This window comes from Tachypleus tridentatus, chromosome 6 (genome assembly GCF_004210375.1).
Source record: "Tachypleus tridentatus isolate NWPU-2018 chromosome 6, ASM421037v1, whole genome shotgun sequence".
Lineage (NCBI taxonomy): Eukaryota > Metazoa > Arthropoda > Merostomata > Xiphosura > Limulidae > Tachypleus > Tachypleus tridentatus.
This window is the reverse complement of record NC_134830.1, coordinates 92,509,473-92,781,044: the sequence shown is the minus strand read 5'-3', so window position 1 is coordinate 92,781,044 and position 271,572 is coordinate 92,509,473. Positions and strand designations below refer to the sequence as shown.

At 33.5% G+C, this 271,572-nt stretch overlaps 2 protein-coding genes across 14 annotated transcripts; one reads left to right on the top strand and one right to left on the bottom strand.

The window, feature by feature from the left end:
- The first annotated feature begins 137,227 nt into the window (after positions 1-137,227).
- Positions 137,228-199,941, top strand: LOC143253050 (uncharacterized). Of its 12 annotated transcripts, none has more exons than XM_076506182.1 (9): positions 137,228-137,252; positions 150,377-150,620; positions 156,177-156,266; positions 157,964-158,088; positions 181,571-182,040; positions 188,660-188,935; positions 189,655-189,804; positions 195,592-195,695; positions 199,591-199,941. In XM_076506182.1, exons 2-9 carry the CDS (start codon positions 150,405-150,407, stop codon positions 199,666-199,668), a joined length of 1,509 nt encoding a protein of 502 aa, XP_076362297.1. In that variant the 5' UTR covers positions 137,228-137,252; positions 150,377-150,404; the 3' UTR covers positions 199,669-199,941. The 12 variants fall into 12 exon arrangements, with proteins under 12 accessions (XP_076362297.1, XP_076362295.1, XP_076362300.1 ...); XM_076506180.1 differs by lacking the exon at positions 137,228-137,252 and adding an exon at positions 137,492-137,579; XM_076506185.1 differs by lacking the exon at positions 137,228-137,252 and adding an exon at positions 137,518-137,579 and having other exon boundaries at positions 150,430-150,620.
- Positions 199,942-237,905: 37,964 nt separating this feature from the next.
- On the bottom strand, positions 237,906-265,055 carry LOC143253049 (dipeptidyl peptidase 1-like). Of its 2 annotated transcripts, none has more exons than XM_076506173.1 (7): positions 264,434-265,055; positions 261,282-261,573; positions 260,303-260,458; positions 259,360-259,478; positions 258,908-259,039; positions 250,795-250,963; positions 237,906-240,348 (listed from the first exon to the last, which is right to left on the bottom strand). In XM_076506173.1, exons 1-7 carry the CDS (start codon positions 264,615-264,617, stop codon positions 240,030-240,032), a joined length of 1,371 nt encoding a protein of 456 aa, XP_076362288.1. In that variant the 5' UTR covers positions 264,618-265,055; the 3' UTR covers positions 237,906-240,029. The 2 variants fall into 2 exon arrangements, with proteins under 2 accessions (XP_076362288.1, XP_076362289.1); XM_076506174.1 differs by lacking the exon at positions 264,434-265,055 and adding an exon at positions 264,304-264,428.
- Between the last annotated feature and the right edge of the window lie 6,517 nt (positions 265,056-271,572).

The window sequence follows — 271,572 nt, the reverse complement described above, 5'->3', positions numbered from 1 at the left end:
AAGTAGTTAAAACTTTCAAAAAACATAAAAGCATATTTTAAGTCTTTAAAGCAGTTAAATAGTTCACTGTGAGGTAAAGGTTTTCACTCATTATCAAAATGAATTGCACTTACTTCAGAATACCAGTAGGAGACTTTAAAAAAACACAGTTTTTCCTTGCAGAAACATGATGAACCTCAGGACATTTACATGTTTTTTCATCCAAATATTTTCTGCCTTTATGAAAAGATGCTTGTTTTGTAATTACACTTTTCTGTCTAACTCTTCTTTTTCCTTCTTGGAGTCAAGTAAAATAAAAAGATAAACTTAAGTAAGGCTCTAGATATTTTAAAATATGTATTCATAAATTTTAGTTAAATAACAAGAGAATTGAAACGTTATAGCATTGAATGCTAAAAGATACAAACCATTGACAAAAATATATTTAATATATGTAATAAATTTATGCAAGTGTTTTTTTCATGATCCTCTTAAGTTTTTCACTAACAATTTCAAATTAGATATGCATAAAGATGGTAGTGTATATGGCAATGTAATAGACAAAGGATCATTACTTAGTTGTTAAGAAAAGTGTTTTTAGCATTTGAAAGAGCAGTTAACCTTTTAAGTTCAGTAGGTAGAGCATTTGTCTAATGTGTGAGAGATCTTGAGCTTAACCCTAGTCAAAGGAGATAAAATTAGTACACTATTTCAAGGAAAATTAGGCTTTATATATATATACACCTTCATTCATAATATCACTTAAAATAACACAATAAGGGAACTGTTTACAAAAAAAACTTTAACATTTTAATTGTTCAAAATGTAAGCTTTTAAACTTTAACCCAAGCTACAGTTTGCAGATGTTAAGAATTGTTTCATAAAACAAATTCAGTATTTCACAGTTTGCTTTATGATTTTATGATGTTCTTTGATATAGGATAAATAATATAATTCAAGGACAAAAAGGATATGTTGGTCTATCTCGACTGTCTCTTCCATTAAACAAGACTTTGAAAATAAAAATTTAATAAAACTCAAAACCAGTCCTTATCATTAAAATATTTATCAAAACTTCCCTTAAACTCCCTTAATTAACTGCATGCACCATATCTGAAGGCAATCCATTTCAAAGATGACCATCCTGTTAGAAATATTAGTCTCTCTTAACTTAAGATGAATCCCTGCTAAAATTTGTTTGTGTCCCTAATATTATCATTATTGTCTGTCTCATCCATTAAACAAGACTTTGAAAATAAAAATTTAATAAAACTCAAAACCAGTCCTTATCATTAAAATATTTATCGAAACTTCCCTTAAACTCTCTTAATTAACTGCATGCACCATATCTGAAGGCAATCCATTTCAAAGATGACCATCCTGTTAGAAATATTAGTCTCTCTTAGCTTAAGATGAATCCCTGCTAAAATTTGTTTGTGTCCCTAATATTATCATTATTGTCTGTCTCATCCATTAAACAAGACTTTGAAAATAAAAATTTAATAAAACTCAAAACCAGTCCTTATCATTAAAATATTTATCGAAACTTCCCTTAAACTCCCTTAATTAACTGCATGCACCATATCTGAAGGCAATCCATTTCAAAGATGACCATCCTGTTAGAAATATTAGTCTCTCTTAGCTTAAGATGAATCCCTGCTAAAATTTGTTTGTGTCCCTAATATTATCATTATCACCATTAAGTATGAAAAATTATGATGCATTAAAATTATAAATTTCCTTAACAATCTTAAATACTTCAATCAGTTCATCTTTAACTATTCTTTTTCAAGAGAAAAAAATTCATAGATCCTAACCTGTCCTGGTATAACAACCTTTATGTCCCATCTACCATCCTAGTAGCACTTTTCTAATCCATTTTCAACTATTTGATGCCATTCCTATGGTAAAGCCCTAAAGACTAAACATATAACTCCTAATGACCTATACAAATGCAACCTCCTTTGGAATTATATTTAATACTTGTGTAAATACAACCTAAAAGATTATTTGCTTTACCACACTAGCAAAAGCACATTGCATGGATAGCTTAAGAGACTGGTCAAGAAAAACACCAAGAACCCTTTCTTCCATGACACTTTTAAAGTTATTGTCAGTGTTTTATGTATTATGTGACTAAGGATTATTCTACATTAAGTGTCTGTGACTTGCTGGCAATAAATGCAACAATAAACAGACGACACACCCTATACTTGTTTTAAAATAATACATTAAAAACAAGTCAGACCATGTACAAAATGTATTTACACTATGAATATCACAGTTGTATCTCAAACTCAAAATAATTATCTTTTCTTGTCAAAAGTCCACATAAACTGATTCAGTTACTTTAGGATTCAACTGACAAAATGAGTAAGTTTTCTCTACTCACAATAGTAACAATGAATAATTCACTTATGCTACATTATGGGCTACCATAATTGTATTCTGAGCTTCAAATAATTGTCTCCTTTCAATCTAAGTCCACATAGACAGGTTCAATTACATTAGAACACCTTCTGACAAGCCAAAACATTCTTATTATTTCTATTACATTGTGAATCTTGTTTTTAAAATTTTGCCCGTTGGAGCTAATTACTCACATATAAGCTAGCTTCATGTATTCTTCCACTAACTAATTTTCTTACTGAACTAAACTTTTATTTCTAGACATATGTTGTTCACTGAGGCCTGGAATTTTTGACAAACTACATGATCAGTGCTATAATGAAGCAATTTTCAGTTAAGGTAATGAGAAAAATATCAAAGATTTACGTAACATGATGCCAGCAATGTTAGTAACTCATAGTAGTTGTAAATACAATGTATGACTCGTACAGAGTTATGTAGAAATATTGGTCACAACTAACACTTTTAAAACAATTTATCTTCAACACTTCTTAATATTTAATAATTGTTTAATTTTTAAGTCACAATATAAACTAAACAATAAAACTTGCACTAAAGTCTTGTATACACAATGCTTTTTACATTGAAATTATGCACATAATTCAATTTATGATATCCCACATCCATTTATGAGCATAAACCATCTGCTATTTATTCATCCAACTCAGCAAATAATCCAAATACTTTCATAAAGCAGCATGAGCTTCCTTACAGCAAGTACACCCAAAACATAGTCCATCAGCAAATTTAAATAATTTATTGATCATTTCTTTATCTAAGTTATTGATGTAAATCAAATACAATAAAGGGAACACCCTGCTTATGACATTATCTAGTTTAAATGAATTCCATTTTATCCAGTTGATAATATGATGTAAAGAATTGAAGATGAATGTGTAAGGGTTGGTCCACATGCCTGATCATAGGATTTCCTCCAAAAGCTGATAAAGACAAGAAGTGAAGGAAAAGGTGAGATGTCGGAAATGATGGGAAGTAACATAAAACAAAGTATGGTGTGAATGGGACAAAGAGGAATAAACCAATCGTGACCAAATTTATCTATTGCCAAAGGAGAAGGATGAAGTATTGGGGGCCAAAACATCAGCAGCTGAGGGTTTCAATGAGTGACAAATGCAATCACAGAAATCCCAAACAGATAGCAAATCCACTGGAAAAACCTTGTACTGGACCATCCATTCAGTGGAAAGAATATAGGTGGGCTGAGACAGGTGATCTACTATTAAATTCATCACCCCAGGAACATGGAAAGCCAAGAAGCTGATATAATGGGAATGAGCACAGTAGAGAATATCCAAAGTTTGAAAACAAATCTTCCAAGAACATGTGTCCCCTAAGATCATTATCTGTGCCACCAATTTGTATTCAAATGGTATATTTTGCAATTGAAAAATGTGTTAATATTTAACACAAGTATTTTTAATGAAAATCAGACTCAAAATTGTACATTTCTCCAGTGTTTTCATACATAAAAAGATTAACTTGTACAAGCTAATTATAATATTGACTCTGAACTTGAATTATCTTTCTGGCAAAGGGCATGAACTGTATGCAAACAATTAGCACATATTATGTGTTAACTGAAGAAACATTTAATCAGGACACAGAACTTTGTGGTGTAGTGAATATGAACTGCCATTGCATACCAGCAGCTTTGAAACCTGCTGTTTTACCTCTCAGACAAGGTGGCATTCCTGTGTTTATTAGGATAGAAAAACTGTATGTAATTGTTTTATTATTTCATTACCTGTATTTACAAACCTCCAAACAAACTGCCCTAAAGGTAACATAATTTGTCTGATGTGGCTTTGCAATAAGAAAACACAAACACACACTCATAATAATAAATAAACGATAACAAAAGGTAAAAAAAGAACTTATGACTGTTTTTTATGAAATTAGGTGAGTTATTTGTCAAACAAAAAGAAAAAATACAAAGTTCTCACATATGGTGAATATACTAAAAGTGTGATATCGTCAAATATACAAATTAAGTCAATTATTTGCATAATTTCAATTTTCAGGTTGTACTGAACAATTGTTTCCAAATATGTCTTGGAATATGTCATATGGGTTAAGAGGTATATGATCTAAATAGAGATCAATATAAACCTGAATATACTAATAAAAACATGCACCTAAGGGGTTAACCATATAGATAGCACATGTGAATACACTACAATATATAACATAATAATTAATTAAATGTAACTTTTTGCAATTAACATTGTTAATGATATTGCTATAACATTTAAAGATTTTTGAACTGTACTAAAACAGAATTTCTCTGTGAAATCCTAATTAATACATATAATAACTTATGTTCAGAAGACTACCTTTAACAGAACATTTTCTTTCCTCTGTTCTGCTAATTTTATCAAGAGGTTCTCCTTCTCCGATTTTTTATTTCCTTAGGTATTTTTCTCTGTTTCTCTTGAGTTTTGTTTACTTGCTTTTCACCTATGGTAGCTGTTAGACCTTTCTGCATTCCAACATGAAAGAAAATTAAGTATCCATTAAAAATAATGATAATTACCATTAATAAACTAAATTAATTACATTTGTTGCTATTCTACTTTATTTATTATCAGATCTTTAACTTTATAAAATACTATTACTAGTAATTGCCAATTTTTAAAATTAATTAATGTGCATATATTTTATTAACATATTTGTAAATATTCACTGTATCAATATAATAGAAATGCAATTATACTGTAATTACAAGGGCTCAATAAAGCTGAAACTCTTCACTTCTCACTTATATCTGCCAAAGAACATGGAGGAACAATGAATACAGAATAAAAACTACATATCCTATACAAAAAATAACATATATATATATATATATATATGCTCTTCATTTATCTTAGCTAGAGGCTTTGGAAAAGCTCTTAATCCAGCACTATTAATATATATTAGTAATTATCTGTTCATCTGTATCATTATTCTTCATTAAAACAACAATGTTTAGGGACAACAAGGGTCCTTCTTATTGGTCCATCTCATCTCTCTCCTCCTCTAAACTAAACTATAAACTAAGACTATCAAATAAATAAAATGATCTTAAAGCCAGACCTAATGATTCATATAGTTACCAAGCTTTCTATTAAACTCATTTAAATTTAGTGCTTCCAAACATCATGTAAGAAAAACAGGTGATCCACTTTATTAAATTTACCAATAACAAGAAAAACACTAAGTAAAAATAAAAGAAAATAAGTAAGTAAAACATAATGGAGGAAATGAACTGAGAAGTTATTCTTAATTGGGGGATGATAGAGTAAACTGTGTGATTCCCCTAATATCAATAAATTTGACTCAGGCAAAACACAAGTACCCACACCTTGCACTTCAAAATCAAATCAAATTCATCTTTAGACATCCTGATATATCTACATAATAGACACACATATTGTCTGAAACTATAGCAATTAATTCAAACTACATGGGATCATCTTAAATTTTCTACAATTTGTTCCTAATTTTTCATAATATCAAGCTTCATACTACTATGAATGAAGGGTGAATGACAGCATCCTAATCACAAATACATAATGAATTTTGAGAAAATTACAATAAACTGTGGAAACAAAGCATAAAATGACTGAACATTATTCAGCTTGTCAATGTTATTCATCATCCTAACAGTGATATAATAAAGAAAATAATTACCAACTGATATAAAGCTATTAACAGCCATAATATAACACAAGCTGATCGTGTGTATTAAATCATCTGGCAAACCAATTTACAAGCAAAATGAAAAAATTTAATTCAATCTACATCTTAAACCTATTATTAAACCTACTATTCACAATATTTAAATTAGTATTTTTAATCTTACCATTTCATTAATCAGTCAACCCATAAGTGTCTGTTTAAATACCTAACAATTTTAAACACCTGAATCCAGCACCTTCTTCACTTCAATGAAAGAAAGACCCATAACTCTAAGAGTTATTTTATCTCTGCCTATCTTAAAAAATAACTACAGAAGCTATAACTTTGCTTTGACATATATATTATATTATTTACATTTTAAAGGAAAATATTATTCATGCAGCCTAAAATATTATAAGGAAGAATATGCTACAGAAACTGAGGGGCAATCAGTACCATGTACTTGTGGTGACTACTATCGAAATTTTAATATCATTGTCGTGGTTAACAGACTATCACAGAGTCATGAGACTCTAGTTGTAGGGATGGCCAAGGTGCACAACAGATATAATACAAATATGTACATTAAGAAATCAACAGTGACAGAGAGTTTTATTTAAAAGATGGTTGCCACTCATTTTCATTTGTTTCTTTACCCAACAAGGCCAAGCACAAGGAAAGAAACCATTGCTAAAATACCAAACCATAAAGTGACCAATCCATCAAACTGTTTAAATTATCTTTCTTCTTTTTTCACCTCCCAGTGACACAGCAGTATGTCTATGGACTTATACTGCAAGAAACCTGATTTCAGCACCCATGGTGGGCAGAGCACAGATAGTTCTTTGTGTAACTTTATGCTTAATAACAATCAACAATTTTTTGCAACTATGCAATGACATTGTACACTGCCAAGAAACACATTAATGGATGTAGGTTTAAACTGACATTAGTTGTAAAGTAGTAGTAATTTAAAAACAAAAAAGAAATCATAATGCTAGTGTAAATTATGTTATCATTACCTCTTGAAGTTAGGTTTCTTACAAAATTTTGGTGTTCACTTAAAAAAAAGGGTAAAACAGGAATTACCAACCAATAATATATGAACATTATACAACTGTAAAATGTAGAATACTCAGTGTTTTGTACACTATACAATCAGTGTATTTAGGGAGCCAAACAAAGTGAAGGATTAAAACAAAATCAATACACATAATATTAACTTTTTTGTCACACACATTCATAAAATACACTAAATTTCAGTCAATGGATCAAAAGTCTCAAAACAAGTAAGTTTATAAAAAAACATTTTGTAAGTGCAAAATTATGTAGAAATGGCAGTGCCAAAAAATGCAGACAAGAATATAGGGATGGTACTGCTATACATGGATCATCCCTAAAAGACTTTCAATATTAAAATTTAGTTACACTGTAAAATGCATACTTGATTTAAATATTAATACATTTGGAAGTTATATTTTCCTAATTGTTGGTTCAAAGTTTGTTTATCATAATACTTATCTCCTGAGGTTGACATTATAGACCCCACTATAGTAGTAAAGCCCTAATGTAAGTGAATTAGTAACACAGTTGCTAATTTATACTAGTATGGAGTAATTAAAGCACAAGCAAGTCTTTAACTTTATACTAGTATAATTTTCAACTGTACAACTAATTAAGTTAAATTAGTGCTTTACTACTATAGTGAGAGCTGAAATGCCAATCTCAAAGTGTAACTTTATTTTACTTACCTCCAAGTGGTAATTTGTTATTTTATTTTTCACTTTGGAGAGTAGTTACCTTCCAAAAACTGTCTACAGGCAATGAATGGTGACATAAATGTTGGACATTATGGGCTCAAGCACCTGCATCTTGCTCTCTTAACTTGTATTTCTTGTGAAATTGGCAAACAGAAATTAAAACTGATAGATGGCATCCCAATGTGAGCCCTATTTCTGCAGTCACCTCCAAAACCAAGAACACAGTTTATATCCCACATTATAGCCTGTACCTTGGGGTTATTTTTTAAATTATGCAGCATCTTTAATTTTGTTATTTTTTGTTTAGGCTTATTTTGTTCTTTTATATATATATATATATATATATATATAGAGAGAGCGTATTAATACTAAAGAGTTAAGTAAAATGTATATTACACACATATACACGTGTATTGTTGATGTTCATGATGGGGTCGTAAATGAAGATGTTTGAGGCATTGTGATGTACTCTGATAAATACTCACTTTGAAACTGATAAATTGACTCTCGCTACTTCTAAACAAGTGTGGGAATATTATGTAATAGTTCAAGACATTCATCAGTCTAACAATTAGGCTGATTGCCAATTACTGTTTGCCTTCAAAAATGCAACAAGAAACAGAATATAAATGGATAAGCTACTTGGCAATCAATTAAAGTCATATTTCTTTTGGCTGCACTTGAAAGTTCACTCATAACATGCTAATCAGTTCCATTTCACTTTCTAACTGATAGTTGTGTGAAGAGGTCTCTACACAGATAGGAGACCATATAACATCCATGACTAAGCTATTATTTACATGGGCCAAACCAATTTATAATGTATTCAACACAAGAGTACTTAATTCTGAGAAAATAAAAGTGAAAGTAAAGAAGAATGTATAATAATATGTCAACAAAACTACATCTGCCACATTCAGTGTTAATATGACCTTTTACCCGATACCAGGGCTAGTCAGGCCAGCTAGGATACAACATTGGTTGAGATGCTATATGTATTATTAAACTGCATGAGCAACAACTATCATAAACTAAATGTAATTTTTTATCAACTTTATGAGAGTCACAAATCATAATTAGGACAAGAATTAATGTTACAGTATTAATTTATTTATTGAAGCACCACTTATTATTATTTATTATTTTTATTTGAATTAAATTTACTTATCATTCAGAAAAAGTGGGTCAGGCAACCACATGATCCCCAGGAAAAGACTACATTAGGTATCCTAAAGACTTAAGACATAAATGTGTTTGAAATCAGCAATAAAGTTTGTGAGAGCATTAGATCTTAAATCAGAAAATTAATTAATGTTTTTATTTTGTCAAGCATATGAACAAAAAATGTCTCCAATCAGTGATGCTGAGGAAACCCACTTGTAGAGAAAAATATATATGTAAAAACAGCTCGTTTGGGTCAGTTTTTTTGTGTGTGTGAACCTAACGATGACTGAAGAAAGTGAAAACGTTTTCTCAACCCAAACGAGACGTTTTTACATATATAAAAAATGTCTCTATGCAGTGAACCTACATGATGCAATATTTGTCAAAAGTATTAAAAACCAAGTCTGTATATGATAGGAATTATCACTTATAAGTAATCTACAACTAAGGTATATACCACACTATTAACTAGGACTTTATAAAGACTAAGTCCCTTTGTCCTTCATCAAGACAATTCTTCTATCTCTTGTCTGGTTATGACATATTCCTTTTATCCTTTGTGAAGTGCAAAAGTGTGATTCTTCTAACTGCTATATCAGCTGGATAGTTATGATGCTAGAAATCTAGATTTAATCTGGGGAGAGTACAGTGCAGACAGTTCACTTTGTAGTTATGGGCTTAACACAAAACAAACAAACATAGCTTAGCAACAAGAAATTGACAAGAGAGGTATGAGTTTCAATACATATACTATATACAATACAAAGTTTATATTGTACAAATACTCTAGTCTTTCATTCATTTTTCTCAAAGATATTGGTTTTGCAGAATGTAATATATAACCATTGTCAGCAGTTTTTCCTTGGAATATCAAAGCTAATTCCTATTACGTTTTTGTTTTTTTTATTTCTATTAACATTTAGTTTTACCCAACTTGCCATTGCTTACTGCCCTGAAGAGATCCCTGAAAAAGATTGAATGTAGTTGCACAGTGCAAACTTGATGCTATGTCTTCTCGTTTGAGGTTTGGGTGTGCTTTTTACTTGTACAGAATATTAATTTTGTAGAAAGTGAATCAATTAACTGCTAGGATGTTTTCCAAAGGAATTATCCAGGATAGGCTAGTTTTAAAGTTCATTTGGCTTAAATGCATTATTAGTTAGATGGATGTAGAAGGATTTCTTTAGCTTTCATATATGGTTCATATTCTGATATTTCAATGTCATACTACTTTATTATGTATTTTTCTCTGAATTGATAGACAACTGTTATAGATAAGTATTACAGAGTTTAGTTCATCTACTGTGGCCCAGTGTCACATGAGATGTGTTATGCTCTTCCATTGTTTGGTGTGTACTGTGTTGCAACTTCAAAAAACACAATTCGTTATAATGTTTTTTCTTAAATACATTTGACATAGATAATGTTGTTCTATATCTGTAATTACTTTCTGCTTATTTGTGGCATTCTTCCTTTTATTATTTTCTTCTTGCAGAAGCATTATTTCATTGGTACAATGCATGTACCCAATTGTAATAAAACAAAACCTATTAAACACTTGCCACAATATCCATATACTTTAACATTTCTGTTGATGATGCTATACTTTTATTCCTACAGTTGTCGGATTAATAGTTTGGTACCCTTGTACACTCCTGCTCATGCACTCTTTCAATGTTAGAAGGAAACATAACGTTTTAGAGTGAGCCTAGTAATCATAACTCTTTCAACAATTTCATGCTTAATGAATATACATTTATTTAACCAAGAAGATATACATTGCCAAATACCTTATACAAATAACACTGCATACATGGTAACTTGTGTACTTTGTTTGACTATAAATCATTGCTTATAATTGTGATAAAATTTCACAGTAGATTTATATTTATGAATTTAATAAAGGTAAATGAATTGCCAAACATGTTAAATTTAATACACTCTGTTTTCCTCTATGAATCATGAAACTGTTCTCATTACTTTGTCAACCAACTGTATAGCTAAAACCACACATACGTAATTATCACTACATTCAAATTGTCACAACATTACAATTCAATTAATTTTTTATAAAATAATGAAATACTTCCCTTCCACATATATTTTGACCAAGATGTGCATTCTTCTCTTTACAAGGCTAAAATTAAATAATTATAAATATTATCACTGACAATAATGTCAACTTGAAGCAACAGTTATGTCTCAATAACATATGCAAAACGACTAGTTCATAAGTGCAATAAAACTGAACAGTAACTCCACTGTAAAATATTTGTGTTACTTCCTTCCAAAGTACTAAATCTATAAATTATCAGAATAACTAACTACTTTAGCAAAGAATGAAAGAAGAAACCTTTACTACTTGATTTTTCTTCTCAATCCTTAATGAGGTTCTTCGTGGTGCCATTTCCATCAGATGGTTTCCACAAGATTTTTCCTAATAAAAGATAAAATAAAATAAAATAAAAGCCAAGTACATGTGTGTTTATAAATCTTTTATTACACATGCTAAAACAAAGTTATTATGCAATATTCACTAATGTCTTGTAAGCAAACTTAACTTTACAGTGTATCCAAACAAATAGAATTTATTAACTAAGTTTATCAAACTGTAACTTCCAAACACATGGTCATGTGAGGAAGGAAAAAAATTTAAGGAGTCATGTAAAATTGTTTAAGATGTTTCCTTGAAGTTCATAGGGTTTTTTTGAAGTCACTGACATTATGTTTAAAATGTTAAGTACTGGTAAATTTTAGGTCCTAATTTTTGAAAATAAATATTCAGGCCATGATACAATTTTTCATCAGTAAATTAGGATAGGAAGTTAAAATATAATGCAAAACAAATTTGGGAAATTAAAAAGATAAACTCCTTGTAAATAGAAGTAAACATGTATTTGAAAGGAGGAAAACATTAATAGAGAAGATCAAACCTAAATTGCAAACTAAAGGTATAAAGAAGAAAATTGGAATAAACTGTAAGTTCAAGAAGCTTAAATTAATAGATATGATAGAAGATTTAAAGAATCATCAAGTAGGGTTTTGTTGAGCCATGTTTTGCACCTTTTTGAAATTTCGTAAAAAAAACCAAAGGGTAGAAACAAGGGTTATAAAACATTATTGGGGATACATCTTGACCCTAATATGTCATGACATACACTACATAGCCAAAAGTATGTGGGCACCCGACCATCACACCCATATGTGATTGTTGAACATCTAGTTAAAAAATTATGGGCATTAATATGGAGTTGCTCCCCCTTTTGCTGTTATAACAGCCTCCACTCTTCTGGGAAGACTTTTCACTAGATTTTGGAACATGGTTGCAGGGATTCACTTCTATTCAGCCACAAGAGCATTAGTGAGGTCAGGCACTGATGTCAGCATTCCAATTCATCCCAAAGGTGTTCAATGGGGTTGAGGTCAGGGATCTGTGCAGTCCAGTCAAGTTCTTCCACATTAACCTCGACAAATCATGTATTTCTGGACATCGCTTTGTACATGGGGGCATTTTCATGCTGAAACAAAAAAGGACCTTCCCCCAAACTGTTGCCACAAAGTTGGAAGCATACAGTTCTCTAGAATGACTTTGTATGCTGTAGCATTAAGATTTCCCTTATTCCTCCTCCACAATATTTTACTGTTGGCACTATGCATTCAGGCAGGTAGCATCCTCCTGGCATCTGCCAAACCCCTATTTGTCTGTCAGACTGCCAGATAGTGAAGCACTCCAGGGAATGCATTTCCACTGCTCCAAAATCCAATGATTGTGTGCTTTACACCACTCCAGCCGATGCTTGGCATTGCACATGGTGATCTTAGGCTTGTGTGCAGCTGCTCGGTAATGGAAATCCATTTCATGAAGCTCCCAATGAACAGTTATTGTACTGATGTTGCTTCAAGAGGCAGTTTGGAACTCAGTAGTTAGTGTTGCAACTGTGGACAGACGATTTTTACATGCTACAAACTTCAGCACTTAGCAGTCCCATTCTGTGAGTTTGTGTGGCCTACTGCTTTGTGGTTGAGCTGTTGTTGCTCCTAGACTTTTCTACTTTACAATAACAGCACTTACAGTTGACCAGGACAGCTCTAGCAGGGCTGAAATTTGACAAACTAAATTGTTAAAAAAGTGGCATACTATAACAGTGCCACGTTGGAAGTCATTGAGCTCTTCAGTACAATCCATTCTACTGCTAATGTTTGTCTATTGAGATTGCATGGCTGTATGTTTGATTGTATGCACCTATTAGCAATGGGTGTGGTTGAAATAGCTAAATCTACTAATTAGGAGGGGTGTCCACATACTTTTAGCTATATAATGTATTTTGGTAATGATAATAAAACTGATGTAATTTTTTTTTATTTCCACTGCATTCAAAGGATCCCATTGACACAGTTGTATTAAACAGCTGCTGTTCACTGATGAATCAATATATGAATTACATCAAAATTGAACATTAAATATATTTAAAAGTAAAAAGTCAAATGTTTGAATAATGAACATTTTACAAGACAATCTCTTCTTTAAATTTGTCAAACATTATAAAATTACAGCTTAATATGAGTTATGAATACAAAAGTCATTTTTCTTAAATCTAATAGAAGCCATTCAGATATGAAATATATGAACTTGAAAAATCAGTTCTGTTACAACAAATTTACTGCAGTCTTCAAATATTGATTGTTGCAGCTCAATCTCAAGGAATAAAAGTCCTTCTCTTCTGTCTTTTTGTGGAGTCTTAAGTAATATTTTTTATCTAATCTTTTTTATCATATCCTCTGTCAGGTATATCAGGCCACATGAATTTGAATGGAACTTTCTTGGACAGCTGCATAAAAATAATTTCATAATATTCTGAATCCTGTTGGTCATTGACTCAGATGAGAATTTTGACTACTTGGATTTAAATTTTACAAAGCAGAATTTAGTATTCTTTTGAATGTCACCATTTGAATTATCATTTTCTTTCTCGTGTTCATTGTTGATGTCATCATCAGTATTTATGATATTTTCAGTATTTTGAACTAATTTCATAGTTACCTCAATTTTAACAATAAATAATAGAAAAATGATTAATGTCTGTAGTCACAAATGTTGAAGGGTGGTTGAAATTAAGCAAATAACAAATTGAGCTGATATACACTCTGTACTTTCATGGTGTTTTGATTCCTGTGAGAGCTCCACTTACCTCTGTGAAAATCAAAAGTTTGCCTGTTGTTTTTTTCGGCATGTGGTATCTGCCATGCAGATATTTTCTGCAGGGCTAGTATAATTTGTCTTTTTTTTATGAAAATTATAGTCCCTTATATGAAACCTACATAAAAATAAATATTTAAATTGCAACTTCATGTTTTGAGTCCTATGAAAATTGTGCTTACCACTGTGGAAATGAAAGTTTTCCTGTTGTTTTTTCAGCATATTTGTCAGTTGGACTAATATAATTTATTCATTTTTTATGAATATTATTGTACCTTATATGAAACTTGCATCTGATCTCAATTTGCCACTGTTCGTTCTTAGAATGAAAGTAAATTTAAATTTAATTGAAATAGAGTTTGATGGGTCTCCTAGAGCTTGTGGGCCTTTGAGCACCACACAGCCTGCACACCCTATATGGTTACTATTGATCATCAGAAAAGTTAAGCAGTTCATTCATTAATCCATATTATTGGTATAAATCCAAAATAGTAAAGGTCTTAAGTAAGTTGCAAAATTTACAAACCAAAAAACTGGAATAGCCCAGCCTTTGCCTGTAATTTTCAAATGGTTATTATGAATTTGAAATGATTTAACTTTTAGTTAATTCAAATTTATTGAACTCTTTCACAATATTTCCAAGTATATTAACATTTCGATTGTTTTAGAAATAATTTTAACTATTTTTATTTGTGATAGGTGCAAAACAAGTTATCAAAAATAGTCAAACTAGACAACCAAGAAATCTTTGATATTCAGTTTATCTTAAAACATGTTACTTGGTGTTATTTAAGAATTCATAACATTTTCAGATATGCTACTTTTAGGTATTAGGACTTAACTTTTTATACATATAGTGAAAACTGAATGGAACATATATATTCTGGGTTTTTCATTAAATATTTATAAAATTTAGTTCATGACTGTACAAAGTTTATTTTGATAATGAGTACTGCCTTAATTGTTTCCACATTCAAACCTGGTTTTCTCACCATGCACAGATAGTACGTTCAAGACATTTTAGGGGCAGAGAGGTACATGTTAGAAGAATGACCAAGTAAAACTGTGAATTTATGTGATTGATAATTTGATGGCTTTATCATAAAACTGGGATGATCTGTCTAATCCCAGAATTTTTCTTGAGAAATTTGGACAAACTACCAAGAAATGAGATTTTCCTGATAAAAAAATCCAGGATGGATGGTCACTCTAGTCCTACCAGTTAAAATGAGCCATGAGATTCTAAACTTGTGATGTTAATACAGTTTGATTGAACTCCATTTATAATAACCCTCAGATTTCTTCCATTCAGCCATTTTTCTATCCAGTAAACCAACATTTTCCCTCATAAATTATTTTGTAATAAGCTGTTGACTTAACCAACAAACCTTTAAATGACTTTACAAAACATCTTTTTTCAGACTCAAAAACTTTTCCCACCACTGATGTAAGACTAATAGGGCTATAATTAATGAGAATTTTTATCTCCTCTTTCAAAAAGTAGAGTAACATTACCCAAATTCCAGTCTTTTAGCAACTAATCACTAATCAAGGACTTGTAGAAAATATTAACAAGTGACTCACATATCCATTCCACAACTTTCTTCAAAACACCTAGTAAATGTTATGTGGTTCAGAAGACTTGTCATTTTTTTAAACTTCTCAGTTGTCTCTTAACAAGCTGAAAATTAACATGATCATTTTTGATAGATCTTATTTCCATGTAGTAACTGTTCAGAATGAGGAATACTGTTTAAATATTTATTAAAATATTCAAAAATTCTTTTAAACATCCAAAAATGGGTAGGTTTCCTTTATCATCCCTCAGAGGCCCTACTCCCATTTTAACATTATGCTTCCCCTCAGTATATTTTTGTTTTATATCCTAACTGTTAATTTTTACATTTTTTCAGAAAACCATTTTTTTGTGCCATATTGTTCAACCAAACTATCAGATTTAGAATGGAATGATGAAGCACACATTTTCACTTTTCTCAATACCTGACATAACTCTGTAAAAACTGATAATTGAAATTGGTTCCTTCATTCATGTGGTTCTCTCAAGACTTCTGAATTGTGTTATAAATTGCTTATCTAATGCATTAGGCAGTGAAGAGGTTCTGTCCCACATTCTGAAGTAATCACTAGTGATCAGCACAAATCAGTTACTTTTAAAAGTTTTGGGTAAAGACTTGCTATATTCAGAAAAATTCTCTTTGTAGGGGATAACATACAACCCTCTTCTCAGAAGTTTCTATAAAAGTTGCTGGATTTTGTTGTGAGAAGTGCATATAGCAATGTATACACAATACCTGTCAACATCATTACAGGAATAAGGCAAGAAATTCTGATTCTATTCATTCTAATGTCCTACAGTTGTGAAATGGAAAGTACAAAGTTTTTGCTCTTTTAGAGCAGCTGTAGGGACTACTAGCTGCACCATAGATTAGCTAGGACATTTCAGGGATTCATATAAGCAGTACAAAACCTAATCTTGCACTTTTAACTGAGTAGAAAAGTGTCATATGTTATGAACATCAGTACAACATATGCCAACTTGTATGAGTTGTACTTCACCTAACTATATGGCAAGTGGCATCCAAGCTATGTTTAGGTTTGTCAGTTGTTCTTTCCTATAATCGCAATTTATCATTTGTGATGTACAATCATCAGCAAATTATTACTGCTGATATTTTCACTGTCATTCCTCCTGCAATAGTTTTATTTGGTGCATGATGTTCATGACCTTGACAAACAAACAGGTTTGTTCACACTGGCAGGTAAATGTCTGAACCAGTTTCATTTGATGAATAAATGTTGTTGTATGATGAAGATGTACTGTTTTAATATAATTAACTAAGTCATACCTTGTGATTTTTCTAGGTTTTCTATCCATTTCAGTGATGCACACTGCAGTTGAATAATGAACTCCTTGTCATACAAATAGTGACTGTAATGTTTGACATATACTGCATTTACAAGAATTCTTCTCAGGAGCCATTTGCATACAATGTGCCAACATGACTTTATATTCCATACTATCCTATATCTGAGATAAAACTGTTCTAATTCAAGTATCATTAGCATGCATCAATATTCAGGATAAACTGGCAATTGTAATGAAGATAAGCCACTAGCATTATCCTTGGTTCCCCAATACTGTTGTTTGGCACTCATTTTATTGGTTGTGCCTCACCTGTAATTATGTGTCAATGAGTGATTGTTGCCAACACACTACCCATTTGGGCCTACAAATATCAGCATACTTTATATGCAAGCCACCAAGTTAATTTAGGTTTCTGTATGATGTGCACTTATCATTTAGAGACCATAGTACATAATGGAATAGCATTTGCATGTTATATACATCCAAGCAGCAAACTGGTCTCAAACTCAATTTGGTCAGTTTTAGATGTTTTGGTTGTACAAGTAAACTGGCTGAAAATGTTTACAATAATCCTATCCCTAATATACCAAAGCATATAAAAGAAATAAGCTATCTGCCTCAGGACAGTAACATAGCAAGACAAAGTCAAGAACATACCTCTCTGCTCTTGTCTGTCTACTTCGACAACACTTCTAGAACAAACTTTACACTAAATGATTGAAACAGTGGTGGATTCACTTGAAGTGCCTAATACCTGAAAAAGTCACAAAGATTCTGGCTTCTTCAACATCCATTAGAAACACACCTTAACATCCATGTATACCTACAGGTACATGACATTAAATTCATGACTAAATAATCCACCATTGGATGCAAGTTGATTGCTGAGATGAAATGTTAGAGAAAGTTATATGACATCACAGATTTGTTCAAAAGTCCTCTCAATAAATATAGCTTTGAATATCTTACTAAAATCCCTAGGAGACAAATTACTCCTCATGTAAACCTTTAGATCATCCATGTAACACTCCAAGTTCTTATGGCATTCTTGCCTTTAAACCATAAATCTTGCCATATGGACCATATGGTTCTCAACAGCATAATTAAATGAGAACAGAGTCATAGTCATCGAGCTGTTCTTCATTCAAATATTATAGGGCATCAATCACTGGAATATTTAAACTTAGAATCAAATATGGCATGTTTGATGCCAAGTCCATTCATTCCATGACACAGTCTACCTGAAATATTTCTAGAAACAGCTCAGCACCTCCTTTGCTATCTCTTTAACCTTTCTGAATCTGATGGATGTTATAGATATCCCTTAATGTTTTCATTTGTTTTTTTTCACAGTGGAAATACACAACCAATTACATAAAAAATTTGCACAAACTTATTAAATATTATCTAGTTTTGGCTACAATAAATTTCTACTATTTGATTTAGTTTTTCTAGAATTTTTTAGGTCATGAAATTTCCAAAATTTCGTTGTGAGATACCGTTTTCAGAAAAAACAAATTCTTTTGATCCAAAAATCTCAATATTTTGTTGTTACAAATCAAAGTCATTTTCAACTTGTTTGATACTCATAAATATATTTATTTTAATACTATATTTTGCCATTTGCCTTTGTCACCAGTTCCATGAAGAAAATTTCAAACACTTGCCACAAACTCACAAAGAGTTACTGGTGACCTAGGACCTGACATTCCAAAATGGCATTGTCTTTGGTAACCATATTTTTGTCAACAACATTTTCTGTCAAGATCAATATATACCATGTATATATATATTTAAATTAATAATAAGTTATGTCTTTTGTATGCCTTGTCACATGCACATTTTCTCTAGTGCTTTCTGACTTGATAAGTCAAACTAAGCTTACCTGATACTTTGTCACAAAAAGAATTTCCATAGCTTTCAAAAAGCTATAATGTAACAAATATTTACAAATATACAAATAAATAAAAATAAACAAATATAAAACAAGTGAATTATGTGTTGTCCATTTATTGTCAGATTTCTCACTAACAAGTCACAGACATGTGTTATAAAGAATGCGGCCCTGACATGCATAGAAACCTAACATACCTATGTCCCTTTGTTAAAAAGTCAAACTACAACTGCAAAATTATACAGAAATGAAAACATGTTTAAATTTTTCTTTTCAAATTGCACTGAATAAATGTTACAAAATAACAAAATGTCAACTTTTAAATATTGTTTGTTAAACATTGAAATTTAATAATAGTTATAATATATAGTTAAATTTAATATGCAAGTGTGCATTTGATCTATAAAAATGCTCTCTGATAGAGTAAACATCAGTGGGTTGTACTGCTTAAGCCACAAATCATTGTAAGACAGAGATGCAATGACTTAGAGAAGCCCTCATCCTCCTCCAAAAGTCAAGAGACACACAAACTCATATGAATACAATGTCCATATACAAATTAAGCAGCAGATTACCAAAGCATATAACAATGCATCTTTATTATGTTTTGCAACAACTTTAGCTGTCGAACAATGATTCAACTGTACTAAGTATATGCTTACATGCAAGTTAAGTTAGGGCTTAATGCTTCTATAGTAAACTTTCATAATTTATGAATTTTAATTAAAAGTCTAACTACAAACATGTCCATTCCTCCTTTAGCTAAACTCATTTCTGAAGATAAAATAGTGAGTATATCTTCTTAAATCCATTTCCCTTAAATATATTAGGATGACTTATGAAAAATTATTCAGGTTTACAACTTACTTTTCCAGTTCCAAGATTCTCTAAGAAAGGAAGAAAGTCTAAGGTAATTTTGGTATACAAATGTTCTTCATCTTTTGATTTGCTCTTGTTAAACTTGTCTGCCAGAGCTTGCCATTCTTCTTGAGTTGAACAAACCAAAGACCATGATGCTGAATTTGTATTATTGGATAAACTGAAATATTTAAAATCATAATTCATGCAATATATAATGAATGACTACACATCATAACTTGACAATAGTCTGAAAAACTAGACAAAAAAATGAAACAATGAACAAATTTTAAATATATTTAAGTGAAATGAATACCACTGGGAGAATCAGAAATTATTCTTAAATTTATGTCAACTTCTTCATAGGTCAGCAATACTATTACAAGAGCATTTCAAGAAAAACAGTTTTGATTTGTGAATGATTAAATCATTTGGCATTGTTTGTGTTGTATTATCACATTTTATTTCTCATGTGAGAATGAAAGAGGTTAAAATTTGAAAACAAGGTAAAATTAGAGTGATTTAAGTTTTGCTTTATTGAATTTTGTACAAAGTGACTCAATGGTTACCTACACTAGCCACCCCTAATTTAAAGTAATAAGACTAAATGGAAAATAGTTTGCCAATACCACCCACTGTAAATTCTTGGACTACTCTTTACCATCAAAAAGCAAAAAGTGGAATTGACCATCATATTACAACACTTCTTATGTTTAGTGATGGAATTTCAGCCCACAGGAACCCATAGATTGCACATCAGAGATTAAAATAAAAAATATTTCTACTTTGTAGATACAAGTAATCAATACTTAGCTCCTTCATAATAAAATCCTAATGTACCTAAATATTTAATATTCTCACCTTTCTGATTCAAATCCATTCTGGTTTACTTCAGATCCATCTCTTGCACTTTTTCTTTGTTTAGAAAATTGTAAGATATGTATATCTTAAGTTTTCTAAACAAGGAAAGAGTGCAAAAGATATATAGAATTTTTTTTTTAAGTAACCAAATTTGTATCTGTCTTTGTTATACGTTCCCATTCCATTAAAACATTACAGCAGTATATTTACAGACTTGTAATGCTAAGATTTGGGGTTTAATTCTCTGCAGTGTACACAGCAAACAGTCTAATGTGGCTTTTCTCAAAAGTAAACCACTGCAATGACATAAATATTTGAAAAAAATACAATGTGTTTCACTAATATAGTTGACAGATAAACTGAACAAATAGTACAAATGATATGTCTGGAGAGAAGGCATTTAGTCAACACCCTTTTTACTAACAAAAGGTGGGACTGAGCATCACATTATAACACCCCTCATGAAAGGGAGAGCATATCTGGTGATAGGATTTGAGCCCACAATCCATATATTGCAAGTCAAGGATTCTAACCATCAGGCTAGAGATCAGAATATTTCTGCTATCAGTACATATGAAAAGAAAGTTATTTATTTTGATATATAATTCAACAGCACCCACTGACAACTCTTGGGCTGCTCTAATGAATTAATAGGATTTCAACATCATTCTTATAATGCACTCATAACTCCAAAGTGTGGAGTGCAACTTTCTAATAAATATGCAAGCCATGCGCTCTTGTGTTCACAGTCTGGCATGCTACTCACTTTAAATTGATGTATTTAACACTTACATATCTAAAAATAACATACCTGTACCAGGATGTATTCCAGTCAGTTTATTTTTTTCAATTTCTGTTTAAGTGTTCTGCACGTAGTTATTGATATCCTGATAATTTAGAAATGGAAAGGTCACAAACTTGTGCTGACTTTACAGCTTGTATAAAAGTTACAGACTAGAGGGAAATCAGCAAGTCAGAGATCTGTAAATGTTTTGTTTACAATGTAAACAACTCACCATAGTAGCATCATGATGTTTCTGTATCTTGTTCTCTTTGTATGAAAACACACTGATTTCAAGAGGTACTACAAAGAATGTACAGGTTAGAATGAGTTTGAGTTTATCTCCTTTGAATATATAAGAATGATCATTAACACTGGTAATCTATAGGTTATAAGATAGCTAAACAAAGACTTTGATCTTACTTAATAGTGAGGTATCATTACCATTTTGATTTGTGGTTTTTGTCCTTTTGAGATATTAGAAATCTTATATATGTGTTTTAGTAGTCATAAGAATATAAAAGTTGAGTATATTACACAAAAACGATTTTGGAGTCTCACCACATCTTTACAGTCCATGTTACTGTGATTATCATGTACTGTCTTGTAATTACACATCTTAACAATGATTATGCAGGGAAGTTGATATTGCATAAATCTGCCATGCCAAAGCACACCAATCTTCCCAGCAGGCTTTCCATAATTTATCAGGTGTGTGAGGGCAACAGAAACTCATAGTCACCATGTTTGGCAACTTTACCAGTATATTTTTGTGCTGAAAACATTAATACCCATTTCATTCTCCAGCTGTTTAAGAAGTTTAATATCTGAGAAGATGTTATCATATACGCAAATTTTGTATGCATGACTGTGTTGTTTGTCCAGAAAAAGATCATTCTTCAATTTTTGCCACTGACCTTTATGCTTGTAAATTTTCATGTGTTAGAAGACACCACACATTTCTTGCCACAGCTAAGACTTGTTGCAGGTCTCTTTCTGAGTGTTTATGGTACACCACAATTTGATCCATATCCTTCTGACTTCTAATGCCATTTAAGTACAGGATATACCATCTTGGAAAATCTAAATCCTCAATCCACACACATCTTTAGGATATGAGTTTATGCAAATTCTGAATGGGGAAGGGCTGTTCAATATCTTTCCCCAAAACAATACATTTACAATGAACTATTTTGTCCACAATGTGAAGCACTTATTCCAAAACAATGTAAAAATGTAGTTGTGATAGCTGCTAATATGTGTTAGACATACAAAACTGTTTAGTGTTTGTGTTTTTATTTAGTTTGTGACAATATTCAATGATTGTTTAGCTTTTAAGACAGGAATGTTGAATATGTATTATTCTAAAAGTATTAGTTGTTAAATATTCCATGACATAACTTTGTATGAATCATATGTTGTGTTTGCAATTACATTGTTGTCAAGGCTTAATTAATATTGTTGATGTCATGGTACACAAACCTTCGGTATTTTTCCCATTACCTTAACTGAATATTTTTGCATTATATCATTACTTGAGTAGTTTATATAAAAATTTCAAGGCCTCAGTGAAAAAGGTATATATATATAGGTGACTAGCAAGTAAAAGTTAAGTGAAGTACAAGTAAAGTTTAGTCAGAAAAAAAAGTCATAAAATGTGAAGTTAGCTGATGTGTGAGAGATAAGTCACAACAGGTGATATTTTAAAGTGTGTTTCACAGTTTAACAAAGATAATGAGAATAATTTGTCTGGTGAAAGGGTGTTTTAAAGTAATTGAAACCATCTGTATGGACTCTGACATGAAGGAGACAATTATTTAAAGTTCAGGATACAACTGCAGTAGCTCAGACGATAGTGTAAGTTAATTATTCAGTGATACTATTATTATAGGAGTAAAGAAAAATAATTAGTTTTGTCAAAGGGTTTCCAAAGTAATTGAATCATCCTATGTTAACTTTTCACAAGAAAAGAGAAGTATTTAGAATTATAAACAAAACTGAGACATCCTATAGAATAAAGAACTTTAACAAATACATTTGACTTGTTTTGAATGTATATATGTATTATTTTAAAATAACAGGATTGTGTGCTGTCTGTTTATTGTTGACATTTATAGCCAACAACTCACAGACACCTGCTAAAGAAGATATTTGCTTATTTAATACTATACTAAACCTTTGTAAATTAAAGTTTGCAATTTGAAATTCAAAATAAAATAAAAATGGTTTAAAATGGCAATCAATGTAGAACCATTTCATATTCATCCCTCCCCCCCATCTTATGTGAAATAGCAGTAAATTTATAGACTTACAAAACTAAACTCTGGGATTTGATTCCCATTGTAGCTTTGATGAAAAAGAAACCAGAAAACAAACAGTCATTGCCTCCAAGTGGCACAGCAGTAAGTAAAAACTGGGTATCTTTACTGCTGGTGGTCATGATACAGGTAGCGAGTTGTATAATTTTCTGTTTAACTACAACTGACTAAAACAAATTTTCTATTAATTGTTGTATAAAACTACAAAATAAGATTATTACATACGTTTTTAATAATTATATTAATGAACATAATACTCAGAGCAAAAAATAAATGCTGTTTGCAAAAACGTTAAAAAAATTAAAATAGCTTGTTATCATTTAGAATCTAATTAATTTCTCATTAAAAACATAAAATACACTAATTTGTGGCTATTCTGAATAAAGAATTCAATTCAATTCAATATATTTAAATTTAAGAAAAGAATTAAACATATATTTAAACACAGTGAATCTACACTAAATAAATGTTTTTTTTTATTTATCTATTTATCCAAATGAAGCCATGCAAGTGTCATGAAACATACAGGAATTTCCCATTTACTCTACTTGATGCCTTGTGTTAGAATAATAAGACCATGTTGACCTAAATAAACTTGATTATTTTACAGTGTTAATGAAAAAGTATACATCATGCCATACATTTACAAAATTTTACAACACACCTGTTTGGGAACTACTGGTTTAGATGGACTGGATATTGAATTATTTTGACACATAGTTTAAAAGAATCATCTAAGAAATTGTTGGTTGGTTGTTTGGCATTTATTGGCATAAAGCAACTGGGCTATATGAACCAAACAACCAGTAACAAAATGTGAAAGTATAATCATTGAAAAAATGTAAAAAAATATTTAAGGTAAAACTAAAGAAACTTCAAAAAGCAAGTAAAAACGTAAATAGAATTAAAAAGGCCCTTAAAAATTTATAAAAGTAAAGTGGACAGTGTCACAATTGCCAATGACACTGTCTAGCATCAGAGATAAACCTGTGGAAAAAACGTGTCTAAAATGGTGCTGCCAGAGATTTGTAACAGTGAAACATAGGCTATTACTAACTAAATGTCACACAAAATAAAACACATTGGTGTATCAGTCAGTCCCAGATAAAAGAAAATGATGGGTTACAAACTGTGACCAATGTGTGGCGTTGCAAAGACAATTTCCTCCTTGTGATCCGTATGGAAACAAGATGGCCAAAGAGCAACAAAAGGTTTGCTTTTAAAAAGCTTGTTATTATGTTTTTCGCTCAAAGTCGACTGCCAACTGGTGTGGAGCCAAGCCTTGAATAAAGGACCATAGTCTATGTAGGGGACAGACACAGAAGTGTACATCAGAGCAGACAGACTTAGGTGCAGTATCAGGAAGCTTTTTCCCACAAATACCAACATGGCCTGGTATCCAGAAAAACTAGAAATAAAAAGAAGATAAATAAAGCTGGGCAAGTTGATTTTGAATATCGATGAGAACTGGGTGAGAATGAAGGGGAAGTGATTCCAGTGTCAGTAGAGAGCTACGAGAGTCAGTACAAATAGTACAGCTGATGTACTACATAGATTCTGTGCAATCCACGGCAAGAGAAATAGCATACAACTCAACAATGTAAGACAATGTCCACAACAACTGTTGAGAACATCCAACGATGCTACTCAATTGATCCTAGCCCAACAGGACAAGGTGACTGATCCTGGGGGACCATCCCAGGCTCACCTATCTACAGAAATGTAAGGCCAAAGTGACACATTGGGATTGGGCCCCTCAATTAGCCTAAATACTAGCTGGTCAAAAGTTTTAAGACCATACCAAAAAGGATTCCTAAACAAGGTAGGAAATGCCCAACAAGAGGTCTCAGTAGTGAGTTGCATGGCCATCATTGCGATTAATTTCATAGTATTCACATTTTCCCTGTTAAATGCTAAAAAAAGTTTTTTATTTTTATTTTCCCTTTTCTTATTTTCATCTTTCAAAGCTCTACTCAAATAAGTGGTTGAGTCTAACAATGTAAAATGCATATTTTTTCTTTATGTTCATTGGCCTTAAGATTTTGGACAGCAGTGTATATAATACACTGTAAATTACAAACGTTTCTTACACGCTAAGTAAAATTTCATTCTAAATTTGAAAAAAAAAAAATCATGTACAATAAATCTTGAATGTTCATTCTTTGTTAATATGTCACTTGGGCAAGCCTTAGAGGTGAAACTAAATAGCTGGAAAGAATTCATCATGTATATTGGTGTGGACTTCATGGTCTAAAACGAGTAAAAAATATAGACAATACAAGCATCAAAGGGCTAGCTAACATCTTATTTATTTAACTCTGTCTGTGAAAAAATTATGGGTATTGATATACAAAATATAATATAAAATATCCATACCCAGAGAAATAGATAATGACTATTATCACTTCATGGAATAGTTAGTGCTTGTTTTAAATACTTGAAATGAAGCCTGAAATTAGTGAACAGTGAGGAAAGCTATCTACACTGTACTGTTCATATTTTCCTGACATTGTACAGGGTGTTCCTCAGTGGGTCAGCAACAATTACAGCGGACAGTCCACTGTGTAGGTTTGCATGAAAAAAAAAATCTTTGTACTGAGAATGTCTGTGGTGATAAATGTAAGTGACTGAAACACTATAACAATTTTCTAGCAACTCCTAATCCCTTAAATCTGTAAGGTTATGAAGGATTACTCATATATTTTGGAAATAATTTTATGCCTAAGCACTGTAAGGCATATTTTGAATATGCTGTTAGCATATCATTATTTTTAGGTCATTTATATGATAATTACAACAAACACTCTTCCATTGTCAAAAATAATCAAGCTAAAGCTGATGACACAAAAATTACTTAGAAGTGGCACTGTGTATGAAAAAACTTCATACTTAAAATGTACTTCACTGTTTTTGAAGTCAGTTTTAATAATTTCTTTGAATATACTGTTTGTATATTTTAGTAGGATTTCTGAACTCACTTGAGGTTAATGGTTTTGAGGGCTTAATTTCAAATTCAGTTCAGATTTTTTTACTACATGCTTACCATTACTTTTCAAGCTTTCATAAAATTTATTAACATAAGTTTTTTACTTGTCCTTAGCTACATTCCAGTGTAACTACTTTAAATGCTTAAAATTATATTATTTAGTATGCTTGACTTATTTCTTCACCAGGATAACTGCACTTTACGCACATAGTGGAGCAACTAAAAACAAATTTGGTTAAAAAATAGCTGTCCCAAGCTCTGAACTGAGAACTAGAAGGAAGGATGCAAACTGGGCAGCATATATATATACTGTCAAACCTGACATGCTCAGACTCAATTCTGATATATGAACTATAGAGCTACACTCAGTCCTAAGTAATATCCTAGTCATGCAGAACTCCTCAGTGCTATTATATCAAAAGCAAATTATTTCCTAACTGTGATAGATGTAAATTGTATATATTTTATCTTTACAAAAGTATTAAATTTTATCTTCACAACCCCTTCTCTTTATAATGAGGCTATGGGTTGCCTAGTAGTTTTTGTGTTTAGACTGTAAATTTTAGGGTTCAAGGGTTGTTTCCCTATGGAACACAATCACTCTCCACATATTGAAGCCATAGGTGCTCTGTAACAGTGACTGTCAAATCCATCTATTCAATCATGTACAGAGTTAACAGCAGATGATAATGACTAATTTTTTTTCCATCTAGTCTGTCAATTCAAAATTAGGGGCAACTACTTGTACACTGACTTTTGTGCTGCTCTTGTGAAAGTCCTAAAACAAGCAAACAAACTACTGTCCTCTACTGCTAGTGTATCATCATAAATTCAACCAAGTGAAACCAAAAATAAACAATTACTTGTGCTCTCAAAATTTGAAGAACAAAAATAAATCATTTGTTGCAGTTTACAGATATACTACAAAAATTTGAAACAACAGTAAAATTTGCTTTGAAAATGATTTGTGTAATTCAAAATACAATTTTTAACACAAAAGTCTAAAATTGTTTTTCTCTATAACTGATTCATCAGGCTTTATGTTTGTTTTTGTTTCTATCAAATAGATTATGTATGTCAGTTTTATTGTAAACTAGGTAATTAAGAACAATTTATTAGCACAACTTTTTGTTCAATGATTAAAAGTTTGTGATTCATATCTGCATGCATACATTTTTTTCATGCAAAAATGCCATTGATACTCTTACAATTTATATTTACTTACTGTGTCTTCTTTACAAGTGATTTTGATTGTTTGTATAGTCTTGTGCCATAGAAATACCAGTAAATACTGCCTTCATCATCTTGACCCAAACATTGAACCTGCAGGTTATCAGTTTCTAGTCCCTGAAAAAAAAAAAATCACAATTTCTATTTACCTTCCTAGCTAATTTATTATTAGGATATTTATTATCATATTACTGTCAAATATATTTCTCTTACCTTCAGTCAGAAAATTACATTATTAAAACACAATTCAGTATCATTTTCATGTCAATAAATTATTCATAGGACCATATATACTTGTCCAACAATTTTGGTGTAAGGTATTTTCTGGTGAAACTAATTTCCTCAAAGAGAATTAGGTAGTTCCACTATATAAGGGGAAGATTTGCAAAATATATTTTCAAGTGATACTAAGTTTAGCAATAAAAACAATCTATACTAAACAAAAATTGCAAAACACAGTGTGTGTTTATGTGTGTGCTTATGGATGCTGGATGGTGATCTTTTACTGAGTTTTAAAGTTGATTAAACTGGTATACCCTCAAAATAAATGAAAAATTCCACATTAAAATAAAATAAAAGGAAAAGAATAAATGAAAAATTGTACACTAAAATGTGCAGGTAGAAAACAGATGTATGCTCCTTCATACCACATCCCCTTCCAGATATATTCCAGACATGTCTTTCTCTTAGTTATAGAGAGCTGAAAAATGGCCTACACAGAACATATCTGTTTGCAGTACCACTTGAAGACATGTATCTGGTATAATATTAGATAGTTCATAATTACTGTTGGTGGATTTCTCATTGTGTTCTACCCTCATTAATTCCTGGACATGTTTATGGGGGTCATTTGGAAAATGGTATCTCAACAGTTGCTGATGCACAACTTTTTATCATGTACCTCTGGATGGTGGTTTGTTTAGTTTCTGAGGTAGATGTCCTTGCATTAATGAATGGAAGAGACAGTACACAAGCCACCTGATGCATTTGCTTTGGCATCAAACCTGATGAGTGGAACTTCAATGGCAACAAGCACCACTGAAGGCTCATTTGCTCCAACCATTCCAGAGCATAGTCAGTCCTTGACAGGCTCTAGACACCATCTTACATCTCCAAACCTTCATGTGTTAATAAAATAAAAAAGTGTAAATGCAAGTAACCATGATAACATATCTACTGCTATCTACTACTGTAGATGATCAAACACTCTACAAAGATTATAAGATTTAATCTTTCAACATTTACTGTATCTTAGCACTGGCTCCATCTTAAGTTCTCCAGGGAAGTTGATATGGTGGTTGCTTGATTAGGCATGCATTACCTATATATACCTGTTGTGATGAGTCATTGGTATTCATCCCAATTTTCCATCTAGTCTCTCATACACATACACAGATTAATTAAAAATTCACTACCCTTAACAGTCTTTGAACTTGTTCATGGAACAACTTGATAGGTGGTGTCTTGACAGTCACTGTGGTAAAGCTCGTTATCTTGTCTCTCTGGTTGTTTTGGCTGTATAGATCTTTGTGGATGGTGGTAAACAAGACAGTACACAAGCCATCTGACACATCTGCATTTTGACCATACATTATTCATCAAGTTCTTTCAGATTCTGAATCTCACTGGTATTATTTTAGGAATGACATCGTTAAATTACTCTTATAAGAGCATTTTTAAAGAAAAATTAATCTTCATGTTGATTGGAAAATTTTTGAGAATTCTAACTACAAAACTATCTGATATACTTAACAGTACAGTAAAAATATTAGTTTCCCAACTTGGGAATGGTGTAACTATTTGTAGCATGAAACAGCAATACCTGTAAATAGCTAGCCATCTTCTGTTCTTTCAGTGTGTTGAATCACTTTGTGTACTAACCTGGGTCAGCTCCACATTTTCATCCTCTTTCTAAAATGAGTACTTTTTTCTTTCTGCAGGAAGGGTTGATAGTGACAAAATTCTTACCTGACAGCACATGAAGTCAGCCTAAATGTTTGTCACCAATATACTTTAGTAAAAGAAAATCCCCATGGGAAACTTTAGGAATGATAAATGAACCAAAATAAATTTAATTAGAGTTCCTAGCCAACAGATTACTTTTGGTAGTGATGGCACATTTGACTGTGATGATAATAAAACATAATTTCGAGGCAACTTTAGCTAAATGAAGCAGAAAACTGCTGCAGCAGATGGAGAATCAAGAAATATATCCCTAAAGCACAAATCATATTATTCACAAAATCAAGAAAGAGGAGCAAACAGCCTTCAAAATTATATCTCTATAGAACTCTCCTAGATTGGCCAGATTCTTGAGTCTAACCTACAATTTTAAACTAAACTGAACTGAGCATATAAATGAAATCAGAAACAAAATCTGGCAAAAAGTGAAATATGTACAATGCCTGACTGACAACAACAGAGGTGCTACAGCCGAAAACCTACTTAAAATCTATAAAACTTACATACATCTATTGTTGAGAGAATACCCTCTAGCATGGTTAAATATAACCAAATTACACATACAAAAGTTACAGACAATACAACATTCAGTAATCACTAAAACATACAGTTACTAAATGCACAAATACAACCTCTTTACATAATTATGCAAACATCCTCTTGTAATCAGATTTCAAGGCCTGGCATAGCCAGGTAGTTAGGGCACTCCACTCATAATCTGAGGGTCGTAGGTTTAAATCCCCGTTATACCAGACATTCTCATCCTTTCAGCCGTGAGAAGGTTATAATGATATGGTTATTATATTCAATGTTAAAAGAGTGGCCCAAGAGTAGACGGTAGGTGGTGATAACAACTGCCTTCCCTCTAGTCATACGCTGCTAAATTAGGAATGGCTAGTGCAGATAGCTCTTGTGTAGCTTTGCACAAAATTCAAACACAAACAAACAAATCAGATCTCAAAAATTGATCATTAGATTACTTCTGCACAAATGTTGAAAAACTTTATCACACATAATGAAAACATACCTAAGCAACTCTTCCCCTAAATCTACACAACTCCTTATGTAATCTATGGTCATTTACTAGTGGGTAAATGACCATAGACCGGTAGCTAGATATGGTAATAATTTTATTTTAAAAAGGGGTGATGTATATGTAAAAATAAGATTAGTGCTACATGTTTTACATTGATATGTATAGAACTATTTGTGAAAACAAAACTTTATCTTGAAAACGAAATAAAAAGGGAAATATATACAAGAAAAATCTATATAGTACATTCCTGGACATAACCTAAAAAAGGCCCACGCATGTGTGAATGAACTAATATTACATGAATGCAGCAGCAGCATGATTAAATAATAGATTTTCCTAGCTACTGGGCCAAATTCAACAGAAGAAATAATGTAAGGCTTCATCCACAACACTCACAACTCAAATGACTATCCTAAGAAATTAATGGTCCAGGGTGTATCTCAGCCTCATAGGTAACTTGACCAAACAATGATTAATGAAACAGATAAGTTCAACTAACTGAAACCACAGCAGACAGCTGCACTAACAAGAATGAATGTACTGTCATCTGCTTACTTTATATTGAGAAATCTTTTTACACTGCATGCTCTACATTTCGAAATGCCTGCGATGGCACTAACCCACGAAACAATTTGCTGTTTATAATACCTGTTGGGGAACAAAAATGTATGAATACATGTTGAGAGCACCTACTCTTACTATTGTACTTCAGAGCAGATCTAGATAAAAGCTAAGGTCTGGTAAACACTCAACTATGTCAAGAGTTTGATTGAAAAAAGTGAGGCACACATGCAGAAAATATATTTAAAATATACAAACCTACACACGATTGGTGACATCTACAAATCATTCAAAACTCAGTATTAATACAGCTTTTCAAGTTCCAACAACAAAAAACTTCTTACACAAATACACAAACACATCAACTTTATCAGAGGATTCAGGAAAATGTTTCAAAACAAATTTGCACAAAAAATGAGTTATCTATCTCTCTTGTTAGATATATTAGCAAAAACACTGCCCTGCAGTATAGTAATATAATTCTTTTAGTAAAGGGCCTTTCATAACATATTATTTTATGTTTATCGAGGTCATTTCATTTGTTCTGAAGTATCGTGCAACGTGGTACAATTGTATAGGTTATCAACTCCTCAGGGTATGAGACTTCCTTTTGATGGATTAAATATGGCTAGATATAGAGATTATAAATTGTGATAACATATTTTATATTTTAGGAGAAATAATTTATAGACTTGTAATAGTGAAGACTGCCTTGTGTAGCATTTAATATATTTTCAGATGTCTCTGAATCCATGCTGTCTAGTCAATTTTACGTCTCATGTTCAGTTTAATGATTACACCGTTATTTCAATTTTCAGTTCAGTTCATTTTACTGTCACACCAAACATTCTCGCTCTCTCAACTGTTGGGCATTATAAATGACACTCAATCCTACTATTTGTTGCTGCACATAAAGGCTCATTTAAAGCATGATAGTCACAGTAGACTTAATAAATGGGTAGTGGTTAGGAGCTATACTAGTTTGTTTAGATAACTGGATGGGATGCTTCATACCAGTATACTTCATCTTCTGTGCTGTCAATTAGTGCCTTTCTACCATACTGGGGGCTGGAATGCTAACTTCAAAATGTAAGTTTTCAACTTACTTGTCCCCAAATGGTAGAACCTTATTTTATTATTCTTATTTCAATTAATTTTTCTTCTTTACTTCAGGCAGTGAAGGGTGATATAGATGTGAGATGTTGTGGACTTGAGCACCCACATCTCACTCTCCTAATATCTATTTCTATATCTATTGCTACTCATTTATTTCTTATGTAAGATTGGCGATTGGAGGTTAAGATTGATAGACGGGTCTTTCCCCACCGCAATGCAGGTCCTTCTTCTGCAGTCACCTCCAAAACCAAGGGTACTTTTTATAATCCCACATTATAGTTTGTACCCTGGGATATTTTCAGTTAGTGCAACAATTGTGTTCAATATAAATTTGTTTCTGCTTGTTTTTTAAGTTATAACAAACTAATATAATTAGTCAGAGGTTTGAATTTGCTGTTTTTAACCTACTTGTGATTTTGTTTACTTTATCAAAATATATTAATTTTCACTAAAATATATATACTGTAGAAAGCAATTAAAAGATAAGAGGAATTTATCATATTTAGCTGAAACAAGTTAAAACCACTACTTTAAGTAAGGTAGCTAATGCTTCTCAGTTTCTTTGTTATACAAATCTGGAAACAATTATCTCAACCTCTATTAGTACATACATACTACATGGTACAACAGCAGATAAAATAAATATCATTAAATATTCATTTTGTAAAATGAAATATTACTCATAAATGGTTAGTTGTAAAACATTGTTACTGAAAATTATTTAATAAGTTCAAATTACTATATTAAATAGTAATAATACCTACAAACTCAAAATGTAGCATTGAAACATATGTGTGAGGTTTTTACATGGGCTGCAAATTCTTTACAGTAGATATCTGGGCCTTGTTGGTAATAAATTTTAACTATAAAATGACACCACACAACTGACTTGTTTTAAAATAATATATATTGAAACGTGAATTGTGTGTACAGTAGGTAATTACACAATTGGTTACCACAGTTGAATCTAGAGCTTTAAATAATTCTCTTTATCTCTCTCTCTCTCTCTTTTTTTTTTTGTCAAACTCCACACAGACTAGTTCAGTTACTTTGGAACTAATTAATAAGATGAATAATTGTTTCTCTCCTCTGTGTTAAATTCACTTACGTTACCACATGGGTTACCATAGTTGTATTCAGAATTATTGTTTATATCAAAAGTCCACATATATGCTGGTTCAATTACTTTATAATCCAATGAAGAAGACAAATTCTTCTTCTCTGTCTCTGTTGTCACAATACAAGCTGTGAAACTCACTTAAAAATCACCACTATAACTATTGGTTACCACAGTTGTATCCAGAGCTTTAAGTAATTGTATCTTTTTCGTCAAAGTCCACACAGATGTGTTTATTTACTTTATAATACACCTTGTCACACAAATTATTCTTCTTTATCTCTGTTGTTACAATAAAAACTGTGAAAATTACTTCAGAAATTGCCTGTCATGGCTAAACTGACAATCATGCAGTCACACTTTGCTTTTAGTTTCACTAACATAACTTTTTCTTTGTATCTGCACGTATTTATAACACACGACAAAACATGTCTAGAAATATCTAGCCATCTAGCAGCAACAATATTAACCATAACGAGGAAACTTAGAAGCTTTAAGTAAGATGACTTCACCAATATTACAAAATCCTACTATAACAATTAAAGTGCACACAGAACTTAAGAATTTCTGGTGATATATCAATGGATAGTAATTATTCAAATAACTGTAAGGAAAGAAATTCAAGGATGTGTCATTTTTTGTTAAAATGCATTATGTAAAATACATGAGATATACCTTCAAAGCATCTGTCACATCTTCTACATCTAAACGATAATCACAAAGGGCATGAAGGTTTTCTACTTCAGTTCTAAGAGATGGTGAAGCAACGGATGTTTCAGGAGGTAATGGACGAGTTCTTTTTTTTACTATCTTACTTCCACAAAAAAGGTCTTTCAACTCCTGTTCCCATTCTTTTGAGCTAAAATCAATACACAAAACAAATAATGTACATGTCTGTATGGCTTTGTAAAAATTTACCAAAAAACGAAATAATGTACACAACATGAAAATTAGTGTAGCCTGATAAAATAAATGCAAAATAATAAATAATGTGCACAAAATGAAAATTGGTATGGTCCATTAAAATGACAATAAAAATGAATACTCTACACAACCTAAAAGTCAATATAACCTGCTAAAGTCATTATATAAAACAATGTGGGCAACATAAACACAGGTATTGTGTGGTAGTTAGCAAAGATTGCTCTGAGACATTTTTATATGTACAACTCATAAAGAAAGTAAAAACATAATAAGCACTTCATCCCTTAACATGATGACTATCAAGACCCTTAAAAACAAATACTGGGAACAGTTGATTAAGAAGTTAAACACCAAAAACAAGTAGGAAGAAAATTACATATAGAGGATATTCAAACAATATAAAGCCAGGACAGTAGACAGTATTCAAAAGTCATACAGAACACAATATGATTGTAGTAAATACTCAACAAACCATCTAAATATCCAATAGTAAAAAAAAACATTTACAACATGCTAGTGAATACAGATTCAAATACTGTGTAAAAAAAAAAAGAATAACACATGTTAAAATTCAGAAGAAGAGCAAATTACAATACTTCTTAATACTGATTTATCTACAAAATGCCATCAAGCTTTAGCAGAAAACCATACAATAAATGGAATAATATTAAATTGTTGTACTGAGTACTGTATGACAATTCCTATGGTTGAGCTCACAGGTGCTGATCTTTCTTTTGAAAGTCAAGAGCCTTGCAAAAGGTAGAATAGAGTTAATTCACTGATGTACTGATGTTATTCTGACTGTATACTGTCTTATTATTCCCCGTCTTTGATTCTCCTAGTTACACCATACAGAACTTTATTATCCACCAGTCTCATTCGATCTGAATGTTGGTAAAGACCTTCCATAGTTGCCGTTCTAGTCTTACCAGTGCAGAGAAGATCAAGATCGTGACAGTAGAAGTGTTCCTGCTTATATAGAGTTTTTATCCTACTAGCTTTTCAACTTCTTCATTTAGCTTTGCTCCTACATGGTCTGGTACATACATCCTGTTGCTTTGCTTTCTGTCATCCTTTCAAGTGAAACCACCCTGAAGTTTATGCAGCAAAGCCTGCAAGTCTTTTGAAAATATTATATTTGTGCTAGTGACTAGTTACATTTTATCACTTTCAGCAATCCAAAGAAAATAAATTTTTATTAGATTCTAGCTAGTTCCTCGTGCTGCTTGTAGGAAGCTAGCAGATTCCATCAGCCTTATGCAGAATATTGTTGCTGCTCCTCGAGATAATGAGCAACCAGCTCACTAAATATCTGTGGTGTAAAAATAATTTGTGTTTATCATGACAGGTGACTATCTACCACGGTTATCAAGTAAATTCTGGCAGATTTCTTCTGTTTCAACCTCTGCCCAATACCAATATTTTCTGTCCTGGTTAATTAACACAGATTCTGGTGACACCAAATATTTATTACATATGTGGGGAGCACTGAAATATAGTAATGGCCATTATCTCAAGTTGTAGTATAGCATCTGTCCATCTACCGACTTCTCCTGAGGTACCTATTAAGTCTGTTTAGTTGGTCTCTACAGGCTCATTGCATTACTGTAATGCCCCAATTAAAAAGAAACGTGGTGCAACAATGAGAGACAGAATATATGGTTTTTAGACTTTGAAGCCCTAGAGAATAATTTTGCTTGAAAATGCTATTGGTACTTTGTGGTGTTGTTGAAGCTTCTAAAGTGTAATAGAGCCTTGACAGAGATAGTTGAAGTGTCATATTAATACAAAAGCTGAGGAAGCTGCAGCACTAGGGATCAAAGGCTTTAGAGTTCTTATTGAGCTTGAAAATGTTTGAAAAATATGTACCTGCTAAGAGATGGTTATTTTTAGATCAGCTTTTCTAGAACTACTCTTGTACACAAGAATGCCAACAGCAAAAGTTTGCACATGTTATATGTTCAGACTGTCAATGTTGTAAAGGTTGATGAGCACCAGCAAAAGTATGATTTTTGAAGGCAAACCATCACTGATGGTGATCTAATTTGATTTCCAGCTTCAATGCTTCATGATTTATCTACTAATAGTTAGTACAGCTATGATCCATATTACACTGATGTTTATGCAACAATGGGCATTTGGATTCTTCTGTTCACATCTTCCAGATCTAAACCTCCCACCAAGATGTTTAAGCAGGTTAAAAGTTTTCTTACATATCAATTTTGAATTCAACAGTATTAGTCCAAGTTTCTCTTCTACTGTAATAACCATTTAATTCAGCTAGATTGTTAGTTTGAATGTTTGATTTATTGCAAAACCACATTGAGCTATATACATTGTCCATGGCAAAGAATCGAACTTCAGATTTCAGGGTTGTAAGTTCCAGTTAATTAATTAGAGTGGTGACAGTGATTTAATCTAATAGGGAAGTCTTATAAAGTATCTTGCCAATAATGTTTTGCTTTTTGGAAGATGATGGAAGGTTTGATGGCCCATAAGACAAAAGTAAAGATCTGATATATCAAAGATTATACCGTTTGCCCAGTTGATATTCTGAAACTAACTTCAATACATTGGTTTTGTACATGTGACAATTCAAAATTTTTATGTCATTAGCACCTGGAACTTTAGATATATAATGCTAAAATAATTGGATGTTCATACATCTATATTTATTTAACTGTTAACATACTAATGACTTAGTACAGAAGTAAACAAAGTCTATATACCCATCTTGAAAATATTTAGTCAGTTCATCCAAATGCTACTAAATAAGACCATAGTGAGTGAATAACCCAATGAATTAGCTGTCTAAAGGGCCCAGAATTGAATCACAATAATATCAACACAGAAATCATCATTTCTAGGACTTTAGTAAAGACAGCAACATGCTAGCATCCAAAAAATAAAATTAATTGGCATCTAGTTCTACAAGACAGTTATTAATTAAACTTATGTGATCATGATAAACTACCAATCATATCTCATACTGTAGCTTTACACAAACACACACACACATTCATTTAACAGCATAATAACTAGCAGAATAGACACATTCGTTATAAATCTTTCAGTGGGTTTAGTTTAGAACTATTCTGTTAGATGGTTCTTAAAGGCAACTAGACTATTCTATACTTATTCTTTGTACAATGGTATTAAGAATGTCATTTTAATTGTGTTTAATCACTGCAAAATAGTAAAATATGAGAAATATATATAAATATAATAGTACTGTCTGTTATCTTTTGTATCTTTATGTACCTATTCCGGAAAGTGTATATGGATCTTCACCAAAATTGGTATGGAGGTTCGTTAGGTCCATGCAAGGTATATGAAAATTTTCAGTTTTACAATTTTTATGAGCAATTTTGGTGTTTCACCACTACTTCACCCCCTGTAGATGGATCTTCACCACATTTGGTATGGGCTTCATTGATTCCATGAGAAGATACATACAATTTTTCAGTTTTGTGTTTTTTCTGTTTTTACATTTTTAATACAACTTCGTCCCCTATCAATAGGTCTTCTCCAAATGCACATGAAGTTTTTTTTGGGTCCATGCATAGGTATACACAAATTTTTGGTGTCAAATTTAGTGACTTGCAGTTTTGTGAGCACCTTTTACAATTACATATAAGAAAACAGCATTTCATATCCTAAGATAACCTTTCATTAATCACGAATTTAAATAACTTCCTTTCAGGAATCAACGGGATGGGTGCTTCATCTAGTATACAATATTTTAACTGAGAAAATAGGTAAAGAAACGAGAAGCAAATGATACGTGCAAAGAAATGAACTGGTAAATTGGTAGGATTAATTTATGATATAACAAAATATTAAAGGACAAGAAAGGGCCTTTTTATTCATCTAAGCTGTCCTATTCACTAAATTAAACTAAACCTTTAAATAACATCTCAAAACATCTATAACATTCACGTATTTATCAAAATTTCTCTCCAATTCTCTTCAGTTAACTTCATCCACCATATCTGAAGGTAACATGTTTCAGGGGCCAATCTCCCTGTTAGAAAAACAAAACAAAAAAGTTTTTCAGCTGAAAATTTATATTTGGGTCACAGAATTCTTCCCATTAAATATGAAGAAATCAACTGTCAATATGATACATTTCCTTAACAATCTTAAACATTTCAGTTAAATCCCCTTTAGTTCTTCCTTTTTTAAGAGAAAACACGTTCAAAGATTTTAACCTGTCATCATACAATAGCCTTTTTGTTCTTGGTATCATTCTAGTAATATTTCTCTGAACCTTTCCACCAATTCAGTGTCATTCTGAAATAGGAGCGCAAGACTGACTGGAGTATCTAAAATGTGACCTAATCATTAATCTATACAATAACATTATAAAGTTATATATAGTATAATTTACAGTATCACAATTCAGAAAGACACATGAAAATAACACCAGCACTTCAGTTTTACAAACTTGTTTATTAATCATATTTTTATGCACTTTTTGGTACAATGCACAGTCTGAGATTACATAATACAATAATACCTCGGTTCTCGAAGTTAATCCATTCCAGAAGGCTGTTCGAAAACTGAATCAATTTTTCCCATGAGAAATACTGGAAATTAAATTAATCCGTTACAGACTTCCAAAAATTACGCATTATGAAGCATTTTAAGTAAAAATATTGCTTTTTTATACCTGTATAATAACACTTACATTCATAAAGTCAACCACAAAAACTATAAACACAATAAAAAAAACATAAGTGAACATTTAACTGCACTTTACCTGTGCTGAGGAGAGCTGATGGTGTAAGTGAAAGGTGGTGAGGAACGTGGAGAGTAGGAGGATTATTATTGTTTGGAAAAGGAGTCACCTTCCATAAAGACGTCAGGTAACTCTCCTTCTGGGGTTCTTTCTCTTTTCTGTCTCTTTGCACTGCTACAACCTGCTTGAGACTCACTGGACCTATCTCTCATTAAAAACTTGTCTAATGAGGCACATTTCTGCCTGCATTTTAAAATGTTTCTGAAGTAAGACATGGCATTGTCATTGAAAAGGTTTATGTTGTGGTTTGCTACAGCTTTGTCAGGGTGAAATTTTTCCACAAAACTTTGTAACTCTCCCCATTTTCCACACATTTCCTTGATTAGTGAACAAGGAACATCCTCCCTTCCCTCCTCCTCATCTGAAGCCACTTTCTCAGTTGCTGCTCTTTCTGAAGGTCTTGGAGTTCTTCTGTGGTAAGCTCAGTGTTGTGGTCTACCACCAACTCTTCCACATCATCACCATTCATATTCAAGCCCATACACTTGCCTAGTGAGACAATATCCTCGACAATAGGCTCAGCCTCAAAGCCTTCAAATTCTCTATCTGCTACTGAGTTTGGCCACAATTTCTTTCAGGCTGAGTTCATGATCCTCAAAGACACTTCCTTCCAAGCTTTGTCTATGATACTCAAGCAATGGAGGATATTAAAGTGACTTTTTCAGAACTCTCTGAGGGTTAACTCTGTGTCAGAAGTTACTTCAAAGCACCTTTGAAACAGTGCTTTGGTGTACAGTTTCTTAAAGTTTGATATGACCTGCTGGTCCACGGGCTGAATGAGAGGAGTCGTGTTAGGGGGCAAGAACTTCACCGTAATGAAACTGTACTCCTCCACCAACCCATCCTTCAAGCCTGGTGGGTGAGCAGGTGCATTGTCCATCACAGTTGAACACTTGTTGGGGAATAAAACCCTCAGCTTCTACATAGTAATTAAATTCCCTAACAATTTGTCAGCAGCGTCTTTGTTAGAACTGCCACCCTCCCCATGTCTCACCACACTATGTATGCCACTTCTCTTCCTAAATTTTTCAAATCACCCCCTACTAGCCTTAAAGGCATCACTTGTATCAGCACTCGTTCCTGGGGTGTTTTTCAGAAGGTCAGCATGCAACTGCTTTGCTTTCTCACAAATGATGGTCTCAGAAATGCTATCACCAGCTAACTGTTTTTTGTTTACCCAAATCAACAACAGTTTTTCTACCTCTTCCATTATTTGTGATCTTTGTTTCGTAAGCACTCTCACTCCTTTTGACACATCGGCTCCTTTGATGACCTCTTTATTTTTCAGCATGATGCAGACTGTATATTTCGCCATACCAAACTGTGTAGCAAGGTCAGACACCCGAATACCACTCTCATACTTTGCTATGAGATCTTTTTCACCTCTATTTGGCTCTAACAACTTTTCTTTTTGGTTTGTTGCTTTCATTATCCATCTTTGACCCCATGGTGGCTTATTTAATCAGAATATTTAGAAAAACAACAAAAACAAACAAAAAGGAAAAACGAGAACGTTCACAGAAGATTTTAGCGGGTGTGTGCACTGAGCGACAGGTGCGGGTAAAATGTTTTGGGCAAGATTGGCGTGGGCCGAAAATGGTCGAAGGGTCATTCGGGTTATTTCGGGGTTTCGGGCCACGACAGCTTGGTTCGGGAACCGAGTTTAAGTTTGACAACAGAGACATTTTTTTTTCTCAAACAATATGTACGAAAACCGAATTGTTCGAGAAGGGAGTCGTTCGAGAACTGAGGTACTACTATATTTATCATATTGTTAGCATTTCAGTGGCTAATCAGCGTTACCTATTTTAATTTATCCGGGAGGAATCTCCAATTTTTTATGTTATGTACGTTGTGTTACTACCTCAAATAACGGAAAATTTGAATTTGAGCTTAGCAGTTAATTAAATGTCAATATGTATTAGATTTGTGTTATTTTCCAACAAGACTGAGAAACACAGTTTCCTTTTTTAACACAAATATATTTTAATATACAAACATAAAACCAGCAAAATTTAAAATAACGGTTATTATCAAAAGCTGTTACAAATAATGATTTATATACAACAGTTTTACCATCTTACAGACAACACAGTCTTGCAGTTGGTCTAGAACTAAATATTTTATTGACGATCCAAGTCTAGGCTGAGAAAATTAATTTTGAGTTGATATTGTTACACCTTGCTTAACCTAGCTAGCTGTTGTTTCTTCGTTGGCCTCATACCCTGTACAAGCTGAATCCTTCCAACCAAGAAATTCTAACGTCAGAATCAATTCACTGAAATTTACGGTTTGTAACGTTCGAAATATGTAAGGTTCCTGGGCTAGTTCTATAATTATCCGATCAATAGACGTTAATCACAATTATAGTTTCCTAGGTCTATAGCGTACTATATTAATAGACGTTAATCACAATTATAGTTTCCTAGGTCTATAGCGTACTATATTTTCCTTCACTATCTCTCGGCTGGCTTGTTTTTATACAAATTGCATGAGACTCTTAGAATCTTCACCAAAGTTCGCGACAATACTGCCAGTCACTATTATTATACACTGCTAGCCAAAATCTTAAGGCTAAAGAAAATAAAGAAAAAATATGTTTATTTGTAATTCTGAATTTTGCGCAAATCTACTCGAGGGCTGTCTGCGCTATCCGTCCCTAACTTAGCAGTGTAAGACTAGAGGGAAGGCAGCTAGTCATCACCACCCACCGCCGACTCTTGGGATTGACCTACCATTATAACACCCCCACGGCTGAAAAGGCGAACATGTTTGGTGCGACAAGGATGCGAACCCGCGACCCTCAAATTACGAGTCGAACGCCTTAACTCACCTGGCCATTCTAGCCCAATTGCAGTGCGAGAATTAATTAGAGACGATAAGATCAGACGCTTGTTGTGGGCCTGTCCCGGTAGCAAACGACACCACCCAGAAAGATGTGATCATCGTTTATTTAAGAAAAAATATAAATTACAAAGTTGACAAAAACATCAGACAAGAAAATACAACGTATAAAAAATCGAACAATCTAACTAACATTTCACGCAGTTACAATGTGAACAACAGTGATAAACAAAAAAAGAAACAATGTATAAGAATGGAATAATTATTTGCTTTTTAGAGTAGTATAAAACCTAAACACAGATGAAATAACTGTTTGTTTTGAATTTCGCGCAAAGCTACACGAGGGCTATCTGCGCTAACCGTCCCTAATTTAGCAGTGTAAGACTAGAGAGAAGGCAGTTAACCCTTACCAGCCACCGCCGACTCTTGGGCTACTCTTTTACTAATGAATAATGGGATTTATCGTAACGTTATAACGCCCCCATGCCGGGCCCTGAAATAACTGATAAGTGAAGATACCAGCTAGGGCCTGGCATGGCCTAGCGCGTTAAGGCATGCGCTTCGTAATCTGAGGGTCGCGGGTTCGCGCCCGAGTCGCGCCAAACATGCTCGCCCTCCTAGCCGTGGGGGTGTATAATGTGACGGTCAATCCCACTATTCGTTGGTAAAAGAGTAGCCCAAGAGTTGGCGGTGGGTGGTGATGACTAGCTGCCTTCCCTCTAGTCTTACACTGCTAAATTAGGGACGGCTAGCACAGATAGCCCTCGAGTAGCTTTGTGCGAAATTCCAAACAACAAGATACCAGCTCTGACTACCGAACGAGTAAGACGTAGAATTGCTTGCTCTCCAAACGGTTAAAACATCGATCGTAAATCTGTTAAGGCCTACAAAGAAAACGTACACATGTTCTTTGGTTGCTTATACCTAAGTACGAAGAATTGTGATACATAGTCAACGCGCTTAAAGTAGGCTAAAACACCCCATCCTACGTTGTTTTTTGTTTTTTTCATTCTCTTCATCAGCGGAAAACTTTAGTATCTTGAAAAGACAAAATTCTACTGAAACTACACATCAATAAATAGCGTGGTCAGCGTTTTCTGTGTGCGACAAACTACGCTTTTAAGTTCAGAGATGAAAACGTATATTTATTAGAAAAACGACTCTTTAGCTCAATACTTTTACATTCAAGTCTATTCTGAAGTCCAGTATACGTGACACTAGAGTAATGAAAATTATAAATTAAACTTAAGCCCTATATTAGATAACTTAATACTTATTTAGAACTAAAAACTATAAATTAAAGAAAATAGAAAACGAAATCAAATGAAAGCCATAGTTCTCCTGAAGTAAACGACAGTGATAATGACACAGAAATATGATAGGACACTTGTAAATAACAAGAAAATAAGTAATACCACCCTGAAGAACATACACAAACACCAAAATGAAAAAGAAAATTATGGTTTAAATTAGTGGCTTCCAAGGGACAACGTAAACCATCAAACACTAGCAAAAGCAATAACACACAAAGTAAAAAAAAAAAACACCTATTAAGTTTTCTATAATCAGGCTGGTATAAAGAGCCGCAATTTGCTGTTCAGGTGAGAAGATGAAAGCCTAACACCAAAATCGTAAACATGAAACACTTAGTTAATGATGGAGTTTTGATTTCACACGAGCTGAAATGTATTACTTAAACAGCATGTTGGAAGAATATAGAGTAAAACCTATCTAAGCCGGAAACTGCATAGGGTGGAAGCCTGTACAAGCCGAAAATATCAAAATTTTGCAGCATTATCTTAATGTTCATGTTATAAAAGGCCCTTTATATGGCGGAACCTGTGTAACGCGGACGGAAAGCTATCTTTCACTTATTTCATCTATCAACAAGTAATATTATAACTTGTGTAAAGCGGAAGAAATGTTTTTTGATTAAATATTAATTTCACTTAATTAATAATTTATTTAAATATTAATAAAATGTTGTTTAATTAATAATTTGTTTAAATATTAATAACTTCTCGGACATTTTGTTACAGTAAGTATTGGCTATTCTTTTTTCTGCCGTTATTATTTTTACAGTTAAATTAGATTCATGAGTTGTACAAATATATTTCTCTTTTAAATGCAAATTTTACTCTTTAAACAATTCTCACGAAAAAATAAATTTCTATCTTCCCTAATTTTAAAATTTAGGAAAAATTTACCATGGATAATAGGTAAAAGTGAAAATCTGTAGTGTTTCAAAAATTTAAGGAAGAATCAACTTCCTGTAGAATGGAAAGCGAATAATAAAACGTGTATAAACTAGTACTATATTCGAGGAATTTTTGAACAAATTAAACAAAAGAATGGATCAAGAAAATATGAATTTTCTACTTTTCCTAGATAATGCAACTTGGTACCCAAAAGTTCAAGTGTCAGATGTTTGTTTAGTCTTTCTACCTCCATGTACATCAGTTCTACAGCCACTAGATAATGGAATTATACAGTGTATAAAATTGAAATACACAAAATTGATGCTTCAGCATATTATTGCAAACATGGACGATTGTAAGAGAGCATCTAAAATGATCATGAAAATTGACGTGTTAAATGCAATTGGATTTTTAAGTCATTCAATCAAATGCATAAAAGATGAATACGTAATAAAGTGCTTTCGAAACTGTGGATTTATTATTCATAATGGCGGAGATTGTGGAGAAGTTGTTTTTTATGACGATTCTAGTGAAATCCAAACGGATTGAGAAGATTGATGCAGATAATTCTGTGAACGCAGAAAGTTTTGTGAATGTTGACAAGAATGTTTTAACAGAAACTATTGAAATTGATTTAAAATCTATAATAGAATCGCAAGATGGTAAGTGTGAGAGATTCAAATGACGAACAAAATGGAAAAAATAGCGAGGAAATAGAAATTCCTACTTCATCGCAAGTGTTAAGTTATATTAATGCTATCAAATTATATGCAAAAGTGAAGCAAGCGTAGGTATTAAAATAAACGTATAACGGTAAATCCATTAAATACTACACAGAAAAAAGTACTCAATTTTTTATGCTTGGAGAAGACCTTTGCCCGTTTATACGAAACTGTTGAAGTAGAAATATACTTGCATATGAAAGGTTAATTGCACGCTGAAAGATAACATGAAAGAAAGTGAAATGCTCATAGTTTGGGTTGTGTAGCCTCTTTTTCTGTTTACTTTTCACCGAGGAATTAACTTCTGCTCATTCTTTTTTACTTTAGCCTACTGTACAAAACTGTACGTACCATTTTCTCACGTTAATTTTTGTTTTTGCTACATTAATTATTAATAATACATGTAAAGTAATTATTAGAATTGCTTTATCTTTAAACTAGTGCTTTTAGGTATTTGTATGTTCCTATACTCATATTTTCGTACTCTTTACCGATCTCCACTCTCCTTTGGGGGTGCGTCTTACCGTTTGAGTATCTATGAAATGGCAGAGCATGATCAAACGTGGTGGCATGGACTATAATGACGTGAAGTACCTAAATCGTGTTCTGATATAATGTATCTAGCTTTGTAACATAACGCAACGTATGCAGTCTTACATTTCATATTTCCAGTTCAATGTAGGAGAGCGGCAGTGCTGAGCTATCTTACCGTACAAATTTGGTTCGATTTGTGTTTCTCGCAAAGTTTTGCGGTAGCTGTCCCTAATTGAGCAGTGAAACATTAAGGGGAAGACAGCTAGGCATTATCACTCACCATCAATTCTTGAGCTACTCTTTTACCAATGAATAATGTGATTGCTGTACATTATAACGTCCCCACGACTGAAAGGGCGATTTTGTTCAGTGGGACGGAGATTCGAACCCGCAACCTTGAGATTGCGAATCAGACGCCCTAACTAACTAGTTATGCTCTTACGGTACAAAGAGGGAAGCCGAAAGAAACGCAGGAACACTGAAAAAATATGATTAATCAATATTAATTCAAACAAACACGATGTTCAATTCCTCGGAGATATTTTTATTATGTTGTAAATTTAGCAACATAATAATTAACCGATTTTAGGACACCAAATTATTATTATTATAAAAAGACTCGCAATATCGCAGGTTTCTCTGCTTATAACCTATATACCCGTGTATAAACCGAAAATCTAATATAAGTAGGAAATAGAGGTATCCACAAATATCCTACTATAAGACGAGTGAAGTGTTTAAGGATAAAAAAATGTTTTTGTTTATTTCTTATTTTAATTTTAGATAAATTATTCCCCGAAAAGTCGTGGTTTCTTCTACATGCTTTAGTTGAAGCTCAAGTCTGTCCTAATTGTTTATCTTGAGAAGATATAAAAGACTCCGAAATTCTCCTCTGCTATATTTAGAAAAAAAAGGGAACAAATTAAACTGTGGATATTGGACTTTTAATAAGATTATTCTTCGGATCACTAAAAGAAATATTCGTGGTTCGGGTTATGGCACACAAACAATTATTTATGGCCAACCTCAGGACACCTCAATTTGGTATAAAATGAAAGAAAACGTTTATAAAAAATGTTATAGATTTTGCATCCAGTGTATAATTCGAGGGTAAGACTTATTGAACAAGAATCATGGTGTAAACTTTCGATTTATACATGGAATGTAAGTTGACAAACTCCCTTTCGCTTCCTTATCGTTTAAGATCTATTTATTCGAAAGAGCAAGATGAGTTGCTTTTACCTATATACTAATTTCCTCGGTAATATTCAAAATGTTTTATTAATTAACAAGTTCTACGACAAACAAGTGTACATATTGATCGTGTTATTCTTGTTTCAGAAACGAAGTAAGCTATAACTGTTAACAAAATATTAATGCCAAAATCAATATTTTGCATTTTATATCCACTCACTCCCCCTTCCCCAACTGTGCTGGATCTGATTACTTCGTTTCCTTGTATTGTCTAACATATTCATAATAAATAAACCCTAGTAAGGCTTTACGATCATTTTCGTTTTATAGCATTTATTCCGATCTTTTAGTGAATCAATATTATTTGGGTAAATGGAAACTATTTATAAAGAATATTTTAATACTTGATAATATTAACTAATGTTTTCAATGTTCCTCGGTCTTATTATTTTAAATATCAAACAAAACGATTGTATACTAATTTAGAGAGATACTTGAAAAATAGGATTCCCACATCAGCAGAGATATGCTGATTTAACACATCCATCAGCGTTGAATATAAAAAGAAACACGAAGAACTTATAAGTTAATAATATATTCGTTATCAGAAAGAGAGAGATGTGTATATTACTGCATCATTGGAACTTTGACTGTAAACTGACTTTTTAATAATTTTATTTAATATCCTAAACAATGTAGGCTTCATTGTGTTGTTCCTATAGGTATGTCACTATTATGAATGTTGTTCCTATAAGTATGTCACTATTATGAAGGCTGAATTGCCAACTACAGATTTAAATATCACCTCCCTAATAGTGATTGTAGATGGTCATTTGTTGAAGTGAAAATTGTAGGCATGAGTACCTAATTTTTAAGTTCTAGTTTTATTTCATATGTTAGGCGTTAAAATAGGGATTAAACACAATAACCGGCGTATCCCCAACCACTGGGTGAGAACTATTTTCATTGGTACCTTTCTCGCTGTGGCACACTACACCGTTCGCATTGTGGTTACTAGCTTAGTTTCATTTGTTTATTGTGCGTGTAAGTGTGTGCTTGTATATTTCTTTATATTTCTATTGTTGTTTTGTGGGAGAATACTATTTCGTTAACAGATGTTTAGAAACCATATTTATATATGTATATATATAATATATATATATAAAACACTAAGCTTTCTCTTGTTCATCTTACATCATGTCAATAACAAGAGATTCGAAATTACTGCCCAGACAATAAAATATCTCCACAATCAAGAAATTGTAAAATCATACTACATTCCATTCTGTACGTATCACTTATCTTTATGACAGTGTCTACGTTAGGACAAAGGAATCATAAGAGTCATGCTGAACTTTCAGATGTATAGAATAAAGAATGGAAACTAGATACATGACTTTTACTATGAAAACATTTTTAATAATTTCATTAATCTAATATTAAGCATGTTTTTGTTTTACACTTCCAGTGCAAGGAAAAGTAACTCACGCCAAGGCATTACACAAATCTGTGATATTTTCAATTACAGTAATTCCTGTACGTTGAATCCGAAAATGATACCCATTTTTCTCTGTCACGTACAAATCTTGACACATGTATTTCTAAATAAGTTAATTTTCATTGAAATGAGGTCACACATTGTTATGCTTAAAATGTTGACAAACACTAAGTATTGCTTCCTCTAGACCAATTGCGACGTGAGAGTATTATTCATCGTTCTAGAACCCAAATATAACAATAAAAAATGTTCAGTTGTTGTAAAACGAAATAATAATTTCATCTAAGTAGTTTTTCTTCCCAATTTTTGTAAACAAATCATTACGTAATAATTTTTTCTGTAGTTTTTAAATAATATTTTCGAAATTTGTATAGCTGAATTATAGCAGATTATTGATTAAAACCAAAACAACTTTTATGAAGTTTAAATTCGTATGCCTGTATTATTGGTCTGGACCAAATATTATAAAATCATTAAACTTCTTTTCAGAATTAATTAAAAAGTATGGGTATTTAGCAGCCAATCACACCAGCTTGATCTTATATAAGTGTAATCAAGCTAGTTAAATCTGTTTTTCTCTGTATAAAGGAAATGTTATTTGTAAATTATACAGTCTAGCATATTTTCTGGGAAATTTTGTACTTTTAACCACTTTATGAATAACTATAGTCGATATGTTTGACAAGATGTTCTTGCACAAATGAAAAATAATAGTTTGACATACTGATTTTCCAATTTTCATGATAACTATTTTTCATAGCAATATATGCAACAAATTTAAAGCAGCTAAAATTTTAACTATATTTTATACACATATTACACAAATAGATAACATTTCTGTTTACCTTTTTAGTTGGTGCTTCGTAACTTTCATCCTCTCGTCATGAGGCCAAACAAAAATCTAGATTGTGACACGCACTTTCAGTTTTTGAATGAAGTTTAACCTTTTATCACGTTAAAGATTTGGACCTCACTTCTCCGTGGCCTACCTTTTTACATAATGGTGGTAACTACCCTTTCTAACTCATATAAGTAGTACATATAGGTAATCTACAAGTTCTAGTTTTCATCCAATGAAACGACTGCTTGAATGTCATACAAATGCCCATTTAGCAACCCTTGGAAGAAAGATATTAGTACGTTTTTTGCTCAGCAAGGAACCATCCTGTGCTACCTCTGATAACTATCGTCTTTTCAGGGCAGTAGATAAAGACTTCCTTCCAGCTTCACCTCACAACCAATAATAATACATTAGAAAGTAACTGACGCCATAAACAGGGTGAACAGCGGTGTATCTGACACACATATCTCGTTTAAGTGTAGTAAAATCCCTATTTTTTTTTCCTAAAGCTGTAAATTCAAATACGTTTTTACAGCCTACCGCTGGTCACTCCAAAGTAATTACTCGGAAGAGAAATAGGACTAATAAAACGATTACCTTATACATTGTGGAAAGCGTTTGATTGTTATTATTTTCTGGTTATGAAACCAGTTTTAGCACAGTTTAACATCGACAACACTTGTGCCGTCTCTTCTTTCAAATCAAGTGTGGTCCGTATTGCAATGTGTTCAATTTCATTTGAAATAGATATTGGAATATTTCATCCCAGTATTACCTTTTTTTCTGTTTTCATTTTTATACTCCGCATTTCAAGTTAAAGAAAAAAAAATTAACATACCTGAAGAAATTACGTACACAGTAATTTATTATCATGAATAACGCGTATTCGAAAACAAACATTTATGAGGTTAATTTTTTAATCTACTTTATAAATTGCCTACAATATTTTTACCTAAAGACAATTTAAAAAAAACTGACAGACACAGCAGTAAGTCTGGTAACATTTTGATTTGGTTTAGGCAAGATAATCAACTTTAGGGCGATTGGATGCGCTTCTAACATTAATTCTTTATCTTCAGTATCAACACTGTAATTTATTTCATAAACATTACAAATAATCTATAATCAAATGTAACTTCAAATCAATCTCATACTATTTGGGTTTCAAAGGCTATCTATAAATCTGTAACATGTGGTGAGCTTCCGGTCAGTTACTTCTTTCTTTCTTTGTGAACCTGACGATGACCGAAGAAGGTCGAAACGTTGTTCGCTCCTCTACGTAAAATATTTTCTCAACCCAAACGAGCCGTTTTTACATATATATTTCTCTACAAGTGGGTTTTCTCGACGTCACTTACGAATCTCACTCTTTCTCTCTCTCTGGTGTTTGGGTATATATATTTGTATACCCAGGAGGGTCAGGTACAATAGACCTCTTCCCTCTTCCATTACTTTTGAGTGGCCTTATTAATATATTTATATTCATTAGTAATATATTCAGTAAATACTGAATGGCTGGAGTAATATCATAGCTTTAGTCTGGTCCTTTTCAGGGCAATGTCCATTTATATTGTTCTTTCATATTTTTTTTTAATAAGTCTAGAACGTAGGTGGCCTGTTTTATTTTAACTCTATTTGATTATTACTATTATTATTTTAAATGATTTTATTTTAATGATGTGATGTACAAATTTAACGGGGAGAGGTGTTTAGGTCTCTCTTCATATATGCAATATCTGTCTAGTTCGCATAACAACTCATTTTTTCGCCAATTTTTATCAAAATATTTTATTGTACTATGTAGAAGTCTATCTGGTATTGTTTGTGTATTTGAGTATTTGTGCATGAACTTTGAGAAAGTGGTTTTAGGTACTCTGTATGCTGATGTAATTAGTGTATTCCGTAATGATTGGAGTTTGGTTTGTATTTGTTTTTCACTTACATTGATCCATGCAGGAGCTGCATAGTCTATTACAGATCTAATGTATGTCTTGTATATTTTAATGATGTTTTCTGGTGTTGTTCCGTAGTTTTTACCAGTTAGACTCCTAGCATTGTTTATTCTTCGCCAAATTTTTGTTTTTATGTTATTTACATGTTTTATCCACGTAAGTTTCGAATCATATGTTAACCCTAAAAATTTTGCAGATGTAGCAGTTTGGAGAAGCTTTCCGTTCATGTAGATCTGAGGTTGAACTTTTTTGATGTTTCGTTGATTTTGAAAATATTACTAATTGTGTCTTCGCTGTATTTATTTAAATTCTATATTTTTCACAATATTCACATAATCTATTTAGTTGTGGTTGTAAGTTAGTAGCTGCTATTTCTGGTGTAGGGGCACGTTTCCAAATTGCTACATCATCAGCGAACTGTGACGCGTATCCATGGTTTGGGTCTTTGAGTGGCATATTATTTACATACATGATGAAGAGAATAGGACTAACCACCCCTCCTTGAGGGACGCCAGCTTCTGGAGTGAGGAACTCCGAGAAAGTTTCCTCTACGTTTATTCTACATTTTCTATTTTCCAAAAAGTTGGATAACCAGCGAATAATTTCACGCGGTGGTCCCATTTCATACATACGGAACCGAAGACCATTGTGCCATACAGTGTCGAATGCTTTCTCAATATTAAGGAAGCAGGCACAGTGCATTCTTTTTTATTAAAGCTGTTTATTATTGTTTCAGTTAATCTAATTAAGTGATCTGTTGTTTGTCTATATTTTCTAAATCCGTTTTGCTCTTCTGGTAATTTTGAATTAATGTCCAAAAATGTGGAGAGTCTGTTGCTTATTATTCTTTCAAGAGTTTTGCTTACAGAGCTGGTCAGGCTGATCGGTCGATAACTGTTTGGTTTATTGACTGGTTTTCCGTTTTTGTGGAACATTAAAATATTAGCTTGCTTACAAAAAACTGGGATGCATCCAGAGTATAGAGATAAGTTAAATATGGTTAATAGGTGGTCAAATAATTTTGAAGTGCCTTTTTTGAGAAGAATTGTTTGTATTCCATCATTTCCTAGCGCTTTGTTTTTTGAATTTTTCATTGCTTGTTTAAGTTAGTTTGATTTTTTGGTGAGTAGTTGTGTATTGTAGTCATATGTATTATTGGTGTTACTGTTCATAATGTTGACTGAAAAGTGTGGTTTATGTAACTCTGTTATTTGTTATGTGGTTGTTTATTTTATTGTAGTAATAGTTGTTCATGTCCGTGTCATTACGTGTTTTAAATGAGTTTTGTAACAAACATATCATTCATAAGGAATTGCAAAACACCGTATGAATGGTATGTTTGGTTTGGTTTGAATTTCGCGCAAAGCTGCACGAGGGCTACCTTATGACTGAAATGAAATCATAAGGACTTTAAAAAGAGGATATGTGTACAGTTTGAACTTCAAAAAGCCAATGGTTACTGATGAGAGGTTTAATTCCCTGAAGCCAATACAACTCATTGATAAGTGGTGAATCAAATGATAGATGGGGCTTCATATTTATTTTTAACAATAAGGAGTGAAAATATAAATGTTTCAGCAAATATGAATAATTTCTCTAAATAAATGACTTTCATCTATACTAGCTAAAAAAAATTGTAGGTTATAGGTCTGTAGCTTAATTTTAAAACGAACAAATAAGCTATGTTTTAATGCATGTTATCAATCCAGGTCGTGAAATTTCAATTGTAAAGTTAATGCATTATTTAAGCAAAAAGTATTGATTCGCATTTTCATATATGTATATATTTTATAAGCATGTACATATATATATATTTATGTTACTATCACTAAGAAATTAAAAAGTATTGTACCAAACACATCTAAAATAGGTAAATGATATGCTGGTATTTTCTAACTCTGCCCAGTGGTGTAAATTGATAGAAATATATTTAGTCTATTAACATTTCTAGTACATACAGTAAGCAGAATAATCAGTGTATCATGTTGGGCTGTGGCGCGAAAAAGAAAGCACACTCTCGTATGTGAAACCTAACAACCAGTGATGATCAAAACCTATTATACAAATTTAATTTTCATAAACAACAGTTTCTTGTCTCAAAATTATTTGTTCAATAAAGAACATTCGCATTGACTATAATATGATGAACAAAACTTTCAATCTGTGACCGGACATTTTTTCATGTTATCGATCATTTAAATCATTTTGGACATTACGACTAAATTACTTTGTAGTCGTAGGTGAGTTATATGAGTAACCATTATAAATCTAAATTCGATTAGAGAAGAAAACGTTTGGTTTATTTGTTTTGAATTTCGCGCAAAGCTACACGAGGGCTATCTGTGCTAGCCGTCCCTAAGTTAGCAGTATAAGACTAGAGGGAAAGCAGTCATCACCACCCACCGCCAACTCATGGGCTACTTTACCAACGAATAGTGGGATTGACCGTCGCATTATAACGCACCCACGGCTTAAAGGGCGAGCATGTTTAGTATGACGGGGATTCGAACCCGCGATCCAGAAGAAAGAGTAAGTGAAATGTGATTTTGACTCTTTCTTGTATATCGATTTAAATTTAAAGGTGGGTAGTGCGGTAACTCTTGTATAGATTTATGCGAAATTCCAAAATAAACATAACAAATACATTTTCTTTAATTGTTTGCTTTCAGCTTATATTTCATCGAAATTATAATAAACCTAATTTTCAAAGACTGAAAAAAGTAGTAACTATACAAAACTAGCAATTTGATTAATCAACAATGTCTACAGGGACTTCACGCCACAATTATAAATTGAAAATCTCATTAAATATTTTAATTTATAAGAAACAAACGAACATATATCATTATTTCCTATTATGATATGCGTTAAGCTGGAAGTTCATCATAAAAATACTTTTCATACAATATACACGGTATATTTTGTTATTCGTATACGTTTTTCTCCATTTGCTCACAGTTAAGACATTACTTCCAGCATGAGCTAGATTTTCCAGTTCCCATCACTTACACCGTAATTATGCAGCAGCATACCCCCTCCAATCAGTAGAAAATTACTATATTCTTAACTGCAAGAAACACTGGTATCAACACGTACATTGGCAAACCAATTACTTTAAGCTACACGTGTAGTAGGGATGAATATACCATATGGGAAAACATTTCCACATAATATATTTACTGGTTTTGATTAACTTAGGATATCATTACTTATTTTTTCTGTTATGGTTCAAATACACAATGCTCAAGCGTCAAAATATTTATTATTACATTGACATTATAGTTTATACTAGCTCTAATTTATTATTTACCAAAGGACAAAGAAAGCAAACTAATGGTAGTGTAAATACGCTAATGCAAACACTTTGTCTTTCTGCACGTTGTCAGTTATGAAACCCCTCACTGTATGAAAAGTACTTTTGTTAGCTTGTAGTTAAACGCAAAGTTACACTGTGAACTTTCTGTACTGTGCTCACTACCGCTATTCAAGTCCAATGTTTAGCGTTATAAGCCTTCAAATTTACCGCTGTGCCACTTAACTTCTCATGTCTTAAATAACTTGACGGGTATACTTACCAGTAAAGTGTATCATAAACACACTTTCATTTGACTTTATTCACATTTTGAAAGTTTTAGTCCTTCAAATTAAAAACAGAAATATTGTTCAAACCCTACTTACAAAGCCTTTGAGATACCAAGATATAAAAATCCTTTTGAAGCCAAGAACATTACAATAAATGCTTAGAAGAAAACAACTTTTCTTAATCGTTCGTAAATAAAATAATCCACGTTAAGAGTGGAAAGCCAAATACTCCATTTGTTGTTGTGTTAGATGTTTCAAAGAAAGCTTTTACCAGAAGTATATTGGACCAACCACTCTAAAGCTAAAACGTACAGACACCAGAGATATTCTGAACTATTGTCTAAAAGAATGTTATATTGTGCCTACCTTCAGTTCACGTGGGAAATGCTATCTTAGAATATCTTGCCATTAGGCTAAAAATCAGTTCTTAACCAGAAATTGAACAATACATCTGTATTTGTGGAAATATAAAGAAGAAGACAAATGTGAAATTCGATCATTGGATACCCTTTCAATTGTTGCATATGTAAAACAGCTGGAATACGAAACGGTATTTATATAATTCCATACGAACACGAACCAATCAACTTCTCTAACGTAGCGCCTATGAATTTCTTTGCAATCGGACATGATGAAGCTCCAAAATCGTTTTCGTATGACGTACTCAGCTTTCTATAACTTTTATCAGCACATGAATATTCTAGTAGAATGTCAAAACTCTTTTAATGGTTATCTTATATGAAGAAAATGGCCCAACAGTAAGTGTGTGTGTTTACCTTATAGCAAAGCCACATCGGGCCATCTGCTGATCCCACCGAGAGGAATCGAACCCCTGATTTTAGCGTTGTAAATTCGTAGACTTACCGCTGTACTATATACTGTATTTATATACAGAATTGATGAATTTAATCAAGTACTAATGGTTTCAAGTATCAATTATGTTAATCCCTATAATTGTTCTGCTAAAATCTAGTTTTAAAAGATCTACCTAAATAATTATTCTTAACCATTACTATTGTAAAAAACAAACAAAACAACAATATATTCTTAATTTTTTGTAGATATTTTCACAAATCATTGTTTAGAGATTGTTTCTTTCTGGTTTGCAGCCTTATGCTTAATGCTGTCAAATCTACACTAAAAATAATGGCATATAGGTTTTCTTTAGTTTTCTATATGAGGATTATTAATTTTGAATGTAAATGAGAATGATCTCAAAACAGTTCAGTCCTATCGGATATTTAGCCTGACTCATAGAGACCTTTCAATAAGCTTTTTTATTTCACCCAGTGATGGCGATACTCTATTTCTCATGATATGATGGGACACATGTACACTACATATTAAACAAATGTGATTAACCATTTAATACAAGTCTCTCCAGAGATATATTAGTATCAATGTATGTAGGAAAAGTCACAAACTCTAAACAAGACTGTTGTCACATATACTGAAACATTTTTTTCACAAAACTTCAATTCTAAGTTAAGGTATCATCATGATCTTAGATTAACAATTCAGGTTTACTCTAATAATTTATAGCACACTTGCAAGATGAGTTATAAAAGAGAAAATGGAGATAGTTTTATAACTAATGGTACATATATCAATGAGGAAGAAACTGACTTTTGTAATTTTAGTTTATTTATACTTAAGAAAATACACGTATTACAGGGCAAACCTATCACATTATACACTGGTTAAAGGTATAATGATATGTTTAGGTATGTGTACATTAGGAAGTTATTTTCTGTTTTTTAACAAGACACATCACACACACTCAAACAGTTATTAACAAAACTTCAGATATCATATAACTAATATCTTACATACTAAAAGTACAAAGAGATACCACTATGGTATTTTTATAAAGGCAAATAGCTTTTACATCAGGATGTAATATGATGCTCTGCATCAGCTCCTTTTTCACCCTCATATTCTTTATGGAACAGCTGAAACAGATGATCTATTTGGTTCTCAGTAATGTGCCTTAGGAATATTCTTGTGTGGAATACACTTCCCTTAATGATAAACTTATTCATAAAAGCACAAGTCAGAAAGTATACTACAGTTCTTATTCACCTCTCCTAGTCAAGACAGGATATGTATGACCATCTTGATCGGGAACTTATAATACAAGAGTAGGAACAAACAAGACTGTAAAACAAGAGTAGATATAGACTCTCGGTTGATAAGGGCCTGCTGTACCTCCTTGTACAGCACTGAGGCCACATCCTTGTGTTCTACCTTAAAAAAAAATCTTCTAAACTCAGCCTCAACTAGGCAAATTAAATCCACCTTGGTTTTAACCAACTCTAGAATGATTATGCTGTAATTCTAATTTCAGCTACTTTTCCAACTTCATACAAAACTCCATTGCTCCACGTAGCAATCATTATAATGTGTTAGACATCAGAAAAAAGGTCAGCATTTCAGTTTTCCTTTGGCTTTCACTAAACTGCTCCATATTCCTCTGCTGTGAGAGCCTTTTTCTTCCAAGTCTTGTTGCTTTGAGTTCATTATTAATGTTTTTTTATTTCCGTAACTTACTCTGTTTTGAAACTGAGGCATTTAATCTTAGCCAAATTTCTTATCTTCAGTGATAGGTGTCCATTTTTAATCTGGCCTTTCTTTCTTTACCAGTATATTTTGGTTGACCATGCCTAGACTTTTTGCTCCCACTGGCATATCTTGCAGGATCATTAAGATATCCAAGTCATCTTACTACGACGAAGTAACGGATGTGAGGCAGACTTTATCATAATAAGCCTAATGTATTTATGCACCACATGTATTAATTTTACAAAAGTTTTATATTTCTACATGCTTAACCCCTTTTCTTTTCAGAGTTTAGACAAGATCGAGTGTTATTTATTACTTTTTGCAGTAATTCTTTGGATATTTGGGTTGCTTAAGCACTTTTAAGAACACATAAGTAAAGATCAGTGGTAAAAATATTGTCTTCAGGGACATTCTTTTTGTTTGTATCCTGAGCTAACGTATCTAACCTGATACGCCTTTTACCAAACATTAACTGTCATGCTTAATAAGTTATTTAGTGGAGGAGATGTTTCTTTGCTTCAGCGTGTTGTTAGAAAGAGAAGGAAATAGTTTTCAAAGAAATATAAATCGATGACCACAGTTTAGGACAGGACCTAATGATTGTGAGTTCTCTGACTAAGATATATCATTTTGTTTATTTAGTTGTTCTTTTCATTAATAATATTAGTATACTACTTACTATATGTAATATAATTACGTTCATTTTATTGTAATTATTAAACTTGTATTATAAAAATTGATTTATATTGTGATCTTAGAATTTATATTAAGAACTACCCTAAATGTTCTAACCTGACTGTGATTAGATACATAAGAAAAAGTATATTTAATTAGCTATACTGATGGTCAGCTTGATGTTTAGTTTCTCTCAAAGCATATAACTTATTCTGATCGAAAGTTATTTCCCCAAAAGGGAGCCAAAGTCTACCTGGAAGAATCACCTGTTTCAACCAATCGCACCACTATACAGTAATGTGTGGTCTGTCAGTCAATCAGTGGACACTAAAATAATGTCATGTAAGAGACGCTTAACGTTGCAATTTGTATTGTCTTGACATCAGTAAACCTTACGCATGCTATGAATCATGGGAAGAATTATGCATTCTTTAGGCTACAATACAACTTGACATAAGAATTTCGAAAGCAATAAGTAAAAATATTTGTTAGACTTAATTTTGGTATCATTTACTTTTGAAACAGAACACTTTCGGGAACCCTGCCTAAGTACATCTAGATATTGTTATACATTAGCTGACGCTAATCAAAACTGCTTGTCGGACAAATGCTTTAACCAACCATTTTAAGGATGGGATTTAGCAGGTTTCTGAGTTATGTCAATCAGTTTGTAAGCCTTGGAATCCGTATGCTGTTGTTTTATGATTGAAAATGTACAATTCTAATTATTCCGACTACAGAAAGTTAATATACAGCTACACATTTTAAATAAAGCGTCTTTACACCCATTTACAAATAAACTATTTATTAAACTGATGGATGAACAGCTATTCATTTGCTATCTACCAGAAATAACAAATATGAATATCTTTAACAATTCATCTTTTAGCAAAAATGAATTGCTTTATTTCTAATACATTTTTGTCTACTTTTTCTCCTTTTTGTCATTTAGAGAATTTATTGATACCTCTTTAGTAAAACAAATTTCTTTTTGCTGAAAACGTGAAAAATATTTCAAAATACTTTTAAAAATTTGTTACTACTTATAAGATTTTAAACCATGTAGGTAGTTATTTTGCAATATATTCAAAATGTAATAATCCTGTTACAGAAATTGATAATTTACTCTTGGATATCCATGATTTTTGCTATCTTAAAATGTATTGAACTTTAAATTAAGTAATATCACTTATAAAAATCTAGATAAGATGTTTGGGTCCCGAAATGGCCAGGTGGTTAAGGCACTCGACTTGTAATCTGAGGGTTGCGGGTTCGATTCCCTGTCACACCAAACATGCTTGCCCTTTCAGTAATGGGGGCATTATAATGGGACGGTCAATCCCACCATTCGTTGGTAAAAGAGTAGCCCAAGAGTTGGCGGTGAGTGGTGATGACTAGCTGCCTTCCCTCTAGTCTTACACTGCTATATTAGGGACGGGTAGCGTAGATAGCCTCCAAGTAGCTTTGTGTGAAATTTAGAACAAACCAAACCAAGCTGTTAGGGTTCAAATGTAAGTTTCACTTTTTCTTCTCAGCTGAATGTAGCCATCAGAACAATGGATAAAACAACACATTCACTAATGTTTTTATGTACGAAAGCTGTACTAAAATAGGAAACCAGACATTTAAATTTGAAGCTACTCTAAGTTTTTTAATGTACAAGAATTTTAATGTTTATATTCTTTTTCATAAAACCTTGAAAGACCTGTTACTTTTGTCAACCTTGATTAGTTGAGGCATGACAAAAATATAAAGGTAACATGGGCATTGCTTCTACAGACAGTTTTTTTTTCTTTTACCTATAAATCACATACGTGTAATTATTAATTAATAAACATTTTTATTGGTTGTGTATTTTTTAGAAACTACTTTAGCTATTTTTAGAAAATTCCTGTTTCATTTTGGTTGTGGCCAGAATTCCATTCTGTAACTTTTTAATAGAAAATTTAGTATGCTGTCTACTCATACTGTGTCTTCTCTCTTACTGAAATACTAATCAACTGATATAAATATTTAAGTTTTGCTGTCTTCTATGCTAGTTTCACTGAGTAAAGGATGTAAGATATATATAATTAAATGTAAATTATATTATACTAACGTGCAGTCTGCTAAAAACGACGAGGCAAGTACTATCATAGTATACACTAACCTCACGTATCATGGCTAAGTGAAACAAATAAATTTTGCGAAATCAAGTTTCACCAACAAAGAGGCAGAAGAGTGCAGTCGAAGCAGTGAAACTTTGGTAAATTCCTCTGTAAGATCATTCATGAAATGTTTTCATGGCGTATTTATAAAAATTGGTAAAAATCTCTTAGATTAACAACTTCTATTATATAGAAAAGATAGCGTTTTGCGAACTCTGCATTCTAACAATGTTTTCTGTCATGTTGCTTATCAATTTGACTGCTTTATTTAAAACGTTGGTGATATGATGGAAAATAGCTTAACTCAGAAATAATTTAAATGTAAAATTCCCAGTTTACTCTTGAAGAACTGCCTATCTTTCAAAAGCACTCGAATTATAGAGTTTTTTCCAACTAAAATTGACTTGATATTTATACTTGCATGATAAATTTAACGCACTTGGCTCTAGGGTAGGTGGTCCCACACTACGTCTTTACTTTGAAACTTATTATACCAACAATCATTACGCTTATAAGGTTTCGCGGCAAACACCCTCACGGGCCTCTTGAACCCCCGTTCAATAACAAATTGAGATTCTAGAAAGCTCGATTCGTATCAATTCTGGCAATAACTAGTATTTTACATACATCCTGACTTTTTATTCTTGCACTCGGGAATCTTCTACAAATTTAGAGAACAGGCAGTACTTGCGAAATACACATTCAACAATACAGGTAACACGCATTAAACTGAAACAAATGCAGATATTAAAAGTATAAAAACAAAATCCGTTACAATTATTTCGTCACATGTTTTTCTATTTCTTGTAGTTTCCTTAGTTATTTAGTCACATTGTTTTTAATTTATTGTAGCTTCCTCAGGTATTTAGTCACATTGTTTTTAATTTATTGTAGCTTCCTCAGGTATTTAGTCTCATTGTTTTTTATTTGTGGTGTAATTGTCTTCTCACATCACACTAAATTCACCATGTTTTTCACTTGCTTATATCATTAATGAGAATTGTATTTATTAGTGCTTGTAAAATTTTACTGCAGTAAAATATGAGTGTCGTTGTACTGGAACTTTTTATTTGCTCAGAGTATGCTGTGACGTCTACTGTAAATCACACCAGACAACACATTTAAGACAACAATTTATTAAAAGATATATGTACATTTTCAGTTTGTAAAAATTGCTGAACAAAACTTTAAAAACTAGCAAGATACTGATTTTTACAATAATTCAACATTTTCAGCGAGAATCACTTATTTTTATATCTGGCAGATAGGCAAACTATTTTTAAATTGAATCATACTGATAGCAACATATCTGTATCTGAAAATTTATATACATTTGGTAATACTCAAAGTTGTTTAAGGTAGAAAATGTTTACAACCCTACACACGACCTGGAATACTCAGAAACTTTTGTTTCTCTTCACCCCACTATAAATTTATATATACAAGCCTAAATAAGGATTTATATTAGTGTTTTAACACGAAATGAGTGGATAGATTGAGTGAGTTAGATAATAATGAACGAAAGTACTTAGTGCTCGGAGTGTGAGAAAGAATGATGACGTTAAACGTCAGGCGTCGATCAGAAAAGCCAGTAGATGGGAAGGTGGTGGCAGGTATAGATGTTTACATCACGTGGTTATGACATCGACAGAGGCTGTGATGAACGCTGAACGCGAGTCGGTTTTATATGTTTGGAATTAAGCCATAAAACTACAAATGGGCTATCTATTTTCTGCCCATTACGGATATCGAAACCGGATTTCTCACGGTTGGAGTTCACAGACATCCCGCTGAGACACTGTGGGGCGTGCGAGCCGTTATGGAGGGATAAGGAGAAATAGGTACACCATTGTATAAGTGAACGGATATATGTTTCTAAAATCTGAAATTAAAGAAAAGGGATGTAAATTACAGTCAAAATGATTTAAACGTTTTTGGGCTTGATAAAATTTAAATATTAAGCTTAAATCGAGTAATTAAAAGTGATGAAATTGATAAAACGGCCGATTCCAGGAGAGTGGAGACCAAAGGTCCAAGGCCTGATTAAATTTTGATATGAGGGGAAGTACCGGAATGCTCAGAGAAAACCCTCTTTCTGTGAAGCGCATTATATTCTACTTGGTCAGTGTCTGAGCTGAAATGTTGAAAATGAAATATTAATGCAATAAATCATGCAAGAAGTAAAATATTAATGGTGGAAGAATACATTATTGTTTAAGGTGCTGAGAAAGTTTATGAGTAAAGTATAGTATACTTGAGCCATGTTGGAAACGCTACAGCAAATTCAGAAAATTCCGAGGTTTGTTTGTTCCTTGTGAGTGATTTTATCATATTTAGTAGCTAACATACAGAACCTCTTTTTCAGGGTTGGTATGTCACTTAGTCTCTCTCGGTACTCATGTGGGGTCTATGTGTGTGTGTTAGTCACATAGGGCTATCTGCTGTGTCCACAGAGGGGAATCGTTTATTTAGAATTAAGCACGAAGCTACATAATGGGCTATCTGTGCTCTGCCCACCACGGGTATCGAAACCCGGTTTTTAGTGTGTAAGTCCGCAGACATACCACTGTGCCACTAGGGGGTGAGGGGAATCAAACTTTTGATTTTAACGTTGTAAATCTGTAGAGTTACTGTTTCCACAGAGGGGGGACTTCTTGTGGTGTGTTAGGTGATGAACAGAATACTGTATTGATTTTCTTGTTTTGTTGGTTCTGTAGTTTGGAAATGAACGTGTCAGACATACTGTGAGACACAGCAACTGTATTCGAATAGAGGTCTAACGTAAGCCGTATAAACTGTAAGCATTGTTTTGCTATGGTATTCTTTGTTGAAACTCTTCTTCCTATGCGGGGATAACAGGCAGGGCGTTTGCTAGCATCAGTAAGAATGTTATTAAAATAGTTTGCTATCTTGTATTTTTTGTTTAAACGATGCCTATAACGCCTAAAAATTTTGTAGTGTTCGTAAAGGCAATGGGGATATCGTAAAACTGGAGTTTAGCTAAGGGACTTTTCATGGACTATTTGCCAATGGTACAGTAAAAAGTTTATAGTAGAGCATTAGGGAATGTCAGTGTTAAGTTTAAACGGGATAAAGGTAGCTTAACGACTTTGGATATAAAAATAAAATTCAACAAGTTGTAAATGTAGATATGTTACTGGATAATAATTTGTAAATCAAAGAATTGTGCCAGACTGTATTGACTGCTTGTTTTGCGTATAACAAAAGTAACAATTGTAGTTTTTTTCTTTTTATTAAACCTCTTTAATACCGATTCGTTTAAGCGAACAAGATAATCGCTGTGTCATCTACGTTTATTACTGTTGTTTTGGGTGTTTCTGATTATAGTTTTAAATTCTTGAAAGTGGAGTAGTCTGTTACAAATGATTTTTACTATTAAATATCCAAGGATGTTGATAAGGCTAACTGGGTTACCGAAAGATGTTGTCTTTTAATTTTGGTCGGTTGCTTTTATAACATTTTTATTGTTGATTTTTTTTGTTGTTGCACAAGTTGCCTAATTGAATAAGCACCTATATGTATAAAACTGAATCTCTTTTGCAGCAATATTAGACAATTGTTAGGACTGGAAATGGTTTTGATTCTTCACTCATCCAGTTCCCAACTTTATGTTTTTAATAATCCCTCCATATCGTTTAACAGATGATGAGTTTTGTCCTTTTTGAGGCCGTTTCTGGAGAGGAATGTTTGATGATTAACCATTTCTATTTTTTCCATGGTGTATATTAGCAGTAAGCAGTTTCTTCAGGTCTGATGCACCATATCGAAAAAAGGCTATGTGCAATTATTCAACACTGTAAGTAGACAAGGGTTGAAATTTATTTTTTTCTGAAATTAAATTCAGCAGATAACTCAATTAAGCCTTAACATTACAGAAACTGACACTGACATCATTCTGAAACAAGCTGATCAATCCGCAATCTCCTTGTCCTGTTAGTGCACTGGTTCTTGGAAAACTTTCATGACTACAAAATTAACAGAACTCGTTATCATTTATGATATCACACCAAAAACGTATAAACAGTTCTGAAAACTGATCAGCCACAAAAATGGGTCCATTTCTATTGACCATTTTAGCAAGAATATTATAATTTCTATCAGTTTAAGTTACTTCAGAGTACATGCTTATATTATTTATTGCCCTAATTCACACTTAAAGGTCCAAAACTGAACTCAAACACAAGTTCTGGAAAAAAACTTGAACGGTTTTGAGAAATAAGGTAGCTATTTTGAATTTAAGGGGAACCGCAGTAAAACTCTTTTGAACTCAATGAAAATGACTGTTTGTAGAATGTAACGGACTTACCGTTATACGTTTATTTTAATACCTACGCTTGTTTCAATATTGTTTTCTTTTTTGCATGCAACGTATATTGTTGACTATGTAATGCGCAAATCCCGCCTGTTCTCGAAATGTGTAGAAGATTCTCGACAATAAAAATCAAGGATATTTGTTTTACGAAAATATTAGCATGTTCGAACTCTAGTGAACTGTTCTAGAGTCTCGCTTTATTAATATAAAAGAAACGTGCCAATAGAGAATGAGATCATTATTAGACAGGTACAATCAGTGTACTATAGGCCTACTAAGCTATAACTGTGATTAACGCTTAGTAATCTGAAAGTTGCAGAAATTGACCTGGAACGTTTATAGATTTTGAACATTACAAACCATTCAAGTTCAGTGAATTAACTTTAGACGTCAGTATTTCTACAAGGGCCTCAAATATCTTCATCGCCGGAAAATTCAACTTGTAGCTAGTACGAGGCCAACTAAGCTAGCTAGCACACGCGAGTTGTGACTATCAACTCAAAAATTGATTTACTCGTTGTGGACTTGGATTGTCGATAAAATATTCAGTTATAAGCCGGATATAAGGCACAGTATTGTCTATAATTTTGTAAAACTTATACATAAACTACCACTTATAATAACTATAAACTGTATTTTTTCGTTCGTATTAAAATATATTTGATAAAAAAGAAAATTGTATGTACCAATTTTGTTGGCAAATATCATAAAGTTGATACATATTAACATTTAATTAACTTCTCAATTTAAATTATGGTTATTTGAAATAGTGGCACGTTAACACACATGGCCAGGTGGGTTAAGGCGTTCGACTCGTAATCTGAGGGTCGCGGGTTCGCATCCCCGTCGCACCAAATATGCTCGCCCTATCAGCCGTGGGGGCGTTATAATATTACTGTCAATCCCACCATTCGTTGGTAAAAGAGTAGCCCAAGACTTGGCGGTGAGTGATGATGACTACCTGTCTTATACTGCTAAATTACGGACGGATAACACAGATAGCCTTTGCGCGATATTAAAAAAACAAAAAAAAAAAAAAAACTCGCCCATATCGGGGCCAAAGAAATTAAACAGGCGGAACAAGCCCGTATCGAAACCAAGAAAGAAACAGAAATTAGACTTACCTCGAATCGACAACTTTGAACTCAATCGATATATTAATGTACCACCATTTAATAAAAATAAAGTTGATAAATTCTTCCAACATTTTGAGAAAGTTGCCCAAACCACGGAATGGCATACGAAAAAATGGTCATTAATATTACACAGTGTTTTAGCTGGAAAGTACAAAGAAGCTTTTAGAAACCTGTGCAGATTATGATAAGGTGAGTACCGGAGGCTTATCGCCAAGTTTCGAGATTATCATTAGCAAGATAATAAAACTTATATGGAATTCTCCCACGAAAAAAAGAGGTTTATTTTGATCGATGGTGTAATTCCATCCATATTTGCAGACAGTTTCGACAAATTAAGACAATTATGTCTAATTAAGGAATTTAAATGCTATACAAGTGACGACCTCATAACTTAGTTGGATGAAAAGAAAGTTGAAACACTACAGGAAGAAGCTGCTCTTTCCGACGATTACACTTTAACACATAAAAACAAATTCCTACGGCCTCAGCAAAAACCTGTACATATTCTATCCACTAAAGTTGAAAGTTCTTTGGAAAAATCCAAATTATTTAGTTCGTAATCATATTATAGACAGGATAAAACTTTAACAAGGCCCGTTTGCCAATTTTTCTAAAAAAAAAAAACACCTGATAATGTTACGTGCGATTGTTAAAGTTTGAGAAAGATAAAAGAAAAAGAGATAACACCCACTGTGTTAGCGTCCGCTTATGAACGTTGTTTCACCAGGTCACCCGATGTTGTTGATTTGGTCACTGATAAAAATGTAGTTAGGGAGAAATATAAACCTTTTGTGTGTGTTGGTTCTCTTTCTTTAACACATTACATTGCTAACCCCATGCCCATACGGATTTTACGATATTGGGGCGTCTCATTTATTGTTGTTAAAAGGTGTATTTGCCTTTAGATTCTAGTTCTGCCACCGATTAAACTGTTACTGCTCAAAGTATTGAGAATGGCTTTGATAATGTCCCTCTTCATAAGATTTATTTAACATCAGACCAAGTTTCTTGACCAGTTGTGGTTGGAGTAAGATCCACTCTGCCAGTTACGGATGTATCATCATTGTTGGTTAAGGAGCCAATCACTGTAGGCTAATTGGATAAGAATAACTAAAAAAACTACAGCAGGTGCACCGCACTTTTCATGAGAAAGTGTAACTAAAATCATTATTTTCGAAAGCAAGCGTTAAAATTAGGAATTGAGGCATATCTGAATACATCGTATCGAGTGCGTTCTAAAAACATAATGTTACATATTTTTCCGTTATCTAATAATAAATATAACAAATTATCAACGTTTTCAAGGGGAGCACTTTTTGTTCACCCCTGTATATCTTTTAGCAATTTACATTTGTTTGTTTGTTTGAAGTTAAGTACAAACCTACACGTTGGGCTATTTGTGCGCTGCCCACCATGTTTATCGAAACCCGGTTTCTAGCGTTGTAAGTCCACAAACACATCGTTATGCCAGTAGAGGGCAGTAACTTATATATATGTATATAAACACACACACACACATACATAGATACGTACATATATATTTAAATATACAATCACATATGTGGAATTTTCACGCATCAGTGCAGTATAAAGAAATTGCAGTTGAGTAATGTTTCAGTTAACACCTACCAGAGATAGAACAGTAAGAAATGAAACATTGAAAACGTAAAACATTTTTCCAAATTAATATATCAGTACATAAAAATGTTCATAAAATCTTCAGAACGAGGCAGGATAGACACAAAACAATACGATACAAGAAAGCGCCATAGCTAGACTTTTAATTAAGAAGAGAAAGAGAAAAGATGCACAATAGATCACTAGGTTAACTCTGTATTCGTAACCTAAGATCTATTTTATACAGAAGTTTAGACTACCCTCTTTAAGTGAAACACAAAACAAGAAATTGATAACTCGAAAAAAAGGGAGGACTACCTTCCATGAGCGATCAAGTTACGAGCTTTGTGATTTTTATACTTTGCATTATTTCGTAGTGTGTATCACAAATATGTTTATTTATGTGTGGATTATAATTCCGAGTGCTCCAGATTGAAATAAAACAGGTAGAATTAGTATTTGAATGCTAGCAAGGCGAAATAAATAACTCAGACACAGAATAATTAATTTCTCCAATATTTCCATAGGAATTTGTTTTTAATTTTAAAATGTTTCCTGTCTTCAATCATTTTTACAATAAATATTAAACATTCTAAAAAGTCTGATTAATTAACAATGTATTTGATAATTTTAGATACACTTTACATTCTAATAAAGTTTCCACTTGAGACATATCAAAAGTAAGATCACTAACAAAAGAAAGACTTCTACGAAAATCTAAGTTTTATATATTGAACAAACTAAAAAATAAATAAAGTTAAATTAAAAAAGCTAAATGTTAAAGCCAATATAAATATACTGGTTAATAATCGCAGCTCAAACTATGAATCCAAACAAGTTAACAAATATTTTACAATGGATACATTGAAGTCCTTTATTCCTGCGCCACAGTTGGCAGTTTGACGCTCTCTCCTTACTTGTACGTGGTCAAGGCTAAGGTTAGGTTAACGTTCTTAGAAATACAGTAAAGGAGCGAACGGAACAAGACAAACCGCCTGGGTCGGGAATTGGGCTTAAGCTATCATCATAATTTGAATTATAACACAGCGTCCTAGACTCCTACTATACAGCACGGCAAAAATTTGTAGAAACACCGCAGCTGAAGTAAAGAATGGGGTGGGTGAGTGGGGGTAAGGTGCAATTGAACTTAACAAAGAGACGAAGATATGTGTAGAGACATTGAAAAGGGCTCATAAATGATATTAAACGCCTCGTGCATTTCAGTAACAAACTGTTGAATTCACTACTGGATTTGATATCAGAAACAACCAAATACGATATTTTTAAGTTATTGTAATTTAATGTTAAATCTTCTAAACAGGCAAATTATTCACTAGTTTAATGGTAGAATAAAAAGTACAAATACATATTTAAATATTCGATTTAAAATGTAAATCTGTACAAAAATGTAATAAAAAACGCCATACAAATTATTGGAAAGAATGTTTTTTCACTGGCTGCGACACCCTAATAAGAATATTTATAAATTATATGATACTTATGAAAAACTGGCTTTCAGGTTAATAAGTTTAACATCAGTAAAAAATATCTTTCTGTCTTAGTAAGATATATATATATATATACATACATATTATAACCATAAAATATTCAAGCCATAAACCAAAACACATTAACATGATTTTTTTAAATTTTTAAAATACGCTTCATATTTTCACACAAAAAAGGGATCCTAGGGTACAAGTTACAACGTGGGATTATAGATTGTATCCTAGGTTTATATATATACATATATAAACATGTGCAAATATTGGACAAAACAAACTGAAGCACCTACAGATAGTTCCTTCATAACCAGCGATCCCACCTTTGACCATTATAACTGTTACAATTTATTATAGTTCCTAACATGTATGCTGACATATTAATTTTCATTTATTATTTAACGCAAAGCACGACTATCTCGTCAACTTATTATGATGTTCAAAACACTTACATTTACCAACGAACTTTTAAGATAATTGTCATGCTGTAATAATTTTCAATTATTTTCCTTTTTCCAAAATTGTATGATTTAAGTCATTAATCACGCTTCCACAAACTATCCTCTTTGGTATTTAGCCGAGACATATTTCTTTCAAAAGCTATTTGCTAATAATATGGACTTGGTAGAGCTCGCACAAGCCTAATACAAATCACCTAACTGAGAGAACTTTGTGTTGATAAATTATTCAGTCAGTTGAGAATATAGACATAGTGATGGAGATATTTTTGTCCAGCTCTGTACATTTTTATGTATGTGTGCGTTACTTATAGGAAAACCAGATAGGGCTATCTGCTGTGTCTACCGAGAGGAATCGCGCCCCTGATTTTAGCGTTGTAAATCCAAAGACTTACCGCTGTCCCAGCGAGGGACACAGTTTTATGTAACTGGAATATTTCCGTTTGAGTTCTTTTCCATGATAATTGACTATTTATCAAAAATACTAATATAATATAATCAAATATGACGAGAAACAGCTGTAGTATTATTAACGAAAATTATAGAATTTAGCTAAAATGAATTTGTTTGTGCCAACAAAATGCACTTATTTCATCATTCTGGAAGTAATTCTTTAATCACCATATTTTTAGTGAAAACTACAGACAAAATGTTATGTTATCATGAACATAAGAACGAGTACACGCTGAAGAAGGCTTAAGTGGTACTCGTGAACCTTTTCACTGTATTCTATAGGTCAGGAAATAGAAAACAATGCGAACATTAGGACACAAATTTTCAACTCTATCGACTCTACAAAGGGTAAAAGATATTTGGTAGTAATAAACATACATTTTCTTTATGTTTTACGGGTGTAAGAATTCCCAAAAAGAACATTTAGTAAATACTATTTATTCACCACTTAAAACTTTTTAAATACCACACCTACATAAATGCTCTTTTTTTCCATTGTACATTTATTCATCAGTTAAACCTTTTAAAACGCCATACAACGTTAGTAATAGTAGGGCTAGTCATAGTGTAAGTTAAACATTAAGCATAATACATAAACGTAACGTAAGTCTTAGCTGAAACACTACTTCGTAAATTTTATTTTGCTATTAGCTACAATTCAGTGTCATAAAACTTCTGAATTAAAGTAGTTTTCTGTTAAATCACCGAAGTTATCATAAAATAAAGAATAAAAACAAAATTCTCTAAAATTCTCTAACAATTCAACAAAAACATTATAGTTAGCCTAAGAATAATCAGGTGACAATTTTGTTGTCAAACGATGAATTACATTGTTTGGTACTACAGGGTGTTCGGAAAGTCACTATGCACTTATATATTTATTAACAGACGAAACTGCATAGTGACTTTTCGGAAAGTCACTATGCACTTATATATTTAATAACAGACGAAACTGCATAGTGACTTTCCGAACACCTTGTACAAAAAAAAAAGTAACGTAGAAGCATTTTCGAATGAATGACAAATGGAATAAGCCTTTTATACCTAGTGATTATTATAAAACATATTTTTAATTTGTATCAGTAGCTAATTACAATGTGTTCGGAAAGTCACTGTGCAGTTTTCTAATCATATTTTATTCAGTCTATTTCAAACCAGCAACTGATAGCGGTGTTTAGAAACAAAATAAGAAGGATCCAGGCCTGTATTGATGCAAACGGGGGTCACTTTCAACATTGTTTATAATTGCCATTCATATTTACCTTCTGTCTTCTATATTGAAACATGCCAATAAATATATAAGTGCACAGTGACTTTCCGAACATCCTGTATTTATACACATACACAAGTATAATTTCCTCTTATTATGAGCAATCCAAACCTACAATCGTGTTAGACCGCTAAAAAGTAATTTTCCAGTTTAGATTTTAGGTGAGGCAACTGAATAATGTAGCTCACCATTATACTCTAAACACTTTCTAAACTGATTTTCAGTTAGGAAGTTAACAACATTGAAACTTTATCTTACAAATTAATTATCTGAATCTGTATACAAATGATTAAAACGATAGGTTGTGTATAGCCATTAAGTAAAATAAGCACGTGGTTAGGGCACCAAGAGAAGGGGAGCACTACAGAGTTTTTCCCCAAACTATCATGCCCTCAACAGCCACACTCAACTTCAGTCGATTTTTTTGTCCTTATCTGCCGTGTTCGACCTAACTCTGCATTGTTAAAAAAACGTTTACTTTGGCTCGGCGAGTGACTAAAGTTTATAGAAACCACCAAACTGTGTATCTGACATAAGAAGTCAATGATTTGCGAAAGATTACTGTACAGTACAAAATGTTGATAAAACTTCGGGTAAAAGATAATCGTATGTTATGATGTCTGACATTGAAGATGTAATATTTTTCTCAATCATTCCTTCTGTTGTGGCCATTTATAAAAAATTATAGGCAGTAGAACTGTTCTGTTTTACCTTTTACTCCTTTATTCAGCCACATCTACAGAAAAATAAACGTATGATAACGCAGCAACACAAGTCAAACGAAATGGTGACAGATGTGTACAGAAACGTGGCTAGTTTTGTTTTTTTCGGCTGCTGTTTTCGTACGTTATATTTGGGTTAATGCCTCGTTTGTTTTGGTTGTACTTGCATTAGTATTGAATTATTCATGTGTGTTTTGTAATATGTTTATAAGCGTGTTTCTCACTGAAGCTTTTCTAACCCGTAATTTTTTAAGCTTCAAACAACTTGGTGTAAAAAAAACCTCCTTTATGTGTGAGTACGTTTTGAAACTTAGCATACCAGAAAGGAATTCCACTGTAGCAATGCCACTGTTCATAGATTACATGTAACCTATAAGACTATTTTGGTATGTATGTATTCTCTTCTCATTATGTAATAATATAAACAGATATGAAGCTGAGAATAACTCAGGGGATAAGTAATAGAGTGCTCGGTCTTAAATGTGATTTAAATAGAGAACAAAATTTTGTCAAATATGCCATTTTTTGACCCAAAAATGGCTCCTTACTTCTTCCTTGATCCTATCCTGAGGTCATAATGCCCCGACCCGACCCTCTGATAATATTTGTCATAAGACGAACGAACAATCCGAGAGAGAAACACTAAGACAACGACGATAAAGTTTTAGGTGCGATTCAACTATTTTGCGACTATAAATTTAGATTAGTATGTGTTCTATTACATTTCTGAAAAGCTGGGAAAACAGTTGACTGATCGAAGCAGTCTAAAGACGATAGATAATTCGACCTTTTAGGTCAAATTGCGTAAGACTTCGACAGGTACGATACCATGATTCTCAACGTTGTTATGTATACACTATACTATTAGTAGTCGTACAGTAAAATGGCACCATGATCATACAGATATACTGTAAAAAAACTAACAAATCAACAAAATCAATTTAGGATTGTTCAAAAAAGTGCACGAATTGAACAAGTTCATGTGAGCAAGGTTGGTACTGAGTTCTAGGCTTAACATTAGTAGCCTCACTTGCAATGTATTAGCATTAAGCCTAACGTTAGTGTTGTTACCTGAGGACCGAGTGACAATGGTGTTAGGCCTAAATACTGTAACTAGTTTAGTGTGAGTACAATGGAAACGCTACTGTAGCCTGGAATAATGAAATGGACTATTCCCAATTTAAAGCCGTCGTTTTGAAAATGCCTTCTCATCCAGGCATGCAGATGAAGTTTCACACATGTGCCTATCGTGATGATGTATGGTTTGTCCACAGGTCAAAACTAAGCTCAAAGATGAGGTTACAACTCATTCTTCAGATTTTTTTATTAGGATTAAGGTACTCTAGCCTAAACCTAACCCAGTATTTAGTAGTTCAATGTACAGTACAGTTTACAATTGATTATATGTTATGTATATGTACCAGTACAGAATGATCACTATGTATATAGATTACTACAGAATGTGTTGTTGATCACAAATATTTTGTAATACCTTTTGGCTTACGATGGATTTTCATATTACTATTGACATTGCTCTTTGCATGCAGTTGCCATAGCAACAACCTTAATGAAACTTTTGCAATGATTTAAAACTAATTCTTCTAAAATGGATTGAAGCCAGTCTTGAATCAATTCAAGACTGGCCTCAAATTGTTTTCAATCAGTCAGAATGTTGTAAACCAATAGAGGTATTTATGAATTTATGTTTATGTACTGATGGACCTAGGTCCTAGGATAACTTTGTCACAATCTTTGTCTAAATGTAGACCTAGAGTTTATTGTGTTTGACTCTCTTACCAACGTTTTTTTTTATAAATTTTAATGTATTTCTAATCATTATAACTATACATGATCCATATTCTTTTGTTCATTTTTTATTTTTGTTTTTGTATTTTCAGACTGAAAGATAAAACATGTTCAATTAAGTGGTGCACAAGAGGAAACTGGCAAAAAAGAACCAACCAAAGGCTTTCGATTTAGTGGCCATGGCCAAGACTGGAAAGATGACTAATTTTTTCACTCCACTTACAAAACATAATCTTCCAAATCAAAACCCATCTCTGCCATCAGAAGTCACTTGTACTGCATCTGATTTTAACAAGATTGAAGTTGAACCAAGCTCCACACCTACAAATATCACTTTGTCCACTTTAAGGTCAGAACATCATGAAGACCTTGAGGTGTCACAGGCTGGCTCAACTGGCACAAGTCTCACAACTGATCTCACTTTGCCTGTAAATTACCCTGATATTTGTAGTATTAATGTAAGTTGCTCTACAAGACAGTCTGAAGTTGAAATAATTGCTAAAAATTAAAATCTACTGGACTACAGTAAAATGCTTCAGTCTACAAAAGATGAAGAAACTAAAGCAAAAGATTTAGAGTTGCAGCTCGATTTCTTTGCTGATGATGTAGATTATTGGATTGCTTGTGAAGCCATTGACTGTCAACACCATAATGGGCCATTAGGCAAATGTTGCCGGACTTTTAATAGTGGCAAATCAACGAGATACTGTTCGCAAAAAATTTTCTTTCAGAGTGGTCACTGTATTCATCATCAACAAGGTCAGCTTACAGCTTTGTTTGTAAACTTTTTGCCCCTAAATTTTCTTCACGTTTTGTTGAAAGTGAAGGGTTCAGTGACTGGCAAAATACTGTTGTAATTAATCGTCAAGAAAGAAGCACTAGTCACCAAGACTCTATGCTAACATACTTAATTCACAGACAAGGTTTAGGCTTGTGACAAAAGTTGGAAAAACAAATCAAAGAAGAGTGCAATTACTGGGAACATGCCTTGGAGCATGTAATGGCTGTTATTCATATGTTAGCTACATGTGGCCTAGCTTTTCAAGGAACAGTTGAAAAATTTAGTTCACTGCAGAATGGGAATTTTTTAGGGCTGCTTCAGCTCAAAAGTCAGTTTGATCCATTTTAGCAGGGCACATTTTGAAATATGGAAATTCTGGAAAAGGAAATCCTTCTTACTTGTCAAAACCACTTGTGAAGAACTCTTTGGCTTAGAAGGTCCATGCATTCATTGTTGATGAAGCAAATTCTTCTGATTATTTTAGCTTGTCAATTGACTCGACACCAAATCTAACATATATAGATCAGTTAAAGTGTTGTACTTCGATACTTAAAAGATGGGCAGCCTACTGAATGCTTTTTAACCTTTCTAGCACTGAAAAGCCATACCAGTGAGGAAGTGGCAAACCAGCTATTGCAATACTTACATGAAGTTTGCAAACTTAATTTTTCAAAATGTAGGGGTCACTCTTGGGACAATGCTGCTAACATGTCTGGGTATTATAAGGGGATGCAGCAAAAGGTTTTAGAAGAAAATAAGTTTGCCATATATGTGCCCTGTGCAGCCCATTCACTAAACCTGCTGTTGACTGCTCTACAGTGCATTTGCTCTATACATTTTTTTTAGCCTCAACCAGCTGGTGGAAATTTCTTAAAGCTTGTCTTGCAAATGAAAGTGTTAAAATCCCTCTCTGATACCAGATGGGAGGCATATGCTATGGCAACAACAGCAATTTTGAAGTCTTTCTTTAAGATTTTGGAAGCTTTAAAATGTCTAGATGAAAACTAGTTATAAAAGGGAGACACTAGAAGAGAAGCAGACAATATTGCAAATAAGATACAAGAGCTAGAATTTGTTTTTATGTTGATCATGTGGGATGAGATTTTACGAAAGTTTCATAAAGCAAGTCAAGTTCTGCAAAATGAGGATGTGAACTTAAAAACGTGCAGATCTAAGCGGGACATTAACTGACCAACTATGCACTTTAAGGGATAACTTTGAAAGATTTGAAGCAATTTCAAAGGAAATACTACCAGATGTTGATTACAATGCAGCTCAAATTCACAAACATGTCTGACAGAGATACACAAGAAGTAGATCTGAATGACAGAGGTAAATTTCATATCACCACCTTCCACACAATTGTTGACAAACTAGAAACTCAGATGAGAAGAAGAGGAGAGGTGTACAAAGAAATAGTAAACAGATTTTTTTTCTAAGTGATGTGACAAATGATGTCACTTCATCTGCTGAAACTGAAAGGTACTCTTAGTGTTCCCAAAACCTAATTGATGTTTACTCAGAAGACTTGGTCACTAATCTCTCTGCCGAGCTTTAACAGTTTCATTTATATGTGCACCATAAGTTCAGTGCAACAAAAATGTAAAAACAAGATTCAGTCATGCTGAACTGTATAAAATAATTTCAGAAAACAAAATTGAGTGTGCATTTACAAACACAGACATTGTGTATATTTTTAACATTAATGGTCACAAATTGCACAGCTGAGCATTCATTTTCTCAACTCAAGCATATTAAAAATCCCAACAGAACAACTATGTGACAGGACAGGCTGGATGCCTTGTCTCTGCTAAGTATAGAAGCAGACTTTACAATTAATAAATCTAGAAGAAAACTTTTAAAATTTAAATAAATATTAAGGTATAAATAAATAATTTGTTTATAGGGTTTTAAGTTCAAAGTGAGAAATTGTTAACATCAGAGTGAGAATTTCTTGAATAAAAGGGTTTTGAGTAAATTTTTCATTTTTGTTAATATCAAAGTGTGAATTTGTGAACATGAAAGTGAGAATTGTTAATTCAGAGTGAAAACAAATGTACAGTAAAAATAATTTTTTAATTATCATTAATCAAAGAAGTGATTTCTCTCATCATTTCTAAATAAAATGTCTCAATAATTGTTTGATTTTGATCCATGCCCAATCTGTTAAATAAATAAAATAAAGTTTTTATTTAATATAGTTGTGAGGTCTGACCTGGAAGAAAACTGAAGAAGGGTATTAAATTTTCAAACTTTTATTTCACTTTCAGCACTTATTGAGTCTTAATATCTTGTCAGTTCAGCAATGGAGGGGCTGAGGGGGGCACCATTGTTGGACTGTGCTTAGGGCACCAAGTTGTCCTTTATCCAGCCCTGCTCTGTAGGCCACCTTCTGAGTTTATTTGTTTGTTTGTTTTTTTAATTTTGTGCAAAGCTAAACAAAGGCTATCTGCACTAACCATTTCTAAGTTAGCAGTGTGAGACTAGAAGGAAGGCAGATAGTCGTCACTGCCCACCACCAACTCTTGGGCTACTCTTTCACCAGTGAGTAGTGGGATTGACCATCATGTTATAATGTTCCTATTACTGAAAGGACAAGCGTGTTTGGTGTGACAGGGATTCAAACCCATGACCCTGAAATTTCAAGTCAAGTGCCCTAAGAACCTGACCATGCCACACCTACCATGTATCAGGCTGATATCAATTGTTAGGCTGTAAAGACTGACTTTTCATACTGTAAATAAAATGCTGTGAAAAAGAAAATATTAATAACGAAACACGAGTACAACAATAAAAACCTTTTTAAAGAGAAATAAAGTGTTATAAATGTGCTAAATATAAAAGTTGAATTATTAATTACAAATAAATAATAAAAATCAGTACTATTAATGAATGTGTTTTATGACATACCAGTATAAACAGAAGAACATAAATGAATTTGTCAATATCAAATAAATTTTTCTGCTTTAAAATGTTTAAAGGGAGTAAAAATAAAACGAATCAAACAATGTTTCTCATTTTAAAAGTTGATCTATTGTAATCTGGATAATATTAGATAATTTTTAGTATTCAATGTATTCCTTTACTCATCAATAACAACCTGAAATAACTTAAATATTTCAATAGCATGGAACTATATCATCATAGTTATTGTGGTGAACTAATTTTGAAGTTCTCTCCTCCTCACTAAATCCACTAAAGTTAGATACCTAATACCATGTAGTAATGATGAGTAGTTCATTTTGTAAATATTACAAGATCTGTGAATTTAAACTTCATTAATGTTTAAATTTATTTAGGAAGCTTAAGAGTTTACACAAATGAAATTTGATGTGTTTGCAACAAAGACATTTATTTTTTGAAAAATTGTATTTAAGAATAAGTGTGCAACATCAAAAGTTAGTTTGTTTTAAAGTGAAGGTCAGTGAGACATTGTCCTAGATCCAAATGTTCTCATCCATCAAAATAAAATTGGGACCAGTGGTATTAGTGAAAGTGGTTACTGAGACCTAAGATGTACAGATATAAGGCATTACATTCAAAGTACCATTCCTAATGATATACAGATTAGAACGTCTATAGAAGATGATCATTAATGAACCCTATTTTGAACTTGTCATTATTAATGATGCATTCTAGTTAATGTAATTTTATAAATATTGATCTGGTAATGAAATATTGGTATGCAATTATACATTTAATAATAATAATCATACTTGGTGGAAAGCAATAATGATTTTCCATTGTCATTTATTCTGTATTAGGGTGATTATTTACATTATATTTCTTTCTCCAGCACTTGATTATTTTCACAGTACACAGTCTGTAAATCAGTAGATATCTCTATATAATTACAATTTAAGTTCGTGACTTCATAAAGGTTTAATATGTTCATTTGTCTTGAACACCAATAAGATGTTCTGACAAACAATTTTTACATGTTAAAATAATTTCTGTTTTTATAATGAGCACTTGTATGAATCTCGAATGATGGTTTTTACCATAACACTTCCTCCTGTCATAAATAATGCAGATAACTTAGTGTGTTACTTTGTGCTCAAACCAACAAACAAAATAAAAGAGGAAAACCCTTTTAAAGTGATATGAGCCTACCTTTTTTGGTTTAAGTTGCAGCTAGAATAGAAGCATAATATTTGGGTGAAAAAGTATTGATTTAATGTAAAGTTTCCAATAACAGAGATCAAAACTGAACTACTAAAAAACAATTATTATCGGGTTTTTGTTCTTGTAAACAGATGGCCAAATTCTTCATCTTTGCTCTTTTTCTCCAAAGACTGACCCTATCACAAAAGGATTTAATTTGCTGTAAAGCACATCCGTACTTTGCTCACCTTCATGATGGAGCTCCAAATTTTAGATCCAGTAAGATGAAATTTAAACAATGACTTTGACAACATTGTTAGTTACCAACAAATTCTACTGGAGAGAATATCTCATGTATCTCAAACTAAAGGGAGTAGGGAGCTACAAGTTACCTAAACTCCTATCAGACTTTGTGTTTATATTTGGTTCATCAATTAATACTGATTTTTAAGGAGTATACAGAACTGTACATTTCTGACAGAAAACCTTATTTTTTCTATAGATCTGTGTCATTCTGGCACTGAAATCAAACTATTCTGATTTCACCTGTTTGCCAAGTATTGTGATGTACAAAGTGAACAGATTACAATGGACCTCAATCCTTCAACATCAAATGAAGAGAGGGATCAGAGAGAGAGAGATGTCATTCAGCTAAATTTTAATTTCCTTGTAAATTGAAGGAAACTGTGAGAAACCTTACTAATGACATTAACAAGCCACCTATTGTTAAAGTGTCAAAAAGTATAGTAGAGAACGTTAGCAGCAAGAGCATCTTTATTGAACAAACAGTTAAACAGATTTTGATAATAAAAAAAACATTTAGTCTAATGCTTGGAACAATTGAATGAATGCTTTAGGATAGATGAATCTATATTAGAACCGTTTGGTTCCTACAATTGTGTATATAATCACGAAAGAGTCAATGAATAGTTCCAGAAAGAGTGTCTTATGTCAATAGTACAGGATGCAGTACACTTTATAATTGCTTGGAATTCATTATCTTTTTATACTGCAGACCATATTCCTACAATTGATAGAATCTTTGGTCATCATAGAGATCACACTGTATTAGTTCATCATGTTGTATCCTCTGGAAGTGAGTTGTTTGGGATGAACTTCAGGATAACAATGAGTCCAAAACAAACTTCCAAGAAATATGAAGTTCATTCAGCAGAGAATAAAAGCTCAGACGTTCTTTAGATCTAATGAAATAAACCTAATAGTTGCTAGGCTCCATACTTGATAGAAGTACCACCTTCACAAAATAAAGGTTTTGAAACATTTTCAGGAACAATAAAACCAAATTACATCATAGTTTGTTAAAATCTTTATACTTAGTTTATATTTTTTTATTAAAAAACTACAACAAACAAAGAAGCATTTCATGAAAGATCTCATTTGTGACTGAGTCATAAAGTAACTTACATACACTTCACTGTCTCAACTAGTTTTCTACAGTACTGTTGATCAGACTTGATTTTCCAAAATTTCTATTATTTCAGTCAGGTATGAAATGTGAGGTTAGGGTGTACTATGGAGTTGGGTGGTAATACTTGTCCTGTCATTTTTGATGGGCTATATGCCAGTGAATTTATATACAAGCATGAACATTTATCTCTCTTTGGTAATTGCACTGGTAGAAGTATTTGGTAAAATTCTAACATCAAACAACTCGATCATCTTTTGAGCCAACTAAATCTCTTACAGTCTTCTCACCAGTCCCACAAGTAATCATTGATCATCTCTCCAATGACTTTTCCCCATGGCAGATGATCACCAAGAAACTTGAAAGAATTCAATAACAAATCAATATTTATATGAATATAATTCAAACTGAGCTACAATGCCAAACAGGATATAATTATCTCCTTAGAGCATTATAGTCTATTAATTCAAGAATTAGGAATGATTATATACAAGTAGCCCTCTGGAAAGCCTTATAAGAAAGCTAAATTGCTAGGTTTACTACTACTACTACTAATAATAATAATAAATTCTTACAAATTATCCTTAATATCATTATTTGTCTCGCTACAAATCTAACAAGAGAGAGTGTAGGCTCATGAATTTGGAGTTCGACTTTAAATCCAGTTACGAATAAAAGTATTTAATTCAAGTGTGCAGTCATGAGTGAAGTACACAAGTGATAAGTTGAGGAAGTTTATAATGAGAAGAAAGAATTAGCTTTGACACTGGTATTCAAAAACACAAACAGCACTTTAATGCAATATATTAATATACTCAGGTAAAGGAAGAGCATGTACAGGATAGTTATAATCTACCAAAGTCTAAAACCTCTGATCTAATGAAAGAACATATACAGATTGGTTATAATCTATTGAAATCTAAAACCTCTTTACTAATGATAAAACATGCACAGACTAGTTATGATCTACCAAAGTCTAAACAATTAATAAGTACTGCAAGCACCAGACCAATAATATTTAAAGGAGTTACACATAAGAGTAAAAATTATGTTTCTTTGGAAATTGTTTCTCAGTGGCACGGCAGTATCTCTATGGACTTAAAACACCATAAACCATATTTCAATACCAGTGGTGGGCAGAGTACAGGCAGCTCATTGTGTAGCTTTGTGCTTAGCTGAAAACAAACAAAAAATCTTTTGGAAATTTCACCCTAAACTACATAAAATACTATCTTACATAGCTTTTACTAATTTTGAAATTATATAAAAAAGGAAAATAGTTAGTAAACAGCACTCATCAAGAACCTTTAGGCTATCCTAGTTTGAAAGAACAGTGGGATTTGACAGTGACTCTTACAACACAACCACAGCCCAAGAATGTGGAGCACATTTTTTGCAACAACATGGTCTAGCTAAGAACTAAGAAACCTAAGATTCACATTTGAGGTACAGTAACAATTAAAAAGATACATAGAGGACCAGTTAGTTCGGTTGATTTTGTTGAGCACAAGACTATAAATTGTGTGCTCTGCCTATCGTGATGATCAAATCTCAAATTGTAGTGTCAAAAATTTGTAAAATAACTGCTCAGCCACTATGGGCAAGAGTCAGTTAAACCATACATTTATATAGATTTTCAACGTTTATATATTATGTATAAACCCACACACATACAAACATATATAAATTTCCTCAAGTGTGTGTGTGTGTATAAATTGCAACGTTAGGCGCCCGTTATGTAGCATCATTTTAGTGCCCACTGACTGAATGACAGACAGATAGCACCTTTTACCAACGAATAGTGGTATTGACTATCACGTTATAACGCCCTCACAGCTGAAAGGGCGAGTATGTTTGATGCGACCCTCAGATTACGAGTTGAGCGCCTCAACCATCTGGCGGTGCCCAACCTTCCTTTTGACCTTTGGTATGGCATGATCATCAGTAAAAAATTGTTATTGTATTTTGAAATTGACCGTTATATTACAGAAACATTAGTTAGAGTAGCCCAAGAGTTGGTGATAGGCGGTGATGAATAGCTGCCTTCCCTCTAGTCTTACATTGCTAAATTAGGGACGGCTAGCGCAGATAGCCATCGTGTAGCTTTGAGCGAAATTAAAAAAAATAAATAAAAATAATAACAACGCATTGCGGCATTTTTTTTTGTCACTACCGGAACAGTCTTTAAAGGGTAGCCCAAGAACTGGTGGTGGGTTTTATTCAATAACTAACTTCCACCAAGCTATCAGTTCAAAATTTGGAACGACTATGCGCAAGTAGTATATATATTGCGTTGAGTTAAAAATATGCTAAAACATAAATTAATCAATCTGTTATGACAGTTCGATATAAATCTGTGTGTATGCGTTTAATCTTGACGAGGGACTATCTGCGCATGCCCACAATAGCTAGTGTGCAAACTTTATTTTTGAAACCATCTTTTATTTTTACCTCAAAGAGTAAAACTAACAAAGAAAAATTTATAACGTTAAGATAAAATCGTTTCAGGTACTATGCAAAAAAAAAAAAAAAAAAATCTATCTACTGTTTCAAAAGCAATTAATTATTTACGTATCTTTTAGTTCTTCCTAAAACTAAAAAATGCTGATTAATACAAGGTTAAATAGTGTCTAAACTAGTTTTGTCTTGATATCTGGTAAGGAACTTGCTGTACTGAATAATTAACATCAAAATACAAGAACGGTAGCTTTCATATTAAGAAAATTGTAATTTATAATAATTACATCCTTTCGACCCATTTGTTTTGAATTTCGCGCAAAGCTACTCAAGGGCTATCTGCGCTAGCCGTCCCTCATTTAACAGTGTAAGACTAGAGGGAAAGCAACTTGTCATCACCACCTACCACCAATTCTTTGGCTACTCTTTTACCAACGAATAGTAGTACTGACCTTCACATTATAACGCGCTCACAGCTGAAAGGGCAAGCATGTTTGGTGCGACAAGGATTCGAACCCGCGACCCTCAAATTATGAGTTGAGCGCCTTAACCACCTGGCGGTGCCGAACCTTCCTTTTGACTTTTGGTATGGCACTATCATCCATAAAAAATGTTATTGTATTTGGAAATTGACCGTTACCTTATTTTCATGGCCTGAAAAATATAAATTGCAACGTTATGCGCCCGTTATTTAGTATAATTTTAGTATCCACTGACTGAATGACAGAAAGATAGCACACTATTCTATAGTGGTGCAACAGTTATAACAGATGATTCCCCCAGGCTTAATAACATGCTATGTGAACACAGGCATTCATTTTAATTAGTGATATAGCAGTAACAGATAGATGCCCATATAACAAGTAATCAAAGTCCCTAAAATTATTGTCCTATAAATGTAGTTACGATTCGGACATCTTGTGCCTCCATCCCTGCACTTACGGAGTGTATTACACCACTGGTCATAATATCTAGTCAGCTCAAACTGTAAATAAAATAAGTCAACTGAAGCAAAACTTTGTATTTCCAATATATACTCTTCAAAACAAGAAACACAAAAGGGATATTTTTTTATTTTAAAGAGAAATATATGTAATAACGTTACAAGCTCAGAGTATGTGATGTTACACGTGTTAAGGCACTGATTTTCAGACCAAAATGACAATAGAAGTTGTGCACTTTGAAAACGGAGGAAAACATCGGATTTTTCGCCAAAACGCATGCGTGTCCAATAATTTGTTTGAGAGATCTGCATGTTCTGCAAGTGCAACATGAACAAAATCCCTATAAAAGTGACGGGTTCTCGGTTTCCATAGCTCAGTGTTAAGCCACCGACACGCAATACAGTTACGCAAAGACTGACTGAAGCACAACGCAACAACGCCATTGGTCATTTGGAAGCAGGCGAATCTCGATCAGATGTTGCCAGAGCTGTGAATGTCCACCCAAGCACCATCACAAGGCTATGGAATCGTCACCAACAACATGGATCAACTCGTGACCGTCCACGATCTGGCAGACCTCGTGTGACCACGCCCGCAAAAAATCCCTACATCCGGTTACGTCACCTTTGAGATAGGACCACCACTGCGACGTCTACTGCCTCAACCATACCTGGGCTGTGTAGGATTTCCGATCAGACCGTACTCAACCGTCTACGAGATGCAGGAATCAGACCTCGACGTCCAGTCAGAGGCGTCATCCTCACCCAGCAACATCGTCAAGCACGGCTGCAGTGTACTCGGGCACATCGGGCATGGCCTCATCGACGATGGAGGCATGTTTGGTTCAGCGATGAATCAAGTTTTAGGCTTCGTAGGCAGGATGGAAGGACCCGTGTTTACCGTCGCCGAGGTGAACGTTTTGCAGCAAACGGTGTGCAGGATGTTGACAGATATGGTGGTGGCAGCGTCATGATGTGGGCTGCCATCGTCTACAATGCCAGAACAGACCTTTGCACATTCGAGGGAATCTTATGGCTCAACGATACGTCGACGAGATTCTTAGGCCCCATGTGCAACCCATCATGGTGAACGTCAACGACGTTTTTCAACATGACAACGCTCGTCTTCACACAGCCCGACTCACCACTGTCTTCTTGAGATACCACAACATCAACGTTCTTCCCTGGTTCTCCAGATCACCAGATTTAAACCCCATTGAACATCTTTGGGACAAGTTGGACCGATGTCTGCGACGGCGACAACCTCAACCGCAGACTCTACCTCAGCTTGCAGCAGCTTTGCAGGCTGAGTGGACAGCCATTCACAGAATGTGATTCGTCATCTCATCGCTTCCATGGGCAGGAGATGCCAAGCTGTTATTGATGCTCACGGGGGGCATACTCGTTATTGACGTTGAGTGACGTTAAACTTCACCTGGTGAGCGTGGAGTTCGCCCTTGCAGACTTTGGATGTTCAGCAGTGAATGTGCAAAGTTTCACACATGTCATACAGAACTACTCGGAATAAGCTTGTTAACAATTTGTCTCATATTTTGCCTTTTGCGTTTCTTTTTTTGAAGAGTATATATATATATATCTCAACTCAAATTTTAAAATAAGGTTTTAGGATTATTTTTTGATGAATCTCGAAATCATTTTGTCATTTTCCGAATTTCCCGGATTTTTTAGATACAGAATTTTCTGAATTAGTAAATTCGTTATGGATAACATTAATCTTCTCAAAACGGTCTCGTTATTAGCATGAACAATAATGCGAATTAATTACATGTATTAACATTTGTTTGTCGTTTATGTTTCTTTAAATTAATAATCCACATGTTTTAAGATGACATTCAGCAACGGAAAATATTTTGAATTAAATAATAATTGCACACGAAACCGGATACTTATCCATACCATATCCATACACTGGTATAGAAAGATGATCCATTCTACAATCGATTTTGCTTCTAGAAAGACCATTAAAATCCATCTAAACTTCACATTTTAATCTTTTTTTAGTACTTATTTCACTTTATCATCATCAAAGTTATTATGATGAAGACGAGTTTGTCAGTACACTTCAACACCAGACGTAACCTCCCCCCAAAAAAAAAGAGTGTGTATTTCTCTGTCAAAAGGAATTTCTTCAATAAATCAATTATTAACCAATAGGAACTTATAAGTCATGTTCAGTCGGCATGTGAACCGTGCTGAATGTTAAAGTATAGCTCTCTATCTCTGTTCTCTTTCTAAAGAAAGCCAACCTATACATATATAGATTCAGGAAATTGTTGAACAAGATGGTAAAATAAAGTAGATTTGCAGCTTTGGCTGCAAATGTATTCACAGCATGCATTTTAATAATGTGATGAATGGTTGATTAGTTATCAGAAGTAATAAAGATATATAGGTAAATATCTATAAATAATTTTCAAATTGCGCATCGCTTGCTCTTCAGTGTCGTTCCATACTTGTTCCTTCACAATGATGTAAAGAGTAAATAAATAATATAATAAACTCATTTTACAACAATATATATTCACTCATTTAAATATTACGGCTCAAAAGCTCTAAATTGTCAGAGTATTGAGAAAAAGCCTAGGGTCAGTAGGCCTAAGGCTTAAGACGAAAATCACGTAAATTGCACGTTTTTTTTTTTTTTGACATTCGTCTAAATTTGTCCATTTTGGACGTTAAATCAGAGGTGTGTATAAAATAGCGTTTCATGTTTATCTTTCTTTTTCATAAATCATGGCCTGGTGATCAGATCACCAGACTCGCAATATCGAAAGGTCTTGGGTTTAAACCCTTTCATGCTCACCTTTTCAGCCGTGGAAGCGTTAAATGTCACGGTCAAACCCATTGTTCGTTGATAAAGAGTTCGCGGTGAGTCATGTTCACTAGCTGTTTTCCATTTACTCTATCACTTCAAAATTAGGGACGGCTAATTCAGATAGCCCTCCAGTAGACTTTCGCCAAATTCAAAACAAACAAAAATGAATCCATAAATCACTTCCCAGGAGGTGTCTGTCAAGTAATATTCTATAGTAAAAGAGGAGCGCAAGAGTTGGCGGTAGATAGTATAGACAAGCTGCCTTCCTAATCTATCACTGCTAAATTAGGAACCACTACAACAAATATTCTTGGAAATTTGATAACAAGCAAATAAACCACAAAAACTTTATTTTTCATTATACGGATGCATCTCTCATGCTAGAGCTGGCATGGCCAGGTGGTTAAGGCGCTCAAACCATAATCTGAGGGTCGCGGGTTCGAATCTCAGTCACACCAAACATGCTCGTCTTTTCAGTCGTGAAGTTGTTATAATGTGACGGTCAGACAAGATAGGCAGAGATTTTCAAAGCTCCTAAGAAGTGAGAACTTATAGCGGGCTCTCCTACAGTCATCCAAGACCCAGAACCAACAAGCGCCCTACGAGTAAAACAAAGTAAGACTAGTAATGTAGGTGGCCTTAAATGAAATACTGAATTAGACTTAAATAATACAAACTCTTCACCCCTAATGTTGCTTTGTAACGAAGCAAAAAAAAACAACTATCCATGGTAGATATATAAAGACAGCAACACTTGAAAAAAACGTAAAACTCGCAGAAAAATTATAAAGTTATTAAATTCTAGTGAAAATTCAGAAAATGAAGATGATTTGGAAGATACTTCTATACTGCGATACAGCAAGTATCTACCAACGAAATTAAAGTACAAACTAACACAAAAACAACCATGGATGTTGATAAAGCAACAAGTAACGAATCAGAAAGTGCTGAACAAAACACTTAGAATCACGATGGATTTCAACTGGTCACATCAAAACGCAAAAGTCAAATCTCGACACAAATAGATAAAACACAGAATAATGGAACAACTCAAAAAAACCAAACCACCTCAACACTATCATAATTGAAGGAATTCTAGGCACGTATAGCCAACCCCAACTGGCGGCAGAGATCAAGCGCTGTATACGAACGCCTGTATAACTGCCATTAAGCGACTACCTCGGGGCGGCGTCGTTGTCCGAGGACAAGAGGCTGCTGATCTCAATTAACTACTTAAGAAATGACCTGAGGATGCGTTCAAACCAGGCAAAATAACTATACACCCACCTGGAAACAAACCGTAGCCGAAATCTGTCGTTATTCGTGAGGTTCACTTCTCAATAACCATTGACGACATTAAAATTGCACTCGATGAACAGAATATTCCACACACTAACGTAGATCGAATCATCTCAAAAGTGACACAAAAACAAACAAACCTAATACGAGTCGACAAAGAATACACACACAATACATTAAATTTAATAAATAATGGAACTATACTCTGGTATCATAGGTACCAATTAGAACAAATAAAAACTCCAGCGATGGTGGTAACACAATTCCACAAATCCTTCGTTGGAGGACTTAAAGTAAATGTCTTCCAAAAGATTATTACAAAGTGATTTCGCCCATTTCGTAAAATGGCCGTATGTGTACTCTTCAATTATAGAAGAGTAGTCCAAATATTGACGGTGCGTGTTGTTGACTGCATAGTTGCTTTCTCTCTAGTTTTCCAGTTCAAAATCAATTATGGTTATGCTCAAATAGACCTTGTGCGGCTTTGAGAGAAAACTCTAACGCTACCAAAAAGTAGTACATTGCGTTGAAATTTTATCTGATGCAACGCGGAAGTATGTCATCAATATTAACTTTATAACTTTCGGTGCTTACCGAGCATGAAATAGAACTCAAAGACGCATGATTTAAGGTTACTGGGTTCATCTAAGTATACTACAGCAGAAGTTTAATAAAAAATAATAATGTGAAATAAAAATGGACTCTGACGTTCGAACTATTTATGTAACCCTGATGACGTATTTTCGTATAGCAGAGAAACCGACCCTATCTGCAAATGCATCAGTAGTTCATTTACTTTCATATACTAACATAAGTCATTTTTTTATGACAGAATTATATTATATATTATAATATATATAATATAATATATATATATTATAATAATTATGTTACATATTATAATATATAACACATCTCAGTAGATGGTATAAACGGCTCGGCATGACCAGATGGTTATGGAGGTTGTCTCGTAATCTGAGGGTCGCGGGTTTGAATACCTGTTACACCAAGCATGTTCGCCTTTTCAGCCGTGAGGGCGTTAAAATGTGATGGTCAATCCCATTACCAACCTCATCAAATAAATTTGCGTGTCACGGTGGTGGAGACTAACTGTTTTTCCTTCTCAGTCTTACACTGCTAAATTAAGGACGGTCAGCACAGATCGAGTTTATTGTGATGTAGAATTTTGCAAAGCTACACGAGCGAATTCAAAATCACAATAAACTCTGTATAATTACAATATCCATTTCTACAAAAATAATCTTGATTGCCAACAAGGATGTGCCTGAGAAGGGGCTAGCTCACATAAACAGGCTTTTCTTGTTCTCTTGAAATTTTCGCTCGTAGTTCGTGACAACGAGAGAAGATATTATATTTGATGAGGTTGGTAATGACTGATATAATTACAAACATCTTTCCATGGAAGTATGGATGTTTCCTAAAGCTCCGTCCTTTTTTTCCCCACCCGTGGGGCAGCGATAAGTCTTTAAGTTAACAGCGCTAAAATTCGGAATTCGATTATCTATGGTGGACGCAGCAGATAGAAAAGATGATTTTTCTTGTGTTTTTTTTTATAAATTAGTCCATCAAGCAAAAATTAAAAACAAAAATCACATATCTCGTTGTTTTTTTATAAATCAGCCCACTAGACGAACATTAAAAAATCACTTCTTACATTGTTTTTCTATAAATTAGTCCACCAGGCGAACATTTAAAAACTAAATTCTTTCATTGTATTTTGTAAATTAGTCGTATTATATATATTATAATATATAATATAATTCTATCATAAAAAACTGACTTATGGTAGTATATGAAAGTAAATCTATTGCAGATAAGGTTCGTTTCTCTGCTTACGAAAATACGTGTAAACGTTAGTGTCCGTATATTAGTCGTATATATGCAATCTGGCCAACTCTGCTCTTTTACTGATTTAAAATGTTATTTTGGTTTTTCCGCTATCAACCTAACAAACGTCACTCCATTCTGACATTCAAGTTGTTACCCTAACAAATTTCACTAGTTGTTAATATTGGCCATTCGTATTCAGGACAAAACTTATCAAATTTCACTTTCTGACTTCTTTTTAACACCTATCATTGGTATTTAAGTTACAAACTTACTCAACATAACTTCTTTACTTGTTCTTAACACTTATCATTGTTACTTAAATTACAAGCTTAGCCAACATAACTTTTTAATTGTTTTGAACACACGTCTTGTATAACACCAATAAGTTATTCTCATACAACACTTTATTTGCCCCAAATGAACCAGAACTTATTTGAATAGTTATAATTCCTCGAAAAAAGTGCGAACAGTTGAAATACTTTAAGTTTATTCTCATTAGCTTTTTACTTGAAGACAAATAAGATTGTACCATGCATCATTTTAGTATTGAAGCTTATCCAAAAGTTAAAATCAATTATCTTTCTTTCGTGATATTAATAAATTTGTAGGCTGAAATTTTACTTATTTTATACATTTATCAGTTTCTCAGCGAAACATGCGAATTTGTTGTTAATGCTAGAAATAAACGACCTTATAACACCAAAATGTTGACTATATTTAATTAGACACTCAACTTTTCGCTTTATAACTTCTTCAGTAGAGTTGACTAAAATATAAACTGACACTACGCACGACAGATATTGAATACAGAATTTTTATTACTTTTTCATCTGATTCTCGAAAATCAGTAAGGGACTAGATTATGGATATAGTGTTGTAAAGTATGATATGCCTACCATAATGTCTTATGACAATTATAATTAACTGCGAATGCCTTTGTTATTACTATCTGGAATAATGTTTACAAACAAAGAAAAATATTTATTACGTTTAGTTTGTCATTTTATTTTAATAACACACGAAATGTACTGAATTTATTCTTAACTCAAGTAAATTGAAACGCTAATTTCTATTGAGATGACAATTAATTAATAAAAACACATAACGATGCACGGGTATCTCTAGGTGTGATAAATAGGCAAATTTGACAGGAGAAAGATATAGAAATATATGATATGGGTAAGTTTTCATGAAATTATTAAAGGCTTAGAAGAAAGATAAAGAAACAGAGAACTGAAGAGAAAAAAACAGCCTCTGAGGAAAGCATTTCAGTTTAACAGTAATAACAACTGAAACATACAGTACTAAAGTGTGTTCCAGTAGTTACAACTGAAACATATAGGACACAGGAGTGTTCCAGTAGTTACAACTGAAACATATAGGACACAGGAGTGTTCCAGTAATAATAACTGAAACATACATGACACAGGTGTATTCCAGTAGTAACAAATGAAACATAGAGCGCTCACGTGTGTTCCAGTAGTAGCAATTGAAACACACAGTACTCAGGTGTGTTCCAGTAGTAGCAATTAAAGCATACAGTACACGCTAACCTATGTGTCACATTTTGCTCAGATTATTGATGTCATGATAAGCACCATACATCTATAAATATTTTCTTATTTATTTTTTTATGTAGGATCAAGAAGACCCTCCAAAAGTTATTTTGCGACATTGGCTGTCCAGGTCCAATATGCTGATGACCAGAACCCGAAGTTTCGACTATAAAAATACACAGTTGTATCACCGGAAAACCTTCGCAAGGTAAGTTTCTTAATTTGTTTTTGATTGTTTTGTGTGGTGATTTGAAACAAAAGCCATAGTTGAGTTTAAATAATCTGAATAAAAAACTGACGAGTAAATTATTTTCTTAAAGTAGTAGTAGAATGATGGAAATTACCACAAAAATGCATTAATATACATACATACAATATATATATATATATGTGTGTGTGTGTGTGTGTGTGTATTTAAGTCAGATAGCGCTTATATTCTTTGATCAATTTCTGTTACTTAATTTTTGTTTTAATTTTAAATAAAGGCTATGGAGGTAACAAATAAAGACTTGATATTTAATCTCCTAATAGTAATTTTCTACTGGACAAAAATTTTACCAGATTAACTCGATCAAGCCCAATAGGCCTGACATGACCAGGTTGTTAGGGCGTTCGACTCGCATTCTAAGGGTCGCTGGTTGTAATCCCCAACACACCGCTCCTAATTTAGTAATGTAAGACCAGAGGGAAGGCAGATAGTCATCACCACCCATCGCCAACTCTTGGGCTACTCTTTTACCAACGAATAGTGGGATTGACCGTCACATTATAACGCCCCCACGGCTGAAAAGGCGAGCATGTTTGGTGCGACAGGGATGCGAACCCGCGACCCTCAGATTACGAGTCGCACGCCTTAACCCACCTAGCCATGGCGGGCCAAACATTACAGAATATTAAACGTTGTGGCATAGAACGTGTATAGAACTTTATAACTTTTAACTTCTTCAATAACGGATAGTTTAATTCCTTTACAGCCTGACAGAGGGCAAAGCTGTTGTTGTGACTGCTTTTTTTATTTTTTTAGTGCTTTGACTAGTTGGTTATCTTTAAGCATAAAGCTACACAATGGGCTATCTGTACTCTGCCCACCTCGAGAATCGCAACCTGATTGTTAGTGTCATAAGTCTATTGACTTTCCGCTGAGCCATTGAGGGCGTGATGGGATGGGTGGTATAAAGATACTCAATGGGCTGTCTGCGCTCTGTCCACCGAGAGAGACGAACCCTGGATTTTATTGATGTAAGTCCATAAATTTTCCACTATTCACAGGAAGTACAGAAAACAATAAAATGTATAGTTTATTTTTCTGTTTGAAAAATCCCTGAAATACTTTAGATTATATTACAATCTCAGACACATTTAGTACGCTGACTAATTTTTGTATTAATTTATATGTGTGAGATATGTGTATTATACCGATAATTTTCTGCATTGGTTTACGCAACCTAAGAGCCCCTGGTGTCACAGCGGTATATCTTCGGAGTTACAACTCTAGAAAACGGGTTTCGATAGCCGTGACAGGTACAGCACGAATAGCCCACTGTGTAACCTAAGAGACACACTACCTCTTTTGTGTATTTGCAGATTTTATTTCCATAACCCTTGTAACTATTGGCGAATTTTATTTTTTCACTTTCTAGATACAGAATTATGGTATTCAGTGGCTTAGGCATGGAGGCACGTTCAGTAGCTCTGTAACATTTTCTAATGTAGAACGTTATTAAGTGATGTTAGACAAACAATCAAATATTGGATATATTTATATATCCCCTGACAGTGTTGCTCTTGTATTACTTAATGTATAAAATTTAGATAACGTAAAGTGGGTGTTCATCCACTTCAAATAGGTTTATTATAGATCTTATCATTTGTTTAAGTTACTTTATATGAATCACCACTATTTGTTTATACATATTTTTTTCAAGTTTTCGTACCGAAGTAAATATTGTAATATACAGAGATGAAACATTTCTTTATTTTCATCGTTTGGTATTATTTGATCTATAATATTGCTTTGTCTAGAGTGACCTAACCAATGTAAACATCACTGTTATGAACGTTAACGACAATGACCCCATCTTCACGGAGCCTAGGTACACATTTGAAGTTACGGATCCAGATATTCGTCCTGGAACCTTGATAGGAAAAGATACAAGTAAGAAACTTTCATATTACTAACGTGCTGGTCTTTAAACTTTGGCATTTTATTTATATCAGAACCTTATTGTTCTACTTTGAGGAATCAATGAACTCACGAATATTTATTATAGATTATGTAAACATTTAAAGTATTTTGCTCAGTTTGGTCACTTCATTCGAGATATATACACGTCGAATGTAGTATCCTCTATTGTGATAGAATTATATTTAAAATAACATATTACTCTGGTACAGGTGACCGATCGAGATATTGACGACGACGTGGAGTTGAGTATAAAGGACCATTTCCCAAGCAAGTTTTATTTGTTGTCATAAAAGTGGTAATTTCTGGAAAAAAAAGAAACAAACTATTAAATTTCCTATTGCTTCTCTTTTTTTTTTCTTTAGCTTTCCGGATACGTCTGTTTCTTGGTGTAGTAACCAAAGAATGGAAAGAGTGGGTCACTCAAAAACATTCCTGATCGCTCAAATATTGGAGAGAAAGGCACTTGGAAAAATTTTGATCGTTCAAAGAATGGAGAGAATGACACTCAAAATCATTCTTGGTCGCTCAAAGAATGGAGAGAATGACACTCAAAATCAGTCTTCGTGGTTGCTCAAAGAATGGAAAGAGTGACACTCAAAATCATTCATGGTCGAGAGAGTGACACCCAAAAATATTCTTGGTCGCTCAAAGAATGAAGAGAATGGCACTCAAAACATTCCTGGTCGGTTAAATAACGGAGAGAGGGGCACTTGAAAACATGGAGTTTTTAATATTTCTTTACAATAAGCTTGTTTTCTTCCTCTTCAACTAACTACAATATTCACCACTGAATCAACAAAATATGTAAATTGCTGCCATAATAATTAGATGTTAAACTGCTCTCCTTAAGCTTTGTCTCATATTTAGTCCTGGAGCAAACACAAACTACGTGACTGATTAGAGACCTTTAATAATTACATTGCACCAGAGTTGCATTAGTCTAACAATCTGTTAGTTATTGTGACATATCTCCTACTCGGTTGACAAGCAGCCTGTTTATATCGTCCAAATGGATTTCTCTTGTAATAACTAGGAGTTAAGTACAACTGGATGTTCTTGACCTCTTGTGTTCCTTCTCAGTGTTCTGATCGGCATAAGTTTCTGCTCCGGGCACACATGATCATAAGGTAACGCAGAGAAAGAATATTGTTTAAAACTGGCAAAACCTTTCTGTAACTCTTGAAATTTTCTCACTGATAGAAATCTTCCATCAAGGCTTTCCTGTAACTCTTGAGGTTTTCTCACTGATAGAAATGTTTCATCAAGGCTTTCCTGTAACTCTTGAGGTTTTCTCACTGATAGAAATGTTCCATCAAGGCTTTCCTGTAACTCTTGAGGTTTTCTCACTGATAGAAATCTTCCATCAAGGCTTTCCTGTAACTCTTGAAAATTTCTCACTGATAGAAATCTTCCATCAAGGCTTTCCTGTAACTCTTGAAAATTTCTCACTGATAGAAATGTTCCATCAAGGCTTTCCTGTAACTCTTGAGGTTTTCTCACTGATAGAAATCTTCCATCAAGGCTTTCCTGTAACTCTTGATAATTTCTCACTGATAGAAATGTTCCATCAAGGCTTTCCTGTAACTCTTGAGGTTTTCTCACTGATAGAAATGTTCCATCAAAACTTTCTTGTAATTTTTGAGGTTTCTCACTAATATGAATGCTCCATCAAGGCTTTTCTTTCACTTTTGATATTTCTCACTGATAGAAATGTTCCATCTACGAACTGTAGGTTCGTAGATATATATACATATATGACCTAAATATGCAAAACATGACTAGAATTAAAAGATATGTTTAAAATTACAAAATCAACACCAGAACTCTTTCTCAGTTTTTTTTTTCTCTCCATTAAAGGAACCATCTGGACCCATCTGAAAGTGGTCACTACGCTACATTAATTGGATGTATAGAAAAATATAGTATTAAATTAGATTTTTCTCCTCTCTAGCCTGTTCACCATGTCGAGTGGAGGAGAAATTCGGATTCTTAGCTTGGAGTATTTAAATACCAGTGTATGTCACGTGTTTGCTGTTGCTATGGATAACGGAATCCCTCAGCGTCAAACCAGTGTTCTTGTGACTGTGCAAGGGAACGTGATGGAAAGTAATGGAAAACGTAATCTTTTTGTGTTAATGGTTGTCTACAGTGTACTGTTGGCATCTCTGTTTATTGTGATTGTTAGTCTCATAATTTGTATACTAAGAAGGTGGGTGTATACAAAAATGTGTTGTTGTTTCTTTATACAATTTTATTTTCTAAGTATTCTATAAATAAGTCTGATTCACTAGTCTCCGTTATGGCCCAATCCATTATTCTAATTGGATTAAAATTCGTAAAAAGCACTGGCTTAATGAATCTATTTGTGGAATAGTAAACAAAGTAAGTTAGTAAAATGAGTGGTACCAACATACAGTACATTGAATGCGATAATTTTTTAAAGGTGTATGTGTGTCTATATATCTATGAGTGTGTGTGTTTATTTGTTTTATTTTTCCGTTAAGGTTAAAACTACGTGATGGGCTATCTGTGCTGGATATAGAACAGGTATCGAAGCCTGGATTTTAGTGTTATAATCCCATAAACTTATGGCTGAGTCACCGTTGTTCATGGTGTCACAATTTATTGAGATGACTGAACCAACTCTGAAGAACTTTGGTGAAAGAACCCTTCTGGATCTCCAAAAACCAGTTTAAGTGATGAGCAATCGGATGAAAGATTTTAGTTTTGTGAGGTATCTTCAGATTCACTTGATCCAAAAGAAAATTCATATAGATTTTCACTTTTTACGTTTCTTTGTTTTTTATTAGTACTTCGCTCTCTTTTTGTGGATCTTAACCAAATTTGGTATGAAGGCTTTTTAGGGTCCATGCGGAGATATGCGCAAATTTGTGATTTCACATTTTGTGTTTTACAGTTTTTTAATGGGCATTTTTTAAAATTACATGGAAGAAAAGCAACTTTTCACATCCTAAGATAACTTTTCATTAATCATAAATTTACATAGCTTCTATCCGGGGAACGGGAACTCCAGCTAGTAGATAATCTAACAGAAGTAAAAAATAGGTAGTGTACAATAATATGTACATACCAAGTCAAGTATAGCCTTAACCCCTTAGAAACTGTAAACTGTAACACAGTAATCTTTAAGTATATTAAAGTGGTTCATAGTATACTATTTTTTTCTGCATAAAACAGACTAAACTATGGTAATCTAAATTGTTTGTGATAGTTTATAATTTACTGATCCTGCTAAAATCAGTTTCAACTAGTATTCAGAATAATGTGTGTATATTAAAGTGATTTAAAGTTAATTTCGTTTATTTAGAGTATCTGTTTGTTTTTGAATTTCGCGCAAAGCTACACGAGGGCTATCTACGCTAGCCGTCTCTAATTTAGCGTTGGAAGATTAGAGGGAAGGCAGCTAGTCATCACTACCCACCGCCAACTCTTAGACTACTCTTTTATCAAAGAATAGTGGGATTGACCATAAATTATAACGCCCCCCACGCTTGAAAGGGCGAGCATGTTTGGTGTGACGGAAATTCGAACCCGCGACCCTCAGATTACGAGCCGAGCGCCTTAACCCACTTGATCATGCCGGGCCCCCAAGTTTAGTAAATGTCTTTTATGAGTGGGCTGTGTGAACAGTGTTTAAACAGTCCTGAAAAGGTTTTTTTTTACTCTTAGACTACAAAACCCAGTTATTTTCAAGGCACAAGGTTTGATCATTCCAATAACACTCGTAGTATTTATTAAACACAGCTGGTCGTTAATGATATAATTGGAAAAAAGAATGTAAAATCTCTTTTCGCCAGAAAATCAGTTTGGATTTTGGCCTTCTATGTAATGGTATAGTTAGATATGTATTCGCGCATTTTGAAAAATAACGAAACAATATACTGATGAATTTAATTGTACGATTAGACGTGTGCGTGTGTGGACATAGAAAAGGTATAATATATATTACTTATGAAATGATACATTGGAAAGTCTTCTCGTCTCGTGAACTAAGTGCCAATTTGATTTCATTTTCCTAACAATTCGATTCATAACTTCAGTCTATGAAAGTTCGTATTGAGTATTCGAAAACTAATTATCGCTAATAAATCGGTTAGTGTGTTTAGAAATGATTAATATGGGAATAAACGTACAACTTTTTTTACAAACTCTCGGTGTGTGTGTGTGTTTTAATGCCATTTTTGTAGTGTAAGTATTAACAAATTTATTCTTTATTCACTATTACAGTAAAAAAAAGAATACTATTTTACTAGTTAAAAAAAGCAGCTCACGGACTTTGAGTCAGATAAAAACTTGTCTTCAACGTTTCGGTATTGTACGCCTCCCAGTGGCATAATAGTATGTCTGCAGACTTGTACTGCTAGAAACTGAGTTTCGATACCAGTGGTGGTAGAGTATAGATATTCCTTTGTGTAGCCGTGTGCTTAATAACAAAACACCAAACGACTTTTTACTTTCATGAGTGCGCTGCAGTACGAATATCATTCAAAAAAGTTCGAAATTACGACAAGAATGCCCGTGTGTTGCTGCTCCTTTATAAAGACATAAATTTCGAAACACCAGAGAAAAGATTTTGCTTTATCTTAAAATGGAATTATTCTTTGGCTACTTCGTGTTTAAGGTTTAAAGTTTGTAACTACGAAACGTTTGAACGTTAAAAATGAAATATGTTAAATTAAGGAGTGTTTTTTAGGCTTAACACGTTTTGCTCTTTAAAGGTGAATTTTACAGAAAAAAGAAAACTTTGCAGTCAAAAGAACTACTCATACTGATTAATTTTGCAAATTCACATTTTTTTAAAAAATATGTGCTAATAAATGAAACATAGAACTTGGTGCAGAAAGAGCCCTTTCCGAGTGGCAATCCGAACGTTTTTACGTTTGCCGCTAGGAAAAGTACTGTGACGTAATAGTTGCCAAACAAACCGCCAACGCCAGCGCGTTGAATGTAAATAAACATGGCCAGTGCATTCGGAGAAACAGAGGCGGAGTCTGCTTTGACTTTGTGTTCTGAACAGTGTCGAGTAGCGCCATATCAATTCGAATCTACTCTGAACGAACCTAGAAGAGTTACTTTTGACACAGATTTGACAAGTTCTAGAGATGAGGACAGTTCCACGAGCCAGAGTGATACTGATAGCGCCCAGGCCGTTTGCGTGTCGATCATACCTCCAGTGGAAGAATGGTAAGCCTAAGTCATGACAACAAATATGGTCTGTATTATTTCACGTGCAATTTTAAGCAGCTCTAAACCTGTCTGGTGTTTACAAATTATTGGTATCACAGACTGGGTTTTATTTGTTTATACTTTGCCGACTATGGAAACTAATACTAGGCCCTTCCACAATCATTGTACCGAATATTTATGACACGTAACAAAATGAATTTCAATTATACGTCATAATTCTGTCTATAAATCAAACTAGATATAGCAGTCTGAATAGTTAATTTAATATTTACCATAAATGTATAATTTATATGACATATTTCATATGTTTGAGCAACGTGTAGGTGTGGTTTATGCGAGCAGATGCCAACGAGGAGAGAGTGCGTTTGTTGTCGTTTGTTCTTTTCGTGATGGCAAGGGATGGCTTCAGAGGGGTGGAACCTGTACGCTGCAGGCTGAGATCAGTCATCAGCTCTGAACGAGGGGGCAATTCTGTCTACTGCCGATGTTTTTTTCAGTCTCAGCCTACCTGGCTTGAAACCCTCGGAATCCAAAACAGTGGGATCCGACACAAAACATTAGCGTTCAAAGTGATCTTGACAAAGCTTTGCATGGTGTGAAGGAGTCCAGTTCTTCCTATTGACCATCTGCACCCACTGTCGCCACCTTGCCGCTTCCTTCTCCTTGCACGGAAACGAAAAGAAGCTTTTGTCCAATACCGAATCGTTTTTACAACCATAAGTAACGCAGTGAACCATGTTATCATAAAACGAACATAAAAGTAGCAATATTAAGACAAAAAATAGTCTCACAAAGTATGTAATCTGAAAAAGGCACCGATAGATTTACATAAAACACTAGCACTGAAAGGAACACAATGGTCGGCGCGCAACGAAGCGTGTTTGGCAACTATTACGTCATAGCTGTAAAACGACACGGAAACAGCCGAACGACAGAGAGGAACTTGAGTTCGAGGACCCGCATATTTTGTTTCATTTTTTACTCAAAAACTATAGTGCTTAAAAATATGGCAACCACACAGGAATTATACCTAACCAAATTACAGTTTCTAAGGCAATTATTAAATTTGTTGAAAATTCACCTTTAACTAAACATTCTGAAATCATTCAACGAGCCGCGTTTACGTCGTTTAAACAGAGAAGGTGCATTGTCTACCAGTATAAACATGTAAATGCTAAAAACAGTTTTTAAAAGTAATTGCTTTGCGTATATTATTGTAATTTTAAGTAATTTCAATAACTTAATGTATTAATAAAGATTTATTAATGGTTATTGCGTATAAACAGTTTTCTTTCTTTTTTTTCACAAGCAAAATCCCCCTTGTGGCACATCAGCATGTCTGCGGACTTACAACGCTAGAATTCGAATTTCGATACCTGTGGTAGGCAGAACACAGATAACCTATTGTGTTGCTTTGTTCTGAACTTTAAACAAACACAAGCACAAAATGTAAATAACAATAACAAAGAAACTGAAACAGTTTTTAAGCTAGGATTAAAATACATTTATAAAATATACTTTTCGGATGGGTTAGAGTTAAGTTACGGACCTATTACACTATAATTCGAAATTTTTTCCCTGCGGAAAGGTGGAACGAAGATAGCCCATTACATAGCTATGCAATAAATAAATCTAAAAAAGTATATGTTTTCAAAGTAACATTAAATCAAATCTAAAATATGAAACAGTTTTTACAGTAGGCTTAGAATAAACGTATAAAACACGAACCTGTTTTTAGTAAGCCGTAGGGTTAACAAATTCATGTTGCCAATCTCTATTGTTTATGGCACCATTTTAATGATTGATCTCCATTGTTTATGACACCGTTCTAATAATTGGTCCTCGTTGTTTTTGAAACCCTTCTAATAACTGGTTTCCATTGCTTATGTCACCATTTAATGGTTGGTCTTCACTATTTATGACACCGTTCTGATGATTGCTCTGATTTGATTGTATGCTTTAATTAAATGCCGTAGAGTACCTAGTACAAAATATTGTATACCAGATAAATAAAAATTAGGAATTTAAAATCCTGAAAATAGGGATCATAAAAAGTAAGAAAACAAAACTGGAGATACTGTACACATTATTTACTCAAACTACAAACCCTTATTTTGGCCCCATAGTGGAATTACATTTGGTGGAGTCAAAATAAGGATTTTTGGTTTGAGTGAACAATGTCTACAGTATTTCCATCCTTGTTTACTTATATTTTTACGACCCCTGTTTGTAGGTTTTTAAATTCACAATTTTTTATTCATCTTGTTTGCTGTTTTTTTTAGGCTCAACCATGAATCTAAGGATTACGTGATTTGGTAACTAACCTTACACGTCGCAACGATAATAAATATAGCGAGTAGGTATCTGTTACAGTGCATGATGATTTACTTAGATATTGAATACTTGACAGCATTAGTTCAAAAAGCAAAGTGTTCAGTTGCAGCTGGAGATTTGTTTGGGAATATAGCAAACATTTATAGTTTCTGTGTAACTAAATTCTCTATATACAATGTACTGCAATAGGCAAATACATGCCTAGACTAATACACAACCCACACTTAGAACGTATAACATTTTTCACACGTACTATAGGGGTTGGTTCCCTAAAAACACCGATTGTATAATGTACATTTTGTGCAATTCCTTGCGATCCCTATTATGAATCACTATCGTCGTTTTTAATATATGCTGTCTCGTAACAATATATATATATGTAATATTATAATGAACCGCTTGTTTCACTATGTTTTAGCGCAAAGTTGCATAATTAGCTTTGTGCGTTCTGTTTGCTAGCCATATATAATTTTGAAGTGATCTACTGGAGGGGGCTATTCAACACTAACCATCGTTAACTCCTGAGAAACTTAACAGGACGTAATAAGGTACCACAAGTAGAAAGGAAAATATGTTCAGTGACGAGTTACGATCCGAATATTGAGAGTATAGCACTGAAACAAAACATACTTGTCAGGCAGCTTTTATAATCGACTTACCAAAGTTATTTTGCTGCATTTTACCAAAAAACATCGCAGTAACACTGTTAAATTATTCTATTATATAAGAATGAAAACAATTCTCACTTTTATTTGGAAGAACATAACAACATTGTTGATTCTTGTCCCTCTGACAACAGAGAAACATTAATAGCGGTACTAACAGATAGGATGTTGTTCTGTTCGTTTAAAATTGTACTGGGTGTTTTTCCCCAAAAAGATATAAATTCCTTATTTAACGCATTTTATATTCAAAAGTAAATTCATTTCGAATTTCAAACACAAAAATCATCAGTATGCACAAGCATTTAATGAACCAATCATAGCTGAATATGAAATGACAATTAGACAGAGGGTACATTGAAAGAACAAATCATTGTAGTAATACTAACATGTCAACTGTATATTAATGAACTAAACAAAACTTACTGTGCTAGACTTGTTAACTAGATACATTTACTAAGCTAGGCAAACAGCGTAGTAACTTGACACTAATTAAACGAGACAACACTATCCTTGTAAAAAGAAAGGTTGGATACTTCTTGAAGAATCACTCATTATTATACCTGCCAACTGGACATTTAAAAGAATCGTAAAGTACCAGGCCTTCTAACTGTACACGTCTAGTGAACTACAATAACCGTACATTACTAGCCTTTTCAACTACATATTCAGTAGATCTATGAATGTACTTCAACTTGAAAAAAATAAAATATATGTTGGGGTAGGATGTTGCTATTATCGTTACATGTATTCGGCTCTTACAACTTTGAAGTTTGATATCCCTAATTTATCAAAGAGTATTGCATCATATTTGCCTTTCTTTCAATTATTTGCTTCCACTTATTTTTTAAAATGTATTTCAGGTGAAATATCTTTAATTCTAACATGTTTCAAGTATTCATGATAATATCACAGTAGACATTTTAAGTCAATATTAATTTCAGAAGGTGTAATGATCGTCTTTTCTAGAATAAAGTTAAGTGAATATCGATAAAAACCACTGAACGTTTTTAAAATATAGAAAATAAACTGAATACAATAATAAGATATTCTCGTCTTACTGACAAACAGAGACAATATGATTTCAAGTTGTTTAGATTCGGTCATATTAGATATAAAATTAATCACACCCATTCCCTTAAAATATGTCGACATATTCAATGCACAGGAGTCATTGTTAAAACTAAACATCTTAGTCTAGTGTACTCATCATGTAGACCAGTGAAAAAACTTTATTCGTATCACTGTTTAATATCATATACCTATTTAAAGGTGAAAAACAATCCATGACTCAAAAAGTTACTGATAGCGTACAGAAAACACCTAATGTATATATATATATATATAAATAAGACTAGAAAACTAGTTTCTACACTTTTAGATGTTTTATTTACTCCTATATATTTTTAACATAGCTAAGATAAAGATATTCTAAAGTTTTATATGTCTTGACAATTCCTCCAATCATACAATTTGTATATTTTAGTACTAATACCGAAATATGGTTGTGAACAAAACATTCCTTTGATTTTTAACTTATTTGTTTTGTTTCACCCATTTGGTGATACGTTGGTGAAAACGCTTTAATCTGCTACGAACGTTTATATATATAAGTGTAAGTTTATCATATATAACTTATTGTTTAATTATTATTTTTCTTTTTTGACAATAAGAGTTCCTTTAATCTTATTCTAGAAAATATATTCAGTACTAAGCTTTGACTTATATGATGATGGGCATAGAACTGTAGATATAGGAGGGCTATCCATAATAGTCCATAAGTTTACAGAGATACACAAAAGGTAAAATAACTAATTAACACTATCCAGTGCCATCGTTTTCATTTCTCTAACTGGATACTAAAAGTTGACCATCACTCTTAAGGTGTATCCACGAACTAGAGTTTAGTTTGTTTGGGAATTTCGCACAAAGCTACTCGAGGGCTATCTGTGCTAGCCGTCCCTAATTTAGCAGTGTAAGACTAGAGGGAAGGCAGCTAGTCATCACCACCCACCGCCAACTCTTGGGGTACTCTTTACCAACAAATAGTGGGATTGACCAGGCCGAGAGAGAGAGACGATTTACTTTCGTTTTTATTATTCTTATTTATTTATGTAAAAGGTAAATGGAAAATTTTTTTCGTATAAATATGGGTTTATATCAGTTTAAAGAGAAAACTCTTAATCAACTGGAAATACGTTTGAAATTATCATAACTTAAAATCTTTTACTGAAACACCCACCGCCAACTCTTGGCTACTCTTTTACCAACGAATAGTGGGATTAATTACCACCTTATAACGCCCTCACATCTGAAAGACGAGCATGTTTGATGTGACGGGGATTCGAACACGCGATCCTGAGTTGAGTGCCTTAACCACTTGGTCATGCCGGGCCAATTAACCTGTAGAAAAATGTAAGTTAGGGTATTATGGAAAATATCATACATCAAAAAACATTCTTCAAATATTTTTACGTCTGATTATGAAAAATACTAGAGAGTGTTTTTTTATAAGAGAGTAACAAACCTAACATGTAAACATTGGATATATATGGGCAATACATAATTCATATACAAAAACACACTTGTCATGAAACAGAATCACAACCCTTTTTAATTACATATAATAATTCCGTAAAAGATTTACTATGTGCTTTATTGCAAATTGTAACTTCGTTGCACGATTTAATTCACTTCTTTTTGTCATCATTTTGGAGTTTAAGATACAGTTAGATATGTACATTATACATTATTCCTTTCTTTAAGATCCATACCCGCCTGGCTACGTCAAAAGCGACGAACAAAAGGAATGTGTCCAGTGTCCTAAAAATCATCACAGCAACTATTTTGGATCATATAACTGTTGGTCCTGTCCAATAGGTCAACATTCAAATCCTGGAGCTTTGACACTGGATGCATGTAGACGTAAGTTTTTTCAGGCACTTATAAACACACCATGAAAGATTTTATCTGAATTATATCAACACTTTATATGAAAATAATTATTCATTAACAATAAAAGTGTTAAAAATTATATTATTGTTTTCATTTCAGCACTCGTAATAGTAATGTTATTTTCGCTTCCATTGGTATTTGTCACGGTGATATTTGTATTATATCACTTATAATACTTGTATTATAGTAAGCATAAAGTTTGTATTGGTAGAACTTCTTTGTTGTTAGATGCAAAGCCATCCAATAGAATCGAACCTCTTATTGTAATGTTATTAACCTTGAAATTTACAGTTGAACAGTCTAACAGTTTACACCTGTTAACACCTGTACAAAAACTTCAATCTATTTAATGTTTATTATCATGATTTTTGCTTGTTTTTTATAATTTCGGGCAAAGCTACACGAGGCTTATCTGCGCTAGCCGTCCCTAATTTAGTAGTGTAAGACTAGAGGGAAGGCAGCAAGTCATCACCACCCACTCCAACTCTTGGGCTACTCTTTTACCAACGAATAGTGGAATTAACTGTAACATTATAACGCCATCACGGCTGAAAGGGCGAGCATGTTTGGTGCGACGGGATTTTCGAACCCGCGACTCTCAGATTAGTAGTCGAACGCCTTAATCCACCTGGCCGTGCCGGGCTCAGAATGAGAGTGATGACAAGAAACTGTTAATCTAAACTACATGGCGTTAGTATAAAAAGAAAGCTATTAACATTGTTTTAGAGAGAATAAACTACATCCATATGTTTTAAAGAATCTGGGTGTCTTTGTAAAGTAAAGATTAGTTCTGAATAATAGATTATGATCCTGAGATTAATGTCGGTTGCTATCATGTAATCTTTTCTTATTTGGTGTGTATTAACAAAACATCATGACATCTAATGAAAAACATCTTAGCTGTGAAAAAGGTGTGGCCAAAAAAGGATTCAGCGTGTTACTTAAAGGTGTGAACTCAAAATTTGCGGCCAAGCTGGCATCTGCACTTATAGCGCACATAAGGATTTTACCGTAAACGTTCATTCATTAGGTAGTTAAATGACGTATTTTATTTTACCGATCATCATGCCCCACATTAAACAAAAATATAAAATTTGTAATGTGATTATTACTAGTAGATGTCTTAATCTATGAATTTAAATATACCCTTAGCCATTCTAGTCAGCTAAATGTTTCTCAACGAACTGTAATGGTTCATATCAAATTTTCTATAATAAAAAAGAATACTTATTAACCGATCATTTCACATTTTGCTGAAATGAATAAATAGAAGAAAATGAAAATATACTGTAATTTCCAAAATTAAGTCTAAATGTTGAATATCTATAAAGAAAAAATACCGAAATATAAATTGTTATGTTAAAAAATGAAAGGCTGTTTTTTATTTGTATGCAGTTTTCCACGAAAAGGGCAGGAAAGAGTAACAAGAAACTCAGGATGTGTGATCGTAATTTGGTGAAAATTTCAAACAAAATTACGTTTTTATATTATTATTTTTTCTTCAAAGCAAATCATAAATGGAATTGTTACTTATATGATACTGAAAAAAGCTTTTTATTATGTATTGTGTAAACCCCAACTTTGTGAAATTTTTATCCTTTGCGCATGTAGATTTGCGATAGGGGTCACGATTTTTCCGTTTTGTCTCCGTTTCCCGTCTCGGATAACTTGATTTTTTTAAATTCTCAGGGTGCAGCTATGACGTAATGAATACGTCACACATGAATCTAATGTACTGGCGCTATCTATATAAATATAATAGTGCTGTTTGTTTTATGTCTATGTAATTACTTCGTGGGGTTTGGATGGATCTTCACCAACATTAGTATGGAGGTTCATACATACAAATTTTCAGTTTTGCATTTTGCGGATTTTATGGGGAGGTTTTAAGTTTTTTTACATTTTCTTTACCTCACATTTTTACCTCACTTTCTTTAGATGAACCATCACCAAATGTGATAAGGAGATTCATTGAGTCTGTGGAGAAATGCTTAGAAGGTTTCAGCTCTGCATTTTGCGTTTTGCGGTTTTTATGGGCATTTTAAGATTTTTTACTTCTACTTCGCCCTCTCTTGATGGATCATTACCAAATTTGGCATCAAGGTTTGTTTGGTCCATGAAAAGATACATGTAAAGTTGCGGTTTCACATTTTGCAGACTGGACTTTTTATGGGTGTTTTATAAGAGAAGCAACTTTCCATATCCTAAGGTAACCTTTCATTAATCATGAATTTACATAATCTCCGTTCAGGCGACGGGTACTCTAGCCAGTTATAGTAAAGGAAACTGACACTCAAGTCCAATACTCTTCCTAGTTAGAAAACAGACAATAATCAGTCACATGTACCTAACCTTTTTAATGATCCTATAACTATTTTCTCTCAATAAGAGGAGATGGTCAATAACAAGCCGTGAATCTGAGAACGTCAAAAGAAGAATGGTTTCCCTGGTGGTAAAAATACATACAGAGGCTAAAATGTCATTCAGGGCATTGTTATTTTAGTAGTATCATCCCTTTCCTGTAGCATTTAATAGGATTTGATTCGGTTTTATAATCGTTAGATTGTTTGTATTTTCAGATGTGACAATAAATTAGATACAAAAAATGTTAGTTTTTGTATCATATCGTGTTGAGCGTAGTCCTTGTTTAACGTGCCAAACTAAGGATTTGAGAATCCGCGATTTCCACCTTATTGTTGTCAAAAGTTTAAAAGATATACAGCTCTAAACTCTAGGGCCCGGCATGGCCTAGCGTGTTAAGACCGTGCGACTCGTAATCTGAGGGTCGCGGGTTCGCATCCCCGTCGCGCCAAACATGCTCGCCCTTTCAGCCGTGGGGGCGTTATAATGTGACGGTCAATCCCACTATTCGTTGGTAAAAGAGTAGTCCAAGAGTTGGCGATGGGTGGTGATGACTAGCTGCCTTTCCTCTAATCTTACACTGCTAAATTAGGGACGGCAAGCACAGATAGCCCTCGAGTAACTTTGTGTTAATTTAAAAAAAACCAAAAAACTCTATCTCTCTAGGTGTTTGGGTATATAAATTTGTATGCCCGGGAGGGTCAGGTACACTAAACCTCTTCCTCCTTCCTTTTCGTTGTTAGAGTGGACTTATTAGTATATTTAAAGTAAATACATGAGGGTCAGAGTGATGAGCACAGCTCAGGCCTTTATCAGGGCAATGTCCACGTATATTATTCTTTCAGATTTTCTATGTCTATAACATAGGTGGCCTGTTTTATTTTAACACTAGTATATATATATATATATTATTTATTTATATTTATTTTTTATTGTTTTCTTTTAAATAATTAATTTTAACTTAATGATCTAATGTATAAGTTTATCAGGGAGAGGTGTTTAGGACTCTCTTCATCATATATTCAATACCTGTTTGGTTCGCATAACAGGTCATTTTTCTCCAGTTTTTATCGAAATATTTTATTGTACCATATAAAAGTCTACCTGGTATTGTTTGTGCATTAGAGTATTTATGCATGAACTTTGAGGATGTGGTTTTAGGTACTCTGTATACTGTTATAATTAATCTATTTTGTAATGATTGTAGTTTGATATGTAGTTGTTTATTACTTACGTTAATTTATGCAGGAGCTTTGTGCTTAATTCAAAACAACAACAACAACAAATCCTCTGGTAATTTTGAAGTAATCTCCCAAAATGTAGAGAGTCTATTACTTATTATTCGTTCAAGAATTTTGCCTACATATCTGGTCAGACTGATTGGTCAATGACTATTTGGCTTATTAGCTGGTTTTCCTTCTTTGTGGAACATTAATATATTAGCTTGCTTCCAAGAAACTGGGATGTATCCAGAGTAGAAAGATAAATAAACGAAAGTTGGACTGAAGAGGACACATAAAAGCATCTAAATATCTTTTCATACTAATACATTGTTTAATAATATATTTTCTAACTTGAATGATCTTTTTACATCTGAACTCCTATGTCAAATATTCATTTCAATCGTTACTAACTACATTTAAAAGAATTGTCTCAACAACCAAAAGTATCTAATATACAAATGTTTGTGTAGTTTCAAGACTTCCAACAAAATATCCGAGTCTTCCGATAGAGACAAAACTGCACCCAAAACAAAGACTAAGTTATTTGCATGTGTCTAACATTTCGGAATACGATTATTTCCTCATCAACAACATCTGGGAACAGCGTGTACTGACATATAGTAGAAAAAAATAAGCCTTCAGGACTTCCTTTTCCATATAAAAATGAATTACATCTCATCAAAGAAACTTTATCATCCTTCTAAAAAAAGATCATTCTCTAACCAGCAAAACGATCAACTAAATAGATTGTACAATTTTTAAAGAAATTACTTGCACAACCAAAAAACATTACTTAGTTCATACAATATAAAATGTACAATCATCAGTATGTAGGACAGTCCCAAACGACTCTTAGATAACATTTCAACAACCATAACATTTCTGTTAACAGCAACAACAACAAAACATCTCCCTGTTGCCCAACGCTTTAAATAACCCGGATGGTTTATTAGTGACGCAACTCACATCGTCATTAAAGTCTATTTCGAGACCAAAGTCCGCAGGAAGATAAGAGAAGCCTATTGGATTAAAAAAATAAATATTTTTAACCTGTTGGAATAAATCTACATTATGAAATTTTGATTTCCTATCAATTTGTTAGAGCGCTCAAATTGTAATCTGAGGGCCACGAGTCTGAATCCCCGTCACACAAAGCATGTTTATTCTTTCAGCCGTGGGGACGTTAAAACGTTTCAGTCAATCCCACTATTTATGGGTAAAATAGTAGGCCAAGAGATGGCGGTGGGTGGTGATGACTAGCTGTCTTCCCTTTAGTCTTAAACTGCTAAATTAAGGACGGCTAGGGCAGACAGCCCTTGTGTAGCCTTGCGCGAAATTAAAAAATAAACAATCAACCAAGCTTAAAAGGTAACCTACAGAGTGTAACAAAAACTGTTATTGTATTTGTAATATGAAACGTAACGAAAATACGTTCAACATAAACTACTACAAAATCAATTTAGAATACATGTATGCATGTGTGTGTTTTTCTTATAGCAAAGCCATATCGCGTTATCTGCTGAGCCCACCGAGGGGACTTAAACCTCTGATTTTAGCGTTGTAAATCCGTCGACTTACCGCTGTACTAGCTGAGGGCCAGTACAGACTGTGGTTAATGTCCATCTGTTAATGAAACAAAAACATGAGTTGGAACGGTGTTTGTCGAATATTTTTTATTTGAGTCGCTTTACGAAATTAGTACACTCTTATTGGCACATTAAATGTCTGTAGATCCAACTGTTGTGATTGTAACGTCCTTACTTAATACGTTATGGTTTACGGATTCTTCAGTTGATCGAACTGCTGAGTGTTGCTAAACACGGACGAAATCTCCGTACCCTCCTGTGGCACAATAGTATGTATGCGGACTTACAATGCTAGAAACAGAGTTTTGATACTTATGGTTGGAAGAGCACAGATAACCCATTGTGTAGCTTTGTGGCTAGCTTCAAACAAACAAAAAATCTACGACATATGTTTACATACACATAGATTAGCTTTCAAGTGGCTCTTAATTTTGTCCAAGTATTTAACCTTTCAGTCTCTCACTATACGTGTATTTCTTCATGAGCCGTAAACATATTTTATTGTATACATTTAGCAGTTTAAGACAACAGGGATGGCAACTACTCATCAACACCCACCAGCAACTCTAGGGATAGTTTTTACCAATGAATACTAGCGATGACTATCACGTTATAAGGCCCCTAGAGCTAAAAGAGCGAACATGTTTGGTTTAATGGGTAAAACCGCGACCCTTGTATTACGAGTCCTGCACCGTAACGACCTAGCCATGCCGAGCAATTTAAATTGACGATAACCCTAAATTCCCGTTAATTAAAATACTCTGTTGATGAAAATTATTTTCTAAGTTAAAGCTAAGGATTCGAATGAAATTGCAAATTCGCACTTCATATTATTTATTTTTTAAAAGATAAGTAAGGAAGATTGAACATTTTCCATTAAAAGTGGGGCTCGGCATGGCCAGATGGGTTAAGGCGTGCGACTCGTAATCTGAGGGTCGCGGGTTCGCATCCCCGTCGCGCTAAATATGCTCGCCCTTTCAGCCGTGGAGGCGTTATAATGTGACGGTCAATCCCACTATTCGTTAGTAAAAGAGTAGCCCAAGAGTTGGCGGTGGGTGGTGATGACTAGCTGCCTTCCCTCTAGTGTTACACTGCAAAATCAGGGACGGCTAGCGCAGATAGCCCTCGAGTAGCTTTGCGCGAAATTCAAACTTTCAAAGCTAGCCGTCCCTAATTTTGCAGTGTAAGGCTAGAGGGAAGTCAACTAGTCACCGCCAACTCTTGGGCTACTCGCAAACCCGCGACCCTCAGATTACGAGTCGCACGCCTTAACGTGCTTGGCCATGCCGGGCCAAAAACAAAACAAACAACCATTAAAAGATCTCCTGTATCCTTCTGTACTTTCATGTTGTTTCGTACAAATCCTATCTTGCATTTCCGGCCTGTCCAACTGAAACTAAAATTAGTAATCGAGTGGGTTTGTTTGTAGTCGGCAGGAATACAAGGCGCTACTGCACTCTCTTTTTGATGGATGTGTACAGGGTGGCCCGTAAGTCCCTATCCATCCGTATATCTTATGTATCCAGTGTATCTGTGTGCTGTCCCTCATTCTCGCGGCATAATATTATGTGACGCCATGTTCTGTGAGACATTTTCCTCAACATAGCATGGGTTATTGTTCCAAATGCCGCGGTAACAGCTGCCTTCAACTCATCATTAGAATTATTGAAATAACATATGGATAGGTAAGGACTTACGGGTCACCCTGTAGATTCACAGTTTTCACACCTTTACGAAGTGAAACTCCTTTTTCAAACACCGGACTTTGTGTTTGAGCAGCAAAAATAATTAATACAAATAAAATCCTTAAAGATACCTCAATTTTTCTACATTAATTTGCTCTGTGTAAGATGTAGTATGGTAGACTCAGTAGACTTTGTAAAATGCTTGATTAAATTTTCGAAAACTAGTTATTAAATTAAATTATCACTTGGAACTTATTGTTAAACAATGTTTAGTAGAATGCATTTGCACTGTATAAAAAGCCAGGTAACAATACTCGCAAAGTTATACTTGACCTCAGTATGAAGCTATTATAATTTCTAAATGAATTTTTGTTACACTATGCAGCAGCCCTGGATTAACCAATAAGCGAAATAAGCATGTGCTTAGGGCACCAAGGGAAGGGGCACTATAGAGTTCCACCCAGCTATCATGCCCTTACATTGTTCACTGCCACACTCAACTTTAGTCGATTTTTTTTTGTAATTGTCCTTATCTACCATGTTCGACTTCAGTTTGCATTGTTAAAAAAACGTTTTCTTTGGCTCGACAAGTGACTAAAGTTTTGAGAAACTACTGAACTATGTATCTGAAGTAAGAAGTCATTGATTTGCGAAAGACTACTACAAAGATCAGCACAAAATGCTGATAAAACTTCAGGTAAAAGATGATCGAATGTTATGATGTCTGACATTGAAGATGAAATATTTTTCTCAATCATACCTTCTGTTGTGGCTATTTATAAACAATTATAGGCAGTGGAACTGTTCTGGTTTACCTTTTACTGCTTTATTTAGTCACATCTACAGAAAAATAAGCGTATGATACCGCAGAAACACAAGTCAAACGAAATGGTGACAGATGTGTACAGAGACGTGGCTAGTTATATGTTTTTTCGGCTTCTGTTTTCGTACGTTATATTTGGGCTAATATCTTGTTTGTTTTTGTTTTAATTGCGTTAGTATTGCATTAATCATGTGTATTTTGTAATGTTTTTATAAGTGTTTCTCACTGAAGCTTTTCCGAGCCGTGAGTTGTTTGGCTTCAAACAACTTGCTTTAAAAAAAACAAAAAACAAAGAAAAACCTCCTTTGTATGTGAGTACATGTTTTGAAATTTTGAAAAATGTAGAAAGGAATTCCACTGTAACAATGCCATCGTTCATAGATCACATGTAACCTATAAGTGTATTTGGGCATATACTATTCCTTTGTGATTATGTAATAATATAAACACATCTGAAGCTGAGAGTTACTTAGGAGATAAATACAAGCATGCCCGAGCTTAAATGTGATTTAAAACCGGGCACCCTTATTTTTTCCCCATTTATAAATAGCGAACAAAATTTTGTCAAATATGCCATTTTTAGACTCCAAAATGACTCCTTACTTCTTCCTTGATTCTATTCTGACGTCACAATGCCCCGACCCGGCCCTCTGATGATAATTTTCATGAGACGAACAAACAATCCGAGAGAGAAACACAGAGACAACAACGACAAAGTTTTGTCGACCTTTTAGGTCAAATTGCGTAAGACTTCGACAGGTACGATACCATGATTCTCAACGTTGTTATGTATACACTATACTATTAGTAGTCGTACAGTAAAATGGCACCATGATCATACAGATATACTGTAAAAAACTAACAAATCAACAAAATCAATTTAGGATTGTTCGAAAAAGTGCACGAATTGAACAAGTTCATGTGAGCAAGGTTGGTACTGAGTTCTAGGCTTAACGTTAATAGCCTCACTTGCAATGTGTTAGCATTAAGCCTAACGTTAGTGTTGTTACCTGAGGACCGAGTGACAATGGTGTTAGGCCTAAATACTGTAACTAGTTTAGTGTGAGTACAATGGAAACGCTACTGTAGCCTGGAATAATGAAATGGACTATTCCCAATTTAAAGCCGTCGTTTTGAAAATGCCTTCTCATCCAGGTATGCAGATGAAGTTTCACACATGTGCCTATTGTGATGAGGTATGGTTTGTTGGCTCATCTAAAGTCCACAGGTCAAACCTGAGCTCAAAGATGAGGTTACAACTCATTCTTCAGATTTTTTTATTAGGATTAAGGTACTGTAGCCTAAGCCTAACCCAGTATTTAGTAGTTCAATGTGCAGTACAGTTTACAATTGATTATATGTTATGTATATGTACCAGTACAAAATGATCACTATGTATATAGATTACTACAGAATGTGTTGTTGATCACAAATATTTTGGAATACCTTTTGGCTTACGATGGATTTTCATATTACTATTGACATTGCTCTTTGCATGCAGCTGCCATAGCAACAACCTTAATGAAACTTTTGCAATGATTTAAAACTAATTCTTCTAAAATGGATTGAAGCCAGTCTTGAATCAATTCGAGACTGGCCTCGAATTGTTTTCAATCAGTCAGAATGTTGTAAACCAATAGAGGTATTTATGAATTTATGTTTATGTACTGATGGACCTAGGTCCTAGGATAACTTTGTCACAATCTTTGTCTAAATGTAGATCTAGAGTTTACTGTGTTTGACTCTCTTACCAACGTTTTTCTTTATAAATTTTAATGTATTTCTAATCATTATAACTATACATGATCCATATTCTTTTGTGCATTTTTTATTTTTGTTTTTGTATTTTCAGACTGAAAGATAAAACATGTTCAATTAAGTGGTGCACAAGAGGAAACTGGCAAAAAAGAACCTACCAAAGGCTTTCAATTTAGTGGCCATGGCCAAGACTGGAAAGATGACTAATTTTTTTTCACTCCACTTACAAAACATAATCTTCCAAATCAAAACCCATCTCTGCCATCAGAAGTCACTTGTACTGCATCTGATTTTAACAAGATTGAAGTTGAACCAAGCTCCACACCTACAAATATCACTTTGTCCACTTTAAGGTCAGAACATCATGATGACCTTGAGGTGTCACAGGCTGGCTCAACTGGCACAAGTCTCACAACTGATCTCACTTTGCCTGTAAATTACCCTGATATTTGTAGTATTAATGTAAGTTGCTCTACAAGACAGTCTGAAGTTGAAATAATTGCTGAAAATTAAAATCTACTGGACTACAGCAAAATGCTTCAGTCTACAAAAGATGAAGAAACTAAAGCAAAAGATTTAGAGTTGCAGCTCGATTTCTTTGCTGATGATGTAGATTATTGGATTGCTTGTGGGCCCACTGAACCATTTGGTAAATCTTGCCGGACTTTCAATAGTGGTAAACCAACGAGATACTGTTCGCAAAAACTTTTCATTGGGGTAAAAGCCAATGGTGAGCAATACAAGAGAGAGTGGTTATTGTATTCATCATCAACAGGGTCAGTTTACTGCTTTGTAAACTTTTTGCCCTTAAATTCTTCTTAAGTTTTGTTGAAAGTGAAGAGTTCAGTGACTGGTGAAATGCTATTATAATTGATAATCATTAATTAGCTCATAAGTCAGTTTGATCCATTATTAGCAGGGCACATTTCGAAGTATGGAAATTCTGGAAAAGGAAATCCTTCTTACTTGTCCAAATCCGCTTGTGAAGAACTCATTTCTCAGAAGGTCCATGCATTCATTGTTGATGAAGTAAATTCTTCTGGTTATTTTAGCTTGTCAGTTGACTCGACGCCAAATCTAACACATATAGATCAGTTAAAGTGTTGTACTTCGATACTTAAAAGATGAACAGCCTATTGAACGTCTTTTAACTTTTCTGGAGCTGAAAAGCCATACCATTAGGGGAAATGACAAACCAAGTATTGCAGTACTTACGTGAAGTTTGCAAACTTAATTTTTCAAAATGTAAGCGTCGTTCTTGCGACAATGCTGCTAACATGTCTGGGTTTTATAAGGGGATACAGCAAGAGATTTTAGAAGAAAATAAGTTTTCCATATATGTGCCCTATGCAGCCCAATCACTAAATCTGGTAGGCCGAAGTGCAATTGGCTACTGTCAAGTGACAGTTAATTTTTTCTCTACAGTGCATTTGCTCAATAATTTTTTTTAGCTTCAACCAGCCGGTGGAAAATTCTTAAATATTTTCTTGAAAATTAAAGTGTGTTGAAATCCCTCTTTGATACTAGATGGGAGGCACACGCTATGGCAACAACAGCAATTTTGAAGTCTTTTTTTAAGATTTTGGAAGCTTTAGAATGTTTAGATGAAAACTAGTCACAAAAGAGAAACACTAGAAGGGAAACAGACAATATTGCAAATAAGATGCAAGAGCAAAAATTTGTTTTTATGTTGATCATGTGGGATGACATTTTGCAAATGTTTCATAAAGCAAGTCAAGTTCTGCAAAATGAGGATGTGAAAATAAGTGCAAATCTGTACGAGTCATTAGCTGACCAACTACGCACTTTAAGGGATGAATTTGAAAGTTTTGAAGCAATTTCAAAAGAAATACTACTAGATGTTGATTACAATGCAGCAAACATGTCAGAAAGAAGGTACTCAATGACGGAGATGCATAAGAAGTAGATCTGAATGCCAGAGATACATTTCATATTACCACCTTCAACACAATTGTTGACAAACTAGAAACCCAGATGAGAAGAAGAGGAGAGGTGTACAAAGAAATAGTAAACAGATTTTCTTTTCTAAGTGATGTGACAAATGATGACACTTCATCTGCTGAAACTGAAAGGTACTCTTAGTGTTCCCAAAAGCTAATTGATGTTTACTCAGAAGACTTGGACACTAATCTCTCTGCCGAGCTTTAACAGTTTCACTCATATGTGCACCACGAGTTCAGTGCAACAAAAATGTAAAAACAAGATTCAGTCATGCTGAACTTTATAAAATAATTTCAGAAGATAAAATTGAGTGTGTTTCCAAACGTAGACATTCCATTGCGTATATTTTTAACATCAGTGGTCAAAAAATGCACAGCTGAGCGTTCATTTTTTCAACTCAAGCATATTAAAAATCCCAACAGAACAACTATGCGACAGGACAGGCTGGATGCCTTGTCTCTGCTAAGTATAGAAGCAGATTTGTTACGCCAAATTAGTTTTGAGGACCTTATCAAAGGTTTTGCAATTAAAAATGTAGAAGAAAACTTTTTAAAATTTAAATAAATATTAAGGTATAAGTAAATAATTTCCTTATAGGGTTTTAAGCTCAAAGTGAGAAATTGTTAACATCAGAGTGAAAACAAATATACAGTAAAAATACAGATTTATATGTTCAGTCTTTGGGTAAGAAAGTCATTGTGTGTTTAGACTGAGTGTAAGTATTTGTAGGTCTGTATGAGAGGGAAAACCCGATTATCTCGGTATTTTTGTGCAACTTAGACTGAGACATAGTAGTTGTCATCAAACACTTAGTGCCTAACATTTGTTTGCGCTGACAGAAATAACGTTGTAGTGACTATATCTATGAGTAAACCATTTTACCACCAAAAGACATCAATGATCACAAAACTAGTCCAAGGGTTTCTCCCTTTTCTACTAGTCATCTATTATTCTTCAATTGTTTGTTTATTTGTTTTGGAATTTCGCGCAAAGCTATATAAGGGCTCTCTGCGCTAGTTGTCCCTAATTTAATAGTGTAAGACTAAAAGGAAGGCAGCTAGTCATCACCACCAACCGGCAACTCTTGGGCTACTCTCTTATCAACGAAAAGTGGGATTGACCGTAACATTATAAAGTTCCCACGGCTGAAAGGGCGAGCATGTTTGATGCGGCCGGAATTCGAACCCGCGACCCTCAAATTAAAAGTCGAGCGCCTTAATCACCGGACTATACAAGGCTGTTCTTCAATATAGAAACTTTGATAATTGTAACTTGAAGTGAACTGTGTGATAATGTGACATGACTTATTTCTGTTACTAAACTTAACTTTACTAAATTATTTTAAAGCTTATAATAACAGAATTATAATAAGAATTATACACTGACTTGTTTGAATGCTGTTTATTTACAGACATGTTTTATATGAGCCATTGTGTCATGGAAACTTGTAGAACGTTATAACTGTCTGGTATCAAACTATAATTTCAAACTCTATGACATCACTGTCGTCTGTCATGATGCCCTAGCAACATATCCCTAACAACTTACCCTCTGGTGGAAATGTTTGAAACTGTGACATAATTGACTGTTCCCCACCCCTCCCATGAGGCATCATTCTCTGGATGCAGGAGTGGGGGATAATTACATCTCTGTTACTGAAGCATACATTATTATTCTTTCTTTATATTATATTCAGTCACTTCCGATACAATGTCAAATGGTCGACACTCACTTTAGAAGGTAATGTTATGTTTCCTTCATCCAGAAGAACCAAATAAAACATTGTGAAAACTTTTGATAGAAATTTCACTAAATAAGCTAGTATCTTGTTTTGACCAAAGTATGCTGCTGGATCCACTGCCCAGGAGTGATCTTGATGTATTTATACTTCTTTGGTTCTTCTGGGTAGAGGTCTTAACGTACACTGAAAGCGTTGTATAGTTTGATTAAGGGGAATAAAAGTTATTATATCATATTTTTAAATTTTTGTAATGTAACAGTTTTGTAGTGAATAAAATGGCAATGCGGCTGAATCAATGAAAAAGTCTTGTACGTTAGAGACTGTTTTCATTGGTGAATTTAGGGACTGTGATTATTTTTTGTTAAATGCTGTTGTGAAGTGCACTAAGATAATCCCCATAGTAACTTCTAATGCTATGGCATCTTTATGCATTCTTTAATTATAATCTGAGAACCTGTTGTGACTTACTTTTCTGAACAGATTAACCAGAAGAGACCAGAGCATAAAGTTATTTCTAGATGCATTTTAGAAAATAAATGGGACATAAGGAATAATCAGCGACATCAAACATTGTCTAAACTATGGTTAAATAAAAAAAATGTTTATTTCCCTTCAACAGTTATTCAGTTTGTGATATAAAAGAGGAGGGAACTCAATCATTCTATTTTCCAATTTAATTTTAGTGTCTGATGAAAAGTTGTGTTTTTAGTTTAGTTACAGTTATCGTTTTAGTTTCTATTGTGGACTCTTTTAACTATATTTAGATGTTAGTTAGAAAGAGTATGTAGAATATTTCGCCATTAATCTCTTTAATATGTTAACTCACTTCATTCGACAGCTTATTTGTAGAATACGCAGATTTAGACTTTGTAAGTAATGAATTATTAGAATACTTACCATTGAATTATTGTAATTGAATCTGTATCGATTAAGTTTATAAACAGAAGACATATATACATTCACTTTATTAATGGAAATATTTACAGCAACAATCTCAATCCAGTATTATATGTCACACTTTTCCCGACCATCTACAGCAATGTTTCTCACGACTGTTCTGTTACAAACTGTCTGTTCTTTGCATTTTATGCGAAAACAAACAAAAACCGGCCAGAATATTCATATATAAATCGTAATGCTTTTTTCATTGTATTTGCATTTTTGTGATCTACGACAGTTTAGAGAAGCAGCGAGTCAGTCCCTGGTGTCGTAAAGGTTGAGAAACAGTGATCTACAATATGTTCCTTGGTGGTTTAATGGAAAATCTTTGGGTTTATAATGTTAAAAATCTGGTTTCAATACAAACAGTAGACAGAACACAGATATCCCATTTTAAAAGCAACAATTGTTAACGTAGACGAAACCAAAGTATAAGAAATAATAAGATATCTTAGAACTGTTTCTTAGTTCCGTATTTTCTCAAGTGGATTTACATCTGCTTATAAGGCTTCCCCCCAAAATATTAACTGAGTTATAGTGGAAAAACTAAAAGAAGTCATTTAATTTCGTCTTTGTGAATAGGTTTGATGGTCATGAGTTCTAATGATGGCTAGAACAATGCAATAAAAGACTATTATATATATACACATGTGGTATTCAGAAAGTCAATATAATCACCTATCTACATGCGAGATCTCTTTGCCAAACAATTTCTTGCTTTATGAAGTAAACGTAAGATGGTTAATCATACTTTAAAATATGTAATGTTCAAGACACAGTATAACCTACAAATATCTAACAATAATATATTTTGTGGGGGTCAAGTTGCCACGCTTCTGGTTACAAGATGTGTTGATAACGGTGCATTTAATGGATATTTGAATACAAATTAGCATCAAAATCAGGTTGTAAAGACCAAGAGGAATCTGTTTTCCATCCATGTTGACCTCCACGAAGTTACGAAACATTGTTGATTGAAACACGAAAACAGTTTCGAGATAAAGTAACTAATATCACTGATGAATACTAAGGAAGAAATACACTCTTTGCCTTCGATCTGACACATGATCTGTCCACAAGAGCTTCACACTTTAATCCGTGAGGCAAAAAAAATTACGAATTGAAACACGTTTCAATAAGGTGTTAACCAACAGAAATTGACCAGCCCAGAAATACCTTAACCGATCCCGAAACAAAAACTATGAAAACTAAAGCAATTCACTTGATACTTATTTTGGTCAAGATGAAAGAGTAAAATATTTTGATTTATATGGACTAACTTCCCGTAGCTTCAGCGTAATTGTTTGATCGAAATTAAGCACGAAGCTACACAATGGGCTATATGCACTCTGCCCACTACGGGTATTGAAACCAGGTTTCTAGCGGTGTGAGTCTACAGACATGTCGTTGTGCCTAGGAGGAACCTCAATATAACAAAATTCCTCATGAAGAACGTGAATGTAAAATAGAAAATGACCTTATTCGCCCTTGTGTGGATAGTATTTTGTTTATTATGGGTATTAGTATTGCCAACATGAGTTTAAACGAAAAGTGTTAACTGAGTTTAAATACAATAAAGATAGTAATTACATGCTTCTTCATAATTTTGTTTCAAATTGCTTTCATGTGGAATCATCTTTAATAGTTATGTCATTTCTTTTAGATCAAATGGCCAAAGTTTTATTGCAAAATGACAATAAAACAACCAAAATGGAAATAATTTGTCAAATCCTTTTTATTGATAATAATATCTATTTACTGGATTTTGTATAGTTCTAAAACCTCCAAATGTAGGACATTTAAACACTTCATTTGACTAATCTTTGATAAAATCGTCTTTCTGTGTAATATATTAGAAAGTGTCCTTGATAGATCCTGATACATTTAACTGTATTACTCTTTGATTAAACACAGACTGAACAATAGTTTTACACGCTTGTACCACTACAGATCTCAAATATAACCAAACACATTAATAATGGTCTAATACAACACATATATTATAAGCCTGACTAGAATGGTAGATTTCATATGCTTAACGCTGTTTTCTCTTCAGTACTTGTAAAATATGATAGATATATGTCTGATCACCATACATGTTAATAAGAAGTGATTTAAGCTGATCATCCATGTTATTGTCAATGGACTTCAACAATTATATTAAATAAATGTCCATGTGACAAATATTAGTACGTGGCCAGTATCAATCTAATTTTAATAAAACAATGAAAAGACTACTCACTGCCATAACAATTTTATGACAACGAAAACTATGTAAGCAATAAAGTAGAAATATTATTAATGACTCACCATGGCCAGATAGTTAGGTCGTTCAACTCATGATATAAAGGTCGCAGGTTTGAATCCCCGTCACACCCAACATGCTTGCCCTTTATAATGTAGGTCAGTTCTACTATTTGTTGGTAAAAAGGGTTACTCAATAGTTGATGGTGGGCGGTGATGACTAGCTACCTTCCCTCTAGTCTTACACTGCTAAATAGGGACGGCTAGCCCAAACAGCCCTCACGTAGTTTTGAAATAGAACATAAAAAAACAACAACAAACAAACGGCCCTCTATCCTTAATCATCCAATAGACAGGGTAGACCTATTTCCTTGTAGCTTTGCAAGGAATTCAAAACAAATCAACTTTGTTGAACAACAAATAGAAAAGAATGAAGACTGAAGGTAAATATGAGCATGTGCAACTTGACAGAACTGGATTAAGAAGTTTGGTTTTATTTTGAAACTGTGGTATGTTCTCGGGGTTAAAATTTTAATTATCAATTGTATGGTGCTACTATCTTCAAGTACAGGCAGTTAGTCTGAATTCAAGGACTATAGCACAATAAAAATAATGTATTTTAAAATTCAAAACAAATACACAAACAAAATATTATTAAAAAACACAACACAATTTCACCTGTCTATGTACTATACATTTGAATTAACCTTTGGGGTCCATTGTTCGCGTTTGTCTTGTTAGTTGAAGAAGAGGTGGTAGGTGATATCCTTCTTGAGTGGAAATAATCTTATTATTTACAGCTTTAAAACTTTGAACTGATGAATATGAATAGTATCATTTGTCAAGTAGTAACGTGTAAGCGAAATTGAGGGATGTACAAATAGAAGTTGAAATCATATACAGTGTTTAGATTTTAACATAAGTAAAATTTAGGTGCATTGTAACAGTTTTGCTATACGTATATATACACAGTTAATCGGAAAATACCACCAGTCTTCTCCATTACATCTTTTACTGTCCAAGGTTTGAACCAACAAGTTGACAAGTTCTGATTCTGCCTTTCATTTTCTCAATCAGGCGTTCACATGCATCCCTTTTAACCCTAGCTTAATGGATTTTAACTCGCATATCTATATATAATATATAGAGAGCATCTGGATTTCTATGGCTTCTTACTGTTTTTTAACGTACTGTAAAATTAAATTCCTATAGCAACAGATTTCTTTGCAGCAGTTTTTTGTGTTCATTATCCATTTTGTGAAGCAGATTAAATCTTCATTTCCTCTAGAAAAGAGAAAATCTTACTTTATCAAGACGTAACGATTACCAAACACTGTTTTTCAATGGTGACTAAAGTCTTTTCCCATGCTAGTAATTTTCAACTTAATTACATCATTGGATGTTCCATGCCATCCTCATCTTAACTCAGAAATACCCCTATTGGTATATCTTATGTATAAGTTTGCTTAATGGTAGCTAATGCCTCTTTGAAGCTACAGAAAATTGTTATTTTACACAATGTCTCTTTCAATTTATCTAAAGTCATCTCATTCGCCTGTAATGGATTTAATATTATATATTTATTTTAATATGTATGTTTCTTTCAGTTTAATATATATTTACAAATACATGTAACTTACATTTTTAAGTGTTTGTTGTGAAAGTCCCGCCTGTTCACAAAAATTTAGAAGATTCTCGAGCGTAAGAATCAATACATATATATGTTTTACATTGTTGCCAACTGAAATTTCGAGAACCTCGTCCATAGTTTCTAAATCGACACGTCAAGAGACAGTTTTCAGAATATTGCTAGTTTGCTACAGTTAGTATACTATATACCTTGTAAGTAATAACTGTTATAAACGCTTATTAACAGGAAGACTACAGATATTTAACCAGGAACATTTATAGATTTCAAACATTACAAACCATTCAACTTCTGAGAATTAACTTCGGAGGTTATGTATTTCATCAGTTAAAAGTCAGCTTGTACCGATTTCAACTTAATAGAAAACTCAGTATTGTTTGTAAGTTTGTAAAGCTTTTGTACATAAATTATTATTTGTAATAATGTAATAACCGTTATTATAAATTGATTGTTTATTAAAATGTATTTGTATCAAGAAAGAAAAGTGTGTATATCGATACTATTGGCAAGTATTATAAATTTAATATATATCGACATTTAAGTGACTTTTAAATCCAAATTACAATTTAACTCGATTTCAGGTTAGTTGAAATTATAATACGTAACATAATAAATCGAAGACTCGTTCGAGATAAATTATAATATGTAACGCGTTATCCCACAACATATTTTGGTCTTGATTGTGGCTATTATTTGTAACAATCTTGGAATAACCTTCTTACAATACTCTTTCATCCTAATAAATGATATAAATTCTTTCTTTGTCGTACACTTCTCACAATTTCTAATAGTTTTTACCCTTACAGGGGCAAATTTCGCACAAAGCCACTCGAGGGCTATCTGTGCTAGCCGTCCCTAATTTAGCAGTGTAAGACTAGAGGGAAGGCAGCTCGTTATCACCACTCACCGCCAACTCTTGGGCTACTCTTTTACCAACGAATAATGGGATTGACCGTACCATTATAACGCCCTCACGGCTGAAAGGGCGAGCATGTTTGGCGCGACGGGGATGCGAACCCGCGACCCTCAGATTACCAGTCGCACGGTCTTAACACGCTTGGCAATGCCAGGCTTAACAATATATTGAAGTTATCTTGAAACAAAAAATAAAATTGGAAATTTAGAGAAAATTCCTTTAAGAACGTTTATGAAACGTGTTTTATTAGTATTTCAATTGTAAAGACAAAAACATTGCTTCCAAGTATTAACTTATATTGTTTTGAGTAATTTCATCCTGATATTGACACACGTTATGTTGAAACCTGTAAATAATATCAAAGTTTTCAATATTTACTTTTTGTAGTGCGTATCTAACCTACATAAAAGTCAATGTATGTCACTTCACACTTTACTTCTCGAAACAGGAAAAGTCAAGAAAACCAAAATGCGTTTATGCAGGGAGTAAATATATTTTCCTGTCCTTAAGTGTATGTTTATTCCGTTTCTGCCATATACGAGTGATGGCATGTGTTACACGTAAGTTGATAAACAATACTGGAAAAAAAGAGAGCCATCTTGAGGCTGCAAACATGTTTTTATCTATTACATTTATCACACTGTAGGGTAGTATTCTCAGATTTTGTAAGTTGGCTTTTCAGGGTTGACCCTACTGATATGTAATTATAATAGGTAGCTCTGATTGCTGGATTATAGTTATTATTTTATTGGATATGGTTTTACAATTAAAGGTTCTATAAAAGTATTTTGTGCGTTATTCTTGGAAAATTATCTTTTTTCATTTCTGTTTATTTGTTTTGCTTTTTCTTTTTGAAATGTGGCGCTAATTTTTATGCGTTGTAGTCCTTGAAAATTTGTTTGATGTAAGAAAGGTAAATATTCGTTTCTCAAAAGGAGTGATTTTAGATCAGATCATGCAATTTTTGTGTGTTTTCTTACTGCAGTTACAGTCGATTCTTTTTTGTGCCTGGCATGGTTAGGGTACTCCACTCGCAATCAGCGGTTCCAATCCCCTTCCCCACAAACATGTTCGCACTTTCAGCAGTGAGGGTGTTATATGTGACGATCAGTTCCACTATTCGTTGGTGAAACAAGTAGCCTAATAATTGACGGTGGGTGGTAATGACTGTTTGCCTTTATTATAGTTTTTCACTGCTAAATTAGAGGCAGCTAATGCAAAAAGTCCTTGTGTAATTTTGAGCGAAAGTCAAAACAAATTCACACCCGATTTTTAAAACTTTTCAATTATTGCACCTTTCTTAGAAGCTTTTATACAATGTTAGTTGAAGCTAGAAAATAAAGTTTTCCTATTGGCTTGTGAAATAAAGTAGCTTGTATATTATTCTTATTGTCAATCATTAAGGTAACGTCAAGAAGATCTATAATACTTTTATCATTTGAATGATTCAGATTGAATTGTATATTGGGGGTCTATGAAATTTATGAAGTCTCAAAATATGATTAAAGTTAAGCCATGTTCCTATAGTCCAAATATATCATCGATGTATGTAAACCAGAGATCAAAGGTATTGTTGGTGTCTTGACGCCATTTTCCAAGTATTGTTGTTCGAAAACATTTATAAATATTACCGCATAAATAACAGCGATCCTATTATCCATTGCGACACCACTTAATTGGAAAGATAGTTTGTTTTCAAAAGGAAAATATCGCTTATGAAGGATGAAAGTTAAGATTTTATGACAGAGTGTCTATTGCCAGTCCGGGCACCTTTTAAATTGTTTTTGTGATTCAATATGCATATACATTCTGTGTTGATGCCATCACCTGTACGTTTAGATAGGTATATAAAGAGGCTGCGCAAGCGAACTGTTGTGTTTGTCACTACATATGATACATTCCTGACTCTCAATACCTTATCTAGTGTATTACCCAAGTGTGTTCGAATATAACTTTTTGTTATTATTGTTGTTCGAATTGGAGCATGATGATGGGTAAAATACAATTCGCGGCGTAGCTAATTAATGAATTAATATTTGCTTTAAATTTATTATCGGTGCTATAAATTCATCTGCAGGTTTGACAACCAATTTTGATTTAATTTGTTTAAGTCGTATGCTAAATCTTTTTTTTCACACCCAAGGTAGTTTTAATTAGATATCACGACATTTTAAAAAAAACCACCAACAAACCACAACAAGTAAGAAAGTGACACTCGATAGCTGTTTTTACACCTTTAAAATATGTTTTATACACATATAGCTCTATTACTAGGATTCTGTGTGTGTGTTTTCTTATAGGAAAGCCACATCTTGCTATCTGCTGAGTCCACTGAAGGGAATCGAACTTCTGATTTTAACGTTGTAAATCTGTAGACTTACTGTTGTACCAGCGGGTGATGTAGTAGGACCGTTACAGTTATCAGCCTTACACATGTTCTATTCGGAATTTTTGACGGCCTATTGCAAAGATAATTTCCTTCAATATTTCAGAAAATACTAAATTACGTTCAACCATCCATACCTCTAACACAAATATAAACTTACTCACCTGAGGTGGCTATGTTTCCGCGACGTAACTAGAGGTCTAAGCAATTAAACCTTACTTTTAAATATTACACTATTACTCACGACTGTCACATAACAGCCATCTCGAAAAAATATTTTTGATCATTTAGTATAATCTGTACCAACGTTTTACTACTGGACATATACGCTAAAAACGTCTCAAAATCTACACTAAACAACTTGTGTGAATAAAGTACAAAGATTATCGTAAATTGGAAACACCATTTTGTTTTATGTAAGTATTAATTTTGTGTCTTCAGAGACTATGTTTGATTTGGTCATATGTGGTTTGGCATCTTTGACTTCATCTCTGCTTTCTTTGTTCAGTATGTCAGGAGTAGATTTCATATCAGTTTAAAAGTCTTTATAACATTTCTGAGTGTGTAAGAACACATCCTTTAATCAAAATGTTTGGTTATTGTTTCTAAGGTATTTTGTGAAGTCTAGTGAAAACATTAACAGATCCTCCATCTAAACAACAATATAATAAACTTCTTGGTGTTGTTTTATGTAAACTAGACTTACTACTACTACTAATAATAATAATGTAGTATTGTTCTCTCTTTTTAATTATATGATGAAAATAAATTAGTGTTCAGTTCACTTTAGGAGAATAAATCACATCTTTTCTTCTTCAATGCTTCTTTATACACTTTTAAACTTCATAATTTGTATTAGGCTAATGTGACATTAAATATTTCTAACATAACTAAATTTGCTAGAACAAAATAGGTTGATAATTTTAAGTTTTGTCACAACTGCCTTTCAACTCAACTAATTACGCTTCACGGAACATTGCGTTTATAATTTATGTTCGATTGTTTTAGTTTCTTATTAAGCACAAAGCTACATAATAGCTATCTGTGTTCTGTCCACCACGGGTATCGAAACCGGTTTTTAATAATGTAAGCTCACAAACATGATAATGTGTGCCCATGGGGACATATATGTTCAAAAGTGCTAGAACAAACTTGACGTCAAATTAGAGCTTTGTGATAATGTATCCTCTACTCAAAAAACAAATTACAGCATTAAAAAGTATACCTTAATAGTTATCAGGGCTATCGCGCAACACGCCGTCAGAGGAAGCCACACGTGTGACGGCCCAATGCAACTGGGAGATAATGATGTCACCATAAAAGACATAGTTCCATGAAGTGCCATGAGAAGACACCAGAGCCATCTGTTGATGTCACCAGCGGTGATAATGCCATAGTTTCAAGACGTTTCACTAGAGAGTGCTGTAACATATGGGATACCACCAGAGACAATGACGTCATAATTCCACGAAGTGGGACTAGAGATCGTGTTGCTTGGGCCCCATGACAGGAACTAACTAGCATATCGGTATGATGTAGATCAACATGACATTAAAGTAAAAAAGTCTTAAAACTAACAATTTAATCTAATTTCATAACCACGTGTTTATTACTTAGCTTTATAATTAAATCATTAAATATAACTTACAAAAGCTTACACTCTGTACGGCAGCATAGAAGTTTCAACTTATGATTTTATTTACATGTTTATTTGTATTGCATACGTTTTGCAAAGTCAGACAATGTATCTCAAGACGGCTGGTATGGGTTTTATAACTTTTATTAAAATAAATTAGAGAACGATGTTTCGATATTCTTAGGTCATCTTCAAGTTAACAACTTAAGAAACCAAATAAACACAGCCACAAAACTGCTCACCCAATAAAATTAACGATGAAAGCAACAAAATAAAACAACACTTCATCATCATCATCAACATACTTCCTCCAAAAACCGGTGAAAAAATTATATCCAGGATATCCTGATACACAACACCAGTGACGTTTTGATCCGGAATGACCAACTGGCTGACAGCTGCAGAATAGAATGCACCCTAAACATCCACTGAACCTCCGCCTACTGCAACGTTGGGTTGAACATTTTCATCATTCAGCTGTTCTCCAAAAAGCCTGCGCACTCGTATCCGTCCATCAATGGGGTAGAGCAGAAATCTGGATTCGTCAGCAAAAACTACATTATTCCAGTGTGCGATCATCAGATTACGGTATCGCTGAACCCACTGCAGCATGTTGTTGTGATGTTTAGCTATCAGTATAGGTTTCTTGACCAAAATTAAACCAATATAAAGAAACATCTTTATACCTATACTAATTAATAACCTAACATCCACTTGCAACGCCCCCTACAATCCCGTACTTTTTCATGCTCTCGTCCCTGAGACGTATCTTGCAACGGTCACTCGCAAATTCTTTTTGTTAACCTGAAGATAACCTAAGAAGGTCGAAACGTTGTTCTCTGCTTATTAATAAATGTGGTAATATCCATACCAGCCGTTCTTGAGATACATTTTTACTTCAAGTGGGTTTCTCGTCATCACAAAAGGCAGACAATGTTACTGAAGACAGTGTTTGTATAAGTGGAGGATGATGAACTCATTGTTTCAATATGTGATGAACATCTATATTCAATTAAATGTAAATCAATCATTGGTTAATATAAGAATAAATCATTCTCCACACAATATTTATTTTTAATATTAAATTATTTTCACAGTAAAATTTTTGCAACCTGATTTACAGAAAAAGACATAACTAATAAAGACGCATTTACAAGAAAACGTTTTGCAACAAAATTATAAACAAACATATCATTAATATTATTGTGAGATCTAAATTTAGATTACAGTTTTTATTTGACATCTGTTAACGTTGATAATAAGCGTAATTTATACAATATTGCCCACACATAGAGGAATATGGTCCTTGCAGTATCTTTTTGCTGTTAGTCCTCGTTCAATATTTCTTCTTAGGCTGCGTTGTTAGGCCGCTATGACGGGCGGTCATAAATGTCTCAACATGTAATCGGTGGATAGATTTAATTATGATCTAAAAGCGGTACAGTTACTTCGTATAAATATAACATTTCACTAGTTCTTAAAGAAAAATTTTTTAGACAGATAAAGAAATAACAGCATTGTCCACCGTCTTACAGTTTGAGTAATGCTCTTTATATTTATCCAAGACATGAAAACGGAACGTCGGAGACAATGATGCCCATGAAGTATAACCACAATCATAATGGCTTCATTATGAATGTCTCAACATGTAATCAGTGGCTAGATTTAACCATTATCTAAAAGCAATAGAGTTGCTGTATATATAAAACATTTCACTAGTTTTGTAGCTAATCATACATTTTTGCATATCCTGAATTTTTATATGCAAATCATTTTTTTATCTTAAAAAAAGATAATTATTTAAGATGCAAACACACGACAATCTTACTGTTTCATTCATTTTTCTTTATACTATCCATATAACCATGTACTTGACAAAATATTTCAATCTGTTATTTCTTACGATAAAGTACAAAAAATATTTATATTGGTTTAATTTTGATTTCAGTTGCTGTATAAGTAGGGCTTCTTTGATTTTGCGTTTGTTTATATTTGTTTCCCTACTTAGTATCTGTGAGTTTTCTATTGCTGTGTTGTGTTTATTTTATTTACAGTGTTCAAAAACGTGTGAAAGTTTTTTTGTGTGTGTTCTTTGAATATAGTTTCCATTTTTTTCTGTTTGTTTCTCTAATATAGGTGCCTGGCATGGCCAAGCGTGTTAAGGCGTGCGACTCGTAATCTGAGGGTCGCGGGTTCGCATCCCCGTCGCGCCAAACATGCTCGCCCTTTCAGCCGTGGGGACGTTATAATGTGACGATCAATCCCACTATTCGTTGGTAAAAGAGTAGCCCAAGGGTTGGCGGTGGGTGGTGATGACTAGCTCCCTTCCCTCTAGTCTTACACTGCTAAATTAGGGACGGCTAGCACAGATAGCCCTCGAGTAGCTTTGTGCGAAATTCAAAACAAACAAACAAACTTGTCAGTGTAGTTTTTACATAGTGTGGACTTCAGTTTTGTATCTGTTTTTAAAATAAATTTGGTGTTTACTGTAATGTTGTGTTTTGTTATAAGTTTTTCCAAAGGTTGATTACTTTTTCACTGATGCCGGGAACATGTGGTATGTAGCAGTATAACGTTTTGTAGTTTGTTCTACCTTGGGGTTTATTGTTGTTTGTTTGTTGTTGGTCTAGGTGTGTGAGTATAACTTTTTTCAACGGTTTTTGAAGGAAATTTGTTGATGTTGATGAAGTGTTGTTTCATTTAGTTGATTTCATCGTTAATTTTATTAGGTGAGGCTGTGTTTATTTGGTTTTTGTTTTGTTTTATGTGTTGAGTCCCAGGGAATGTATAATCCAGTGTAGGTGATTTTTTTCTGTGGATTTCTGTTTTGAATTGTGTATCAGTTCTAGTGATCTTGAGATTAATAAATGCTATTTGGTTAGTTTTTTCCTGTTCACATGTGAACATAATGTTGGGGTGTATCGAGTTAACGTTATTGAAAAAACTAAGTGTGTATTCTGTAGATGTGAATCTAGTAATTGTATCATCAACATAACCGTACCTGTATAATGGTTGATGTAAGGCTGAATTGATCGCTTGAGGTTTAATCTGTGTCATAAAAATGTTGGCTTTAATTAGTGACACAGGATTCCCCATACTTTGGTTATTTATTTGCAGGAAGTTTTGGTTATTGAAGATAAAGTTAGTTTTGGTGGTAGTGAATTCTGTAAGGGTTGCTTGTTGGTTGCTGGGGGTGTGTATCAATGGGCTGGGGTCTTTGATATAAAGTTCTAAAGCTATCTTGCAGGCTTCAGTTGTTGGGATTTCTGTGAAGAGGGAGATTACATCAAAACTGACCATTAAAGCTTTATGATTTAGTCGATTAAAAATATATTTAAAGTAAAAAGAGTCTTTGCAAAAGCAGTCGGTTGATGTTCCATATTTAGAAAATGTCCACGCTATATATTTACCGAGGTTGTAGTTAAATGATTTTGTAGGTTGATATTATGTGTCGTAGTGGACAATCGGGTTTGTGAAGTTTATGGGTGCCGTATAGTTGTGATGTGCGTGAGTCGGTATTTCTTAGATAAGAATAAATGTTTGCAAAAGATTGTGTTGTTTTTTCGTTTGAAGTAATAATACACCTAGACCAACCTTATACTGCTGCATACCATGCACGTTTGCTCAAAAAGATTGTTACATGTGATATTTTGAGCTTGCTTGTACCTTATTTGTTATTTATCTTGTGTTTTTAATGTAATCCTTTAGTAATTATTGGTAAGTATGTTTATAACATGAACATTCGTGTAATATCTCATGATTATGTCTTTTTATGGAAATTTCTGTAGAACTTAAGATCTGTACCACCAGAAATGGACTTTTTTCTCCTCTTTTCATAAGACCATCATTTTTGTGAAAATATTTAGTATCAATCTGAAACTTTCAGTAAACGTGCAACAACTACATTCACATCAGAATATTTAATTCAACAACGTGTATGGGCCTCAAGTGCTGCAATAGTGTCCGCTAGGCGGCATAGCATATTCTCAACTAACGTTACGAGTCTTTGATTTGGATTTCTTTTCCACTCTTCAACCAATGCTTGGCGTAACTGCTGTAGGGTTGTAGGGGGATCGTACCTATTCCTGACTGCATGGCCAAGTTCATCCCAGAGATGCTCTATCGGGTTGGTATCTGGGCTCAAGGACCAACACACCGCGTTGTTTCGAGAAATCTTGCACATTGCGAGCATTATGAGCCGGTGCGTTGTCCTGATGCAGCCGGATATTTTCCTGGAAAATACCCTGGGCAAATGGCAGTAAGTGACAATCCAGGATATCCCGATACACAGCTCCAGTGACGTTTTGATCCAGAATGACCAACTGACTGACAACTGCAGAACAGAATGCATCCCAGACATGCACTGAACTTCCGCCTTCAGCGACGTTGGGTTGAACATTTTCATCATTCAGCTGTTCTTCAGGAAGCCTGCGCACTCGTACCCGTCCACCAGTGGGGTAGAGCAGAGATCTGGATTCGTCAGCAAAAACTACATAATAACAGTGTGCGATCATCAGATTACGGTATTGCTGAGCTTACAGCCTATTGTTGCAATGCCTCGCTGTCAGTTTAGGTTCCTTGACCACCCATCTTGCTCTGTATCCGGCTTGCATCAACCGTCGATTTTGCCCTAGCTAAATGATTTTCCAATAATAATGATACACCCTTACTTGGCAGATTAAGTCTTACTCCGACCACAACTTGTCCTGAAACCAGGTCTGATGCTAAATGAATATTATGAAGAGGAATATTAAGGAAGCCACTATTGATACCCTGAACAATATCACTCACCATATAATAATGTAATACATGATAGTAAATCCATTACAGCTATTGAAGAAAACTTCTTCATTTATAAAATACTGATATACACCTCAATGTAGTAATACCTACCATATAGTACACCTGTACATAAGTTGCAGGTAATCAAATGTTCTTTATTTTAGAAACTATACAGAATATTTGAAAACTAAACTGCCTATTCAATCAATCATCTTGCTGACCTCCACATATCACTCTCGTACAACTTAAAACAGATGTAAGTAAATACTCTGTTTATTGTCTATCATTACAGAATAAATTTTGCAACTAAAACAAATTCTATATGTCCACTATACATTAACACTGACAATAATTTAGTATCAAAAGATATTTATATATTTTTACACTTTAGATATCATTACGAAAAGCTATATTTGATACTTCAATAGGAAGTTATTTTCTACTTCTAGGTTTCCGTTTTCTGCTTTCAATGTAGGGTTTATATATTTGTCATTTAAATTTAACAGAAAGTTGCATACACAGTCCAACTTCGTGGAGATGTAATCATTTCGGTATGTAAAGAAATATCAGTATCGTCCATCTTACAATTTGGATAATTTTATCTGAGGGACAAATTCCTCTGACGGTATAATATTTGATATTTACAAATAACACAATATCTATGGATCACCAAGATTAAATTAGTTTTCATACAAGTGAGTGTTTTCCTTGTACATACCTATAAAAAATTTACATTAAGTCTGATCATATGACGACTTTCTTAAGTCTGACATGTAAGTTTATTATGAGCTAAATGTTATTATTTATGAGCAACAACAGAGCTAAAGGCTTGTTTGTTGAATGAGGGCTATGTCTCTAAAATAAGACTAAGCAAGTCACTGCTAACAATCTTTACCAACCAACAATGGGATTGACCATCACATTATAAAGGGCGTGCATGTTTGGTGTGATGGGGATTTGAGCCCGCGACCCTCAGATTACGAGTCGAGTGCCTTAACCACCTGGCCATGCCGGGCTTAATCTGAAGGCAATATACCTTCTAACAACAATGAATGAGTCACTATAGTGTCACGTAGAATACGTTTGAGCATGGTATTAGCAGTGTCATTTGTCAGACACAAACCAACAGAGAAAAAGGTCTAAATTCTTCCCTGACTACATCAGACTAAAGTCTGATATCAGTATCAAATCAACGACGTTGGGCGATATAGTGAAACTACACCCATATGTGGAAAAAACATAATAGGTGTTGCCTTTTTTTTTTTTCAAAGACTGACAATCAGACATAACATGGCAAAAATTTTTCAAAATTGGTAGATAGAGTTTGATGGTTTTGGGTGTCAGAAGATTTCGAAGTAGAGAATCTGGATTTTGTTACAAGTATCCCCAACTTTAGCATCTAATTATATACTATAAGTTTATTGTTATTTAGTGAATATTGCGAACGTGGGTACAATTCACATAATGGAGAGCTAGCTAGCTCTTTGCTGATCAGATGAGTTTGTCGTCACTGAAATTATATAATGCCTTCGTAAAAATACTATGCTCGATGTTAATCCGCTGAAATTAAATGGTTTGTATAGTTCGGAATCTATAAACGTTCCTGGTCAAGTATCTATAGTTTTTCGATTAATAAGCGTTAATTACAGTTATAGCTTCCGAGGTTTACAGTATACTCACTTTAGCAAACCTTCAATATATACTTTCTCTTTGCATGTTGCGGTGGTTACCTTTTATAAGCGTTAAGCGAGATTCTATATATATATATATATTATTGATTCTTACACCCAAGAATCTTCTACAACTTTTGTGCATAGGTGGGAATTTCGTGAGTTCTCTTTCTTTGCACCGCTACAACTTGCTTGAGACTCACTGGACCTATTTCTCACTAAAAACTTGTCTAATGAGGTCTGTTTCTTCCTGCATTTTAAAATGTTTCTGAAGTAAGACATGGCATTGTCATTGAAAAGGTTTATGCTGCATTTTGCTACACCTTTGTCAGGGTGAAATTTTTCCACAAAACATTGTAACTCTCCCCATTTTCCACACATTTCCTTGATTAGTGAACAAGGAACATCCTCCCTTCCCTCCTTCTCATCTGAAGACACTTTCTCAGTTGCTTTCTGTTGCTGCTCTTTCTGAAGGTCTTGGAGTTCTTCCGTGGTGAGCTCAATGTTGTGGTTTTCCACAAACTCTTCCACATCATCACCATTCATATTCAAGCCCATACACTTGCCTAGTGAGACAATATCCTCGACAACAGGCTCAACCTCAAAGCCTTCAAAGTCTCTATCTGCTACTGAGTCTGGCCACAATTTCTTCCAGGCTGAGTTCATGGTCCTCAAAGACACTTCCCTACAGGCTTTGTCTATGATCCTCAAGCAATGGAGGATATTAAAGTGATTTTTCCAGAACTTTCTGGGGGTTAACTCTTTGTAAGAGGTCACTTCAAAGCACCTTTGAAACAGTGCTTTGGTGAAGAGTTTCTTGAGGTTCGATATGACCTGCTGGTCCATGGGCTGAATGAGAGGAGTCGTGTTTGGGGGCAAGAGCTTCACAGTAATAGAACTGTACACCTCCACCAACCCGTTCTCCAAGCCTGGTGGGTAAGCAGGTGCATTGTCCACCACAAGAAGGGCCTTGAGTGGCAACTGTATTTCCGTGAGGTAATTCTTTACACTTGGGGCAAACACTTCATTAACCCACTTCATAAAAAATTGCTTGGTTACCCATGCTTTACTATTAGCCCTCCACATGACATACAGTTTACTTTTCAGGGCATTAATTTTCTTAAAAACCCTCGGGTTCTCAGAATGGTACACAAGCAAAAGGTTTAAGTTTTATGTCCCCACTTTAACTGTTTTTCGTTTACCCAAATCAACAACAGTTTTTCTACCTTTTCCATTGTTTGTGATCTTTGTTTCGTAAGCAATGTCACTCCTTTTGCAACATCAGCTCCTTTGATGACCTCTTTATTTTTCAGCATGATGCAGACTGTAGACTTCGCCATACCAAACTGTGTAGCAAGGTCAGACACCCGAACACCACTCTCATACTTCGCTATGAGATCTTTTTCACCTCTATTGTGGCTCTAACAATTTTTCTTTTTGGTTTGCTACTTTCATTATCTTTCTTTGACCCCATGATGGCTTATTTAATCAGAATATTTAGAAAAAAACACACAAAAAAACGAGAACATTCACAGGAGATTTTAGCGGGTGTGTGGACTGAGCGACAGGTGCGGGTAAAATGTTTTGGACAAGCTTGGCGTGGGCCGAAAATGGTCGAAGGGTCGTTCGGGTTATTTCAGGGGTTTTGAGCCACAACAGCTTGGTTCGGGAACCGAGTTTATGTTCGACAACCGAGACGTTTTTTTCTCAAACAATATGTTGGAAAACCGAATTGAATTGTTCGAGAAGGGAGTCGTTCAAGAACCGAGGTACCACTGTATAATCAAAATCGAAGGAGATTTCTATGGAATGACGCTAAAGGGTAAAACTCTGTGACTAATGTTTTCAGAAATGTACATTAACTATTATATACGAGGCTTGTGCGAAATTAATTTAATATTAGTGAACCAGTATATATGTAATTGATACATATTTCAGTTCGTAAGTATCAAATTTTATCGAACTGTTAACCTGCCAGGGAAAATTACTCCTTTGATAAATTTTAAAATCATAACTCAAATTACAAGACCGTGGACAATACTATTATTTATTTATGTGTCTAAACATTTTTTCTTTAAGAACTAATGAATTAGTGAAATGTTATATATATATGTATATTATAAATACGTGAAGTCTGTTGATGTCATTGTTTAAGGTCGACATACGTGCGGTTTTTTTCTTTTTTCGGCGGCATGTTGCGTGGTAGTCCCGATAACTACTTAGTTTACAGCAATAATGATAGATAGTATTTAGATGTTTGTTTGTTTTGGAATTTCGCACAAAGCTACTCGAGGGCTATCTGTGCTAGCCGTCCCTAATTTAGCAGTGTAAGACTAGAGGGAAGGCAGCTAGTCATCACCGCCAACTCTTGGGCTACTCTTTTACCAACGAATAGTGGGATTGACCGTCACATTATACACCCCCACGGCTGGAAGGGCGAGCATGTTTAGCGCGACTCGGGCGCGAACCCGCGACCCTCGGATTATGAGTCGCACGCCTTACGCGCTTGGCCATGCCAGGCCAGTATTTAGATAGGCAATGGCTTTGACTTTCTTGAAATGACATTAGAAAGACTTTGAATTTTAATGTAAAAATATCGAAGACGTATTTTATATATATATTATAAATTGTATTGTTGTTTATTTATTAAAATATATATGTTAAGAAAGAAAATTGTAAATATAACACTTGTTGGTCAATACCATAAATTTTATACCTATTGACATTCAATTAACTTCTAAATTAAAAGCCCCCCAGTGGCTTAGTGGTATGTCTGCGGACTTACAACGCTAAAGCCCATTGTGTAGCTTTGTGCTTAATTCAAAACAACAACAACTAAATTAAAATTTCCGGCCATTTGAAATCATAATACCCAACGTACGTAATATAATAAATCGGAAACTCGTGTGAGCTAAGTTATAATACGTAATATCACAGAAAGAAAAGGTGGTTCAGTATGATTTAACACTTAAACATAAAGGCAAGGGTAATTCTGCTCCTTTGATAAATCTGTTCGCTTATTTGTTACTAAGTGTAAAGATATACAATGAGCTCTCTGGCCTGAGACCATTTCGGGTATTGAAGTCCCTCTTTTAGAGCCTTTAGCCTTCAGAGTTATTGATGAGCAACTGGTCAAAAAATGATTGGAATATGTTACAACTTACGTGTTTGATAGCAGTTTTGGCCCACAAATCCATATTGGCCGATCTAAATACACATAGTAAATTGGATAAGGGATGCCTCTCTTTGGATATTTAGGAAAAAATAAGTGGACCAACGTGGCTTATTCTCTTAGATGAAAACCAAATAAATCAGGATAGGACACTAATGATAAAGGCCCAGCATTGCCAGGTGGTTAAGGCACTCGACTCGTAATCTGAGGATCGCGAGTTTAAATCCCCGTCACACCAAACATGATTGTCCCTTCAGCCGTGGGGTGTTATAATGTTACGGTCAATCCCACTATTCGCTGGTAAAAGAGTAACCCAAGAATTGGCGGTGGGTGGTGATATATAGCTGCCTTCCCTCTAGTCTTAAACTGCTAAATTAGGTACGGATAACGCAGATAGCCCTCGAGTAGCTATGCGCGAAATTCAAACCAAACTAAACCACTAATGATTAAAAAAAGAAAGTGATTAAGAAACAGCAAATAAAAAGCGAACTTCAGGCCCGTGTAGTTCATTGGGATTCTGTTTAGTGGCAATACACGATACTGGTTGTAAAAGTGGTAAGCATAAGTATATTTATATTTGACAAGATATCCGCAAATAATAATTATACGTTTACTCATTATATGACAATTAAGTTAAAGGCTCGTGATATTTGATGAACAAAGCAAGACTTACTATTTTATCATAACTTGTCTTTACAATTTTTGTAATAAAACCTGATAGTGGCGTGCTAATCATTTTATATTACTTATAAGCCAAAATATTCAAAGTTTATTATAAATTCTTTATCAATGTAATGATATTGCAATTTATAGGTACCTGCAGGGCTCAAAATGAATACAAATAGCAACACCGTTCACCCGCTCGCGTAATTTGAAACTAGGGTATGTGATATTATTTAAAATTCGTAGCTATAGTAAATTAGTATAGACTTAGTTAGTGATGAAGTAGAACTTCAGAGAATCAAGGAAAGGAATGTGTGGCTTATTAGTTTTTTCCATGGAATAGTCATTTATTTGAAACACTGCAATTTTAGGGCATATCTTCACGGCATGAAGCATCTGGTAGATGTTTTGGCATTTGTTTCTTTCTATTTTTTTAAAGATAAACATAATTGGTTGTGTTGTACATTTGGTGAGGGTGCGCAGCCCCTCAAGTTTGAGAAATTCAGGTCCAAGTGATAGACTATGATGCACGTACTTTAATACTGAACAAAATACTCAAAATTTTCTATTTAATAAGTTCATTCATTCTGTTTGTAAATGTGTGATATACCTGTTAATATTATTGGTAAGTTAAGTAATACAAAAATTAGTAAAGTACTTGAATACAAAATCTTGACTATCTAGTATATTTTATTTATATGTGTGTAAGAGGTGATTAATTGTCTCTCTTTTATTTTCTGATTTTCTTTAATAATATTCGAAAGAGAATGGTCGAAACTTGATCATGTTTACTAATGATGTTAAAGTTTTAGTTGCGATTATTTGTGACGTGGATGTTTGTTGTGTTGTTTTTTATGCAAAGGAACTTTGTTTAATTTCTGAATTGAGCAAATAAATGACGGATTTTATTTAATTAGTTAAGTGCAATGTAATACATGTGGGCTGCCATAATTTACATTATAATTACCACATTGATGAAAATTGATTCTATAATGTTAAGGAGGTAAGGGATTTTGATGTTTTGGTTAAACAGTCTTTGAAGCCTTTTAGCTTTAGAAGTACTCTATTGCAAGTGAAAATAAATAGAAATTTGGGATGTGTATAATGGAATACTGAATACAAGTCAAAGGAGGCTCTCATTTTTTGTAAAAAAATCTAGTTATATCTCATTTGGAGTATTGTTATTTTTACTCTAACAAGAACTTTGAGTTGTTGTGAATGGTTCAAAGTTTTCTAAGATGATTCCTAGAATGGAAAGTTTGTCATATGAAACTGGTTAAGGCCCTTAAAATTATTTTTTCATGAGAACATGAGGCCTGTTAAGAGCAAAGGCTAGAGTAAGCTAACTGATGTGTTTGAAAATATAAAGAAAATAGCAGTAGTTCACTTGGTTACAAAATTTTGGGTAGGTATTGAGTTATAAAGGTTGTGCAGGAGGTGTACAAACTGTTATAAATAAGTTACAGGAAACTACAATAAATGTTTGGTATGAAGTACTTGGATACAGGAACTATAATTCAAGCTCTGATTAAGTTGACCTGAATGTCTAGGCCAAGGCCTGATGAAGTTTACTTGTATTAATGCTACTGAAGAATAGATGGAATTGACATCTTGTTATTTTTCGTTCATGTTTGATAGGACTAGAAGATAAAGAATTTAAGATATGACAAGGAATGAATGATCTGCAAATTAGACAATTTTGTTCTTTTTCCAAACATAGTGGTCAGTTGTTTTTAACTTTGAAATGGATATCTTTCAAACATAGCAGATGCAACAAAATGAGTTCAACTTATAAGTGGACTTGATTTGTATTTGGGCAGTCTGAGCTGTACAAAGAGAGAAGAAAGTTTGATCAAATGAATAGATAAGCCATAATGGGCCAAGAGGCCTTGTTTTGTCCCTTGTATATTATAGATACATCATTTTAAATGTTAATGTTCCCATGTTATTAACATAACATATTAATAAAAGGAACCATTTAGTTGTTTCAGGCTGTCTATGCACAACCACTCCTGAAAAAAAAAGTAAAAAAAAAACAACAAACAAAAGACCCACTTAAACATATTATTTATTTTCCAAGAAATTATTTTTCACTCAAATTTGTTTTTAAGTTGCTAACCTTCTCTACTGTGGATGGCAGTTAGTTTCATAAGCCATGTGAGAAAAAAATGAAAAACTGTCATAGGCAGAACCTTAAATTCATCATCTTATTCTAATGTCTTCATAGAGCAGGAGTCTTTATCCTATTAATCCTCTAAGTAATTTGAAAACTACATGAATGGAACCTCTTACTGTTGATTTGTCTAGAGAAAATAAGTTATTTTATCCTATTTCCATGATACAGTATTTTGATTTCTGGAATCATTTTAGAAAACCTCTGAATTCTTTTGAATACATCAATATCCTTTTTTAAATTAGACCAAAGCTATCTACAGTATTCCAAGTGAGTCCTAAGTAGCAATTTGTGTGAAGAAGTCATTGTGTTTCTTGACTTATAATCAACATATCTATAAATATTTCATAAAATTCTATTAGTTTTACTACATGTTCTACCAACAGGCGAATTGCTTCAGTGGTATGAGTGACTTATCCACCACTATGCCAGGACCGATTTTCTAGTTATTCAATGAGTTCCCATCAATATTAAACATGAGATCCAGGTTATGATTATCAGATACTTTATCTTGCACACAATAAAAGTAAAGGGCATTCATTACATTTGTTATTATAACTTGATCCAAGTTGTTCTGTAATATCTCAACATTGTCAGTGTACCTGAAAATACCCAAGAGTCTAATGTCATCAGTACTAGATTGCCTCAGGGTTGTTTAGATAAGTAAAATCTTTGAAAAAGTGTTAACAGATTACAGTGCTTCAGTTAACGGAACATCATGGCTTACTGTAATTTTTCTTTGGATGATAAGTATTGAGTGTTTGGATGTTCATGTTCTGATTCCATATGCCTTATTATAAATTGCTTTAGTTTCTGATTCCTGTAATAAAGATTTTAGGATATTTTTGTTTCAGTAACATGTTGAAATGGGCTTAAAAATTCAAATTTATCTATAAATACTTCTAGTTTACTTGTAATTATTACAAACATAAGTCACTACCTTTGCAGTTAGTATCTGCAGTTGGCTCACTGAGAAGCATTTATTTATTAAGCTGCTCTTATAACTCCTCAAAATATTTAGAAATACATTGGAACCTTTTATAACACATCTTAGTTTCTTGTTGGGACTTTCAAAATAAATGTTCTAAAATTTCTAAACATCTCGTTTTTTGCAAATTAGTGAAGGAGCTGATATTCGTAAGAGAAGATTCTATTTAATGAATCCCTGTTGGCTTTCTTTTATAATATTATATTTCGTTAAATTATTTTGCAAAGCTTCTTTTGATGTACTGTCAAATTATTCCTGCAATAGAAATGACTGTAACTAACCTGTAAGTTTTAGGGCAACTATTATCATTCCTTTTAAATGCCTGGCATAGCCAGGTGGTTAAGGCACTTGTAATATGAGGGTGATGGGTTTGAATCCCTGTCACACCAAACATGCCCACCCTTTTAAAAGCTGTGGGGGTGTTATAATGTGATGGTCAATCTCACTATTCATTGGTAAAAGAGTAACCCAAGAGTTGGCAGTGAGTGATGATGACTAGCATTCAGTTCACAAAATCTAGGATATTTTAGTCAGATGGTAGTTGCTCAGTTGTGACAAAGAATGTCTCTATGTGACCATACTTCTTAGTGAGTGAGGCCAAACAAATAAACATTCAAAGGTCCAGTAACAAAAGATTTGGACCACTTCCTTATGTTTTTCTGGCAAGTAATTGACTGGAGTGGCTAGACTCTGGTGGAGACTGTACAACACCAAGTTATAACTTTAGATAGTACCACCCTACAGTCTATGAAAGCAACTTCAGAATTGCAAGATGGCCATCACTGACTATTGCTGAAGATTTAACTTGGTTGAAAACAGAGAAATTCAGGCCAATGTTTTGGTTCAAAAATCTTAACTGCTTATGTGGAACATATTTATTATGTAAAAGATAAAACTTACCCTGCAATGATCTTAGTGGATTATCATTAAAAAGTTTGTGGAGTGGCTACCCAGCATGGTGATGTGGCATCACCTAGGTTTAAAAGATGTGACTCTTAAAAAGGTAGTTTCTGTGGTAAAAAAAGTAGAAACTCTGAGCTAGTTACATGAGAGGAACAATCTTATAGTGGCAACTGTACTGATTTCATTTAGGACAAACTATTCTATCCAGTAATCCAAAATTTGCCAGATTCAAACCTAACTGAAAGTCAACCAACCAACCACACTAGCATCCAGTGGATGGGCAGCACTGTCCCAGTTCTTCTGTAATTTATGTGCTGCCACTTATGCTGTTGATGCAATAGTATATTATCCTGAAGTGGAAGAATGAATCATTCTATTTGTGCAGCATTAGGTAATTATTTATTAAACTATCTCTAGACAGTTGTATAAATTCTGAGCTTGTGAAAATAAAATTGAGAAATGTAAAGATGATAAGGGTTCTGAGCCAGATAATACTTCCGTAAGGGTTTTAAAGGAGGTAAAGAATTTGATATGTAAGCCACTTACTAAAATTGTTTGTAAGTCTTTGAATAGTGGACAAGCACTAACAGATTGGAAGTTAGCTAATGTTATTCTTATCTTTATGGGATATAACAGAAACTGTCCCAGTAATTATAGACCTGTCAGTCTTACATCAGTTGTGGGAAAAAGTTTTGGAAAGTCTGATAAAACATATTTTGCAAAGTAATTTAACAAAGTTTAAAGTTTTGTTGTATAGTCAGTTGGCTTCACTAAGGAAAAAAACCTTGCCTTAAAAATATTTAGACATGCTTTGAAAATGTTACTGTATATGTAGATGAGGGTAAAGGTGTGAATTTGGTGTATTTGGATTTTCAGAAATCATTTGATGAAGTGCCACATAGAAGGCTTGTAAAAAAACTTATCTCTAAGTTAACTAATTGGATAGTGACTTGATGGAAGAAAGCAAAGTGTTGTTATGAATGGATTTCAGTCAAACTTCCCCTCAGTGTGGATTCCTGTACATGGTGAGGGGGACTTCCCAGGGAAGGTTCTGTTCGTTCATTTTACCTCCTGTGGGATCTAAACATTCACCCATGTGTTTACCATGCGTGGCAACCCCTGAAGGGGAGGAGAGGATCGTGGTGGTTGAGGAATTCAACCTTAACACACCACCCTGGCCTTGAGTTCCTGTAGATGGGCAGTCTTGGGGTGGCTCCCCTTGGGTCAATTGGCTGGTCTACTTGGACTAGGGTCAACTAAGAACCAGTGTTGGATGCTCTCAACAGGTGTCTTGGACATTATATCTGATGCTGGTGTTTGGGTATAGTGCTCACTAAACCCTAGCATTGTTGCAGTGACCTTGTTTGATATTGTAGTTCTTCCCTTCATAGAGCTACATGGTGGGTGGGATCAGTGGGCACTGAAATTCCCTCTTTTTATTATAGATACTCAAATTAAAAATCTTAAAAAATTAGTGAAAAAACAGTCTATATGTAAACGACCATGTATTGAAGATTCTGAGCAGCAATCCTCACCATTTGTACCACCTGTGGTACCTCATTTTCTTATATTATATTCACATTCACTTTCAGACAAACTTTTATAGCAAATGTCTCTTTTTTTCATTCAGAAGGGAAAGAGGGATTTGCTGGCTCTCCAAACTCAGTAAAGAAGCTTCAATCTGGTGACAAATTGGTGGAAACATCCACATCTCAACACAGTGAACTCCTCTTGCATTCAAAGACAGTTGGGGATATACCTATTGAGATTACACCTCATGCAACTTTGAATTGAGTATGAGGAGTTATCGTTAAGAGGGATTTGAAGAACATCCCAGAGTTGGAGATTCTTGTTGGATTCTCCACCCAAGGAGTTTCTGCAGTGAGGTGTATATCCACTCGTATAGATGGAATTATGGTACTGACCAGTGTTCTCATTCTTACATTTATGTCACCATGTCTGCCTGCCACCATCAAGGCAGGTTATCTTAATTGCAGAGTATGGACGTACATTCCAAACCCTCTCCAATGTTTCCAGTGTCAACAGTTCGGTCACTCGAAGACACCATGTTGTGGTTCTTTGATGTGTGCTCATTGCAGTGGCAAGGACTATGATGCCTACAAGTGAGAAACGGACCCTCATTGCATCAATTACAATGGCTCTCAACCTTCCTACTTTCGTTCTTGCCTTAAATGGTTGGAAGAAAAAGAGGTGCAGCGTTTGAAAATAATTCATAACATTACCTATCCTGAGGCTTGAGAATTGCTGTCCACTATCTAATCTCGGATGTATGCTGCTGCACTTCATTCCACAACTACAGTGGGAGTGCAGATAGATCTCTGTGCTTCCAAAAGAATTGTTCTCCAAACAAATGAAAAGTCATTTGACCTCTGCAGTTAAAAAAGTTGATGAATCAACTTCAACACCTATCTCTGTCCCTTATATACATTCCACCAAACCCCAAGATCCACATCCTTTGGTTCCAGATACAGGCATTTCCTCAGATACATCTTCTCCCACTCCAAGATGCAAAACAATCATCTGTTCACATCCTCATTCACTGGAATCCCTTTCCAACAGCAAAGACCTGCCCAATCGACTCGGGGCAGGATCCATGGAGCTCGATAGACGTCACTCGAATAAGGACAGTAAGTAAAAAAGATGTGGTCATAAACAGAAGGGCTCTCCACCAAATTTGCCTACATATAAATAAAAATGGCCACCCTGATACAATGGAACTGTCAAGGTTTACATTCTAATCTGGATGACATCAAAATGCTGATTGCTTCCTACCATCCTGTATGTCTCTCCTTACAGGAAACATTTCTGAAACCTGTCGATACAGTCACCTTTTGGTAATTTTTTTTATACAGAAATGACAGGCTATGTAACAGACGAATGCATGGAAGGGTGGCACTGTTGGTTGATCAGCATGTGCCCACCCTATCTTTGCCACTTGACACACCCTTGGAGGCCATGGCCATTCGTGTTTTTTGGGTCATACCATCACTGTTTGTTCTCTATCTGTCACCTGGAGAGACATATGATCAATCAGACCTTCATGCTCTCATTGAACAGTTGCAGCCTTACTTCTTCATTCTAGGGGACTTTAATGAACATCATCCCCTCTGGGAAAGTGCTGATATTGATAGGGGGTTTGCTCTGTAGAGTGTATGCTTTCTGATCACAACCTTTCTCCTTTTAATACTGGTTTTTCTACTTATTTCAATGCACCTAGTCAGTCCTTTACTGTTATTGATCTCTCAATTTGCTCCCTTTCATTATTTTCCCATTTTTTTATGGAGGGTTGACAGTAATCCATAAGGCAGTGATAATTTTTCTATAATCTTGAGAGAGACTGGCTGTGGTCAATGCCATCCAACCCGTGTGTCCCAGTGGAAGCTGGATCAGACAAACTGGCCCTCTTTCACTGCTGTTGCAGAACTTGATCCTGCCATCGTCTGTAAGCCATCAATAGACGACTTTGTGGCACCAGTAACTGACTGTATTATACAAGCAGCTGCTCAATGTATTTCTAAAACCTCAACACGTTTTCCGCTATATCCTTGTCCATGGTAGAATCCTGCCTGCCACATGGCATGGAAGGCTCAAAAATGATATTCCGTAGATATTCCATGCTATCAAACCACATCGCTTTCCAGCAGGCCCGTGCACATGCTCAATGGGTAAGATTGACGTCAAAGTCAGAAGTAATCTTGGATTAAATTCACAACCAGCATATCTTCTACCACCAGTTCCAAAGTCATTTTTGACAAGATTCAAAAGGTTCGTGGGCAATATAACTCTGTCCTCTCTCTCTTGCTATCTGATGGCCAGGAAGTAGCTGATTTCCGGAGCGTTGCCGATATTCTAGGTGAAAGCTTTTGCCAGATATCTAGCACTTCTGCTTCTTCTTCCATCTTCTTAGCTATCAAGACTTGGGCAGAGCAATCACTTCTTTCCTTTTGAGCTGATTGTCTCAATGACTATAATCGTCCCTTTACACTGGTGGAACTGAAACTGGCCATTCATCCGTCTGGCAGTACATCAGTTGGAGCTGATGATATACACTATGACGTGCTGGGCCACCTATCTCCTGCTTTTCTTTCTATTTTTCTGATTATTTTTAATTGGATCTGGCAGGAGAATGTTTCTCCTGATGCCTGGTGCCAGGCTATTGTCCTACCTTTCTCTAAACCTGGGAAGGATCCCAAGATTCCTTCAAACTATCATTCAATTGCTTTTTCGAGCTGTTTCTGTAAGACGTTAGAGAGGATGGTTAATGCTCATCTTGTTTGTTTCCTGAAATCAAACAACCTCCTCTAGTACACCCATTGTGGGTTACAATGACAGCGCTCCATCATGGACCAGCTGATTCAACTTGAAACATCAATCAGATAAGCCTTTCTCAAATAACAACATCTTGTATCAATATTCGTTTACCTTGAGAAGGCTTATGAAACAAAATGGAGGTATGTCATTTTGTGAGACCTTCATATATATGGGTTATGTGGCCATTTACCCATTTTTATTAAAAACATTTTAATGGACAGGAGATTCAGAGTTCGTGGGGGTTCAACACTTTCACGTTCTTTTCTACAGGAACTTAGAGTCCTTCAGGGCTGTGTTCTGAGTCTCACTTTTTCAGTATAAAAATTAATGCTATCACCGAACAATTACTTCTCGCTGTTGCAAACAGGCTCTATGTCAATTATTTTCACATCTCATGCCAGTCGTTGAACATGAAGTATACTCTAGTAGCAGCTACAGACTGCCCTCATCATTTTCTGAAGTGGACCACAGCAAATGGCTTTAACTTCTCTCTCTCTAAAACCATTTGCATACACTTTTGCTGCCAACAGGGTATTCACCCTGATCCTGAACTCTGTATCGGTGAAGTTGTGCTGGCTGTGGTCCCTGAGACAAAGTTTTTTTGTTTTTTTTATCGTAAGCTGACCTTTATACCACACATCAAACAGCTATGGGTCAAATGTACAAGAGCACTGAACAAATAGCATTTTAAATTGTATCTGTAGAAATATTGAATACAATCTAAAGAGGTTATAATTTTATTGTATAGGTCAGTGGTGAGGCCACATTTGGAGTATTGTGTTTGGTCTTTGGCTCCTTACCTTGGAAAAGACAGTGAATTTTTGGAAAAAGTTCAGAGGAGGGTTATTAAAATGGTACCTTGGATGAACTTTCCTTGTTGTCCCTAAACATTGTTATGTTACCTTGCTTGACAGCAAGATTGATAAAATGTTTGATTTAGATTTATTGTGGAACAGATGAAGGAAAGTTAACAACTAGAAGTGAATGAAATGAAAACTTGTAAAAAGAAAATTGATTGTTAGCCCAACTTTCTCTTAAGACTGGAAGAATATTTGTATATATACCTGCCAGAGTACAATGATGAGAGATCTTTGATATAGGATAGGCCAGAATCTTGGTAGATAATGTTGGGTGAAACCAACACTTGGGCTAGTAGATATGAATTTTGTTCTCTTGAATGGAGAAGTTACTCTTTGACTATCTTGAAGGTTTTTCTTACAGAATAATGGTGGTAGTTGCCAATTTTGTTTCTGGTATCAGCATTTTGGCCAACTATCAAAATGATGTTCTGCAGTAGTGTCCGTAGTCAAAAATTGTGCAAATACTCTAAACTGAATGCACCAGCAACAATGCAACATAAGTGCAGGCAAAACGTGTTTAATTAAACAACTTCCGTGTTGCTCCAGACCACTACAGATATAGATAGTGCTAAATAATACAATGGATGTTATAGGATGGAATTGTTCACATTTCAGAGAGTTCTTGATCATTTTCCATAGTTTATACCAAGTTCTTCAGCAATTTTAGATAGCACATTTTTATTACCATAAACAAATGTATATCTGAATGCATTAGAAGGTGCCAGTTGATTTAGTGTGATATACCTGGTATCTGGACACTGACAAGTTGAACTAGGTGGCTTGTAAGAGTTTTGAGTCATGCTATTCAGACTTTTTAACATACACCATTTTCAGAAGCTAATGGAGCTTACACTGAATGTACTGCAATGAGAGAATTGCCCGTTATATTTTAACAACACATTGGAGTTTGGTTGAACATTTGATTCTGCAGCTGATAACCTGAAAATAGATTTCTGTGGATAAAAAGACAGACCATTTCAAACCTTAAACCTGGAAAGTATGTATTCATGCTTATGGAAGAATAATTTCTCTGTAATATTGAGAGTTGTAAAGCTATATCTATGGGTCCTGATAAAATAGTAGTAGTGTGAGATTAGCCTCAACCTATGACCAACCAAGAAGTCTGTAGTTTTCTATTGTATTCTGATTGCCTCTTCATGTTAGCTGTTACTGAGGTAGACACACAATTCATATAGGTTGAAGAATGTGAGCAAGCATTATATACTCTGGATTGTGCTTTAGTAAAATACTTTGGCACATCCATGACAGGCTTTTAAATTCCTTGTAGATACTGGTATCAGTGATAGTGGAATTGGATTGTTATTACAAATGGAGGACGAATTACAACATGTAATCACATGTGCTAATCATACACTCATTGCTTCTGAACTCGTGTACTGTAGAAGAATAAAGTTCCTTTTAGTTGTCTTTGTAAAACACTTTGAACAGTACATGTACAGTAGAAAGTTTACTGTTTGAGTGCAACATGCATTACCAAAGTGGATGACGAACATTTGAAACTTTAAATGGATGATAAAATGACAGATAACAACACTGCAAGAGTGATTTAATCACATATTACCTAGGTCTATGACATGATTAGAGCATTCTACAAACAGATAATGTTCAAATTGTTACATTGTCTGTTTGTTGAATGCTCTAATCTTAAACATCATAGAAAGTTGAAATCATTTCATAGCATTGAGAAGCCACACAATAAAAGATGCCACAAGTGGATCAATGTAATGATTAGAGCTTCAGGAGCTCTGGGTAGAACAGCTGAAAACCCAAATCTAACCTGAGTGTTCCTTGCCATGCAGTGTGATGAAGCATGGTACTTAATTAGTTCAGAATGTGGAACATAGCAGGGATGAATATAAATTGTTACACTTATACGAACAGTTACAGACGCGGCAAGGTGTATTGTACTATTGTTTTTAAAGAATTAGTAATAAATCTGAACTTCACAGGATTTTTATGCAATTTTAGAATTACATATAAAAATGGAAAATACATTGATAAATAATCTGCATGTATATTCCATTTTTAATGTCCTTCTTTAAATTAGTATTTTTTTTTAAAGTACTTTAAGTAAAAGTATTTGCAATATTTATTTTGTTATATAAAATTTGTGCATATAATATCTTGCACAGGAAACCAAAATTACATTCAGCTTTATTAATGAGGGTAATAATAAACTGTTTTTGAATTCATTTTATTTTCAAAGATGTTGAAAAATATAGCTAGTTTATAATGAGATATGTTTAAGGTTCTTTATTAATTCTTTGTGGAATTAATAAAATATAATTTCCATTAAAAAAAAATGTGGTGTGTGATATGGTTGTTTACTTATTTTAAGAATATAATTATCAATGCTTTCTTTAAGTCTTTCAAGATCTTACGTTTTTGTATTTTAAAATTATATATATGTCAGTGTATATATAGTGTGGGGTGGGGAACTGACACAAGCAGTGACATTTAGATATTAATGTTGTGAACAATTGTGTACATTTATGGTAACCAGCTAGGGTTGTTTCCTTTTATGATTTTTAAAAAACCAAAATGCCCATAAAAGTAGCAAACCACAAAATATGAAACCATAAATTTGCATGTATCTCCTCATGGACCCAACAAAACTTCATGCAAAATCTGGTGAAGATCCACCAATTGGAGTAAAGTAGTGGTAAAAAACCCTACAAAAACACTTGCAGTAACTGCAAAATTGAAAATTTGTGTGTATTTTCCCATGAACCTAATGAACCTCCATACCAACTTTGGTGAAAATCCATCCACACCTTGCAAAGTTTTTATATGGATATACAACAGAAGGTGCTATTATATTTAAAAAATGGTGCCATTGTATTAGATCCACATGTGACATATTCATGAGGTCATATCTGCTCTCTGAGAGTGGAGAAAACATTTTCCTTGATGGAAAATGGAGGTTCAGTGAGAAAATTGTGACCCCTATTGCAAATCTACATGCATACAGGATAAAAAATTCATGAAGCTGGGAGTTTCACATCATGTAATAAAGTTTTTCCAGTAGTATTTAAAGAAGAGTTCCATTATAGCATAACTGGTCACATGAGATAATAAAAATGAATAGGTTCAAGAGATGTACTTAGAAAGAATTATTGCTAATTATTGTTTGATATTGTTCTTGGTATTGAGAAGTAGTTTAGTTTAATTCTGAAATATTGGGGTATTCTTTGGTGAATTTTTATTTTTCTGGTTCTTTTTACCAATTTCATTGATAGTTATTGAAAATTAGTAATTTTTTGTAAGTGATAAAATTTATATTCTAGTTGTTTAAAAGTTTTTTTTAAATTTCATTTCTGTTGTTATACTTAATAAATTATTTTCATTTAACTTTGGGTATAGGAAGATTTTGTTTGGTGCATTGCAAGGTAGATATGGAATGCAGAATTTCTGCAAAATATTACTATTTTTATATAACTTAGTTTTTGTTATTTGCAAAAACAATTTATTTTCCAAAGTGTCATCTTGGTAAGATTTGGGTTCCTAGACTGTGTTTTATAATCATAGCCAAACTGGCAATTATTTTTTTTTTCTAATACTTCAAATTTGTTGATATGCTGGATTTTTTAAATATTTATATAATTAAATAGTTTTTGATCTTCATAATAAATATTACATTCTAATTTGTAAAAGTAATAATAAACAATAAACTAGAAGGTTCTTTTTGTTTGAAATTTCCACTTTAAAATCATATAATAAGCTAGAAGATTCTTTTTAGTTGAAACTTCCAGTTCATAATCTGTTGCATGGATTTTTCCCTCAACGACAAAGGTTATTTAGTCATGCCCAATCTTAATGACAGTGAGGAAGTTTGTAATGATAAAAAGATCAAATCTGAGAAAGGTACCATTCTCACAAATGGTGAGAATAATGACCAAGAAACTATCACTGAAATAGAAATATGTTCAGAAAAACCTTTGGAAGTCTGTAAAGCTGAGGGGACTTCATACCCAAAATTAGAAGTAAGTTCTGTTTATATATTGAGATCTTTTGTTATTAAATATGTTTTTCTTTTTCCAAAGATTTTAAAATTGCTGATACATTAGATGGACTGGCAGAAAAAGCTTGCTATGATAATTGCTATTTGTTTTAATTAATCAGTATTGAAGTTTTTTAAAGAAACTTAAGAATTATTTTAGTGTTTCTTGGATTATAATATAGAAATTGATTAACTAAGTATTTAATGGTTTTAAGTGCTATTTATTTAAACAGAAACATCATTATTTAAGATTGATTTAGTTTTTCTATTTTCCACTGCAAGTTGGAAGAAAAGTTCACAAATTCTATAAGACAAATTTCTAACTTTTTGCTTTATAATAATTTTACTGTTATTTAATTTTTTTACCAGTTGTTTGGCATAGATAACCTAGTTACTTTGCACCATAAAACACCAAACATCATCTAATCTGAGCTTTTGCATCCAATATTTAATTATCAAGTTAAACATGAAAGGTTATTTTATAATTTACTTCTGCTTTATGATAGTTTCATGATTTTTTTTCTGTATTATTAGAATGCAAGTTAAATTATGACAAAATATTATGATTTAGATTCAGTGTTTCACAAGTGATTACAGTGTGTACATATTCCATATATCTGTAGAGTAATAAATAATGAAAACACTTTAATGTCATGGATAAGGTTAATTACATTTCTATTTAAAAAAATCACAACTGTAGTTAGAAATAATTAAGTATCCAGTTAGTCAACTTATTAATTTGTATTATTTAAATAGGTAAAGTTAAAAATAATATTAAATAAAGGTTTGAGTCATTGTAATATTTTGCACCCACCTGCAATGTTCATTGTACATAACTAAGCATGTAAATAGATGGCAAATTTATTTCCTTGGTGAACATAATAAATATAAATAAAACTCAAGTTTACAAGCATTGCAACTTAAAAAAAAACATAGTATATCTTTTAAAAAGTAAAAAAAAACTATAATTTCCAATATATCTTCCACTCACAAAATAGCTTTTGCTGATCTCTACTGCTTTCTATATTGTACAGTTTTCACTTGCCTCTAGCTTTGATACTCCCACATAGTTTGCTATGTGGTTGAGCTGCACAGTAGTATGTATATAAGTATGTAACAATCTTCCACGAACAGGAGCATGACATACCCTCCTAGCATAGCTGACTTCCTCTGTGTAATAGAATCCAATCTTCACTTTTCTATTTTGTGTGACTATGGTCAGGTATCTCGCTTGTTTTTTTGACTTATTGTATAATGAATTGCTGGTGCTCTTGTGACTTTAACTTTCTTTTCAACTTCAGTATTTTTTTTTTTTTTTTGCTTTTAATATACTATTGTTTAACAAATTTTGTTTAGTTTAATAATGGATTTATATTAACTTCATTACATTTTCTTTCCTGTGGTATGTACTTGCCACTCGTGCAGTACTGTGAATTCTCAATTTCAAATCATTGCTTCTAGTACTTCCGAAATTGCTGGTTACCAACCTGTTACAATGGCTTCAGGTTGGACATTATTGGCTGAGGCTAGCAAATGACTTCCTTTATATGGGCTGGGTCTATCTTCTGCACATCAGTTAATTTTCTCCTTCACAAGGGAGTTGGAGTAAGATGACAGCCTTTTTTCTACCCCTTCTCTTGCAGTGCAGCCTCGGTTTCAGACCATGGAGTTGTCTCAGTCTCCGTTCCTGGTATTAAGGTTTGTTCTGTTCTGTTTTTGTCTTTTATGTGTTATGATCCATACCCTTCTCTTGTAATGGAAACACCCAATAATGTATATTTTATCCTCCTCCTGATATCAAGGTCTACACTGAGCATTTTGCCAATCAGTTATGATCTGAAATTAGCATGCTGAATCCATCACATGTATGGAGGCACATATTTTACCATATTATTGTTCTATGAGTCACTTTATTGACAATCAGTAGTCAAGTTTGCTAATCCTCCTTTCAGGATCAAAATCCAATACCTCTATGCACTTTTCTCATACCTTTGACTAATCCTGACTACTCAGCTATGTTACCTATCTTCCATTCACCTTTTGTCTAAGTCTTTCAGTTGTCTGTCTGCTTATCCCTATCCATACATTTGTCACAACCCTTTCCCACTACTGCCCCTTTATCCTGCTCCCCTCATCCAGTTCCTCCTCATGGGTCACTTCATCACTGTGTACTATTGATCACTGACTGCTGCACACTGCCAACAATGCTGGTAACTATCCCATGGTGTTAGATTTCACTGGGGCCAAACTGGCTCATTTTGCAAGTATCTGAGAAACTTTAACCACAGACTCTCGAGTTCTTCAGGTCTTATCAGATGAACTCTCCATTTACTTTCTCTCCCTTTCTCTCTTATCTCCTTTACTTGTTTCCTCTCCTTCCCCTTTGGATCCATTGATCATTATCCAAATGGAATTTTTCTGCAGCCTTTCAAGATCTTCTTCTCAAGGGCACTATAAAACAGGTAGTTTGTGCTCTAACAGGTTTCTATTTGTTTTTCATGTTATGCAAACACACCAGAGATTGGCATCCCTTTATTGACCTTTCCAGTATGAACAATTATATGGAGGTTCCTTACTTCACCTTGGAATTTTTATCTGTTTTTTCTGTGGGAATTTACTCCTACCTTTTGGAGGACAAAGATAGACATGTCTGATGCTTACCTTCAAACTCCTGTAGCCAAAGCATCCTGTTGATATGTTTTCACCATATCCACAAATAATGTGTATATCAGTTCTGGGCTCTAACACTGGGGCTAGCATTGGCCTCCCCTCTACCTTTTTTATTGGGTGGTCAAAACCTTTGCCCATTTTCTCCATTTTCATGAGCATTGTTTCTACCATTACATGGAGGACTGACTCCTAGCTCCATCTCTTTTAGCTTCTTCCACCCACACATAGTTTCCACAGGGAATTTCCTTAGAGAGGATGGCTAGTGAAGGTGGAGAAATCGGTTCTCCCCTAACACAATACCTTGTTCATCTTTGGATGTTCTTTGATACCAATCTGATTTGAGCCCAGCCTTCTCTCCTTTGTGTTCAGTGGAGCTTTTGATACAGAATGTGCAATCATCCCCTATTCTCCCTACACAAGAGGTTCTTCTTCTTTAGAGAACTTTGATTTCCTTAGAGACCCTTATTCCCCTTGGCTGTGCCTTTGTGTTTTCTCCTAAGTTTGTTCTTTATGACCAGCAAGCCTCACCAGGGATCCTTTAGATTACTTCCCTTCAAACAAATATTTCCTGATGTCTAGACAAGAATACCATTTCTCTCTTTTTCCTCTCTGTCTAGATGCACACCTTTATATGGATATTTCTCTGTCATGTTGAAGGGACACATTACAACACCCAAGAAGGTTTGGGCCTTTGATCTTTACACAAGTTGAATTTCTGTATCAGTCATTTGGAGCTCCTTACTATTTTTTGAGCAATGGGTCATTTACTACCATCTCTGAAGAACAAAATGGTAATGATCAGTACCAACAACTCAAATGTTGTCTCTTACATGACATGGCAAGGGAGCACCCAGCCCTTGTGTTTTCATGCTTTGGACCTACTCTGCAGCTTGCAGCCATCACAATCATTGGCTTACTTATCACATCTCAGATTCTCTCTACATAGTGGCACTTAAAACCAGAGATATTGAGCTGTCTATGCTCTCAGTTGGGTACACCCCAACTGTGTGTTTTTGTCATTAACATGAATCCCAAACTTCCATTATTTTAGTCCCCTATTCCATATCCTTTGGCTTTGGCAATAGCACTCTCAGGAAGGAGTGGAGAGCATTCTACATTTATGCCTTTCCCAGAATCCTTTTCATTACATAGCCATATTAAAAGTTTTACATGTTCTACAGTAATTCCTATATGCTGAATCTGAAAGTGATATCTATTTTTCTCCATCACATACAAAGTTTGCATCAAATGCCATATGTACTTTCACATAAGAGAATCATTTTCCTTGAAATTGGGTTATATTTGTTATGCTTAAAGTGTTCACAACCATTGACTATAGATTTTGTTAGATGAATTGTAACGTGAGAGCCTTATCAGTCATTCTAGAACCACTAGTATATAAACAATTAACAGGCTGCATGGTGTGTCATTTCTGGGTAGTTATTGTTTGTCCATGCACTTTGATTTTTTTTTTGCATTTTAATATTATTAACACATTACCTTGGTAATGAGGTGTTTAATGATCGTAACATATTCTGTATATTTGTAGTACATTTGATGTAAAGAAACTAAGGCAAATCATTACAGAAGTCATCAAAAAAGCATATTATGAGTATTTTGGAATAAAACTTGTGGACACACAAAAAATGGGCTCCAAACAAAATTTGCACCATTTGTGTCAAAGAGTTGAGACAGTTAACTAAAGAAAAAGTCTTTGCGTTTTGAAATTCCAATGGTCTGGTATGAGCCTATATACCACATAGATGACTGCTGTTTTTGCTCATGTAACATGCAAGGCTACAACACTTTAATAACACAAAGTTAAAATCTTAATAGATTTTATAAATGATTTACTCAGTTAGTTATAACACAGCAATTTCAAAGTCTGTATCATTATTTATTAAGTTAGGTTAAAATTTAAGAGAGTTACATCCCCTCTGATCCCTTCTCTAGGTCTTTATTTCCTTATACAAGACACCCTCTGTCAGTGATAAATTTAAAGATGTATAATACAAAAGTCCAAGGTTTACTTTTTTCTGGTAGACAGAATACCAATAATCCATTGTGTAGCTCTATACTAAGAAAGCCAACAATAGCTTACAGAACATGAAGGAATACATTTACATAGTTATAAGTGTAAAAACCATGTATAAAACACTAAATTAACACTTTAGTTAACACTAAGATACCCAGAGTTTGCAGAGAGAGTGCTGTCAGCCAGTTTCTTACTCTCTAGTCAGCAGTTTAAAGTTAGTGACAATGGCAGATAGCCTTAGTAGTTTTGCTATAACAAAGATGAGCCCAACAATTTTGGTGCCAATGTGAATTGAACCCAAAACTCTTAAAATGTGAGGCACCCCCAACTTTCCTCTAAATCACCAGGTTATGCTGACTCAGGACTGAATAAACTTGAAGATTGTAACACTAAAATCAGTTTTGATACCCTTACTTGACATAGTACAAGTAGTACATTTCATAGCTCTGTGTTTAAGAACAAATATAATGTTAATATTTAAATTACTTGGATAGTGGAATAATCAAAAATAGTAATAAACTGAAACTCTAATATCAATTTTGTGATTATTTTTGTGTCAAGTGATTTAATTGTAATTTTAATAATTAATTGTTAGAATAATTAAAAACTAATAATCACAATAATTTATTTTTAGTAGTTTATTATTCACATGACACTAATCCATGTAATTGCTGCTCTGAAGTAATCAGTTAGATTCATTAATTAATTGTATTGCTAAATTCTATTTTTTGTAGTAACAGTATGTTATTGTAACAGGTAAGGTCAATTAAAATGTTCTTGTAGTGTGTTTTGCATTTAATTCTCATTTCAAAAGCTCCTTCACTTTATATCTAGATAGGAAAATCCCCAAAGGGGCAGAATACTACACCTGAAGAAGAAATCTCAGAACTTAATGAGAACAAGAAAGATGAAGACTTAAACAATGTGTGTACATGTATATTAAAATGTAAATAATTTTTATGAAAATGTTATTGGTAATAAAATCGAGTAAGTTAATTATGACTTGTGTGAAAATATTTTATAATCATAAAAAAAATATTCAAAATGTCAGACAAATTTTTCCTTTCTCAATGTATAGAAAAATTAAAATCTGCTGAATGTCAACTATAAAAAATACTTTAACATTTTGTGTCAGCATTTGTGTATTAAATAAATTAATAGTTTTAACATACTCAAAATTTGGATCAGTAGTCATTAGGGCTGTTTTTTATGAAACTAAATAAAATTTATAAAACAACAAAATAAGTGTAAAGGGCTTGCTAAGATTTACACTATGCAACACATATTGTTCCTGGATAGTATGTGCTATTTCTTAATTTCTTATGTCATAAAAGTACAGAAAATTGCCATTATTCCCTTCAAGCTTTGCTTTTGTGATCTGGATAATGAAATTTAGAAATTAACCTATTTTCTGTGTGAAAACTGTCAAATGTGCATATTTTCATTTACATAAGGTCTGAATAAAACGTATGAATCAAGATTTACATGTAGTTATATTAAAGTTATACAAAAATGTTTAGAATTTAGTATTTCTTCAAGATTTGTTACTGTAATGTAATTGACTTTCATGTGTTAGCCTTCAGATATAGTCTCCTATCATGTGTTCATTATACGCTACCAGGCCACAAAGCAAAATTTGAAGAGAAAAATGTCTTTTTCCATTTACTTTAGGCATAAGCATTTGGGAAATAACACTTTCTGCCCAGGAACAAGAAAAAGTAAACATTTTGTTTCATAGTGTTATTATTTAAAATCTAACAGTAGTTTACTTGATGTGATTTAGGTTAAATTTTAAACATTAAGTAGTTAAAAATTCTAGCAATCAAAATAATGCTTATTGATGTATAGGACATTAAAATGGGTAATAAATTCTAACAGTTTGTTGTAGAAGGCAAGATAAGTCCTTTTTAACAAATTAGTTTATGTAACCTCTGCAAGAAAAAAAAGTTTGTCAATATAGAGATTCATGAGAGTAAATGTTTTTGCATTAATACAAAATGTTTCCATTTTTAACAACAGTTCATGTTGTTAACATGATTAAAGTGAATGCTTATGAGATTCTAAAAACATCTGAGTAAAATACCTTTCTTTTTTCTCCAAGAATGATGTTAAAAAATTATGAAAAACATGGAAGTTGAATACATCATAAATAGTTCATAACACATTTTCACCTTTAGGATGGAAGGGAAATAAAGATTAATAAGGACAAAATTGACTCTTTATTTGAATATCAAAAGCTAGATATTCTTTTCAAGAATTCAGTGAAAGAAAAAGTGAGTTGCACATTATTAAGTGTGTTTTATGTAGTAACACGTACAACACAAAACATGTTTGTTTTATTTGTAAGTGCAAAGTTATCATGATATCAAAATAACACATCAGAAAATAAAGTTGCTATTATGATTCAGATATGTTCTAATTTGTTATGTCAGTATTGCCTGATGAGGTTGCTGATTTTGTGAGTCATCTTAATTGCTAAACTCAGCCTAATTTTCCAACAGTCAATGAACAATGAATAAATTTATTTAAAAGCAAAACTATACAGATTTGAGGGTTTCTTCAGTGTTTCATATATTATTTTCTTATTCCATTCAAGATGTTTTGTGTATTAAAATATCCAGAAAATTGAAGAGAATACAAATGATGAGGACACATCAGAACTGAGTATGCCACAAGGGTGGGTTCGAAGAGTTGTACAAAGACGGTCAGGGAAGACAGCAGGAAAATTTGATATCTACATCTTGGCGTAAGTATAAATTGATGTTCATTGTCATGAGTATGCATTAATAAATGGATAGTGTGGATACATCTCCTTTAAGAGTGAAGTTAAAAATATGTTGAATTTTGAGAAAAAAGACAGTTGTATAATTTTGCTTTTGTTTGACAGTGATTGTAAGTGTAAATCTGTAAGCAAGTGCCCAATCATGACTTAGTGGTTAGTGTGCTGAACTCTGATCTATTGTTTGAGTTCTTTTTCTTGTAAGTTATGCTTTACATTTTTGGGTTGTGAAACGTTATAAGGACGTTGATCAAACCTCATGTTGAAAAAGAGTATCCCAAGAGTTGATTGTGGATTCTGCTGACCAAATACTAACCGTCTAGTTCTGTGGAGTGCGAAGTGTAGGGGCATGCCACTTAATGAAGACATGGAGAGGTGAAGAAGTTAGTGGACATAGCTATGACTATAGGAGCATAGGAATTATATTTGAAAGTGCAAATTTAAAAATAAAGTTGTAGAAATGATCATACAAATATATATACTTTTAAATGGTATAGTAACAATAATTAACCTGAAAAACTTAAATGTACAGTATATACTCAAATGTGCGATTGCATAGACCTGCAATTTTTCTATCACATCAGGATTTTGTACAAATCTGAAAAAAAACTATCTTAGATCAAATTATTATTTGTTTATTCCAATGAACATTATTATTAAGTTTGTCATGTATGAGTCTCAGAACTATCAATAAGGCTTTATGTTGCAGTCTTTAGCCTATGGTTGTCAACATTTCAAGGGCAACAAAATGTGACTGGATTTCAATGAAAATGATTTACTTATACATAAGTACATAGGATGTGAATAATCTGTACAGGATGGAGAAAAATGGATATTTTTGGATTTGATGTACAGGAATTGCTGTAGAATATGTAAAAATGTCAAGACAATAAAACCATTGCAGGCTTGTCTTATCAGTATTTCCTTACTCAATCATTTAATGATCATTCCTCATTTTCATATGAAACATTTATATTTTCTCCATTAGTTCTTTTCACTTGGACTGGGAATGACCAAGGTTGATATTTCAAATGCATTCTTTCATATCCTCAACACTTTGTTCTTGAGATGTTTTCTTCACTTCATCCATTGGATCATGTATTCAAGTTTGGGATCTTCAATTTAGCATTGTGTTGGCCTCCTGCCCCTTCCACTGCACAGCTACAGCCTTCATTTGCCACTTACATTACTAAGAGAATGATTGGCCTTTCCTGTCCTATTCATGAGATGAGTCTTCCCTTTGTACTTTCTTTCTTTGTGGGAAGCTATCTGTCAGGGGTAAATCATCAAAACTTCCAAATCCTTTTTCTTTCCTAACTGATATCTTGTTCACGTGTAGATTTTATTCATTTTTCAGCTGTATCCCATCTTTTATTCACATGTGGACTCTGAAACTTTTATCCATCAAGATGTGTACATCATTTACTCAAATGGTATGGTATGAGAGGTTTTATTGCTATTTGGGATCATCACTCTGCTAGAACCATTTATCTCTTTGGGTCATGCACATATGCATCTCTTTGAATGGTCTTTGCATGACCAGTGGAATCACTTATAAAACTTTTGACCATAATGGCTTATCTGTCTCTTTTACTCAGTGTGATATGTTGCTAGCTAGACTAATCCAATACCACAACCAGTGTTCCAGTACCTCCACCCAAACTGGACTACATTTTCACTAATGCTTCCTTCTCTGTTTGGAGAGCATCTCTGAATGGCATTCTTACATTGGAAACATGGACCTAGGATGAGTCTTCTCCTTGTTGATTAATTACTGATGATTCATTCCCACAACTGCACAGTTGTTTCCTCTCTCAATTGCCAAGGGGGTACCCAATCTAGGACCCTTACTTTGCAAACTTCCAACCTTCTTTATATGGCCAATTCCCAATAGATTCACCTAATTGTAAGCCATGTACCAAGAACTATGAACTTAGTTGTGGACTGCCTTTCTCAGCTGAACTGTGTCCAGCCCACAGAATGATCTCTGCACCCTAGTGTTTCCTAGTGAGTGTCCTCTCTGTTGCAGACATCATTCATTCATGCCTTTTGATACCTCTTTCAATTCCAAACTTCCTCTCTTTTGGTCCATTCTTCATCCTTCAGCCCTGGCCACCAGTGCTTTCATTTAGGATTGATCTCATCTTTTCCTATATGCATATCCATCTCTCATAGCTTTGCATGAATTTTCAAACTAAACCAAACCAAATCCTGTTCATTGTTGTTTAGCTTATACCTTATATTTACAAACTGACACTCTAGTTCTTTTCACATAATAGCTCCCCTCATTGTGGATTCCTGTACATAGTGAGGGGACCTCCCAGGGAAGGTTTTGTTCTTTCTGTTTACTTCCTCTGAGATCCAAACATCTACCCACGTGTTTGTCATGCACAATGGTCTGTGAAGGGGAGGAGAGGATCCTGGTTGTTAAGGAGTCCAACCCTAACACACTGCTTTGGCCTAAAATTCCTGTGGACAGATGGCCTTGGGGTATTCCCCCTAGGATCAATCAGCTGGTCCATTTAGGCTAGGGTCAACCAAGTACCAGTGTTGGATGTTCTCAGCAGGTGTTGTGGACATTGTATCTGATGCTGGTGTTTGGGTATAGTGCTCAATAAACCCTAGCATTGCTGCAGTGCCCTTGTTTGGCATTGTAGTGCATCCCCTTGTGGGGTAAGTGGGCACCAAAATATTCTTTTTTATTTATGGATCCTCCAAATAAAAACTTAAATGAAATAGTGAAAAAACAATCCATAGGTAAATGACCATGTCTTGAAGATTTTGAGAAGCAATCTTCAACATCTGTAACACCTGTACCTTGTTTTGTTATACAACATTCTCTTTCAGACAAACCTTTAGGGCAGATACCTCCCTTTTTCATTCAAAAGGGACTAGAGGGACATGCTAGCTCTGAAAAGTCAGTAAAGAAGCTTTGCTGTGGTGGCATATTGGTGGAAACATCAACATCTCAACACAGTGAACTCTTCTTGCATTCAAAGGCAGTTGGGGATATACCTATTGAGGTTATGCCTTATGCTACTTTGAATTCATCATGAGGAGTTATTATTGAGAGAAAGTTGAAGAACATCCCCAAGTCATAGATTCTTACTGGTTTCTTCACCCAAGGAGTTTTTGCAGTGAGGCATATCTCTACTCGCAAAAATTGAATTATGATGTTGACCAATGTACTCATTCTGACATTTACATCACTGTGCCCACCTGCCACCATCAAGGCAGGTTATCTTAATTGCAAGATGTGGCCATACATTCCAAACCCTCTCGGATGTTTCCAATATCAGTGGTTCAGTCACTCAAAGACGTCAGGTCATGGTTCCTTGATGTGTGCTTGTTGTGGTGGCAAGGACCATGATGCCTGTGAGTGTGAAATGGAACCTCATTGCATTAATTGCAATGGTTCTCACCCATTCTATTTTTGTTTTTGCCATAAATGGTTGGAAAAAAACAATTCAAAACATTACTTACTCTGAGGCTCGAAAGTTGCTGTCCACCACTTCATCTTGAACGTATGCTGCTGCACTTCATTCCACTACTGGAATGTCTGGGAGTGCAGACAGATCTCTTTGTGCCTTCAAATGAAAAGTCTTAACCTCTATGGTTAAAAAGGTGATGAATCAACTTCAACCCCCGTCTCTGTCTCTAGTATACATTCCAGCAAACCCCAAGATTTTCTTCCTTTGGTTCCAGGTATGTGAACTTCCTCGAGAACATCTTCTTCTCCCACCCCAAGATGTAAAATGATCATTTGTTCATGTACTCAGTCACTGGAATCCTCTTCAAACAACAAAGACCTGCCCAATTGACCCAGAGCAGGATCCATGGAGGTTGACAGACCTCCCTTGAATAAAGACAATAAAGAGAAAAGACGTGGTCTTATACAGAAGGGCTTTCCACCCAATTTGCCTACATATCAATAAAAATTGGCCACCTTGATACAATGGAACTGTCAAGGTTTAAGTTCTAATTTGGATGGCATCAAAGCACTGATTGCTTCCCACCATTTTATATGTCTTTACTTACAGAAAAGATTCCTGAAACCTGCCGATAGAGTCACTTTTTGGCAGTTTTCTTTGTACACAAATGATAGGTTGCATAATGGATGAGTGCATGGAGGGGGGCACTGTTGGTTGATCGGCATGGGCCTACCTTGTCTTTGCCACTTAACACACCCTTGGAGTCTATAGCCATCCGTGTTTCCTAGGATCATACCATCACTGTTTGTTCTCTCTACCTGTTGCCTGGAGAGACCTATGATCAATCAGACTTTGATGCTCTCATTGAACAGTTGCAGTTTCCATTTTTAATCCTGGGTAACTTTAATGGATGTCATCCCCTCTGGGGAAGTGCTGATATTGATGGGAGGGGTCGTTCTATAGAGAGTATTCTCTCCGATCACAACCTTGCTCTTTTTTTATACTTATTTTCATGCATCTAGTCTGCCCTTTACTATTATTGATCTCGATTTGCTCTCCTTCTCTATTCTCCCACTTTTCACAAAGGCTTGACAGTAACCCATGAGGCAGTGATGATTCTCCTATAATTTTGAGAGAAACTGGACATGGTAGATGCCACCTGACCCATGTGCCCCAGTAGAAACTAAATCAAGCAAACCGGCCTTCTTTTGCTGCTCTTGCAGCATTTCACCCTGCTATTCTCTGTAAGCCATCAGTAGAAGACAGCATGGCAGCAGTGACTGACTGTTTTATAGAGGCAGCTGCTCATTGTATTCCTAAAACCTCAACATATTTTCTACGATATCCTCATTCTTGGTGGAATCCTGCCTTTCACATGTTACAGAAGGCTCGAAAAACAGGCCTGGAATACTTTTTGTAAGTATCCCACACTCTTCTACCGCATCGCTTTCTAGCAGGCCTGTGCAGATGCTCAGCAGGTAAGATGTAAAAGCCAGAAGGAATCTTGTATTAAGTTCACAACCAACATCTTTTATACCACTAGTTCCAAAGTTATATAGCACAAGACTCGAAAGGTCAGTGGGTAATACAGTTCTGTCCCCATCTCGAACTTGCTCTCTTATGGCCAGAGAGTAGTTGATACCTGGAGCATTACTGGCACTCTAGATCAAAGCTTTTGCCAAGTATCTAGCACCTCTTCTTCATCATTCATCTTTCTAGCCATAAAGACTCAGGCAGAGCAATCACTTCTTTCCTTTCAAGCTGATTGTCTCTGTGACTATAATCACCTCTTTACACTTGTGAAATTCATACTGGCCCTTCATTGGTCTGGCAATACATTGCTCGGACCTGATGATACGCACTACAAGATGCTGCTTTATCTGTCTCCTGCTTCTCTTGCTATTCTTCTAATTGTTTTTTAACTGGATCTGGCAGGATAATATATTTCCTGATGCCTGGAATCAAGCTATTATCTTGCCTTTCTCTAAGCCTGGGAAAGATCCTAAGATTCTTTCAAACTACTGTCCAATTGCTTTGACGAGCTGTCTCTGTAAGACCTTAGAGAGGATGGTTAATGCTCATCTTGTTTGGTTCCTTGAATCTAACAACCTCCTCTCGCCCACCCAGTGTGGGTTCCGATGACAGCACTCCACCATGGACCACCTGATTTGACTTGAAACGTCAATCAGAGAAGCCTTTCTCAATTGACATCTTGTATCAATATTCTTTGACATTGAGAAGTCTTATGACACAACATGGAGGTATAGCATTCTGCAAGACCTCCATATATATGGGTTACGTGGCCATTTACCCATGTTGATTAAAAATTTTTTAACGGACAGGAGATTTCAAGTTCGTGAGGGTTTGACACTTTCTCGTTATTTTTACATGAACTTGGGGTCCCTCAGGGCTGTGTTTTGAGTGCCACACTTTTCAGTATAAAGATTAATGCCATCACTGAACAACTCCCTCTCACTGTTGCAAACAGGCTCTATGTCGACGACTTTCACATCTCATGTCAGTCGTCTAACATGAGATATATTGAGCGGGAACTACAAACTGCCCTCGATCATGTACTGAAGTGGACCATGGTGAACGGCTTTAATTTCTCTCTCTCTAAAACTGTTTGAATGCACTTTTGCTGCCAACAAGGTATTCACCCTGATCCTGAACTCTGTATCGGTAAAGTTTTGCTGCCTGTGGTCCCCGAGACCAAGTTCTTGGGGCTTATCTTTGACTGTAAGCTGACCTTTATACCACACTTAAAGTACTGAACATCCTCCATGTCCTCTCTACCACCTGTTGGGGGAGCAGATTGATGTTCTGTGTTAAAGATATATCATGCTCTTATTCGATCGAATACTAAGCAGTACTCAAACTGCATTATTTATACTGACTCGCTTAGTTCTCTACTGGCCCTGGAATCACTTCACGTTGGTTCACACTCTATTCTCGCTGATATTCAAAACCGACTGGCCCATTTCTCATTAACATCTACTTCTATCCAGTTTTTCTGGATGCCAGGGCATGTTTGTATTCCTGGGAACGAGCTTGCAGACACGGCAGCTAAATCTATCTGCTCTGGCACTATCACCACTGTGCCTATTCCATACATAGACTATGGTCCTGTATTCAAGGCTCGGCTCTGTGCCAGTTGGCAGTCGACTTGGAGTGAGCAACAAGAAAACAAGCTTTTCCAAATAAAACCCTATATTGGACTTTGGCTGTCTTGCTTCCATAAGGATCAGAAGGAGGAAGCTGTTCTGACTAGACTACGCATTGGTCACAGTTTTTTTAACTCATCGTTTTCTTTTATCTGGAACTGATGCACCAACGTGTAGTTTTTGTAACACTCAGATCACTATAAGCCACATTTTACTTTCTTGCCAGCATTATGACTCTCAATGATGGCACTATTTTAAACATGTTCTGTCCCATGGTTTGTCCATAACATCAGACAGTGTTATTGGTGACGGTAACACTTTCCACATTGATAAAGTTTTTAGTTTTTTATTGGCCATTAATCTTTTTAATGTCATTTAAGTGTTTTATATTTCTTCATTAAACCTTTTTTATTGTGGTTCCCTTTTAAGAGTCACAATCTCCCTAGTTTGATTTGAAATTAGAAAATGGCTGTAACATTAAATAACTTGACACCAGGACTGGAAAGGCCAACTTCAGGTGACTAACGCTACTGTTTGAACTACCTGTTAGTCATCCTGGCGAGTTATTATTGCAATTTTGCTACATGTCTTTTAACACTTATATTACTTTACCCTTTGATAATGGCTGTAATGACACATAACCTGGAACCAGGACTGGAAAGGCCAACTGCAGGTGACTGACGGTGGTTCTTATACTTACCTGTTAGTCTTCCTGGCGGGTTATGATAATTACCATTATGCTACAGAAAGCCCTTTATGACTTCTCTTTCTATAGTTTCTCTCTTAACATTGTAGACTGGATGCCAACATTGATTTTATGCCATTTACGTTTTTAATTGCTGTTTTGTTTTACCTTCATTTCCTTTTGTGAATTTTACTTCATTTACTTTTACCTTTTTACCGCATGTTTGGTGCAGATAGCCTAGCTGCTTTGTGCCATAAAACACTAAATCAACCAACCAACGAACCAACCTTATCTCGATCTTGCTCTTTTGTGGCCAGAGAGTAGTTGATACCTGGAGCATTGCTGGCACTCTAGATGAAAGCTTTTGCCAGGTATCTAGCACCTCTTCTTCATCATTCACCTTCCTAGCCATCAAGACTCAGGCATAGTGATCACTTCTTTCCTTTCAAGCTAATTGTCTTTGTGACTATAATTGCCCCTTTACACTTGTGGAACTCAAACTGGCCCTTCATCAGTCTGGTAGTACATTGGTAGGACTTGATGATACACACTACAAGATGCTGCTCTATCTATCTCCTGCTTCCCTTGCTATTCTTCTGATTGTTTTTAAGTGGATCTGGCAGGAGAATGTTTTTCTTGATGCTTGGAACCAGGCTATTGTCCTATCATTCTCTAAACCTGGGAAGGATCAGAAGATTCCTTCAAACTCCCATCCAGTTGCTTTGAGAAGTTGTCTCCATAAGACGTTAGAGAGGATGGTAATGATCATTTTGTTTGGTTCCTCAAATCAAACAACCTCCTTTCACCCACCCAGTGTGGGTGCTAATGACAGTGCTTCACCATGGACCACTTGAATTAACTTCAAAATGAGAAGCCTTTCTCAAATGAGAACATCTGGTATCAATATTCTTTGATCTTGAGAAGGCTTATGATACTATGTAGAGGCATGGCATTTTGCGAGACTTCCACTTATATTGGTTTTGTGGCCATTTGTCAATTTTTCATAAGGACAGGCAATTTCAAGCTTGTGTTGGTTCAACATTTTCTTGTTCTTTCTCACAGGAACTTGAAGTCCCCCAGGGCTGTATCTTGAGTGTCACACGTTTCATTAAAAAAAATAATGCCATTACTGGACAACCCCCACTACAGTTGCAAATGGACTCTATGTTGACGACTTCTACATCTCACGTCAGTCATTGAACATGAGGTATAATGAACAGCAGCTACAGACTGCCCTCTGTTATTTCCTTAAGTGGACCACAGCAAACAGTTTTAACTTCTCTCTCTCTCTCTAAAGCTATTTGTATGCACTTTTGCTGCCTGCATGGTATTTGTCCTGATCCTGAACTCCATTTGTGAAGTTGAGCTACCCCTGTTATCCTTGAAAAATGTTCGTGGAGCTTATCTTTTACTGTAAGCTGACCTTTATATCGCACATCAAGCAGCTACAACTCAAATGCTCAAGAGTACTGAACCTCCTCTCTGTTCACTGTTCCACCAATTGGGGAGCAGGTACATATCCTGTGCTAAAGATATATCATACTCTTATTAAATCAAAACTAGACTGGATTGTTGGTATTTGGCTCTGCCAGGACCTCAGCCTTGAAGATGCTGGACCTCATTCATTATCAGGGACTTCAGTTCTACACTGGGACTTTCTGCACTTCCCCAGTCTAGAGCTTGTACACAGTCTCTCGAATCTCCTCTACACCTCAGCCTTATGCAACTGTCTTTAATGCATGCTTTAAAACTTTGTTCCTTACCAAAGCATCCCACCTGGTGTTGTGTTTTTCTTCCTCAGTAGGCCATGCTTTTTCAGAACAAAATTGTCTGCCATTGCTCTTTTTGGCCTTCATATCCAGGTGCAGTTGGATGAATTGGGTCTGTCCTTGGATAACATTGCTGTATCCACTGATCAGCCCATCCAACCATGGCTTAGTACAATCCCCAAAAATGACCTTTCTTTAAGTCATCTGAGAAAAGCAGATACTCCAGATTGGAAGTGCAGTCTTTTATTTGCTGAGCATCTTTTGAACCATCTGTCCATTTCCATTTATAGAGATTATTCAAAATCAGGTGACCCTGTGGGCTCTGCCTTGGTTTGTTGTGATTCAGTTGTTGTGCACAGAACCCTTTTTACAGTTTGTGTTCACTGCTGAACTGTATACCATTTTTCTTGCCCTGGATAACATAGAAGCTAAGCAGTACTCAAATTGCACTATTTATACTGGCTTGCTTAGTTCTCTACTGGCTATGGAATTGCTTCACGTTCATTATCACTCTGTTTGTGCCAATATTCAAAAGTAGGCCACGTTGTTATTCAGGGGAACGAGATCAGTAACACCACAGCAAAATCTGTCTGTTCTAGTGCTGTCACTGCTGTGCCTGTTCCATACATGAAATATGGTCCTGTATTCAAGACTCGGTTCCATGCTAGTTGCCAGTCAACTTGGAGTGAGCAACACGAAAACAAGCTTTTCCAAATAAAACCCTTTATTGGACTTTGGCATCTTGCCTCTGTAAGGATCAGAAAGAGGAACTTGTCCCAATTAGACTACTCATTGGTCACAGCTTTTTAACTCCTTGTTTTCTCTTTTTCTTACTGATGCACCAATGCATCTGTGTAACACTCAGGTCACAATAAGCCACATTTTACTGTCTTGCTGTTATTACAACTCTCAACCATTTTAAACGTGTTTTGTCTTAAGGTTTTTCCAGGACATTAGTGTTATTGGTGATGGTGACATTGTCTACCTTAGAAATGTTTTTAGTTTTTTAAAGATCATTAATCTTTTTAATGCTATTTAAGTTTTTAATGTATATTCAGGGTGTTTGGAAAGTCACTATGCAGTTTTGTAATCATATTTTATTCAGTCTATTTCAAGGCAGCAACTGATAGCAGTGTTTAGAAACAAAATAAGAAGGATCCAGGCCTGTATTGATGCCAACGGGGGTCACTTTCAACATTGTTTATAATTGTCATTCATATTTATCTCCTGTATTCTATATTGAAACAAGTCTGTTAATAAATATATAAGTACACAGTGACTTTCTGAACACCCTGTATATTGAACCTTTTTTAATGCGATTCCCTTCTAAGAATCAAAGTACAACTAGTTTTATTTGAAATTAGGAAATGGCTGTAACATTGAATGACTCAAAACCAGGACTGGAAAGGCCAATTTCAGGTGTCTAACACTGATGTTTGAAATACCCGTTAGTCATTCTGAAGAGTTATAGTAATTAAACTTTTGCTGCAAGTCTTTTAAAACTTGTATTACTTTACTTTCTGAAAATGGCCATAACATCAAATAACTCAAGTTCAGGACTGGAAAGGCCAACTTGAGGTGACTAATGCTGATTTTTGAACTTGCCTGTTAGTCATCTTGGCGAGTTATGATAATTACCATTTGGCTACAGAAAGCCCTTTAGAGCTTGTATTACTGTTGTTTTTCTCTTACTGCTGTAAATTAAGTGTAAAATTTGGATTTAGTGCTATTTATGTTTTAATTCAAAAGTTAAACTTTGACTTGTTTTACCTTAATTTCCTTTTATAAATTTTAATGCTTTAATTTTAACTTCTCACCAGATGTTTGGTGCACTTAGCCTAGCTGCTTTATGCCATAAAACACCAAACCAACCAACCACATAATAGATTTTTTCAGTTAATACTGACCTCTATGTGTGCAATTTTTGTTCATAAGTAGCCTTGATACTCCTACCTACCTCCAGGTGTTTTGACATGGTACTCCTTCACCAGCATGCAAGTAAACATGTGACAACTCCTCACTGATAGGAGTGCAACACAGCCATGCTCATATGAGAGCTCATAAGTGGGACCTCTCCAGGAATCCCCTTGGTTCATTTTTATTTTCCTCCCTCCTTCATGTCCATTTTGTCTAGTTGTTGGATAGGAACAACACAATGGTTAGGGTTCCTCTTCCACCTCATGCACTGGATTTGTACCTTTCCACAGATGCAGATGGATTGGGTGCTGTATTTAGACATTTAAGAGACCCTGGGCTGTTAGTCTTTGGTCAAGTCAGGTCTCCATATCAATCTTTTGGAACTTGTAGCTGCCCATTAGACATTGGATTATTTTCTTCTAGTTCTGGTGGTGAAATTGGTCATGATCCATTCTGACAACTTGACTATTGATCTCTTACCTTAGTTGGCGAGGGCCACCAAATATCTTACTCTCCATTTTCATCCATTGAATCTCCTGTTTGGAGCCAACAGCCAATGTATACACCTGCCTCTGCAGTTGTCATTGCCATTACCTCTTCTTTTCTCACCATCTCTCCTTCATCAGCCTCACTTGTCTGTGTTTCACACACTTGCTCCAACACTTTCACTTCATGCATTTCTTTTGTTTAGTCTCTTACAAAAAAGATTAGCCTTTTTACTGAAATAGCATTCTTTATCCATTTATTCGCATATTTAGTGTATTTTTGTCCATTGATGTCAAGGTTTTCACCTTTCCTATCCTGCAGTCTCTCATTTTTCTGATTTCTCAACTTTGCTGTTTGACAGTGGTCTTTCAGTATCAATCATTGCTGACTATAGGGCATTCTTGTCCATTACTAACTGTTTTTCTCACTTTCAGTTTATTTTCTTCAGTTCTCTCCCTATTGTCTTGTTCTTTTTGTGCTCCCCAACTCAAACTTTTGACAGATTGGAATCTTAATGTTGTCTTACATCCATTTGCTCTTCCTCTGTGCGAGCCTGCTTGTTCTTGTTCTCTTTACTACTTTTCTTTGAAGATCTATTTCCTCCTCTTCTTAGCCCTAGACATCATCAGTTGAGTTTGTTCACCATCAATATCTCTTGTATCTTCTATGATAACACTTGTATAATAATTTATCCAGATTGTTCCTTCCTTTCCAAGACCTCTGTTCTCAAGAGGATAATTTTGCCTTTCTCAATTTCTTTACCTTCTATTTCACATTTATATTCCCATTTAGAGATGAATGCCCAATATGATTCCCATTTTTATATCTTTTTCCACTGGAATCTTTCCTTATTCAGAGACTTTTCCTTGATTATCCTAAATACTTGGATTTAATAATGTATTCTTTTGGTTTATTGTTCCTTATTCTCTGACTTTAACCTTTTCCAAATATCGTCTCACAAATATGCCATCTTATTGTGTCCATGGTTGCTTGTTTTTATCATCCATTAGAGTAGATCATCCCATCCCAATCAGCATCTGGACCACTCCTCTCATTTTCATTTCACATTACCCTCATCTTCTGGCTATCTCCTCCTCCACTAGATTGTATTTGTCTCCTGCCACCATCTTACAATCCTTCATTCAACTATAATTGGATAAATGTTCTTATTTTTTCCTATGCATTGATCTCTGTTTGCTTGTTGTTGGATCCTGCTCTCTTGAGAGTGGTGCCTGTTCCTTTATACTGATACTTATATCTGCACTGTGTGACCTTTATGGTCTATAATGCTCACTTTTGAGATGGGTGTTTTCAGCAAGACTGTTAGTAGATTCATTATGGTTTATTGTATCATAATTATGCCCATTCTGGACTATACATTTATAAACTAGCATAAGTAAAGCAGGGCAGGGATTGCTGTCCATCCCTCTGTTACTGGTTTAATCCTTCACTCCAATTTAAAAAATAGTTTTGTTGCCTCCCTTTGTACTTTTTTATTGGTGTTGCATTCCTTTGTAATCTACAGTGCTCTTTTTCCCTTCTCTTCCATGGAGTAAAGGAGTTCTTGCAACTTAACAGCTTTTATCTGCCTGATTGATGGATAGTGGAGGCATTCTTTTGAATGGAGCCCTTTCTGCTTAGTTGAGAGTAAAGCAGTGGTGTTCTGCTGATATATATGATGTGTACTCTTCTCCTGCTGTAGATCTGAGATACAATTTAAGATGCTTATAAATTTTGGACTGGATTAATTTACCATATGCAGTTCACTTCTTTGGCTGGAAACCCTTTTTCCTACTGCTGTCTGTAGGTTTGTTCCTGAGTGTTCTAGTGTTGGTTATATCTGGACTAGCCAATATAAGCTTTTACATGTGATTGGGCTGGGACCTTCCTCCTACTCTGGACTGGATGATACTTTTCAAATCTTGCATGGTTTTGGACTAGAGTTGACCCTCCACATTGTATTCTACTTTCTGTTGTTGCCCATGTAACAGGTTCACAGGTGACTGGTGTTGGCTGTGTACTAGATATGCACACATGTACCTGATTGGTTCTCAGAATAAAAGTTCATGATGCTGATGTGAAGGTAACAGGGAGCTTTCTCCTACTTCAAACCAGATGCTCCATTTCTGGTATCACTGGCTTTGGACTGGAGTTGACCAATGATTACAGTTCAGGGTGCTTTAGCAATTCTACACCAATGGCATGTCTGTGTTGTTATTGTATCTGCCCTATTTCTACCCATTTAGCAACACATTCATTCATCAACAACTGAGTATACCTGGTTCAAATGTGATGCAATCTCCCACATGTGTGTTTCCTTTTTATTGTGATATCTCATTACGTGAGCTGTGTTCACAAGCTTTCTGAAAAGTGCTCAATTAGTAATTTTGCACAGATCCCTCTAGCAGGTCAGCATAGGATTCTAGTTGTTACATGACAAGTGGTGAGGAATCATATCTTAAGTTATAATTTTTCTACACTGAAAATATATTTCCAGTGTAGGTACATACATGCTCTCACACTTCTAAAGTTTCTTTAGTACCTAATTTCAAAGTACAGATTGGGTTCTGCAGTATAGAGGGAGTTTGGTTGTGCTAGGAGAGTGCATCACAATCCTGTTGATGGAGGATTTTTGCATGCTTATTTATATGCTACAGTGCAGTTGTACTACATCAAAACACATGGAGCTAGATGGGAGTGTCAAGCAAAAATTGCACACTTAGAGGGCGGTAATAATCAAGAAAGTTGTTAACTCTGTTAGCATAAGTTCAGTCCATAACCATTTTGTGCTTGTAACAGTTTTCATGCTATTTAAATTAGTAAGTGTACTTTCACGAAATTTTGCAGATCATTACTAAACATTACAAGATTTTTTTGTAAGCAAAATATTAAATTTTTTTTAAATTAATGTTTTTCTGATGCTTTTTCTTTTGAATGTTGAATGTTCATCATGCAAAGTAACTGATTTTTTAACACTTAAAGTACTTTGATGCATCAAAAAATTTTCAAGTTTCACATACAGAATCTTTATGACCCAGGTAATTATCAAATGTTTTTAAGAAAAACTATCTGTTATTTTCAAAAAACTCTACAGGTATGGTCCTTGTGACTGACCTCAATACCAAAAATAAGAAAGAAATATGAATGACTGCATATTATAACAAAAGAAGAAATGTTTTGTGCAAGTAGCTTAAATTTCATAACATTATAGATTTATATATAGTGATTATTTTATTACATTTATCTTTCAGCCATGCACAGCTTGCATTACAGAAATTACAACGACATGACACACATTTACTCATGTTAATGTATTCAAGTATATGAAACAAGCCTTTACAATGTTACCTGTTTAGGTTGTGTTTTAGTTGACTAGTATTTTGTGAATTAGTCAAATTTCAGTTATAATACATTATATATGTATATACTTATTTACTATTTACAGATAAACTCCTAATTTTAGTTATTTTTCTTAAAACTTAGAACAGTAAGTAAAGAAATATAGCATCTACTTGCAAACTTTGTGCTCGTTTGCTGTTTGCTCTAGATTGCTAAGTTTTTTCAAATTTCACATGTGGATAACATAATATGAAATAATTTGTTTTTAAGTTTTTTATATACATTTTGAAATAACCATAAATTATAAATCACTATTTCAATCCCACAGAATTCCATGATAATTTATCAAGCCTATTAACTAAGGTGTATTTGGATCTAAAGAAATATGAAATTTCAAGCTCAATAATGTCTTTCCTTACTGCTTTGAATCTAGCATGAGAAGATAGAGTTTGGCATGCAAATACTTTTCAGAGGCTGAAAAAACCACTATGGAGACATTTGGAGCTTTTGATTGAGCAAAATAGTTGTATGTAAAAAGCAGATAGTATCAAATATTGAAGATGTGTATGTGGCCACTTTGGTTGATTCTGTAAATATATTAATATCTCTGAAAATAGGAAAAATGGTTGGTTCTTATCTTATATTCTAGCATGTAATTATGGGTAATTTGAATATGTAATTTGTAAGAAACTATAGATTCTGTATTTGGACATCACAAACATCTAATTTGAACCAATGTTGCATTCAACGTACCACATAAAACACAAAAATCAATATTTAGGTGGGTTTTTTAATATTTACTTTTAAATTAAAAAGTTATCTAATGTATAATACTAAAATTTGAATTATAATCTTCAATTTGATATGAAACTTATCAGCACAAGTTCATAAAATAGTAGTTTAATAAAATTTTGAAATCAATGACATGGCCTTTGACTCATGATCCACATCTGCAGGGTTAAGTGAGAGTAGGTGTCTATCAGAAATACATTTTCAGTGTAGGAAATGTATCATTTTGAGGCTTCTGTCTTTAGCCTTTCAGTCTCCTAGGTTTCTCATCTTCCAGAACCATATCTCCTTCTACTATCAATTTTTACATTTGCAATACTTCTCATTAGAAATCAATGCTCGCAGAGCATTCCACTTTTCATCCAATCAACTTCGTCACTTCACTCATTCCCTCATTGCTCATTTCTTGTGGTTTTTGGATGAGGCTATCTCATAACATTTTTGTTGCCCACTATCTGCACCACCTGGCTGTCTCATTTTCTGATTGTTACTACCTACCTCCATTTGCCGTCCTTCAGTCAACCCACCACCTTTAGACAAATGAATACATTTTCTTTTTATTATAATATATGCTTAAGAGATCTTGCTAGTTGGCTGGTTGTAACACTTTGGTTATGCTTATTCCCAAACTTCTGTATCAAGCTAGGATAATGATAAGCATTCATACCATCTGCCCTGACTCCATGCACAGTTACGACAGAAAATGTTCGTACCCCTGCATCCCAAGTGGTTTTTTGCTCATAACTTAAAAAGTATCACGAGTAGGCTAATAGAAGTAAAATATGTTAAGTATTATACTAACACACATCTGCATACATTTTTATGTAAATTAAATGACAAATAAACTGTTTATAAACAAATAACCAAAAATAGGGGGAGCAGAAAGTGTTCGTACAGTTCAGAATATGTTTAAAAAAACTGATATTCCCGTAAGAATTTTGTTTAGTTTGGTGAATAAACTACATTATACCATTCCAGAACTAAACACTGGGTTCATAATTATTGGAATTTAGCCAGCAAAAAATGTACTTCTGGCAATTTAGTGCCATCTCCATTATTATCTGCTTGGTCATCATGGCAAACAGGAAACAACTGTCCAGTGACTTTAAAAACCGAATTATTGTAAAATACAAGTCTCGTGTGTCTCTTTCTGGTATTGCTACATGACTTAATATGCCGAAATCTACTGTTCAAAGCATAGTTGCAAATTTTAAGCTTACAGGATCAACTGCTAATTTCTCTTGTTCTGGATGCCCCACCAAAATTCCAGAGAGAACCAAGAGAAAGGTTCTTAGAGAAGTTAGTAGGAACCCTCGTTTAACACGTAATGATATACAGAAACTGGTAAGGGAAACTGGGGTTGAAGTAAGTACCTCTACAGTTACGAACATGTTATGCTCTTCTGGGTTCAAAGCATGCCGTCCTCGTAGAACTCCATATTTAAAGCCTGTTCATTTAGAAGCACGATTGAGGTATGCAAGAAAGCATGTAGATAAACCCTTTACCTATTGGAAGAGTATTCTTTGGTCAGAGAAAACTAAAATCGAGCTTTTCGACCACAATTATGCACACTATATTTTCCATAAGAAGGGGAACGGAATCTTCCAAAGAACACCAACCCTACAGTTAAACACGGAGGTGGCTCAATCATGCTATTGGGTTTCTTCAGCTCCTCTGGTGTAGGCAGCCTTCACTGCATCCACGGAATCATGAAAAAAGAAGAGCACATTGATATATTACGCACTTATATCAAGAATGATGCTCGGAACTTGCAGTTTGGGCGTCGTTGGATCTTCCAGCATGACAGTGATCCTAAGCACACATCAAAATATGTGCAATCCTGGTTGCAGAGGTACCATATAAGCATTCTTCGCTTATATCAGGTGGCCATCGCAGTCACCTGATTTCAGCTCAATTGAAAATGTTTGGCAAGAGTTGAAGACCAGGGTTCATCAGCATTATCCGAAAAACATGCAAGAGTTGGAAGCCTTCTGTAAAGATGAATGGAAGAAAATATCAGTCGAGTACTGTCAAACGATCATGGATGGCTATGAGGAGAGATTGCGCCAAGTAATTCACCTGAAAGGGTACACAACTGACCATTAAAGTAGATGCATGAACACTTTCTGCTTCTCCTATATTTGGTTATTTGTCTATAAAGTTTATTTGTCATTCAATTTACATAAAAATTTATGTAGATGTGTGTTAGTATAATATTTATAATATACTGTACTTTGATTATTCTAATCATGATACATTTTAAGTTATGGGGAAAACACTACTCACAATGCAGGGATATGAACAATTTCTGTCGTAACTGTATTTCCATGGCCAAATGGGGTTTCTTGTAAGAACATTTGAGATATCCGTGTGGTGTAGTTATATATCTGCCTACTGTCTGATCCATATCATACCTTTTCCATGGACTATTCTGGAAAAAAACCAACACCTGGGAGGTTCTTCCTACTTCAATTGATTGTGCTTGCTGGCTTTTAAGAATAGGATTATGTAAAAGACCTTTTTGGCTGAAGGACAGGTGTGATTCTGGACATTTTTTCCAGGTCTCCTCACCATGAATTTTTCTCCATTTTCTCTTTGAATAGAGTATTGGAGACCTTTGTCACTTACCAATTCCTAGCTACTGAGATGGCAGACCATTGAAAATTCCCACTGATGGAGATCTAATTGCTGAAGCTAGAACAAGAGGTTTCAGTTGGTAAAATGTGGGGTACTCTTCCTCCTGTGGCCTGCATCTGTACAGTTGAACTGAGTGCTCAAATGTGGTAATACTGTACCATTCTCCTGTAGTCAGAGTCCATTCAGTAGAGTTGAGGTAAGCATGCACCATTATACTATGCTCTTCTTTTGCAGCTAGTGCTGGTCCAATAAAGTTTGGTATAGTTGAGGTGAGCACAAGGTACAGTTTGAACATGTGCCAACTACTATACACATATTGGCTTTCTGACATCTTGTGTGTAAGCATTTGTACAGACATGTTCTTATTCTGCTAGTCCCTGTAACTCGTGGGATTTGTGTGCTTCTTCCTCTGTTTTGTCTAGATAAAGAGTATAACCTGGAAGAGATGAGACATGGCCTCCTTCCCATGGGCATGCATCTGTAGAGATCCTACCATTTGGGTGTCTTATATGATGAGTTTCTTTCAGGTGCTTTCTGAAGAGAACTCATCTAAATAAATCTTTATATGGCCTCTTCACTACTTCAGCATAGGATTCTAGCTTAACAGTGTGAAGAGGTGGGTATTGTCTCAGAAATTAACATATTATTTTGCTAAAAATGTATTTCCTATATGTACATCTTCACACACATTCCTACCCATCCAACCCACTTATGGTGCTCATTTCTTTCTTGCATCATTAAAGAATGAAGATTTATGAGTGCAAATGTATAGAGGGAGTTAGTGCACAGGGAAGTGTGTTGACCTCCTACTAGTGGAGGGGCTTTGCTGCATAATAATGCCATCATGCAATATCACGATTAATGATAAATTTTTTTGAGGTTAGGTTGGATTTGCATATTCTTAAGGCAGATGCACATGGAAGATGCTTAACTGTGTGAAGAAATATCTATTGGAAATATGTTTTAAGGTAGGAGAAAATTTAATTTTCTAGTTTTGAACATTATTGTACATATACTAGTTTATAAAAAACATATGTTGCATTTTGGCAAAAATTGACAGTATAGAAATAAAACAGAATAATTTGTCAAATAATTATGACAATGAAGAATTTTAAATTGATAGCCCTGTAGTTGGACCAAGTTTTTTTTGTTTTTTTTTCATTTCTTCTGCTTCTGTTGGTATACTAAACACAACCAAAAATTAAATAATATAAATCTGAAGAAGAATATTTGAAATTGGTTTCACTTAGTGTTGCTAATAACAAGGAACAGTTACAGTGCATTTTTGATCAGATTTTAACCAATGATAGCATGGTGTCAAATACTCTAGCAAAGCTTTAAAAAAAACAAAAAACATTTTGAGCATGTGAGTAAAACCATTAAATTTGTCAAGTAATAAATTTGTCAAGAATTAACTTAATCCACTGTTCTATCAAAAGCCTTGAAAGCTCCCTTAGAAGTATCTTATTTGATTGAGAAAAGCATACATCATAGGGGAGATGCTAATTCATCCTGCTTCCATAAAACTATAAGATCATGTTTAAAGAGAGAGAGAGGAGAGACAGTGAGACTCTCAAGTCTATTCCATTATCATGTGACACTGTTGTGAGGCTTATAAATGTAATCTTTACTGATAAAAAATGCAATTGATAATATGCATCCAGATCAGTCCAAACATTACAGTGCAACTTGATGAAACCAGATATTGCAAATTTAACTTGCCTTCTATTGCTTATATATTATTATGTTATGAAGAGAAAGTGCATGAAGAGTTTTTGTTTTGCCAATCACAGAGAAAGATCACTATAGGGGAAGCCGTCTTCAGTTTTGTTGAGTTTTTTTCTGTAGACAATCTTTCTTAGCTTATTCCCTAAAAGGGCAGCTGCATTTTGCGAAAAAGGAAGGAGTTCAGAAATTAAGTGTTCTTGCTCCAGGTCTAGCATATTGTCATTGCATCTCTATACAGGTTTTTTTTTTTTTAATTTTGCACAAAGCTACTTGAGGGCTATCTGAGCTAGCCATCCCTAATTTATCAATGTAAGACTAGAGGGAAGGCATCTAGTCATCACCACCCACTCCAACTCTTGGGCTACTCTTTTTTACCAATGAATAGTGGAATTGATTGTAACATTATAATGCCCCCATGGCTGAAAGGGCGAGTATGTTTGGTGTGATTTGAACTCGTGACCCTCGAATTATGAGTCAAGTGCCTTAACCACCTGGCCATGCCAGGCCCCACCATTATACAGGAAAGCATTAATTTAAAAGAAAATGCAGCCAAAACCAAAGTGCTGCAAAGTAATGTGATTGTTGTGAAATAGGAAGCTTTGAGCAGTGAGCTGTTTTCCATTATTTATGGAGAACTGTGATCCATGTATTATGTGTTCCTGCTGAATACAGATCTGCACTGGTTGTCTTCTGGGAAGGTGGTCAGTTACATTGTACAACTAAAAGATGAACTTTGTGTTTGTTTTTTTTTTTTTTAAATTGCAACCCTGCACTAACAGTACCTTTTATTAATGAAAATCTGTTTATATTAAGGTGCTACATGGTTGATTTTTCTCAAGAAACTATTAAACTTAATTTGTCACTGCATGGTCAGAATATTAATATTTTGCATCTGAGACATTTGTGCTGTTGAAAAATCAGTTTAAGAATGGATACTTTGAAACATTTCATGCTTTAATGAATTATTAGAAGAAAATGAGTTACATTAATTGTCTTATTCATAGTAGTGTTTATATTCATCTCAAAAACATCAGTTTTGATTTGCTGATTAATTCTAAGAAACAATAAAGAACAGGTTTGGATCTAGAATCCATTTATTGGCAGCATAACTTCTTTATCTGCTAATGGTAGCTCAGTATAGAACTATCAAGTTATAAAACCTTCAGGCAAAATTCAAGTTAAAACTTCTTAGGAATTTCTAGGTGCTAGTTTGTAAAGAATACCCTGACCTGTCATGCAAAGATATGGATGTGTTTTTTTCTTTAACATTAGCATATTTGTGTGAGTATATCTTTTTGTTCTGACAGCACTTCAAATAATATGGCAGTTTCATCTGCATGTAATGAGAAATCTTTGAGTTACTGTGTCACTAATTTAGCCAATAATGGGCCCAAGCTCAAGACCTTCATTTATACTAACTGTATGCATTGTGCTTTGTATCATTTTAATATTTGTTACACACACACACACACACACACACACACACACACACACACACACACATGTGCATGAGTGGGCTTAACAAAATTTATCTTTAGAAGAGGGGAGGCATAAAAAGTTTGTGTACCACTGCTCTAGTCTACCACTTCAAAGTAAGAGACTAATTGTGCAGAAACTCCTGTCCTTTTTTGCATAAATATTCTAAGTAATGTGTTTTAAGAAACTAAGTAAAATGCTTTCCTTAGTATATCTATACAATATTAAAGTTTAATTTATCAATGCAACAACTTATCTTTTGTTGTTAGTAATCTAAGTTAGCAGAGATAGCTTCTCTCTAACTGATTAAATTTTATTAATATTAGTCATTCACCATCTGCATTCATAAGAACCTAAACTTGAGAAAAATATTTTGAACATTTTATTTGTTTATGTGTGTATATATTGAATTGATATGAATTATACATTCACCCTACTTGAATTTTCATGAAAACTATAGAATGTTAAAACTTAACATTTATTTGGCTAAAACTGGAATAGTTACATATCTAAATCAATAAAATGTTTTATAAGTATTAACCTGGTGTCACCAACAGATAATTTAAAATCTAGAATCCTCAAATAATTCTCAAAATTTAACCTTTTTTGTCAGACACTCAAAATCATATATAAGCTTTAAACTTACAATATCTTTCACTGTTTGGAATACTGTCATCTACTTTTGTAGTGATGATAAAGATCATGATGTAGCATAATGTCCTTTGCAGAGAAAGGTTAAAAACTAATACTATATTTTATGTCTCTGTTATTTGTCACATTTCAGTTTAACATTTTTATAGATACTTGATTATGTCACATTTATACATCTGCTAAATTTTGGGGTTTTGGTAAAGTCTTTGTGTTATTAAAATTTTGTTTGAATAATAGTATTTTTGAAAATGTGTGTAAGTAAAATGTATCATGCAATGTCTGTAAAATAGTTTACTGTTTGTTATATTGCTTCTGGTGAATGAAGTCTACCAGGCCTATCAGATATAAAACTAATAGCAAAAGAATTTGTTAACACCAAAGTTAATCAAATTAAATGTTTTTAGTATTTAATAGTTTGAATTTGCTAGGGATCTTTGAAAGTTATTATGTAATGTTGCTTATGTCATTAAAAGTCGTATGTTTCATGTCAGTTCATGAAAATGTTACTAGGAGAAAGCTGTTGTTATTTATATATGATATAATCCATAAGCACTTTCTTTAAATTGATTCATTGACTTTGGCATGTGATTTTGTGAAAACTTAAAATATTAATAAACAAAAAACTTTTTTAGTGATATTGTTAATGCTGCAGTATGTTTAGAAATTATTCCTTGCTGGCAATTATGTTCATTATACAGGAAAAGTAGAAATCTTATTGCTGTAAGGTTGATCCAGATTAGTCTTTATTATCATTCCTTAGTATACTGTGTATAGTAATTTAGAGAAATGTAGTGAAAACTTCATGAAAATCTTGCTTTTGCCTAGCAGTAGCCTTAACTAAATTTACCTGTCAATAACAGTATGAGGGTAAAATGCGACATTTCAACATTTAATATTTTTAAGCTGTTTGTAAACTCGTGCTAATTTGCTGTTAAATGTAATTAATGGAGTCCACTAGTAATATGTTAGTTTATTTAAATAATGTTATATGAAATTAAAACCTTTTCAGGTATATCTCAGTTTTGAACTTTAAAATTTATAAGTGTTTGTTTCTTTTAGTGTACTTTTTCCTTTTCTTGTAAACAGTCAAATTTGTGTAATCATAACAGGACAACAGCTGATATACAGAACACAAGCTTTTATCAGAAAATTATCATCAGATCAACCAATGTGTTAGATCTTTTTACAAATGATCTAATCATTCTTGATGAAAGGCTATTTAAAGAAGGAAAGAGAACCTAAAATGCAATATTTTCTTCATTTGTATATAAAAACTACTTATGCATAGAAGTATATAATATCTAGCTTGTAAGCAAATATTAATATTTGTGTTCAACTTACCAAATGAGAACCTTGTTCTTGGTATTTTATTTCTAGGCCAGATGGAAAAAAACTAAGATCCAGAAAAGAACTTTCTTTGTGTTTATCTAAGTATAATGTTCATATTGATGTAGAAAAGGTATTTAAACTTTGTGGAAAAACTACAAAACCTTTCGTAAAGTCTACTATTAAATATGGAAGAATTTCTCAAAAGCATAGTCTCCCTTTGAAGAAAATGACTAGGATTTGTGGTGCAGGTAATGCACAGTTAAATACATCAAAATTCCAAGTGAAATTAACTTCAATTAAAAAGCAACTCCAGTCAACTTGTACCCAACAGGAGTCAACAGAAGATTATTCCAAACTATACCAATCAATAATAGAACAATCAGAAAATAACTCAGTTCCCAATGTTTCTATTCAGAAGAAAAGAACAGTAGTACCTTTATCAAAATGTAGATCAACTGTATGGAAATTGAAAAAGAATAAAGAAGAGAACTCAAAACTCAAAGCAAAATACTTAGAAGGTAAAAAAAAGTAAAAATCTTAAGTTAATATTTTAAATTCCTTAGCCCCTGTGTGATTTTCAGTGTTAAAAATCTTGTAGTTGTTTAAAAAAATAACAATTATTTTATACATAGTGCTAGAAATAACAGTTTCCAGTCTGAATATTCAATAAAATGCAAATAACTTACTGTACAGATTAAAATGAGTAAAAATACAATGAGACTAGAAAACAATCTACATATTTCAGTATACATCAGTGCATCATCTTTAGGACTGTAAAACATTGCAAAAATAACCCTTATATATATAAACAATTAACAGACGATTAATTTGAATATTAAAGAATTTCATTCTGTTGACAACATTTTCATCAGGTCTATCATCCTATTGAAATAATTAAATGTTAAAAAAATTAATAACTTAAAACTATTAAAACGTCTTGTACACTCTGTTTCAACTTTTTTACTGTCTCATTGAGTTTTTAATGATTTTTATCTTTTACATTAAGTTATTTCTATTTTATTGGAACTTTGAGACTAGAAACTGTCTTATTTTTAGAATTGTGTATAAAATAATACTTGTTCTTTGTTTTTTTTTAAATTGCGAGGTTTTTAACTTTGTATATGTTATGCAATCATATTATTTACATTTGCTGCTCATATTTGTGACCCCTTGGTGTGGATTCATGTATGTGGTGAGGGGACCTCCCATGGAAGGTTCTGTTCTTTCAGTTTACCTACTCTGGGAATTAAACATCCACCCACGTGTTTGCCACACGTGGTAACCCGTGAAGGGGAGGGGAGGATCCTGGTAGTTGAGGGGTCCAACCATAACACACCACTTTGGCCTTGAACTCTTGTAGACAGGCTGCCTTGGGGTGCCCTCTAGGATCAATTGGCTGGTCCATTTCGACTAGGGCCAACCAAGTACCAGTGTTGGATATTCTCAACAGGTGTTGTGGACATTGTATCTGATGCTGGTGTTTGGGTATAGTGCATACTAAACTCTGGTGTTGCTGCAGTGTCCTTGTTTGGCATAGTAGTGCATCCCCTTGTAGGGCTTCATGGTGGGTGGGGTCAGTGGGCACCAATATATTGTTTTTTACTTATGGATCCTCCAAATACAAACTTAAATAAAATAGTGAAAAAAAACAGTCCACAGGTAAATGACCACATCTTGAAGATTCTGAGCAGCAATCTTCAACATCTGTAACACCTGTACCTCGTTTTTTTTATACAATATTCTCCTTCAGACAAACCTTTAAGGCAGATATCTCTTTCATTCAGAAGGGACTAGAGGGACTTGCTGGCTCTCCAAAGTCAGTAAAAAAACTTCAATCTGGTGACATATTGGTGGAAACATCCACATCTTATCACAGTGAACTCTTGCATTGAAAGGCATTTGGGGATATACCTATTGAGGTTACACTTCATGCGACTTTGAATTCATCATGAGTTATTGTTTAGAGGGATTTGGAGAACATCCCAGAGTTGGAGATTCTCGCTGGATTCTCCACCCAAGGAGTTTCTGCAGTGAGGCGTTTATCCACTCGCAAAGATGGAATTATGGTGCTGACCAATGTTCTCATTCTTACATTTATGTCACCATGTCTGCCTGCCACCATCAGGGCAGGTTATCTTAATTGCAGAGTACGGACGTACATTCCAACCCTCTCTGATGTTTCCAGTGTCAACGGTTTGGTCACTCGAAGACGCCATGTTGTGGTTCCTTGACGTGTGCTCATTGCAGTGGCAAGGACCATGATGCCTACAAGTGTGAAACAGACCATCTTTGCATCAATTACAATGGCTCTCACCCATTCTACTTTCGTTTTTGCCATAAATGGTTGGAAGAAAAAGTGGTGCAGCATTTGAAAACGATCCATAACATTACCTATTCTAAGGTTCGAGAATTGCTGTTGGATGTAATCTTGGATTATCTTAGATGTATGCTGTTGCACTTCATTCTACAACTACTGTGGGAGTGCAGACAGATCTCTCTGTGCCTTCTAAAGAATTGTTCTCTAAACAAATGAAAAGTCTTAACCTCCATTGTTAAAAAAAAATTGATGAATCAACTTAAACACCTATCTCTGTCCCTTATATACATTCCACCAAACTCCAAGATCCACATCCTTTGGTTTCAGATACAGGCATTTCCTCAGGTACACCCAAGATGCTAAACAATCATTTGTTCACGTCCTCATTCACTGTAATCCCCTTTCAACAGCAAAGACCTGCCAAATTGACTCAGGGCAGGATCCATGGAGCTCGATAGACCTCACTCGAATAAGGACAGTAAGGAAAAAAGATGTGGTCGTAAACAGAAGGGTTCTCCACCCAATTTGCCTACACATAAATAAAAATGGTCACCCTGATACAATGTTACTGTCGAGGTTTACGTTCTAATCTGTATGACATCAAAACACTGACTGCTTCCTACCATCCTGTATATCTCTCCTTACAGAAAGCATTTCTGAAACCTGTCGATACAGTCACCTTTTGGTAATTTTCTTTATACAGAAATGACAGGCTGTGTGATGGATGAGTGCATGGAAGGGTGGCATTGTTGGTTGATCAGCATGTGCCCACCCTATCTTTGCCACTTGACACACCCTTGGAGGCCATGGCCATTCGTGTTTTTTTGGGTCATACCATCACTGTTTGTTCTCTCTATCTGTCACCTGGAGAGACATATGATCAGTCAGACCTTCATGCTCTCATTGAACAGTTGCAGTCTCCCTTCTTCATCCTGGGGGACTTTAATGGACATCATCCCCATGGGGAAGTGCTGATATTGCACATGCACAATGGGTAAGATGTCAAAGTTAGAAGTAATCTTGGATTAAGTTCACAACCAGCATATCTTCTACCACCAGTTCCAAAGTAATTTTCGACAAGATTCAAAAGGTCTGTGGGCAATATAACTTTGTCCTCCTCTCTATCTTGCTCTCTGATGTCCAGAAAGTGGCTGATACCTGGAGCATCACCAAAACTCTAGGCAAAAGCTTTTGCCAGATATTTAGCCCTTCTGCTTCTTCTTTCACCTTCTTAGCCATCAAGACTTGAACAGAGCAATCACCTCTTTTTTTCAGAGCTGATTGTCTCTATGACTATAATCATCCCTTTACACTGGTGGAACTCAAACTGGCCTTTTATCAGTTTGGCAGTACATCAGTTGGACCTGATGATATACACTATGGCATGCTGCGCCATCTATCTCCTGCTTCTCTTTCAATGTTTCTGATTGTTTTTAACTGGATCTGGCAGGAGAATGATTATTCTGATGCCTGGTGCCAGGCTATTGTCCTACCTTTCTCTAAACCTGGGAAGGATCCCAAGATTCCTTCAAACTACTCTCCAATTGCTTTGACAAGGTGTTTCTATAAGACATTAGAGAGAATGGTTAATGCTCGTCTTATTTGTTTCCTGAAATCAAACAACCTCCTCTCGTTCACCCAGTATGGGTTCTGAGAACAGTGCTCCACCATGGACCACCTGATTTGACTTGAAATGCGAATAAGAGAAGCCTTTCTCAAATGACATCATCTTGTATCAGTATTCTTTTACATTGAGAAGGCTTATAATACAACATGGTGTACGTGGTTCATTCATCATCAGGGACTTCAGTTCTGCACTGGGGCTTTTTGCATTTCCCCAGTTCAGAGCTTATACATAGTCTCATGAACCATTTTTGCACCTCTGCCTTTTTCAACTGTCTTTACTATATGATTTGAAACTTTGTTCCTTACCAAAGCATCCCACCTGGTGTTGTGTTTTTCTTCCTCAGTAGGCCATGCTTTTTCAGAACAAAATTGTCTGCCATTGCTCTTTTTTGGCCTTCATATCCAGGTGCAGTTGGATGAATTGGGTCTGTCCTTGGATAACATTGCTGTATCCACTGATCAGCCCATCCAACCATGGCTTCTTACAGTCACCAAATTTGAGCTATTTTTAAGTCATCTGAGAAAAGTAGACACTCCTGATTGGAAATACTGTCTGCTATTTGCTGAACATATTTGAACCATCCTTCCATTCCTATTTATGCAGATGGTTCAAAATCAGGTGACTGTGTGGGCTCTGCTATGGTTTGTTGTAGTTCAGTGGTTGCATGCAGAATCACTTCTATAGCTTCTGTGTTCACTGCTGAACTGTACACCATTTTTCTTGCCCTGGAACACATAAAAGCTAAGCAGTACTCAAACAGCACTATTTATACCGACTTGCTCAGCTCTCTACTGGGAGGAAGTTGTTCTAACTAGATTACGCATTGGTCACAGTTTTTTAACTCATTGTTTTATTTTATCTGGAACTGATTCACTAGTGTGTAGTTTGTTTAATACTCAGATGACAATAAGCCACATCTTACTTTCTTATCGTCATTACGATTCTCAAGGACAGCACCATTTTAAGCATGTTCTGTCCCAAGATTTGTCCATAACGTTAGACAGTGTTATTGGTGATGGTGACACTGTCCACCTTGGTAATGTTTTTAGTGTTTTAAGGGCCATTAATCTATTTGATGCCATTTAAGTTTTTTAATTTATCCATTACACCTTTTTAATGTGGCTTCTTTTTAAAAATCACAGTTCACGTAGTTCAATTTGAAATTAGAAACTGGCCATAACATTAAATAACTTGAAACCAGGACTTCAGGTGACTACCGCTGCTGTTTGAACTACCCGATAGTCATCCTGGTGAGTTATTATTATGATTTTGCTTCAAGTGTTTGAAAACCTTTTTATTACTTTTCTTTTTGAAAATGGCCATAATGTCAAATTACTCAGAACCAGGACTGGAAAGGCGAACTTCAGTTGACTAACGGTGGTTTTTTTGCTTACCTGTTAGTCTTCCTGGCGAGTTATTATAATTACAGTTATGCTAAAGAAAGTCTTTTACAACTTGAATTACTGTAGTTTTTCTCTTTATGTTGTAGACTAGATGTAAACATTGGTTTTATGCTATTTGTGTTCTTTTTTGTGTTTTTTAAACCTTGTTTTGTTTTACCTTAATTTCCTTTTATAAATCTTACTAAATTTATTTTTAACTTTTTACCAGATGTTTGGCACAGATAGCCTAGCTGCTTTGTGCCATGAAACACTAAATCAACCAACTAACCAACCATATTTGTGACCCCAACTATGTCACAGTTTCTTTGTTATAGATTCTGATAATGTGTCTATAAGCTTTAAATACAATATTTTAAAGACAAAACCTACTAAAATCTTGTATTCAACAGACCCATCAGGACAACTATCCAACTTGAATGGTAATATAAAATTTCATACAAATAAGTTAAAAAATTGATGTTATACTTAGAAAAGTAATGTAATGCTAAGTATGATTAAAATATGAACAGTGATCAACATATCAACAGGTTATAGTTAAGATGCTTTGAAGTTTTTATTTAGCAGTAGCAAGTCTGATATTGGAACCTAATATAAATGATTATAGAATTCACGTGCTCCATTATAGGCAAAGAAGGTAGCACTTATCCAAATCATTTAGAATGATAGTAAATTTCTAGTTTCATGCTTTCATATTTTATACGTAATTATGTTTTATTATTTAATGAACCATAATTTCCCATTGACAAGGTCCCTTTATCCTGCCAATTATAAATATATCATTTAAGAGAGTAGACCAATCAGGAACAAAATCCTGGGTTAGATTTGCTTGTAGCAATCACAATAAAAAAGTTTAATTTATTTTATTATTTTGACATTTTATCTTTCAATGAATTTTTGATAGTAGTACAAATAAGAAAGATTTGTAGGTCATAGTAAGCTTCATGCATTTATGGGTTGCTTTATTACAAAGTAAGGAAAAAATAAATTGGCCACCCAAAAGATGCATCTAGGTGGTCTGATTGGCAACCAAAAAAACATTAAGCAGAAGTCTTGCCAAGGCTTATTTTAATGATGTTGTTGTAGTGTTTTCACCCACAACTAAACAACATGTGAATGATCTTTAGTTAACATGATGTAGTTAAAAAGAATTATTGCTAATTATTACTTGTTATTGTTCTGAATTTTGAAATGGGTCATTCTATGGTGAATTAAGTTTTGTAGTCTTCTGGTTCTTTTACTAATTTCTTTCATGTTTATTGGAATTAATCACATTGAGATTTATGTTATATTCTTTATTAACATTAGTACCTAGTCCTGACCAGGTGCAGGTGCACTAATATTTTTTGTTGTTGTTTTGTTTTTGATAAAATTTGTATCCTAGTTGTTTGAAAGTTTTTGTTTGGATTTCTGTTATTATATTTAATAAATTGTTTTTCTTTGATCCTGTTTGTAACAGCATTTTGATTAGTCTATTATATTGGCACCCAAGCAGGGATCTTTTTTACAAAGGTTATTTCAGTTGTTTATAATTTTATTCAATTTAGTGTCAGTGATTAGTCCATTAAAATATTACAGTTGATCACATTTATCTGAATATGGGATGCTAAATAAGAATTTTAATACTTTACTGACTTTTTTCCAGAAGAGAGTTGTATTTTAGAGGAAATTAAAGATTATTTCATATTTTGATACACTCCCCATCAGAATATTCCTTAACAATGATAACCAATTAACAAAAAAAAAATGTATTATTGAACATTAAAATCTTTATTGTGGAACCAAAATTTAAGGATTGACTACTGCATCCTCAAGAGAAGAGTCTCTACAGCATAAGCAAATGCTATTGAACAGTGATCATTCCTTGCCAGCTGAAAACAAAACTTTACAAAGTTCATATTTTTTAAAAAAATATGAAGGGTTGACATCTGTACCTTTGGTTTTTAAGAGATGGAACTGTAAAGATAAATGGACACCACCAAAATCACCATACAATCTTGTACAGGAAAGTTTGTACCATGATCCATGGAAGTTGTTGGTGTCAACCATTTTTCTACAGAAAACTACTGGTAGGTTAAAAAAAACTTAATTATTGTGTATGTTTATTGAAACAAAATTTGCTTTCTTCAGTTGTACTTCAAATCCAACATCTGGGTTTATTTTGAGTTTTGCTGTCAACTCATATGAAATTATATTTGTATTTTAAGGACTTTTATGGATACAATTTTAAAAAAACTCTCTAAGGAAGTATAATTTGGTTAGTAACTTTGAGAAATCTCTATAAATTATTAGGGAATGGATTTGAATTATAATCTTTAAAAATTATTAGTTTCAATAATACTATTAAAAGTGCATGTGAGACTGAAAAGAATACATGAATGTTTTAAAACTAGTTTATCCTGTGTCAAAAACTTCACACAGTGTTCCATTTACTGTGGTTTTCCTTTACTGAAGCAGATTATTTGAGAGATAACTCTTTTAGAGCTTGTTGTTTTAATGTTTTAAAGCAATGCACATGAGAGTTTACTTGTAAATCTGTTTCATAATTTTTTAAATTTTATTTTTTTATGTTTATTGATTGTTTCAAAGAGATGTTGAAATTTAAATGTATTAAAAGATTGTGATATTGATATATCAAAAACAAGTTAACTTCATGAAATTTTAACTTATGGACTATAACAAGTTTTTCAAACATAAAACAGTCCTTCATTCAAAATTATTTGTTATAACAATAGACATGCCTTTTGTTGTAGTTAGTTGACTTTGTGTATGTACCTCCTTCATTTAGGAAGAGCAGCTATTCCAGTGCTATGGAATTTTTTTGACAAATATCCATTACCTGAAGATGCATGTAAAGCAGATTGGAAAGACATAGCACATATTTTAAAACCTTTAGGGCTCCATGAAAAGAGAGCAAAGATCATCATTAGGTTTTCAAGTAAGCATTTTCAATTAATCTATTTATAACTGAGATTGTTTAAAATTTTCATTACTGCCAGATGGAAACCTTAAATGTGTTTCTATGGAAAAGCAAAATTCTTCAAAAGCCATGGAAGTTTTTCTGTTTAACATGTAATGTGATTTGAAACTGAATAGAATTGTTCTTCATAAACAGACAAACTCTTTAAGAGATGGGTGGCAAAATACAGTGCACAGGAAAATTTCTTCAATAATAGAATTTTACCAAGTTATGTAAAACCCTTACAAAGTATATAAGAGCATTCTCTGAGAACAAGTAAAATTCTTTGGAGGCTTACAAGAGTATCATATCATGAAAAGTGTAATATTTTAAAGACTGATGTAGAGTTCTTCATAGGCAAGTAAAATTCCTTAATAGCATACAGGAATTTCTTATTACAGTAATAGTGTATTTGAAAGACCCATGGAGTGTACTCCATGGGCAAGTAAAATTCTGTAATGGCCTATGGGAGTATCCACTCACAGTATGTTTAATCTGTGGGATTTTTCCATGGGAAAGTAAAACCTTTAAAAATTATAAGTATGTTTATTTTAGTAGTTTAAATACTTTAATGACCTCTAGTAACATTACATTTGACAAAGTAAAATAATTTAATATGTTAGACCACTTGAAAGTTTCTATTGTGATGAATGTTTTTGGATTTACCTGCTGTTTCAAAACATTTTAGAATTATGTTTTTTACCACATTATACGTAGAACAGAGTGTATTATCATGCTAGAATAACATTTGTTTTTCCTGGTATTTTTTTTCATATTGAATGACTTAAATTTAATATTTTACAGCTTTCTTATTAAAGTTAGATTTTATATAAATAATATTTTTTGAAATTTAGTCATATTTAAAGTATTTATTAAAAGTAAAATGTATATATGATACTAATTCAATTTTTGTTTTTTTCTGTTCAATAAAAAATATCAGTTTGTTGAATGTAAATTAGTAGAGTAACAAGGACAATGATGCCATTTTTATGTTCAAGAAATGTTCTGATATGGTATTTTCCTTTCTCATAAGATTAGCAGTTCTTGTTCATTGTTTCCCCTCTATGTGAACCTTTTAATTATTGATGCCACAAGCTTTACTCCCCCTCCTATTGGAATCTAGTGATTCCAACACTTCTCTCATTTAAATGATCACATCATCTCTACCGAATTACCACTTTTCATTTGGTAGCACTTATATTCAGGTGGTTTTTTTTTATTGTTCTTACAGCTTCATCTTTTTATTTATACACATGAAGTTGTCTTCATTTATTATAAATTACAGCTTTTCTGAGTTTGAAATTTGCCTTCATTTATTCCAGCTTATTCTGATTACATTCCAAAGCTGATGTTACCACTTCAAGAATCATGTCTATGACTAGCATTATCTAACAAGTAATGTGTGGGCAACCCAGTATGGGTTTTTATCAGTATTTATCGTATGGGAGAATGAATGTTAAAAAGGTCTGCCTATATCATAAGTTCTTGCTCATAATTCCTCTTGTGAAGATGCTGTCTCTTTCAAGCAGATGGAGAATTTAATAGCTTTTTTTTTTCACTATAATTCTAATTAAGATTTTCTTTGTTATTTTTATTTACTATCTTGCTCAATTCAGCTTTATTACTGTTTATATTGGTTTATCCATGATTTTACTGACAGATTAATATCTGCTTAGGTTACAATTTTTCTTTGCCACTTCATCATAGGGGATTCATTCCCTATACCATTTTCTTCCCATTTTAATGTGTTGGCAATTTTATTTTGTGTTTCTTTATAGTCTATCCTTTTACAGTTACTTTTGTTTCATTTTTTTTTACAATTATTATCACTCATTTTTTTTAGTTTCAACTTTACCCTTTTCACTATTCATTTAATTTAGTTTATCATTTATCCTTCTTACCATTAATTAGTTTATTGGTTTCCTGTAGTTTTGTAAACAGGCTCATATCTAACATGGTTCTGGATTTTTCTTCAATTCATCATCAAATGAGATGCATTTTCTACATCATTTTCTTCCCATTTTTCACCATGTTAACTATTTCATTTTGTTCTTCTTTGTAGTTTCTACTTTTTCACAGTTACAATATCTAATTTTACTATGGTTCACTTTTCCCATCTAACGGCTCAACGTGTCTACCATCATCTTATAACTGTTGGTTGTCCCTGTTCTTATCATGGAATGTCTTCCATACTTCTGTTGCAGTATCTGATAGAACTCCTTTACAAATCTTCAGAAACGTTTTGCAGAATATTTCCTTCATGGCTTCTATGCTGTTCCTTTTGTATCTTTAGTATTTAGGTACTTATAAGCCTTACTTTCTATGGGCTTTTAATTTACCTTAATTTAGCTTCAGAGAGATTTCTTCTAGCATTTGTAATTCTTTTATGCCTCTCATTGGTCATACCTTTTCCATACTCCTTCCTTTTCCATGTAGTAGATCTGTTCTTTTGGGCACTTTCACACAATATTTCACGTCCTTGCATGTCATATTCTGGTTCTCTCACTCACATTGCCATTTTTCTCATACCAACATATGCTATTCATCAGCTTGGTCTCTCAGTTATCTTGTTTTCTGGTAGCTTTATCTTCCATGAAATGATCTCCATGTAGATCTCTTTAATACATCTAGTACCTAGTACCTTCTCTAGCTAGGGCTGTTAATGCCTTTGGCCAGGATTGATCCCATACATCTTTAATACATCTAGTACCTAGTACCTTCTCTAGCTAGGGCTGTTAATGCCTTTGGCCAGGATTGATCCCATAAGTTCCTTTATGTTCTTCCCCCATTATGCTACTTTCATAGATGGTTTCTGCAACTTATCCAGCTCCAATTTTTACCTCCATTGCCTCTTCCTTTGTCTTCTACCCTTTATTCACTTCATTTGTTGGTACTCTCTCCAGATGTTCATGTTATTCTTCACACATGACTCTTATTTAGTCCTTGGCAGGAAGATTGGGTTTATTCCTGTGGGTATTTTTCTTTTAAGGTTGTTCTATTCACTCTTTTACAATGGGCATTTATCAGCATAAATGGAACATGTTCTGCAGTTAATCTATGAGTCAGGGATTTCCTGAGTGTTGGGTGGCATTGTTTCTTCCCTGGGTTTTTGACAATACATCTTTGGTCCCTTAGATTTTGGGTTACCAGGGCAGTCTTGTCCCATACCTTTTGATTTTTTTTTTCCCAAATCCACAGTTTTACCCCACCTTTCCTTACTATATTCCTTTTGGATTAGTCATCCTCCCTGGCTGCCTACCATTTTGACCTGGGATATTCATGCAATCTTTTATTCCTTCACTTTACTATTATTAGCATTGCTTTCGTCATGCTCCATGTTTTGCTTTCTCTTCAGGCATAAATCCTTCTCTTTTATGCCTGGATTTCTTTCCCATGATGTTTCTCATACCTTTTTTCCTTTATCTAGATCCTTCCTTTCTACCTGAGACATCAGTGCATAATTATTTTCCTTCCATCTATCATCTTTATCCTTGTCCAATCTGGACATGTTTGTCATAGTTTGTTACAAAGTCTTGCTCTTTGTCTATTGCTCATATAATTTTATTCTGTGATGCATGCACCCACCTCTTTTTCAAGTCAATTTTCCTTGTCTAAATCTTCCATCTTCTACCTTCATCAGTTTTGTTTGGCTTTTAATCCCATTGGCTTACTCCCCTTTATCATCTTCTTCCTTGACCTTGTTCAAGATTTGACATCCATTACTTTTTCCTTGGCATCTGATCTCTGTCAACTATTGAGAACTCTTACACTCAAACATGAGGACTATGCCTAATATGTTCATCTTCCCTTATCCACATAATTTCTTCCTCTTCAGGTTTTCATCTACAACCTGTGACCTTTTTTCATACTTTGGTGCAACTCTAACTTGATAAGCTTTCTTTCAGGGACCTTTGATTCATTATCCAGTATTTGGATCCTGCTTTGTGGCTAGCAGTGCCTGGCCAAATATTCTTCAGTTGAAAGCCACACTGTACAGACATGTTGAATTGTGCTTTCTTCCATGTCTTCATAATACTCACTGGTTAGGTAGAATTTTTCACAGGCTCACTTGTGAGTGAGTAATATCACAATATTTTTACTTTATAAACATTCCTGTTCTAGACTATACCACCCATGGACTGTATGGGGAAAGCAGAATGGGATAGCTTCCCATCCCTGTCATACCATGATTGAATAAAGCTATATGGTTTGCTTTTCAAAATAGGGTTTCATGGTAACCCATTGCACTGTCTCTGGTAATGACATTCCTCTGGACTCTTCATCACATATCCACCCTCCTTTCTTCTTGTGGAGTGTGGTAGCCTTTCCCATTTTTCTAGTTCCAAGTCACTGGGATGGTTGCCTATGGGTGTACTTTTCTGAATTGGTTTCACAAAAAGATGTTTATAATCATTCAGTTAAGAGTAGGATGGTAGTGTTCTGCTGATGTAGAGGAGATGTGACTTCCAGAGGAGTTGAGCTGTCATCTTACTAGATGATGTGATCTTATGATACCATTTCTACAACTGCTGGAGGTGAGCCATTGAAAAATGCAGTTCACCCTTTGATTAGAAGCCTTTCTCAAATTGCCAAGTGGATATCAATACCCCTTGACCTAGTGTTGGATTTAGAGAATCAATTAACACAGGTTTTGGACTGTCTGTCTTCCTGTCAGGATTCTTTGTATGTGTGGTGGGTCACAGTTGTGGTACATGGGATTGCTCAAGTTTTGTCCTTGACTATCCTTTGTTCTGTCTTTTTACTGGGATGTCATTGCCATTTGGAAGGTCCCAGTCTGTTTCACAACCACACTGTTCATCTGGGGGTGCATCCTAGTTTACCCATTTTTCTTATTGTAAAATTGAGTTACAATGTCTTTCACTGGTTATATTACTTTCCCGTCATATTCTCTCCCACTCATAAATGCTCCTCTAACTATCCACCCTGATACCATACACAATCCACACACGAGTGAAGTATATATCTGGCTCAAAAGTGATGCAGTTCCCCTCTTCAGATCTGACTATCTCATCTATAGAAGTATCATTTGGATGCATTGGAAGATACACATGTTCTTCCATCACACCACTCTCCCCTAATTAATATAGGATTCTATCTAGTATTGTGAGTGTAGGGAAATACTCTATTGGGAGTTATACTTTTACTATACTGGAAAAGTATTTTCAATTGGTACTTCTCACACTTCTGATACTTCTGTTTTTTGCCATCTTTGAAGTCATAGTTTGTTAGAAGTGCACAAGGGAGTCACATACATCACTTGAACATACTGTACTTCTGCTAGTGGAGAGGTAATGCATGATGATTTGCATGAGAGATACATTGTAATCACTTGATTCCAACAGGGGAAAGCAGAAGGCTTTTGGTATGCATAAATAAAAAGTTTGCATATAGAGCAGCAATGAATTAAAATAGCTAACCTTATAAAGAGGAAAGTGCCTATCAGAAACATAGGCACAGGAAAAATTATAACTTTAAAAATATTGTAGTTTATCTCAACTGCTTATGCTATAAATCAGTAATTAATGAGTTACTAGAAAATAAGAAATTTATAAAAATTATGTATTATAAAATTTTGCATGGAAAAGTTTATCATTTTCTAAGTTTATAAAACTTATGAGTAATGTAAAATAAGCAATTTTGATAAAATTATGAAAATAGTTATTTAATTTTTTATGCTGATACTTGACTTGTAATTCTTTGTTTTAACTTCTGTGACTAGCTGAACACTTTATGTATTTTTTTTAGAGGAATATCTAACCAAAGAGTGGACATATCCTATAGAACTTTATGGGATTGGCAAATATGGCAATGACTCGTATCGAATTTTTTGTGTTAAAGAATGGAAGAAGGTAGGTATATCATAATACATTTATATTTCAAGAAAAACTACAGAAGTCTTATTATAAGCTTAGATTTATTTTGTAAAAATGACCTCTTTTATTAAACTTTTTGACTTAATTTCACCTTCTAAGTTATTTGTAATTTTTACATTATTTTATAGTTAAGTTCAGCACAAAATTAGTAGAGAAAGACAGCAATTTTCATTCAATGCCACCTTCTGTATGCAAACATTTTTTTTGCATGTTACAAGCCTTCTGCTTCCCCTCCAATGGAAATGACTCATTCCAGTGTGTTTCTCATGCTGTTGTAACTCCCTATATTCAGTTCCACCAGACTGTAGCTTCTCATTTGACAGTGCTCATGTGTAGATGTCTAAAATTTTGTTTTAGCATGATTCATCTTTATAACTTAAATAGGTATACTTTTGAAGTGGTCTTCTTTATTATTCATTTTTTGGTTGTACAGTCAATTCCTTTATTTTTGATTCTCCTTCCATTTGTTTTTTTCTCTGTCTCACTGTCTTTCTCATGTAAATTTGTATTCCTCTATCAAACAATTTATTTGATTTATTATTCACTATGAATTCCAAGGTAAATGTTACAAAATTGTGTATCACACTTCCTATAAACACTTTTTCATTGGCAGCAGGTGGGGGTGACTCATCATTGGATTTATCTTCATTTATAAACTGTAAGATTTATTGTTATATTATTCAAATACATACTCCTAAACTTGCTCCATTATCTTGAGAACAAACTGTACCTGTTCAGTGTGATGAAAATTTTGATAGTTTTTTTCCACCACCAAAATTTGCTGTGTCTCCCTTGTTTGGATCCCTCCCTGTGGCAAATGGTGCCTGACCAGGTATTCTTTAAATTTTGCACTGTTCAGCCATGTTCACCTGCTTATGTTCCATGGTCATGCAATGCACCCTGTTTAGATGGTGTGTTCCACAAGATTGCTTGAAGATTATCCTTGTAATGGACTTGCTTCATAAATATGCCTTTCTCAGACTGTACAATCCGTAGGACTACATGGGTAAAGCAGAAGAGGATAGCTGCCCATTCTTGTCATGCCTAGTATTGAAAATATGCTCTACTTTTAAAAATAGAAATTTTTGGTCACCCATTGCACTAGCTCAACTGTTGATGTTCCTACAGACTTTCCACTGCACTTCACACCCCTCTCTTCTTCTACTGGAGTTTGGGAGCCCTGAACATTTTCCAGTTCGAAGCAACTGGGCTGTAAACCATGGAGACATCCTCCTGAATGATTTAATGAAATAAAAAAACCAGTACAAAAATACCATTCAGGGCATAGTGAAGTGGTGGTAATCTACTGTTGTAGATAAGTTTATTCTACTGTAAAGCACACAAAAATCAAAGAAGTGAGATATCACATTACAGTTTATCCCTTAGATTGGAATCCATCATCCTAGCCCCACATGGATATGGGGTTCAAGTGGCCAAGTTTAAGACTGGTAGTAAAACTAATCACCATTAGTCCTCACATGTGTTACAAATGTTAATCTTTCTTCCTCTGTGTAGTGGCTCAGGGTGGAGGCATTTCTAATTGTTATAGCTCTTTCCCTTCTGCTCTCCCTTGATGCATGTTATCCTGAGAATTTTATCATACCTGGGTTGTTCTGGTCAGTTTCACTGTTGAGGAGTCTATTTCTCTGTGGTAGACGTCTTTTTTTTCTTTCCTTTTTTTTATTAGATGTTGGGCTTCCTGATTGATATATTATTTTCTATTCTTAACATCTGCCCTGTTTTGGAGTTGTGGGTTTAAGATCCTCTCCAGTCTCATGAACTGGAGGTGAAGACTGTATGATCCTCATCCTGACCCTTCAAGGATATTGGTTCCAAGCAGCATGGGTTTTTGATGTAGTTTAGTCCATGGTGACCTAGCCACTCTACACCTTGGGGCACTTCCATTATTTTTTCCCACACCACATGGGTATGCATCTTTTTTTTCCTGCCAATATATACCACTCCTTTCTCTGATAGGCAAAAAGTATACCTGGTTCAGACATAGTGCAGTAGCCAGCATTAGATCTTTAAATCTGACTTGTCTCAAGGTGTGTACTTTGGATGCTTCATTCACACCCATCCCTCCACCTGTTCAATGTGCAATTCTAGCTATTTATGTGAGAAAAGGTAATGTTCCATGGTGAAAGTTATAATTTTTCCTATATAGAAAAATGTATTTCTGTTAGGTACTTGCTACCTTCACACTTCCTCCACATTGAAAATTGTTGCTTCCAATATCTGCCAAAATTCAAAGTGATAATCTGGTAGAATTGAATAAAAGTGGTTGTGTGCATAACAAGAATGTGTAGCACTGTCCTTGGTATAGGGTTATTACATGATAATTTGCATGAGAAACACATTGTAATGAGTCATTTTCAATGAGGAGAGGGAGAAGGGCTTGTAGCATGGGTGAGAAAAAGGTTTTGCACACAGAGACTGGCACTGAATGAGTAGCTAATTATGCAGGTTGAGGTAAGTACCTATCAGAAATACATATTCAGTAAAGGAAAATTACAACGTTTGCATATATGGTCATAAAAGTAAAAGGTGTTCTATTTTCAAAAAACAATAGTACTAGAAAACTTAAAACATTATTTTAATAACAGATTTCTGCTAAAAGTTAAGAAGAAAATTCTCTATTTTATTTTCTGTAAGACTTTCAACAGCATGTACATGTAATTTTTCTTACACTGTTAAAGTTATATCAAAGAATATTCACTAAATGTTGTAATGATTCATGTGGCATAAATGTGTTAATGTGTACTTAAATAGATTTGTGTAAAACTCAAATTGTAGTAATACTATCCAACCACTTTTGTTTAGCTAATTATTTTCTAATAATAAACACTTCACCTACTCTTTTTGTTGCTACCAAAGTATAAATTTAATGATAGATTTATTAAGGAAAACACAATTACTTACATTAAATATTTATGATATGTATGAATATATAGTCAAAATTGGTTTTATAATATTACAAATACATTTAAATCACTGGTGCATTGTAATACACTTTTTTATTTACCATAGTTTTTGGTGTGTGAGACACACCCCTATTTTCAAGGCTATCTTCAAGGAAAAAATATTTCTCAGTTATCAATTATTTATTTATTCAACATCAGCATAATGTTTTATTATGCTTTAGAATACTTCAAAAGTAGTGTCCATAATAAAATAAAATATGGTTGTTTCATTCATTATGAAAACTTTCAAAATCTTCTTTTGCATCACTGAATTCACTGAAAACAAGTTTTGAAAACTTCTTGCTTGTCCTCAAACAATATCATGTTTGGTGTGATTAAGGAAATTGCTCGCATCACATTTTTTAAATACCTTTATTGTGTTCTTTATGGATATGACTCTTGTATTGTTAGAACAATGTCTAATTTAAGTTAATGAAAGGTCCCCCTAACAGAATGTTGTTCTACAGTCATTTCCCATAATAACCCATTTTCTTTAGCCTATGAGAGAAAGAAAACAAGCCCATAGTAGTGTAAAGATTGACTGTACTAGTTTCTAGTCCTTATGGTACAAAATACGGTATGCCTAGAGAGACAAATTTTTTTACCTTCGGTGTGTAGGATGCAGGGGGTTGAGATCCCTCTTTTTTTCTTAAAGTGTACCTTATACACCAAAACATATGGTACTAACATTTTTAAAAAGTGTTATTTGTTTCAAACATCTTCCTAAATCATTTGTAAGAATGATTTAGAAAAGAAAATACTATTTAAGTTTCATGTATATTAATTTGTAATTATTTTTAGTTACGTAATCATATTAATAGAGTATGAACTCTTTTTTTTATAATGTTTACTTTTATATAGGTATCATAAGTTGAAAGTACAATTTAAATTACTTTCTTTTTTCAAAGGTGAAGCCAACAGATCATATGCTAAATAAGTATCAGGAATGGCTATGGAAGAATCACAACATAATTGGACTGTTTTGAAAATGTATAGATATCTTAATATTATTTCAGTAGTTTTTTATTATATTTGATACACTTTCTGGATACTTTATTTGATGGTTGCATAAAGATGTTGATTTACAGCCTATAATGTTATACTGAACAAAAAAGATACTATTCAGTACATCTGTGAAGTACAGTCCTTGAAGTTACCTACACTGTAAGGGTATACCTTATTTTAGTTATTCTTAGATAACAAATGTTTAGTATATATTTGAAAAAAGAAGTTTTATCAATAAAGGCCTGTAAATATTATATGCTTATCTGAAAATATTTTTCTTTTTGAATTTAAATGAGTGAAAAATGTTTCTTTATACGTGCGTGCCATTTTTCTGCTGAAACGCGGATTTCTGCGGTTTTCAAACGGCCAACGATCACCCACGAGATTCGTGCAAATTAGAGGACAAAATATGAGCTATTTGGGGGCCGGGTAGGTGGTTTTTGAGGAGAAATCGTATTTTTTCAATGTTTATTGCAGAAAAAAAAAATCTGACCGCCATCTTGGAGGCAGTCTCATTTCGTCTCATTGCAGGTCTCGTGGTCTGGTATCGTGTGCATACCAGACGATAAAATATTCTCTACGCTCCAAAGAAACAACAGCGATTGAAATGTTTAAAAGGAAAGATGTTCATTTTGATCCTGTAGACAAGAGAATGTGTAAGGACATTAGATCAGCAGCTTCAAAGTATACCTCAAAGCTGAGGGAGAATCAGAAGAAAAGGGCAGAAAGGCTTGAGGCCTATGGTTCTGTGAAATCTGGCCCAGCCACCTTGGCTAAAGAAAAAGTCCAGAAAGCCGCAGAGGCACAGAGAGCTGCCCATTCAGAGAAGGAGAGAAAAAAAGCTCAGAAGAGAGCACTGGAAACCCTTGTCTTGAAAAAGAGGAAAGTAGCCGAGATTGATTAAAGGAAATTAAGTGATTTGAAATTTGTCTGTAATTTATGCAGCAGAGTAGAAGTCGATATCAGTGACTGAAAAACATTTTATTATTATCTGCAGCATACAGTGCCAGTGGTTTATTTTAAAGCATATCATTAATTTTATTTTGAAGCAATGTCAAAGCTTTCCTTGATTTGCTGTTTCAGTTTGTATTGTGAAAGAATGAAAAATATACTGATATTGAGGTACCAGTAAATTACTGACAAGATTGTATAGATGAACAAGTTTTACTGTAGGTAGTCATGTAGAGTAATTTTAAGTAATTTGAAATTTTAATGGAATAGATGCAGCAGAGCAGTAGTTGTTGATGTCAGTGACTGTACAAAATTTAATTTCTGAGGCATATCACTGATATCAGTAGTTTAATATTGAACCATATCAGTAGTTGAATTTTTAAGCAATGTCATAGCTTTCCTTCATATGCTGTTTTAGTTTGTATTGTCAATTTGTGAAAGAATGGAAAATTCACTGACATTAAGGTACCAGTAGTATAATGACAAGATTGCATAGATGAACAATGTGAACTGTAGGTAGTCATGATTAGTCAAAAGAGTAATTTTATGTGATTTGAAAATTGTATGGAATATATGCAGCAGAGAAGTAGTTATTGGCAATGACTGTAAAACATTTAATTGGCAGCATACCAGTAGTTGATGATGATGATGTTATTGATGACAAAAAGGATAATAATGAAATGATTTGTATTTGAAATATTTACTGAGTTATTTTGGCTTTATTAACTCATATTACTAATATATTTTGATTTAGAAAAAAATTAAACTGAATAAATAGCAAATAAACAATCTTAAATTTCATTTATTTACTTTTTATTTTATTTGTTAATTTTAGATATTTTGATATATCTTCTAAAAAATGAATGCAAATTAAAAGAATAAATCAATCTGCTAAAAAGTGTAAATGAAAGTTATTTACAGCCCCCGGACCCCCTAGTCAGGCGCGGCTGTGCCGCGCTGTGGCGCCTCTAGCCAGGCTATATACCTCTTCCTCTTTTTTCATAAATGTTATTGGCATGCCTGTTTATAAGAAATTATTATTATTGGATTCCGTAAGTGTACTAAAGTGAGTATTATGGCCTACAGGGACACTAACATACTTGAAAACTTATCCATTACATCTCATGTTTCGTAGTTATTAATCTTTTCAACTACCCACAGTTATTAATCTCAAAATGAGATAGCTTTACAGTATGAAACAAAATAATGAGTTGTTTAATTTTTTGATTATTTTTTTTTGTAGTATGGGAAATTATTTCAGTATATTTTTGGAAAAATAGTAGCATTGTTTAAATCACTTTAGGTGTGAGTTTGAAAAATAGAAATTTATTAGGCAGGCAATAGCACTACATGTGTAGGAATGGCTCTGTAATATTCATCAAAATGGTATTTTAAATGTCTTCTAAATAAGCCATCAAAACTTTACAATACTAAACATTGTTTCCTTTTTATATAAATGTGTAATGACTGAGTCACAAGTTCTTGGAATGTCTGTAAATATCATAGCAAAAAGTTAGAATTTCTTGTCCGTCTTTCTTCAGCCTCATTTTTATTACATGATGACTCAAAAACCAAAACAATGATGTCAGTCAATTTCACTGAGGTGGCATAGTTTCAAATGGAGTATCTGCTTTTATAAATATTAATAATAAATAGTAGTAATGTTTTACAAAATCAGTTTTAGTGTAAAAGATGTTAATATATCTCTCAAAGTTCACTTCTTTAGAGAAAGTGGTACTCATTTAAAAATCTTAAGTACAGGGTGAAATGGGAATTACCAGCCAATAGTTGATAATAAATATTACAGTTCGAACATTAATGTATTTAGAACTAGACTGTAAGTACAACCTTCCTATGTCTATTGAAACACTGTATTAAAAAAAAATTTTTCCAAAATAATGCAAATAAGCTGTTAACGTTGGTATTTGCATCATCCCTACACGATAGTGCAGCCATGAGTTAACATATATATGTGAATGAAGAGTAATACTGATTAACTATATACATGAAAAATAATTTTTGTTTCTATACAAATGGGGAGAGGGGTAATTTATAGTGTGTTCAGATGTTTCATGGTTGTGGAAAATTTTTAAACCTATATTTTAGGAATCACCATAAAACGTCTGGCATATTTTGCTGTAATTGATGTGACGTAAGAATTTGTCATTGAATTTTTCATAGTGAACTACTGGAACTACATTAGCTAAATTTACTGTTTTTTGTCTGTTAATTTGTATAGTTTTATTAGAACACATTCAAAAGCATTTAATTTTGTTATCATATGGATTGTATGTTTAAAGATAAGACATTCACTCTGCCCAGTAAAGACTAATATTCTGCAGGAGTGAGCCTTGCTGTTTGTGAGTAAGAAGCTGTCTTTATCTGCATATCACAGATTTTTAGAAGGGGGTTGGGGACTGAAATGTACTGCTTTCCAATGTCAAGTTATGCTTAGGGCATCTAAGTTCGCAGTCAGTGGCACACTCGGGTAAAAAAAAATCTCATTAAAACTGATTAATATTTGGCTATTTCCCTGCAGGTAAAGCTGTACATCTACAGATTTACATCGCTAAAATCAGGGTTTGATTCCCCTAGGTGGACTCAACAGATAGTCGGATGTGGCTTTGCTGTAAGAAACACACACACACGTACATATTTGGCCAGGAAAAAAAAAAAAACATTAATAAAACTGCTCAACTTCTTGGAAGTTTCTTTAAAGAAAACCTCATGATGTTCCAGTGGAACATTTAAATCATTGTAATAGTGAGTTTTAACTGTTTTCTAATGAACATGTTAAACCTCATGAGAAATAAGCTTCTCTTTGTTACAACAGAAAATAATAATCAGTAGCAAAGGCAGCTATAAATTATGTGAATCTTTATTCACTTGTCAGCATAGTCTCATAAATAGAAGAGGCAAGTGGTGATCTCTATTGAAATGAGTTAAATTTAAATATCAACTCCCTGCATAGATTTATAAAATATGATTCAGTGAAATAAATATTGTCATACAAGCAAGAATTGCAAGTCATCAGTTTGGTTGTAAGAAGCATAGGTGGGAGTTTTATGTTTGTAAATGATTTTTCCATTGGAAAGTTTTGGAGAACTGTGAAAAATTAAAAGGGACGTGTTTTTTTTTTATATTACTATATGTATAAGCCATATTACACAAGGCTGTTTTGCTTAAATTCAGAAAAATAGTAATAAACTTGAAAGAAAAAAGTATCTCTGCAGAGAAGTCCACTGTCAGTTTGTTAGGTACTACAATGTGAAGTGCATATTAGAAGTTAAGCAGGATTACCTTCATCTAGTTCACAACATGAGATAATGCAGCATTATCCTACTTGCCAGGTGAAACACATTATATACTTAAGAATAGCAAAGGAACAAAGGTAGGTAGAATGAAGTAAACAAAAATTTTAAATCAAATCAAATTTGTGGCATGAATTTCAGTTTATAAATTTTTCAATCCTCAAAAAAGATTTCGGAGGCTGAAAGACAGCATGGAATGATCAGAAACTTTTACTCCTCTTCACCTCGTGTGGTGAAAATATTAATTCCAAATGAATCTTTATAGAGCTATTGGGTTTAGTTTGAATTTAATACGTAGAGTGGATTGTTGAGAAACACATGGAGGACTGCATAGAAACCATAGCCCTGTAGTCTAAGTGAAGCACGTGAATTTTTTGACTGTGTCGATGATGTTAGTTGAGGTTGTTTGTGTTTGAATTTCGTGCAAAGTTACATGAAGGATATCTGCATAGTTGGAGATAACTAGCTGCCTTCCCTCTAGTCTTATACTGCTGAATTAATGATGGCTAGTACAGTTATCCCTCGTGTAGCTTTGTGCAAAGTTCAAAAACAAACAAATAAGCTTCACTGTACTGGATTGTAGTTTATCAAATCATCGTTCGAAAAGCATATTGTTCTGAAATATTAAAAGTTGCTCATGAACTTCCCACAAGAGGTCACCTAGGTGTCAACAAAATATGATACAAAATTATAAGGCATTTCTTTTAGCCAAAAATTAGACAATATGTTTCTCGGTTTTCTAAAACTTGTCATACCTGTCAGTTAATCTGAAAACTTAACGGGAAAACTCCTGCCACTCCTTTTGAACCTATCTCAACTTCTGGACACCCTTTCTGTTGTGTGATTATTAATTGTTGAGCCAAAGAGATAACATTTGTTATTAATCACTTTCACATGTAATTTTATTATCATTAGGTTATATGTTTTGATTGTGTTATGTACTGTCATGATTTTTGAAATTCTATACTTCTTTGACAATGTATTATATTTAATGTATTGGTATCAATGTGTATATGCATACACTCTTGTTTGAAAAATGTGATTTTATTCACTTATATCATTTTAAAACTAAATTCACTTTGTTTATTGCCCTTAAACTTTCAAGTTTTATTTCTCTACTACTCTGCATTACTCGAATTCATTTTGAGTCGATTTAGTCTCTTGAACATGGCAGTATTCTGACTATTGTTCCAAACGCAGTGTCTGAGGTTAGGTATAAAAGCCAGGGATTTTGGTGTTACTTTTGTACCCTACCTGTTGGATTTCACGTCAGATGATTATTTGATGGTTGGTGCGTGCTGAATACAGAACAAGACGGATGGTCAAGAAACCTATACTGATAACTAAACATCGCAACAACAGGCTGCAGTGGGTTCAGCAATACCGTAATCTGATGATCGCACACTGTTATTATGTAGTTTTTGCTGACGAATCCAGATTTCTGCTCTACCCCATTGATGGACGGATACAAGTGTGCAGGCTTCCTGGAGAACAGCTGAATGAGGAAAATGTTCAACCCAGCGTTGCAGTAGGTGGAGGTTCAGTGCACGTTTATGGTTCATTCTGTTCTGCAGCTGTCAGCCAGTTAGTCATTCCAGATCAAAATGTCACTGGTGATGTGCATCGGAATATCCTGGATTGTCACTTACTGCCATTTGCCCAGGGTATTTTCTAGGAAAATTTCCGGCTGCACCAGGACAATGCAACAGCTTATAATGCAATGTGCAAGATTTCTTTAAACAACGTGGTGTGTCGGTGCTTGAGCAACCACTTCTAAGCCCAGATACCGACCCGATAGAGCATCTCTGGGAGGAACTTGGTCGTGCAGTCAGGAATAAGGAATGATCCAACTACAACTCTACAGCAGTTACACCAGGCATTGACTGACTGAATGTCGTCGGTGTTTGGGTAATAAAAGTTCATACCCTGGAGGGTCAGGTTCTTTATGACCTCTTCCTCCTCCCCGTACTTATATTCTTGGCTAATTGATATTTATAACTGTGAACTGAATATTATTTGGTCCTTTTCAGGGCAATGCCCATGTATTTTGGCTCGTATACAGTTATTATTTTATTCTATTAGCAGAATGTTAAGTTTGTTGGTGGCATTTTTTTAAATACATAAATAAATAAACTATATATATATATTTTATTATTATTTAAAGTTTTTATATATTTTTTAATTATTATTTAAAGTTTTTATATATTTTTTAATTATTATTTAAAGTTTTTATATATTTTTTCTTTTTATTTATTTTTATATTTGAAATATAAGTTAACTGGGGAGAGATATTCAGGACTAGCTTCATCATGTATGAGGTACCTGTCTAGTTCGCATAGTAATTCGTTTTTCATCCAATTCTTATTAAAGTACATTATTGTAATATGTAGGAGTCTATCTGGTATGGTTGGTATGTTTGAGTATTTGTGAATGAATTGAGATGATATTGTTCTTGGAACTCTGTATGCAGTTGTGAGGAGTGTGTTTTGGATTGTTTGTAGTTTAGTTTTAATTATTTTATTACTTACAGTTATCCATGCTGGAGCTGCATAGTCTATTACAGGTCTAAAATATGTTTTATAGATTTTTAGTATGTTATCTGTAGATGCTCCACTGTTTTTACCAGTTAGACTCCTAGCATAGTTAGTTCTTCGCCAGACTTTATTTTTAAGTTCGTTCATATGATTGATCCAAGTTAGTTTTGAATCATAGGTCAGACCTAAAAATTTTGCCGATGGGGCAATCTGGAGTAGAGTGCCATTCATATATAGTTCTGGCTGTTGTTTTTTGTGTTTTGTCGATTTCGTAAAGACTACGAGTTGTGTTTTTGCTGTGTTTATTTTTATTCTATATTTTTGATAGTATTCACTTATTCTATTTAATTGCGGTTGTATGTTCGTGGCTGCTATCGTGGTGTTGCGGCACTTGCATTGACTGAAGAGTGGAACAGAATTCCAAATTAAAGACTCTAACGTTAGTTGAGAGTATGCTACGCCGCCTAGCGGACACTATTGCAGCACTTGAGGGCCACACACGTTATTGAGTTAAATATTGTGATGTGAATGTAATTCTTGCACGTTTACTGAAAGTCAGAGATTGATACTAAATATTTTCACAAAATTACAGTTTTATTAGAAGTGGAAAAAAAAGCATTTCTGGTGATACAGATCTTAAATTTACAGAAATTTTCACAAAAAATCATGAAAATATTACACAAATGTTCATGTTATAAACTTACCAATAATTACCAAAGGAAAGGCATTGCACACATTAAAAACACAATAATAACAAATAAGGGACAAATAAACAAACCACATGTAACAACCTTTTTGAGCAAAAGTGTATAATATCTTAGTAAAAAATTGTCTAATGCCAGTTTTTAAATCTCTAAAAATTGAGGTGTAGCGGATTTAATATTATTCTAATACCTATGTTTGTTTCAGATTAATATATATTTAGAAATGTATGTAACTTGTATTGATAAATGTGTGTTTTACAAGTTTCATCTGTTTTCTGAATTTGTAAATATCAACAATATGTGTGTGTTTTGCTTACAGCAAAGCTACATCAGGTTATCTGCTGAGCCCACCGAGGGGAATCGAACCCCCTGATTTTAGTGTTGTAAGTCCGTAGTCTTACCGCTGTATTAGCGGGGGGAGGCATATCAACAATATATGTTTTACAAAAAACCATAGCATATCTTCAATTATTGTTGAAATTTCGAGAATCTCCCCTAATAAGGATATAAAAGCGAGCCGTAGCAAGACGCCAAAATACAATTATAGAATGTTGTTGGTTTGATGCGGTTAATATTATAAGCTTTGGAAGCTATAATTGTGATAAACACTTATTAATCGGAAAGCTACGGATATTTGACCAAAAACGTTTATATATTTCAAATATTACGAATTTTAGAAATAATACGTTTGTATTTCTACGAGGACATTAGATATCTATCTTCCTCTAAAAGGTAAGAGCTTTTAAACGGCGTTAGGCCAAACAAGAATAGTGCCAACTAATATTCCCGTCAAATGAATTGTACCAACATAAAATTAATTCGCTCTTCGTGGACATTCAATTAACATCTAAATTTAAATTAAAATGTTCGTCTGTTTTAAACTGTGAGACGTTACGTATGTAACATAATTAATTAGAGATAAGTTATAATACGTAACAGGTGGTCTGATTAAATTCTTATTTTTAACATATATTTATTGGTTAGTGGTGCTTAGGGCTGTCTTTTATCGTATTCAGAAGTGATCTAATTCACATTGGTCATTTTCTTACGAATTTTTGCGAAAAAAGTTTAGTAAATTACGTAGGAGTCTATTGGACATACTTTATATATTTGCATACCTGTGCATAAATGTTGATGATATGGTTCTGTGTACTTTATAAGCTGTGATGGCTAATCTATTTTGTATGCTTTGTAGTTTATTAACGGTTTTTGTACAGTGGTTACCCATTCGAGTAGGCATATTAAGTTAATGGGCATATGTATGTGTTATAAAATTTAATTATGTTGTTTGCTGAGACTTCATTATTTTTACCCGTTAGAGCCTTATATAACTTGTGTGCTTCCAAACTCTTGTTCGACTATTATTTACGTGTTTAACTCACGTCAGTTTGGAATCGTAGGTTAGCCTTAAAAATCTAGTTAATGTTGTGGTCTGGAGAAGTGTTCCATTTACATATAATTTAGGTGATCGTTTTTAGCTTTGTAAAGAACACCAGTTGATTTTTGTGGACGTTAATGTTTGGCGATATTCTACCAAGTTATTTAATTTGGATTGCAAATTTATAGCTGCTATCGAGGATGTGGGTGCACTTTTCTAGACTGCGACATTGTCAGCAAATTATGAATAGAAGCTTATAGTTGAGTCTTTAAGGGGCATATTGCTTGCATACGCGATAATTAAAACAGGGCTAACTACCCATTTTAGAAGGATTCCTCCCTCTGGCGTAAATGGCCCCCAGAGGGTTCCTCTTACATTTATTTTACATTTTCTGTTGTCCAGAAAGTTTGATAGACAACGAATAATACGGTGCGGTAGTTCCGTTCGTAAGATACAGAATCTTATACCATTGTGCCTGAATACATGAAATCCAAATATCAAAAAGCAAATTAACTTCACAAGCAATAAAATTAAACTATTAAAACAAGATACCTGGGATTGTTACTGCTCCCAACTAAATGAATAAACTGGCTCTAAGAAGCCCCCCAGTGGCTCAGCGGTATCCCTGCGAACTTACAACACTAAAAACTGGATTTCGATAACCAGTGGTGGGCAGAGCACAGATAGCCCATCGTGTAGCTTTGTGCTTAATTTAAAACAATAACAACGACTCTAAGAAATTTTTTACACATTTAAAGAGATTCACAAACAATTAAGACTCAAAAATGTCTGACTTTATACTAACATATAACTCACACAAATAAACAAAAGCTTTTAAAGACTAAATAAAGTTTTTATAATAATTTATACAATAAAGTTAATGAATATATAAAAAATAAGACTTACCTATATCAATAAATTTCTACCCAATATAACAGTTTTCCAAAGTAATTACGATCCAGTACAAAAAAAAGTCATAAACATAATAATTAAAATAACTAAACACGAGGTTATACTATCCATGAAAAAAACCCAAAGAATCAGGAAAAGATTAAATACAAACAATACCGCTAAAGAAAGATACTCTGAGATTATTTGACCACTTAACAGCTTTATTTAATATAATCTTAAATTCGGGATACGTTCCTGCCTCTTGGAAGCAAGCAAATAATCTTGCATTTTCGAAGAAAGGAAAACCAGCAAATAAGCTGGGAAGTTACAAACCGATCAGTTTAACTAATTATCTAGTCATAATTTTTGAGAGAATAATTAGCAAAAGAATTTCAGATTTTCTATAAATTACACAAAAAATGCCTGATGTTCGTAATGGTTTCAGAAAATTTCTGAAAACAACTGACCATTTAGTTAAGTGTAATGAAACCATAATAAATAGCTTTAAGTTTAACTCCAAAAAGTGCATTGTCGCTTGCTTTCTCGATATCGAGAAAGCATTTGACACTGTATGGCATAATGGTTTGATTCAATAAAAAAAAAAAAAATGGAATTACCGATAGGAGCTATTTGTTGGTTATCAACGTTGACGATAGAAAATGCAAATATTAAGAGCACCTACTCGAATTACTTAACTCCAGAGGCGAGTGTTCCTTAGGGAGGAATAGCTAGCCATGTTTTGCACATGCTGTGTGTAACTGACGTGACATCAAATGATATTAATTGTAGTTAACATTCACAGTCTGATGATGATGTGGCCATCTGAAAAAGCTCAAACACACTCTCAATTGCATCAAACAATACAACACCAGTTTTAAATAGTTAAGTTTTCTGTTAAGAAAACAATTAATATTACTTACAAAATCACTTAAATATAAAGCTCTTCTTGATACTAGTTCATAAGCAAAAATTTTGGGCCTTCTGTATGACCTGTATTTATTTTACTCTTCAAGAGCCAATTGATTGAATTTTACATCAAGACTGGCCAGGAAGTTGGAATTACTAGTTTGATGTAGATGAATTCATCTCCAGCATTTTCAAATTTGCGGGCGTCTGTGTCAAAGAGACTGTCATTAATATCAAGAGAATACTCAACAGCTAAAATGTTTTCAGATTTATTTTTGATATGATAAGGCTTCAACATATTGATATGACACAGCTGGGTAGCCTTTCGACGAACAACCTACAATCTTATACAGACCATGGTACCTGGCTTTGAGTGAATAGTGGGTAAAAATACTAAGACCATTCATTAGGATGGAACTTATTCTTTTCAGCCTTGCGGTCAAAAATGTTCTTCATTCTAAGTTGGGATGACTTGAAATTTTCTCGAGCCAATTCACAAGCACAGTCTGGACCAAAACTTGGAAACGTAATTCAAAAAGTGCATTTCTTTCGGGTCATCTGCCAACCATTGTTCCTTCAGCAACTTCAAAGGGCCACGCACTAAATGGCCAAACAGCAATTGAAATGAGCTAAGCCCTAACAACTCCTGAATAGCAAGTAATAATAAATAAACTCCATCTCAATTCTTCTCATTATCGAGACAATAAATCCGAATTATACTTTTCAAGTTAGAATGGAATATCAAGAGCACATGATGATTCGGAATGGTGTGCACTAGATTTAAACGAGCTGATAAACAACTTGTTGAAACAATCCAGACGTAAAATTTGATCCCAGATCAGACTGAATGTTTTTGGGCAAGCCAACAGAAGTAAAGAAATTAAACAAAGCCTTAGAAAATATTTAGTGAAATGTTTTTTAAGGAGATTGTATCGGATAATCGAATGAATGCACACATGATAGTCAACAAATACTTGTTCCTTGATGGAGTTTTTGGTAAAGGCCCGACACAGTAAATAATCACACGACTGAAGGGTTCTTCGAGAATTAGAATAGGTTTCAAAGAAGCGGCAGAAATTTTAAGGTTAGATCTTCCGACCAATTGACAGGTATGATACGTTTTACAAAACTGGAAAACATCTTGAACCTAAAATGTTTCATAATCTTGTTACATGTCTTGTTAATAGCTAGGTGCCCTCCAATCAGAAGTTTATGGGCAATTTTCAATAGTTCAGAATGATATACTTTTGGAACAACAATTTGATAAACAATATCTCAAGTTGGCTGGTATGGGTATCAACACTTTTATTAAAATAAAGTTGTTTTTTACTTTATTTTAATAAAACTTTTAATACCCATACCAGCCGTCTTGAGATACGTTTTTGCTTCAAGTGAGTTTCTCGTCATCACTAATTTTATAAACTACAACCAAGTCTTCTGAAGCTGGAATATTTTGTGGTCTCGATTTTCGCACGAGCACATTATTTTTGAAAAGCTAACCATTTGGAACTTTTCCAATTTATCTTTTAGGAATGCATATTTAAATAGTGAAGAGATCTGTAGGTTCCTTTCTTGCTCAGTGATACTTCTAAAAAAATGAACTTCAGCAGGTAAATTAGATTCCTTACGTTAATCGTTGTCACTCACCAATAAATTGTCAGTAGGACAATTATTCACGAGATCCCCGTCGGACCCAAAAAATGTCTAAGACAAATCCATAATATCATCCTCTGAACATGTCTGTCATTTGTTTTAGCTTAATTTCTTAGCCTAAGCGCGAGTTACAGCACACGAGGGAAACACGTCTGGATTATCCTCAATGATAACATCGTTATTTTAAATGAAACAGTGATCAGATCACTAACTTATTTGGGTTCGGCAGCAACTCTTTCCTCAGCCAAATTGTTTCCCAACAATAATGATAAACCCTTAATTGACAGACTAAGTCTTACTCCAACCATAACTGGTCCCGAAACTAGAAATTATGTTAAATAAATATTATGAAGAGGAATATTAACAAAGCAACCTTCAATAACCTTAGCAATAACAGATTCACCAGCGGCAAAACTCCATTCTAAAGGCAATACACTCTTTAGAAACAGTGACTGAGTGGTTCCAGCGTTTCTTAAAATGCGTGTGGGTGTGGGATTAACAGGGCTATTTGTCAAATACACAGAACCAACAGACACCGAAGGTTTCAATTTCTCCCCAACTACATTAACGTTTTTTTATCAGTGATCAAATCAACCACATTAGATGATCTGGTGAAACTACATTCATATGTGGGCAAAATGCACTCGGTGTTGTCTCCTTTTCTTTTTTAAACTCCAACAATCGCACATAACATGACCAGACTTTTTACAAAAATAACAGGCAGGCTTCGACGATTTTGATAAAATTTAATCATGACTGTCTGAATATTTCGAGCCATAGAAGCTGGACGTTTTTAGAAAATTCCTCAACTTTAAAGGATTGGACAGATTCTGTTTTTTTTTCCGAGATGGCAAAAATTTGTTTTTATGAAAAGTGGTTTTATGTGTTTTTCATCAGAAAGAGAAGCTGCTTCCTGTAATGTTTCAACTTTCTTTTTATCCAAATAAGTTTAGAGATTGTCAATTCCCTCAATTGGACAAAAGTGTCTTAATTTGTCGAAAATTGCCAGTATGTATAGAATTACACCATCGATCAAAATAAACCACTTTTTCATTGACGAATTCCATATCAGTCTGACTATCTTGCTTGAGATAACCTCAAAACATTTGGCGATAAGCCTCTGGTACTAACTTTTATGCTTTGAGGATAGCTGTTTTAGCCTTATTATAATCTGTACAATTTTCTAGAGAGAGAGCAACATAAGCTTCTTGGACTTTGACAGTCAAAACACTGTAATAATAATGACCATTTTATGGTCGGCCATTCCACGGTTTGGGCAACTTTCTTAAAATGTTGACACCATTTATTAACTTAATTTTCATTTTGCTTTGGTCGATCGAAATTGAGTCTAATCTCAATTTCTTTCAGCCTAATTTCTTGCTTGGCTTCAATACGGACTTATTCGAGCTCGAGACGTTTACTTTCTCTCTCTCCGCCTCGATAGGGGCTTGCTTTTTTTGAGTTTCAATACGGGCTAGTTTGAGTTCAATTTGTTTTGTTTTTAACTGGATTTCTAACTTATTTTTATCACTCAACTCTGGTTGACTAGTGAAGGCACTAGAGTATTACCCTAATTCTTTCTCAGACAACATATCATCAGTGACTAATATTTCAACAATACACTTTTTAATTCATTTTTCATTGATTTTTTTATCTTTTAATTCTAAAATTTTGGCACTCTCAAGCAGTTCACTTTGATTATATTTTTCAAGTTCTTTAAGGGAAGATGATTAAAGAAAACTTTAATAACACTATGTAACAAAATTTTTACTTTTTCTTGTTCCTGGGCAGATGGTGTTATTTCCCAGTTGCTTATGCCTAGAGTAAATGAAAAAGACCTATTTTTCTTTTCAAATTTGTTTTTGTGATCTGGGTAATGAAATATTCAAATTTACCCATTTTCCAGAGCATTCCAGAGATCTTGGTCTAGCAAAGTCGAATGCCGAGCTTTTGACATCTAGGTTTAAGAAGTGGGATTTGTTAGGTGAAAGTGTGCAAGTCGCAAGTCAAAGGAAGCGTCAAGCTCCTTCACTCGTCAAGATAGGCTCTGCTTTTGCCACAATGTCCAGTCTGTGCAATTGGAATTATCTGTAACTCGAACGAGTGGCGCCTCTTCATTGATAGCTCATCCAGAAGCCTTAAAGCTGTGCTGCTCCATGACTGAAATAAGTATCCGTTTCTTCTCCTGACTCATTCGGTGCACCTCAAAGAGGAATACAACAGCATCAAGACCTTGCTAGAAGCCTTAAAGTAGGATAAGTATGGCTGGGAGGTTCTCTGTGGGGAGGCACTATGTTTAATGTAAGCCACTAGTGGACTTCCAGAAGATAGTGTTCCCACTATTGCACATAAAATTGGATCTTATGAAACAATTTGTCACAGCTCTTGATAAGGAGTCTGCAGCCCTAAAGTGCCTTCGAGACTTCTTCCCTAAGCTGTCTGGGGCAAAGGTCAAAGCTAGTGTCTGCACTGGTCCACAAATACAGAAGATTCTGGAGTGCGCAGAATTCCCCAAGAAGCTCAGTAGAAGGAAAAAAAGCTTGGGGCAGCTTTGTCACAGTAGTTTGGGGCTTCTTGGGCAATCACAAGGCCGAAAATTATGTGGAAGTGATTCAGGCTCTGGTGAAGAACTATGGCAAAATGGGCTGTGGAATGTCTCATCTTGATAAGTTCAAGGAAAAGTGGGAGCATACTCAGAAGAGTAAGGCAAGCTCTTCCACCAAGATATACTGGATTTTGAATGCCGCTACCAAGGAGCGTATAACGAAATCATGATGGGAAGCTATATTTGGGGGCTGATACGTGAAAGTGATTTAAATTACAGTCGCAAATCTTGAAAAATTACTCACTTCTGAACATTTTGGTTCACTGTTGTATAACTTTAGTATAAATACATGCAAATCTTACTTCATATGTTGTTTTATTCAGACCTTATGTATATGAAAATGTGCTACGGGAGTAGCAGTTATTATTTGTCAAAGAAAAAACTATTATTCTTTGGTGTAATAAATAAATTTTGTTGTATTCATATGGCAGCAGCAAGGAAAGAAAAAGAGATCGAAAATATTTGTTACACAAATTAGAATGAGTCATCTAGTGCAATGGATTCTCACAGAAATGTAGAAGGATTTCAAAAGTCATAAGAGAAGTATAAACTCTGGTGTAAGAAAACGATTGATAATGGCTATTTAACTGTACCTGAAAAAGTTGTGAAGCGTGTTTCTTATGGCAAGAATGTATAACTAATGGAATGTGCTAATCATGCTGTAAGACTGCACACAAAAGCTTTATTCCAAATAGCAGAAGGAAGTATAGATAACTGTAAAAATTTGAGCAACGACAGGATACTGAGTTTAAACAAATGTGCTTGTGGCATAATGCACAAAACAGTAATTCTGTAGATGAACTAAAGGAAGACTTAAGGAATCCACCTTACCATACAGTTAATTTGGTGATCATAGCAAGTGCAAATCCTATTACTATTTCAATGAAAAAATAACTGGCAGCAAAACAAACTATTGAATCACATAACATATAAAATCCTAAGCAGGGTTATCTGCACTAGCCGCCTCTGATTTAGCAATGAAGGACTAGACGGGTCATAGTTAGTCATCACCATCCACCACCTACTCTCGGGCCACTCTTTTACCAACGAATAGTGGAATTGATCGTCACACACATATATATGCATTGGATGTTAATTTAAAATATAAAATCGGTTTTTTATGCCAACAGAAAAACCCAAAACCAATTATTTAGTTATGAAACTAATATCTGATGTAACAACATAATCTGGATTTAAGTTTTACTGAATACAAAGGCATTTTACAGATCACTATAACCGCTCATTGACAGAATATATATGGAATAAAAACTATCAAACATTATAGCATAAAAAGTCTTTAAAAACTAATTATTTCATTGGTACAAGCCTTCAGGAATTTTTATCAGAGTGAGGAATAGCCAAATCTCAGTTTGTGAAAAGTGATTCAGAATATGACGGAGTTTTGATAGCAATTAATAATTTATTATTATAATAAAAGACACATCATATAAAAATCAATTCAGCAATCAACGTAGCATCTTGTGACCAACTTTATCAATGGAAAACAGATCTGTAGATCAAAACAAAAGTTTTTACCACAGAAGAGCGTATGCTGCAGGTTTAGCATTTCAACTTGGCCCAGCATTGCATCGTCTAGCGTGAAAACCCAGCACCACAAAAAAGTCCATCTGCACTCTTAAAAGAAATACAGTCATGTGAAAAAATTAGGACACCATGTGAAAGCCTGTGTATATATGTAACAACTTTGGATAAATGGATATTTAATCTCAATTGTAACAATACTGAGAGATTAAAATAATATCACTAAACAATTAAAACTGAAGAAAAGACTTTTCAAGATCTGTAAAATGTATTTCGATAAAAATGCATATTCTAACGCATTTGTTTTAGTTTAATGCATATGTCGTATATTGCTTGTCCTGCTTGTTCTGTAAATTTGTAGAAGAAGATATTATGCCATTATCGCTGTAGATGATTCCATTTACAGCATTAAAATATATTTAAAAAAGTATCTTGTCTAATTGGTAGAGAACTATGAATTTATGTTCCCACATTTATTGTACAGTGAATCTGATTTTAGTATTGAAATTCATCTTGGAATACATCATGAGTGAGGTAACCAATTTACCACTGTAGTTCATTTTAGATGCTTGTGATGTATATTGTTGGATGTGTATGATGCAAGCTCTGCCTGTTTTCTAAATTTGAAAAAAAAAGATTCTCGAGAGTAGATATTAACAATACATGTTTTATTAAAACCGTAGCGTAACTTCAAATACTATTGAATTTTCGAGAATCTCGCCTAATGAGTATATAAAAGCAAGCCATAGCAAGACGCCAAGAGACAGTAATGGTCAACGACATTCACCTCGTAAGCTGCAACTGTGATTAACGTTTATTAATCGGAAAACTAGGTATTTGAAGGGCGTTCATAGATTTCAAACATTAGCAACCTTTCAACTTCAGTGAATTAACTTCAGACGTTAGTATCTCTAGGAGGACATTAATGAAATTCTCGGTAAAAAGTGAGCTTATGAACCGCGTGAGGCCTTCCAAGAATAGAACTAGCTCGTTTTTTTGTCAAATAAAGTTTGCCTATGTATCAACATAATAATAGTTTGCGCCTCGTTAATCTGGATTGTCGTCAAAATATTGTTCCAGACCGAATATTGTTTATGAATTTATATAAAAAAATAGTATGGTGTGTGTATATATATAATTATTTGTAATAACTCTTATTATAGTTCTCTGCTGGTACAGCGTAAATCTATGAATTTAGAATGGTAAAATTATGGGTTTGATTCTCTTTGTTGGACATAGCAGATAGCCTGATGTGGCTTCTTTATTATGTAGGTATGTTTTGTTAGTATATAATTTCATTATCATTATTACTAGTAACAAATACTTCTTCATTCTCTTTGAACCTTTTTTTCATCCTAATTTCAGTCAGTGGAGGAATTAATTCAGTCTTTATCATATTGGTTACTTTATCTAGCTGGTACCTTAAATACGGCTTATTTTTTTACATGGTAATTGTTTCTTTGTTTTTTGAATTTCGCACAAAGCTACGCTAGGGCTATCTGCACTAGCCGTCCCTAATTTAGCAATGTAAGGCTAGAGGGAAGACAGCTCTTTTACCAACGAATAGTGGAATTGACCGTTACATTATAACGCTCCCACGGTTGAAAGGGCGAGCATGTTTGGTGTGATGGGGATTCGAACCCACGACCCTCAGATTATGAGGTGAGCACCTTAACCATCTGGCCATGCTGGGCCTATTCTATGGTAATTTCTGTCAGTATGTTTGTAATTTTTACCGTCTTTGTGAACAAGAAAATATTTTGCCTTTTTGATGTCTGTCAGCTCTTTGTATTTTGGGTATATATCATTACCACTAGCAATATCTATGTATTGTTTTATCTGATTTTTTTTCATTGAATGCTCAAGTTGAGCTATTCATTACTAATTTTCACCAGTGTGGGTCAGTCTCCTTCCGTTTCTTTCTGTTCCCTTACTTTCCCTATTGGGATCTTAATGTGATTTTTGGTACCCTTTCCTGCCTTAGATTCGTCTTAATATTCCATCTACATTCCCTCTGTGATGATATAATAATTCCTTCTCCTCCTCATTGCTTGTGGTTGTCATCTTTTAGGTTTTATACCATTCATGTTACCATATCCTTACCATTTCTTCTGTGTTATCTTCTATTCTGACCTTGGATCTAACTCTTATACCAATTCTCTTACTTTCCATTTCCCACCTGTACTTCTTCCATTCCAGTCCAGATAGGCTTCCTAGTCTGGTTTATTTCTTCAGGTGTAATATCACATGTTCTGCTTCTTTTATTGGTTTTGCATTCCTGGCTCCTTATTCCCTAGAACACTTCAATTTCTAGTGTTCTATAACCTATTACTACCATTGGTTAGGTCCATCATCTCATTTAACTGGCTTATTTGGACTAGTCCATGAAATTTCATTTCGACGTCTCTTTGCATAAATGTATGATGTTACTATGTCATTTGCTGCTCACCTTTGCCGTTCTTTAACAGAGATTGTTTAGTTTGAATGTGAACTACTTCGAACACCCTCATTACTATTAGATATGGCTGTGTTTTTCTCTGTCAGATATTGTATTCCTTCTAGTCTTGGTGATTCTACACACATCTGTGTGTCTAGGCATGGGGTAAGTCTTATCACTTCTTTTCATGTTTTCTTTTGAGCTTTCCTACTTTTAGCATCTTCTTTACAGATCCTACCTTCTGGTATGTTGCCTGGTCAGATATGTTTTGTCCATAGTTCCCATGAGTCCTGGCAAATTTGAAAAATCATGGAATTTAAAAATGGTATTTTTAAGCCATGGAAAGTCATTAATGTTTTAGCAAAACGTTGGTAAATATCATTAAAAATATCAACAATGTTTAGTTACATAACATCTCATTTCAGCTCCAATAATTGTAATAACATTTCTGAAACATTGAAACAAATGTTTCCTGACAATAGTATAGCTCAGAAATTCATGTGTGGTGAAGACAAGTGTGCTTATCTTGTAGGCTTTGGACTTGGTCCATATTTTGATAATCTCATTTCAGCTCCAATAATTGTAATAACATTTCTGAAACATTGAAACAAATGAATAAAATTGTAAAATGAATCTTACAACACCAGCTTGAATAAGAAGCAAGTGGGCATTCATGTTAGGGATCTTGTTGGTGAATTGCATTGTAACACGTTACTTTACCTCCGATTTCATTGGTCATGGCAAGGCTGTGGATCTGCTGCCTGTGTAATTGGAATCCATTTCAAACATTGGAATGAAGAAAATTATCCAACTCTCCATGGATGAATCAATAGTGAACTGGAAGGTGCATTACTTACTATGTAACAAAATAAAGGAGTTTGAGACTGCATCACATGGACTAACAAACATTGAAGGCTGTGGCCTTCATACATTTCACAATTCTTTTAAAAATGGGTATGAAAAGTCACAATATGGTGCAACTAAACTATACTGTTTGTTCAAAGATAGTTCAGTACAAAGGGATGACCACATCTATTACAGGATAATTAGTCTTCCCACTTCAGGTTTTTTCCCATTATTGGCTTGAGAATAGACATTTTGCTGTAAGAACTATTGAGATTTGCCCAAATGTAATTATATATATTAAAGCTGTGCAAGGAAAAAGGAATGAACCTTCTAGTCAGTCATATCTTACTATCAAAGAGGCAGTGTCAGGTAAGTTTACCATGGTTTTGATTACTATATTTTAAGACCCTAGTGATAAGTATGACACCATTTCTCTCTGGTAACCTTGTAACCTGGTATATCAAGGAATTGATAAGTGGTACAAAATTCCAAGGCTCTATTAATCATGCCATTGATTTTGGGTTTAAAAACCAGTCTATATTACAAAATATTGAAGATGTTTCAGACTTATCAGTCATGTAGTTCTGTATGAAATGCAAGGAATTTTTATACATTGTTGTGAAACATTTAATTGTGACAACACCAAACATCTCTACATTTGCTCAATATTTAGACTATCTCAACCTTAACAAAATTTTTGATAAGCTAGATGTTTCTAAATATCACTTTAAAATTCTGTTATAGAAGCTAGTTGAATTACAGTCTGGATGAAGGGACAAATGAAATTGCCAAGAAAGAGTACTGTGACTGTAGTTTTGACCATCATTATTTGAGAGATTATGGTCCATTAAAGAATGAGCCAGTGGATCCGTTCTTGCATAATTAAGTAAGAAAGAGAAGCTCATGTCAGAGTTCAAAAGTCTGGGAAGTTTTTAAGCTTCTACTAATTCTATCTTATGGACAAACCAGTGAGGACGGGGAGTTCTCCATAAGTAAAGAAATTTTAGAGGAGAGAATGGCAAGAGGTTTCTGTAGTTGCCCAGAGGAGAGTGATAGAGCACACTAATTTCATTGGTGGTATGTCTAATTTCAAAGTAACACCAGCCCTCCTAGAAAATGCAGCCAGACAGAAATGCAGACAGCTTCTAGAAGATAATAAAAAGAAAACTAAAGTACTACCTTTCACCCAAAAATGGAAAGCCATCAAGGTATTAACTAAGTGAAACTACAGCTAAAAAGCAGAGACTACAAGGAGATGTAACTGCCTTGATAGACAATACTGACCAAAATTCTATAATGGCAGAATCCAGTCAGAAAATGAAATCATTAATTGTAGAATCTAATGCACTAAGACAGGCAGCTATTAATAAGAAAGATGAAATATATAATCTGGATATTGCAATCCAAAAATTAGAGGAAGAACTGAAAAAAATGTTTGACATGTTAAATTCAGTCTATCACAATCATGTTATAACAGTGACCTGAGTGTGTTTGGGTGCAACGTAATGATTGTTATGTTACTGTTTGAATTTAGTTTTTGAAGTTTTTAAATATAAATGCAATCAGCAATTTGGAGAAGCAGCAGAAAACTGAATCACAAATATCAAATAATACTGGATCTATTCTTTGATATATTGTCTTGGCAGAGTATTCATGATGAAACTTTGTAGAATGAGAATCTGGATTAAAGGAGAGTAACCTGCAGCTACCATTGGTTGAATCTACAGGAAATCTCTCCTCCAGTCAGAAAAAGTGATAATCCATCCAATCATAACATGCTATCCACAATCTACCAGGACTGACACCTTAAACACACACTAACATGAAGATGAAAGACTTTCGAAACATCGTCCTCTACACTGGTGTTTTCACAACAGGCAGTTGCTGTTCATTCTATAGTTTTGTACTGAATCTAGTAATTTGAGGCAAACATTTTGTTATTATTCTCATGTTTTGAATAACAATTACTATGAGAATGTCAGAAAAGACATCATATTACGAGTTGATGTGCTTTAACTTAGTAGATATTGATAATTATTTTGTCTTGGAGAACTTTGACTTGAACAAATGTACATGTCACTAAGTCTATTTTGGGTATTTTTACTATATATATGTGTTTGATATAGAAAAACCCTGGACAGTCATTAATAAATGGATAAATGTCATGGAAAATAATTGGGGTATGGTAAAAGAAAGCCATGGAATCTAGTCCACTTTCATGTGCAGGGATTCTGTAATAATGTTCTCTCTCTCTTTTTTTTTTCTCAAAACTTTCACTTTTTATAGAGTGGTAAAAATAATATATACATTTATTATTCATGATTCCTTGTTAACTACATATTGTTTTTCCTCATTATGCAACATATTTGTTTCTCATTACCCAAACATAAGGTTACAGACCAGTTTATTTAATATTTTCAATCATAATTAGGAAAATGTGTGTGTGTATGTAAATTATTCAAACTCCTTTATTGAATATAATACAACAGCTTCATACTCTTTATTGTTACTAGCTATGAATGATGTGATTTCCACACTGTTTATTAAATTATTAACTGTCTTTATACTATTCAATGTTCTTGTGTTGCATTGTATTGAGTAGTTTATGTTTTTGTCTGTTACAACAGTTAGTGTAAAGAACTGAACAAAACTATGGGTGAAATTACTGATCTCCTTGGTAAAATTCATAGAAAACACCAACAATAATTAGTGGGATTAATTACAGTGGTGATGCTATAATTTATATGTGCATCTCATACATTATAATAAAAATTAATCAACAAAGCATTAAACCTACATGCAATTTGTGTATAAATAATTTTGAGAATTATGATTAAAAACTAATGAGGTATGTATGGTTTTCTTCAGTGGTTTCTTACTTCAATACGTTTTATTGTTTCAGCTTTGTAGTTTTACCAAAGTGATGTTTATCTTGTGTACACAACAGTTAATTTTGGCTTTATTGTGTCATATTCCTTTGAAAAATAGAAAGTACTGGCTTGCTGTACAACAGACACTTGAACTCCTCTCTGTGAATAAACAAGTCTTCATTACTGAATATACAGATCCAGTGTAACCTTATTTTCAAATGGCCAGAGTGTAATTAGATAAAAACCAGTAACCCTCTCTCTCTTCATTTCCAGATGTCATGTAATGTATAAAAGATTGAACACACATAGAAGAGGAAGAGGCTGTTTTATGTATAACCAAAACTGGAAAGTACTTCTTATAAAGAAATGAAACGTTCCTGACACTGCCTGATGTTTGACTGGAGTTAACCCACCATGTTTGCGTACTCCTTTCCGACCTCTGTCTGGATGTTCAGTATTTGTATTTTCATGTGTCTAGATTATTTAACTGTTTTGTGTGATGTAGTTTTCCAAACTTTTATTCAAGCCTTCTGGTATTCTAGGGGTCTGTTTCATGAGTCCTGATGCCTTCATTACCTTCCCTGTTGCTTTTGTCTGGCTAAGAAATGTTTGGCCTCATACCCTTTTGAATTTTGTTCTGTTTTGGAAAAACATGTCAATTTTTTTCAAAATTTTAAACCAATTTTAGCAAATTCTTTGGCCATTTTGTTCTTTTTAAAGTCTTTGGCAGAAAACCTCTGCATATCATTTATTTAGTGAGAATTAGAAAAAATATGGCATTTTTCTACTGACCTTCAGGAAGCAAAGTTATGGGGCTTAAAGGGCAAAAAAAATGGCCTAAATTTTTTAAGTCAAATCTAAAAAATAATATCACAGTGCACATTCTCAGAATCCCTTCAGTGTGATGCAAAATCTCTAGGTTCTTTCCTCTTGGAGCTGTTGTGGTTACACACACAAGCTCTTTTATTATTATAGACTAGCCATCTTTATCAGTTAATGCTTAACTGCTTTTAAACAGGAGGAATCAAAATTTTGCTTTTTGTGTAACAATACATGTCAATGGTTACATTTCTGTGAAATAGATAGCTTAAGAGTGTCAAACTTCAATAAAATAAATGAAATTGTAGTTAACACATATACACACACCTTAATTATTGCAGTGCATCTGGATAAATGACATTTTTGGTTTCTTGTGGGGTCTCACTGTCACTTTTGTTTCATATGTTTTAGTGCTTGTGACAGGCAATCAGAATCTTTTTACATTTTCTCTGAGATACATAATTAGCATCAGAAATATTATCATACCTAACTCCCTTCTTCCCTCTGAAAATAAATCAAATAAAGAATAATTTAGTTTTGCAGAATTTCATGGGTTTAACTAATTAGTCTCAGATTATGAAAAGGTTAGTTCTGTTTGTCTGCAGACACAACAGCTTTTGATGGAGGTTTTTTTTCACATCACTATAAAATACACACAAATTTTTTTGACATTATTTCCTCTTAAATCAGACCATGATAAAAATGCAAAAATACTAATTTTGCTAAAATTTTTTTGATTGATACATAAGTCAATTTTTTTATATAAAGTTTCATTTGGATTAATAAGTGAATAATAAAATTCCTTCTAACACATAATTTGGAAACATTTTTTCAGATGCAAACAAACACTAATAATATGTATTGTAATGCTTTTATGGATGGTTTCTTTTAGAAAAAACTGAAAAAATACATTTATAATAACATGTTTTTAAAACATTGAATGGAATAAAACTTAAACTCTTGTTCAACCCTCAATTTAACATTCACTCTCTCAGCTAGCCAGACTTATCAACTCACTTTTAATTTAAAATCAAAGACTATTCGAAGCTTACACAAACACATTATATGTATGGTTTGACTAATATTATAATGTATTACTCGAAGAATGAAATATTTCTAATATTTTTTATTACATAATACCTATGATTGTATTTTTCTTACTTGTATTACAACAAAGCAATTGATTTATATTTTATATTTATTATAATTGTATGTATTTAATAAACTTTAATATCAGATGACTGTTGCCTAGATACTTATTTTAAACAATTTTTTACTGCCCAGTGAAGGTTTCAGTAAGAGAGCTAAGAGCTCACAAATAAAAGTTTTAATGTAGAGAAACATCTGTGTGTAATAAAAATAATACCCAGGTACACTATCTGAGAATTCCCTTAGTATCTGTGCAAAGTTATAGGTCTCAAGGTTCTTTCCTCTTGGAGCAATGGCACTGACTGATCATCATGTACTCTTACTGTTTTATTAGCATAGATTTCTGTGGATACAAATAAAATTCTATTTGTTCTACCACTAGCACATTAATTGAAGGGCTTAAGAACCTGATCAACTGAAACACAAATATTGTTTCCTTCTGTAACATTGTTATAATTTAAATCATGACATCCAAGATGTAATGTATGTTTATTATAGTTAAAAGGCATCTAGTATTTAATCAGCCAATCCACTAAGTAATCTAAATATTTTGTAAAGCAGAAATATCATTCTCACAGCTAGCAGCACTAAAGATCTTAATATCATCAGCAAACGTAAGCAATTTAGTGAATATTTGTTCACCTATATCATTGATGTAAATAAAAAAGAACATTATAACAACCCTCTTCTTACTTTTATTGTTATTTTTCTATCCATTGAGTCAACTTTTCCCCAGTCACTTATAGAGATAATTATTTTATATGCATTTTTAAAATCCAGATACACTAAAATCACACCCTTACTCTCATCTGCATAAGCAGTAGTATCTTTGAAGAATATTAAGATTAGAAAGGGAAGTTTTCATCCAGCGAAACTATTGTGAAGATCCAACAGGAATTTAAATTTTGACTATTCCTGCCTCTCATCAAGTTTTGGAGATTTCTGAAATGATGTCATCATTTTCTGCACCTTGTAAAATCTCAAATGCATAGATAAACAATGTTAGGGAGTACATAATACAGTATGAGATCAATAGAACCTGTTATTGTGAAACAAAATATGCCAGTACTCAATTTAGTCACTTCACTGAAATCCCAAGAATAGTTTCAGCTTCTAAAATTGATGACATACAGAGGAATTTTGTTGTGAGGAGCTCACAAGGAAGAAAGGTACTTGGAAAGGAAGGAGTTCTTCCCAACTTGTGAATGTGAAAACATTTTATTGAAAGCTACATTTTAACACAATTTAATGGTGACGATTGATGTAAGTGTAATAAAATGGTGTGTAGTTATACTTCATATTTACTTCTTTCATTATTCTACACCTGTTTTCTAATTTGATATTTAAAATGTTCTAGTTTGATAAAAAGTTTAAAAAAATTATTGTAACTTCTGAAGTTTATACATAATTTAATACATATACGAGGGCTGTTCAGAGAATACGCAGACTGACGTCATAAAACAAAATGCACTTTATTTAGAAGTTACAGGTCTGGGACCCCTTCAAAGTACTTTCAACCCAATGCACACACTTATCCCAACGGTGTTTCCACTTGTTGAAAAAGTCCTGGTACGCTTCTTTTGTAATCTCCTCCAGCTCCTTTGTCGCATTTGTCTTAATCTCAGGAATCATCTCAAATCTTCTTCCTTTCAAGGGTCTTTTGAGTTTGGGGAACAAGAAAAAATTGCAAGGAGCAAGGTCAGGTGAGTAGGGGTGGGTGGGGAAGAACAGTGATCGAGTGTTTGGCTAAAAACTCACAAGTTCTGAGGCACAAATTTCGCAGCAACGCAGTGCATCTTCAATTTTTCGGTCAAAATCTCGTAACAAGATCCAACTGATATCCCACACTCTTCAGCAAGCTCCCTAACAGTCAGACGTCGATTTGCCCGCACCAGGGTGTTGATTTTGTCAACGCGTGGGTCATCAGTTGACGTGGAAGGACGTCTAGGACGCTCATCATCTTCAATGGACTATCGACCATCCTTAAAACGTTCATGCCATTTGAAACATGCCATACGCTTCATAGCAACATCACCGTAAGCCGTGTTAAGCATAGCAAAAGTTTCAGTCGCAGATTTTCCAAGTTTAACACAAAATTTCACAGCAAGTCGTTGCTCCTTCAGGTCATTCATTCTGAAATCCGCCAAACGAAAAAATCGCACTTCACTTAAAACCACGTAGCTAATACACAAATGAAGATATCTGCAATCGGGAAATGGCGTCGTAATCAGCTGATCTGTGCAAACCTAGCGACACCAAGCAGATTCCCCTGGAATCAACTGGAGCAGCGCAATTCAAACAGTCTGCGTATTTTTTGAACAGACCTCATAATTACCAATCATATAATATCTTCTCAGTATTTTGTAGGCCACAATAGATTGTTAGATGTTTTAAACATACTACCACTATGGTGCATTATTAGTTGTTTTAAGTATGCTACTGCTACAGTACCTTGTTAGCTTTTCAACATGCTACTACTACAGTATAAGTGGCATTTTCTTTTCTACTTTTACTCTCTTTCATTTTGAAAGTTTTTACTAAAATAATTAATATACAGGTAAAATCAATGCCTCTGCTCACTTGGGTGGTTTCTTTCAAGATAATACACTTATCAACACTATAACAATTGTTACAAACTGGGATTTTAAAGCATGAGAAGGCCTTGAATGATTTATTATTTATTGTGGTTTACCAAGTCATTGGGTTTTGTCCTATCTACTATAAAGGAATGTTGTTAAGACCAGACTTTGACATCAGTTTTTCTACTTTAAATTCCACAAAGCAACTGTATATAATGCCACAACAGATAATTACTATCCTAAACATTCATCTTGGCCTAGTGCCAAAATAAGCCTCTATGGACAGGCTTATTATACCAACACTCACTACACTTAAAGATTAAGATACTCCCCTCTTATTGGACCCTTTCACCCCTGTCAATGAAATGGTAATGGGCAGAAAGGAAACAAGCCATTTTATCTTGATAAATGCATTTTGACTTTTCTGACTCTTCCTATTTTTATAAATCAAAAGAAATCAAGAGTGACATGATACACCATCTTTTATATGTGTTAGATGAGTGATAGAAACTACTGTATATAATAGACATGTATGACATAGATCACTATAAAATTGACTAGTATTACAGACTACTGTACGTAACTGAACTGCATGATACATACTATCAAATAAACATGCTTGACATAGAGTACTGTATTTAATAAATGTATTATAGAAACTAGCTGATTATTCTTCATGCCAGTGCATTAGATCCCCATGTGATGCATTCATGACATCATATTTGCATCCTGAGAATGGAGAAAAAAGTTTTCTGTGATGGGAAATGGAGGCAAAATGGGAAAATTGTGACCCCTACTGCAAATATACATGCACACAGGATAAAAAATTTTACAAAGTTGGGGTTGCACATCACATAATAAAAATGTTTTTCCTAGTATCATACATATAAGCAAGTGTTTCATTATTGTATAATGTGATATGATATACAGGGGTGATGGAGTCTAATGTATATAGTAGACATCATCCCCTCTCTACCTGGGTCCAACAGGTGTAGCGTCCTCTAACTCTATGCCACACAACATCTGTATCATGTCTTTTACATATAGTAGTCTATATCATACAGTCCTGTCACATACACAGTATTCTATATTACATGTCCACTATATATATTAATTTGTATCATGCAGTTCTCTTACAATCACTAAACTCCATCATATAGTGTATGTATCATTATCTGTTATATTTAGCAGTCTGTCATACATGCCTATTATATGTACAGCAGTATGTATCCTAAATGTCAGTTATCTACAGATATGTATAATGCTTGTCTATTATATACAGCAGTCTGTATATAATAAATCTATTATATACTGTAGTCTGTGTCAAATATGTCTGTTATATACAATAACCTCTTATTCATTCCCTTAAGTATGGCTTACCTATGGGCAATCCTGTGTCAAACTTTTAATGAAGGTAGTAGTGAGAATGTTCAATTTCTAAGTAGAGCTTGCAGGCTGGAGGCTATCCCAACTAAAGTTGATAAAATAGGTAAATGGAGGCATCAGCCAGGTAATATTTCTCTGAGGGTTTTAAAGGAAGTCAAAGACAGGATACGTGAGCCACTTGCCACAAATTATTTTGAGTTCTTGCATAGTAGAGAAGTACCAATAGATTGGAAATTAACTAATGTCACTCCTATCTAAAAAGATGTAACACAAGTTGTCCCACTAATTATAGGCCTATTACAGTTGTGGGAAAAATTTTAGAAAGACTGAAAAAAAGATACTTTGCATTGGTACTTAAAGTTTAGAATTTTATTGGATATTCAACATGGTTTCACTAAGGGAAAATCTTGTCCTATAAATATTTTGACATGCTTTAAAAATGTTGCTGCATATGTGGATGATGGTAAGGGCATAGATTTGGTGTATCTGTATTTTCAGAAAGCTTGCAAAGAAACTTATCTCTGTAGGTGTGGAGGATAAGTTAACTAATTGGATAGAAATGTGGCTTTATATAAAAAAGCAGAGGGTTGTTATAAATGAAGTTCAATTAAACTGGATTAATGTTGCAAGTGGCACACCTAAGGTCTCAGTCTTTGAGCCATTGACATAGATGAAGGACAGGCCAATAAGTTATTTAATTTGCTGATAATATCAAGGTATTGGGTGTTTCTGGCTATGAAGAGGATGCTGCTGATTTACAAAAGGATTTAGATCATTTAGTGAGTTGAATAAATAAATGACAGATAGGTTTCATGTTAAATGCAATATATTGCATGTAGATTATAATAATTTGAATTACAAGTATAATTTGGATGGGAATAACCTTAAGAAAGTCATGAGAGAAAAGGATTTTTGTTTAATGGTTGATCAGTCTCTTAAGCCTTTGAAGCAATGCACTGTTGCTAGTGGTAAGACAAATAAGATTTTAGGTTGTATCTTCAGAAATATCAAATACCAGTTTAAAAAAGTTATAATTTCATTGTAGAGGTCACTGGTTAGGCTACCTTTGGAGTATTGTGTTCGGTCTTAAGTATCTTATCTTAGGAAAAATGTTCAGAAGAGGGTTACTAATTTCATACCTTGGATGGAGGGGTTATCAAGAGAGGAAAAATTAAGTTCCTTAAAATTTCTTTCTGCTGAGAAAAGAAGTTAGAGGGGATCTGATTATAGTGTTTAAGACTGGAAAAGCAATTGATGCATCAACATTTTTCATACTTAACAGTGAGAATTACAGAACTAAGGTACACAAATATAGATCTAGGCAAGGTAGAAGAAGCTGTCTCCTGTAAAGACAATTTTCTTTTTCTTTTAAATAGGGTGGTTGGCCTATGGAGATGGGTTGCTTTTAGGTGTTGTGGAGGTAGTAAACTTGGATGAGATAAAGAAAAAAAAGCTTGACAGACACATGAATGATAAGGACTGGCTTTATTATTATTTTTTTTAAGTTTTAGTTTCGCTGTTCTATCCTCTAAGCCAAACTAAAACTTTAATTATAGTCTTCTTAGAAGATAACAGAATGATTTTCACAGAATGCATTTCTAGGGATACCAGCTTCTGTGCACAATGCCAGTGTGTCCAGAAAGGTGTATTTTTTTTTGTAATATGTCTGACATGCCATATTCTTTATTTCCAAATAATTATCTTTTAGAAGTTGCAGCCTACCTAAATCTTTATTTTTAACACTGTAAAACAATAATGTACATTTAGACAGAAAAAAAGAAACCTTTTAATCACTGTTTGTCAGCCATTCAACTTATAGTAGAAAGATCCTTTGCATCACTTAGAGTTGATTCATTACCTTGCGTATTTTGAAATACAAAAAAATGAACCCAATATCTTTAATTACAATAACATGTTATATAACATGTATATTGAAAATTGGTATGAAAATATTGTAGGTTCTAAAAGAGATTTTAATTTTGCAGATAGATATGTCACATGTCCATGTAAACAAATCCTTAGAAACTCTGGGTGCTAAAAAAGAAACCTTATTGTTGCTTGACTATTTTCATAACAGTAGACTTTTTACTTTTGCTGCAGTGATAATCCTTTCAGAATTTAGGATGACTACATTAAATTTTTTACAACAAAAACTGAATGTCATGAAATAATTATCACAAAATTCATTAATTGATTTTACATGCATCTATTTTATAAGAGAAACTTTAAATAAACATCAGAATGAATATTACTTTGAAAAATTTCCTTCATCATGTGTCAAAAATTAACTTTCTTCAATGAGACAACACTTTCATTATTTTTGTCATCTCTGGCAATCTTGACAAAATGAGTAAATCATCCATTCTATAACAGACTTTTTTCTTTTTATGTTTGAGGCATAATCATAAGTGCAATATTACTATTACCTGCTATTTCTTCAATTAGAAATTTATAATGTGCCTTCCCACTTTTAAATGCCAGAGAGCCAGAACTCTGATGTTCAAATAAGTTCAATTGTATTGCTGGTTAGGGCAAATGGTTCAAAATTAAGTTTTGAATCCCACACTTCATCTACATCACTGAAAAGAAAAATCTATAACTTCCATTCTTTTTGTTGTGTTCATTTATGATTCTTTTGTTTTAAAGTTTCTCTACTTATTATTGCATTAGAATCATGTAATACTGTAACATTTATACACCACAAATATTTGTTTATATACCATATTCATTCTTGGGCAGATTACCGTAAGAAAGACATGCATAAATTGACTTCAATAAAGTCTTATGATGCAAGATTTATAATTCATGTTTTACTTGTGGGAGAAACTTATAGTAGACATTTTTTATCAAATGCAGTTTCCTTTCATCCAATTATATATATATTTGACTACAAACTTCACCTGCAAAACACTTCTGCTTGTTTTAATTATTATTTTGTAATATTTATTTTTCTCACTTTTCTGTTAATTGCATAAAATGTTACTTTTATGCATTAACAATAATGATAATAAAATGCCTTTAGTTTACATGCAACACTGAATCTGGATATGTGTACTGTATTATATTTTCAAAAGTATACTTAACAAATATAAGGAAACTCTTTGCTTTATCTCCAAATTTAGCTTTTGACTCAGGTAAAATTTCTGCTTTATCTTTGTCTAATAAGTTTATGTTATCCAGCAGCTGCATGTTTTATGTTATCTCACATAATTCTAGGTTCATGATGCAAGGGAAAAACTAAATGATTTGTGATGTGAACTGACTTTATCAAGATGTCAGTACCAGACTTGGGCCTATTCAACTGAAAATGCTTTTTTTCCTAAGACTTACTTCAATTGTATGAAGAGATATTTTAGCCTCTGTGTGAAACCTCATTACAAAGAGACATTTCAACAATATGGTTATAAACAATGGCTAAAGGTACTAGAAGCCTAGTATGGCTATGAAAAACATGTCAAAAGCCACAATGTTGGATGTGTTTAAACTTGGAAAAATTATACCAAAAGTGTCCTGTAGATAAAATGCTAAATAACAAAGACAGGAAAAATATTTTGTAAGAAAAAGGAGAAGCTTTAGTAATATGATACTTCATAATTATTACTTGTTGTTATAAATATCTTTACTCCTCTAAATAGGGCTCATGCTGTTGCTCACCATATTTGCCAATGGCTATTATTTTTGTTTTTTGGCAAAGAAAAATTGTAATTGTACCAGTGAAACACTGTTTGTTTAATGCAAGTATGTGGTAAGCAGATAAAAATCAATAACCTGTCTGCATTCATGTCAGGATCGACAAACATGTGAAAAATTGTTCAATCAACAGCGACCTAACGGCTTCACACAAATAACTCATTTATATGTGGTTGAGTAGAGACGCTATACTTAAAGGATGACCATGAAAATTGTGATGGCTTTCACATGTGTAATTACGTTATCTAATAGCACATGGCTTGGCCGGTAAGTTTAATTAAAAGCGGTTACTGGATTAGTACCATAATAAACATGTACTTGTAAAAAACTAAATGTTAATTAGTGGAAAGATTCTCTATAAATTGAGCCAATATGCAGCGAATTAATCAGATCTCAGAATGGCTTCTTCGCAGGCCAAACGCCCTTTAGACAGTGAAAGTTGTCTAATGCCTCCATCAAAAAAATCCAAATCTGAAACTGACAGTTCACGATCATTCCAAGAAAAATGGTTGAATGAATTTAACTGGCTCAAATATGAAGCCTCTACAAAGCAAATGTTTTGTACATTGTGCATTAAAGTACAGAACTCAAACACTTTCACAACTGGTTGTGCAGTGATGAAAAAAGACAACCTAACCAAGCATCAGAAAACAAAAGGTATTTCTTGACTGAGCAAATGTTGAGACTTATTTGGATAGTTAAACTTATAAAAATTATTAAATATAATAAAAAAAATATGCCCATGTCAATATATTTCCTAATACTTTAGCAGTGTTATTACATTAAAAAGATGTTGTGATGCATGAAGTAATTCATTTTTTTATCATTTATTTCAGACCACAGAGATGCAAAGGAGGCGTCCAAGCTGTCTACAGCAATGACTGAGGCTGCAGTCTCAGCCACAAACAAAATTGAGACTGCCATCACAGCTGCAATGCACAATGTTTACTTTGCAGCAAAGCTTGACCTACCAAGTTCCCTAATTCCAGATCTGAACAGACTATGTATGATGCAGGTAAGTTATTATGTATACAATGCAGTTTTTCTGTTCTTGTCGCAAGTGGATTTTATTTGTTGTTCCTAATGAAAAATTTGTTATAGTTACTGATTTATGTATTCATGTTCCACAATTACTAATCTCACAAATTATTTATTATGTATATAATACAGTTTTTATGTTCTTAAATTGTCAAAGGATTATCAGCTAATGTTTTACAAGTGGAATTTCTCCGTTGTTCTTGATGAAATTTGTTACTGATTTATGTATTCATGTTCTAGAGTTACTACTCCCACAAATTATTTATATATGTATTTATTCTTTTTGTTTTAATTCCAGGGTGCAACACAGCTCCAGCACCTGGTAGTAGACCAACATACTACCTATGAACACAATACTAGTATTAGTGACTTCCAAGATTGTATGGCAGAAGTGTTGAGAGAAAATTTAAAAAACAAACTAGCCAAAAATGGAAAATTCAGCATCATGATTGAAGAAAGTATAGACATTTCAGTAAGCAGAACCTTGTCAGCTACATCCGTGTACTAGAGATGGATCAGTTCAGTACAGTGACACCACAGACCTATTTCCTTGGAATCTGTGAACTTTACAAAGCTAATGCTGAGAACATTTTTACAAAAGTCATTAGTATATTATCAGAGAAGGGTATTGAAGTGAAAAATTTATGTAGTGTCAGCTCTGATGGTGCTGCTGTGATGGTTGGGTCAAAGTCTGGGGTAGTTACTGGACTAAAGCAATTTGTACCAGGTGTCCTAGCCACACATTGTATTGCACACAGACTAGCTTTGAGTTGTGCCCAGGAGCTGACAGCATACCATATCTTGTCAAGTACCAGGATATTATGAATTCCATCTTTAAGTTTTTTAAGTACTCGCCAAAAAATATGGCAACTTTGACTGCAGTGCAGAGCATTATCAATGCAGAAGAAAAGAGGTTTAAAGAGATCTTTCACACCAGGTGGTTGAGTTTTGAAGGTGCAGCAGATGCAATGCTTTCCAACTACTCCAGCCTTGTGTCTGTATTTATGGAAGAGACCTCTGGTAAAGCTCTTAGCTTGTATAAACCCATCATTTCATTCAAATTTCTGTATGTGTCACATAACTTGGCTGATTGTTTGAAGCCATTAGCCATTTTGTCAAAAACATTTCAGAGGAAAAATCTTAATTTCTCTGAAGTTCACCCACTGCTTGCTTCAACTATTGAGTGTCTGGAGGAAATGAAACAAAACAAATCTGGTGAAATGCTGTCAAAATTTCTGAACGAGGTGCCAGCTGAGCCTCAGTTAGATTCAGATGAACTGTACACTTTTCAGTTTGGTGGACATACCATAAGAGACAGTGCAGTTCAAAGGTCTGAGGCAGAAAACATATGTGATAAGTTCACAGAAAATATGATAAGAAGTCTGAATGACAGGTTTTCAGATAATGATGATGCAGCTATTTTGACTTCCCTCACAAATTTCTTCAACCCACTGCTCAAAGACACAGACATTTCAGCAGATATTGACACAATCAGTGATTATTTGTCAACCTTTGGCCACGAGGGAACAAAACAAGAATTGAAATGATTTTTAAAATTTGCTAGATCTACTTTTGAAAGTGGAAGCAAGTCTGTAACAGACATTAAAAGTTTCTGCAATTTTGCAGTAAAATACAGAGAGTCCTTTCCTGCAAGTGCAGAACTGGCAGAGAGACTGCTGGTAGCTCCAGTTTCAACAGCTGATTGTGAGAGAGGTTTTAGTAAGCAGAATTTGATAAAAATGTGTCTGAGGAATTCAGTGAGTACTAGAAACCTGGAAAATATCATGTGTCTGTCAATAGATGGTCCAAACACTGGAAATTTTGATTTTAAATCTGCCTTTAAGATCTGGAGTACAAAAAAGAACAGACATATTCTAATGTAATCATTGAAACAAAGGCACCAGTTGTAACTGTAAATGAGTAGTAAGGCACAACAAAATGACATGCTTCAAGGCATGTATATATTTTTTCATTTTGTCATGAATTTATGTTCAGATTTTCAGCACGAATGTTACTGTAACTTGTCAAGTTTAGTTTGGTGATATATATTTTATTAAGCAGGGCTCTCACTAGAGAGACTTGGAAGAAGTGGTCTCCCAAAACAGACCAAACTTCACCCTTCGTAAGCTCAAGAAAAAGTCATCTTATACAAATTGTATTATAGAAGAAAAGAATGCTATTGACTGTAAACTTTTCCATAATTTTGTAAAATTAGAGCAAAACTTCTCCCTGGTTTGTAAGTCTAGAGAGACCCTTGTTTAGCAGCATGTAATAACAGTTACTTTTAATTTAGTGACTCGTCTTCCCATGTCATTATTGTAATGATTTGTGTGTAAAAAACATTGAACTTTGTAACTGTGAAACTGTTGTTTTATAATAAATTTGATAAATGGTAAATTCATTGAAATAAAATGTATGATAAGAACTTAGTTGTCATTTATTCTTTGACTGTCTTATCGAATGTGACTGGCTGGAGGGTTGGATACGGATCAAACCTATCTGGCTAAAACACTGGCTAAAATTGGCCACCAAAAATATCATTTGGCTAATAGCCTGGCTACAGAAAATTTAGTCCAGGGTAAGCCCTGCCTCTAAACCTTCCTCTCTGATGACACAGAAAAATTGAATACACATCCAAAAAATATTTTTCTTGGGGGGTTTCTAGTGCTGTAATCTAGATTTGGTTGACATTTACAAAATGTCAAAGCTAACACTCACAGATACTGTAGTTACATATCATCCTCACCTCAAAATAAAATTATTCATGCCAGTATTTTTCTATCTGCCTAGATGCAAAACTTGACAGCAGTGAACATGACCAACTTTCCTTTGTTGTTGGATATATCAGCAAAATGGATAAATAATTTGATGTATGCTGAAGACAATAGTACACTCTGATGTGAAGATATCATGATTATTCAGATAACATCAGAATCTTTTTGGAAAAGTCTTTTATTTGATTATATGTGTGTTAAAGGATGTGATGGCTGTCATATTATGCTGCAGCCATTACATTGGACTACCTAAATGTACAAAAGATTTGACCCTAAATGCATATTATTTGCACTGCTTTGTACATTTTTTTTTAATATTTAGTGATTAAAGTAGAAGTCTATAGCCTATTATACTATTTCATTCTCCTAAGAAATCTTCAAAAATCAACTATCTAGTATAGCATTTTACTAACTATATACTTTACATTAGAAAAGAAAAAATCACAATAATTTTTGACATTTATATGACCTTGGACAAATTTGTGAGATAAGAAAAGGTTTGCCAAGCTCATCACTCCCATATTCACTTTATTGTGAATAGTTATATGTGATTTTCAATCTTGCTCAGTGAAAACCAATTTTATGTATAATTATATGCTTCTCAATAAAATCAGTTTAATCTGAAAATACTACAATGTGTTAAGTTTGGCCTGAGGTGTTACTTTTTATAGCATGACTAGTTAGGGAACTTATCTGCTGTTTCATGGAGTAGTTGCATTGTATCCTATTGGCCTTTCACTTAGGAGTAACTCTGCAACCATCACATGACTGAAATAAAACTAATGATGAGAAGTCAGCTAATTAAAGTATCCACCAAAAACTTTTGTTTGGCTAAATAATGGGATAGTGACTATCATCCTAAACTGCATTTCATGGCTAATTTCATAGTGTTCACATTTTCCTTATTAAATACTAAAAAAGTTTTTTATTTTTATTTTCCCTTTTCTTATTTACATCTTTTGACGCGCTCTACTCACATAAGTGGTTGACTCTAACAATGCAAAATGCATATTTTTTCTTTACGTTTATTGGTCTTAAGATTTTGGCCAGCAGTGTATTTCATAAAACTTTAGTTTTTTTAACTTATAAACTTAGTATTTTACAATATTTAGAAAAATTGTTAAAAGATCATCTGGACATACTTGACAAATTTGGTTTGTTGAATTTCACATAAAATTACTTGAAGGCTATCCAAGCTGGATTTTTAATCTTGAAGTGATTGGCTAGAGGGAAAGCAACTAGTCAACATTACCCACACTAACCCTTGGGCCACTCTTTACCAATGAACTATGGGATTTGTTGTTACATTATAGATGAAAAAGTGAGCATGTTCAGTAATAGTGTTTGGGTAAAAACCCTAACTTCCAGGCAATGTCAGTATATGATGCTTCACCACGATACAAAACAAATGAAATAGCTGCATTAAGTTTGTTTAAAAAAACCTGTATTTACTGTAACATTAAACCAGCTCTATTAGTGATTAACAGGGTGTAATTTCTACTTCACTCTTGGTTTCCTTTTATTACATGTACTATTAGCATTTATACTTAACAACTGTGCAGTAGACTTTTTGGTTCACTTTAATACTATGATATATATTAGTCCTGTGTGAGCTGTACACTGTATACAGTACACTTGCATTCAACTACAGGAGGTGAATCGTTCCCTACATAATAAATCAGTAGTTAATGGATTAGATGTTCACTTATCTAAATATGGAACTTCATTATAGAATGAGAAATGTGTGAATACTGTAGTTAAAGGATATAGTGTTGTTCTGTTACAAAAGGGTAAACATTTTTTCTTCCTTATTGTTGTTCATGGAATGGTTGAAAAACAGTTATATACATTTCAACCAAAAATGTTAGGTCAACTACCTCTGCTTATTTATATGTTTAGCATATTTTTGTAGAGGTTTTTGTAAGTTTTTAGAAGAAACTAAATGTAATTATCTTCCACAAGAAGCTTTCTTTACACAACTGAATGATGATGATGCATGCTTAGCTTAATGATAATGTTTTACTACACTGTGAACTTTTTATATAAATAAATATTGGTTACTTGGTGATCACAGTATTTATTATTGAGAAACCTGAAATGTCTTGTCTGTTAATTGTTCCTCTAATACTGCAAAATAAATATGCATACCCCGTGGTTTATAGTAACTGAAGGATAACATACAGTATACAGAATTTATTGTAATAATAATAATATGTTGCAGACTTATACAAAAAGTAAGCTAAGTCTTTGGGTGACTCATATTGAAACAAACTTACTATCTGAAATTAAGAGAACTTTTCTATTGGTGTAACGTATGTCAAGAAAATTTGCATTTCTTACAAAATAAATCCTAGTCCCCAAAATTCATTAACCCTTTCAAAATGGGCTTGGTACAATATTCATGAGTTTGTCTACACACTTACACAAATCAAATATTTGCATTATAACTTTTGTATCTTCACAAAATTTGGTAAACTTTTAGTAAAATTATCAGTTTTTTTTTAATGAAATATTTTTATTAAAGATTTATTTCTGAAAATAGTCTGTTTTGTTACTAGTTTAAATGCAAAGTTATTTCATGTTATGATTAAAATAAACTATTCTTTGTCCAAAAATCTCAAATATTTGCATAACCTCTAAAATCTCCTAAATACGTTTCAAATGTTTGTTTTTAGTAAGACTTTACATTTTATGTTATTTTCTACACTCTAGCTATGTAGGGCCTGTCACTTAACCAAACTCATAACCCTCATAAAAAAATTAGGAAATATAAATTCTGTTTTTTTTTCATGCTAGAATGACAACATATTATAACATAAAAATACAAATTTTTAGTCTAAGCAGCTTAAGTCTCATAATATTATACATGAACACATATTTATTATTATATTGACCTTCCAGTCATGCCTACCTATCATTACATAAATTGTATTGACATGGTGCACATGCAACTCAGGTCACATATCCAGTAGTATAAAACTGACCTGTTTATTTTTTTTTAATTTAAAAATATTAGTAACTTGTGTTCCTAATTTGTATGAAATTATAGGATTAGTATTTTGACATCACAAACATCTAATTTCAAACAGTGCTGCATACCACGTGACTCACTAAAATCTATATTTAGATGTGCTTTTCTAATATTTAATTTTAAATTAAGAACTTAACTTGTACATATATATATATATATATATAATAGTAAAGTTTGAATTATAATCTACAGTTTGATTCCAAACTTACTGACATAAATTTATAAAACAGTAGTTGAATAAAATTTTGAATGCAAGTCAAAAATGCTCAGTTTGGTTGTGAAAAGGTTAAATGATGTTGGAGAAATTAGTGCAAAGTATATTAATATACAATTGATATTGTGCTACCATTGGTAGTGCCTATTTATGAAAAGTCAATTTATTATCCTGTGTAACAATCAAGGACTTAATGTGTGGGATAGCCAATATTTTGACATGTTTAAAGACTCATTAAGTAGACTGCATACAAATATATAATGCAAAATATAACAAGTATATGTCAGGGTGAGTTACTACTTGAAAACTTTACACTGCTTAGTAAATTGATATAAAGCCAAAGTATCTCTAAAGATATTCCCTCAGTTAGGCTTCACTTGGAAAAAAATATCTGTTAAATCAGTCTTGGGAACTTAAAAGTCAGGTTGATACAAATAAAGGTTCTCATAACTGAATTACAAATGTCTTTTACTATGAAATGCTGTTACAGGTGGCAGTGGCATAAGAATTAAACAGTCAATCTATAAACATTACCAGATGCTGAATTATTATATTTCTTCTGTATTGCCTTAGTATTAAACAACCAGAAATACAATTTTTTTTACAAAAATAACTATATTTCAAAAATTAATAGTAAAATCTGATTTGTTGGTTACAGACCATTCCAGTTTAAGCAGCAATACATCATAATAAAACTGATAATCAATATTATGCTTGAAATTGTTATCAATATTAGTGTAATGTAATTTCCCAAACATTATATAGTATACAACTGGTTAGCCTATACATAATAGATGTGCTAAACAGCTGCTTCATTAAACTTTTGGGATACTAAGAAACATGTCTTCTATGTTAAAGAAAGTGATAACTACTACCACATGAAAGACACAAGCAACTATTAAATCTATGTATAAGAAAATTATCAGAATGGGGTTAAAAGTTTTTGAATAGCAAAAGAGAACAAAAGTTTACTGATGCCACAGCATCCAGTATATTTAAATGTAAAATTTAAATATAAAACTTGAGTTTTATAACTATGGGATAGGGGTAGCTTCCACTGCCATGCTTTCAAATCCACATTCATTTGTACCTCTACGAATACGGAAAAACCCATTCTCTCCCCATTTAGAGCCCCAACTGTTTTTTACAATCCAAAACTTTTCTCCATTAGAAACACCATACCCAACCAGCAAAACAGCATGATTAGTTTCTTCAAAGAAATTCAAGGCATCTTTAAGGCCTGTATGGTGGTATATACCACTACTGTAATACATAAAGTCATTGTAAACTTCAAAACTCACAGCTAATGGTCCATTCTTCACTAGTTGAATTCTCATTAATTCTTCGTTACATCTAAAAAAAAAAAAAAAAGTTTTATTCATTTTATTCCTCCTCAAATATTAATAAACTTTTATGAATTGAATAGTCTCTGCTATAATTTCCATTTAATTATAACCAACATTCATATTCCTTAATCATGTATAGCTAATTTTCCTAAGTATAAACAATCAATAGAGTGGGGTGGTTAAAGCAGAATTTGTCAAAATTGCAAACTTTGAGTTAAAAGTATGAAACTAGGTGCAATTATACATTTATCCATAATAACCATTTTTGGATACAGAACTGCCACAAGCAGCTGTGGTAAAAACTAACTTCAGCCTGTTTTATAGCTTTAAATATTGCACATGTATACCAATAAATCAAACTTTCTTTATGGAAACAGACTGATAAAAATTGTTTCATAACACAAAAATTTAGCAGTTGATATTTGTCCCTATCATAATGACCTACTTCTATTTTAAGAGACCTACATAATTCTAGTGAAATGTCTTCACAGAAACAAAACTAATAAATAAAATATTCAAATTTGATTTTTTTTCTATTTCTACTAACTAAAAATTCATTACTTAATTTAATTATTTGTACAGTCTCTGAATAGTTCACCTGCAAGATGATTTTTATGTTAAGCATTTACATTTTTTTTAAGGTTAATGTTTATAATTTATTTTCCATTTTCTCTACAGTATCACTAACTAGCTATTGTGATCAGTGATCAGTGTATTAAAATGTTTAAATTTAAGAAACTGAAATATGTACATACCTTTTAGCACTTTGTCAAATAATCTTAAAATATCTTATTTGGGTAATATGCATAATTTAACATGTTTATTTTTTCACTTATAGCTTATTTTTAATGTTTTATTTTCCTTTCAAGTTCTTTACCTTTGATTACTTATGTCAACACACATCAATGATATAACATTAACATTGGTAGGTATGATTCAGCCTCTTGCAAAATGTTTGGATTTGTTAACCTTATGAGAGCAGACTGATCAAAGCAAAGCATAAAATAAAGTTACAGAATAATTAAACCTTTCACACATGAATATTAAAACACAAAAAATACATAGATAAATGTTTAAAAGTAAAAATTAACTATCCATCAAACTAATATGTATAAGGTTAGAAAAATTGTCAAGTGCTATGAACACTGATCTCAACAATGGACTAAGCAGCAGTTTGACTTTCTTTGCAAAAGGCATTCTTTACTTAACTTTACTGCCCTAGCTACAACATATAGTGTGAAAAACTGGTCTTTTCATTGGTTATAATAATGCTATTTAAGTTAAAACTGACTTATGCAACACAACTTCTATTTTGCAAGTGTGTATGGCTTATCTTGAACTGAGGAATTTTTACAAAGGTTTCTTCAAGAAAAGGTTCTGGAATGTACTCATATTACTGGTAAACAACCTATATATAGTGTACTTTGAATGGCTGCAGAGCAGCATCTACATTACACACATGTAATGTAGTTTCTTCTACATTAGCTCTTAAAGTTGAGATCTGTATCCAAATGCTCATTACATGACAACAAACAGTACAGTTTTAATTACTGTGTTAGATTTTTTTTTAAATAAATGAACAAAACCCAGATAATATAAAACTCTGAATTACCATACAGTTATAATTTCATTAAATACATTGTTACTTAAGGTTTAATTAAATTTTGAATGTAATGTAGTAACATGTAGAGTAAAGGGTTTAAAAATGGCATTATTCTGAATGTATGAACCTGCTCCCCATATCACTACCTTCCCAAACCACATCATAGAAACCTTTTTTTGAAACCTATCAACATTTCAACACCCCTCTTTCCTGACACTGATGAAACCATTTAGGGCCAAAATTATCTACACAACTTTTTATGACTCCCCTTGAAAAGAAGTAATGCTTGCCAACTTTCAATCCTTGAATACTTGCAAACAATTTAAGGACTTACAAAAGATATCACCAAAGTGGCTCACATATTTTTTAAAAACTTTGAGAAATATTATCATGAACCTTATTCTTCAAATTTCCCAATTTTTTCTTAATAACCTTTTAATCAATGTTATCATCTTGTTTTCATTAGTAGTTGTTTAGGATTATGAATAATGCAATCTTTATTAATAGAAAAGGAATGAAAAGTAAAATTTAGTAACCACAACATCTTATAATAATTGGAAAGGAGCCTTCATTATTATTCCTCGAATGTCATACTCCAATCCTAACATTTTGCTCACTATTAATATATTTAGAGAAGTATATACTGTTCATTTCTATATTTACAGTTTGTTTTTTCATATTATCAATTTTAATTGCTCATTGCTGTCTTTGATCAACTCTAAACTTTAAGTTTCCTATCATAGCACTCAACTTAAAAAACTTTCTAAATTTAATACCTTACTTTAATGTTATTCCTTACATTATTTGTGAGCCAACCTGCCTTATATTTGCAGCTTTCTTTTTTTCCAAATAATAAGTATGTCTGTTTTAAATACTTAAATATTTTAAGAATTTTTCACTTTTTACCATTATCTTCAACTAATTTAGTTGCCCAATTCACAATATACAATTCTTGTCACATCCCTTGCAAAAATTTGTTATTTGACATTTGTCGCCTAAATGTTTTTTCCCTTGATCTCAATATGCAGTAAAACATCAAACTAACTAAGCAATGATCACTTTCACACAGATGTTTCTAAATCTCAATTCTGTATTGGAAGATAACAATAAATCTAAAATAATATTCCTAGTAGATTCCCTGACTAATTGTGAAAAACAAAACACCCTTAGTTTATAAAAAAAAAAAGTCTCCATCACAGTTTATCTCTTTAAAAGCTCCCAATTTATATGCCTGAAATAAAAATTAATCATAATTATGACCATAGTACTAGCCAAAATATTAATCTCACTATAAAGTTTCAGATTAATTTCACCAGAAGGTCTAAAACATATTTCAGCTAAATACCTTCTCTCCCTTACATTAATTGACAGAAACCCACTTAAGAGACAACATTCATGTTACTGGCTTTGATATCCTCAACTTCAACAGGATGTAACTCATATTTTATATGAAAAGCCTCTTCTCTTTTATTTTTTAGTACTCTATCCTTACTAAATAAGAACTTTTGTTCAAAATATTTCTGACATCAAGTACTTATCTCTAACTAAGTTCTACTTATTTTCATAATATCAGAATCCTACACTGTTATTAGTCTTCTAAAGTCTACTTCATGTACTTTGATGATTACAAAAGTAACAATTTAGCCTATCCTTAAAACTGTTTCTGTACTTTATTCCTAAACTACACTTTTCTATTTCACTTTTTGTGCATTTAATTTTATAGTGGTCTTCATCATTATCTTGTACTAGTTTAATACTGCTTAATGTTGAGTTAAATATCCTTGCAAACTTTAACATTTTCTTAAATTGAAAATGCATTTACCAAGATACTTACCTATGTTAACAATGTAGCTATATTTCAATCTCCAGGCTTTCTACTTTCAGCCCATCTAACTATTGAAAACACTTGCCCCAGTCTTTTATACCTCATTCAAATGCTTTTGGCAAATTCTAATTTGCAAATTTCTCCACCAACTTTAATGCACCCCCTACCTATATATTGTATACAAGTACCTCAATTCAGATAGTGTAATCATTTTTTAAGAGACATAAACTGGCTTTCAGTATGGAGGAAGGATGGGAGAGTGTTAGCTGAGGTAAGTACTTTTGACTGGATCCCACCCTATAGCCACAGAATGATGTGTTTTGCACCAATGGAATCACAATAAGGAAATAAACAACACTTAAGTGGACAAACTTTCTCCTCCACTGAAGAGGTCCAAAAGGCAACTTCCCATGCTCTGAATGACTGGATTGTATATGCCATACTCAAAAGAACAGACCTTATCCAATCTGGAATTGTCAACACTCATCCTCACTCAACCAAGTGAACAAGGAGTATTTCACTTGCCCCTGGAATTACAGAGAGGACGTAAAACTTGTTCTCAACCAAAGATGTAGGATAGGACCATTTCACATTCTGAATTATAAGAAGATAGTGGACTTCTTTCCATGAACAATATATGAAACTGACATTGTTTGAAGAAAAGGACCATGCACTCCCAACCAGACAGCTTCATGTCAAATCTGAATTGAAATTATGAGTAGGCTCCTGTGGAGGCTGGTGCCATTCCTATTCACCAACTTCACCCTCTTCTCCAAGAGTGGAGGAACATTCTTAAACATTATGGAGAAAAAGCCTCTGTCTGCCACCCAAGCAAATGCAAACTGGGGTAGTAAGAACTCTCATGCTCTATTAATAGAGTCTGGGGGGCCAATAGGCACTGGCAAGCCCTGAGGAACAGTGCTCTGGAAACTGTGTAATAGATGAACCAGGTTCCTTACACTTTTGAAAGCAAACCAATTCTGATTTATTCAACCTGAAGATTAGCAGGAAGGGCAAGAATCCCTTTTTAGCTATACTCATGATAGTCCATGAGTGGTGGCTCACAATAAAAAAGTAATACCACCTGGCAGGCACCTAGATAGTCTTATGGAACACCCCATTTCAACAAACATATTGCAGCCTGTAGTAATTACAGTGAAAATGGTCACTGGTTCAGAACTGAAAAGAGAAAGCATATCTACCTAGGCAACACTTGTCACAAAGTGGGATCCAGAATGAGTACCTCAATAGTAGTGTTGTTCAGATCCAACCACCATTTGCAATCAATGTTGTTGTTCCTGAGTAATGAGACAAGATTATCCAAAGTATTGGGATTGCATGATTCAGTGGTTGCATAGTCACCACTGAAGAGACCTTATATGTGCTTGTCCCAAAGGAATGAGAGGCTCAAGGGATGCAACATCTCCAAAAGAGAGAGAACCATCTATGCAGTATAAAGAAACAAGTAGAAATCTGATGGCTCCTTCCATGGCTTGTAACTTTATAGGGGTTGGTTGAGTGCAACTTAAGTGAGTACTAAAAAAAGTGGATGAGATATTGCATCAGTAACAAAACAAATTTCTTTAGTCTGATAAGTAAGCCCTCTTTTCTGGCTTCTGAAAGGAGCATCTGAACATTTTGTTGTGCTAACTGATGGGATGGAGTCAGCTGTTCAAATAACAATGTGTGTACAGGCTCAAGGATGGAAGTGAAAAGAAAAGGCTCAAACAACTCTGCACAATACATAAGATGCTGATGTAAGACCAAAGGATAAAGCCCTGAACTGCAAAATCTGATCCTTACACACAAACCTGAGAAACTGCTGAGAAGACTCTATGGAAATATGGAGATAAACATTGGTGACATCAAAACTGATCATCCAGAGCTATAGTACAAAGTATCATTGTAGGTTGGAAATAATTTCACTGAAAAGTAAGAAGGATCTAAAAATTAGTTGAGTCAAGACAGAACGAGAAAAGTATGTCAATGTTCTGTTTTCTTGGGTACAATGAATAAACATGAATACAATACTGGACAAATAGAATCAACCCTCTCTACTTCCTTCTCTTTTGAGTAACAACTCTCCTATGTTCTGGGAACAAAGCTCCACTCACCATGGATCTGTTGGAGGTGAGAAGATAACAGGTTTAACAGACAGACAATGGTGGAGGTACTGTAAACTGAATGACCAACCCTGAAGCTAGAACATGGGATAACTATGTACCCCTGGTGATAGAACCAGATGTTCAGGAAGTAATAGAATCATTCTTAATTATTGCACTTAATTTTTATCTAATTAAGCAATACACCAAACAATATAGACTAATAACATGAAAAGTAGACAAATTACCTTTTACCTCAAATGTTTTCTTCTTTATGTGACAAGAGTTGTTACAAATTTATCCAAACTAATCGTTAACTTTCCCATGGGAAGAACATTAGTATTCTAAGTGACATTTAACTGTTCAGAACATAATAGTATACAACACATCACTTGACAGATAGAAACCTTCACTTTCTATTGGTTACAGGCAATATCTAATTAAATGTAAGAGAGAGAACTATAATGAATTATGAAAGAGAAGATGTGATAAGGTAGGTGCAGCAGGAGGGGGTCCAACTTTTTATTTGATAGCTATGTAATCAAAGAAAATTGAAGACAATAAATGTGGTTTGTCTAACCAATGACAATTTATAGAGAGTAATTTGTGTAATTTTATACTTTTTTTGAGCAGTGGTGGATAAAATATAAAAAATGACATGTTAACAGATAAATTGTTGTGTGTCACATTAGGGAAAAATAAGGATTTCTTAAAATATTACCTTGTAGAATTATGAACTATTTGGATTATTAGCTAAGATTTTAATGTATTCTCATTGACATAAATAAAAAGTAGTTTGATAAAAGTTTGAATGTAAGCCACTAAAACCTTGTGTCATACAGTAACTGATACGTGTAGCGATATGGATAAATCCCATGAGGCATCACTAGATATTTTAGATGCCTCGAATAATTATATGTAATTAGAATAAGTGTGAAACAGGGTACAGCGAAGTATAAGTACATGTGTATAAAACAAGGAGGATTACAGAACGACAACGACTCAAAAAAATATGTTGAGAAACTTTCTGCTGCATGTTTAATTTATAATGTGTTGACACTATCAAGGTCAGTAAAGGGGTTATGGAAGCTGCATTAACGAGTGGAACCAGGAAGAATCTTTGACAGTTTCACTATACTACAGTATGGGCTAAAATTATGAAGCATCGATAACCAACAAGCTTAAAAGTTCTTGAAATGGAACCCAGCTGGCTCTTTAATCAACTATCGATAACAAGAATGCAAGTATAGATACAAGGGAAGAGGCTGGCGATTTATTGTCTGCACTTGTGAACAATGGAATAGTGGGATTGTTTTAGTTGTTAGCTGTTGCATACAATCAAAATAGAATCCAGTATTGGAACTAATTACAGGTAGAGTGCACACTATTAGAAGATTATAAGGATGCTAGAAAAAATCTATATAAAAACATCAAGAAACAGCCAAAATGTGAGGACCTCTCCCAGAACAACAGAAGTTGTTTCCAGAATCCAAGGAGTTCTCCTTAGAAAGAAGTTGCCTTTAGACTTCATGCAACTTCTCTACAATATCTTGGCATTTCCTTCACCATAATGAAACCATCAACTGTTTCCTATTTGAACTCTTTGTAAGTATTCTAATGCCATTATTCCTAAGCATCAGTTATCATATTGAGTAGTATAGGGTTAAATAAATATTTAGTAAAAGTGTTAACTGAAGTAAAAAAAAAGTTAATCTATTTGAAAAGATGCATGTTGGATGTAACTTTTCATATAATGAAAAGTTAATACAAGAATTATTCATGAAATCTTAGTTTTGAACTTCTTTATTTTAACTGTAAAACCTTGAGTTAGTGCCTGTGTGCTACATTCGCCCACTGCATCCTTCACTTAAATAAATCTTGTTACAGGTAGTATAGTCGAAGCTCCAACAGTTAAGCCAAACCAACCACTTGGCCTGTCTAATGTTACAAACAACATACTAGCCAGAAAACCAAAGAAAAAAATGAAGCAGAGAATCTGACTGAGGTATACATCAACAAAATCCTCAACTCACTCTCAAATGGCTGATGAGAATGTTGATAGGCTTCAGACAAAAGTTGGATTGAAGATAACTACCTCAAGACAGTCATGAGAGTAAGAAGAATATGAGAAAACTGATCTGTTTAGAGAGCTCACAGGTTCCAATCTAGAGCCTCACAGGTCCAAAAGGTGGTCCAACCATTGAGAATCTAAAATCTCCTAGCAGTGATAAGCCAACGTATGCTGATCTGATAAATGTGGGAACTAAGTATGGCTACCCTATCATGTGACTGAGCAGCAAATCTCCCAGCATGAACAGCAAAATGAGGAGGAGAAGAAAAATCCAAGTAGTCACTTGCTGCCTTTTCTGCTAATAAGCAAGTAGTAGAGTCAAATGCAACAGGAGAGACCCAAAACCTCACAAATTCAAGTAACCGACTGAAGTAAAGAGAATGGAAGAGGCTGATCAGAATCATCCTCTGTTGATGCGAACATAATAAAAGAAGGTAGCCAGAAAAAAGTGACTGCAAATTCTTGCCAGTCGTTCCTGGCCTACTTGCAAAAGCCACCTTAGAGCCTCCAAAAGACACACCCTTGGACCACATATATGTCTCCTTCTCATAATGGATCATATCACAAATATCTTGGACTGAGAGTAACTCCTCTAACTGTTGACAAACACCAAACAGGTGTTTGGTAAAGGTAAAAGAAAAGAGGTCAGGTTGACCTCTATAGTAGAAACATTAACGTTGTAATTCATACCTTCTGGTATACCTTTTTTTTTTGTTAAGTAATTTATAAATATAGCTAAAAAGATAACCTTAGAAATGCCAACTGTGTTGAAAGTCACAGTGAAAAAGCACAACACTCCTGCTGATAGAAACCAGTACTGAATGATTTGTTGAGTGATTACATTATCTGAATAAGGTGACTATAGAGAATACCTAGAGACAGAAAGGGCAGACTGAAGTTGGTGGAGAAATTTGAAATTTCGAATTTGTCAAATGAATTTGAGTGGGGTATAAAAGACTGAAGCAAGCATTTTCAATGCTTGGATAAGCAGAGTGGAAATCCTGGAGATTGAGAAATAGCTGTATTTTCAGTGGAGATAAGTACGTTTTTGGAAAAAAACAGCCTATACCATATTTAAATATAAACCATTCATTTATGAAACAGTTTCTTGTACCACTATGTTTATCCACAAGTCCAAATAGCCAATCTACTTGCTCTTACTTATAACCATATCCCCACAACAAAGCCTCAGTAGTATCCTTGATACAAATGATTTATAGACCTTTTCTTAATTGCCTCTGTACTTGTGAATTAGTTCTTCAGATCTATCCTTTCTAACATCATTTGCCATACATGCAGAATAAAAAATTAAATTACTGTTAATACCCTATATCACTTACTCTGTCAGTAAACATTCCACAGATTTTGTAGACAACTGTCAGTTTTTTTCCAATTAGATCTGCTTGTAAATGTTTTCTTTTGGGATGTTGACTACATGTGCAAAGTAACTTTGATTTTAATATTGAAAATACTTTCCTCAATCTGAAAACTGCCAAATTTTGGATGAGGCTAATATTCTAAAATAAACCAATATTTTACATCTTTTATAACAGAAAAACATTTGATTAGTTAAAAACACTTTTCTAAATATCTCTTAAATTGTGTGTCTACAGATAACAATATATTCAATAAGCTGGACTAGTTTAGATTTGGGTTTTTGGTATTTAATTGCACAAGGCAATGACAGCTAAGAGAATCTGTACAAACAGGACAGTCAAAGCATTGGTTAGCTGCTAGATGATCAAGGGCAAGAGAGGTAAACATACAACTTGGTAGAGAACACAGATACTGTAAAGGGGAGTCTGTGTGCAACCACAAAGCCATGGCAAACTATGGCAGCCCACAACTTTGAACTATCCATATTAATAGCTATAGATGACTAGTTCAAGAGATGTTTGGATAAGAGAAGGTGGTACTTCCACTCCAGAGTATCCACTTTCTCTAAATGACTTACAAAAACATCACGTGTAAGAATGGTAATATGCCATGAAGGAATGGGCTGAACACTAGACTCAGAAATTTCATCCAGTGCTGAACCCAAATTGGTTATGTGTATCCAGGTGCAGAGGCCAAAAGGGGGGAATAATGGATTATCTGTTACTGAATAGAACAGCCCACTGAAGATGGAAAACACAATCTCAGACAGGGTGGTACAGCATACAGCAGAGAGAGTTGCATATGTCAAAAATGGAGAGGTGGTTCGTGAAACTCAGTGTATAAACATTGGACAGGCAAAGTGCAGAATGTCCCAAGGCAGAGCCAAAGCTGGTGGTCCAGAATTTTAAGTGCTGAAGACCTGGCTGAACCACAGACCAGAGACTTGTAACTTAGTTTTGATCTTATGAGGGCATGATAGGTCTTTAGCATGAAGGTGTTCCAAAAGATGGAGGAGAGGATGCAAAGAAGTTTCATTGCCCTGGCACACCTGACATGAAGCTGCTTGATATGTGGAATGAAAGCCAGTTTGCAGTCAAAAAGAAGTCCCAAAAACTCTGTTTCTAGCATCATGGGAAGAACACTGTCACTGAGCAAAAGCTCGGGAACAGGATGCAATCTCTGCTTGTGGCAAAAGTACATGCATATGGTTTTCAAAAAAGAAAAAGAAAACCCATGTGTGATTGTTCAGTGTAGAAGATAACTGAAGGCAGTTTGATGCTGCTGGACTAGTTTAGAAATAGTTAAATCTGTACAAAAGAAAGGTAAAGAAAAATGACCAATATCTTTGAAATAAGCAAAAGCAAGGCCTTTAAACATTTAATAAAATCTAAGTGAAATATTTTACCAAAGCAGTAATTTCATTTTGTAAAACATTCTCAAAGTATTAAGTGACTCAATAATGTTTCAATACGTACGCTCCATAAAATCCTCCAATGTAACTATAATCAGCTGTATAGTATCGAGCACATTTTTTTTCACTGCATGGTTCATCTTTTCCTTTATAAGGGTTACATTTTTCTGGTATAAGGCCAAAGTCCTGGGCATATTTTCCTGCTACCAAGTATGGAAATCCTCCTTCACAGCCTGCAAGTTAAAATTAAAAAAGAAGTAAGAGATAACTTTTACACTGATTTTTCTAAAATGATGAGATGAACAAATCAGCAACATAGGTTACAAAGAGAATGAGCCCTTTCCAAGAATTGTAACAATTAATCAAAACTTTAGCAAAATATATCCTTATAAAGGAAGACATTTCTTTGCATTTTAAAGCCATACTTTAACAGAGAAATTTCTACAGAATGGACTTTCATACATCTTTTAAATTCAGAAATTGAAATTAATAATTGGAATAATAAAGTAATTTATATGCTAGCTAGTTACAAAAAATTCTAACAATCAAGAGCACCGTTTCCTAAATATTTTACTACTTTTACCTTGACTGTATTGTTTGTTTAAAACTTCTCATTCTGAATTAATTTTACATTTTCTATTTGTTTGGTTTACCATAAATATTTGTGAAGGCTTTAACTTGGTTGCACAAGAAGTCTGGTAAATATTTTCATTTGTTTAAGCTTTAACTTCTGTAAACATAGTTTCATTCCTCCTTTTCAAATTTATTCTGTTAAAACTAAAAAAAAACATTTTATATTTTTGTAAATTACTTATCAATATATAATGTATTAAAAGCAAATATCAGTACTTCCAACTAGACAGTGGAAAATGTTAGTGTACTGAATTAAGATTGTATAAAGTTTGGAAAAGTTTATGGTTGCTCCTTATTCATTTAATAAATTGATTTTTTTTTTAATATAGCATCAGTCTTCAAATGCTAGTTAACAGGCAATTTTCATAAAATTTAATTTATTTTGTACAAAACTATTATTATGAAATAAACCAGTATTTCACATTATAAGAGTGAACATGGAAGTCCTAAAATACTGTGCAGACAAAGATTTAAAGCTGAATATAGTTAGTTATATAACATGTGAAAAGCTAATATTCTATAATTTTGACAGAAATGTATTATAACATATACCATCCATTAAAAGATTTAAAAAAAAAAGCTCTCAGTAACTCCAACCAGAACAAAAACAACAAAAAAGCAGCATTTATCATTTCTGCATATATCAATCAATAAAAACCTGTAAGCTAGTCATTGGACAGTACACCTTTGGATATACTATATGGAACTTGAATATTTGAAAAGCTGATAAATAATAACAACATCTGAAAGTTCTAACAAATTCAATATTTAATAAATAAATATAGGATGAAACTTGTAGCAACGGAGAGAGGTCAGCAGATCTGTAGACTTGAAACCAGTCTAGTTTCAGATCTCACATCTTCAGAAAACTTTGCAACACTGCAGGGTAGTTAGCCACCCTTAAAAAACATTTATGACTACTGCTTGATCTAAAAGAAAGAAATGTAGTGGATAACATTTTGAAAGTACTTCTGTCTTGAAACTTTTGAAATGTTGCTCTACACTTGTGTTTTCACAATATGAAATTGCTATCCATTCCATTTATTTGTCAGAAATAATTTGCTTAAATGGTTTATCAAAGAATTTATTATTACTTTTATGAGAAAGCATTAAATGTCTATTTCAGGTTTTTGACCTTACTTTATGTTAGTAGATTTCGCATAAAATATTAAAAGAACACGCCTAAATATAGATTTTAGTGAGTCAAATGGTATGTTGAATGCAACACTGGTTAAATTTAGATGACTGTGATGCCAAAATATTAAATCTATAGTTTTGTACAAAACAGAAACTCAGATTACCAATGTTGGCAAGTCAGAATACAAAATAAGAACCATATATCTTTTTATTTCACTGAGATATGGCACACTTACTGAATCAAACACAGTGGCCCCATTCACCTCTTTCCATTTTTAGAAACTGTCCCTTATACATACATGCTTCAATATATGATATGTGAATAACCAAATGACAGTTTAGAATGTTCTCAGAGTGGTTTTCTTAGCAATTTTAATCTTTGAAAAGGCTATCACATTCGTTTGATCCAAGATTTCAAGGAGGTAGGTTGCGTCTTTAGTCTGCTCAAAGTTTCATACTTTTTTTTGAGATTTAAATACAGTTTAGTTACTAAGCTTAATAAATTATAGTGGAATTCTATAGCATTAATATGATTATTTATTTGTTATTTCAAACAAAACCTAAAGAAAATTTTTTGCTTCACATCCTCCACACATGAAATTTTATAAGGCTCAACACAACCTGCAGCAAGAAGCAAATGAATATAAAGGTAGTAACTAGAGGATATAATTGTTTGCTATACTTGTTCACTTACTGTTCTATGTTTTAAGGAAAACAAGTTTCAGAACTTGTTTGTAAATAATAATTATCTACATACATATAACTGAAATATGACTATTTTTCAAAATATTAGCCTACTAAAACACAGCCACAGTAGGTAACTTTGTAGAGGTGGGTTTTATATTATTGGATATGGTAACATAAATGCATGTGTGTCACATTATTTTAATTACTGTGATGTTAGCCAGACATGGCTGACAGGTCAATATAATAAAATAATATATTTGTTTTAAAGTTATAAACTTACAATTTCCTAGTACAAATATTTCACACAAAATATGATATAATGTTTACAAAATGTAATGCATTAGTGAGCTTGAACACTAACAAACTTTTAGTAATTTTCTTTCAACAAATTATGAGGTAGCAAATTCTACTTTTATTTCTCCAAGCCCGTTCCATTGGCTGTGGTTTCGCTAGATAGTAGATAGGGACAGTGGGAATCTCGTTAATCCATTCATGCGTGTATGGATTTTTACCATTAGTTTATTATTCCTGCAATCATTTAGTTCAACTATGAATTTCTAGTTAAATTATCAGGTTAAATTACATTCTACTTACAGCATATTGATTTTGAGTATGTATGTATTGTGAAACTGACACAAGGTTTATCTTGTGGTGAAAAAGAAATATTAATTTGTGAAAAATTAGATAATTTATCTAGTCTTGAGATATAATTATGTGGCCTAAACACCAAATAAAAAATATTCCATGATCTTAAGAATGAGTTAGTTTGTGAGATGTAGTTAGGATGAATTATTGCTTAATATTGTTGTGGATATTGAGAAGTGGTTTAATTTTGAAACTGCATTATTCTCTCACGAATTAGGTTTTTATTCTTCTGGTTCCTTTGGTTTGTTACATTTTTTCCATGTGATAAAATGTGTATTCGAGTTGTTTGAACCTTTTTTGATTTCTGATGTCAAACTTAAATTAGCTTCATCTTGGTTGTAGCTGTCTTTTGTTTACTCCATTACAAAATTACATATAACATATCTTTCAAATCTGAGGTAAATACATTTTTAGTTTTAACATTTACAGTTTCACCACTTCCTAACCAATCTTCAATAAGGATATTATGAAAATTGATTTTATAAACTAAAATTATAGCTATAGATTACATACAACTTACTTTGTGCAATCAACACTTGAGACTTCTAAGGCCCCAGTACATCTTAGTTAGAAAGCCTGATAACTACAGTGGCATTTTGTGGTATTAGTACAGTAATTTATAAATTTTTTGTTATTTCAAAATGCAAATATAAAAACCTATACAAATTATTTGTTTTATATCTTAGACATGCAAAATTCAATAAGGTTTAACAATAAAACTTCTTAACACTAAGTAGTAGAAACCATTGTTTACCATACATTTTTTTTTATTTACTGTTCTATGATTTAAGAAAAATAACTAAAGTTTAACTATTTATTTGTAAATAGTAATGAGAGACTGTATATCCCCACTGCAATGCAGGTCCTACTTCCAGTCACATCCAAAATCTAGGGTTCATTTTATAATCCTACATTTTAGCATGTACCCTGGGATCTTTTCAGTTGATGCAGCATTTTTTGTTTAATTTGTTTTTGTTTTGGCTTGTTTTTTTTTTGAGTTTATAACAAGCTAATATACATAATTTGTTATAAACAAAAGTAAAAAATGTTAAACCAATCAAAAGGATCCCCAAGATACAGACTAATGTGGGATATAAAATATACCCTAGGCTTTAGAGATGATTGTAGAAATAGGACCCATGTTGTGGGGGGTATACACCATCTATCAGCTTTAACCTCCACCAACCAGTCTCATATGAAGAATAATTTAATAATAAAATAATCAAAGAAATAGATATTAGATGAGCAACATGCGGGTGCTCAAGCCCACAATGTCCCACATCTATATCGTCCTTCACTGCTTAAAAACAGCTGTGGGAAGGTAACTACTCTCCAAAGTAAAGAAGAAAAAATAAGGTACTATCCACATAAGGGTAAATAAGTTAGACAATACATTCTTATATTTATCACAGAATATTTTAATAATTTTATTCAGAGATTCTTTACTAAATACACTAAATACTACTTTTTTATTAATATTTTAACTAGCACTAAGACTAAAAAGAGTAAGGCATTTGTGCTCTATAAAAGCCAGTTTTATACTATTCAGTATGATTACATGAACTGCAAGAGCATCTTGTGACTTACAATCTTTGTGGCAAAATTATTAGTCAAACATGGTTCAAAGATCAATAAAACAACAACTTAATAAATATACATAGATGTATACTGTTATAACATTTATGCTATTTAATATATGGAGTTTCCCATTATAATTTGCAGTCATTCTAGAAAGATGAAAGGGTAATTCAAATTTCATTTAATTTTTTTATGACGGTTAAGAGGCGAGTCAAACAGACAATATGTATAAAGTTATGACAGAAAAAAACAACACATTATAAAGTTTTCTGAGGAAAAAGAATGTTTGATATTTATTTGGGACATTTTTGAAATTATGCAAATGAACTTTGACAATTCTGAGATAAAGAAAAGTATTTTAATTTCAATAAGAAAATCATTTACAAACCAAAGCAGTCAACACTTAGAGCAAATTTGACTCCATATATTATTGGATACATTTTTTTTTTGTAAAGACTTAATTCACAAAAATATCATTTTGTGTACAAAAAACTTGTAAACTTTACTGATAATATGTGAAATTATGTGAATATACACAAAACATATTAAAAGTTATAGTTTGAGTAATCTCATGGTTATATATGAAATGCAATGTATTTCTCCTGTTTTGAAAGTTAATTCTTTTGCTACTGACTCAGAGGATTACACCAACCACCTGATTCTAAATTGACCATTGGAGTTCCTATACTCTGACTTTTAATGTTTTGTTTATCTTCATGAAATGTTTCAAGCTTTATGTAAACCTTAAAAGTCTTTTGTAGACAAAAATATCTGAATGTTTAATTAATTATTTTTACAAAAAAATTGTCTATGAATGTATACAGTGAAGAGTGTTGACTGTTTTTAATGCAAAGTGATTTCATATTAAAGATACTCTTCTTTGTTTGAAAATTTTCAAATTTCATTTGGATAACTTGTAGAACCTCCTACAAAAACATCAAATGTTTTTCTTCAAAATATCTTTATATTTTAACATTTATTTTCTCTATCCTAACTCAATACAAGGTTGGTCTGTTTGACTGACCTCATAACTACCATAAAACTTGAGAGATTGATAAATGTAAAAACAAATGAGTAGAACTGTTCCATACTCTTTAGCACTGACCAAGAAGCTTCAAAGTATTTCTCTTGAGAGTTTCTACTTCTGACCTTTTCCCATCTGTTTCCTATGTTTGTTTTTCAGTTAGCTGGGCAAGTCAAAATGTGGAGATCATAAAGCAATAAATCACTGCTTTTGTTATTAGACTGTTTTAGTTACACTAATGATAGCAAAGATCATGCACAATAATTATGAGAACTTTGCCACAGTTTATCATAATTCTGACTCAAAGAATACTGTGGGAAGGAATTTATCAGATTGTTTACAGTACAGTGGCTGCAACTAGAACTGTATAAAATTATTAATCTATTAGTTTATGAATTTATGTCAGTAAGTTTAGAATCAAATTGCAGATTATAATTCAAACTTTAATACTGGAGTTAATTTCTTAATTTGAAAGTAAATATTAAAAGAACATCTCAATATAGATTTTAGTGAGTCATGTGGTATACTGAATGCAGCACTGGTTAAAATTAATGTTTGTGATGTCAAAATATTAAATCTATAGTTTTGTACAAATTTGGAACTCAAGCTACAAGTATTGACAAACTAGAATATAAAATAAAAACCATCTATCTTTTTATGTTGCTCAGATATGGCTTATGTACTGAATCATAATGGCCTTATTCACCCCTTTTCCATTTTCAGAAACAGTCCCTTATATACACTTACTTCAATATATAACATCTGAATAACCAATTGACAGCTTAGAATGTATTCCCTGATGGTTTTTCAGCCACTTTAAACTGTGAAAAGGTTATCATTCTTTCAAACCAAGATTTTAAGAAGGTTGTTTGTGTCTTTTGTCTGCTTACAATTTCATACTTTTTTTTAAACTAAAAAATAGACCCCTTTCTGCTACATCCTTTCTTTCAAGATTCCCTAATAGTTTTCTCTTACATTTAATTATATATATAACCTATAACCACTAGAAATTCAAGATTTTCATGTATCAAATGATGTATTGTATAATGTTATGTTCTGAATAAAGAAGCATAAATTTCACTTATAACATAACTTCAGTTCCCACAGGATTGATAATGGCTAGCTTGGACATATTTGTAACTGCTCTTGTCATAGAGAAAACTAGAAAAATTGTGATTGTTAGAGGAATTTTTTTTTTTTTTTACATGTTATTAGTCTGTGTTATTTGGTGCATTATTTAATTAAATACAAATTATTTAGCTCATTACTATAATTAGTATTAAAAAGGTTTGCTTAAGTATCTTCAACAATTGACAGCAATAAAAAAGAAATTTGAATAAGTACTTATTTCTTGTTTTTATGTTTATTGTTTATTATAACAAAACTAACTAAACACAGATAGGAGTTGAACAAGTTCAAAGGGCAATAAAACAATAAAATTTAATTTTAAATAGATGTATACTGTTACAAACTTAAGGCTACTTAAGGTAAATGAATGCAATTTCATGTTACAATTTGAAATCATTCTAGAAAGAAAATAAATGTAATTTAGAATTATTTTGATCTTTTCTTGTTGTTATAATGGTGTAGATAGGAGTTGGACATGGTTCAAAGAGCAATAAAATTTAATCATAAATAAATGTATACTGTTACAAGCTTAAGGCTACTTAGGATAAACGAATGAAATTTTATATTATAATTTGATACAATTCCAGAATGGGGAAAAAAAAGTAATTCAGATTTATTTTGATTTTTTTTGGTTGTTACAAGTTCAATTAAACTGACCTATCCCATTTTGAAATAAGATAGAAAAAATAACACAAAATATAGTTTTGGAGTAAAAAACATCTGAATGTATTTAGGAGATTTTGGGATTACACAAAGATATTTTGAGATTAGGAAAGTATTTTTAATCTTGATAAAAAAATTACTTTGCACACGGACTTATTTAAAACATATACTTAATACATTCATGGACAAATTTTTATTTTAGTTTATTAAAAATACTTCACTAAAAATATGATTATTTGTAAGTGAAAGGCATATTGTTAACTGAAAGATTGCCAAATTTTGTAAAGATATATACACCATATTAAAAATTAGAAGTACTAAGTATATAAAGACTTTAAATGAGTAAAAAGAGGTCACATAGTAGGTCAAATTGACCAAGTTGTGTTGTATGAGTTAATGGGATTAAAATAAGAATTGATAATTTCCCAACACTAAAGGGTGGATTTAATGTTTACATTTTTTCTTGGAAGTAGTATTCTGAGAAAGTCTTAAAGGACTATTGGTCACTTGTTGTCCATACCATTTTCCTTGCAGAACAGAAAAGAACCAGTTAACATTCACATAAAGCTTTAGTTTTGTAACAGAGTTGTGTTATAACAAATCAAAGTTCAACATTTGTATCAAATAATTTTACCAGTCAAAACCAAAATTAAGATCTCAATACTATAATCAACCAGCTTACCCTGTGAATACTCAGAACAGCTGATAACATCTTGTGGAGACAACTGTACTTGAACACTGTTGTTTGTCATAATTTGTAGTCGAGACTCAATCATACCTAGTGAAGCAAAGGAGTAGCAACTTCCACAGCTTCCTGTATAAATATAATGCATAAAGATGTAGTACCTAAATGTTTGCTCCTCACAGTACATAATCCAGTATGGACTCAGTGAGTTAATGACATGCAGTTTATAATTTGTAAAACAACAAGCACATAGCACAATAAAAACACTTTCTCATGTATGGAAGCATATTATGCTTCTATAATAATACACTGGCAAACAATTTATAAGCATAATAGTGAGTTACACAGTATGTTTCAACAGAACATTGATACCTGAGGAAGACAGAAAACTGTTCTGTCAATATAAGTAAAAAACTCAAAACTTTACAGCAATATAACTTTGGACAAACCTTGGTTTCTCACTGAAGAAACATAATTAACACCATTAATGTTCCTCCAATCAAATTCTTCTGGTAGTTGAGCAGCAAGCATCTTTATGCCAATTGTTACAGGAGCTGCCTTAGGCCTGCTATATTAGGATTATTACATAGTCAAAGAACAGTATAGAAAAATTTGTTATGACTATCTTAAGAAGCACACACTGAGAACTTCTATTATACATAATCAACCCTTTTTAAAAAAATTATAATTATTTCTGAATTGCAGCATAAAACATTTCATCTATCCTGACAACATATTTTAATTGAATAGTAAGTTAAGCAAGTAATGCTATATATAATAGTTAAAAATTGGCTTATTATAACAATACAAAATGACCAATAAAAAGCATTGTTACTTTTCACAAAATCATCTATTCCATTGTTAAACTCCTGTAAAGTGTTAGTCCCGACTACTGCCGACAGCAATTTATTTGAAAATTTAATACATCTTGACTAAAGCACACTCTTACTTCAGAGATTAAACTTCTGTCCTCTCATTCTGTTGTTTTCAGAATACAGCATAAAGAAATGAAAGGCATTTATCCTACACATCTACTAATTAATCTTGTAAACTTGAATGAAATCATCTGTTACCTTTTTCCCTGCCAAGCTTTAATCAGCATCTCAAATAATCTTTTTTTTAAATATGGAAATTCGAAGAGTGATAATTAAAACTTCCTATAATTATGATTTATTCATGAATTTGTAAAAATTTACAAAACAAGATATCACTGAGGACGGTTTTTTTTAAATTTATCATTCACATAATTTTTAAAAAATCTTTCCTTACTATTTTATACACTACCAAATACAATAATACAGTTTTATTTTGTAAATAAAACTGCAAATTGTAATATTTCAAGCAAACTCTAACAAGTTAGTTTCATCTTTGTGAGAAAAAAAAATACATTACTTATTTACACGAGATTTTCTTCCACCTCTTTGCTTCAAAAGCTGGGATATGGTTAATTTATCATACTCTGGATACCAACGTGCTTTCCAGGAGGATGATTTACTGTTGATTTTATGCAGAAAGGCAAAGTTTGTCTTGTGCAAAGTTTTCTCCAACCTATATTTTGCCAAAAAACATAATGGAAATTAATATTCAACATTTTTTTTACAAGCTATTTAATTCAAAGAGTAAAGTAACTGAACAACATTTATCACTACATGTGTATGTATTCAACATACACTTTTTCATATAAGAATAAGCAAGGTTAAGTATGTTATTCCACTCACTAAAAATACTCAAAGAAATTAACCCAAACAATATGCAAACTTTTCTATATAAATACCAATTTAAAAACATTTGAAAATTTAAATAAATAATCTATACACTTAATTATCAAGGAAGATATCCCACAATTTTGTAATTAGTAGAGATATAATTCTGAAGACCAAGTCAGGATGTGGGCTTTCAAAGTTTAATTTCTTACTCACATTTCTATTTCTCCTCTTATCAATCCAACATTTAGTTCCCCATTTTGATTATAGCCAAGAGTTTCATATTTTAAACACCCAAATCAAAATTTTTTTTTTTGTTTTTAAATTTCGTGCAAAGCTACATGAGGACTATCTGTGCTAGCTGTCTACTCTTTGAAAGGACATTTCACCATTAGAAACTGAACATTACTTTTTAATGTTAAAAAAACAACACTAAGATATATGTTAAGTAAATCCAATACCATTTGTTTAATTTGACAACAAGATATAAATTCATTTTTTTGGTGTATAACATAAAACATAAAGAATGTTTCAAGTACTTTAAAATAATAACTTTACATGTCAAGATTTAACTTTTAAAGGGTTCAAGAGTAGTGAGAGTTTTACTTTATTTCAATACTATTAAGTAAATATTCATTTCCATACATGATAGATTTCTGGGGACTTACATTAGTTTTTCTACATGGTGCTTTGGTGGGAATGAAGTTATTTTTTTCCCTACATAACAAGCCCAGTTGTTGCCAAGAACATCATGTGACCAACCAGGCAGGGTGCGATCACACATACTGGTGACATTTCCATGACTGTTCTTATATGCCGAAAATGCATAATACTTTCGATAATTAATAACCATCTCAAAACCTTGATTATAAACAACTGTCCAAAACCCCTTGTTTCCATACTGATCAACTACAACATCTGGGAAGAGCAGGGTCATCTGTAATGTGTGTATTGTTGGACCTAGGCATGACAGAAATTTCAAGTTTATTCAACTACAAACATTTACAATAATAAACCTAACTGTTCATACTTAGAAAATGCATGTCACAAGTTTATAATGCCATAAAAATTCTGTTCAATAATTATGTTAAATGCCTTTCAGTGGAATTTGAGCAAAACATCAAGGAGTTAAAACATTTATAGTTGTTTTAAACCATTTAGAAATATAAAAGGATTAATAAGGTAAATGTTAAATAATTCTTCATTAGTCCATTTTTCAAAAATGAAGGAAGTATCTATATTAGCATGACAATAATTGTTGTCTAGTTTTCCTTAATGACTGTAGGGGGGAATAATAAAAAAACAGTCACATGCATTGATATCATAACCACTGTACTGGTGAATAAAAGGAGAGAATGTTTTGAACTAGTGGAACTTGTATTCAAATATATGTATAAAATATATTTACAGTTTTCTTTAGAATTATATAAAAAAGCCATTTATATTCAGTACAAAAATACAAGGAGAGAAAATATAGCTATCAAAGTACATATTAATTAACTGTGCTTCTAAATGTCTATCAGAAAACACTAAGCAGTAATTTCTTTTTATTCAGATGAATGGTTAGCAACAATAGAATATGTTTTTTCACTCTCTAATATCTGATATTACTGCATGTAAGCATTTTCGTGTTAACTTCAATTACAAACCATAATGTTTAAGACAGAACAGTTTTAATGACATGTTAACTTAAAATAACATGCATTTGAGAGTAAAACCATGTAAAATCTTAAACCAATTAATAATAGCTTCCAGATAAGTAAATATTTTACAGCATGGCAATGAACCCATTTGGAATACCAACATAAGCCTAAAATTTAATCAAAATATTTAAAATACTTTGTTAAAGTATCATGAACATAATAAAACCTACCTCAAAAAACTACGGAAAGAGTGAATTATTTTGTTGTATACCTAGTTACATTTAATTAATTTTAATAGTGCAGAACAAACAATCTTTACATTAAAATACACCATACTATGCTTTGTTAATGTACTTTTAAATCATTACTTAAAACTTCCTCTCTGATACATACATATTGTGTGAAAAATAATTTTATTTTATATTTATAAACAACTCATAAGGATAAGCCAACACAGCACACTCAAAAAGAGTTTCTGAAATACATATTGATAATGAATTACAAAAAGACAAATTACCCAGCTACATTTTAATATAAAGCTAAGTTTTTATGAGAACAGATTTTCTAATTATGCCTATGGCATCTGGTCTCTATCTTAAGTATCTGTTTATATTGTTGATCCATTTAGAAGGCTGCAACATACTTTTCCAGGACTTAAAAATGTTTTTTCCATTTTATCTAACTGCCAATCATGTTTGAATAGCTGTATAGACAATGTTTTTCAAAGAGTGTTTGTAGTCTATGTCAGTTTTCCTTCCAGATGGCCTTGATGCTCCTTAAGCAAAAATGACAATGTTCTTGGCGTCCTTGTTTATGCCCTAGAAAAAGAAGGTAGGCCCAAAGCCAAATAGCCTTGCCCTGAAGATGATGGATTTCGAGATATATATTTCAGTACATTTTATATCATTAAAGTAGAAATTGGAAAAGCAGTTCTATATAGCAATAACCTAAAAGTCAATTACTAGTCTTATCTTCTTAGACTGTTACTTATTGTTTTGCAGTAATAGTAAGCAAACATGTATTAAGAAGAAAATGATCACCAAAGAAAAAGGCTACTGATAGCTGACTACTGAACTTGAAAAAAAGGAATCAAACAAGTAGGGATAGTAGTGGACATATCACTTTGTATACTGAAAGCCTGGTGCTTACATAGAATCTAAATTTTCATTATTTCACCTTTGCTTAACTTCAGAATACTACTTTCCTGACTATTTTACAACAGAGTAGCATTCTATAATATGAAATTCTTGTTTAATTTATTTTGCAGTGAGGAAGCCAGTATTGTAGAGATTTTAGTCTCCACATAAAGTCAAGATAGTTCAGTCTGAATCATCAAATAATGATAAAAGTACAGTTACTGCTAGAACTGGGGATGTTAAAGAAAAATGATAAATAAAAGCAAGAAATCTTAGTTTTGGCTATTTGCCTGTTATTGAATTTGGGTTGCTCTGAACAGCCAAAAAGCAGCATACATGCTAGAGATAGAATGACTGTGTCAGGGAATCCTTCATATCTTAGCTTCTGATGACCTGTGCAAAAGAAAATCCAAATGACTTTTAGTACTACTTTAATAAAAGTTTAATACAAGCATCTGTGCCATCCCTATTCAGAGAATGCTTGCATGCTCTCCAATACATGTTTGAAAGGATTGTTTTTTTAGTTTCTTTTTTAATAATTAATTATGGTTTACATGACCATACTTACAAATCAGGTTACAGTATGCAATTCTTTCAGCCATTAATTTAAAATCAAATTAAATGAATATGTTTTAGCATTATGCAATATAATAAACACAAGTAAACATTAAAATTAAGGTCAAGAAAACAGAATAAACTTGAAGTTAATGTCTCTTAGTCTTACAACTTACGAGTTTCTTTCCTCATTAATTAACACAGAAACCTAAATCACAGAAACATTAAGGTAATCAATTTTGATTTATCTAGGCTACCTTATCCACTAAATTAATCTTAAAATAAATTTCAAAATCAGCCGTTATCATTTAAATATTCATCTCTCTCTTAATTAAATGCATAAATCACATACGAACTTTTACTCCTATAATTCCAGAGGCCAACCATTCTGTTGTTAGAAAATTAAATCTGTCTTACTTAGCTTGAACCTGGTCTGACTCTGGGTTAATTCAGATTAGAACGTTCATAGATAAGAAATATCATTACCAGGGATAGTACAGTTAATTGAGGAATCCCCACTTCTTTCACTTTCGAAGAAATACCAACTTCCAATAACTTCTTCATATGTGCAGTTAGCAGGTGTATCACCCATAGTAACACTGACATATTCCAAGTTCAACAGTACAAAACACAGAAACATGACCTTCGCAATGCGTTTAGCTTTACCCATTTTCACAATCTTTTACTGTCAGATGTTATAAGAGTAAATATTACAAGTAAGATACCTTAATGATAAAGTCTACTCTAATGCAAAGTATATGAAAAGTTTGCCTAATTTTTAAAAGTATCCCTGCCACTTGATTCCTCTTAACATAATAAACTACGAATAAATATCACATGACAAGCGTTAAGTAAAAGGTGGAACGGAGTTCAAACCCAAGCTAAACGCACTCCAAAGCTTTCCATAAAGTCGGTAAAAAGCTTGACATTAAACACCTAAAAAATTACATTTAGAATGAAACTACAAATAAGATATTATACTTGACTTGGTTGGACTTCTACGATATTATTATTAACTCTTTGGTAATAAAATATACTTTTCTGTTTTAAAAACTTTTTATACTACATAGTTATAGTGCAACCGCAACCTCTCAATATTGGGCAAAAGAATAATATCCAAATTTCTCAAAAACAAAACAAAAACTTAAAATAATCCTTAGAAATATAACGATTCAAAAATCTTAAAAATCGTACTGATGATAGCTAGATTACTTTTATTATACCATAAGATGAGACACCTTCTACAAGCTATGTACAAATACTTTTGAATTTACTACTAGTAGACCCCGCTAGTACAGCTGTAAGTCTACGGAGTAACAACGCTAAAATCACGGGTTTAATTTCCCTCGGTGGACCCAGCAAATAGCTCAAGGTGGCTTTGCTAAATGAAAACATAGACACACACACACATACTACTAGTAGTATGTTCAAATAATAAATTTTATTCGAATATACAAAGCACATTCCAACATGAAGCGTTTCAATATTAAAAGTTAATCTTTCAAACTGCATTAATTTCTCACGGACTTCTTGTGTGACACATACTGAAGGTCTTTGTATATAAAACACTTATTCACATAAACATTCTATAATAATGATATTTTACACTAAATACTATATATACTTCGTTATTCAATCTTTCAAACTGCATTAATTTACTAGGGACTCAAAACACACATTTGTGAAGTGCATTAAATACTCTATCTCGGGGTACATAACATTTCTTGACACAATCAGCTTGTAATACCGATATTCGACACTGAATACTAAACACATGTTAATCAATCCTTAAAATTGAATTAACTCGTTAAGGACTCCTTGAGTCACAAATCAAAGTGCATATTTGTGCACACATGCTCTATATCATGATGCAAAATACTTCTTAAACCAAATATTGTGTAATACTGATATATGACACTGAATACATTTCATCAGTCAATCTTTGAAACTACATTAAGTTATTATGGACTTCTCGTGTCACACACTATAAAGTTCATTAAATATTCTATCCCATGGTATATAACACACAGTGACACAAACAGTTTGTATTCGACACTGAATACTAAGTACATATCATTAGTCAATATTTGAAACTGCATTAATGAATTACAGACTATTTGTGTCACTACTCAAAACATGTTTGTCAAGGTCAATAAATATTCTATTTCATGGAATATATCACTTCTTGACATGAATAGTCTGTAATACCGATATTTGACATTTGATACTATTAGATTGTCCAGAAATAAATGTCGTTTTTTAACTGCAAAGTGTGGAAAAGTACATAAACAAGTGTTGTAAAACATGCTTTAATCAAAGTAAGCACCATTTGCTTCACCACACTTTTGCTAACGTGTAACGATACTGTTCATGGTCTTGCTGTAGAAATCAAAGTTTCTATGGTCAATGAACTCCCTGAAAGCTTCTTTTGCAGCTGCCTGGTTTTGAAAGCGTTTAAGGTTCAAAAAGTTTTTAAAGTGCTTGAAAAATGAAAATCTGTAGGGTAAAAGTCTGGGGAAAAAGGTGGATGACTTTCAGTCAACTCACGCAGAGCCCACTTATTCAACTTTTTCGTCTTTCCAATCGCACTCAGGTTGTTGGCAATGCTTGATTTGCTTGTGCCTAGCTTTTCTGCAAACTCACATACTGTTGTGTAATGGTCTGTCTTAACTGTTTTCCTTAATGCATTTTCAACTAAGGATGACTTCCTTCCACGACCTTCGTGGTCCTCAAGACTTTCATTTCCACGTCGAAACCTTTGGAACCAACGCTCAACTGTACGTTCAGTAATAGCCGAATGTCTGGTTGATGTTCTGTGTAGTCTCAGTAGTTTTTCATCCACGTTGAAGTAGTAGAAGAAAATCAGACGAAAGCTCTTCTTGTCCATGCTGCCTTGGGGGTTGTGAAACTTACTCTGACTGCAGTTGAAACAGCGGAGAATTAAGACACCTTGTACGCGACAAACGTTGGATTAAACCAACCAACCAACCAACGATAAGTTACTCAATATTCAACTTCTAAATGTCATCGGGAGAATTCCGAGATTTATTTCTAGAGAATCTAATAAATAGATATGTTCCGCAAATCTTTCAAACTGTATTAACCTATTACGGACGCTTTATGTCACAAAGCAAAACATATTTGTGAATGTCTTAAATGCTCTACCCCATGGTATATAATACATCTTGACACAAACAGCCTCCAGTACCGATATTCAACATTAAATACACATTCATTAGTTAGTATTTGAAACTGTATTAACATGTTAAGGACTCTTTGGAGAGGAATAACTTTTACAGTGTCAAGAAGAAAGGGATCCTGGTATAATGATTGATCAGCCATCCAAGCAAAGTGATAGTGCTAGTGGTAGGAGAAATAGGACTTTAAGCTGTATCTAAAGAAGTATTAAATACAAGTGTAAAGAGGTTATATTTTCACTGTATAGATCACTGGTTACGCCACATTTGGAGTATTAAGTTCCTTTTGGGGCTCCTTTTATTAGAAAGTGTACTAAATTGTTGGAAAGGGTTCAGAAGAGTACTACTTTAATGGTACTTGACGTAGAGAGTTTGTGACAGGAGGATAGTTTAAGAGCTAGGAAGGATCAGATTATGGTGTTTAAGGTTTGATATTTCAGGGGAACTGATAGTGTTGAAACATAATCTTTTTATCGTACTTAATGGTGAGAGTCACAGGACTAGCGGATGAAAATATAAATTTTGGCGAGGTAGAAGTCATCTGCAGCTAAGAAAGGTTTATTTTTCTAACAAGGTGGTTGGTCTTTGGAGCGGGTTACCTTCGGATGCTGTGGAAGTAGTAAACGTAAATGTGCTTAAGATAAAGTTTGATAACTATATGAATAAGAGGCTTTTTAATAGTTTTAATTTAGAGGATATGACAGCCTAGATTGACCAATAGATCCTTTGTTGTTCCCAAACATAGTGTTGCGTTATAATCTACATCGTAACAAGTTCAAATATTTTGCGGTCTAACATGTATGTGCAAGACATAATTCTAATTTGTATTATTTTCGTATGGTAAGATATTTTGACACTCTGATGGTTTTATATTACTAAATCACCTTCAGAATAAAAAACACAAAGTATATTTAATCAATAATACAGCCTTAGAATTTTGAAACACTGTCGACAGTACATAGAATTAAACACGATAATTTATTATTAAATATTTGGCTCAAAATATTCAGTTATTAAGGCTTCCTTTATTTTGCGGCTGTTTATGTTATTTTCTCTATTGGTGTCCTTCAGAGGCACAGCGGTATGTCTGCAGACTCAAACCGTTAGAAACCGAGTTTCTAACTCGTGGTGAACAGAGCACACATAAATTATTGTGTAGCTTTGTCCTAAATTTCAAAGAAACAATTAAACAAAAATTATCTGCTGTTGAAACAAATGACAATGCTTTGACATATGTTCACGTTTATGAAACGAGTTGGTTGTATTCTTTTAAAGTTTAAGAACATGTCTGTGGGTTAGCAGCATTTTCGGAAATTGTGTTGTGAAACCATTTTCTCTGCTATTTCTTAATTTTATTTTCGTCGTCTTAGAATTTATCTCGTTGATATTATGTGTCTAAAATGTTTGATATATATTCACTTAAGCTATTTTTTCATTGATACTGTAATTTCTATCTGTGTTTGCTTTCGTAATAGTGTTCATATTTTCATATTTGTTCTCTCAATCTCAGATAAACAGTGAAAGCAGGTATCAGAAAGTATGGATTTTTCTTGTTTTGATAAAAGTCAAAACATGCACTGTTAGCTTCACAAATGATACTAATAACAACTCTTTTGGCTATAAAATAAAGTATTGTAAACTTTCAATCTGTAACATACTGTGATCGTTGTTATATCTGAGGTATTTCCAGGCCAAATTTAGAATAATTAAGTTGTTCGTCGGTAATTATAAGAGAAGGAAACAAGTAGTAAGTTGTATTGCATATTGTAATATCAATACACAACAAAATGTTGAAACAAATACTTTAATAAAACTAGGTAATAGTTTATTTTTTATTGTTAGCTTATTTTGTGAATATTAAGCAACGCTTAATACAGATGTCTTGATCCTTCAATCCCCCTAGTGGCATAGTGGTAGGTCTGCGGACTCACACCACTAGAAACCAGGCTTCGATATATGTGGCGGGCAGAGCACAAGTAACCCATTCTATAGCTTTGTGCTTAATTCCAAACAAATAATTGATCCTACAGAGTAATTCTGATCTGGTTCTAGATTGACGGACAACATCACAAATCCCTTTTTATAATGTATGTACGATATGTACTGTGTACAAAGTGTTATATTAATCTTGAACCAATAAAATACTTCATTTTATTTGAGACAGTTCACAGTCTTAACTACACAACATGTTTCAGTGCTTCAACATCTCATGTTCTATTCAAACATGAGTATGTTCTCTATATAAGAACTTTTAATTATTCATGTAAATTGTTGTTTGTAAATTTACTATTAGTACACTAATCTGTAATGCAGCGAAATTTACTACTTCTTTACTCCAGAGTTCAACGAATCACTGAAGTATTTTAACGCTTCTTACCAAGACTTTACTATTTTCTTTGTTTCGTTCTCTTACCACAAAGTTTAACAAGTAACGTTTTAGCGTTAAAAACGATGTTTGAAATTTAATAATAAACAACAGAAGAGTAATACTATGTAGGGTAACTAACAGTTTTCGATAAGTCAAAAATTATAAACACGATCCTTCTTTTGATTGAAAACATAACCTATTTCTAATCATCTACTTCCGTATCATTATTTTGAGATATCACCATGTACAAGAACATAGAGTATAAGCATTGTGTTCTATAGTTCTAAATAACTTTTCGTTGTAAAAAAACTAAATAAAAATGAAGTTAAACAAACACACAGTACGCTAAACGTCTGTTGAATTATAATCTAGTTTGATTTGTTTATCCGCTATGTGTTTTTATTTCAAGTGTTCAATAATTGCCTATTTTTACAAAATGACCAATTATACAATAACATTACGTTCCTAACATAATTATAATTTATGCTATGTTACTTTCGATAGATCAAATCATCATGTTAAAAGAACACATAGGTAGAAAAATCGATTGAAAACAAATTACGAAAACTCATTACCCAAGCTCTTTCGAAAAGTGGACCTTTCTTCCCCATTGCTTTTGAAAACGTTCAAGATATGGTGTTTCTTATTGCTATGGTTCAAAATAGTACGACTGTATTTTGTTTTAAAATCATCTTAAAAATAGCACAGATGAAAATATGAATATTGCAATACAACCTTAGAAATTTGAAACAGAAGTTAGGTAGGATAGAAATCCATAAAAATATTTATGGCCTTATTTTGAAAATGTTTAATTAATAAAGATTTCTTTATTTTATGGGGATTTATATTTTTTCTATATTGAGGTTTCCAGTACTACCAAACATGACCATGCTTGGACATATGCTAATAAAAATGGGAGGTATGTGGAGGTTTTGTATTCTGTAAATAGGTTCGAAAATGTAGCCATACAAATTACGCTCTGTTCATATGATAATAAAACAGTTTTCCAATTATGCTAACCGGGCACTTCCTTTAATTGTTTAGAACTGCCAGTTGTTAATCAATGAGGAGCAATAAAGATCACGTGCTTATTAAAACAATGGATAAGTAAACGATGACATAATTTTGCAGCATTACATTGTTTATCTTGCTTTCAAGCAGATACAAATACTGATATTGCTAGCAGAGTATGTTTTGCAGGTGTTTGTTCGTCTGAAATGAGAAAGTTCGAATACTGTGTATTTGTTTCTAGTTTTCTACATTGTATCTCAGAATGTCTGGTATGGGTATTAACACTTGTATTGTTCTATCCTTATCAATAAAAGTGATAATACCTATTCTATCCGTTCTGAGATACATTTTTATTTCAAGTGGGTTTCGCGTCATCAAGAGTTTCCTACATTGTTTTACAAGCACTCTTGCATACAAAATTATAGTTCTTATTGGAAATTCATTCTTCTAAATGTAACTTTTGAAAGTTGTAGTTTTGTAAATCTAGTTTTTAGAGTTAGCTTTAGTGGTGTCTTTTCCTTGGTGATGAAACCTCGACATTAGCTGTGACATAAAACGTTCAAGAACAACCAAGTGAACAAGAGTGTGTAAGGCATCTCATTTTGCTTAGTGATAATTCATAAAGATATTTTTTTTTTGTAACAAGGAAATCACTGAAACGAAATTTCCATTTGGAAAAAATTTGTATTATTTGCTAAAATATGAAATACTTCAGCTAAAAGGAAATTGTTTTACATAGCCTGAAAGAGAAATACAAAATAGGTGTTGTTCCACAAGAAAATTAAGAATCTCAATGCAAAACCAATAAAAAAAACACACACACTTTCATTTGAAAATCTTTTATAAAGAAGCATTCAAACAGTGCTGTACAAATAATTTTTGTGAACATCTTTAAAGAAAAGAAATAATATTTTGTGAAGGGGAATGTTGAAACTGACATCACACTGGTATTTCAAAACTCTGCTTAAAACCTATGTTTGTTCAACATGTAGAATTATCTAAATTCAGTTTTCTTTTCTAATTATAAATGTAGAATTTTTAAGGCCTGT

Excerpts from the sequence above, each read along its gene's own strand:
- LOC143253050 (XM_076506175.1), top strand. The coding sequence starts at position 137,958 with ATGTGTGATATACCTGTTAATATTATTG. Across the intron at positions 158,089-181,570 it reads TTTGATATCTACATCTTGGC|GCCAGATGGAAAAAAACTAA; the intron begins GTAAGTATAAAT and ends TTTTATTTCTAG. Across the intron at positions 195,696-199,590 it reads GTGTTAAAGAATGGAAGAAG|GTGAAGCCAACAGATCATAT; the intron begins GTAGGTATATCA and ends CTTTTTTCAAAG.
- LOC143253049 (XM_076506173.1), bottom strand. The coding sequence starts at position 264,617 with ATGGGTAAAGCTAAACGCATTGCGAAGGTCATGTTTCTGTGTTTTGTA. Across the intron at positions 259,479-260,302 it reads AGAAAATCTCGTGTAAATAA|CAGGCCTAAGGCAGCTCCTG; the intron begins GTAATGTATTTT and ends ATCCTAATATAG. Across the intron at positions 240,349-250,794 it reads ATTGGAGGATTTTATGGAGC|ATGTAACGAAGAATTAATGA; the intron begins GTACGTATTGAA and ends TTTTTTTTTTAG.